At 37.6% G+C, this 208653-nt stretch overlaps 3 protein-coding genes across 7 annotated transcripts; 2 read left to right on the top strand and 1 right to left on the bottom strand.

Moving 5' to 3' along the window:
* The first annotated feature begins 34772 nt into the window (after window positions 1-34772).
* LOC145996896 (serine/threonine-protein phosphatase PGAM5, mitochondrial-like) lies at window positions 34773-50549 on the top strand. The gene is made up of 5 exons (XM_083133456.1): window positions 34773-34794; window positions 36042-36193; window positions 37506-37693; window positions 47582-47709; window positions 49974-50549. Exons 2-5 carry the CDS (start codon window positions 36043-36045, stop codon window positions 50119-50121), a joined length of 615 nt encoding a protein of 204 aa, XP_082989582.1. The 5' UTR covers window positions 34773-34794; window position 36042; the 3' UTR covers window positions 50122-50549.
* Window positions 50550-57251: 6702 nt separating this feature from the next.
* LOC145997205 (KICSTOR subunit 2-like) lies at window positions 57252-152370 on the bottom strand. 5 transcript variants are annotated; one of them, XM_083133954.1, is made up of 11 exons: window positions 152338-152370; window positions 146280-146374; window positions 137617-137760; window positions 127136-127284; window positions 126624-126761; window positions 113943-114081; window positions 102039-102232; window positions 79827-79989; window positions 74656-74754; window positions 69438-69455; window positions 57252-57667 (listed from the first exon to the last, which is right to left on the bottom strand). In XM_083133954.1, exons 2-11 carry the CDS (start codon window positions 146358-146360, stop codon window positions 57497-57499), a joined length of 1296 nt encoding a protein of 431 aa, XP_082990080.1. In that variant the 5' UTR covers window positions 146361-146374; window positions 152338-152370; the 3' UTR covers window positions 57252-57496. The 5 variants fall into 5 exon arrangements, with proteins under 5 accessions (XP_082990080.1, XP_082990081.1, XP_082990079.1 ...); XM_083133955.1 differs by lacking the exon at window positions 152338-152370 and adding an exon at window positions 152000-152057; XM_083133953.1 differs by lacking the exon at window positions 152338-152370 and adding an exon at window positions 151928-152023.
* LOC145997206 (peptide deformylase, mitochondrial-like) lies at window positions 151971-180255 on the top strand. Its single transcript, XM_083133959.1, has 5 exons — window positions 151971-152098; window positions 160696-160942; window positions 167754-167924; window positions 168390-168510; window positions 179698-180255. The coding sequence occupies exons 2-5, from the start codon at window positions 160703-160705 to the stop codon at window positions 179907-179909; spliced, it is 744 nt and encodes a 247-aa protein (XP_082990085.1). The 5' UTR covers window positions 151971-152098; window positions 160696-160702; the 3' UTR covers window positions 179910-180255.
* The last annotated feature ends 28398 nt before the right edge of the window (window positions 180256-208653 follow it).

Raw genomic sequence — 208653 nt, 5'->3', positions numbered from 1 at the left:
CCTTCATGGGTTGTGCAAGAAAAATTAAGTTGTTGGTCATTCATGGTGTCAGGGACTGGGTAATTAAGTGTGTTCCATTAAAGGTCTAAAATGCCAAAACCTCAATTATTAATATTAAATCTTTATTTACAAACAATTAAGATTCTATAAAGCTATGAAATGTATAATAAAATAAATACATGGGTCATAATAAGTAATTTTCCACATAATGAAAATTTCAGTGTTACATGTGCCACCATAAAATAGGAAAAATGAGTGTCTTTTGCGAATAAAATAACTGATGATGCTTTTTAATTTCTTCAGTGCTCTCTTAACGAATGTTACCAATTGATCGCAATGTTAGTCTGAATCATCTTCACTCGGAATTTCCAATAATAACTGTCTTATTCACTCTTCTTCCCTTCTGTCCCTAAGGCAACTTACTATAGAACTATTCAGTTATTGCACAAAGATCACAGTTTAACAGAAATCACAAATTAACAAAACGTACAGCGTTAGTGATGCATGGACTCTCAGATCAGGGCTTTGACGAACATTCCCCTAGTGGCTCAAAGATCTGACTGTCACTGAAAACGTTGTGGGTAAAGGAGGAAGGTCAGAAACTCAGCTAGACAGAGAGAGGGTGTTGACAAAAGAATCATTGGTAAATGGCAACATTAAAACCACATTCCCGGAACTAAAGACTGTGCACGACCTACACAGGGTTAAAGCCCCTATCAAAATCTACTGAGTTAAGATGGAAACTTAAATCAATTTGAAAATTTATGCAACTTTTTTGATGATCCTGTACATAAAGTGTTCGTAAAATTTCAGTCATATTGGCACATGATGTAAGTCAAGAGAGGCAATTGTTAAGGCATAGGATTGTTAATTTTTGTGATTATTCGTAGGTACGTTAATATTCTTAGATATGCTGTTAATATGAAAGACAATTATAAAATTATAAGGTATGTGTACAGGTAGTACAGGGTACTCCATTCATGGTTACTTAAATGTATTTTTTTCAGTAATGGTGCCTTATTCTATAGTAAAATAATTATATTTTTGTACCTCAAGATATCCGTTTGGCGGTTAAGTGGAGAGAGGTAATGCACTCTAATAAGTTCGCGGTTCTTATTTCCATGCAGTTTTTTTTAAGTTGATTTCTCCACCTGTCTGGTGACTTTGTCGCCTACTAGGCAGAAAATTTTAAGCGTTAACTTATTAGAGTATATTTTTGTATTGAGCAAAGTATATTTTATGACTGTTAAGTTCATTGTGCATTTTATGCATATTGTTATGTTCTTTATACTTTTATTATGCTACATTTAGATGTAGGTTAGGGCTGAGCCGATACCATGTTGATATTGCCAATTCCCATCGACACTGATGCTTGAAAATTGTAACAATTAAAAGTTGTTAGAATGTTGATTAATATAAGAAGTATTGCCAAGGTACTGATGGGGGTAACAGCTCCTCTTCTCCTTTGGCATGGATGAAAAAGTCATTGGATGCAATGAAAGATAGTAAAATATAGAAGAGGCCACTAACAAATATCCAATTTTGTCATACTTCTCATTACAAAAGTCACAGGCAATCATTCACTAGAGTGAATGCATTTTGTGGATTTTTTTTATGTATAAAGGTTTATTTTGTTTCCTGATTTTGTATAATAAATTTCTAATGCATTCATCACGAATGATGATGATTCATTATTCATCCAAATGCTTCATTCTTTTATTGTGGAAAAAATGTTTTTTGAAGATGGACCAAATCACACAAATGATGATAAATTTGTACTGGTGTGTGGGGTTGTGGTATCATTGTTACTGTAGCATTTGTGTTTAGACTGTAGATTTCTGTGATAGCATGGCATGGTGGTGATATTTAAATGAAGTAACAATAACTTTTAATCCAGGGTACATTAATTACATGGTTGTTTATTTATCAGTTTTTAAAATAGTTTTATATGGTTGTTATTTCTCTTATCCTGTATATTATGGAATATTTTATATTTTCTAATTTACTCGGTTCTGTGAACTATTTTATTACATGTAGTGTGTTTAGGAATGGCTGTGCTGTCATTTTGTAATTATATGTTTCGAAGTTCAGGTATATACCAGATGTTTATGAGTGCAAATAGTTGAATTTTTGAGATTTTTGATAAAATTGAGCATACTAGCATACTTGGTGCTACTCTTGTCTGCATGTCAGAAGGTAAGAGATAAATGTTGTCACCAGCTGATCTGCAAATAGTGCCTGCCGATGTAGTATACTTTATACATTTTCAAATAATACAAATAGGAATGATTGTTTTTTTTTTTGTAATGGGATTACATCATACCTAGCAATCATTTTTTTTATTTATAGGAAATGTATTGATTTTAATCTGGCAGGATGCTCTCACTCCACTAGGATGTAAGGATACGCGCTGGGTAAAAGGTACTTGTAAGCAAAATTGCTTCCGAAGTCCGAATTTTAATTGTTTTAAAGCATGGATTAATCTAATTTTATTAATTTTGAACATTTGCATTGAATCACACAATTGATAAAAATGGGGGAAAAAATGTTGAAACACATGAGTAAGCAGTGTTTCTACGGCCCTGCGAATGGAACTAACAAACCGCTGCTTCAAGGTAATGATACTCGGAAGGGTTCACTGGAAAGGTACTGAGACACTCATCAGAAGTGATCAAAAAATATATTTCAGAATCAGATGGGTAATTTTTACCCATATGTGCATCCTTACGGGTTAGCTGTGAAGAGGAAGGAAAAATCTTTCTTAAAGCATTTAAATAAATAAAGTATGAAAATAAGAAAATCTGTATCTTAACAACAATTTTGGAGCAGTTGTATTTTCTTCATATGTTGGCAACATTGTTTGCCTTCAAGGTGAAAGAAGCTAACGCATCATCAACAATGACTACTATTCATTTCATTCAGAAAAACAATTCATTAATTGACTGACATCAGTGGTTCTTTTGTGTAGCAATTTTAGCAACAATAACAAAAATGTACACATATCATTCTTAGTTTGTAGTACCACATTGACTGTATTTAGTACACATTATTGTTCTTGTTGGAAAATTAAAATAATATTTTATAGATTTGTGTTACTCTAAATATTTTTGTTGATCAAAGTTGAATGCCATATTAAAGAATTTTTGTTTTGTAATTCTTGTATATTTTAATTTTTGAAATTGAAATAAACTTTTGGAAGACCTTTTATATTGTTTTCTTTTGTGCAGTCACCTTAGCTTCAAATACCATGTCTTGGACAAGATACATAATTAAATAAAAATATTTTAATTTTAATCAAGATACAAGAGCAATATATCCCTTTTGCATTCACTTAGCAATCACCTCTATTGAGCAAAGTAGTCCTTTGTTTTACTTTTCCCCATCTTTAAAACAAAATACATAGGATATTACAATGGTGCATTTTACTCAGTATCAATTCAAATTAAAATATATAAATAACTTACATGAGTGAGTAGGAATGTTTCAGAACGACGTTTCAGAAGTCTGTACTACTTCCTTCATCAGGTAATAAAATAAAAAACTTTAGGTGCCAAGCATGGTATCACGTTGTTAGATCGTAAGTTGAGTATTCAGGTTGAAGATAGAAAAGGTAAAAAACTTACAGTGACAGCATAGAAACTCCGATGGAAGTCTTCGCTGGTTAAAAATTCCCTATGTTAGAAACTAAAACAAATACAAATCGAAGACCTATTACAGTCCCCTATTGACTTCCGTCAGTGTTGGGTAGAACACATGGACTGTGGGCACTCCTATCCTGCGTGGAAGGTGAAATTTCCCCTCCAGCGTTCCCCTCTTACAATTGTATATGTCACCATTCCAAGGTGAACTCCCTCTGTTCTTCGACGGCCTTCACAACCTCGGGAGTGACATGAAAACCCATTTTAGTGTCTGTATTTACCGCTTTATCCCACTTTTTAAGAAAAGCGATCTACCCTTCCTCCAGATTACCATCATCTCTGTTAAGCTTATTCCTTTTTCCTGTGCATATAAATGCTGCTTCATAAATGTTCAAGTTTTAATTTATTCTCCTCTTTCCTAATTACTTCCCTTTTTATAATCCTATGTCCGATCATTATGATATGTTCGGATAGGCCTGTTTTAGGTACCCCTTCCTTAATTATCATGTTCGTCCCATCTAGTGTGCATGTTTCTCCCTGTCTGCCCTACATATTCATTCCCGCATTCACATTTGAACCGGTATACCCCTTTTTGTTCTTCCGGGTTATCCTTGTCCCCCCTTTTTGTACCCGGTAAAATTCTTTTCAATATTTCTTGGGGCTTTCATCCTGCATTTTATGCAGTATTTTCTCACTGTTTTCGCGATCTTTTTGGAAACCCCGTTGTAATAGGGGATTCTGACGAAGTGTCCTTTATTATATTCTTCATTATCATCTTTTTCTTTTTGATTATTATTTTCATTCACAATAATCTTTCTTGCTTTCCTAGCCATCCTATCTAATTCTCGGATATCATATCCATTCTTCTGACCTATCCTTTTAATCCAGGCTGTTTCTCTCTCTTTTTCATTGCTTTTTTTACACATCTTTCGGCTCACCCAATGGGGTGTTCTGATTTTTTGTTGAGGCACAGTTCTCCTGCCAGTGGTTTATGAAAAACACCGGTTGTAAGCCCTTTTTCAGTTTTGGTAATGCTTAAATCCAAAAAATTAATACTCCCGTCCTTTACATTTTCTCTGGTAAAGCTTTCTTTCAGCTTAGACACAGCTTTTGTTGAATTAGGGAAACAGGATGAAAGAATCAGCTTCGAAGGACAACTTCATCGGAATCCCCTATTACATGGGGTTTCCAAAAAGATCGCGAAAACAGTGAGAAAATACGGCATAAAATGCAGGATGAAGGCCCCAAGAAATATTGAAAAGAATTTTACCGGGTACAAAAAGGGGGGACAAGGATAACCCGGAAGAACAAAAAGGGGTATACCGGTTCAAATGTGAATGCGGGAATGAATATGTAGGGCAGACAGGGAGAAACATGCACACTAGATGGGACGAACATGATAATTAAGGAAGGGGTACCTAAAACAGGCCTATCCGAACATATCATAATGATCGGACATAGGATTATAAAAAGGGAAGTAATTAGGAAAGAGGAGAATAAATTAAAACTTGAACATTTATGAAGCAGCATTTATATGCACAGGAAAAAGGAATAAGCTTAACAGAGATGATGGTAATCTGGAGGAAGGGTAGATCGCTTTTCTTAAAAAGTGGGATAAAGCGGTAAATACAGACACTAAAATGGGTTTTCATGTCACTCCCGAGGTTGTGAAGGCCGTCGAAGAACAGAGGGAGTTCACCTTGGAATGGTGACATATACAATTGTAAGAGGGGAACGCTGGAGGGGAAATTTCACCTTCCACGCAGGATAGGAGTGCCCACAGTCCATGTGTTCTACCCAACACTGACGGAAGTCAATAGGGGACTGTAATAGGTCTTCGATTTGTATTTGTTTTAGTTTCTAACATAGGGAATTTTTAACCAGCGAAGACTTCCATCGGAGTTTCTATGCTGTCACCGTAAGTTTTTTTACCTTTTCTATCCTCAACCTGAATCCTCAACTTACGATCTAACAACGTGGTACCATGCTTGGCACCTAAAGTTTTTTTATTTTATTACCTGATGAAGGAAGTAGTACAGACTTCCGAAACGTCATTCTGAAACATTCCTACTCACTCATGTAAGTTATTTATATATTTTTATTTTAATACATAGGATATATGCTTATATTGTACCAACAAGAGAAAAAATAGCAGTACGAGTACTACTCATACAGGGTGTCTCAAAAGCAATGCAAGACTATCTTTTGATCAATTGTAACATGAAAAGTGGGATAGATATTAACACTGAACACGGGAAAGTATTTTGTAGCTCCTCTGTAAAAATGTTTTGTTTTGTCCCTCTGGAATATGAGTGTCTTGAGGGGCATTGGAAGTGGTCCATTGCCCATCCCTTGACCCTCTGTAGAAATCTCTATGGTTCATTTCACCAAACAGCATTGGTTATTATTAGACCTCAGATTTTAGGTTTTTAACCTATTTTTTTTTGCTTTACAGGTATGTAAAAAATAAGTAGTTATGTCAGCGTTTCATTAAAAAATGCAAGAACTGATGAAGTTTTATAGAGTAAAAAACTATTTTGCTTGTTAGAACTTGTTTTAGGTTTATGCACCTAAAACAAGTCTTTTTTAGGTTTTGATATATTTTTATAGGTTTTACAGGATTTTTATGTCACAGAGAGGCATTTGCTTTGTTTGGGCATGAAAAAAATTCAATGACCAATGTGTTTGAAACATACTCTGTGTCGATTTCTCTTCCTCCAAGTCCATGGTGATTTTTCAAAGCTCTAAACAAAGCAAAATATCTGGTGCCACTGTTACCTGTACAATCCAAAGTGGTCTTGCTCACTTTCGCGTCACTTCGGTGCTGTGCGGCATTCACACCTTACAAACTTAACATTTCAGCATTGAAGTTTGCACCACTGACTATGTTTTTGTTGAAAGATTATTTTCAGCATAAAAGATGATCCTCACAGACAAAATTGTGGAGTTTGACTGTGGACAACATGAAAAATGATATAAAATAGGAACAAAGACTTTTTGATTTGCACTCGTACAATAACATTTTATTTATATTATTTAAAAAAATACACTACACACCATTCAAATAGCACACACTGGTACATATTTATTCACTGTACACTGGTGCCACCATTATGGTGTTCATACATGCTTTACATGTCAAGGAATGATTTGATACTCGTCTAATTCATGTAAGAAAATAAGTCTGAGGGTACACTCAAGCCTAAGCCAAGTGTCAGGGGAGTGTTCGAAGGTACTACCCTCCTGCAGCAGCTAGGATGAGTGGGTGTAGAAGGTTAAGGAGCCATACTGAACAATATGCCAAAGCCAAAAGTATCGAACGTGTGTCAAAGGTACCAACCCACTACAGCAGCCAGTATGAGCAGGATAAAGAAAAATATTCCGAGGGTACACTCGAGCTGAATCAAAATTAACGGATTAGTGTCCAAAGGTACCAACCTATGGCAGCGGTCAATATGGGCAGGAAGGATAGCTATCTGTTACTTTAATTTTGGGCTGGAACACTTTTCTTACAGCTGTTTCTTTAGACCTGGACTTCCAGAGATGTTTGCCGGTTCCAGGCCAGCTGAGAACTGAGGCATTAATCGCAAGTGGCCCTGGTGAGAGGTACTTCACAGAACTAGCTTCTGCAGATATGTGTGCATGGGCATGGAATGTGCAACGTGCAATCAAATAGTGCAACTATGCACTTGGCATCATACTATGAACATTAAACTTGCAAGAGACCGGCAAAATACCACAATACAATGATTAAAAATTTATCAACAACAATAAGTCCTGCAGATCTTAAGGGTAATGGCTAGAGGCATGCAAATTTCGTTTTTGACGAAAATACGAAATATGAAATAACATGCTGTAATGTTCATTTTTCATGTTTCTGAAAGGTCCGAGGTGCATTTTTCTACCCTGTTTTGTTAACCGCATGTTTAGAAGTAAAAAAAGAGATTACTTGAAAAGCAAAATTGACGAAATTGAAACAAACAGCAAAAATAAAAATATCAGAGATTTATATAAAGGTGTAAATGAATTTAGAAAGGGGTGGCAACCTAAAGTAAACTTGATAAAAGATAAAGACGGTGATTTTCTAGCTGACCCAAGCGATATTCTAAATAGATGGAAGAACTACTTTAATGACCTTTTAAATGTTCATGTAGGAGATAAATCAGAAGTAAATGAAGTCCACACAGCAGAACCTTTAGTTCCAGAACCTAACTTGACTGAAGTTAAAGATGCTATTAAAAGGCTAAAGAATAACAAAGCACCTGGCATTGATTTAATACCAGCTGAGTTAATTAAATATGGTGGAAATTCATTAATATGTCAAATTCATAAATTAATTTGTTTAATATGGAATAAAGAAGAAATCCCTCAACAGTGGAAAGAATCCATAATTGTTCCTGTGTTTAAAAAAGGTGATAAAATGAACTGCAATAATTACCGTGGAATTTCTCTACTCTCAACAACATACAAAATATTATCTAACATTCTTTTAACAAGACTAACCCCATATGCTAATGAAATTATAGGTGATTATCAATGTGGATTTAAACGTAACAGATCAACTACAGATCAAATTGTTCACATCAGACAGACACTTGAAAAAAGTGGGAATATAATCAAAATGTCCATCAGCTATTCATTGATTTCAAAAAAGCATATGATTCGGTCAAAAGAGATAAACTATATAATATATTAGTAGAGTTTGGAATACCTAAGAAGCTTGTTAGTATGATAAAAATATGCACCAGTGAAACAGAAAGTAAAATTCGTGTAGGTATTAATATGTCTGACAAATTTACAATTCATGATGGGTTAAAACAAGGAGATGCATTATCTCCATTGCTCTTTAATTTTGCCTTAGAATATGCTGTAAGGAAGGTAAAAGAAACTAAAGAAGGACTAAAATTAAATGGTGTGACTCAGTTGTTAGCATATGCAGATGATGTAGACTTACTGGGGTATGATGTGAATACAATTAAGAATAATGCTAAAATATTTTTCAAAACTGCTAAAGAGATAGGTTTGGAAGTTAACAAAGAGAAAACTAAATATATGCTTACAGGCCGAAACCAAGTGTTAGGTAATAATCAAAATCTAATTATTGATAATAACTCGTTTGAACCAGTTTCCAAATTCAAGTACTTAGGAGTAATATTAACAAATGAAAATTATATTAAAGAGGAAATAAAAAGTAGGCTTAATTCAGGAAATGCATCTCGATCGAGATGCTGGGTCAAGGTCGTAGTTTTTACGTTATAACTTTTCTATTTTTGGCTAGAATATCGATTTTATTTTTTTATATTGTTTCTAACACATGTATTTAACAGAAATTGTTTCTTGCATTTTTTTTTGTCTTCATGAAAATGGAGGGGGAAAGGTGGGAAAAGGTACTTCTCTCTTGCGGCTCTTTTCAACGACAAATTTTTGCCGACAAAGGAAGACCGGCTTTGTTGTTCTGTTGTTACATTGGTCATACGGCAATGATGCAAATATTTTTCTGTTTCTTACATGCGAGCGATAATTTCTATGTGCATTTTGAACTTTTCATATCCCTTTTTTTGGGGGGCGGGGGGAGAAACCTCTTTTTTTAAAAAAAAATTCAGGGGATTTCCCCCCTTTCACCCTCCATATGTGTGCCGAATGTGAATAAATTATATATCGTCTGAATCTGTGATTCATTCTGCGTACAACAGTATATCGTTCATATCTCCAGGGCAAATAGTCTCTTAGCTAAAGTTATTTCAAGGTACCGCTGCATTTTGAAGCTTGAATCAGTAGCGTGCCGACAATTCCTTTTGGGGGTATAACTCAAGTTACATTGGTCATATGATAATAATGCAAATATTTTTGTGTTCCTTACATGTTAGCGATCATTTCCATATGCATGTCGACACTGTCATGTACTTTTTGCTTGAAGGGAGGGTGGGGGAACACAATTTTTTCCCCCGAAATTTTGGAATTTTGAGAGTTAGCCCCCTCCCCCTCTCCACATATACGCCGAATTTGCAAAAATTTCATATAGTCTGAATCTCTGGTTCATTCTGCGTACAACGGTATATCACTCATCTCTCTAGGGCAATTAGCTTCCGATCTACACTTATTTAATTGAAACTGCATTTTGCTCAAAATCGGCTCGGTACCCAGAGGCTTACTTGTGAAAAAGGTCTGGGGCGTCAAATGTTAAAGAACAACATAGACTTGTGACAGGGCATTACAGGAGACTGCTATTTATATTAATTCTGTCAGCCATTCTTTGCCTGATGGTCCCTTAACCCTGCATTAGGTACATAATTTTCTGTATCATGGTGTACATGTATCTCCCAAAACTTTATCTTTAAGGTATGAAATACATCGTGAATTATACTGCCCATGCATGCTGAACGTTCTTTCTTCTTAACCCAGCTGCAATTTTCTGCTGCACTTTCTAAATGACGTAATATTATGAAGTTAGCATCAGTCACATGCTTGGGAGACAGTCATCCCCCACCCACCTAAATATGTAACAACTGAAGCAATATCATGTTCACTTTCAGTCATGTGTTCATTTTCATGTAATTTTTGTCACTAACACATATGTATGTGTGCTCCGCTTCCACACTAACTCACTTCCATATAACAGCTGAATCTGCTGTGTGCTCTCTCTTTCTCGGTTTGATATTTTTATTGTTACGTGCGTATTTAGTCCCCAAAGTATGCAGCTGTCATTAACTTTGTAATATCATGTGGCTGAGAAGTGTAACAGAACAACACAGTCTAGCTTAGAATAAAGATAAGGAAAGAACATTCAGCTACACAAAGCATCCATGTGAAGTACAGTTCACAGTGTTGCAATCTTGCAATGTATATCGATTGGGGAAACCTGTACCTCATGTAGCTAACAGGGTTAAATGGTTGGTTCCACACCATAGTCATTATGAAATCCTTGTTTCATAATGTAAAGAGCATACAAAAGCCCCCTCTATGAAACATCACATGAAAATCATTATGGAACATTATTGACACTATAATCGAAGAAATCATTCATTTAGAAAGGATTCCTATTTGTCTCTTGAGTATCAAAAAATGTTTTGAGCAATACAAAATTTACTACAATTCTAACAATGCACACAATATATATCAAAATAATCTATGTAACTGTCAATGTCTATAATGGTGCAAGTTTTTTTTCCTTCCATAGCAAATAATGGTGTGTGGTATAACTCAAGATAAATGTTCTAACATTAACTGTATAGATAATTTCTGCCTTAGGATTTCTATAGTATTCATCACAGTTTAATGCATTATCATCACTATTTCCTAGGATATTAATGATATTGTATAATTGTTGTTATTTGGGGGGGGGTGTAAACATCTAGCTTGCTTGAAATTGCAAAGAAAAGATATGAAACTTGATTTATATAGGTCTACTTATCCAGTTCTGCCTGGGGCCCCTGAATCAGTATCATCACCAGTGGTGGGGGGGGGGCAAAACAGTATATTTCCCTTTGTAGATAAGGTTTAGCATAGTGTGGGTACAAAAGTGGTGAAAAGTGGGGGCAACTGCCCCCCTTCGCCCCCCCTTAATCACCGCCACTGATCATCACCATTGTCTGCTGGTGTGTATTAATAGGGGTGTCCACCCAAATTATTTACTCAAATTATTTTGGTCAGACAAAATTTGTGGAACAATATAATACAGACATATTTAAGCAATATATGTTTACTTTAGGTACTTTAGGCTCACTTTGATGTTTGCTAACATAAAACGTACAAAACTGCTAAGGCTCACTGCCATTGTTAGTGTACTGAACTTTATTCTTCACAGTTTGTCTGCTTGACTAACCTTGTATTAATATGAACAGCAACCCCCCCCCCCAATCCAAACTGATTATAAAGGCATAAGAGGTGATGTTTCATTTCAACCCTATCATCGCGATCACCCACACTAAGGTAGAAAAACTGTACATAATAACCAAAACTAAAAATCAATAACAAGCCAGTGGAATGAAACGATCTCCCCCATTTTTGTGTGAAGATATATAGAATTGGCATGGACGTCCGCAGGATTTTTTCCAGGGAGGGGCAAGGAAGGTATTTTTTTCCAGGGGGGGGCCAACATGGCATATTTTCCCCAATAATAGTGTTCATCCCTCAAAAAACATTGCTTAAATTTGAATTTATCATGTTCATGCAATAATTAACCCACATTATTGTGGCTGAAATTAAATTATATGTGTGAAATATGTAATTTTTGGTTGACTTTCGTTTTCCAGGGGGGGGCCACGGCCCCCCTTGCCCCCCCTTCCGGACGCCCATGAGAATTGGTATAAAATTTTGTCCCCCCCAAAATTTCTCATAATGCAGGTGCATCATGAAACCCCCCTGTGGGCACCCCTGTGTATTAACATTATAATTGTTGCACAAATGCTACCTGCAATCAAGGTGTGTAGTGGGATGCATAAGTATTACCAAGCAAATTGTCCATAACCATGTTTATTGCCTTTGTTTTACATAATGAGGACTTCAAGAATTGAAACAGTGCTTAACAAGCTGCTGACAACCTCTGTACCAGCATACATAAACATCCATTCCTTGAAAAAACATAAGGTGTAAGGTAAAAATTAATGAACAATTTGCCAAACAATACGTGTGCATCCTTCTGTACCAGATTTGATGAATCCGAAGTGTGTATAAGAACATTTCAATGGCAAATATATTCAGTACCGATTAGCCTATTTATGTTATTTCAATTCTTTCAGTCTGGAAAATAATATTACTGGAAGATTCTGTTTTATGTTCTTTGAACTTTTTATGTTTGTTGAGATAGTATAATAAAGTCATCACTTTTTATGCTGCTTAGTCACCTCTTTTGGGGAGATGTCCTGTACCCTATCCCCTGCTAAATTTGTGAATGATTTTGAACAATTCCCTTGCCATGTATGCCAGTTACCTTACATTGAACTAACTTTGGAAGGCTTTAGTTGAATAAAAAAGACACCCATTTTTGGCAAGTTTTTTAGGGCCTCCATCCCATATCTCACAAGAATTCTGGAATACAAAAAGAGTACCCTACAAACCACTGTTGCAAACTTCTCTCTTATGAAGTCATGCAAAGGTAAAGGTAAAGTTCCCATACATAGAACACCATGCCATAAAAGCACATTTTAGTCAGATGTAACCATTTTCCACTTTTGCTTAGCTCCTAAAATCGTAAAATCCTCCAAGCAATTACCAGGAAGTGTACTTCACATGGATTAACCTAATTCATTTCTCCTTATGCTATAGCCAGGCTCCATGGTGGAGTGGTTAGCACAGCACGCTATGATGCCAGTGGTCGTGGGTTCGAATCCTGGCGAGGGAATGAAAGTCTCTTCATCAATTTCATTGTATCATCACTCATCCTCATTTTCGCAATTAGCCATAGGTGCACAAAAGCGAAGCAAATAAATAAATAAATCCTTGTGCTATATCTTATTCTACACCCCCACCCGCTTTCGCCACTTTTCTCTATGCTTATATCATTTTTTAAATTTTTTTACCATTAAGCAAACAGCACATTAAAACTTCACTTATACACTCATTGTTTATGAAGTCATAAATTGTATTTCAACAGATTTCCTACTTGTGAGCATACTATGATCACTGCTATTCCACAGAGCACCAAAATTCCAGGGATAGAATCTGAGGACAGTCAGATTGAAATCGTTTTTAAGGCAGATGAAAAATAACTCATAATGTTCATGCATCTTTAATTGTCTTTTAACTCAACAGAGCATGGATACAAATTTTTGAGGTTTTGAACATTTAACTCCTTCAATGTTCCATTCAGCTTTATTTTAGATGCTCTTTTCCATCAATCTGTTTTGGCAACAGTGTTACAGACCCACCTGTATGAATTACACTTTGTGCAAAATTTAAAATGGCGGCTGTTGTGAAGTTACAGCAGGACTTAATTTGTTGTAGGATTTCTCTGAGATCGAATAACAATACAAAGAAGGTAATTACTGATGTCTAATTAGATTTTGAGTTCTTAATAAATAACCAGAATGATATTTACAAAACGAGCTATAACTTTGCTTGGCACAAGTGGAGCAGTGATGTTTTGGATCAGAACAAATGAAATGAAACAGGTAAATAGGCACACTGGGCACTGGGATAGGTTAGTAAGCTATAATGTGAAATTATTAACAAACAAAATCAATGTATATGAAAGAATCTCTAATGCTCATCTCTAGGAAATGAGATTAATCATTCTTTTATCGTAGTCGTAGTATGATTTAAGAAACTTGGTAGTTCTCTTAGTGCTTTTGAATAATAAAAATGAGAAATGAGTTCCCATAATACACACATTATTTAATTATAATTCTACATTCTTGTAGAATGCTTACCACTGATATTTCTGACCAACCTTGCTGCATGTAAAGCTAACCCAAAACTTTTGTAGCCATGTTTGTATTGGCATATATGTGTTTTACACTGAGGTGAGCATTTGTTGACAGCTGTCTAGGATATGGATTAATTCTGCCAAGCTTAAAACATAAGATGTAATTGTGATATTTGGGTGATAAGCTCTTTTCACATTGGCTGTGTGAAAGGTTTGGATCCAATATGCATAACTCGTCCCTCTCGATTTTCTAGAAAAAAATTCCCCACGTTAAGATTAACTGTTTTAAATATAATATCATTGTTTTGGGAGCATTGAAACATATATTTAAGAAGTTATGGGAGTTAAGAATGTATTCCAAAACAGTACATTTTTTGCATAATTGGATTGTGTAATTCGATTGTATGGCAATTTTCATCACTTGCCACTCAAATTTTAACTCAAATAACTTTCGAATTGCACATGATAAGAAACATCAATTATTTTCTGAGAAGAGACTTAACTGCCTAACCTACTCATTTGCAGCTCTCTCACCAAATATTTTTACAGAGAAAGCCAATCAATTTTAATGGCCTTTAGGTTAGAACCTAACAACAAGCAACAAAAATGTGATTGAAAATATTTTCCACTTCTTTATCTTGATTTATCTTGATCCTATTAAAAATATATATAAGTTTAGGTTTTTCAGGGAGATTTGTGGGTATTAAGTGGTTATTGATACATTTTTGTGTATACAAAGCTAAATTTTTTGTTTGTAAAATACACGTAAATGTGTACTAGTATGAAATGTGTGTATGACAATACTGCTAAACATCTCGATGCTTACCTGAACATTTTTGCAATTTAAATTACTCTGAATAGTTTTAAATGACAAATTGTGTCTGCAATTGTAAGGAATTATATTAGCACTAAGACATTTAGTAATCTTAACACTTGATTTTTACAAGAAATTATGCAACTTATGGATGAAATGTTTCTTTTATATTAACTTTTAAAGAGTTTTAACACTACAGTAGTGTATATGTGATTTTTAAATAAGAAACAAGTGATCAAGTATCTGCTAGGAAAGACACAATTGAAAATTAGGTAACAGTTCGTTATATCGGAGACACATTGAAATCAGATATTTTGTGTTTTGCATGGTTCATACTTACCAATTGTGTATTGCAGAACATAGTTCAAGGTGCCATTATGCTTTTTACACGAAAACAAACACATAGAGAGAGTAGTTTTTGTTATTGCTTTTTTTGCTTCGGTAACACACAATGTGGCACGCAGAGGTTGACTGCCGTTGTAGGTATGCAGTATTTCCAACCATCTTCACCGAAAAATACCTACTATCATGTTCGTCACATGTGCAAATTGTACATTATGCATGGGTAGCTGACAGCACCACGAACCATTCACAGACAGCCCCACAAACCATTTCCGATAAGGTTAGGTTAGATTTGGTTAGGTTAGGCAAGCATAGTTAAAAAGAAGGGGTTGGAAACACTGACAGTGTGTTACGTCATCAAACATATCCAGCTTCCGGTTCACGTAGCAAAAGCAATGGCACTTGTGTGTCGGTGAGATATTTCTCTTGAAAAATACATGCTTTCCCGGTCAAATAGATTCCACGATGAAAGAAAATACCTTGATGAACATTGGAAACCTTAGAGAAACTCATTTCCATAAGTAGTTTCTTCTGTAAAAATGAAGAAATGTGTCTCCGATATAACGAACTGTTACCAAAAATTATTATGCACACAAGTAGCATTTCATAACCTCGCTGTATTACAAACAGAGGTTCAAAGGTGTCACCCTCATAATTTTGGTTTGGCTATTGTTTTTGGTGGCAATTGTACAATTGGTGTATTAGGTGTTGGTGATTGGTGATTCTGAGGGAGGGGGGGACGAAAGCCAGGTAAAATACACCACATATCTGGCAGGTGAGGATGTATCAGGTGCGGAGCGTCCATGTAAGCCGTGTAAGCCAGGCTTACACTTTATTAGTTCTAGTAAAATGTATGTAATTATATGGCAAAATTCGTAAAAACTTCAAAGTTCAACTCGGCTCAATATTAGTCTTCGAGATCCTGTTTGTTAGATTGGAACACTTCAGCACCAGGGGGGCACATGGGAACTCCCGTCTTCTGCTTCCGGAAAGTTGTAAGCCTTCTGAATGTTGCCTTACAAATTTCTGACCGTGTAGGAGCAGTGCCTACGGCCACAGGCTTACCGCAGCATTGCAAACCTCATGTTTAGAAAAAGTGTTGTTCATGGACGTCTGCAGTATTTCTTTCCACCAGGGAGGATTAAGGAAAGTATTTTTTTTTTTGAGGGGTTGGGGTATACTAGGTATATTTCCCTTCTCAAAATATACTAATTCAATTTGAAGTTAACATTTTTCTGCAACGCCGTTACAATAATTAACAATTTGAAGTGACTGAAGTGAAATTGTGTGTGAAAATGGTTGACATTCATTTTTCAGGAAGTGTCTCCTTGCCTTGCCCCTTCTGGACATCCATGGTGTTGTTTAAACTCCGAAATTATGCTGCATACTACTAAATTGTTCTGTGATTTTCATATTATTAATATTAATTTATAACAAAAAAATAAATATAAATTCAAATGGGTTCGACGTTATATGTCAAAAACTTGAGAAAATTCAACCACAACGAAAAGTGGCCCTCTTGTTTTATTTATATCCCCAACTTACAAACGACTTTTTAAACTTGTGCGAGATTTAGCACCATTTTGCTTGGGTTGGCTTCACTGAATACGTGCCAGCGAGAAACAGGTCCTGCAAGAGGAGGGGATCCAGCGTTGTCGGGTATGAATGGTTGACTGCAAAGGAAATTTGAGCCGGTGGTGCTTCAAGGAGGTTTTTTCCAGGAACAGGGAATTCTGAAACAAAAATCTAACAGGAAGGCGAAAAAGGATAAACCTGAAAATGAGCGGGATACGGGAAAACTAGATATACATTGATGTGCTAAATTCTTGTTTCTGTTTTTTGCTTGTAGGAGAGCATAAACATCAGAAATATTGAGATCTCAGTTTTCCGTTTATGTATGAACTCAGCTGGTAATAATTGAGCTAAAAAGTGCAAAAATAAATAAATAAATAAATGTTAATGAAAGCTGAAGATTGAACCAATTTTACAAATCTCATGTCAAATGTGAACCAAATATTATTAATTACATAGTCCGTGATTCAAACACTCTTCGAACAGCATTCGAAAAGCCTGTTTATGATCTTTTAGGTGCTAGATTTGCTTTTACAGTATCCTAAGAAAGCACTTACATGTCCTTTGATAGACATTTCTGGATATGTCCCTACAATTAGTGAGCATTTCTTTTATAATTAATATTGTTTTTGTTTTTTACTAAATATAGGGAATTTTAAGGCAAGAGAGGGAATTTATTTATATCCGAAAGGGATATTCCCCTCACAGTCCGAAAGATCACTGCTTTGAGCAGTGACCAATTTTGGATCTGGTTTCTTTTTGTTTCCCCGTTCTTGTTGTCGAGGTATTGCTTTTGCGAATTCCATTTAATGAAAGCGGACTGTCGGCCCTGTGCTGTTGTGTGATAGTGAAGTGCATTATGGAATATAATTAAACCTTGTTTCCATATTAAAAACACGAAGTTGCTGACCAAGGCAGTTTATTAAGATAAAAACACTTAACAGGTAACGTTTCAACCCTGTATCAGGGTCTTCCTCAGACGAAGAACTAAACTAAAAAAAAAAATATTTTATGATATGATTTTTTAGTTTAGTTCTTCGTCTGAGGAAGACCCTGATACAGGGTTGAAACATTACCTGTTAAGTGTTTTTACCTTAATAAACTGCCTTGGTCAGCAACTTAGTGTTTTTTTTTGCATTATGGAATAAAGTGAGTGTGATTGTGCAGTGGGGTGGAGAACTTGTTGAAGACGCCCTTATCCAGCAAGGATTTTGCTGCCAAGAAGAAACTTGTGGATGTAGGTAGGCCCACCCCTTCCTTCTCTAGCAGGCATAGCAACAGAAATGAAAAATAAAGTGCGCCGATTTTGTGATTCAGGGTACGAAGCTGATACTTGGTTATGCGGTTGTAAAAAGTATTCAGCACTTTTCTGTTTCATTCTGTTTTCGTTTCTTTATTATTATTATTATTATTATTATTATTATTATTATTCATTTTATCTAACTTTGCATATTTTTTATCGTTACGTTACTCATTGTGATAGGAATAAGACTGACTTAATTATCAGTTGAAATGTAGGAGATACACAGCCTAGCAAAGAAAACACCAATCCCAGGGATTTATCCAGAATTTTTAATTTGGTGAAAAATTCCAGGGAAGTGTTCTGAAAAAATGGGGGGTCGATGTGTGTGGATAAATCACTAACCTTGTCAGCCCAAAAATAAGCACAACGGGAAATAACCTTCATCATGATAGGCTTACACTGTTGGAAAGGCCACGCTCCGCCACTGGGATGTATGTGTGGTTGAAGGAGTGGCAGGTGCCTTTCGAGTAGAGAGTAAGGTTGACTGTGGTAGCACAGATATGAAGGGTGGAGGAATGGATGAAAATTGTGCAGGTGTTGCAGCTATGAGCACACAAGAGTGTAGGGTGTTGGTGAGCGTATTTTGGACCAAGATATATCTGAGGTTTAGAGGGTTATGGAAAACAACTCTAGATATATCTGGGAAAACATTCCTAGTGTCAGGGTCACTGTGGAGGAATATTGGTATAGAGAGAGTTGAAGAGGAAAGTGGTAAGGAAAATGTTGGGTGGCAATGGTGGTAAGCCATTGATTATGATTAGGTAATGGTTGGTGTCTTAGAGATAGAAGGACAGTGCTTTTTAGAAGGAGTAATAGATGGGAGTCAACAAATGTTGATACACATTTGGAGATTGAATTTTAACTGGACACCATGAGCCTGCCTGAGTTGTTCAACTTGTGGATCATAGGAAGTAGGTAGAAGAATGTATAAAGTTTGTGTGCAGCACTGGTCAGGAATGAGGGTGGAGTGGGTTAGACCTTGAGATAGACCTCTTTAGAGAACAAAGTCTCTGATCTTGTTGAGATGAGTGGATGATACGTTGGCCATGGTGGATTTGCAGTCGAGATAACTTAACTTTATAATAAGTGTGTTATTAGTAAACATAAGAAGGTTATTGCTGTATCAAATCAAGAAAATAATTTATATAAACTATGTATTGAAACTGGATTACAACAAGCTTCACAAACAGTTCACATGGTGAATAGCGAATGTATACAGGGTGCATGAGTAGAACTGGCATGGAAAATACATAAAGGAAAAACATCTCTAAAAGTTCTAGTTTCAAACATTTATTGAAAATTCCAGAAACAAGAGCAAAGTAATGCTTTTAAATCAAACTTATTCAATGAAGCCACCTTCAGGTTCAGTCACGGCCTCCAGACGACCCTGGAAGCGAGAACAGGTGCATTTTACAACACCAGGAGACGAACCTTGAAATATCAGGCAGATTCTCTTCCTAAGCTCACCTTTATTGTTACAAGCAGTTTTATTAGTGATCCTTTCAACAGCGCCCCACACATAACAGTCAAGAGGATTGCAGTCAGGTGAGTTTGGAGGTCACATGTCAGGGGTAACATGGTCAAAAAAGTTATTCTCGAGCCACTTCTGAGTTTTCCTGGCCATGTGTGCTGGTGCAGAATCTTGTTGGAACAAGTATGGTCTTCCTGCGACAACTTCTTCAATCCAAGGCTTGACTACAATCGCCATAATGTTTTGGTACACATTTTGGTTTACTCTCAGACACCTTAAAAGATGTGTGGTGGCATAATATGCCTGTCAATGCTGATGACACCGAAGACCATGATGTGAACAAGAAACTTTGTTTTCATGACTCTGGGCACTTCTTTGGGACTCACAGTCAACCATCTGTTGTTCTTTCTGTTGTGTGCCTGATCTATACTGTATACCTGACTGTAGTAGGTATACAGTAGTGTATTTACTGAAAAATAAATATGAAGTTGAACAAAAGATATGGAAAATGTTTAATTTGTAACCACAAAATTCCATGAAAGACCCAAGAGGAGGTGAATACGAGGGTCACTATTTATATTTTGAGCCTAACAATGAAAAAACAGGAATTTGGCATTGAAAACTGCTTTATTGTTTTTCGAGGTATTCTCCTTTATGGTCAATACACTTTTGCATTCGCTTGAACCATTTGTCAAGCAGTTTTTCCAATCTTCTTGAGACACCTCCATAATATGGTTTTTGAATGCATCAACGGCATCTTCCACCGACGAAAATCGTTGTCCACGCAATTTATTCTTGACATTCGGGAACAAGAAGAAGTCATTGGGTGCCAAATCAGGACTGTACGGTGGATGACCCATCAATTCGATTTTTTGACTGTTCATAAAGTCGGTTGTTAGACGAGATGTGTGACAGCTGGCATTGTCTTGATGAAGAATGATCCGACGGAGTTTGTTTGTTTTCCGTATTTGACCGAAGACTTCTAGCAAACAAATTGTTGTGTACCATTCAGAGTTGACCGTTCTACGTTCCTTTAAAGGCACAGTTGCCACATGACCAGTTTTCCCGAAAAAACAGGCGACCATTTGTTTCGATGTGCTTCGAGCACGAACAACTTTTGTTGGATTGGGTTCATCTTGAAACACCCATACAGTCGACTGCTGTTTACGTTCCGGCTCATATGCATATATCCATGATTCGTCACCTATTACAATCTTATATACGTCTTTTGAAGCACCACGATTGTATTTATTGAGCATTTGTTTGGACCAATTGACGCGAACGTCTTTTTGAGTTTTTGTCAAATTGTGTGGGATCCAACGAGAACATACCTTTCTCACAGCTAAATGATCATGTAATATTTTATATATGCTGGTGGAACTAATGCCTATGGTTGCCTCAATCTCACAGTATGTCACATGACGATCTTGCAGTATTAGGTTTTGCACAGCATCAATGTTTTCTTGAACAACAACTGATTTTGGACGACCTTCGCGAATCTCGTCGGTGAGGGAATGGCGGCCACGATTAAATTCGTTATACCAGCGTTTCACAGTGGCAAAGGATGGGGCTTCATCGCCAAATGTGGAAGTAAGTTGATCGATGCACTCTTGTCTTGATAATCCACGTCGAAAATCGTAAAAAATCATCGGACGAAAATGTTCACGAGTTAATTCCATTTTATTGTTGTCGCGGAATCTCCAAGGCAACATAAACAACACAAATGAAGCTATTGACAAAACATTTGAAGTACGTTATGGTCAATAATGCCAGACGATTCCGTCCAAACGTCAAATCGCGCCTAACTTCAATCAGTGTTGCCAAGGCTCAAAATATAAATAGTGGCCGTCGTATATGACATCAAAGTTGCATGCATATTTTAAGCAAGAAGGGATTGTACACAAACGACTGTTCCTAATACTTCTTATTATTATTATTTGGTGCTACAACTCTTTATGAGTTTTGACCTGCTTAACAATTTTCTTCCATTTAAGTCTATCCTGGGCATCCTTCTTCCAATTTGAGATCTTCATTATTCTAATATCGTTTCTAACATCATCTTCCCGTCTAACTTTAGGTCTACCTACTGGCCTCTTGACAAATGGTTTCCATTTATATATCTTTTTGACTGTTCTCTCATTAGACAATCGTTCGATATGACCTAACCTACTTAACCTTTGGGCTTTTATGAATAGAATTATATTCTTATGCTTAATCAACTGGTCTAACTCGTCATTTGTTTTTATTCTCCAAGAGCCATCGCTCAATTTGGAGGGGCCAAATATTTTTCTTAATATTCTTCTTTCAAATATAAGTATTTTTTGTAAGCTGTTCCTTTTACACCTCAGCAAAATGATGTGGCTGAAAGGAAGTCATAGCTTAATGCAAATGACCAGACGTATGCTCATTGATGCCAAAATCCATGGGGTGAAGCTGTAAATACTGCTAAACATTTACAAAATAATTTGTTAACTAAATCTGGTGATGGAACTCCATATGAAAAATGGTTTGGTAAATTACCACATGGTCATACGGGACATACAAAAGTGTTCGGAATTATTGCATATACTATGATACCAAAGGAGAAAAGACAAAAGTTGGATGTGAAAGCAAAAAGGAACTTACATTGGTGGGATATGAAGAAAATACAAGTGATTATAGATTGTTAGATATGACTACAAATAGAGTTACCATTAGTCGGGATTGCATATTTATTTAAACTCCAAGCCATAGAACTCCAGTTTCAAAGGATATAAACTTAAGTGAACATGAAAATGAACAGAATACTGAACATGAAGTAAAAAAAAAAAAAATAAAAAAAAATAAACAACGTTAAATTGTATTAAGTTAGTTTACACTACTTACGTGAGTGAGTATGAAGCCTTTTTTTTTGGAACAACGTTTCAGGGTCCAACTGCCCCCTTCATCAGGTTCGTAAATATTTTCCTAAGCACTGTACATAGCGCTGCATCGTAAAGTGTTAAAAGAGGATTAGGTTGAGGATAGGGTTGAAAACACTTAAAACTATCCCTGATACATTCCTAATTAAAAAACTCCTCGTATTAAAACCCCGTGAAGATAGACCACTTATTTCGATTGAAACCACTTAGAAAACAGGAACACATGAAATCGATAAAAACGGCCAGCACTGGTGAACAGCACCAATCTGATATGAGGTGAAAGATGCTTCCCCTCCTATTCAGTCCCACTTTCCCCTCCTTCAGTCCTATTACATCACCATTCTAGGACAAATTCTCGTTCCTCGCTGGCAGCTCGGATGACCTCCGGAGTAACATGAAAGCCAATCTTAGGTTCTGTTTTCATTGCCTTATCCCATTTTTTTTGAAAAGTCTTCTTACCCACCCTTCTTCTAAATTGCCATCATCCCTGTTGAGTTTAGTACTCCTCCTTATGCAAATATTTACAGTTTCATAAACATTTCTACCTAATTTATTTCCCTCTTTCCTGATGACCTCTCTCTTTACGATTTCATGCCCACTTTTAATAATATGTTCTGATAACCCTGTTTTGGGGACTCCCTCTCTGATGTCATCATCATGCTCCCCCATCTCACGTGCATGCTTCTTCCCATCTGTCCGATATACACATTCGATTCTATCCTGTATACACCTTTTTGTCCATCTGGGTTCTCCTGCCCCCTTCCTCCTTTTTTATATTCTGTGAAGTGTTTTTCTATATTTCGGGGGGTCTTCATCCCACATCTAACCCCGTATTCCTTTACAGTCTTTTCTATTTTTTCCGATACCCCTTTATAATATGGAATCCCGACAAAACTAACATTCTCTGTTTCCTTTACCTCTTCCCCTTCTTTCCTTGCTTTCCCATTAATGTAATTGCTATTTTCTCTTTTGATGATCTTCTGCGCTTTCCTGGCTATTCTATTCATTTCTTGGTTTGTGTACCCATTATTCACCCCCACCTCCTTTATCCATTCTACTTCCTCTTCTATTTCTTTCCCTTCATTGCATAATCTTCCAGCCCTAATGAAAAAATTGAGAAAAACATTTGTTTTTATTTTCTTGGGATGTTCTGATTTTTTGTTTATATACAAGTCCCCGGCTAACGGTTTATGGTATATGCCTGTCTTTATTCCTTTATCTGTTTTTGTAATACTAAGATCCAAGAAATTGATCTTACAGTCAACGAGGTTTTCCTTGGTAAATTCAATCCTTTCGTCCTGTTTTCCTAATTCTTCAAAAACAATATCGAGCTCTCTTTTCTTTCCTATTATTAGTACAAGGCGCATCCAGAAAGTAAGTTTCCCTATTTTTTTTTTTTTAAAAAAAAACACAGTTTCAGGAAACCATTTATTGGCAACAGGTACAGCAAAGGTTCAGCTATTTTTCAACATAGGAACCACCAGAATTGAGACACTTGTCGTATCGTGGTATCAACTTTTGGATCCCACTGTCGTAGAACTCTGCCGCCTGTGAATGGAACCAGCGTGTGACAGACGTCTTCAGCTCTTCGTCGTTGCCAAAACGCTCACCGGAGGACAGGAATTTCTTGAGGTGCAAGAAAACGTGAAAATCGCAGGGAGCCAGATCAGGACTGTAAGGTGGATGATCAAACAACTCCCAGCCAAATTCCGTCAAAACAGCTGATGTGCGCCGAGCCGTATGTGGACTAGCATTGTCATGGAGGAGCACAACACCTGCAGTAAGCATGCCACGCCTCTTGTTTTGAATGGCACGTCGCAATTTCCTTAGTGTTTCACAGTAATGGTCAGCGTTCACCGTTTCACCTCTGGGGAGGAAGTCAATGAGCAAAATGCCCTTCCTGTCCCAAAACACGGTGCACATCACTTTCTGTACCGACAGCGTCTGTTTGAATTTCTTCTTGACCGGAGATCCACTATGCCGCCAATTCATTGACTGCTGCTTGGTTTCCGGGGTGAAGTGCGAAATCCACGTCTCATCGCCCGTGACGATCCTGTCGAGGAAATCATCGCCGTCATCATGGTACCCTTGCAGGAATGTCAGTGCTGCTCCTGAACGTTTCATTTTGTGTTCGGGTGTCAGGTTTTTCGGCACACACCTGGCACACAATTTTTTGAACAGCAGGCACTGCGTGACAATCTCATGCAACACGGATCGCGATATCTGTGGAAAAAGGCTACTCAACTCCGTAATCGTGAAGCGACGGTTCTCTACGATGCGCTGCCGCACCAGCTCAACCAGATCATCAGTGATGAGGGACGGACGCCCACTGCGCTCTTCATCATGGACACTTTGACGACCATCCGAAAACTGCCGACACCAGCGACGCATCATCTGCTTACTCATAATGTTCGGCCCATAGACCTCACAGAGCTGACGATGAATGTCAATTGGCGCAATGCTTTGTGCATTCAGGAACTTTATCACCGAACGAACCTCGCATGCGGCGGGAGAAGGAATACGAGCTTCCATTTCGGACCACTGCTGCCTCGCTCGTTACTTTCTGGATGCGCCTTGTATATTGTCGACGTACCTCCCATAAAATTTAATGTTAACCCCTGTTTGCTCCAAAGCAGTCTTTTCTACATAATGCATAAAAATGCTAGCTACAATGCCTGATACCGGATTCCTCATTGCTAACCCTTCTTTCTGTCTATAAATCTTATCGTTGACATAAAAATAATTATGTCCCGTTACAAGGGTGAACCACCTAACATATTCCCAAGCTATTAAAATGTCAACCCCTTTCTCCAATAACCATCTCTGTAGAAAATAGCCTGCTTTTTCTCTGGGTACACTTGGATACAAATTGACCACGTCGAAACTACTATCTTCTTCCTCGATTTCTAACCATTCAATAGATTTTTTAACCTCTTTAGAGTTTTTGACGCTGAACTGAGTGATTTTGTTTATTTTCTTAATCCTTTTTACAAATAATTTGGCTAAGGCATACCCTGGGTATTCATATGTTGGAATTATGGGTCTTAATGGGATACCAGTCTTATGCATCTTAGGTATATCTAAAGCTGTTGGACTGCTACCCTCTTTAATGTCTTTAATAAGACTCTCTTTTTTTTTCCTGCTTCCTAATGTAATGCTAGTTTTGATCCCTTTTCTTACTTCATTCCTAATTTTGTTGATCGGGTTCCTCCTAACTTCCTCATAATCGTTGCTTTTGAAGCTCTCCTCCAATTTACTATGATATTCCTCCCTTCCCAGTATTATAATTTTGTTTTCTTTATCTGATCTGATCAGGTATACCCTTTTCTCCTTTACTCATTTTTTAACCCTACGCAAACTTTCTCTAAGTTTATTGTCCCTTTCCTCATTTTGCGTCATACTTCTATCCTTAGTTCCCAATCCCTTCCCAATTTCTCTTTGCATATGTTGCTCAATTATACTACACATTTTTTGCCTGGGTTCTATTTTGTCATCTTTTTCATCCAATCTCCCAACGATCCTTTCCGCTGCAATGAAAAATTCTTCCCTATCGAAGTTTTCACTCTTTACAGCGAATTTCTGCCCCTTTTTCATAATTTTCATTAGGTCCCTAGGGGGTTTATCAGTTGTTAAGTTCAAAACATTATCCCGATTTTCCCCTTCTTTTCATTATTCCCTCATTCTCCAGTTCTCCTTTTGTTCATTCTTAATTTTGCTAGTTTATTCCTAATTATATTACTATCGTTAACTGTTGCCGTTTCTACGGTTCTGAAATGCCTTTCTTCGGTATGCTTCCATGTTACTCCGTCTAATCAAACCTACAGAGCTGTTTTATCAAAATCTATTTTTGTGATTGCTTCTTATTAGGAGAATGAATATAAAATTATTTTTATTTTATTTTTATTAGAAGATGACAGGTATATAAAATCATGATAATAAAAGGGACATATAAAATTACCTCTGTCTTAGTATTTCAATATAGACCTAACTAAACAACTTTGTGTGTTGCGGGAGGAAGCAACGTGAAGTAGAGGTATTTATTTGTTTAACAGATTACCTTAATCATACCCTGGCCGGAAGCCCGGAGTTGACAACATCAAGCACCTCCACTCCACCCCTTCTACATTCAGTTTCAGTTATAACTTTTTGGCCAAGTTATGGCAGACAGTTAATTATATTTATATATTTTTGCCACATTTCAAGTATCTATTCTTTTCATTATGTTGCCACATTTTGAAAGTAATTTGATGCATCGTCCCTGCGAAGCCAGGAACTGCAGCCCTCAGGCCCATAATCCTGTTCTAATCTTGATCGTATTCTGCACAATTTTGTGCCTCCCATAAAGCCTCCTAAGCCTTTTGGCCGCTTAAGCATACAAGTGGGCATTGTTTCAAAAGCTTTGGAAATTCCTTTCGCTTTCCAATGATAAAGTTAAGGAAGTTGAAAGAAAAGCTTAAATTAATTTCATTCAACTTATTATTTACTCTGACTTTCGTAAACCTATTCACTAAATCAGTGTTTCAGCAAAGGACAACAAAGCTTTTTATTGAATGACAATATGTGAACTTGTCTGTGATATAGATAATATTCACCAGTAAAATATACATGGAGTGAACACCATAATAAACTTATTTATTGAACCATTCGCATTTTCCCAAGTGTATATATTTATTGAATTTGATTGGGTGGGCAATCGGGTGAGCACAGCAATTTTTGGGTGGGCAATTGCCCACCTGTGCCCACCCCTGTCACCGTCCCTGACCAGTAGGAAAAAAGATAATAGGAAGCAAATGTATTTACAAAATAAAAGAAGATTCTGAACGAAAAGTGGCTCAAGTATACTCACAAAAGTTTGGAGATGATTATGTACAGGTATTTGCACCTAGCAAAACAAACAAATCTATCTATGGTTTGAAACCAGCTACTAGATCATGGAACCATGAACTAAATGATACACTTCAGCCAATTGATTTGAAAAGAGGAAATGAAGATCCTTGTTTGTATACAAAATAAATAAATTAAAAAATGGGAAATTGTAGTATATAAGTTTATATTGATGATGGATTGATTGCAAGTGAAAATGAATCTGCAATTGCTGATATTGGGGAAACTTTGTCCCAAAGATTTCAAGTTAAGAATTTAGGGGAACTGAAGAATTATTTGGGATTATAAATTGAAAAGGATGAAGATGGAATATTTCTTATTCACAAGCCAATTACATTGAGAAAATATTAAAAACGTTCAGTTTGGAAGATGCAAGAACACCAACAGTCTCAATGGGCAATGGATATTTGAAAAATTTAAATATATCAGACATACTACCAAATAATGAGAACTATTGCAAAGCATTAGGTGCATTATTATACATTTAAGTGTGAATTCAAGACCAGATATAGCTGCAGTGTATTATTATTGAGTCAAAAGGTTATACAGGACATTCACAAAAGTAGTAGTGATAGTGATTTGCTTTATTTTACTTTGCTTCTTGTGTCATTTTTGGCTAATTTGTGAAGATGGGGATGAGTGATGACATGATGAAATTGATGAATGAACACTAACAAACATCCATGCCCAAGCCGAGATTCAAACCCAGGACCCTGGCATCGTAGCACGATGTGCTAACCACTCGGCCACGGGGGCTGGCGATATTCATAAAAGAATGGTGCAGTTTCAAAAGTTAATAAAAGATACATTTCTGATGAAAAGATTCTCTCGGGCTATCGACCAGGTGAGTTGTGGAAAGGATTCCAAAACTTCTGATGATGACCTTGAAGATAAGAGTGACGTTAGCTCTTGAAAGTTTGGAATCTTTTCCACAACTCACCTGGTCAATAGTCTGGGAGAATCTTTTCATTATTCATCGCCAGGAAAGCTTCAAGACTTACTTCATATATTTCTCATGTTATGTGGGCAAAACATACACCATCAGTGGCAGCAACTCTTCAAATTTCCTATGTGTTAATTACAATCCTTCAATGTATGCACTCTGTGTCACACGATATACATCCACATGGTAATCAAACTCATCCCAGACCTAGTGTAGCATGTCCTGTGGTCCATGCATTATCCAATCACGAAGTTCGTAGATAGACATGGGCAATGGTGATACATAAACGCTTCCTTTAATGACCCCCAAAGAATGAAACCATATGGTGTAAGACCCGGCAAACAGGGTGGCCAAGGGAGAAGGTTGTTGTCTCCATTTGCAACACATCTGATCCAGCGCTGTGGAAGAACACCATTGAGATACACTTGTACGTTCCTATGAAAATGGGAGGAGGGGCTTCGAACAGATGTAATCGTCATAATTGATATTCAGTTGGGGAACCCTGCTTGCTCTAGTCACTGACTTTTGGGAACTTCACTGAAACACATAATGCACTCTTTTCATGTTGTCGTCAGACACAAGAGGCAAGCCAGGACTCTTGCCTTTACAGAAGCATCCAGTTTCCACAAACTGTTGATACAATCTGGTTATGTTATTCTTGTGTGGTGGTGTGTCATTTTTGAACCATGCACTAAACTCATGCTGCAGTGTAATCACAGATTTGGACACCTCAAAACCAGAGGCGTCGCCTGAAGGGGGTTCACAGAGCACACAAACCCCCAACCGAAAATGGAAAATTTTCAATTTGTGATTTTTTCTGAAGAATGAAACACTACATTTCAATATACTTATTTTACAAAGCAGCTATTTTCGTTCATAAAGTCTTCACAATGCTTAAAATTTCCCAATTTCCCCCAACTGTTGACAAGAAAAGCTCACCGGGTTAGGCAGCAAGAGACCAAGGCACCTATGGTGCAGTGAACTCCCTCTGCTGTATTCTTCCCATGTTCTATCTAGCTCGACGGAAGAAGCCGAAAAAAGCAAGGGGGTAAACTGGGAATCAGAGCACGTGCCCTTCCGAAGGAACACTCAACAGATGGCAGCAACTGTTGCGAATGCCGATAGAGGCTGAGGTGTGAGGTATTTTATTTTTCGTTTTGTTTAGCTTCTGTATTGGGGAAAAGTAAGCAGTCGTCAAGATATTATAATGCAAGCACTGTTTGCATGTATTGTTATAGTAATTCCTAAGATCTTCGATGTTTTAGCCTAATAGCCTATCTTTAATTTCCAATACATTTCGCCAAAAATTAAGGGCTCAAACTTCCTCAACAACATTACAAATAGAAGCCTTGCATGGGAAAGGTTTTATGATTTAAAACACTATATCACCAAAATGAGCACTGAACATCGACATTTAAAATTGTTGTTTAATCCTTCAGATAATGTAGACAAATCAAAAAAGATAGAAGACGAAGGTAGTAGAAACTAATATTTATCTTGGCACATATGAAAGCGAGTATGAAGATTGAAAAGAAATAATTGTTATAAACTACTACAGGTAAATTTTAAAACAATAATTTTAAGTTTCGCGAATTACTTGATTGATTGATTTGCTTTATTGTATTTTGCTTTTCATGCCACTTTTGGCTAATTTACGAAGGTGGGGATGAGTGATGATATGATGAAATTGATGAATGGACACTCAGAAACATCCATGCCCAGGCCAGGATAAGAACCTGGGACCCCTGGCATTGTAGCACGATGTGCTAACCAATCTGCCACAAGGCCCGGCTCGTGAATTGCAATTCGCATCATGAAGTTTGAGCATTGTCAGAGACTTACTTATCAAGCTTCTGTGAAATTACAAATGGCCATTGAATTTTTTTAAAAAAAATGAAACATATTCGTCGATATCATGATTAGTGGAAATGCTGGAGGTTAATTCTTAGGAACAGGCAAAATAATTTCCAATGAGGAGAGAAGTAAGGCATTTCAATAATTTGAACGGAAAAAAATGTATTGTTTACCTTAGTAATGTTTCTTTGTTTATGAGGGCATTGATGGGCAAGGAGGGTGGGGGAGGTGTTAAGTGGAAACTATAACAATACACAGTAAATGAAAATTGGCCTGTGTTTTGTAAATGGATTTTCGGTGGGCGTTCTGGCAGACTGGCTAGCACAGTACAAGGTCCCAGGTTCATATTCTTCATAAAACATGAATTATTATAGTTATTCATATTTCTTGCTTTACTTTAGTTTATTATTTTTTCCCTGTACTCTACAATTTATTAACAAAATATATTCTGACTTCACAAGAACAGTTCTGTGCCATTCAAATTGGTATAACTAGATTATATTTATACATTAAAGGAGAAAAGGTTTATTTAAAAAGCAGAGGAATCCTTAAACATTCGCAGAAAAGATGCCTAAGGTTTATTTTATTTATTATATATATAATAACCCATGGCGTGACAACCCTCGAAGGGCCTTGGCCTATCTCCCGACTGTCAGTCTCCCTCCCGTCCCCCTCCCACAGTCCTACCTAGAGGTGTGGAGTTCTTCGACCGGTAATGGGGTGACGTGTGGTCAGCATGTGTTCTTTCTGAATTAGTGGTTGGTGTATCAATGTTTCACATTTGGGAGGTCATGAGTTATAATTTCGTGGCTTGACATTCTGAGGTTATCCGTGGCCTCCTTCAGTCACTCCCGATGGATGGTGGGATGATACATTTGAAGAACGCCACTTACCACTTTCTAGGGCTTTCCTGCAGATTGGGCAAACGATTTACATGATAGAAATCAAATAGCGGTTATATACAGGGTAAGTCATCTTCTGTAAAAACGTCCAGATGAATGACGTTAATCAAATCGATCTGCATAGGTTTTTGTAGCCTTGTTTAAAACTTGGTAAACAGTGATATGTTTTTGCGAGTATTGACACACAATAGTTGATAGTTGTTGGTAGTGTCAACTTGAAAAGTTTCAGCTCTTAATGTTTATTAAATTTGCTTACTATTATTGTCCTCAGGAACTCTAGACAAATACCGAGATAATCTTGTTACTTGGCTAGTGTAGGGCACTCTGAAAACGAAAGTCATAGCTTCGATTCTTGGCTCAAATTTCACCTTTTTGTATGCTCAATTAATCAGTTGTCAACATTTGCCGTTTAATTCTCTGTGATTGTGATCAACAAATTGGTTCTCAATGTGTTTGTATCCCCCCCGGTCTTGGGGGGGGGGGTAAAATTTTCTGTGAATTTAGGCTGGGTGTGAACATGGGGAGTGGGGGTAAAATTTTCTGTGAATTCCGGGTTCGATCCCCAGCCGGTTCAAATCCGGGAACTTTTCTAATGGTTGGAAGCAGTCCCGGTGCCCACCCAGCGTCGAATAACATGGGTAACTGGGGGAAACCCTGGGGGTTAAAGGCGGTCAGGGGCGTGGTGCTGATCGCATCACCCCTACTCACGACCGGATCAAGAAAGTGTGGGGCGTTACCCCCACACCCCCTATATGCCTTCATGGCGTGGTGCTAAGCACAGGGGGACACTTTACCTTTTTACCTTTTTATGAACACGGGGGGGAGGGGGGGTTAAATTTTCTCTGAATTTAGGCTGGGTGTGCAACGATTTATTCCACGCGACGCCACTGCTCAAAACAGAACACACAGAAAGCCTTCTCCTGCTGCGACACCATCTTGGAAACTGGCCCAGCCACCTCACAGTAAGCATGAGAAGCAAACTGCTGGTAGCACATGAGAGACTTGGACAGTTGCCGACACTGACGTTGTATGTTGTACTCGTGTAAGGTGAGTCATATTTTTTTATTAACTTTTGAAACCAGACAATTGTTTTGTGCATGCCCTGTACAACCAACACAGTTAGATTGGACTGAAGTAAACATACAGGGTGGCTCAATAAGTCACTTAACACCCCAGTACAAGGCCACTGCGGCATGGGACGTGAAAATGGCGATGACCAATCGTTATCAGGCCAAGGGGGAACCACATTGACGTCACCCGCATGGTCGGCGCCATCTTGATGTCCGCCATCTTGAATACAACTTCAGAAATTTAAATGGGAAGGGGGTCGTGCGACATATCAAAATGGGCTAGAATTTCACCAGGAAAACAACTGTGACATTTGTTTTCACCTAACTTTAATTGTTGCAGAGTTAACAATACCACAAAGTTATGGCTCAATAAGTCACTTAACACCCCCAGTACAAGGCCACTGAGGCATGGAACGTGAAAATGGCGATGACCAATCGTTGCCTGGCCAAGGGGGAACCACATTGACGTCACCCGCATGGTCGGCAGCCATCTTGATGCCCGCCATCTTGAATTCAACTTCAGAAATTTAAATGGGAAGGTAGTCGTGCGACATATCAAAATATGAGAATAATAATTGGATACGCAGATGCAGATTGGGCAAATGATTTACATGATAGAAAATCAAATAGCAGTTATATACAGGGTAAGTCAAAATGATGGACCCGATTTCAGACATTTATTCTGTGAAATATAATAAACAAATGTTATTGTGAGACATGTGCTAAGAAAGGTAAACTGTCAAAGCTTTTTTCAAACAAATCACAAGTGTTCTATGTGAGCACCTCGCGTAACACAGCACGCATCAAGCCGATAGTCTATCTCCTGCCAAACCTTGTGTAGCATGTTGCGGTCAATATCAGCAATGGCTGCTGTGATGAGGGCACGCAGGTCATCCAATGTTGTTGGAAGTGGTGGTACGTAAACATGATCCTTGACAGAACCCCACATGAAGAAATCACATGGTGTCAAGTCGGGGGAACGAGGTGGTCAATGAAGGAGAGGTCGATCCTCTGGAGATGCACGGCCCATCCAACGTTGTTCCAAAGCCCCATCGAAATGGTCCGAACGCTGCCATGGTAATGCACAGGGACACCATCCAATTGGATTGATTTGATTTGGTGTTTTAAGTGCACTTTATGCACAGTAAGGCTAATTAGGACTGGACCTACAGTTTAAAGTGGGATCCGAACCACTATGTGCCTCAACCAGGTATCGAACCCAGGACCCCTTGATTACAAGGCGATGACGCTACCACTGCACCATCGGGGAGACCCTACCATCCAATTGGAGAATGAAATCTGCACTATCCTCTGCAAGCTGTGGAAGGAGCCATAGTTGCAGCATATCAAGGAAAACAAGTCCTGTCACAGTACGTTCATGGAAGAAAAAGGGGCCCATAAATCTTTTCATAGGAAATAGCACAAAAGGCATTCACTTTGGGAGAATCGCGTTCGTGTTCGTGGGGGTTAACAGTTCCCCAAATCCTTACGTTGTGTTTATTCACTTTCCCTGAAAGGTGAAAAGTTGCTTCATCACTTTAAGTTAACCTCTCAGAGAACCCATCCATTTCCATTAATGCGAAGAAATCAGCACAGAAGGACGCACGCAAAGCATAATCAGTGTCTTTTAAGGCTTGAACTACTTTCAAGTGGTAGGGTTTAATTTGTAAACGTTTCTGCAGAACCTGCCAGACAGTTTTCTGTGGGAGTTGAAGTTCTCTCACTACCCGGTAGGTGGACTTCTGTGGACTCCGCACGAAACATGTGCACACTCGTTCCACTGTCTCTTCCCCAGTCGACAGCCAGTCGATTTTCATTTACAGATGCATTCCGAATCTCTGAAATGTTCATACCACTTATGAATGGCCTTCCCCGTAGGTGGTTCTCTCTGATATTTGGTACGAAAATGCCGTTGCACACTAATCACAGACTTGTTCACATGCTAATCAAGCACACAGAAAGATCTCTCTTCTCCAGTCAACGCCATTTTCCTGCTCGCTGCTGACTCCTAGTGGTAGAAAGTGTAAACACTGCGTGGAAACTAAACTTTGAAAGTTAACCTTTCGAAGCGCATGTCTCACAATAACATATGTTTATTAGATTTCACAGAATAAATTTCTGTAATCAGGTCCATCATTTTGACTTACCCTGTATATTTAAATACAAATGTAGTATAATAAGTTAATCAAGTAAGAAACAAGCATGGGTAAGCTTATCATCTATGCAGAATATATTGCTGTTTTAGAAGCCTGTCAAGAAGCAAAGTGGATTAAACCAATCAATCAAGGAAACGAAAGATAATTATACTGAACAAATTGTAATACAGGAAGACAATCAAAACGGTGTTAAAATGATTGACAGTGAAAGGGTAAACCTGAACAAAGTACATAGATGTAAAATATAATTTTGTTTGGAATTTAGTTCAAAAGAGTGAAATAGCACTTCAGTATTGTCCAATAGATACAATTGCTGATATTTTGACAAAAGCATTATACGATGTAAAAACAAAATAACTTTGTAGATTAATGGGTTTCGAAGTAACTTGAATGTTATGTAAAATTGTATACTTTATTGCATCGTTGAGGAGGTGTGTTGGTATGTAGCAACAATACATAAAGTCAGATTGTCAAGAGGTGAAACACTACATGTATAATGTTTGTTAGTAGTCTGTGAGCAGACAGATTTTTGTATCTATCAATATTCTGTGCATCTCTTATCTTCCTATACAGCATATGCAGGTGATACACATAGTATGTGATCCTTTCCGTTAGTTCTACATATGTGCTGATTAAAGATACATACTTTTTGTTGAAAGCTGGACTTTCATTGCATCATTTATCCAAATTTACTAACATCCCCTTCAACCTATATATCTTGTAAATGCTGGGAAAGATCTTACATATCCTTACACATGCTACCAGAGCCCCAGGACTGAACTTAGCTGCTCACTTACTAATCCCTTATCCATGCCCATCCATTCAATTTCAGCCAATATTCCCACCATCCAGCAAACAGTCAAGCACTAGTCAATGTGTCTGTTTCTTTTTCGTTGCCAATGCTGACTATCGCCCTCCATCATCTGGCTACACTGCAGTACAATGTCATTTTTGTTTCTCCTGTGAACAGGAGGCTGCAAAACATGGAATCTTACATTTTTCGTGAAGTGCTTACTGTTTCCTTCCTTATTTATTTACCCATCTTTGTGGCTTGTTTTCTTTCTATTTTCATCCACACACACACATATACAAGTGTGGATAATTTAATGTATAGCCATATAGTGTTTTCTTTACTATTATTATTTTTATTATTAATGCTATATTTTCCTTCTATTTTCAAGTTAACTTTCTATTAGTACTATTCACGTCTTAGAGATTTTAACTCATTTGTCCTAACACACTGCGACCTTCGTTTTATGACTAACATAAAACATCATTACTTTTATTCAATTATTAGCATGTAAGATCTTACATGTAAACCAAGCTTGTTCCAAGAACACCGGAATAATCTTGGTCCACCATATCCATGAGATGTTAACAAGATCTGACTTTAACACCTCATGCCTCCCTGATGGCACATTGGTAGTGCTGTCACTTTGTAATCAAAAGGTCCTGGGTTTGATACCCAGTGGAGGCACTTTAAACTGTAGGTTCAATTCCGAGTAGCCTTACTGTGCATAAAGTGAACTTAAAACATCAACTCAATCAAACAATTTAATACCTCATACATGTACAATCGAAACCATCAAGAAAGAAGGAGGAAAAGAAAAAAGGGGGAAACAAGATGCCACGAATCAGACATCCCATTTATTATTATTATTATTATTATTAAGGGACCAGGGCATTAAGCACATATTCCTGAATGTATACAGGTGGAGGTTTGGCATCTTCAGGGGTTCGCCCGTTTTTCTCACCTCTTAGGTTTATGCATTCAAATTTCCATAAATGAAAATTAAAGGGTTTCAGTGTTTTACGTTTCTGTTTTACAGCATGGATCAAACAGCACTTGAAAAGGACAGCAAGAAGCAAGATGATGCAGACCAAAAAGCTCCTTCCAGCTTTAGAAATGTAATACTGATCAGGCATGGGCAATATGACATGTCTGGAGTATTAGATGAAGAGCGTGTACTCACTTCATTAGGTGTGTTGCACTCATCTTCTATAGCAGTGTGTTCCTTTTTAGTTTAATGACTGATTGTGCTTTTTTTTAGAAAACTATTATTTCTCCCCTTTTTTTGATAAATACCAGCAAGAAAATCAGGCGAAACCAGGGCTGGCTCATTAGCTTACTTGGTAGAGCTATGCCATTCCAAAGACATGGGCTTGAAGTCCCGGTTGAGCCTGGTTAAATTTCTGAACATTTCAGTAAATAAAGCAATTATTTGAAATAAAATAAAATTGCTACAATTATCAAGTATAATCATTACAAAATACTAAAATTGGTATCACTCATATGCAAGTTATGTGGAAATGATAAAAAGCTAAAACTATACAGAGCAATGATATGTTACAAAGCACCAGAAAAGTATGTGAAACAAAGTAATTGTAAAATAATTTCTTGTTTAACATAATTATACTGGCTGAAGGTATGAAACATGCTAATACATGGGCCAGTCAAAAAGTTAGTTGCACCAACATGAAAGAAATAGCATATGGAATATGGAGGCATGAAAGCACACTACCAAAACTACTTTTCTACATGATCACAAAATCTGTTCAAAAATTTGTCATAGCATGACATGATTTTATCTATACCTTGTTTGAATAATTCACATCCAACTTTCTATAATTATTATTATGTTGCAGTTTTAACTTCATCAGAATGATATCAACATTTCAAAATCACTGACACATCTTTCATCACTGATATCATCGTCTTAACTGCATTCACCATCATTGCTTGCTACAGAGCATGGAATCAATGCATTCAGCATCTTTTCCAGATCACAACTGTCCATTCTGCAAGCAGACTGTGCTACCACTAACCTGAATGCAATCAGTCTCTCTGATTTTCACAGACACAAACAGAACTCCCTGATGGCATAGTGGTTCGAACCCCACTTTAAATTCTAGGGCCAGTCCCGATTAGTCTATCTGTGAACACATGGACTTAAAACAACAAATCAATCACAGATACAAACAACCTACTAAGTCCAGACATGAACAGGCATCAGGCAGAGAACTGTGGTCATCTGTATTCAGACAGAGAGAAGAAGCTACCGAGAAGCTTAGAACCAAATTGTTTCCAAGAAAATAAAATAATTTTAGCCCCTTGTATCTCAGAGATATGGTATGGCCGATGTAGGGTTAATAATTACTTTATATCTATTTGTGAACTATTTACTGAATTTTCCATGCAAAATGCTAAGAATATGGTGTATTGAATTTTAGCATGTGGCATTACATTTAAATGTGTCCACGCATTGATCTTCTTGTGAACCTTTTCTCCACAGGCAAAAGTCAAGCAGACCTAACAGGAAGAAGACTGAAGGCCTTAGGCTTCAACTACACTAGAATCCTATCATCCACCATGACAAGGGCAATGCAAACTACCAAAGAAATTAGTGAGCATTTTCCAAGTGTAGCACAAGAGAAATGTCACTTATTGAGAGAGATTGAGTCTATTGTGCCACCACCAACAGTAAGTAATGGGCTTTATCAAAAATATTCGTAAAGAGGATAAACACAGACGTGTCCCTTACAATAACAATAGTCTATTTTAAGTGCTGAGCACAGCATAAAACCTAATACAACACTAAGCAGTGGCAGCTCATGCTACTTATTGTTATGAGGGCTGCAATCATAAAAAAAACAAAAAAAAACAAGTATTTTTATGTCTTATTTCTCTTGCAGACTTTAAATACTGTACTGAATTATTCATAGTATTTACTTGTACGATTTACCATTCAGAACACCAGATTATATAACTTACTGCCAAAAAACAAATAACTCTTTGAATCGATTCGAAATCAAACTATCTATCACGCACTTACTGACAAGCGAAATGGACACGTTACATGGCCGGCCACTGTTTCTCTCGGTAATCACATGTTTATGCGCGGTGTCGCCATATCATAGTGTGAGAGCTTTTGATTTCTACCGCTTGGCAGCACCACCGTAAATTAGACTGCACATTGGACTGCAGGGAATGCAGTCTGCTTTTTTGCATTGACAAGGGCCTAGCAGGGAGGGAAGTGGAAGCAGTGTTTACGTTAGAGTTAACATGGAGATGTACTGGCAGTCCCTGAGGGGAAAGTTGCTTCATATATCAGTTTGCTGGTTGTTGCGTGCCAAGTGAATTTGAAATCTCCACACAGTGCCACGGGACGCAGCAAGATAGCTTAGGTGAAGTATAAATATTTAATTTTTGCACTAATGGCAACAAAATATAATCTGTTTGGCCCCGCAGTCTTGCAGCCCCCACTTCATCGCCTGCCACTGGTACTAAGTCAAGTAAAAAAGTACAACTTACATGGATAAATTATGTAAGATGTAGAATAATATAGTGAAAGCCACATATTTACATTTCAAGTTATAATTTTCAGCGAGATCTTCTACTATGCCTCTAATAGTAATAATTGATTATTGTAAATTCATCAATGGCCAGATACAGCACCACATTCAATTTCTACAATTAATTCACAATACATCATCTACAATTAATTCACAACACATCATCCTTTAACAGGGTGTCTACCAAAATAACAAATCCAAAATTCTTGACTTTTCATGACATTTGCTTGACCTTTCTTCCCCTTTTTCTTGACCTTTTTTTTCCATTTTTCTTAACATTAATTTAATTGCCCTCTATTTAAGTAGTTGGAAATTAAGAAAATATACGAGGAGCGCTCAAAAAGTAATGCTCCACATTTTTTTCCTTATTACTGGTTCAAGATATCGAAGTGTCCTGTTCCTCAGTCCGACTGTGATGCTTCCTTAGTTTATGTGCAGAGTTTCATGTTCGACCGATTGGCGGTAGCAGTGTAGCGGTGAGTAAAGGTGGCAGGTCTGTGTGACACTTGTTACAAACAGGGATCGGTAATTGAATTCTTGGTGGCCAAGAACGAAAGTGTGGTGAATATTCACAAATGGGTTGTGGGCACACCATTACGAACCAGAGACAAAGAAACAATCAATGGAGTGGGCCACACACAATCACCAAGAAAGAAGAAGTTCAAAACAACAGCCTCTGCCGGTAAAGTGATGATCACAGTGTTCTGGGTCATGTTTGGGGTCGTTCTTGTTGATGTTTTGGCCCAAGGTGAAAGAGTAAATTCTGACAGGTACATCAACATGTTGGAGCAACTGAAGAAACGCTACAGGAGAGTGAGACCAGACAGTAATGTGAAGGATGTGTTGCTTTTGCATGCAAAACCACACACGAGCCTGAAAACCACTGAGGCAAATGCCAGATTGGGGTTCTCTGTACTCCCCATTCTCCTTACAGCCTCGCTCCTTCTGACTTCTATCTCTTTGGGCCAATGAAGGATGCACTGTGAAGTGTGAAATTTGAGGACAATGAGAGTGTGGTTCGTGCTGCGAAAACATGGTTGAAGAAACAGCCCGCAAGCTGGTACAGGGATGGCATACAAGCCCTTGTTCCAAGGTGGTGTAAGGCCATAGCAGTGAAGGGAGATTATGTTGAAAAATAACATGTATAGAGGATACATACAACAATATTCTGTAGCAATATCATTAACGTCAATTAAATTGAGAAAAAAAATGTGGGGCATTACTTTTTGAGTGCTCCTTGTATATTTTTATTTAATGAAAAACTCCTAACTGAAGCTGTACTTTAGCAAGAGATTTAGACTTGCTTTAATTATTAATGAATGTAAAAATTAATGCTTCAGATGTCATCCTGGATGAGGAATGGCCACATTACTTTATTTAATATATTTACAAAACTTCATGCATGCAAGAATGTAATTCTTAAGAAACAAAGTGAACAAATCTTAATCACAACTCAATACAATTTTAGATTTCCAAGTATTAAATTTTATAAAATCCCAGAACAGGTATATAACAATGTAAATTCAAAAAACAGCACAAATTCGAATACAAGCATAATATTTTGATTTCTTGACCTTCATGTTGAATTCTTGATTTTCTTGATATTTTTGACTGGTAGACACCCTGTTTAAATTATCTACAAGAGCATTTTATCAGTTCACCACCACTGTTACTGTTAACTGTAATATGGGAATTGCGTCTAGTGCTATATTTGGGAACCTTTAGGCAATAGCTCTCATGAAATGGTCACTATCAATCAATGATGAGAGCACTTTATTTATTTATTTACTTACTCAGAGTTTCAGATACAGTTTTATTTGGACATTTTACACTGAGACAACATAAAGTAGAAACAAAAAATAACAAAAGATAAAAACAATAACAACATGGGATAGATTTGCATGTTCTTGGTCAGTAATACATAAAAATTACGTTCAGGAAGGAAAATATCTACATTGAGGGGAAGTTTGTTGTAGATTTCTGGCAGCCTGTAAAACAAGGAGCGTTGTATACAGTGCATTTCTAAAGTCCCCGAACTCCAATCTAAGAAAATGATAAACAATTATAAAATCTTCACATTTCAATTATTATAACATGAAAATATTTACATGTGACTACAGTTTTTTCTTACATAAGGATGAACAAAAAAGTTTAACATTTAGAGATGATGTTGAAAATGTTTACCATCAACTTCTAGGCACAAGTTAACATGATGACACATATTGGAGGCCACTTTGTGCAGTGTTGTGACCGGGATGTCGCTCACGGTATGTCCTGGATTGTCCTTGGATTGTTTTTGTACACTATGTTCTTAAGATCCACACAAATGGAACCAGGCCTCATCAGTTTGTTAACCACATTGTTCCGTGTAAATCTATTGACAATAATTTCTGTGTTTCTCAAAATCCAACGGGCATAGCTCTTAAACTACTCACACCTTGTATGCTTGGAACTTCAGACGTTTTGCAGCCCTGTGACAAGATGACAAAGATTTTCCTACCTCTTGTGAAAGCCGCCTCAGGGACTTCCTAGGGGAGTTCTGCAATTTTTCACCAACATCCACAAGAAAGTCTTCTGTGAAAATTGATGTTCGTCCGCTCCTTAGCTTATCTGCAACATTTCCTGTTTCACGAAACCTTTTTATTAAATCATACACTGTTGTTTTTCCAGGTGAAGGAGCATTCGGATATCTCCTATGAAAGATCTCTATACAGCGTTCGTATGATTAAACTTGAAAGTAAGCTTCGAAAACAGCAACCCTCTGCCCCCGTGTAAGATTCATGGTGAACTGAATTTGTGCGCATTTTCAACTGGACATCTGGCTTTCATTCTTGCTGCCTACTGCGCATGCATCATTGTTCATTGTCATCTAGTGTTGATTTGTATGTTCCAACAACACCAACAATCACAAGCAACAGTTTCTAAAAAAAGTTGCATTGTTGCTCGACAATGAATTTTTAAAGTCAGAGTTTGGGGACTTTAGAAATGCACTGTAGAAGGGAAAGCCTAGTGGTCGGGTTGTGGAAGAGTTGCAGGTTGTGTGTTTGCTTTTGGGGTACCCTAAGTGTGAATTCACTGATTAGGAGATCTGTTCTGATTTGGCCATTTATTACCTTGTATAAAAATTTCATGTCAGCTAGATCACGACAAAAGGATGAAGAGTGAATATTCAGAGCACCCATGGTGTCTGATTTAGATACATGTCGGAAATAAGGTATTCTATGGTGAACAATAGCAAGAAAGAAACTGTGAACAGAATCTATTCTGGTAAGATTGGTTTTTGAGGTCATTGCCTAAATTGGAGAGCAGTATTCAAGGATGGGTGAGATGAAAGATTTAAAGAATAAGGCAAGAGATGATGGGTTTTGAACTCCGCTAAATCTGTAGTAAGATTACACTTACTTTATTATTCACAGTATAAAAAGTATAAAAACTTACGTGAGTGAGTATAATAGTTACGGGGTTTAACCCCCCCCCCCTTGAGCTTGTGAAATATTATGAAAAATGCTGTGGAAAAAAATTAAATGGCCAATTTTTCACAGTCAAAGATCTAGGACAATACTATTACTATTACTACTACTACTAATAATAATAATTTGAATTATTATTTCCATGCAGCATGGAGTAAAGCACAGCATTCCAAACACACGCGTCTTTCAGAGTGATGCCTTGAGGTTGGGTTAGGGTAACTATGATTTAAAAGAGAAAAAAGTTGTTTTGTATCTCAGTTGCAACAATGTTCAATACACTGCTGTATGCAGGATTTTTTTTTTCGGGAGGGGCTGGAATAGTAAATGTGGATAGCACATGGCTTTGTTTTGGAGGGCAGGATGCATAATAAAATATTTCGTATTTTTGGAGCTTTTCAGTCTATTAAAATTGTATTCAAAGACAAAAATGGTAATCGGGATTCACTTTAAAAGAGGTTTCGCATTTACACATTTTGATTTTTTAAAGTTCTTAACGGATCTTCATTTGAAAATTCTGATTTTCTCAAAATTTCCATAGGGGCTGGAACACCATCGGCCACCCCTCTACATATGCCAGTGTTCAACGAACATGTATTTTTTTTGTGTGTGAACAATGAGAATTAACTAAATAAAGTTCTTGGTACGTTGTAAGAGGCTAATGTATAGACAAAGGCTACGCAGACAAGAATACAGTCACCAGTCTGCCTTCCCATTGTATTGTTTACCGCAGCACATTTGAATGTCTTTTCTCTTTAAAATGTCTCACCTTGTTGACTACACATTTATTCAAATGACAATAAGCTTAACAATTACAAAATGTTTTGTTGGTAAGAACAGCGAGACAATTCAGATGCGAATTATCAGGGACATTTATGCGGGAAAGAAGCTGGAAAAATTCCGACTAATTCCGGGAATCGAACCTGGATCGCCCACGTGGTTGTCAGACGCTCTACCAATCACACCATCGCAGCTCCTTGGATGAGTTCCATACTTTGATTATTTCAATTTATTTTAATATATTTTCTTGTATTTATGGATCTTCTTCACACTTGAAATATCTCACCTCGTTGACCAGACAATTATTTCGTAACAAAGAAACAAAAAAATGCTCCCAGGATTTGATAAAAATCGAATGACAAGAAAGTAATTTTGTTCTAATGTTTTCATAAATACTATATTTATGTAGATCTCTACTACTTAATAGTAGTAGTAGTAGTGGTATTAGTAGTATTATTAGTATTAATTTAGATAATTAATTAATTATAAGTATTATTAATTAATTATAAGTATTATTAATTAATTGTGATTATTATTATTTAATTAAAGTGTAATAAAACAATGGTAATGTGAATTTGGAAAAGAAAGTTTTAGAAATAACACCCCCCTTGATGAAATCCTGCATACGCTACTGATTATACTCACTCATGTAAGTTTTTAATACTTTTTATACTGTGAATATATTTAGTGAGTAAATGCACAAATTCAGAATGTACATTACTTTATTACTTCTTCTTAAGTGCAGTGTATGTAATTTAAGTCATTCCAACCACCAACCACTCTCATATTTAAATATTACATAACAATTCTGACTTTTCATACACAAATGTCTGATAAATAATTTCTGAATTAATTCTATTTTTCTGCATGGCATTTAGATGTTGAGCTCCATAATTCACTACCATCTTCCAGCAATGCGCCCCAGTCCCGCACTATGGCTGTGTGGTTTAAGGCATCATGCTTTGGGCTCTAGCTACAGAATGCACACAGGTTCGAGTCTCCTGGGAGAAGCGTAACAAATTTTCTCCTGAGATTTCAGCCAGTTTATGGGACCAGTGGCCACCCACCACCGTGAAGAAATTAGGGAGCTATGAATGAGTAGGGTAAATAGGCATAGGAAACCTACAACAACGAATGGGGTCAGTTGTGCTGACCATACATCACTCGGTAACTGGTTCGATGCTCTCCCACCTCACAGGTGGTAGTGAGGCTGGCAGTCGATAGGTGGGCCCTAGCCCTCGTGGGCTACTGTGCCATGGATTTCGAGCAATGGACATACAATTGAGACATAAAAGCATAAATTTTTCAATCTGTCAAAAGAAGATCAATTAAAAACTATGAAACCTAGCAACTTTTTAGCCTTTTTACAAGCTTTTTTAAATGTGCTCATCAAATAATAGTGTTGAATCAATAATTATTACTAGATTCTTACAACTCGAACACAGTAACACCTTTTGAAATTTAACAAAATAATTGAAAACAACACTTTGCATTTATTAAAATTTATTTACATTGCATTGTTTTCACACCATTGTACAATTCTCTGAAGAAAATTTTGTAACTTTAAAACATCTGAGCCATTTTATATAACACTAAAAACTTTTCGATCATTAGCATATAAAAGACAAGGTGAGTCAATGACACTAAGCAGTGCATCAAGTTAACTTTGCAGCACGTCATATGTATCAATCTGTGCAAGAACTGAGATCAGAATCTTACTTGCAAGTTTGCCTCAACTGCCGTGCTGTAAACATTGCAGGCACTGAGAAAATCCACAGTATTGCCAACCACACAACACATCAAAACCTGCACATACATGTCAAACGGAATGTATTTTTGCTTCTTTTTGTCTCCTGAACCATACAATTTTTAAAGTGCTTTCTGCACATAGATTATGTAATAAATGTGTCATTGCTTAATATAAATCACGAAATATTTTCGAAACATGAGGGCATGTGTGTATATTTCGAGCACAGAAAAAAGAAAAACACAAAGGTAAAAGTAAACGACAGGCTCCTCTTGAATTTAATGACAAGTTATTGTTTCTGGCTTAGAAATAAATAAATATGTGAAAAACTTGGTTGCTTCATTCGCAATACATCCGGTACTATAAGACACACACACTTCAAGTTTATATTACCGAAAAAATCTTGTTTGTTATTGGTTGGTTGGTTGAATTGGTGTTTTAAGTCCACTTTATGCACAATAAGGATTATCGGGACTGGACTTACAGTTTAAAGTGGGATTCGAACTACTATGTACCTCGACCGGGTATTGAATCTGGAACATGATTTGTTATTGGTGATATATACAATGGAGTGCATTGTCTGTTACTATTACTTTGTTTGGTTTAAATTTATGAATCACTTCACTAAACCAGGATTCAAATCTCCATCTATCCATTTCTTGGTGATAATCAGCATTCCCTTGCTTTGCATGGAACAGTAAAAATGCATCTTCAACAAAGCCTTCTTTGCTGCCAGTGGGTGAAACAATAAGCCTCCCCCTTTCCCATCAGTTGCTTCAGCCCTGGTGGTGGTTTAGCATGGTGGTATCCTTCCATGCTTCAATCAATACACGCCCTGCGTTGACACACGTCTCATCCAAATTATAAACATGTTTCTTCTCATGGCGATATCTTTTAATACCGTGGAGATTCTTTTGTCATAAAACAACAACCAATCGGTTCCTCCTCCTAAACTCAAACTGCAAATCATTCAACACCTGAGACACAGTTCGTGTGCATATTGATGGCAAATCACCTCATGCCCAGTTTCATTTTGGTCTTGTTGTCGTAAAGAGGAATGTGCATTTAAAACAACACCCCTTCGGATGATAACCAAAATAACACTCCAGCACAACTACTCACTGAACAAGAGACCTCGATTCAGTCATTGTCGCTGCTGTATAGCATGATTAGCAATGAATCACGATAAACATAGGGTTAAAATAGTGGGATGTACAACACTGGTATCACTGATTCCACACGCTCTACAACGTATTCAGTCTTGCTTGAGTTGCTCTTGAGCTTGAGTGTTTCTTCCGCATAATAGACATTCCAGTTGGCGAATCTGCAGATCCAAGTTCGTCTGCACAGATTGCAAATGGTAAAGTCCAAACCTGCTAATGGATGTATCATTTTGTCTGTATATTACAAATTGTATAACTTTTTTCTTGCAAATATTCAGTTGTGTCGGAATAGAACCCTTCTCAGCAGAACTATATTCTGGGTGCACATTTGGATCAATATACGCGAAAACCTGCTGCACACTTGACGCGCAGCTTAGTCATGACTTGATTGGTTTGCTTTATTTTACTTTGCTTTTTGTGCCACTTTTGGCTAATTTGCAAAGATGGGGATGAGTGATGATATGATAAAATTGATGAATGGACCCTCGCAAACATCCATGCCCTTGCTGGGATTCGAACCCAACACTGGTCATGACATTGTTAATAAAAATTGCAAATAATGAAGTCATACGTAACAATTTCCCAATGAAATAAAAGCTTCTTCTGTCATGCTAACATGGCCTTAGATCACTATTTGTTTGATCCGACATATTTTTAAACCTTGCTTTAAGTTTTACCTTGTACATCATAATGGTTCAAAACTTAGTAAATGAAAACTCTTGTTCCACAGTGTCCAGTTCTCATTTTTTTGCACTTTTTCTTTCATTTCCATTTTAACCACTTCTGCAGTAATAAATAAAAATTTAACTTTGCTTTAATTTTTGGGGGATGTTAAGGTTAATCATATGTCATAAATTGAGTCTACTACAGGTTATGAAAGGTGTCTCAGCAGTTCATAACTTTGTATGTATTGTTTGAATATAAATATATACATGAATGGCTTATTGCAGAAAGGGACCTGAGTCACTTTCGCACGATTCTGAGAAAAACAAGAAAAATCGTATAATATTGAGAGTGTAAGAAAGAAATGTGCTGTTGTTGGCTCAAATTTTTAGCATAATGAATAGTTAATTTTGCAACCCTAAATGCGCCCTCCTGCAGTATGCTGCTAGAGACAGAGGAGATGAAAAAGTTGTGACTTGTTTTCAATAGAGCGTAATGACAATGACATACCATGACCAATTATTCTGTAACCAATTCTGAAGGTTGGGCACTTCAATTTACGTTAAAGAATCTAAGAACACTATTGTGATGCCTGTGAGGGCCATTGTTTAAAATACCAAGTGTCATGCTTGTGGCTACTGGTTCCTTTACTTGTTTTGTAAGCTTTGATTGACTGATTCCATTAATTTTACTCTGCTTTTCTGCCATTTTGGCTCATCACGACAATGAGGATGAGTGATATGATGATATTGATGAAGGGACATTCACAAACAATACCCATGTTCAGGTCGTTTTATGTGTATGTTATGTAATACTTTGTCTCCCACTATTGCAACAACTGAAGCACAGCATGTGCAGCACATGAACTGGCTACACCAGAGCTCCTAGTGGCACACAGGGCAACAACAGGAACTGATGCCAGCCCAGCAGTGAAGCAACAAGTTCCCAAGTGAATGGTGGCAGGGGCCACCAAAATCAATATAACATTTATAAGTAAGTCTCACAGATATAATTAGGATTTTTTTTTTTTGGTGTATTTATTTTAAAACTGTGCCTTTCATTCCTCAAACATGAGTAACAATATAGCTGTGGAGAGTTTCTGGAAACTTGCTTGAACACATTATAATAGTTCATTGTGTTGTAAGTAGCAGCAACGAGAGTAATTATACTACTTCTCCCTTTGTATGTGACAACAGGAAGAGGAGAGGAAAAGAGTCGAGGCAGCTTACTTAAAATATATTGGTGAGACAGACGAACAACAGGAAGGAAATAGCTATGAGATTATTGTCTGCCATGGACATGTCATCAGATATTTTATATGCAAGTAAGTGCTTAATTTCATAGCTTGTATTAATGTAAATATGTTTACATCACTACTAATTCAACAAGAACAAACTAATATATAGATTGATTGATTACACCTTACAAATGTTCAATATGTCCTCCCTTGGTGACTTGACAGATGTCAATTCTGCAATCTTGACTGTAGTCCACAGTCTCAGACGATGGCCCCGGCCTACCTGTACGTTTTACGTCTATCGAGTCACCAAGTGAGGATATATCAAACATTTGTAAGGTTGGTTAAAAACTTGGACATTACTCTATTGTTTGATATGCTCTCATTCCTGTGCGTGAGTTGGGGTCTGAGCAACAGACTTCCAAAATCCCGGAGGGAATTATGAAACACACTGTATACTATGACTTCTTGTTGACCATCTTTGGAAATACAATCTCCCTACTCTTGGTGGAACTAATTCACCTCAGCTAACTATGTGAGAGTATTTAAGTATTTAAACTTAGTGGAACGACAGAGATCTAGATTTGATCTCTGGTTGAACCACAATTTTCACGATTGATTGAGTTAGGTTATTTAGAGTTCCTTTTCTGCCATATTTGGGTAATCATGATGATGAGGTTGAGTGATGATAAGATGAAATTGATGAATGGATTCTCGCAAACAACACCCATGCCTAGGCTGGGATTCGAATCTGGGACTCCTAGTACCATAGCAGGTATATTGCAATATGATGTGAAGGCATATGGAGGTAGGATCCTCCCACACATTAACAATATCGGACATTTGTGGGGATGATTTGATCAGCTCCATGCTCAAGCCATTTTTACCTCCCCAGGGTTTCCCCCACATACCCATTTATTAGAGGCAGGGTGAACCTCAGAGCCACTCTGTGCAGGGACGTTACTCGAAAAATTCCCACCACAACTATCCAGGAATTGAACCCAGGTATCCCGTGTGATAGTCAGACACCCTAGCAATGACCACGCAGCTCCAGAAGTCGAAGGTGACTCAAAAACTACATATTGGGTGCACTGTGAACTAGCCTGGTTCGTGCAAATGCACATGGTGAGTGGGAATGAATGAATGATTCAAAGTTTTTGAGTGCATCAACAATGGCCATTTTGCACCCTTCAGTGCATAGCTAAAAATCCTTATCTGTGGGTTAATTGAAGGGGTGTAAAAAGCCTTGAGAAAAGTTATAAGTGCAAGCAAGGATTATCTATTACAGGCTGGGACACTCAGCATATTCTCCATTGACTTGTGCGAACACTTTTCTAAGGCCTTATAAACCACAGACTATTCATACCCAGTACAAGCAGAGCCATCTGGTGGGGGAAGACAACATACTCAAACGGTGAGGAACTATCAATTAATATGCATATCGATGTTTGAGCTCGATACTTGGAAAGTAAAGCGACTTTTTTCATTGAAATGTAATGAATTTAAAAAAGAAATAATTAAAATTGTGGATTCTAGTCTTGGATTGTCCAAAGGAAAATCTAGAAAATATTATAATTTCTTATACATTTACTAAACATATATGATATTGGGTCATTTTCTGGTTTTCGTAAAATTCAAGACAAGAAACAAGATTTTAATTCTTACACTAAAAATCTTACTTGATGGTTCATTATTGTAATTGATTGCAGTTTTTTCTATTATTTACATTGGAGTTTAATGATTGCAATCCACGTGATATGCAATGAGATGAACAATAATAGAACCAAAATATATCCCCCTTTCACTAAAATAACAAACTACCCATAACGCAGCACATTTACCAAAGAAGAAAAATTATATTGTGGAATTACAATGAATTTCATCGTATGCAAACATAGAGGAAGAATTAGCTACATAATGTCAAACTGTAAGAATTTGTAACGTTGACTACATACATTTTTTTATTTGATTTGTCAACGTTGACCTTGCACATTGTCTTCTTACTGGCATTAATTAAAAATCATTTACTATTCCAAAATATTGTAAATATGTCTATGTTTTCCTTTAAAATAATAACTATTCACGTATGCAGCCAATGTTTCTGCTATGGGGAGACAGGCAGTCACCAATGTTTCTGGCCACATCAACTCAAATACTTAATGAAACTCATCTAGCCCCCCTCCCCTTTCCTCACACTCCATATCCCATGATTCAAAGTGACGTGCACAATTTCTAACAAATGTTGTAAGTAATTTATAATAATGAGGAAACTGTGTAGATGCTGATATGATAGGTCACTAGCTAGGGCTTTGTTTGAAAGAAAAATGTTTGACACAAAAATGTTATTCCAGGGCAATGCAATTTCCAGTAGAATTTGGGATAAAATTTTTGATCCATCATGCCAGCATTACGTGGCTGATTCTGCAACCCAATGGGCAAATTACTCTCAGGGCACTGAACGACATTGGCCACATGCCACCAGATATGATCACAAGGTAATGATGTCATTGTGTGAAGTCTTTATATGGTCCAATGTATTTCACAACTACGAACTGGCAGTGTGGAAATCACCGTGGTCTTTACATGTGTGATTCTGTTGTGCATTCAAGAGCTGTGTGTTGAAAGTGACCTGTTATTGCCATGTGTTAAGGAGAACGAATTTAATCATGTTCTATTGCATGCCTGCACTAGTGATTTAGTGATGTCGCACAGCAATCTTGTCATGAAGAGTGGATTATGTCTAATAGAAGTTTGTCACGATTTCATGGCAATATGTTCAGTATCCTCCAACTCTTCTTGAAAAGATTGAAATATGACTTCCGATTTGTGATGTAATTTTGCATAATGCTCTTTGCATATTCTGACTGGATGAAGTAAATACTGTTCACCATGTTACTGAAAATAGAACTTGTTAAATAAAACTTTGGACAGAGTTTGTGCATTGATTTCTTATATAAATACAAACACATGATGAATGAAACACATCTAAAAACATGAACAAGACTTTACACGCAAATGGTTGAGTTCCATATCTTCTTGTCAACACATCGGAACCCTTTCCAGCTCCTTCGGACAAGATTAGAAATTAACCTCTGATTGGTCGAGCATATGCTGGGCTCACTTTAAATTTTAATTAAATGCAATTTTAACAGTATTTAAAATATTGGCCTGGGGTGCTCTCTAGCTGACTTTTAGCATGTCACAAGTGATGTGTTCACATTCTTACGAGATGTTGCGATCGACAGGATGAGAGAGACCAACATTGTGGAAGGAGTGCTGTGAGAGTGAGCTGAGAGCTCACCTGCGACTGATTGTTACATTTTTTAAAAAATTTAGAATTGTGCATTATTTAGTCAATAAGTCTATGCTGTTTCACGTGACTTTTCATACCTACATGTATATGTCGTGTTAATCGAAAATACGAAATGGAACTGCTTCAGATTTCCTCATGGTAGCTTTGAGGAACATGCAATTTTTTCTAGGACTGAACCTAGAAATTTTTCACAGAGGCGCTCGATAAACTGGTGCATATCTGGGAAAAATGTTTCTACATTTGGTAAAAATCAAGTGGAAAAGCAGCAGTGAAAAATGTACCTATCTAGATAGTGGAAGCCAGGCCTGTAGCCAGGAATTCTTAATAGGGGGGGCTAAGTCAATCCTAGAGGGGGCAAATTTTTAATATATTGTGTTGCATTGGCAGATATAGCAGGGTACAGAGGGGGACTTGCCCCCTTCCTCCAAAAGGGATGATATGTTGAAACTCCAACGAACAAAAGAAGTTCAAGCAACCTCAAATAACAATATTTCGATAATGACCTTTCAGATTACCAAAGAATACAAAGAAAAAGTTTAACATAAATTGGCTAATCGGGACTATATCTACTTGACATTTACAGGTCGATAATATTAATAGACGATTAATATGTACCACCAGCTTTGGGCTTCTCTGCAGAACTGATTACGGAAGTCTTTTATAAATTGTGCTTCATAATGTTTCCCTCTAGTTTCCAGTATGCAAGATTTTTACGCACAAAGGAATCTAACGAGAATCCAACACCACCATTGTGTTGTGTTATGCAAGAAAAATCGAATTAATTAAATAATAATGGTTACATATTATCTACACTTTGATGAATTGTGTAAACATTTGTAATACATTTTTTGTAGGCCTACTTGCTAAAACATTAAAACATGGTCCGTTACTCCACCACTGATTCTATTTGCTTCAAATGAAAGACTCTTGCATCACTACAGACAATGATTGCCTACTGGTTACGTTAACCATTTTGTAAAATATTGTGTTGTTGAAATACGAGGGCCACTATTTATATTTTGAGCCTTGGCAACACTGATTGAAGTTAGGTGTGATTTGACGTTTGCACGGAATCGTCTGGCATTATTGACCATAACGTACTTCAAATGTTTTGTCAATAGCTTCATTTGTGTTGTTTATGTTGCCTTGAAGATTGCGCGACAACAATAAAATGGAATTAACTCGTGAACATTTTCGTGCGATGATTTTTTACGATTTTCGATGTGGATTATCAAGACAATAGTGCATCGATCAACTTACTTCCACTCGCTCACCGACAAGATTCGCGAAGGTCGTCCAAAATCAGTTGTTGTTCAAGAAAACATTGATGCTGTGCAAAACCTAATACTGCAAGATCGTCATGTGACATACTGTGAGATTGAGGCAACCATAGGCATTAGTTCCACCAGCATATATAAAATATAACATGATCATTTAGCAGTGAGAAAGGTATGTTCTCGTTGGATCCCACACAATTTGACAAAAACTCAAAAAGACGCTCACGTCAATTGGTGCAAACAAATGCTCAATAAATACAATCGTGGTGCTTCAAAAGACGTATATAAGATTGTAACAGGTGACGAATCGTGGATATATGCATATGAGCCGGAACGTAAACAGCAGTCGACTGTATGGGTGTTTCAAGATGAACCCAATCCAACAAAAGTTGTTCACGCTCGAAGCACATCGAAACAAATAGTCGCTTGTTTTTTCGGGAAAACTGGTCATGTGGCAACTGTGCCTTTAGAGGAATGTAGAACGGTCAACTCTGAATGGTACACAACAATTTGTTTGCCAGAGGTCTTCGGTCAAATACGGAAAACAAACAAATGCCGTCGGATCATTCTTCATCAAGACAATGCCAGCTGTCACACATCTCGTCTAACAACAGACTTTATGAACAGTCAAAAATTCGAATTGATGGGTCATCCGCCATACAGTCCTGATTTGGCACCCAATGACTTCTTCTTGTTCCCGAATTTCAAGAATAAATTGCGTGGACAACGATTTTCGTCGGCGGAAGACGCCGTTGATGCGTTCAAAAAACATATTATGGAGGTGTCTCAAGAAGATTGGAAAAACTGCTTTGACAAATGGTTCGAACGAATGCAAAAGTGTATTGGCCATAAAGGAGAATACTTCGAAAAACAATAAAGCAGTTTTCAATGCCAAATTCCTGTTTTTTCATTGTTAGGCTCAAAATATAAATAGTGACACCCGACAAACAAATAGGAATCCCTTGATTGATCAATGACTTCTTGGATTACAGTTTCATCATTAATATTTCATATCAAGTTTTATAGAGGGTAATGTTGTATCCTCTTTACATTACGAAAAATACCTTCCTTAATGACTATGGTAAGGCCTCCTTCGCATTACCCCATTTCTGTGGCACGAGGTCTCTGGGCTGCTTATCGCCACCATTTTTTGAGCAGAAGCGTACAAACCCCAAATATTAGGTTTTTTTATGCTGATACTGATTTCTGCCAGTCACAGAATGGCTTAAGATATATGAATAAAATTAGGAGAATCCACTCCATAGCAGAAGAGTTGACATAATTATTTGTCAAAAAATTAGGTTATGCCTGAGGTACTTCAACAGACAACGTTTGCTACAGACACAATGTAATATTATAAATATAAGAAAATAAATAGAATATAATTTGAGAGATTTTCAATCGTATTTATTTCACTGAAGCTTTTTTCTACTTGTCACTTTCTTGAACCTATATTCATAGGGTGCTGCCTCATAACACCGATAACTTTCACAGTGAGTACAGGGCATCAAGGCATGCAACTTTTCTCAGTCACTATTTGCTCATCTAGTTCTACTTTCGATGTTGCAAGCAATCGAAATATGGCATCTTCTGTTCATAATGTATGCAATCCCATTGATAGCTTCACAGTTGCAAATTTCATTTATTTTTACTGCCGTTTAAAATTCTGAGAGCAATGTATGTATGGAAACAATATCATGCAAACACTCAGGGTTAAAACGTAACTTTTCCTTTATAAAATGGATATCATAACACACACCTATGTTGCTTATCATATTTGATGCGTTTGCATAGAGAAATGATTCATAAGATTTGAAATTGATATTTATACTCCATAAGATGCTTAGTGTAACCCATATCTAACTACAAATTTTATCACTTTCTAACCGAAATAATAAATGTGAAACACTATTACATTTTCATCGCATTTGATAATAATTTGAGCCAGTAAGCTATCCTACATCTTTCACTAGCCGACCTGCATGGTGGGATGGTTATGTAACACACTACAAAGCCAGGAGTTTGAGGTTCGAGCCTGGGCATGAGTGTTCATTGTGAGCAGAGGCGAAACCACAAATTTTTATCTGGAGAAGAGGGTCAAGTACCAGGACAAATGTGCCAATAATAATAATAGTAATATAGTGGTAGTAGTAGTAATAATAGTAGCATTAAAAGACGTTATTATCATCGTAAATCACCATAGAAGTCAGTGCTAAAGCATTTGTGATTGAACGAATGATTTGAAATATTTTTCCAACACGTTCAATTTCATATTAGCTGATAATCGAAAAGAAGCACACAAAATGTATTTTTGAAAGACAGAATATGCACGACGAACATTATTCTTTTTGTACATATGACACGTAAAACTTTCAAGTACAACATATATTTTACACATATGCAAAATGCAGCAATGTAAAATAAGAAAATACATATGCAACATGTTAACGCTAAATTGTGTACATATTCAAAATTTCTTTAATATATATATATATATTATTTCAATACATTACACATTACATTATCAATTCATTCGCAAATTGTCTCTCAAATGTGCGCACTCCTATTTCTCAAAAGAATTGTTCATGCATTTAAGCAGCAACAATCTGAAGTATATATCCGGCCTTACTTCTCTCTCGGGTAATTTAGAATGCATTGCATATACAGAAAAGAATCAAATTGGGATCGAAGCGAGCAGGAAAATCTTTAGATCCAAATCTTTGCAAACTGAAAACAATATTGATTTAATAGGGTGCAAATAATTTCACGGGGTGTCATGGCATTCTCTTTAACTTTTTTCTTTTTTTGACGCCTGCCCTGGCTCTGTACTTGGACTATAACAATAGCAACTATTGTGTTCACAAGCGAAGCGAGCAAGAAAAGTTTACGAAATGCACTTTTATTTGTATAAAATTTGAAATCGAGGGGCATTTGCCCCTCTGTGCCCCCTCCAAGAGCTCTTAGCTGTCTGGAAGAAAAAGGCAAGAAACACTTGAAAACTAATTCCATCTTGAGTATCCATTTGTCCTGCTATTCTTAGATTCTGCTAGTCATGTATCATTACTTGAATGTTTGCCCCCCTAGATTAGACTTCTGTCCAAAATTGGGGGGAACAATGACCCTGCCCCCCTCTGTGGTTGCAGCACACTGTTTGTAAGTGTCTCTCCATCAATTTCACGTCATCGCTCATTGTTGTGATTAGCTAGATGTGGCAGAAAAGCAACGCCAAGTAACAAACATCAAATATCCACCCCCTCTCTCTATCACATGAATCGCTATTACCAATAGGTAGACTTGGGAAACAAAAAATTATGCAGAACACATGAGGCACCTTTAATACAAGACTACTCAAAATATCACAACTGTTCTAGATACTGAAAATTCCGAAATCATTTCCCTAAGTCTGAATCTGGAAGGGAAGCAACTCCTATTGGACATGTATACAACTACACACTTTGTATATAGTTTCTCACTGAATGCCAACATGTAAGTAAGAATAATTTGTGGCGTGGCTGCTTCAAATGCAGTTCTTTGTAGGACATGAATTTATAGCGATGACATTTGTAGTACAATGTGTTCATTATATCAAAATAATTTTTAGTTTAACTTGTGCTTTCCAAACAAGTTTGCTTGTCCTTTCTTTCCTTACCAGTATGTAGTCATTTGTAGCAATGTTTGATTTGATTGATTTGGTGTTTTAAGTTCACTTTATGCACAGTAAGGCTAATTGGGACTGGACCTACAGTTATTTTTAAAAGTGGGATCTGAACCACTTGTGCCTCCACTGGATATCAAACTCTGGACCCCTTGGTTACAAGGCAACGACACTACCAGTAGCAATGTTTGACTAATTTTTTGTCATACAACTGAAGATTTAATTACAGCATGCTTATTATATGAATCTTTACAGTAGACTTTTTTTTTAATTCAAACTTGGATAATTTAAATTATTCAGTAAATTGAACAGAAGTTTATTCCCCTTAAAATTCCTATTGAAATCAATGTTAAAAATTCATATGTAATTCGAATTTTGGAACCTTTATTTGGATAATTTAAAGGCAGCTATTCTGCGACAACCGTAGGGAACAGAAACCCTACACCTTCTCCTTAATGAAGTGGGATTGCCCACCCCTTTTGTGTTCTTGTCCAATAACCAATGCTTTGTGAAAGTCTTCGTATCTGCCCTCAGTTGAGATTAGTCAGGTTATGTTGTTTGCAATTAAGTGTGATATGTTGAATCTCAAGCAAACAATAGTGATGACTTGTTTCATGAAACAAATGAAACTGAAGATTCTGTTAACCATGTAAAAAAAAAAAGAATCATGAACAGGTAGCTAATGTTGTTACACGTGTATGTCATTTTGTGTGTTATCACAGTGTATTTACATAAATGCTTTTTCCATTTTGTGAGATGAATTGTTTTTCGTTTGCACTATGGGATTATGCACATAATAAAGCAATTTTTATGGTTAAGGTCCACTGCATGTTCATTATATTATTTTACACTGTAGTACAGTAATTTTGTTTCATTGATTTTCTTTAGTAGTGCATGTTCTTGCTAATTGGAATGTTGGACAATTCTAAATTTTTCATGTCCGCTTGATGTACGAATAAAAGAGAGCCCAATGTATAATGGAATAAAAACAATACTTACCAAATACATATTTATTTTTCTAAATTTTAAGTCTAATTTATTTATAAAGAGAAAACCTTGTCTATCTGGCAAGAGAAACTTCAAATTATTTGTGTTACAAAATAGCTTTGTAGTAGGGTTGGGTTGGAACGTAAGTCATGGGAACTATTTTTTTTTTTTCAGTAGAATGCAAGATAAGTAGAGAAATTTGAAAAATACAAATGGAAGAGGACAGCTGCATGGAACTAAAGAATGTACAAACAATGAAGGTCATGGGTACCAAGGTTTGGTAGGAAAGTGCCATTTTTTTGTACTGCCGATGTAGCCTTGTGACTTCGCACATAGAATTATATTTTTTAATGATTTTCTGTCACTTTCTTTGTAGAGAAAAAAAATAGTTGCCATGACTCATGCCCAATCCACGTATGTGTAAATGAGCATGCATTCAGAATTGCATTGAGCACTGTTAGGAGATTGCAAAGTAAAATACACTCTGCATGTTCTCTTAAATTGACTTTGTTGTTTGGAGTGGATACATTTCATAAAATTAAGCAAAACGAGTAAAAAATGCTTACTTTAATTGACCTCTCAATATATACACATTGTAAAGCAGCTTCTTTCATACAATATATACATACAGGACACTAGTAATCACTTTGAGCCTTGTTTAAGATTGGCAAACACTTTGTTACATTTCAGTTGCAGAGTATGCTCAAAAACAAAGTTTGTAATGTAGCTGTCTTTTTCACTCTTTTTGCTATCAAAAATAACAACAAGTGTCATTCGGGGGTCTATTTGAGACATAAAGTAAGAGCACTGGTCCTGAAAAGAAATATAAACTGGTGTTACAACTGAAGATTACGAATTTTCATAAAATATGTTAATATATTTTTAATTTTATAAGCAGAAAATTGTTACCAGAAAAAAAATTGCTCCCAAAGTGTAGATTACACACACAGTGTTGATGAAACGTGAATCTTTGCAGCATGTTTGCTTGGACCACAGGATAGAAAAATGCCATTTTCCGAGGCCTTGAAAAATTGAAACAAGTTGTTGGCTTTGATGTTGACAAATTCATTTCTTAACCAAAGAGCATATTTAATAATGAATGAAGAAGGATTTTTCATACCCTGAGCGGCATATAGCGGGTGGTATCAAGTTTTACAGTATGTATAAATTTTCTTGTGCTTTATAAAAATAGCATTCATTTTGTTTAACCTGGCAGAATGCATGCATACTTTACATAAGCAGGCGGGAGCGGTCAAAATGACCATGCTCGAATATTTAGGTCTATTGGGTTTGTTTCATCATATTTTTTGTTTCCTTGTTTCTTGGACATATTTTTTAATTTTTTAATACAATATATAAAGCTGATATAAGTTCTAAAAAGTTTAATACATTTTTTTAAAAAATATGTTTTCTTCCTTATTTTAGTAAGAATATAATAGGCAAAAGAAACATTATTTTACAAATTTAACATGCAAGTTTGTTTATTTTTCTTCATTTTCATGATTGTAAGAATACAATATAATTATGAAACAAACATAATTTTATGTAAGCTTAATGCAAAAATTTTAGAGAGAACAAAGATACTACAAGGTATTTACAATTGTAGTATGTTTTCTACGTTTACTACTCCAGTTTATTTATTTCACCTCTTTACTTCACGTCCTCCTCTTTACAATAAAGATTTCCATTTGCACATTCCATACATTAAAAAACTGTGTGTTCATGGCAAATGTAGAGGAAAAGTGGATGCATTGTCTTTCTTTTTCTGATTCACATTCTTCATTGTATAAAAGTGTCATCTTTCTCTTTCAAATTGCCTTCCAAGCTCTTTATCATGCTACTCCCCCCATCTTGATGCTTTCAAGAAACCTTTGCATTCAATCCCCTTCTTCCAGGTACATAATAATGTGGGAAAATCCAATAAAGATCTATTATTAGATCTGAAACAAGGTAAAGCGCGAGCGATCAAAAACACCACAGAAAAAATGAACTGTGCTTTTTAAATGGTAGAAGGCCACTTTTAAGATTGTTGACTGGACAGTGTCTCTCCCACATGACCAGCATGGATAAGGTTGGGGGAAGGAGTCAAAACAGCAGGCACGCATAAAAAGGCAAGCAAAGAATGAAATTTGTGATAAAATCACCACCACGCGTGTTCTAACAGGTTAAGAAAAGAATGTATCAACTTAAGGAACTGCTGGTTGCCATAACTGTGTGACTTTAGGAATGCACCCACACTGTATGCTGCATGTCATGTGAAATTTCACTTTAAATTGACCCTAAAAATAACAAATGCAACCTTTCACAACAGAGTGGCAGGTCATGAGTTATATCATGTCTCTGGTGTGAAAGGCCCTTCTTAATAGACACTGTTGGAAGCACCAGAATCTTTCTACATTTCATAGAAGCAATTTTTCAAACTACCCATTTAAATAGTAGATACCTGAGATAGTTAATAGTTAGTAATACATAAAACATGCTTCAATTGTTATGCGCTGTCATGAACATTCAATGACATGATGAAGTAAATGTTAACAATTGAACAATTATAATTAGTTGTAAAAGATTTTAATGGAACATGCATGAAGCAAAAACACTTACAATGTTATGTGAGATTCCATGAATACAACAAAAAACTATATATACACATCTAATACCTTCAAAACAATAAAAACATAAAGTATGTTTAACAAATGCCACACAAACTCAATTCAGCCAAATACTGATATCAGGAATATAGTATGGTTTTATTATTTTGAAGTGTTAGTGCACTAACCTGTAAACAATTAATGAGAATGTTTTTTACTTCATTAGAAAGATACAGAACAAATGGAAATCTCATTAAATGCAAATGTATAATACAGTGAATTTCCAATCTAATATTTCATGATCTAACATTTTCCATATTTAACAGTCTGCCCCATTCATTGTTGATCAGGAACTGTCTCCAAGGAAAAAGAAGTTTCCAGAAGAAGACTGACTGTTTGATTGATTGTTTATTTTACTTCACTTTTCTGTCACTGTTGGCTAATTGTCAAGATGAGGATGAATGACGAAAATGGATGAAGGAAGAATCACAAATCTACAGGGACAACACAACATGAGCCACACAGAGTATTATACTGAATGTGGGTCTAGATGCCAAAGCCTTGCCATCTGCAAAATGCAGTTTAGGGTGTACTATGTGGAAGGGAGGTTGAAAGTCTTTGGAAAGGGTTGACCCTTGCACACCCAGAAGAAAATATTTGGAATTTGTAGATTTTTTATCTGAATGTTTCATTCCCCCCCCCCCATTCTTCCTTGTTCCACCCAACCTTGACCTACAGCAGATATTCTTCCTCCTCACCTCCTAGCCAACCTCCATGGTGGAGTGGTTACAACAACATGATACATGGCAAGAGTTCAGGGTTTGAAATCCAGCCTGGGCATGGGTCTTCCTTGTAAGTGTCCCTTCATCAATTTCATCATATCATCACTCATCCTTATTAACCAAAAGTGACAGAAAAGCAACACTCCATAACAAAAATTCCTATCTCCTACTGTTCGTTGGATTGGAGGAATGTGTATTCCATTCTGCAGATGTCATATTTCAAAGCAAGGTTACATGTGATGCATGAGAGGATAGGCATGCTCCTTCGAGACTATTGTCACTGCAATGTTGTAAGTGGCGAATCCTTAAATACTAGTTAGTCACCAGCCACACAAATGTCAGGGACCTTGATTTTTCGCAAATGCAATAATACCAAAAAAAGTTAATTCTTCAAAAAATGTGCTTATGTATGGGCAGTGACATGTTCTAAGCACATTTTTCATGCATTTGAAATTGTGAAATACAGGAAATTTGCCATAAAATGTGAATTGACATTTTTCACAAATTTCAACACTTTTTTCCTTAAAAAACAAAAAGTACCACGGAAATTTAATATTCCTTGTGTTTTAGGCTTTAAAAAATAAAAAGAACCATATTTACAGGTGTACAATTTTACCCCCCCCCCAAAAAAAATGATGCATTTTATATATGAAATAATTCCGACACCAACAAAGAAGCGGCATTTGTTATGTGAGAAATTTTTTGCACTACCAAGCAAAGTAGGTAGAGATTGAGTGTGCATCTACTGTCACATGGCATCAGCAACATCAGTATTTGTTGCACAAAAAATAACTTCCTCAAAAATCGTTTGCATCCTATAAAACTGCCAAGGGTAGGCACAACTTGAAATACTAGGTAAAAGTGCAATGAAGGTATAATTTTAGGTATGGCTGATAGAAAAGTGTGCTAAAATAAAAACACCGATCTTGGCAAAATAGAACACCAAATAACGAAGGTTGCTACCAATATGAAAACCCTCAAATCAATGTTCCAAGAACTGTTTGTAGCTATATAAACTAGCTTTCAATATCATTGAGTAAAATCAGTTCTCTGATCTACCTTAATGAAAGATACAGAAATGTAGTTTATTACATGTTACCATATTTAATACAGTACAATGTGCAGGAAGCATGTGACTTACGTGGGTATGGAGATCCTGACCAGTCATCAATACAATTTATCCTGCACAGATAAGTAACCCATTACATACCACATAGCTTCCACAAGAATGGCATAAGGGTTTCTCATGGTACATATTGTTGGAAAGAAAACAAAGGATGTTTCTGCCTATATTATAATTCAAGTATGGGGTTAAAAATAAAAATAAAAACAGTTTTCCGGTTTAACATTTGTCTGTCACTGCATGATGTTTATTTTTTTCTTCATGTCCTTCCCTCCACTGTCTTTATCAGATTTCTGACAATTCCAATTCCTGAGAAACCTGCTTGAATTGAGACAGAATAAATGAAAAGTGATCTGCCTTCATTTTTTTCAAGGGAATATTCTTGATGACAGTCACAAAGAAATCAACCAATATCTACGGTACATCCACCAGTCTGCAAGCATGACTCGTTCTAGATGTTTCTTTCTTGTCTCAATATGAACATGTACGGAAGACTGAGACTATTAAGTGTAAAAGAAAATACACATTTATTTAAAGAAACAAAGAAAATCGGGAATCATGTGCAGTTTGCAAGTTAGAGGAACTAAATTGAAGCATCATAACAGCAGAGTACGATGAAAATTCAGAAGCACAAGAACCTGTTGTTTTACTCTTTAGCATTTGTTGGATGAGCCATCATCTCGCAAGAGAAAATATCGTGAATCAATATCTGCGATGTTGCCCAAAGAACCAACATGTACAAGGTGTGACTATTAAAAAACAGGACTGATGGTAGCATTCCTTTACTGACAAACACGTTTGTATTACTTGGTATCACCTTCAATGTACACCCCATTCACTGTCCATACAGTGCTGCATACATGTCTGCCACTGTTTGAAGCAGTGTTGCCAACTCTGCAACTGTCACACTGTTCAGCAAACCTGTCGTTTTCGTCTTTACCACTTCCATGGACTGGAAGTGGGTTCCCTTCAAGGAAGTATTCACTTTTTGGAAAAGAACGAAGTCGCACGAGGCTAAATCTGAGGAGTACGGGAAGATTCAGAAGCACTGGAATGAGCTTATCAGCCAAATACCAATTAACAGTCAGGACATTGTGGACTGGCACATTATCCTGATGCAGCATCCAGATGTTGTTCTTCCAGAGAGCTGCCCATTTCCTTTGCACGCATTCTCATAGTACATGTAATAGTGCTGAGTAACTGAGTGGCCGTGCAGCACACAATCAATCATGACCACACCCTAGAAGTCTAGAAAACAATTAATGTTACAGGTCGACTCATATGTTCGTCCTCTTCCACCTCTTCCTTTCCCTCCTTAAACCTTTTGTGGCATTGAAAGACACATGTAAGTGACATGGCAGATATTCCCGTACACCTCCTGTAGTTATTGAAGAGACACTGTTGTTTATTTCCACCAGAAATTATTCATACGCTGCTCATTCTTTCCATTTGGCATGATTCCGCCACCCTCACCACACAGCACTTAATTCCTACAGAGCACAGAGGCACACTAACGGTTAGAGCGTGATGGCAGTGGATCATCACACTTCACAGTAAAAGCCTTCCACCTCTCCACCCCTACTAACATCACCAGCAGACGGCCAGTCCCGTTATTTAATAGCCACACCTCATACCACAACTTCAGCTGGAAATGTCCCCATTGAATGACGAGACAACATAGTTTAGAATAGAAGCAAATGAGCATCTTTAAACAATTTGCCAGGAATGAGAAAACTACAAATATGCAATTATTGCATAATCATGCACCGAAGCTGTGAAAATTCACTTGCATTTGCAAGGTCGTCTTCGACGAGAGTCCAGGTACTGTAAACAATACATTTTAATCATCAGCAATAGAACATGTCACATTCCTTACTGTGACTAATTGACATTTTCTGGTCAGCTGACCAACACCTTAATGTTTGGTTGATAAAAACAATCACTTGTATCTGAACCTTCTTCTTGTCCACTATCTACTTAACACTTCTTGGATATTTCTTCCTTTCCTTCTTTTGGGATAATGTAACAAGCATTATCTGGGAAAGGGGAGGGGAGTGAAGCTGCCCCAATTTTTAAAAAAGTGAATTTACAACAAAAAAGGATACCTGACAAGGCAAAAGTTACTTTCAAAAAGCAATCTTGTAATTTTTTTTTCAATTAGGGGCCAAATGAATACATATTTGCAATTCTGATACTTCGTAGACACAAGTGTGCATATGCTAACTAGACATGTTCAGTGCCAAAACAGGGGTGACAGTAGCAAGTGTATTTGGGGCAGGAAGAGTGTTCCGTGAATATAATCTATTGTGGAAAGACCAGTGAAGTTTCAAAACGTAACAACAATCACCAGAAAAATATGGCGAAAAATATTTATGAATTAGGGTTCTGAATGATATAAAATATATCAATATCCTATATCAGCAAAAGGAACATGTGTAGAACATTAGTAGATTAGATGGTTTGTAAACTACTAACTTCATTTCAGACTCCTGAGTATTACAATAAACACAAATTTACAAATTAATCAGGATAAATAAATACAGGGTCATCCGTTTGAGATGTCAGAAAAGTAAACCTTTATACACAAGAGGTTAACGTACGTATCCCCGAGCAGCTTGTTGTAATATAAGCACAAAGGATGTAAGTTTCGAATGAGTGGAGGTTTACTGACTTCAGCTGCGTGGCGGCAGTAGCATGCATGTAATACTCGAAAATTTCGCATTCCATACGACGTACTGGGTGTGCTGTTGTGCCGTGATCACCACCTTTGTTACCATGCACATTAGCGCCGCCATGTGGCTGAAGTCTGTAAACCTCCACCATTCGAAACTTACATGCTTTCTGCTTATATTACAACAAGCTGTTCGGAGATACGTAGATTAACCTCTTGTGTATAAAGGTTTACTTTCCTGACATCTCAAACGGATGTCCCGGTACATGTAAACGAATTACTAACTGTATCTGTGAAACTAATTTTTAAAGGTTCTATTAATTTGGGAATTTCTTACTTCCTGATAGACTTCCTTCAGGTTAATGTCATTAGCCCGTGTGCCACTAGGAGCGCTGGTGTAGTCAGTTCATCTGCTATATTTGCTGTGCATGCTGGGTTTCTGGGTGTGCATTTCAGTCAGGCACACATCGCATATGTTAATTGACATAAAAAATCAAGGAGATGCACACAATTATGCACAGCAAACGTAGCAGAAGAACTGACTACACCAGCGCTCCTAGTTGCATACACGGAAACAACAGGAACCAGAAGCCAGCCCAGCAGTGACGCAACAAGTTTCCAAGTGGAGGGTGGAAGGGGCTACCAAAATTAATAGAACCTTTAAAAATAAGTCTCGTGGATAGAGTTAGTAATTTGTTTATGTGTATTTAGTGTCAAATCATGTTTTTTATTTCCAAACATTTAATAATGAGGATAGTATTCACTAATAATATCTACGCATTATAAATATAATGAATTAAGGAAAATGTAGTAAAACATCTGAAAAGAATTTGGCCTACCTTTAAAACTTTACCTCATCAATATCAGAACCAGTTGCGGAGCTGCTGTCACTTTCACTGTCACTGCCATTCAGTGAAATACAGATTGGTTCACACTCTTCTTCCATAAATATGTCCTATACAGGGTAACTTCTTTTCAGTTCTATTACATATTCACAGTATATGTGTCAGTTTTCAGATGATACGCTGCTTATAGCATCTTCTGTCACCTTGAAAACATTTTGTCATATCTATGTCACGTGTGCAATTACATTGTGGATTTATCTCTGATTTCAACAACACCACACATATTCAGTGGCATTTATATTGTAGTGATAACGGGAAGACAGAGTGCTGTAAATCTGTGCTCTTCTAACATTGAATCAAATACACAGGTTTTACTTTAGAAGGATGTAATTTCACAAGTTCCATTACCTCAACTTTTTAGTGAATCAAGTAAATGTGGGAATGTAGCAAGCCAATCTATGATTGTCTTATTTATTGCTGCTTGAATTTTGCATTTTATTAGTCTAAACAGAATACTATGGATTTGATTTTGATTTGATATTTTAAGTCCACTTTATGCACAGTAAGGCTAATCGGGACTGGACCTACAGTTTAAAGTGGGATCCGAACCACTTGTGCCTCCACCGGGTATCGAACCCGGGACCCCTTGATTACAAGGCGAAGACGTTACCACTGCGCCATGGGGAGGCCCTGAGAATACTATGGAGTATTGTATACTACAGAGTGTTTCAAAAGTCGCACGTAACCTAAACTTTGAAAATTTATATCACGAAAACAGTAAGAAATATTTACACCTGGTTTGCTGCATAATAAAGCCTAAACCATTAAGATATTTTTCAATGCTTAGCATTATCAATTTATTCCATACAGAAAATTAAATAAATTAATGACTGGTGGAAGGCAGCATTAAAATTTTTCCAGAAATGCACTTTTCAGTGAGAAAACTATGCAAGAAATTATCGGAGAGCCTTAATTAGACGTCTGATGACTGATGCCATGTCAATCTTTCATTTGTAACCAATAATGATCATGTGAAGCATTTGATGGATTTATGACTGATGATTTTATGGGTTGAGTGAAAAAGTGCCATTTTTGGGACATATCTCCACAGCTGGCAACACTAGCAGGTTGAAATTTTGTCACCAGACGTGCCTAAGTATTGGCCATACATTTACAAGAAAAATCAAAATCATAATTTTGCAGTGAAATTAGACTTTTATGTGTAAATTTCCACGTACCTGGCAACCCTGCTATTCCAACACAGCTGATGGGAGCTTGTTACGAAATGGTAAGGGTGAGTTATAAATGCGGCTTCTACATGTCTATTTTTTTATTATTATTACAATTTGGACATTAAGTGTTCTGATTAAATCACTAAACTAATCAATCATGTAGGCTATCACTGGGTTAATAAAATTACCATTTATTAAATAAAGCCATTACAATATTTTATAAACATTGTAAATTTGCTGAAAACATCTGAGAATTGATCTTCAACAACAAATACCAACTCTTAACAATATGTGGGATCATTTATTGGTGTTTAATATTTTGGATTTTTGTCGTCGGAAAACAGACACAGTCTGAGAACAATAGTAAACGCAATACTCATGTGTCACAGTAAACTATACTCCAAGTTTTTTTATTATTATTATTATTATGGAGTGGTACCTTGTGGATCGCATGACGATTTTCAGCGGCTCATGTTCTGCTGTTTTGGTTGTTAACAAATGGAACCAAGCCTCATCAGTGAAGAAAAAAAACAAATCAAGAATTCTGATGCCATTTTCTTCGATGAGAGATCGACACCACCTGCAGTACTTATCAAGGTTTACGATTCCCCGATGGCGCAGTGGTAGCGTTGTCGCCTTGTAATCAAGGAGTCCCGGGTTCGATACCCAGTGGTGGCACGAGTGGTCCCAATTAGCCTTACTATGCATAATGTGGACTTTAAACACCAAATCAATCAATCAATTATCATGGTTTACGCATATCCCCCACTGCGGTAGGGGTTAAATGCGATGGCGACCACTTCTTGTTTTGTCACATACACTTCAGGTTTCTCGAAATCGACGCACTAGTCGTAAAACAGTTGCTTTGTGACGTACAGCAGAAGCAGGGTATTTTTCTTGAAAAACCTCTTGCACATGAGTGTAAGAATGAGTAGTAAAATATTCTTCAACAATGCGCACAATGCGCTGCTCCAATGAATACGCCATGCTGAATCAACCGAGCACTGTAGCGGCGAAGCGAGAGCGAAGAAAATTCAGGGTAGCCAGGGGCAGCCTAGGATTCTCTCAAGTCAAATTTCAGTACAAAATCATGATTTATGATTTTTCACGTAAATGTATGGCCAATACTTAGGCACGTGTTGCGTGCGTCTGGTGACAAAATTTTAACCTGCTAATGTTGCCAGTTGCGGAGATATGTCCCAAAAATGGCACCTTTTCACTCAACCCATAAAATCACCAATCATAAATTCATCAAATGCTGCACATGATCATGATTGGTTGCAAATGACAGATTGACATGGCGTCAGTAATCAGATGTCTAATTAAGGATCTCCGATATTTCCTTATATAGTTTTCTCACTCAAAAGTGCATTTCTGGAAAAATTTTAACGCTGCCTTCTTCCACAGTTATTAATTTATTTAATTTTCTGTATAGGAGTAAACTTATAATGTCAAGCACTGAAAAATATCTCAAAGGATGAGGCTTTATAATGCAGCAAACCCGGTGTAAATATTTCTTACGGCTTTCGTGATATAAATTTTCAAAGTTTGGGTTGCGCAACTTTTGAAACACACTGTAAAACGACAGCATTTTGTGGCAATTTAGGATGAATTTTCGTTTCCCATTTTCCATGAATATTCGAGTTCATATTACAATGATAATCACGTGCGCTTGTGGTTGCCTTGTATACAAGATTGGTATTAGATATAAATCCCATCAGTATGCCTGCCCATAAAAAAATGACTTTGTGAGAAGTATTTTCTGTTGTCTGTATCATCTAATTGCCAGCATTTACCAAAGGTCAGGTTACAGTCACCCCAAATTTCATTACTGTAGACAAAAAGGCAATTTTTCTTCTTGGAAGTGTTTTATGTTTTTCAGAAATTGGGTAATTTTTAAATATGATATCATCCTGCTCAAGCAAGACTTTTATTTTGGCATTGTTTCCATCTTAATCTGATTTTAAGCAAAATCTTTTTTAAAGTCTTCTTTTTCCAAGTGAAGTTGATTATCTCCTTTACAACTGGCACTAATTTGGTTAACGATGTAACCTTATTTTCAAACATAGAAATCATGCACCGTACACCTAATAATGTCACAGTCAAAGTCATCTATTTCTGTTGCTTTTGGTTTTTTTTTGAGAACTAAATTTGGAAACATCTTTCATTACATGCTTCATGATGAATCCTCTTCATTGAAGGCAATGACAGCCCAGCAATCTGACTTGCTTGTTTTGTAGACTGAGCAACAAGGACCAGAACATCACGGTTTTCTTTTTCTAGATCACAAAAATCAATGATGTTGTGCAGAATCGTCTTTGTTCCATTTCGAAGTGGTTTGTTATGAGTTGTACCAGCCACCACAAACACAACACAGAGAGCGATAATAAACACAACAAGTGACAGCACGCAAGCGAAATATCACAGTGTAAACTGCAAATGCTTCTACCTGCTTCCCCTGTTGCACTTGGAATCATCCTTTCCAGCTAGTCTTGTCTTCCCTGGCTGGACTGTACGTTCATCTAACACCGAATTTGCATAATCATTCACATGTACCTTCTGAAAGTTCATATTTTCCAATTTCTACCAATATCAGTTGGCAACCCTGTCGGAATGCAGGTGTGTCATGTGCAGAAGTCTCCTATGCTTAAACAGCTGCAGGTCTCGCAATCAGCCTGCCACAGAATGTCGACCTGTTCAGACACAAATTGTGGCAGTGGAGGTGCTCATCCGAACTGGTTCCATTCAGGATATGCATCAGGTACTGCGATGATGGTCCAACGACGGTTGCCATCCATTCATGCCACAGCATCACAACATGATACAATGAGCCTGACATCAGAGAGCCAATGGCAGCGTGCAGAAAGTCTCCAGGTCAAACATATTCGCTGGCATCCTGATGCTTCTCAGTGCAGTGGCTGCTGTGTCTCCTGAATCAAACCCACCTGGATGAACGCTTCTACTACAACGATTCATGTCTGAACAGGCGAATATTCTGTGGCAGACTGACTATGAGACTTGCAGCTGCCTAACCATGCGAGACTTCTGCACATGCACACCTGCATTCTGACAGGGTTGCCAACTGATACTTGTAGATACAATATGTGCCACCCTGTAATTAACCTTTCTTGCATCTAGCATTTTTTACTAGTCCCAACAAAACATTAGATTGGAAATTCACTGTATTTAAAGTGTTTGACTGCATTACATAGACTTTAACCACCCCATATTCAGAGATTCTACAATATTCTCTACAAAGTTAGTTGCATAGCCCTTGTCTGAATAACATGGTGTTCTGTGGCAAATGTTAATAATACTGTATCGTGTGCAACTGGAACCTACCTCGTGGGAATCATCGTCCTTGCAAAGGAAAGAAGAAAAAGTTCATTATGGTCCCATTCATGCTTTCACATCGTTATTATCACATTACTCTTCTCCAAATGCAACTACTACCAAGAATAACAAGTATTCACATAAATGCATTCTTCTCTTCAAATCTGAACTGGTTAAAATTTAGGTTTGGTTTGATTTGATTTGAATGAGTTTATTTTACTTTGCGTTTTGTGCCTCTTGGCTAATTTGCGAAGATGGGGATGAGTGATGAAATGATGAAATTGATGAATGGACATTCACAAACAACCAAGCCCGAGTGGGATTCGAACCCGGGACCCTTGGCATCGCAGTGCGATGTGCTAATCACTCGACCACAGGGTCCGGCAAAAATTAGGTTTGGGACTGAGTCCTCATGACTTTTGTCAATGCTCATTGCAATACCTTTTTCTATGACATCTTTATCATTTAGTCAATATATTAATTAAAAGAGAATTATTCAGGTTCAGCACAAAATAGTTATTATTTTATATCAGGTCAGCACAATACTGGATACAAGTTAAGGAAATTTACTTAAGACTGGTACTTTTGTACTGTTAAAATGATTTTAGATTGTTCTTTAAAAAAATCTAGTAACCTTATAATGTAATATTTTCAGCCTTCAGAGCAAACGCTCTAGAATAAATTTTCAAGCTAATTTTTTTTGATATTCTTCTATTACTGGTAATGTTTAATTTTTTTACAAGCAAATTCAGAAAGCAATGCATATAATTGAGAGGTTATATGTAGTCATCCTATTTTATTAACAAAAAACATTTATAAAAAAACAGCAATTTTTTAATAATTTTTCATTACTTATGAAAGTTATGGTTTAAAATACAGAATGATCATAAAAATATATACAATTTTGGTGGATATAAACAAAACTGTACACATGATACCTGTTTTCTAAGTTGTTGTCTATCGATCATACTAATTTCAATCCTCAAAAATCTTCTGATTTATAATTTTCATTTCATAAACATGTTTTAGCATTTGCTTTCGGTACATTTGCAAAGGTCTTGATTGGGGCATGTAAAAATTGGTGTGGGGGGAATATGATTTTTGTGTTATTTTCCTATTTGAAAATATTACATTTTTGTGTGCTGAAGTAATTGTGACAAGCAATTAGGATTCTAAAGCAATGAACACACAGAGACTTCAGAAAAATGCTGAAACGCAAAAACAATGGTTGTTTTCACATAATCTATGTTTGTTTATTAATTTAAACCAGTGCTCAAATTAAGAGGTGGGAGAGGGGAAACAAACGAATTTCAGCTTTATACATTTTTTCATGCAGTTTTACTTATATTTACACCCTGCCCCTGTTCCTCCACCTCAACATGTTTTTCAATTTGAACACTGGTTTAAAGACCCAAAATTAACTAACAATGCACACTATTAAAATAAAAGCAATTAGAAATAACACAACTACCAGTCGTCTCCTTGACTTTTACACAACAGAATAGAAATTAAAGTAATTAGCCTTATCACACTAACTAGCCTTATATTATCATACATACATCATCTCATCAAAAATGTTATGAACTGCTATTTACAACAAATGAATAAGACTTTACCTTTAGAGAATGGCCAGTTTCACTCAACAGCAATTAACACATTATTTCTCCAAAACTAAACATGATATTTCAGTTCTGTCATTATGCATTCATTGGATAATCAAAATGCAATGTAAAGTGAATATTTATTTTTACAAAAGGTATATTTATTTTCTAATTGACACACATTTCAATGCAAGGAAATGTTTTAAAAATTCATGACTATGGGTCTTAGAGTTGAAGTTTTGTTTTATTTTGAATGGAAAGGTTAAGAATTTTCCAGCAAGTAATATGCAGACATTCCAACTTGATACAGCCACAAGAAGAGTAGGAGAATAAAAAAGTAATTTTGTGCCCCACAATAAAGCAAAGTGAATACAAAAATTTCAAAATGTAGCACTGGTATGTAAGAACAATTGCCCTACATGCAGCAAAGTTGAAAATTGTCCAATGAGTTTTCTTAAAAAATAATTAAATGTATTACAAACTAGTAAAAAAAAAAACAACCAGTTTTGTCAACTATTCCTATTCATCAGTAGGCTGCAACAGCCTGTGTAACAGGTAACAAAAGGCAAAAAAAAAAAAAAAAAAAGAAGGGGGGGACGTTGTTTGACAATACATATCTACAATCCAAAAATATTTACCTAGCATAATACTAACCTAAAGTAATTTTCAGTACCTATTCTGCTTTTTTCTTATTGTGTAATAACAATTAAATATTGTTTTGTGATGAACTATTCAATGATTATCAACACAATTTCACACAATTATAAGATCATAACATTACTACATTTTACAATTATTTTATTAATCTGATTTATTGCAGGCTGCCAAAAAGGAATTTCTGTGTAAAATTCATCTCCTTCTTCTAATTGTGTTTCTTTGAAAGGGAATACCAAAATTTTCTTTCTCACAACAGTGTGATTCTTATAATAATAAATAATAATAATAATAAAAAATACAGTGGGAACCTGCATTAATGGTCTTAACATAGTAAGATGTTAATAAATTTTCTATGATTTTACATTTTTCTGTATTTTAAGTTTTTCAGCTTGGTCCCTTGAGAAATGTTAAAATCGAGGTTCCACTATAATAATACGACACTGCCTACAGTAAGTGCATGCTATAAAACTTTCCATTCAGAGAAGTGACCATGTGCACTGAGATGCTGTCTACTGAAGTTCAATCTTACCAATGGAACCAAAAAGAAAATAATATAATGAAGTAAAAAAATGTATATGTATTGCAGATTTTCATGATATGATTGATTTATAGTAACAATAAAAAATAGGTTTAAATATGTGTTGAGAAAAACCTTCAAAATGGCATTTACCCCATTCCATGAGGGAAGATAGGAAAATCTCCATTACAATTGGAAAAAAAAATACAGTGAAACCCCGATTTTACGTTCCCGTATTATACGTCTTCCCGCTAAATATGTTCATCCAGTCAGGCCCCGGGAAAGGGGCTTGTTAAATTATAGGACATTCACCCCGATCTTACGTTTGCTCCAACTTCTGTTTCCCACATTATACGTTTTCTGAGCCCTGATGATGTCTTAAAATTTGACAGAAATCTGTTCTGTTGACCATGTGACCTTGAACCTCCAGATGTTAGACTTTTATGCGAGAGGAGGGAGCGAAGAGGCATTGTTCAGTGGGGCACAACTTGCATTTGTCCCACCTTCCTTGATGGACAGGAAGGAAAAAACGACGACACTTCTTACATTCCCGGTAAAGATATAATGGGCTGTTTCTTCTACCTCAGGATCAGACATCAAGCACACTGTTGCCAAACTGATTCTTGCTAAATGGTGCTATCCTTAGAATTTGGACAAAAACGAAAGTTCTTCTTCCCCTCTCTGAATGGAAAATTAACAACAGGACTCTGATCCCATTCGCTTCTTTGCCGCCACAGATTTACAGAATCCTTCCTAGTTGACGGGAATGAAAAAGAAATTGGCCGAGATCGAAGAATATGGGGGTAAAGACAGCCAGAGCATGGTGCTCATCACGTCATCTCCCACATTTTGCCCAGCACGAGCTCATTAATCTGCCACTGGCGTGTACGATTCAGTCTGTTTCTCTCTCTCTTTTTTTAATGCATATATCTGCGTCAGAAATGTTGCTCGCATGTCAGTAGCATTGATCCCCCCTCTCTTTCTTTCTGCAACTTGACCAGGAATGAGCACACTTCTAATAAGACTTTTGTTCAACAACTGCATTTGCACCGCTGCACCACCTGTTCGCCTTCACTTCTCCTCCCTCCCGCTATCACTGGTCGGAGTGGTGTCTGCATGCAGCGAGCAGCTGGCGCCAGTGTTTTGTCTCGTGGCTCCACAGCAATGACTCATCCATCATAAACGGAAGCAAACTGGCATTGTTTTCAATCTCCACTCAGAAGTTTGTTTTGCTTTTGAAGATTACGAAACATGAGCACAAGACACAAAGCAAGGAGTTAAAAGACAAGCTATTTTTCTTTTTTGTTTTGCCTTCTGATAAACATCTTGAACATACAGAAGAGTGCAGGAAGGAAATGCACACGATGCTAATAATAATAATATACTCAATACTTTTCTTGGGAACCATTCACATACTGAAAATAAATCGCGAAATATTAAATGTGGAGGGCGAGACAAAAAAAAAAACCTTATTTATGAGAAAACTATTGGTGGAACTGCTAAATCCAACAATAAATTGTCCATTAATATGGACGTAAATAACAATCATGCCCAGGGGAGGGTTTGATGGGGGTCATAACCCCTCTTTTGCTGAGTATTTCTAAAAAAACAACAACAACAAAACAAGAATATCAAAGGCAGGAAAAGATGCAAAATAAGGGCTGGCTATTAAAAAAAAGTATAAGTAACCCCCCACCCTTTCGAAAATCCTGGGTGCGTGACTGATAACAAACCCTCTATTGTGACGTCCAAAAATGCGTTAGGTTTGACAAAGCTTGTTTTCAGTTCACTTTATGCTGTTGGGCTGATTGGGACTGGACACATATGCAGCTCAAAGTGGGATCTGAAATATTCTACATGTCTCCAGTGTGAACTGAATCCAGGACACTTTGATTACAGTACATAAAGAGAAAAAGATACTTGACGTCCAACTATAAATGATCACACCCCTCCCCCCCCCACTAATTACCAGTTTACAGAGTAAATGAAGATCTCACACAATCAGAACCTTAAATTGAACCTAATAAGCAGCAGACAGAAGCAGTCACCTACCATCCCTACTCTCGAAAGTGGGCCACGTTAATCCGCCACTGATTTTCACAGCAGGTCTTGCTTTTTTCCTTTAGAAATGCATAACCATACTTTTTTACCGTTGTTAAGTTATTTTTGACACAATATACCCTCTGAAAGTTAATTCTTACTGACACTTGAGTTTCACACCTTCATTATGCTTTCCCACTTTTCCCTGAGAAATGTAAATTTGGGGTTCCACTGTACACATTCATTTAAAATACAATAACATATACCTTCGCTGTTTCTTTACCTCCAATGACATGGAATGTTTTACATTCAGATATAGTAATTGTGGTACTAGTTCATACAGAAGTAGTGTCATTTTTTTATTAATTAAACTACAACACCTTGTGCCTCATAAATATATATTCACACTTACCCGTGGAGTGAAATAGTACACAACTCGATCCATGGCTAATAGTTCCGAAGCCTTCTCAGTCATTATTTTCACCACAGTTGGAAGATAGTTCAGGGGTTTCTGAAAATTATGAATTCATGTCATAAATATACGTCATGCAGGGATGGACCGATACTACAGGGTGAGTCGGAAATATGGCTACATGTTTGAAGTAAATGTAGTGTGTTACTGTACAATGTACTTAGTTCATTCAAATGAAAAGGTCCATTTTATTTTTTCTGAAAAAGCGTTTTATACGAGACAGTAATTTCATGTGTTTTGTATACCCACAGGTATATGTGACATCTTAGTAATGAGGCATCAGCGCATGGGCAAGTGTGTCCAGGTAGAACGTGTCCGTTATCTAATCACCTTCACTTTCTTCCCCCCAGGTGGAATGCTGTGCTGAACAATGGAGCTGCCATTAAGGGACGTGTCCAAGGAAGAACAGCGGGGTGTCATTCGGTTTCTTCATGCCGAAGAAGTACATCCAGCGGACATTCATAGAAGAATGAAAGTTATGTATGAAAAATGTGTATTGGACAAAACAGTGAGAAAATGGTGTAGGCGTTTTCGTGGTGGACGAAACACATTGAAGGACGATGTTCGGCTGGGACAGTTGAAAAATCGCATTCCTGATTGGACAGTGGCTGCTATTGACAACCTTATTCAAGAAGAAAGACGAATATCCCTGGCAGCCATTAGCGAACAAGTGAACGTGTCATTGGGTAGTGTGCATGACATTGTGAGGCACAGACTGGGTTACAGGAAAGTGTGCGCACAATGGGTGCCAAACTGTTTGTCAGAGGAACAAAAAATGTGTAGAATGGGAATGTCATTGGCTCATTCGATGCGATACAGGAATGAAGGTGAGGACTTTATCAGCAAAATCATTGCTGGAGATGAATCCATCTGCCCGTATTACCAGCCAGAATGAAAGAGGGACAGCATGGAATGGAAGAATACAGGATCACCAAAACAAAAGAAAAGCAAGTCACTACCTAAAGTCGGCAAACTTATGATGACAGTATTTTTCGATGACCAAGGGCCACTGCTAGTGGAGTTCCTTCCGGAGGGACACACAATTAACGCAAACACGTACTGTGAAACACTGCATCGTCTACGGACATCAATCAAGAATAAGCTTCAAGGAAAACTCAGCAAAGGCATCATTTTACTCCAGGACAATGCTCGTCCCCATACAGCCAGACAGACACAGGATATGTTGCAATCATTCCATTGGGAAGTGCTAGACCACCCTGCCTACAGTCCTGACTTGAGTCCATGTGATTATCACATTTTTGGACCTATGTAGAAACACCTCAGAGGACGACGCTTTGCCTCGAGTCCTGAGCTGCAGGAAGCTGTCAGGGAATGGTTTCATTCCCAGCACAAGGACTTCTTCTACCAAGGAATTCATAACCTTGTTTCAAAGTGGAACCAGTGTCTTACCTCATACGGTGAATGTGTGTAGCCAACTACTGTAATAAAGTTTCTGCAAGGAAATGGACCTTTTCATTTGAATGCACCTAATAGAATGAAATGGTGGATGGTACATTAAACTTGAAACTTCATTTTTTTTTCATTTCAGATAAGTGTCACATGCCCGAGTTTACATCATTAACCAAGATTCAGCAGCAAGTTACAGTTGCAGCACGAGCACTTCCATACCACGTGAGAGCCGCGTGCACAGCAATGAACTTAAACTAAACAAGCATTTGATGTAAGCAGTCATTTTATCCACTTTCCCACAGTCCAGTCAACGGCAACAATGTTACGTTAAAATCATGTCTCGCCAGTCTCACAGCTCTCGAAAGCTTGGAATCCTTTCTACAACTCAGGTGGTCAATAGCTCCAGAGAATTCTTTATCGAGTAGAAGAAGAAAGTAAAAAAAAATAATGAAATTTTGAATTCGGCTCACCATCACTTACGCAACAGCACAATGTGAGCATTAAACGATATTTGCATGTTACCTAATATGATAATCTAATTGCAAAAATTATGTGATAATATAGATGGATGGACACTCTCAAAGAACATGCATACCCAGGCAGATTGGAATCTGGGATTCTTGGCATCACCGCACGATGTGCTGATGTGCGGCACTGTTGTTGAGAAAATTATGCACTTGTTGATACTTTCAGAGAAAATGTTTTCCAAAATAAAGCAACAAGCTCACAAGCTCAAAAAAAAGAATAAGAGTGCAACTGTACACTTCTTTGTTGACACATGGTCACAAATAGCACTGGTACTCAACCACCCTACCTTCCACCTGCTTCTGTCCTTTAGTTACTTCATTCTCTGTCTTTCTACATCTGATGACTGTGCTTTGATGACTTGTCTATAGTAATGGCAGGTATATGACTCCCTTCCCCCTCTCACCACCTTGCTCTCCCCAACTGCCATTTCATTAGTACTCTTGCGAGAAATGGAAAGATCAACCATTTGTCAGCAAATAGTAGAGGAAAACTAGAAACAGAACTGAACAACAAAAATGAATGACCTGAACATCCGTGAAAAAAATTAAGAGGGACATTCGGAAAGTAACTTCCGTTTAGGTATAAAAGAAACACCAGGACATTTTGAGAGTTTTTATTATATACAACTGAAAGAGACAACTCTAAGCTATTTTTCTACGTAAGCACCACTTCTGTTGAGACACTTACAGTCCCATGCAAATTAATCGGAACACAGCAATTACATCTAAAAATTTACATTTATTGTCTTACAACATAGAATACTTCAACTTTTTCAAACACATTTGTACATATTATCATTTTTCACATAAGGTACAAACAGATAATCATTTCTAATAGTAGTTAATATGTCCTCCTTTTTGTTTTATAACTTCCATTACACATGGAACCAAACACGAACAAGAGACTCAATCACTGCTTACTTTGTGGAAGAGTTCAGTTTTGATATTCGTCGTTTGCAAATAGCTTACAAATTCTTGATTGGATTTAGATCTGGAGAGTTCCCTGGCCACTTTAACACTCTTTATTGTTCTCACTCATAAAATTCTGTACTTTTTTGTCAGTGTGACAAGAAGCCAAATCTTGCTGGAAAATGCAGTCACCATTTGGAAACTTCTCCTGGAGCACTGGAATAATTTTCCTTCTCAGAACATGTATGTATTTGTCAGCATTCATCATACCATCAATTGGCACTAATGATCCTCGTCCTTCATGGGTGAAGAATCCCCAAAACATCTTCTTGTCAGGGTGTTTTATGGTCTGCTGCAGATGTACTGATGTTACAGATTCATTACTCGACCGACGCACGTATTGAACCCTCTGTCCCTGGACCTCAAAATGTGTTTCATCTGAGAACACAACTTTCTTCCTGTCGTCTTCCGTCCAATTTTGATGAGCACGGGCCCATGAGAGATGTTTCTTGCGCATTGCAGCCGAAAGAAATGGTTTTTTCACTGGTTTCCTGGCTTTCCGTCCAGCTCCAAGAAGAAGTCTACGTCGTACATTGGAAACGTCCAAATGCACTCCTTTGTCCCTCAATTCCCGTGTCAATTCCACTGCAGTTAGAGCCGGGTTTTGTTTACTTTTCCTGAGAAGAAATCGGTCATCATATGGTGATGTCTTCTTCTTCTTCCCACATTGCCCCTTTTTATTAGGTGAAATGGAACCAGTTTGTCTGTACTGCTTGATAATTCGATTTAAGGTAGTTACACCAACAGAGAATTTTGCAGCTATCTCCCTTTGTGTCATAGACGTATTTTGTGATAAAGTCACAATCGCAGAATGTTTCCTAGGTGTTGTATCCATTGGCAGAATCTCACTGACACCTCCGCCACAATTAGCCTACTGATTATATGGAACAAAATTCACTTACGAACGCATAGATATGTACACAAACGCAAAGGATCAATGCACGAGATGCCTGACCACGTTAATGCACAGAAAACTCAGGAGATAAAAATAGTCACCGTGTGTACATTGCTGCCACCTACTGGGCAAGTTCTGACAATTCAGACAAAAAAGGAGCTTGTTCCGATTAATTCGCACGGGACTGTATCATATCGGCAAACAAGGTTTACAATACACAGGTCAAAGAAATCTGCTGCCTGTGCATTCAGCCATGCAGTAACACTGTCCTCGAGCTTATTGTTGAAGAGCTGTACCCATAGCCACTTCTTCATTTGTGGAAAGACGTGATAATCGCTAGGGGCCAAATCTGGTATGTAAGGAGGGTGGTCAAACAATTCCCACTGAAAATGTTGGAGAAGGTCCTTGGTTTGAGCAGCAGTATGCGGGTGAGCACGAGAACAATGCCAGAACTTAACATGCCACGTCGCCTGTTTTGAATTGCTTGTCACAATTTCTTCAAGGTTTCACAATACACTTGGGCTTTGATTGTTGTGCCTCGTTCCAGGAACTCCACCAACAGTATCCCTTTTTGGTCCGAAAACACAGTTGCCATGAGTTTTTTTGTGGCTGAATGCATAGGCAGTAGATTTCTTTGACATGGGTATTGTAAACCTCGTTCGTTGATATAAGTGTCTCAACAGAAACAGTGCTTATGTAGAAAAATAGCTTAGAGTTGTCTCTTTCAGTTGTATATAATGAAAACTCTCACAATGTCCTGGTGTTTCTTTTATACCCAAACAGAAGTTACTTTCCGAATGACCCTCGTACAAACAGTATAGATTTTACATAAGAAAGCTGCTCCCCACCCCCCACCACCTTTTCCAAATACAAACAGAATCAAATTACAGTTCACTAATTCTAAGGCCATATTTCAGAGCTCATGTACCAATCAAAACATGTGTCTCTGGACATTATCTCAGTAACAGGATGTTCCAAAAGTCACTTAGTACGAAACAACACTGCTTGGTCCAAAAATGGATCAGCCCTGTGTTATTGAAAATACCATTTTTGGACCAGCTTGGCATTTAAGGGTTAAAGTAAAACTCTGGTAGAATGATATGCTATGGTTCCAATGGGAGATTACACTTGAAATAAATAAATATGTAAATATTTTGAACAACTTTAAATTTCTAGTTACAGTGTTCAAGCAAGAATCAGTAAGAATATCTGAATCAGTATCACTATCAGTTCAAAGTGGAATTGGGTCATGACCCTAATATAAATTGTAACACTAATTATAACTTTGAATTATAGTTTAATGTACTTACAATAGGATATGAAACCACTATAGGGTAACAGTCTAAGTCATGAGGTGATTCTATGGTGTTCTCTGGATGGAAATATCCTGGGCCTTTGTAGTCCTCCAATCCATTTGCATCAAAAACTAGCATAACAGCTGTGGCATCAGCCCTCCTTTGGAATGACTGGATTCTATAACAGCAAAAAGAAAAAAATATCAGAATCTACAAGTGTTTCCATAATTTATAGCTATTGTCGATATTAACTATTTTATACAAACAATGTTAGAGATGGAGCAGATGGCAACAGGTAGTTAGTCGTGTTGAAATCGGCTCCGAATAAAAACACTTTCTGTGCTGGATATTGGATTTGCTGGGCTTTGGTTGCAAAGTTATAAGTGAAGTGAACTTGTACACAACTGTGAGAGCACTGTGTACTCATTCTAAAACAAGTGTTTAAAAAAAAAAGCGGAAGTTTCTGTTCGGGGAGATCCTCGCTGTGCTACTCCTGCCTCAGGCATACCAACTGAAGATGTCACATGCTCCAGCGAAAGAACTCAACAATCGTCTCGAAACTTTTGAGAAAGAAGTGAGAAGTGAACTGTCATCTTTCAAGGATGCACTGGAAAGTGAAATAAGAGGTAACATCGCCAGTGCTCCACCTAACTCTGAAACTATACAGAAGCTGCAAATGGAACTTACTAAGCTGAAGGCCAGAATGGAGGAGAAGTTCAAGCAACAACGGAAAGAGTTCCTCTCCCTGCTGGATAAAATGGAGGCACAAGAAGAGAAGCTAGACGACATGGAACAGTACTCGCGTAGGGAGTGTCTACTTATCCATGGCGTCCAAGAAACAATAAAGGAAAACGTGGAGGAGAAAGTTCTGGATGTGTTAAACAAGACTCTAAAGCTTAACGTGCAAAGCGAGGAAATTGCCTGCTGTCATCAGCTGGAAAAACCAAACTGCTCCGTGGCCGATGCCTTACAAGGAGGAAAACTCTGCATAATTGTAAAACTCTCTCTTGGTCTTCCAAGAGGATGCTAAGGTATATGGGTGCCCCTATTTCATCATGGAGTCCATCATGACCACTCGCCAAGAGATCCTGCGAGTGACTAAGGAGAGATTTGGCCGGCACTCCTGCTACACCGAGGATGGGCGGATCATTGTACACACGGAGAATGGCAGGAAACACACCATCACCCACAGGAGGGAACTGGACCAGCTATTGTCATAGAAATCCCCCCCCCCCCAACAAGAAGTGACCTAATATTTTTTGGTTTGATTTGGTGTTTTAATTCCTCCTTATTCACAGTAAGGCTAATTGGGACTGGACCTACAGTTTAAAGTGGGATTTGAACCACTATGTGCTTCCTCCGGGTATTGAACCCGGGACCCCTTGATTACAAGGCAACGACGCTACCACTGCACCATCGGGGAGGCCCTTGACCCAAGATTAAACACACGAGCACTAAATTCACCCGAACTAAATATATATTTAATCCGTGGCCATATAAGAACACATATATATGTATATTCATATTATATTATATTATTCTTCATTATTATTATTCTCAAAGTAATTTAAATTTGATTTTGAATTACATGAACAAACAGTTTGGTGTATGTTCTGTATACAGACCACCTAATGTTACATACACAAAACTTACATTGCTCGAAGAGTTAATATCTGAAATATATCCACTCGTGGATAATCTCTTTATGCTAGGAGATTTAAACTGTTAAATAGTTACAAAACCAACTCGGATCACAGAAAAAAATAAAACACTACTTGACATAATAGCCATTGACAACATCGAATTACTGCTCAAAACTGACATCACTGTTCCGATTGGGAAATCAGATCACTGCTTTACGTACGCTGATTTCCTGTTACAGAAACCGGCACCTCCCATTAGCTATATATACTGTAGGAACTTTAGTACTTTCAACAAAGACATGTTCGCAAAAGACATAACTGATGTTGATTGGTTGGAGTTACATTCGTTCCATGATGTTAATGATAAAGCAGAGTTTTTAACCTCAAATATACAAAATGTGTTTGACACACATGCACTTCTAAAAATGATAAATCAAAGTAAGAAAAACACACCGTGGAGCACCAGTAATGTCAAATTGCTGATGCGAATCAGAGATAAGAAAGTTTAAACGTTCGAACAATCCAAGCAACTGGCGGCATTATAAAGAACTCCGAAACTTTACCACATCCGTCATAAGGCAAGAAAAGAAAATTTGGTGGAAAAAATTTAAACTGAAAAGATACATGGGATGAGTTGAAACAACTGGGTATTGTTAACAATAAAATGTCTCACAATAATACATCCTCAGTCATTAGTATTAAAGATTTAGTTGCCGTTAATGTTCATTTTGGTAAAATTTGTAACAAATCTGAAATTCCTCTTCCACTCAAAACTCAGCAAATAAAGTATTTCGAAAACAAAACCTGTTCCGCAGGGAAGCAATATTTTAACTTCACTGAAATAATTGAAGAAGATGTATACAAAACTATTTATAGCATACGCTCAAATAGCTCCGGAGCAGATGGTATCAGCACTACAATGCTCAAAATTGCTTTGCCTTATGTATTATCTCTGCTAACGTATGTCATTGATTTCTCTCTTTCCAGTGGTGTCTTTCCTGAAATGTGGAAAGAAGCACAAATTCTACCACTTCAGGAAAAACAGCTACCTCTTACAATGACATTAGGCCTATCAGTCTTTTGCCTGTGCTATCTAAAGTTCTCGAAAAAATAGTGCACTCACAAACGTTGAAATATATTAACACAAATAATTTACTGCCCCACTGCAATCTGGATTCCTTGAGAAACACAGCACAGCCACTGCACTTGTTCAAGTAGCGGATGATATTCTCTATGCCACCGATAAACAGCAAGTCAATATTTTAGTACTTCTGGATCTCAGTAAGGCTTTTGACACTGTGCAACATGATTTATTCTTAGCTAAACTTAAATATTCCAAGTTTTCTGCTTCAACATTAAACTGGTTTCGATCGTATTTGTTTAACAGGCGTCAAAGGGTCATATTGCATAAATCACTTTCTCACGTATCTCAGCCTATAATGCTAAAAGCAGGTGTGCCACAGGGATCGATACTAGGACCCCTCCTGTTTACCCTTTACACTGCAGATTTGCAGCAAGCCAAAAAATTCTTCACTCCACATTTTTACGCAGATGATACCCATTTATACTTTTCAGGTCACCATGCTTCATTGGAAAATAACCTGCAGTCACTGAACTCTGACTTGAACATTGTCAATAACTGGTGTGAATCTAATGGTCTTAAAATCAATTTGGAAAAATCCACTTTCATGATCATTGGATCTAATTATTCAAGGTCGTTAATGAAAAACATTAACATGGATCTCAAAATAAACAATTTGTCTATTGTCAGGAGTAACACTGCCAAAAAATCTTGGTCTGGTCTTTGACGAAACAATGGACTGGTCAGAACATGTTAAGACACAATGTATGAAAGCTTACGGAACACTCAAAAGTCTAAATCGTTTCCGTGACTTCCTCCCTGTTGAATGCAAACTAAGACTCATCCAAGCATTAATATACCCATTCTTTGACTATTGTGATAATGTTTATGGCCCTCAACTCTTGCAAAAGCTCAGTGTAAAAATACAAATGGTGCACATTTTCAGACACATTTTTCAACTAAAAACATCCCATCATATTCTTTCGATTTTAAATAACAATCAGGTTCTTACTATGGCAAACAGAAGGAAAATGCACTATCTCTGTTTCGTCCATGATATATTAGCAGAAGGTAAACTGCAGTATCTGTTCGAAAAAAATGCATTCTCGTAGGGATATCCATGAATATGCTACCCGCAAGCGGAACAATTTCAATTTACCCCATCATTCTACCATGGCCTACAAATCATCTTTCTCCTTTTCGGCCCCCAAAGCATGGAATGCATTGCCTGCAAACATCGCATGCATAAAGAAACCCGTAAATTTCAGAGGTTAAGTAAAAGATATACTGCTAATGGAACAATGCCAGAGTCGCGGCACATATTGAAGGTATTAAGCCACTACATGAAATTGTATTTTTATTATTATGTATTACTTTTGTCTTCTATTATTACTTACTATTTTGTCTTTTGTATTTGAAGTTAATCACTTTGTGCATTCATTTAATTTTGTGTATCTCTTACAAGTATATATGTATTATTTTACTTGTAGCTCACTGCTCCACATGCAGTTTATTATGTATGTAACATTACATTGACAAGGGTTAGGTGTCAGAGCAGCCTATAGGCTCAACGTCACCCACTTAATAAAGAAATTTATTATTATTATTATTAACAACCAATATAGATGTATTGGTAAAATAAGTGATAATATTTTTTTCTGATCTTTCTGATCTGATATTTCTATTAACAGCCTGTAAATTACTCCAAATTTCTGCCAGTTGATTATTATTTTTGTAAACATAAGGTATGATATACAGTCAAATCATGATTTTACATTTTTTAGGAGACCAAGTTGAAAAAAACTTGAAATGCAGGGAAATGTGAGTTTATCTTTGCATTAAGGGGCATCCTAAACTTGAAGAATGTTATGTTCCAGGCTGCATTCCTTGACATATTTTCTGGGTCATGGAAGAGAAAGGAAAGCTTTTTCTCATAATGAATTTGTAAGAAATTACAAATGGTTTGCAGTGTGTACTCATAAGAGAGAGGGTCCCGGGTTCAATACCCAGTGAAGGCACAAGTGGTTCGAATCCCACTTTAAACTGTAGGTCCAGTCCCGATTAGCCTTACTGTGCATAAAGTGGACTTAAAACACCAAATCAATCAATCAATCATATGACAGCATGTGGCGATGAAAAACACAAGTCCACTGGATAAAAAACAAAGTTTACATACACTAACACAAAAGTACAGACAAATTTTCCATTTTAACCACTTCATTCATTTAAAAAAATAACTGCACAATCATCTCCTCCTTTCACCAGCTTTTTTCTTCAGTCCCAATTTCACTTTTGACTCTTCTCTTCATGCCAGGACCAAATTTTGAACGTGTTCCTAATAATTGTTTTCTCTACGAAGAAAAATCGTAGCTTGAACCTGAAACCATGGCACCAGGTAAGTCTGTATCTGCACATGGGCATTCGCTGAATGTCAACAGGGACAATGTTGCCCGGTATGAATTTTTGGTTAAGATGAACAAAGAACTTGAACATCCAGGCACAAGGACATCTTACTTCTGAATATCTCTTTCTCACTGGAAAACAAGAATTTAAATACCTTGAGCTGCACATTCAAATTTCATTTCACTACCCACACTGCAATTGGATGCATCTACTCTCTTGCATTCCCTTAACACGAGCAATCATCCAGAAATCCCTCGGAACAAAGTATCATGGGATGCAGGCAATTTTATTTTAATGTGTGTACATTTTGAGTGATTTCTAGAATTCAATTTAAATTTTCCCTTCCTTGCCACCAAGAAACAGTAATCATAATGCATCACCAGGGAAAGCAAAAACTTCAATGTTTTGACTCATTATACACCAAAGGGGTTTCGTTTCTACACTTGCATTCAAACTTTCCATTCCCAAATAAGCAACACATTCTGGAGAAGCAACATGCATAGCTCATCATACAACTACTGTCCAATAAGATGGGCAATGGGCACGGCCCATTGTTCTCTGTTCACTTATATTGTGAATGAACAATGGGCTATAATTGCACTTGGAGACGTGTGTTGTAACCACCTCTTTCAATTTTCAACCGCTAGCTATCATGTTTTCTTCATTGCTGAATTTTACTTGTAGTAGTTGAGTAATTGATTTGGTTTATTTTACTTTGCATTTCTGCCACTTTTGGCTAATAGCAAAGATGAGGATGAATGATGATATGGCAAAATTGATGGAAGGACACTCACAAAGAACACCCATGCCAAACCAGGATTCGAACATGGGACACTTGTCTTTGAGGCACACTGTGCTACCAGCTCCATTTACTTGTGTCAAATTATGTGGTGCTTTTTCTTACACTCAAGACAATATCATTGACAAATTTTGTATGCACATTGTGGAAATTCCTTACGAGGATTCCACTTCGGATTTTCCAGTTATGATAAGTTGAATCCCAAAAATAAGTTTTTAGGTTAATTTTCAATAATTATTTCTATACTATTTACTGAAAATATTTTTTCCATAACTTCTATTACAATGTATAATTTTAATTTATTTTTTTAAAAAATGTTGCAGAAAAAATCATGAATATGAGATGTATATAAAATGTAACATATCATACATATATCTGTAGAAAGAGGATGTCTAGTAAATTTAAAAAAAAATGCACATAATAACACATGTAGCAAAATTTTTCTATGATTTTCTGGTAGAAAAAAAATGTACAAAAACGTTTCAGGGTGGGGAAAGAAATAGTATTTTTTTAGTAGAAGCACATGGTGCGTTTGACATGTGTAATATATTGCACAGAGAAACTTCGCAAACTGTTTTGACTAATATAGGTCAGTAGTAATTATGAAACATCAGCAATGATATCTGTAGGGATATAAAGTAAGGATATTTGATAAATGGATTTGATGATGTTCTTTTGACCATGTTGCTACTTTAACGCGATGTGCATGTTAGTGAAGCAAGTAAGTGCCGTTATGCCATAAAGCTTGGCCTCATTGAGAAATATGCATAGACATAAGAGGAGGTGCTTAATTACAATTAGTAACATCTTAATTAATTGTACCTATTGATTATTTGTGGCATGTTCTCGTTATGCACATATTCAGAGATAACCTTCATGCAACTTCACGCGTAAATTGAAATTATGTATGCGTAATTTTGGCGATATAATTGACATCATAAATGTGACAGAGCTCTCGTAAATTTTTGTACTAGTCATACCTCTTTCCGTTAGAGTGGCTAACTGTGAAGTTACTTTTTCTGAAACTGCAAATAAGTACGTAAAATGCAATAAATTGTAGAAATGGCGTGGCTTCAAGACCACGTGAAAGTGTTGCATCAATAAATGCCATTGTACCAAAGATATTCATCTTATTGCCCAGGCGGAAACTGTTGTATGTACGTATGCATTTTCAATGATGATGATGGTTTTGATGATAATGAAATGGGTGAAGAGTAAAAAAGGTAAAGTTCTCCCCTGTGCTTAGCACCATGCCATGAAGGCATATAGGGGGTGTGGGGGTAACGCCCCACACTTTCTTGATCCAGTCATGAGTGGGGGTGATGTGATCAGCATCAAGCCCCTGACCGCCTTTACCCCCCAGGGTTTCCCCCAGGTACCCATGTTATTCGACGCTGGGTGGGCGCCACGGTCGCTTCCAACGTTAGAAAAGTTCCCGGATTTGAACCGGCCGGGGATCGAACCCGGGACCTTGAGCATGGTATTCAGACACGTTACCGACTGAGCCACCGCGGGTGAAGAAACAAACGAAAAAAATATCCATGCCTTTCCAGGGATTCGAACCCAGGACCCCTGGCGTCGTAACTCGCTACGCTCACCAATCCCGCACGGAGGTCTGCCATTTCTATTTACAATTTGTAAATGCATCGATTAATCACTAATCACATACATTTCTCAGTGAAAATACAATGCTTACATCAGATATATGGTGATAGTTACCAGGTTTCCATTAATCACCTCAGTTTCAAACTCAACCGAGCAACAACAGGGTAGAGGCAACGCATTTTCGGAACATCTCTGAGTTCTGTCGCTTCGCTAGTCAGCGAGCCTAAAATGGTCTTCTTCCTTCTGACGGCGTAGCAGGTTGCGCAGAACGACATGCTCAGAAATCATTCGTGAAAGTGATACCGAGGTGCGAGGATCTGGTGCTAGACTTGAGCGTGCTGCTGAGTGTATGGAAGTGCGATTTCGTAGTGTGTTCCTCACATAAAATATGCCTCCTGTTCATTCCAAAGTTTATCGTAGAACGCTTAGGGGACAAACGCGTGAAGTTGTGGCAAACGTCTTGCAATTCATGCATTGATTTAATACCAGCTGAGTTAATTAAATATGGTGGAAATTCATTAATTTGTCAAATTCATAAATTAATTTGTTTAATATGGAATAAAGAAGAAATCCCTCAACAGTGGAAAGAATCCATAATTGTTCCTGTGTTTAAAAAAGGTGATAAAATGAACTGCAATAATTACCGTGGAATTTCTCTACTCTCAACAACATATAAAATATTATCTAACATTCTTTTAACAAGACTAACCCCATATGCTAATGAAATTATAGGTGATTATCAATGTGGATTTAAACGCAACAGATCAACTACAGATCAAATTTTTCACATCAGACAGACACTTGAAAAAAGTGGGAATATAATCAAAATGTCCATCAGCTATTCATTGATTTCAAAAAAGCATATGATTCGGTCAAAAGAGATAAATTATATAATATATTAGTAGAGTTTGGAATACCTAAGAAGCTTGTTAGTATGATAAAAATATGCACCAGTGAAACAGAAAGTAAAATTCGTGTGGGTATTAATATGTCTGACAAATTTACAATTCATGATGGGTTAAAACAAGGAGATGCATTATCTCCATTGCTCTTTAATTTTGCCTTAGAATATGCTGTTAGGAAGGTAAACGAAACTAAAGAAGGACTAAAATTAAATGGTGTGACTCAGTTGTTAGCATATGTAGATGATGTAGACTTACTGGGGGATGATGTGAATACAATTAAGAATAATGCTAAAATATTTTTCAAAACTGCTAAAGAGATAGGTTTGGAAGTTAACAAAGAGAAAACTAAATATATGCTTACAGGCCGAAACCAAGTGTTAGGTAATAATCAAAATCTAATTATTGATAACAACTCGTTTGAACCAGTTTCCAAATTCAAATACTTAGGAGTAATATTAACAAATGAAAATTATATTAAAGAGGAAATAAAAAGTAGGCTTAATTCAGGAAATGCATGTTACTTCTCTCTTCATAAACTTTTGTCTTCTCGTTTAATATCTAAGAATCTAAAAGTTAAAATATACAAAACCGTAATTTTGCCTGTAGTATTATATGGGTGTGAAACTTGGTCCCTTACATTGAAAGAGGAACATAAATTGAGAGTATTTGAAAATAGGATCCTTAGGAAAATCTTTGGACCTAAAAGAGATGAGGAGACAGGTGAGTGGAGAAGGTTACATAATTTAGAACTACATAATTTGTATTCATGTCCAGACATTATTAGAATAATTAAATCAAGAAGACTTAGGTGGGCAGGCCATGTGGCACGAATGGGAGAGGAAAGAGGAGTTTTCAGGATTCTTGTTGGGAAACCTGATGGTAAGAGACCAGTAGGAAGGCCAAGACGAAGATGGAGGGACAACGTTGAGATGGACCTAAGGGAAATCGGTAGGGATGGAAAAGAGTATATAGATCTTGCTCAAGATAGGGACAGATGGAAGGCCTGTGTTGCTGCAGCCATGAACCTTCGGGTTTAAGAAGGCTAGAGAGTTAGTTAGTTTTAGTTAGAGGCTGACCAAAATGATTTAAAGTTGCCTCTTAAAAAAGTCATTGACCGTGTTTGTGCTGCGACAGGTGTATCTTTAAGTACGGTAAAATCAATTAAGAAGGAAAGTTCGGCGGTTCGTGCTGGATCATCGTCATCATACAGTACGCCCAGTAGAAATAAAAATCGTCCGCGGCCGTGTACAGATATAGATGATTTTGACATGTGCGTTGTTCGGAGAACAATTAATGAATTTTACACCGTAGACAGGCAAGTCCCAACAGTAAAATCTGTGCTTGCAAAATTAAGGAAAACCATTGGATATAAAGGGCAGGCAACCAGTTTATTGAAGATCTTCAAAAAACTTGGGTTTAGGTGGAAGAAAGTGGAAACTAATAGACGTGTGCTTATTGAGAGGAATGACATTCGGAATGCAAGGATTGCTTATTTACGGGCCATCAGTAGATATCGTCGGGAAGGCCGTCCTATTGTATACACCGATGAAACATACATTCATAGTTCCCACACAACCACTAAAACATGGTGCGACGATAGTCTCGAGGGGCTGAAATCTCCAATATCCAAAGGGCAACGTCTCATTATTGTCCATGCAGGCAGCGACAAGGGGTTCATCCCTAACGCCCTTCTGATATTTAAATCCAATCAGAAAACTGGAGACTACCACTCGGAGATGAATTCCAGCAATTACATGCGGTGGATAAGAGAAATGGTCATTCCAAATTTACCCTCAAATTCCGTCTTCGTAATCGACAACGCATCCTACCACAATATTCAGAAAGAAAGATGCCCTTCGTCTAACACCAAGAAAAAGGAAATGCAAGAGTGGCTATTAAAAAACAATATACCATTTACGGACGATATGTTCAAGCCTGAACTATACAGCCTTATAAAACTGCACAAACCGAAGATGAAATTCTACATTTTAGATGAACTGATGAATGAACATGGCCACACAGTCCTTCGCTTGCCTGCATATCATCCCGATTTAAATGCTATAGAGAAAATTTGGGGCATTTCTAAACAATGGGTTGCAAATCGCAATGTGACTTTCAAATTAAATGATGTGTGGGAACTTTGTAAGGAAGCGTTTTCGGTGATTGGAGAGGAGGAATGGGAGTCATGTTGCAGCAATGTTAGAAAAACTGAGGAACAATACATTCGGACGGAGGGTTTTCTGGAACCAGAAATAGAGCATCTGGCTTTCAGGGTTGGCGACAGTAGCAGCAGTGCGGACGATTCATTGTCGAGTGCAGAAGATTCTTGTTGCGAAATGTCCGATTCAGGTTCTGAACTTGACGGCATAGAAGACCTGGAATAAATCATTGGTTTCTTCATTTGATCGTATTTGCAGTATTTACAACACATAAGGTAAGCTTATTGTATTGTTTTCGCTAGTGAGCTTTTGTTGTTCTACAATTCTGCATTGAGTCATTGTTACCCACTGTTTTTTTGTTCACTTGCAACGCTGCTTGAGAATTGTAAACACGCGCCAACAGTCGCGCGTTGCAACTCCCTCACCAGCTGATTCGGTTTCTGTGCGACTCGCTTTCAACTTGCGCATAAGAACACCTCAGAGATGTTCCGAAAACGCGTTGCCTCTAGCTACGATTTTTTGATTATGAAATTCCCTGACTTTTCCAGGTTTTCCAGACCAGAAATGAAATTTTTCCAGACATATTTGTCGTCATGATTTTTGCTTTTGAACCTCATGTTTTTCAATTAAATATGCAGGCATGTTAATTATTATGAATATGAATATACACAGTTATTAGCTGAAAATTTACCAAGTGATTAATGTAATGCTATTCAATGAAAAAATAAATAACTATTGTATTTCCCTATTTACTACGTCATTACAATTAAGGTGGTGTAAAAAATAAAAAAAAAAATGTGGCATATAGCTATATCAAAGCTTTACAATGTAACTTGTATACAAGCTCAATTATATCAATACAAATGACAAACAACACAAAATTAGGTTATGTACCTTTAGAAAATATGAAATAAGTTTAATGATTATATTTTTTAATTTACTGAAAATAGTACATATTTTGGAAATTCAGAACGTGAATGGGCCGGTGACCAACCATACACCTAAAAGAAATATATATGCAGGCCATACTTTGGAATCAAATATCTCCATTATTTGAGTTTTCCACATGCTGGAACCAATTATATATTGTGGGAAAATATCGAAATCTGTCTACTAAAAGGTAACAGTTCCGAATGTTTTATGTTGGTTTTTTTTTAAAAGTTTCCTAGCAGGAAGACTAATTATCGTAGAATTTTGGCATTCATTGTGACATGAAATTTGAACCTTCCTTAAAATAATGAGCACTATTTGGATTCGAAAAAAGTTATTTTTGTTGAAAAAAACAAGTTCAAAATGACCTTACGCAATCATACACGTTTCCCACGGAAAAGGTATTCTCCGGTTGACAAGCGACAGTAAGTATCGTGGGATTGAATGTAGAAATAAATCGGAACCTTAGTACAGGGTCCTTATTTTAATTGTAAGACAACCAAACCTGACCTTCCTAACCTAACCACAAAAGCGTATTTGACACAATCTTAAGTAATCGCTAAAACTCTGCAGTATGCGTTAACAGACATAAATCAAAATCGAACCATGTAAAAGTTGCATTTGTAAAACAAAAGGAACTTGGGCCCATTTTCACCACTTTTCAGCAAAATTTCATTCTACACGCAAAAAATACGTAAAATTACTATCGGCATCAAACCAACATTCCTAACCTAACAACGATGTGTGACCAGCGTACGTTTAATTCCTCCATTTCGCACCAGTTTTTTAAAAATAAATTCGTTCTACATGCACAAAACACGTGCATATTCGAATAATGATGTCACTGATACTGCATAAAATCACTAATTTATCGGGTGTAACACATCTCTACAACGTAAAAACTATGACAACAAGCAAGTGAACAAGTTGATCAGGTTGCTTCTGAACGGGTCGCAAACGAAGGACTCAAATTCACAGAACGGGTTCATGGGGGGAACGAAGTCCCTTTGTTTTTACTCGGCGTCCGCACCCGTCCAGTGTGACGTCAACCACAGCCAGTTACGTGAAATTCTGCTCTTCAAGCTTTATTGCAGATCCAAAACCAATGAACTGTACGAACACCAACCTGCTCTGCTTCACGTATCAAAAGAGAACGGGTTCCGAACAGGAGTGTTCTTGAAGAAAGAAAATTTCCTCACCACACACAAAGCTAAAGCAACATTTTTCCTTAAGAAATTCTGAGGATGGCTGGTGCGTAGGTTTCGTCTTGAGTAGCTTGTTCTCTAAGGAAAAATCTCACGCCTCTCCAAATTCCGGTCTTGAACAGGTTCAGAAGAACGAGTCGCAAAATGAACGGATCCAAGATCCGAGAGTGAATAAATATAGAATCGAAATGCGAAGGAACCATAATTTTGTACGTAACAGACTAGAAGTTATAATGACGAGAGGAACAAGTTTCTGAACTGAATCTTTTGGGGGGACTGGAATCACAACAACTGAATTCGGAACTGGAAATGAACCGTTCGTTCATTTTGTAACTGGTTCTCCTGCAACTCCAAAATGCTCGTAAATTCCAGAAAATATGCAAAATTCCCTGACTTTTCCCTGACCAACCAAATTCCCTGACTTTTCCCTGTTTTCCAGTCGCGTAGCAACCCTGAACAACTTCCCGTTCCGAAGCACAACTTTCCGAGACAGTCGGCTCCCGCACACGAAGTTTAAAAGATAAGCTGATGAGAAGAGGTCTGGCGGAAGAGCACCTCCCCCACACGAAAGAGTGGAGTCGCCTGGCAGTACGTCACACCTCTTCTGCCAGCGCTCTTCTCGTTGGCTGCCAGCTGTACCTTATCTATCAATTAGTTGGTGGTGGCAGTAGTACAACAGTGCCATATAATAATAGAGTGTTTCTTTTACAGCTTGTTAAGCAAATACATGTTCTTGCGTTTTCAGCCTTTAATTGAGAGTGATGACGAATTTTATAAACATGTATCTGCGTTGTCTGATATCCCAATAAGGGGGTATAGAAGCGAACATTATATCCGGTGTTCATTGCTTCTACCGAAAGATTTTGTACTATACCTTGGTTAAGGAGTTTATACACAGACTTTTGTGTGCATCCAGAAATTAGTACAGTCAACTCTCGATACAACGACCTTTCACAGTTCCCAGGAAAAGGGTCGTTATTTCGAAGGAATCGTTATTGCAATTTGCACCAATATTCAGCTTAAACGAAGCTCAAACGGACACAAAGATGCCTAGGAGAAGGTAACACCATTTATCCTGGTAGTTATACAACCTGTTATGCACATGACAAGTGTTGTGAGAAGGAAAATAGAACATGAAAACGTTTTCACAAAAAAGGATTTAAAATAATGTTACGTACTTTCTTTTAATTGTGCAGTCGTTGCTCTTCCAGGAAATAATTACAATTCTAGTTCATGAGAAACCCATTTGCACTGAGACCCATGGAAAGGAAAACAATCTCTCGCTTATTGCAAGCGAAACTCGAAGAATCTTGACACCAGTCACACTGGCGCCAGCAAAAGTCGGGAGATAAATGGGCAAAATGAATGTTGAATTTTATACGGGTCTACTGGAGCCTTGTCTGTTGCAAAATTAACTGGTAAGATTAGATCTCTCAGGAGAAACAACACAACCTTTCTATATATATATATATAAAAACTGGCTGTAAATTTTCGTTCTGGTTCGGCTGTGTAAAATACATTGTAAGAAAAAAAGACACGTTTTCTTTGCTTCAACCAACTTCATAGTCACCCCCCTCCCCATTCAAGGGAGCAGTCCAAACTCCTTCCTTGACTTGCATTGTAATCCAGCGTGAAAAAGGTAACACGCAACTTGCAATGTTTTCACCCAATCCGTATTCTAGGACACGTCATTAAACAGTGTGGCAGTCGATAATGATTCAGGTTTGAAATTAGATTTCACTTTAAACTCTATATTTAGTCCCGATTAGCCCATCAGCATAAAATTAACTCAAAACAAGCTTTATGAAACCTGCGCATTTTTAGATATCAAAATGGGAGATCGTTATTTACTATCACGTTAACCGACAATTTAATGTTGGATTTAGCAGTATTCTCGATGTCAAACATCCTCTCCTCCAAACGTTGTCCTATTGAATAATGTTTCTTTAAATCGGAATCAGCGTCCATTCCTACATCGAGCACTTTTTTTCTCCCACATGAATGGTTCTGAAGAAAAGCGGCGATTATATTGTGTACATTTCCTTCCAACATGCTCGAGTGTTGAGGAAGTTTATTCTTGTCAGATGCAAAATAAAATTTACAGTTTTGCTTATCAGAAGGCGCAGAATATGAAGTTGTTTTTCTTTCTGGAGATCGAATTTCCTTATCTTCAAACCAAAACAGCTTTGCGAGATTCAAAAGAATGGCTTTTTGCTTCGCGCTGGATGAGTCATTGCTGTTATCGGCAAGGGACAGCTTTCAGATGCTATACAAAACAATGGTGCCAGCTGCAGGGTAAAAACAAGGAGACCAGTTGCAAGTTCGAGCAACAGGTGGTCGAAGAGAAAATCCTCAACATTTTAAGATAACGCAACTGTTGAAGACAGAACTTTTATCAGCAGTGTGAAGAAGAAAGAAATGACCTTTGCTTTACATTTTACTATGCAACAGCATTTACGGGCAATATTTCCTATGCTGTAAATAGCATTAAAAGGAAAAAATAAGACCTGAATTTGGCAATTATCACATTGCCTCTCTGACATTGGCGTGCACACCAGTGGCGGAGAATGAGCTGGGAAGGGGTGGGCGGGCATTTTTTTATTTATTTTTTATTTTTTAAATTATTTTTTTTAAAGGATGTATCCAGAACTGGTTGTCCCATTTTAGACGTCAAAGGAAAGGAAGAGTGGTCCACTTCCACCCTCACCTGAAATCACCTCGTGAAAATCGTGGCTGAAACAATCATCATCGCTGGCCCCCTCCCCCTGCACGTTTGCTGAGAGGAAGAAAGAGAGAAGTCACTCAGCCAACGGAACACTTTTTTGGCAAATATTACGACATTGGCAGAGTTAGGAAAACATATTAAGTGGGACACGGGAGTTATGATGCATGTAAGATCGAAGTAAACTTTTGCGGAAGCTTGGATGACAAATCATTAAGCGGGTTGACAATCTTTAGTTGGCCTATGTGGCTTTAATTATCTCTAACAGTTAAGCTTTTTTATGAAGTGTTAAAGAACGCGTTTTGAATGAAAGTGGTTACTGGAAGTTGTCGGCTACACGGCCAAGAGTAGTTCACTCACGGGGACCTGCTGAAATCTAGGTCAGAGCTGGACAGACAGTCTAGACTTCCAGGCACCACATATCTGTCAAGGTCGATTTAAAATAACATCCAAGCACATTCGATCTTCTCTTCTCACGTACCCAAGAGCAAGCAAAATCAGAATAGCATCTTGGATAGTCGCTGTCGGATGCGGGATAACATTGGCACGTTTGGGGGAGGGGAAGGTAGAGGTCAAGTGCTATTGGATATCACTCAAGCTTGGTGTGGTGGTGTCTATTTTTAGATCAGACTCACTTGCGAGCGGTAGAGCGCTCGTGAAGGGAATGGGTGCGAATAAAACGAGTGCAAGAAACGTATTTTTCGGCCGATTTCCTTCAATTTTCCAACTTTTTTCCAAATTTTTCACGGTTCCGGGAAAATGGTCGTTACTTCGAGAGGGTCGTTATATCCAGGGTCGTAGACAGGGTAGCTACGATTTTTTGATTATGAAATTCCCTGACTTTTCCAGGTTTTCCAGACCAGAAATAATTTTTTTCCAGACATGTTTGTCGTCATGATTTTTGCTTTGAAACCTCATGTTTTTCAATTAAATATGCTGGCACGTTAATTATTATGAATATGAATATACAGTTATTAGCTGAAAATTTACCAAGTGATTAATATAATGCTATTCAATGAAAAAATAACTAACTATTGTACTTCCCCATTTTCACTAAGTTATTACAATTAAGGTGGTGTAAAAAAATCAATAAAAAAATGTGGCATATATCAAAGCTTTACAATGTAACCTGTATACAACCTTAATTAGCCTATATCAATACAAATGAGAAACAACAGAAAATTAGGTCATGTACCTTTAGAAAATATGCAATAAGTTTAATGATTACATTTTTTTAATTTATTGAAAATAGTACATATTACGGAAATTCAGAACTTGAATGGGGCCGGTGACCAACCATACACCTAAAATAACACAGGCCTGCGAAATTGAAGTTGTTGAAAAATACAAGAGACATGTACGCTGAGTTTTATGTTATTGGGTGTGCTGATTTCGAAATGACCTCCATTTTTTTCCATCACGTCAGGATTTTTTGTAAAATCGATATCGATATTTTTGCTAAAATTCTGTGTAAAAAGGAATTTTCGCTAACAATTTTGCATGCACTATCTGGCAAGAGTGGTTTTGATTCATTTAAATCTATGTAAAATCGATGCTTGGTGATGCAAATTGATTTATTAGCAATTGATTTTATTTTGTATAGGTTTAAATGGAAGAAAACCACTGTTGCCAGATCGCACGAGACACCTCTGGTCGAGAGAAGAACACAAAGTTCCCTTGCGTTTACACTTTTAACATCCCATTACGGTGGTTTCTAGAAAAAAAGCACCAACGTATTATGTTCATTTGTGTTTATTAAGGTAACGTACATAAAATAGACGATTGACCACGAGGAGCAATGTATGTGTACATGAACGTTTGACACAAATTGTAAACTGAACAAACGACAAAACCAAACACAAACAAAGTTTATATTTAAGTACGTACCCTTTTGCCTTTGAAACTTTCTTTTTGACGTTCTTCTTTTAGGGCCATCTCAGGCCTCTCTCGTGTTAACATCCAACATTAGTCGGCGAGCATATTCTTGTCCCATTGTCCTTGATATTTGCACTCCATATCTTTAATATCTTGGTGGAACCTTTCACCCTGTTCTTCGCTGACTGCTCCTAAATTTTCAAGGAAATAGTCCACATGTGAGTGAAGGAAATATAGTTTGACACTCATGGAGCAACCCAATGCTTGAAATTTGTCCAGCATATTCATAACAAGTGCTTTATAGTCAGGATCCTTGTAATTCACCAGAAATTTACTGACCACATCTTTGAAGGAAACCCAAGCTTCTTTCTCCGTTGTTGTCATGCTAGTCTCAAAGTCTTTAACCTTCATGAGCTTGCGGATATCTGGACCAACAAAGATTCCCTCTGTCAACTTGGTTGCAGATAAACCTGGAAACTTTTTGCACAGGTATTTGAAACAATCGCCATCTTTTGGAATAGCCTTGACAAATTGCTTCATTACACCTAATTTGATATGCAACGGGGGTAACAATACTTTTTTGGGTCAACTAAGCTGTTCCGAATCACATTCTTGGTGCCTGGTTCAAGATTTTGTCTTTTAGCCCATTCTTTCTTGACCCAATGTTGAGTCTTTGCACGGCTGTCCCACTCACAAATGAAGCATGGGAACTTTGTATATCTGCCTTGTTGACCAAGAAGCATGGAAATAACTTTCAAATCACCGCAAATGGTCCAACCGTGGTCGGCATATTTTATTTTGTTGAGGACGAGAGCCAGGTTTTCATAGCGTTCTTGTAAATGTACCGAGTGTGCAACTGGTACAGATGCATACTGGCTTCCGTGATGAAGAAGAACAGCTTTCAGGCTCCTTGTCGATAAATCTATAAACAGCCTCCATTCATCTTTATCGTAGGTGATATTAATTTTGCTCATCAATCAGGGAACATCAGAACAATAGACCAGGTTCTCCGCTTCCTCAAAGTACTGAACAAAGTACTTTTCTCGATTCCTGTACCAATAAAAAGTGGTTCCTTTGGCCAATAAATGTTTTTCTTTCAATCTGGAGCCCAACAATTCAGCTGCCTCTTTCGAAAGACCCAGATCTCTAATCAGATCATTAAGTTCAACCTGAGAGAAAGGCTGAGGTGAATCGTCTCCAGAGGGCTTATATTCGGTATCGGAGCCTTGACTGTCTGGATGTTCCGAGTCTGAAGACTCTGAAGAGATGACTGGTAATTCAGTTGGAGGCAAAGGCACTAGCACATAAGGTCCATGAGGAACGGGGCATATGGCCGATAGAATGTTCTCATGATAAGAGATTAGCTTGTAATTTTTTCGGTTATACCCACGGACATGGCAGGCACAAAAGTAACAATCATCACAGTGGTTTCTCGGCTCCCTCCATGTCATAGGAATTCCAAAGCGTAAAGCAGTGTTCTTTCCGTTGAGCCATAAGCGTAGATCATTGAGACACTGCACACACACTTTATGAGGAGCCCACGATTTGTCCTGGTCTCAGAGTTTCATGCCAAAATACTCAAGATAAAGTTTTCTTACATAGTTTGTACTGGTCAGGCAGGCATGCTATTCCACGCCGAAACAACATATTTATGGTAAATGTTCATACAAATCCACGTACAATTAAACTTTTCCAGAAAACGTGACGTGATAGACATTTTTCTTTATTTTTTCGAACTCAGCACGACAAAATACATAAAGTTCACTTATCACTTCCCTTGTATTTTTTTCATCGCAGGCCTGTGTAATATATACACGGCCCATACTTTGGAATCAAATATCTCCATTATTTGAGTTTTCCACATGCTGGAACCAATTTTATATTACGGAAAACATCGAAAAATGTATTTTAAAAGGTAACAGTTCCGAATGTTTTATGATTTTTTTTCCAAATTTTCCTAGCAGGAAGACTAATTATCATAGAATTTTGGCAATCATTGCGACACGAAATTTGAACCTTCCTTAAAATAATGAGCACTATTTGGATTCGAAAAAAGTTATTTATGTTGAAAAAAACACTTCAAAATGACCTTACTCAATCATACATGCTTCCCACGGACAAGGTATTCTCCGGTTGACAAGCGACAGTAAGTATCGTAAACTAGTGGGAATGAATGTAGAAATACATCGGAACCTTAGCAGAGTGCTTTCAGGGTCTTTATTTTAATTCTAAGACAACCAAACCTAACATTCTTAACCTAACCACAAAATCTTAAGTAATCGCTAAAACTCTGCAGTATGTGTTAACAGTCATAAATCGAAATCGAACCATGTAAAAGTTGCATTTGTAGCATGATGAAATCGTAATAAAACAAAAGGAACTTGGGCTCATTTTCACCACTTTTCAGCATAATTTCATTCTATACGCGAACAATACGTAAAATTACTATCGGCATGAAACCAACATTCCTAACCTAACAATGATGTGTGACCAGCGTACGTTTAATTCCTCTATTTCGCACCAGTTTTAAAAAATAAATTCGTTCTACATGCACAAAACACGTGCATATTCGAACAATGACGTCACTGATACTGCATAAAATCACTCATTTCTCGGGTGTAACACATCTCTGCAATGTAAAAACTACGACGAGCAAATGAACTAGTTGATCAGGTTGCTTCTGAACGGGTCGCAAACGAAGGACTCAAATTCACAGAATGGGTTCACGGGGGGAACGAAGTAGTGAGCCCCTTTGTTTTTACTCGGCATCCGCACCCGTCCAGTGTGACGTCAACCACAGCCAGTTACATGAAATTCTGCTCTTCAAGCTTTATTGCAGATCCAAAACCAATGAACTGTCCGAACACCAACCTGCTCCGCTTCACATATAAAAAGAGAACTGGTTCCGAATGGGTGTGTTCTTGAAGAAAGAAAATTTCCTCACCACACACAAAGGTAAAGCAACATTTTTTCCGCAAGAAATTCTGAGGATGGCTGGTGCGTAGGTTTCATCTTGAGTAGCTTGTTCTCTAAGGAAAAATCTCAGGGCTCTCCAAATTCCGGTCTTGAACAGGTTCACAAGAATGAGTCGCAAAATGAACGGATCCAAGAACCTAGATCCGAGAGTGAATAAATATAGAATTGAAATGAGGAGAGGAACAAGTTTCTGAACTGAATCTTTTGGGGGGACTGGAATCACAAGAACCGAATTCGGAAGTGGAAATGAACCGTTCGTTCATTTTGTAACTGGTTCTCCTGCAACTCCAAAATGCACGTAAATTCCAGAAAATATGCAAAATTCCCTGACTATTCCCTGACTTTTCCCTGACCAACCAAATTCCCTGACTTTTCCCTGTTTTCCAGGTTTTCCAGTCGCGTAGCAACCCTGGTAGAATCGAGAGTTGACTGTATTGCTCCAGCCACAAACCAAGTATACATTACATATTTCTGAGGCTGAGCCGATATCACTTTGAACCGATACCCATACCAATACTGATACTCTTATCAATCCCCACCAATAATAATACTAATACTTGAAATTTGTAATAATCAAAAGGTGATCAAAATATTGATAAATATTTGTAGGCAAGTATTCCACCCTATTACATGCATCAATCTACCAGAGTTTTGCTTTAAAATAAATTCAAAAATTACATCAGAATATAAAAATACCTGTTAAGTAATCAGAGAATACAATGTTTTCACATAATGTTCGTACAAATTCAATGAAAACCTAGAATTTAGAATAACTTAGAGGATAATTAGATCCGCAAAAGCTTTGCATGACATTTTTGTGGAAAGAAGCAAATGAACAAAATGCAAGAAACGTATCGACCAGTTTCAGTAAATTAAATCCAGCCAATACTTTCCAATATTCTTACATTGACATCTGTATCGGGTCAGCACCAATTATTTCATTATAATTGTGTGGGCTCAAGCTATAAGCTAAGCTTTGCATGATTTTACACAACTTTTCTTCCTTCTTATATGATAAATTAATGAAATAGATCCAAAACAATAATGCAGGAATGTCTGTGTCATATTTGTAGAGCCACATATTTATGATGAATAAAAGATGAAGATTTCAGTACAAAAACTTGGCATATTTCAAGATCAAAAGTGGTATAGAAAATGATGAATAAAAACCTAAATTTGATTTAAAAACTACACTTACTACACAAAATAAACATATTCTTTCTAATAGTACATTTGATTTGATTTGATTTAGTTTATTTTACTTCGCGTTTTGTGCCTCTTGGCTAATTTGCGAAGATGGGGATGAGTGATGAAATGATGAATGGACATTCACAAACAACCAAGCCCGACCGGGATTCGAACCCGGGACCCTTGGCTTCGCAGCGCGATGTGCTAACCACTCGGCCACAGGGTCGGGCTAATAGCACATTTGATGTAGTTATTAGAGTATTAAGGTTATTCCTGAGTAAAGAAGTCTATTTTTGCTTCTCAAATATTCACAGCTAAATTAATCAGTTTTACGTAAATTCTCAATATTTCACATTAACTCACAGGATAATTCAGACTTAGAAAGTGTTGTGCTTAAGAGTTTATGTCACATTTTGCAGCTCATTTCACATTCTCTCGTGACAAAACATGGCAGCAAGATGCACCTCACACCTTTCAAAAACTTGAAAAATTAACACTACATTAACATTTTGCATTCTCACCAAAATCGAAACATGCATGTTTTGTGTTCAAACAAATTATCTGTTCCTTTATTTTTATTATTATTATCTATTTATTATGCAGCCCAACTTCACCTGCATATTGGGATTCCATACACAAGACTTAAACATTCATTCACATATTTCTTCCTTGACTAACATCAGAAATGTTTTAATTCCAAGCATGTACGTATTCTGTTTCCATTTATTGAACTTACCTGTGGTAATAATCAAACGGTTGTTTGCTACATAAGGTTCTCATTTCCTGAGGTGTAGTCTGTTGAGCCAATGTGCTGTAGAAATAGAATGAAAATTTGCAAACCACTGCAGCCTTCAGTTTGAGCAACCACTGGAAGAGAGCTGGGAGCTGATTGGTCTTCAAGAAAGTGGCTCCAAATCCAAGCTTCCAAGACTGAAAAAGATTTCCATCTATTAAAGACAAACGAAGCAAGTGATTACAGAACATATAAGGAAAGAACATTCTCTAGATGAAAGGTGTTTCATACCTTTTAGTATCTTGATATACACAGCGCAGCAATTTGAAATCGAGACTGATTTTTTCTCTCGGTAGGTGGTGCCACTTTGCAAGTGTTTTGTGGTGCGAACAAGTAACGGGTAGCTCACGAACAATCGACGCACAGCTCATTGACCTTGAGGAACATTGTTGCTTGTGGTGTTGCTAAATGTGGGCATGTGTCGTGAAAGTGCGTCGTGATTTCAACATGGAACAAAGAGGAAACATCAAGTTTTGTGTGCTCTTGGGTAAAACTGCTGCGGAAACATTTCACATGTTGCAGCAAGCCTATAGGGCAATTGTTTATCCTGTATGCGTGTATTTGAATGGCTGAGGCCTTTCAGTGAAGGACGGGAGCCAATTGAACACAACGAGTGGTGCAGTAGGGCTATGAGAACACCAAAATTGGTTGAGAAAGTTAGGACAATCAATACTGAAGACTGAAATTTCAGACAGACTGTTACTGCTGCATTTTATCTTGAGGTACTGAAACGTTTGATGCAAGGAAAAAAACATGTGTGAGGCCAGAGTATCGGGATGATGGCAGCTGGCGTCTGTTTCACAACAGTGGACCAAGTCACAAGACTGTGATTGCGAAGAACGTTTTGGCCCTAAATCAACTTTGTGTGTTGTCACACCCTGCCTACTCACTGGATCTGGCTCTGTGTGATTCTTTTTTATTTTCTAAACCAAAATCTGCACTGAAAGGTTCCTACCTTTATGATGTATCAACAATCAAGAAGGCTACGACATGGATTTTAGACAGCGTTACACAAAACAAATTCCAGCAATCCTTCCATGCACTGGTAGGCACTGCGCTATGATGTGTGGATGCAGGAGGGTCCTACTTTGAATGATCAAAGGTAAGTAACTTTCTATGAACACTTGTTTATTTTTTACAGCACCAGTGTCGATTTCAAATTGCCGCACTGTATATACCCTTGCAAACACTTTTTTTTTTCCATTCAACTTGATTGTTTTACCGAAATCCCAAATGATACAGGGCAGGTTTAATACTGTGTTTAAATACCTGCAATTAATTCTAGGTTATTAATCTACGTGGGCTGTAAATTTAGAAGTGGCAACACTGTAAGGAAGAGCAGCATGTCTGTGCTATCACGCATTGAGCATTGTCAGTTGGGGCCCCATGTTGACATGTGGAGTACCAAAAGTGGTCGGTGCAGCTAGTGCTGTTGGGTATGTATGAGGTTGAAATGAACACCATTTTGTGTACTGCCCTAAAACATGTTTACAAAGGTAGAACAGCAATTTTTGATCAAAATCCAGGTGGCCCATGGCAAAAATGCATGAGTATGTCATCAAGACTTGTATGAAGCCTGTAGCAAATGGGTAAGTGCTTTTCTTGAGGAGGTTGGGATGTGTCAGTGAGAACAACCTCAACATGAGGAAAATTGCATCACACTGGGCTCCCCATATTGTCACCATTGTGCAACCATCAGACCACTTTTGGTACCCCACACGTCGACATGGGCCTCAACTGACAATGCTCAATGCCTGATAGCACATACATGGGGTCATAAAATCTCTTCCTTGACAGTGTTGCCACTTTTAAATTACAGCCAACATATTTAGGAGTCTGATCACTACCATCACTGCAATTGGGACTATTTTCTGTGTGAAAGATAATGTAACAGAATATTTAATGAAGTTGTAATATGTATTTTAAGATAATAAATTAAGCAAAGTCTTTCATTAAAGAGACAGTTACAGAAGTAAAGGGCAAAGAAAGTAAAAAAAAATAAAAGATGTTTTGATCACGTAATCATTTACCCTCAGAGTCGAACTTTTGAGGCTTATATTTGAAGGGTGGCACAATCAAAAATTTTTCTGTCCCATAAAAATAGCACCAAGGACAATTTTGCAAACTGTTACATTTGTGAAATCATAAAAATTACTCACTACTTTACTCCTGAGGTTCCAGAAGATTAACGAAGTACCATTAACTTCTAAATTTTAATAAACCTGAAAGGGTAGGTGCTTGCCCCTGCCAAGTTATGGTTAAAGCCACAGCACAGCAATGCAGCATCAAGTAACACACACGTATTTACAGGTGTAAATAAAAAACTGACTTAATAAAACAATGACTTTGATTGATTGATTGAGTTGGTGTTTTAAGTCCACTTCATGAAGAGTAAGGCTAATTGGGATTGGACCTATAGTTTAAAGTGGGATCCAAACCACTGTGTGGCTCCACCGGGTATTGAACCCAGGACCCTTGATTACAAGCTGATGGCGCTACTACTACTCCATAAAACAATGACACATATATATATCACAAAACACACGTTAACTGCCGTGCGGGTCCCATGGGCCCCAACATCAAGATTTCTTATGAGGCCGCATTGGTCCCATGGGACCGACGTAACGTCTAATTCAAACCACTCTGTCGGGCCAACGGTCCTTTGCGCAAGCATATTTCATATTGGAAAGGCCCGGCACGGCGCCCTAGAATCCAACGGCACATGCATTTTTGACAACTTATAAGCAGCAAAGCCATTTTTTTTAATATTTATTATTATTGTTGATATGAAGCATGTATATTCCTTAGAACGGCTTATGGGTAAGTAACCTGATTTCGCTCTTTATTTAAATACAGCATTTTAATATATTTATTTATTTTAAATTGATTTGTGGAATTTGTATGTATAATTAGACAGTGGTATTGGTGTATCAACACTGAGGCTATTTGCACCTATGTAACTCTATGGCGAGGCGTCCCTATAAGAATGGGGACATTATTTGCATTTGTTGCTTTTACGCTATTTTCACCAATTATATGAAATATATGTTGTGACGTTTTTTTCTACGCATTTGTATTTTCGCGTGGAAAAACGTCACAATTTCTCATTTTATTCGTACGCCTTGCGTCTTGTTTGTTTTCCTTGGATTATAATTTATCACGCTAGAGGTCTCCACCGACCCCTCGGCCCGTGCTCGATTCCCGAGCAGAAAGCAATGCCAGTTCCAATCCTGTAATCTTCGCGATAAGAACGACGTGACTTTGGGTCACGAGTGTGGAGAGAATTTTACGTGCGCCGCATGGTTAAGTGTGCAAGTCGCCTCGCTGGCGAGACTTAACCCAATTCTGATTTCTTCCTTTTTCTTGCACGCACCATGAATTAGTTTTCTCTCTCTACGAATATTGCACATTATATCGCGAAGCAGTATTCATTCCTTTCCCTGATTAGTTCTACACGTTACATGGAAGGCTGCGTTTGACGAAAGTACGAAGCTGATCGCTGCCCAGTTTGATTTGGGTGTTTTTCTCCAATAACACGAATCAGTATCCATGTTGGTGATTGAATACGAACCCAGAGATGTTCCTGTGTGTGACGCTAATATCCTGAAAGACGAGACGTGAAGGAAGCCACGACTTGTAGTGTATTACCGTACCTGGTTGTGAGAGATTGCTGTCTGGTACTCTATGCGAAATCTAATGGAGGTATGTACAGTGTTGTTTTCTCCCTCCTTTTGATTGCACAAAAAATGCAAGTTCGCGGACTGTGATGGATTGGAATATGTTTAACTTAACCGAATCAAAAATATAAAGAAAGAGTGTAATACGACTAAATGACAAATCGACGAAAAGACTAGTTGCTTCAAAATCGTTATTGCAGTACTTCGTCTCGCCGGTAGTGTCAAACTACCTTTTGATTGCGCATTAATAGTAACGCGAATGAACTTGAGGCATTTTTGCCAGAATTGCAAGCGTAGACCCTGGCGTACGCGAGCTATTTGCTATTTACAATTGCGATTTCCTAAAAATGTAAAATAACATGCACACGGAGCTGGGCACCAATAAATAAGTAATTACTGGGAGCATCAAATAGTCATAGAAATTATAAGATTGTTTATTGCCAAAAGAAATGGAAATGATACGTGATAAAAGAGGTTAATATATCGATAAATTGTAATGTTCGAAATTTCTTGATATGTTCAGAATTACTAGAAGCATTAAGTAATGAGGTTCAATTGGAACTCGTGCGTGTATTAGCATTCGCTGGAACTTTGTAATTTTTGCGTAAAATGCATGTATATATTACTGCCATGGCTAATGACAAAACAAAGAATGACAGTCAAAATTGTTAATGTTGTAGTTTGAGAGAAATTCTAAAAAAAAAAAAAAAGGATACGTAAACTTAGAATTGTATGCTTTAAAACAATCCTTTATATTGTTGTTATTTGGAGAAGTCAACTGTTTCTTGTTCATGATTGGATATAAATAAAATTGTTATTCAAAAGTATTCTTCGAAGCTTTCGTACAATTCTGTGCCTCACCTTTTGTTCATAAACTTCGAGTCAAGCAAAACGCAGAAAGAACAACTCTATTATTGGTAAAAAGGAAACTAGTGTCGAAACCTATAAAAGGGCGTAGATTCTATACATGTACTTATTTTGTGTTAGTATGATAATTTTTCTGAATTGCAGCAGTGTAATTTTCCACGATATTTTGTGATCATTTTTGTTTGCCTACAATTCCTTTTTTGATTGGTAAATGGGGAACAATTAACTCTTGCGTTCTATTTAAGTTCGCACGATAATAGGCATTGGCTCTCTTTTGAGACTGAGGGGGTAGCCCTAAAGGCTGGCCATAACCTTCAATAATTCGAATTTGTAGCTGTTGGTTGTAGCTTTACTTCAAGCCCGTGCATTAATTTGATCCCGGACCTTTTCACGCTTCCCACGAGATTAATTTATTCTATTTCTTCATGCACACAGCCAGCAGGTTACAATGTTTCATTTAATTTTTTTAACATTTTTGTATTATTTTATATTTTATATAATATGCACCAAATTACGAGATAATCTTTAGCATACATTTTAACTATGTACTCATACAATGGCATATATTTTGGGAACATAGGAAAAAATATAATACAGTTCATACAGTACATAATATTCATATTTTTGTAAACGAAATGAGACACTACTGCATTGCAAATGTTTTCACAAAACTTTTGAAAAGTTTGAAAAGTTTTGAAAAGTTTCAGTCAACACTTGAAAACTGTGATCACGCCACGTGAACTTTTTTGAAGCAAGGAATACACTTACAGTCGCCAGAAAGTATTCGTCTGTATAGAGGAATGGGTTATTGGATGTACAGACTGGCATTAATTTACAATAAAAAAGAACACAAATTACACTCGATTACTTATTCGTTTGCACACAAAAAATATACAAAAGGAAATGTTGTACTTGTCATACAAAGTGAATTACAACAAAAAATACATTAACACGCATCATTCGATGCCAAATAAATATTCGTCTGCAATACATAAAAATAAAAGTGTGTCATCTTTACAAATGGTTAATACTTGGTGGGACCACCTTTGCTTTTAAGGATGGCTTCCATTCTTCGTGGCATTGATCGAACCAAATTACTTGTCGTTTCTTGTCAAATATTACGCCATTCAGTCATTAGAGCTTTCTTCAGATCATTTTTATTAGAAATGTTGTGTTTGCGTATGTTTTCCTCCAGCATATTCCACACATGCTCTATGGGATTAACATCTGGAGACTGTGGGGGTGTTTCCATCCAGTGTGGTGTATTATAGAGTAACCACAACTTGATGTTGTGAGCTGTATGCTTAGGGTCATTATCTTGGGTGAAGATGTATCCATCTGATAGACCCATATCATGCACATTTTTGGGAAGGTGGGATTTCAGGATGTTGATGTATGCTTTATGATCCATGATGCCTTCCACAAAGCACAGATCCCCAACACCACTGGCACTCATGCACCCCCATACAAGTAATGAACCTCCACCATGTTTCACAGTCGGTGTTAGATTCTTCTCAGCCAGTTCTGTGTTGTTCTTCCGCTACACCATGACTCGTCCATCTGACTTGAAAAGATTAAATTTACTCTCATCTGTGAATATGACATTCTTCCAGTAGTCATGTGTGTCATTTTTGTGTGCTTTAGCATAGTCAGTCCTTTTCGTCCTGTTGCATTTGTTGATGTACGGTTTTCTACGGGCAGTTCTTCCCCGATACCCACCTTGGTGGAGAACACTTCTTACTGTTTCTGCTGAGACCGTTTTTCCAGTTTCATTTGCAACCTCAGCAGCCAACTTTGGGGCACTCAATTTTGGATTTTTCGTAACTTTCCGCACTACCACACGTTTTTCTTTCTGTGTTAGCTTTAGAGGTCGGCCATTTCTTGGGGCAGTTTTATATGTTCTTGTGTTGTTAAACCTATACACAATACTTTTAATTGTGGTGATTGGCCTACTGAGTGTTTTGCTTATGTCTGTGAAAGAGTTACCACTACGAAACAAACTCACCACTATACACCTTTCCTCTTTGGTAGTTTTCTTCGATTTGCGCCCCATTTTTCCACACAGGTCCAACCTTGGCCTCCAGCATGCACATTCCCTGTTGCAACAGAAGAAAGCTCGTACTTGCACTACACGAGATTCACCTTGCATCTCAAAAGCAAGTACCTAGGGGACGTGATTTCATGGAACTACAATAGCAGACGAATGCTACATGTAGTTTGCTGCGTAATATGACATGATTTTCGATATTTGTGTTGTGTTCGAACACAGCAGGAAATATCTTTGCTTTTTCTCTTGATTTTCGCAGAACGAATGTGAACGTGTGTCGGTATTACATTTTGCTCATGCTTTTCTTCTTTTGCAAAGTGCTATACATGGTTTGACAGTCTCATTGTGCTCAGACGAATACTTTCCGGAGCCACTGTATGTGGTTTACCTTCACACCCTTCACAAAACATAACAACCTTCTTCACTTTATTCGCTGCTGTTTTTCAGCCTTCTTTTTCAGAGACCAATTTGTTTAGAATACTTCTAACTAAGCAGGTCAAATATAAAGCTCAAAGTAAAGAATGCATTTTCGCGAAATTGATTGTTGCTTTTCAGTCGCCAGTGGAGCACTGAATGGATGTTTTCCTGTTATCGCCGCGTTGGTCCCATGGAACCGACACACTATAATTTCAATTTATCGATATAAAAAAATACCAAATTCGAAATTTGATAACATGAAGTTATTTTACAACAGAAACACTACCCAATGGCATTAACGGCTCTGTCAGTGAATATTGAAAATTTCATCCGGTAGTTAACGTGCTAACGTCTACTCGACTTTACCGCAGGTGTAGTTCTACTTTCAGCTTCACAAGAAAAAGCAGGCAGTGTCAGAAGCAAGCTCACTAGTCTCTACTTCTCTAAGTACGTGGGCAGGAGATTTAATACTGGCAACTATTTATTTACAAATGAAGCAAGAGATGCCTTTGTGAAATGTTTACAGCTCTTCCATGTAGTTGCCAGCATAGTGTGTACAACAATGTGGAAGTCGTAGTATACCTGTAGCAGCATCTGTTCCATTGATGGTTGGAATGGAGAGGTCTATTGCCTCAAGGATCTCTGGAACAATTCGGAAGAAAATACCAGGTGGTTATTTCATCATAGGGATCAAATCAAAGTCACATGGGCTTAAGTCAGGGAAATATGGGGGATGGTAGAGCATCTTCCAGCCCCTTCGAGCTAACAAATCAGCCACAGGTTGTGCTGTAAAATGATGGGAGGATTCAGCAGAAAGTGTCCCCTCTTCTTTTGCAATGCAGATCGCAGGTTATGTTCCAAAAATGAACAATAATACAGTGCAATGATAGTCTGTCCTTGAGGCATGGTATGCATTAAGGTAACGGCATCACAGTCCTACATGAGAATCACCACAACTTTCACATTAGCGGGATCTAACTACACCTTTAGACCGCCACCATTATGATACTCTATTCCTCTTGTAACTACGCATGCACCTAGTGTTGGAAGGAAGAGTCCATTTACTGGGAGGTAGGTTAGGTATCAAAGCAACATGTGGTGTCAGCGAGAAGCAACGGTTCCGTTTCATGGTGTAGAAACAGCAGTGTTGCAACTATTAAATCTCCAACCCATCTAGTTATCTTACCTAAGCACAATATTAAAGCAAACAATGTAAAACTCAAGAGGAAACTAACATTAAGCTTCAAAATGACAACAGATAAAGCTAGGATAATGGAATTCACAAGACTAGGCGGGGAGTATTATATTGAAAACTCCAGTAAAAAGATGACTAAATTGCAGGTGATGAAGTGAAATAAGATATTCAAATCAATATGAATGAAATTTATAAATATTATACAAAGGGAATATCCTGATGTAGGGTAAAACACCTTATGTAACTTGCTAATATTTCAATTGTTAGACTTTGCATGTGAAACAGTGGGCAAATGACTTTATCTCATTACTTTTCATCCAGAAAATATTTCAAGAGTTAGTGAAATATTAAATCTTGAGTATACTTGCAGCACAATAAATTATAAAGCTTCATAATTATAATTTTAAAGTTATATATAGTCTATTATTAGAATCCAGTATCAATTTGACATTATCCACCATCTAGTGCTTTTAACTATACTAATTCAAATCATGTTGAAAGTTATACATTAGGCCCCTTATAGGGGGGCCCAAAATGAAACTGGAGGGGCCATATTAAATTATCCCTATATTCACAGATTCACTTTGAAGATAACAATGTATAATACAAAATTTTTCCTTTAGATGAAAATGTGTGTTTCTAATGTATTTGTGCACGACAAAAACAAATTTGCAATTTGTTTCCATGTATAATATGTCATTTAGCCAAAACCACCAAGTTTGAACATTACATATTGAATGTTATATAATAAACATATGGTGTCCAATAGCTGGGAGAATGTTTCTCCTGTGTTACGAAGAATGAATACTGTAAATTGGTATGACAGGATAAGATGCATGCAACAAGGTTACAGGAAATACTGTTGCTTTCTCTGTGAGTGGGACAGTTGGGAGAGAGTTAATCATTATGTCCGTAAAGTCCTGGCTCCAAGAATATATCACGAGAACCACTTGTGAACCCCCAAAATGTCTTTCTGCTCCCATTACACATCAAGCTTGGCTCGATGAAAATATTCATCAAAGCACTAGACTGAGAAGGGCAAGCTTTCAGGTACCTCAGGAAGAAATTCCCACACTTACGGCCTGGCTGAACCTTTGGCCAATGCCAGAGCAGCCATTTTCGAATTTCCCCCCTCCTTTCAAAAAGCTGCTATGATATCCAAAATCCGGAAAATTACCTATGCTTAGAATTCCTTCTAGGGCATTCACATGAATCTTAATGTGATTTGCTTTTGTTCTTGTCTGGATATTATACATAGTTTAATGAACTTGCCACAAAACTATTGAGAATATCTAGGTAACAGTGAAAACAAAGTACAGGAATACTCAAGTGAATGCTGTAGAAGGAATTCTAAGCATATGTAATTTTTTAGATTTTGGATATCATAGTAGTTTTCCAAAGGAGGGGGGAATTGAAACTAGCTGCCTGGTGTTGGCCAAAGGTCGAGCCAAGCCTTAAGTGAGGCAAAGGTTTAAGGAAGGTGTGTTTATTGGCTCACAAATTAGAGCCGTTCTTCACATTTGATTCTACACTATCTGACTCAGAAAAGGTTGCATGGCAGGCATGCAAGTTGGTGTGTTCTAGTTTCCTGGGCAATGTGAAAGCACACCATTTTGAAGCCATTGTTTGTGACATGGTGCACTGCTTTCATGCCATGGGGTGCCACATGTTCCTCAAATTACACTTTCTGGTCTAACATGCGAGCTTTTTCTGGCAAAAACAGTCAGTGATGAACATGGGGAAAGGTTCCACCAGGACATTGTTGCATTTGAAAAGCACAGTGTACATTGGAATGGCAGTATGCTTGCTGACTATTGTTGGTCTATCATCAAAGAGACTGCTGCAGATATGTACAAGCATAAACACTCTACAACATTGTTTTCGTAGGTATTGTTACAGTGTTACCTTGTTGTACAGTGATTGTAATATGGCTTTCACACATACTTGTAGCAATGCATCAGGTGGCTATCCAATAAACCTGGTACGTGATAGAACCATACAGTGTTCACACCTTTAATTCTGTATCGCTGCTTTAGTGTTACGTTTAGGTTGTTCAACGGCCTAACAGCTTGGCTACGAGAGGAGTGGGAAATAATTAATGCTCCTTAGTCCTTCACCTATTTATTGTACATGGGCCGAACGGGTCAGGGGTGAACACGCCCAAGACACATAATTTCATCTGAAGAACAGATCATGTCTTCACATTTCTTGTGCAGTGATCAGAATAATAAAAGTAACTTTTGCTTCACAATTTTGGTCCAGAATTAATGCAAGTGAAGTTTTATGTCCACTTCATGCTCAGATAGGCCAAACAGAACTGGACAGGACATTATGCAGTAGGATCCAAACCACTATGTGCTTCCCCCTCAATTACAGGGTGACAGTTAAGACCACTCCATGTTTCATTAAGTGGTCTTAAAATACTTGTGCTCACTAGCAAACTCTAGGGTTAAATATACGAAGTAGATATGACATCAGGTTTGATCTGATTGGTGTTGCGCAATACGAGTTCGAGTGTTCAAGAGCGAGCAGGAAGGCTGGGGGACACTCGAGTTCAGGGTAGCATGCCGATCAGATACACTGCACGTACACTGACACCATTCATGTAAAGGTAGAATTCGTTAGATCAAATTTGTAAAACAGTAGAGAGTTAGTCTGTGTATTTAAGTTAACCTATGTGTTTAATGGAACTAGAGAAGGGTTCCAAAGGATTTCTGTTACCATTAGGATATTTTGCAATTTGTTTTCACAAGATGTGTAATAAAAGCCATGTTAATATATCTATTTATCTTTTTTCCTTGAGGCATGCTGGTAGTAATGTTAACATCTTTATTTTGAATGAACATTCTCAGGACACATAGGACTCTCTATGTTACACTCCACATCAACCGCGATTTCCTCCAAGGAATCGAGGGTGGTGATACTGATACCTGGACTCTGCAAACGTGAGAGTTAGGATTTTGCATGCCTTGCAAGATACACAGATTCATGAAATATTTAAATTCAAACCAACACTTTCCAATACCACAACCAATACCTAGTATTGGTATCAGCTAAGTCCTTTAGTTGGAGTGTAAGTACAGCGTGGCACATATTGTATCTACCAACTTCAAGTGACAGTAAGTGCTTATGGTAACTGTATATGGACATTAAATAAAAATATACACATAGGCATTTAATACAGTGTATAATATGGATAAAACATACATCAGTGCACCTTGAAAATAACATCCTCTAAATGTCCTCCTCCAGATTGGATGCACTGTTCGAGGCAATCTGGGAAGACTTTTACCGTGTGGATCTCACCATGTTCTGTGGAATAGCATGTATTTCACGGCGACTGACGGTTCACAACATTATCCATGGCTCTCCACTGTCTTGTCTGTCTCTAGAACAGGTGCACAGCGATATTCATTGTTCCGCCAAAGTGCCCGGTGCCTGTTTGGACGAAGGCTTCCACCACCGTAATCCACATCTGTACCAACGCTCGATGGTATATTAATAGCCAGACTCGCATCTCTCCACGGATGTAGGTATGCAACACACGTGCACGTGCATTCTGGCAGGGTTGCCAACTCACATTGGTAGATACAATATGCACCACCTTGTGTTTCAATAAATGAAAAATAAATAAAATCCAATACCTCTTTGTTTTGCAAAGTTTGTTCCCATGCCGCTATCCTTGTCTGTGCACCTTGGAGAACCATTAAGGATGGTAAAAACCTCCAATACTGCATTTCTATTTGTGCCTTCAGTAGGTGTATCAAAATCTCACACTCCAAACTGAAAAGAAAACAATAAGAATTAAGTGGTTTGTGAATTACAAACATACAAGCAATACCATGAATGCAATTTACAGAATGGTTTACATCTGATGAAGGAATGAAGACCATAATACGACAAAACTTCATGGCACTGTGTCTCACTCTGTTGAATATGACAAAAGAGGTGAAAGAGCAGTTCACTATGCTGTAAGGTAACATTAGATACTGAAAAATAATAGGAGGCATTTTAATCCTGTTTCCTGTTCAGTTCATTTCATTCTTACTGTGTATCATATTGTTGTTTATGTGAGGAAGAAGCTTAAGTGCAACTTAATTTTTCCATTTGCTTTTCTTCAATTACAATCCTGGGATACCCATTAGAGACAACATGGTTTATTATGAGGAAGGTGGCTGTCTAAAAAGATTGTAAATAACATAAGAGTACATGGCAATAATCCATCACCCTTTGACATCTGAAGTTAAGTGATTGTATCTCCATAACATATCTAAAAGAAATATCGATCATAATGAAATGAAAAAAAATAACACTAAGTTTTGTTAAGTATTCAACAAATTCAATATTACAGTGAAGATAAAAACAATATGAAAAATGGAAGAAATAAAAAGCAGGATGAAAGAGAATAATAAATGTCAACTTGTCCGAGCCTAACATCAGATTCAGCATCTTTGGCAACTCACCTGATGAAGACTGAAACAATTGAAGTATTATAAAAAAAAATGCATATGTCCCAGAAAACTGTATCTACCAATTTGGCCAGGAGAAGGGAATTGTAAAACTAAAAATTATCCTTTTTTCTATGGTGGTACTGAAAATCATAATTTTGGAACAGGCTTCTTCATAAATAATAGAATTATCTCTGATTAATGATAGGATATATTATGCAGTTTTAGAGGGTAGGCGGTGTAGAATTATTTTAAGAAACATACATGCACCAACAGAAGATAAAGATGATAACACTAAAGATGTTTGTTATGCACAGTTAAAACAGGTCTTTGATAAATTTTCTCAGTATGATATGAAAATTCTGTTAGGTGACTGTAATGCACAGATTGGTAAGGAAGAGACATTTAAACCCACGATTGGTAAAGAAAGTCTTAATGAATTAAGTAATGATAATGGTATAAGATTAATTACTTTTGCAACCTCAAAGAATTTAATTGTGAAAAGTACCACTTTTAAACATAAACATATCCATCAATATACCTGGTCTTCTCCACATGGTAAAATTCATAATCAAATAGATCATATTCTCATTGATAAGAGAAGGCATACTAGTATAATTGATGTTTGTTTCACACAGAGGTGCTGACTGTGCCAGTGACCATTATTTAGTAATTGCTAAATTATGAGAAAGACTCGCATTGATAAATCATAACCAACAAAATATAAAAGTTATAAAATTTAATACAGGAAAATTTGCTGATGAGAGAATTAAGAAAGATTACCAAATTAAACTGTCAAACAGATTTGATGTTTTGCAGGATTTAAATGATGATGAAAATATAAATGAAACAGAGACGTAAATAAGAATTGGGATCACATACGTAATGCAATAGAATCAGCAGCTAAAGAAAGTATAGGATACCATAAACCAAGAAAAAGTAAGCCATGGTTTGATAACGAATGTCATAATCTAATAGAAATAAGAAATCAGGCTAGACTTAGGTGATTAAATAACTCTGATGATACAAATCTAAGCAATTATAATAGAATAAAGTGAGAAGTTAAGCGCACGTTTTGAAGTAAAAAAATAGATTACTTGAAAAGCAAAATTAATGAAATTGAAACAAACAGCAAAAACAAAAATATCAGAGATTTATATAAAGGTGTAAATGAGTTTAGAAAGGGGTGGCATCCTAAAGTAAACTTGATAAAAGATAAAGACGGTGATTTTTTGGCTGATCCAAGTGATATTTTAAATAGATGGAACAACTACTTTAATGACCTCTTAAATGTTCATGTAGGAGATAAATCAGAAGTAAATGAAGTTCACACAGCAGAACCTTAAGTTCCAGAACCTAACTTGACTGAAGTTAAAGATGCTATTAAAAGGCTAAAGAATAGCAAAGCACCTGGCATTGATTTAATACCCACTGAAACCTTTTGGGTCCCAAGCATCTTGATCGAGATACCCAAATGTAACCCTCGCGGTCCCAAGCATCTCGATCGAGATGCTGTGTCAAGGTCGTAGTTTTTACGTTATAATTTTTCTATTTTTGGCTAGAATTTCAATTTTTTTTTATATATATATATATATATTGTTCCTAACACATGTATTTAACAGAAATGTTTCTTGAACTTTTTTTCTTCATGAAAATGGAGGGGAAAAGGCAGGAAAAGGGACTTCTCTTTTTCGTCTTTTTTCAAGGGAAAATTTTTGCCGACAAAGGAAGACCGGCTTTGTTGTTCTAAAGCAATGCTTTTCACTCCCGCCTGGTAACTGCATTCGAAGGAAGCTTGTTTTTCAGTAGCAGATGTCAAATTGAAAGTTTTCCATGCGGGCGCAAGCAGGGGTTGGGGGTGGGGGGAGGGGGAAGACTGGTTGTTGAATCTGCATTGTGAGAATGGAATTTCGAGGCGCGCTGAAGGAAACTTTTGTTTTTGAGCACAAGTGTTCCACAAGTTTCAACACAGGTTACCCTGCATTGTCTAAAAATAGAATTTCAAGCAGCTGCAAGAGCTCATTTTTCACTGTGTTCTAGCTTTTCGTCCGTGGAAGTTGTGCGTAGGTGTGAGTCGTTTTGTGCATACAGTGGCATACAAGCCTTTCGTTTCAGGGGGACAACTCGCGTTACATTGGTCATATGACAATGAAGCAAATATTTTTCTGTTTCTTACATGCCAGCGATAATTTCTATGTGCATTTTGAACTTGTCAATCCTTTTTTTCGAGGGGCAGGGGGAGAAACCCCATTTTTTTTAAAAACAAAAGTATTTTTCAGGGGATTTCCCCCCATTCCCCCTCCATATGTACGTCGAATGTGCATAAATTATATATCACCTGAGTCTGTGATTCATTCTGCATACAATGGTATATCGTTCATATCTCCAGGTCAAATAGTCTCTGAGCTAGAGTCATTTCAAGGTACTGCTGCATTTTGAAGCTTGAATCAGTGGCGTGCCGACCATTCCTTTTGGGGGTACAACTCAAGTTACATTGGTCATATGATAATAATGCAAATATTTTTGTGTTCCTTGCAGGTGAGCCATCATTTCCATGTGCATGTCGACACTGTCATGTACTTTTTTCTTGGGGGGAGGGTGGGGAGACCCCATTTTTTCCCCGAAATTTTGGAATTTTGAGAGTAGCACCCCCCCCCCCCCCCCGCCACATATACGCCGAATTTGCATAAATTTCATATAGTCTGAATCTCTTGTTCATTCCGCGTACAATGGTATATCACTCATCTCTCTAGGGCAATTAGTCTCCGATCTACACTTATGTGGCCGTACAGGCTAGCTCTTTCCCCCCTGGGCCGCTTGGTTGAAGCCGAACAATAGGCGGTTGGGGACCAAGCCGTCCAGGGTTCGATGCCCGGCAGTACCTGCACGGTGCACATAAACAAATAGAAAATATTATTGAGATTGGGGAAAAGGATGGGATTGCATATGAAATTATAGCAATTTGATTGATGGACTGTGATATGTGAATATGTATTATGTTAAGAATCTCTACATGACATGAGAATTGCAAGTCCACATCTTAATTTCAATTCCGGTCACACTTACACCGATGTCCTGGCGCTGTGTATTGATGTCTCCATTGTCTGTCCTTAGGGAGCCTGGTTGTCCCAACTGTCCATGGTGTCAATCACACTACCCTCCGGTGACGATTCCTACATATATATCAGGCCGCCGAAGCACACGTTACAGTTCACATCTGTCTTCTGTACACTGACCAGTTACATATATAATAGTTTATCTTGTGACGAAAACTATCCCGTTCATCATAAATCAAGGGTTAAATGCTATGCTCTCAGCATTGACGGACACTGGCTTCGACACAGGATGTTCAGTATAACCATTTTTACACGGACTCTCAGCGCAACCTCTCGACAAAGACTTGTTAAGGCAAATCCTCAACACTTCTATCGCAGCTTCTCGACAACAGATCCTCCGGCACAAGTTCTAGACACACACTTGTCACTTGAATTCTCAACACCGACTCCTCACTTGCATTCTCAACACCGACTACCGACTCTTCTGTCTAGCTTATAGACGCACACTGAACCGCCAAAATTCACCGTTGGGTTAGGGTTTTTTGTCCATGTCCACTTTCTATTGGCTGGCGTGGAGGAGGGGGTTGGTTGCAGGGGAGAATGGAAATATTTCACGTTGGGGAGACAAAGGGCTTCTGAGAGAGAAAGCGTAAATATAGCCGTCGCCTTTTGTGGGCAAGGCAAATGACCTTTGCTTGGCTTCTCTGAAACTGACGGGGATTTCGATACGTACTGAATGTTCGATAATAATAATAAATGTAGAAGAAAAAGTATATACATTGATAATAGTGTGCACGTATGGAAATACGGGTACATTATGCCCCTCCCAAGTGCGATACTTGGGACTGAAGAGATCTCAAGTGAAGCACTGACACAAGTAATGATAAACATGTTGCCACCTTGGTCACCTGACTTAAATCCTGAAATGCGTTGCATTAATTAAATGTGTTCCGTAGAACGTGAACAACAACATCATTGCATAATAATAATAATAACATGTGTATCTATGCTTCCATTATACTACTACATGCTAGATCCCATACATAAAATTGAAAATACTGTTAGAGAGTAAATACAAAACTAAATAAACAAGAAAATGACAATTCCCACAAATGAAATAATACTTCACCATTACCACACAAAACTAAGTACAGTGTACATATACATAATTGCCATAGAAATACAGTAGAAATAAAGTAAACCACTAAATTTAAATAAGAATGTTACATAAGAATATTAAATGAAATAGATAAAATACCAAATCCACTAAATAGGTTGACAGATATAAGAGTAAATAATGTTAAACAACATAAAAGTTTACAATGAGAATAACCTTCTTTCTTTATATGCTTCTTTTCGTGTCATGCGATCAGACTTTAGCCTGACTTTTCTTGTTATCCTCCATTTTCGTGGACGTCTGGATAACTTTCTTATCACCTTCGTCATCTGTTCTTCACAGGTCATCGGTATGAAGTTCATTCGTTTCTTGATTGGAGTTCCATAATCCACCTTAATCTCATTAGTGTGACCATTAACTGTGCCTTGTTCTTTACCGACAAGATGTTTATGTTTCAATGACAGTCGATGTGACATTTGTTGCTTATTAGTCGATAAATAGTCACAGCCTCGTACGTGATTCGCGATATCCTCTTCTGTGTATACACGTTTCAAGTTAGCTTTGACAACCCTATTTTCCGCCACATTCGCATTCACACTTCTCAAGTAATTGTGTGCTTTCTCATCATGGCTCACGGTAATTTCATTCATTTCGTCAACTGTGTCGACCAACATGTGACATACGTTGCTGAGTGCATTCACATTCGAAATGAAGGGTACGCTAACGCTTTGGTTCTCGACATTGAGGTGCATTGTTCTTGTGTCAAAATCTAACCTGGCCTTGTAACCAAGCCACGTGTCACACCCTAAAATCAAATCGTGCCGTAATCCTGGTACGACCAGAGCAGGACAACATAGTTTTGCTCCATTTATTTCAAGACTTAATAAAGCTTGTTCTTGAACTTTCACATCTTTTGCGTTCGTCGCTCCTCTCACAACGACGTTGGTTACTCTGAACGAAGGCAAAGAGGGGTCATTTCTTTTCAGCTGGTTGAAAAGATCTGCATTAATTCCCGCACAGGTGGCGCCTGTATCTACGAGACAATGGATGACTTGCTTTCCTACGCATGCTTCGATTTGCGGGAGGTAACGCACCCCTTCATTCTTGAGGGTGGTTCCGTTATCAGTGACGTCAATGGACGCTAGAGACTGGTTTTGAGCGGTCATTTCATTCCTGCACAATCCTGGGGCAGTGTTGACATCAGCTGATCTATCAGCGTTAGAATTAAACTTTGTGCTAGGGAATGAAACATTGAAAGGCTCACATTCGCTTTCCTTGAACGGTACTTTTACCCTAGTCTCTTCATCTGAAGCATTGCTTTGAGAAGGCATCGGCCTCGGGCTATCAGGTCTCCTCTTCACGCCCTCTGAGTTTGCAGTACTAGAAACTGGTTCTTGACTCAAAATCTGCTCTGCCGTATAAATGGGGAATTCACTCGTGGTTCCATGAAAATTCGCAACTTCGCCTGCAGGTCTCTCCCCGTCACCTGAAGGCGTACCTAGTTTAAATCTAGGTGATTGGTATTACGCGGGTTCAAGTCCCGGTCGCTTTCTTGGTCACTGTGCCGCCAATCGGCTCCGTCCCGCTGGCTTCTCTGGAATCTCGGCGGCCGGTTGTTCCAGCGTCCTCGGTTCGAGTCCCGGCGTCGGTCATTCGGTTCTCTCTCCCTGTTAGTATTGCCAGGGCCGTTCAACGCCATTGCATTCTGATGAGCTACATGCTGTCTTCTCTCCTGGGGGTATTCCCTGCGGGGTGCACTCGGCCTGTCGGAACTCACATTTGACAGTTCTTTTAAAATGTTCATTAGTTTGGAAAGCGTGGAGGCGCTATGTGCAATCAGTGTCCTCTGAATTCCTGGATTGAACTGTTTACTAATTGCTTTGATAAGTTCGCTTTCCGACAATGGAGTTCTCAGCGCTCGATTTATTTTCACCTGCCTTGCTGCATGTTCAGCAAACGTCATTCTTGAGGCGTTGTTGAATTTGTTTGTATACAGCGACAATTTCAGAGCAGACATAGTATTATCGTCTCTGTACTCTTCTTCCAGTGCCGCCTTGAAAGTAGAGAGGTCCCGTATGTTATCCGCTCTCATCTCATACGCCTGCTTTGCTCTTCCCGTCAAGGTGTTCCGGGCGACGCAAACTTGCAACACTGGAGGAACGTTGCTGAGCATCAAATAATCTTCCAGTTCTTGGAAATACGTTGAGAGGTTCAGTGGACCTTCGGATCCGTCGAAGTTAGGCTTGAACAGAGCGTGAACCTTCACGGAGTGTGACGTCGCGGCAGCGGCGTCCGGCACGGTGGGTTGGTTAGGCGTCTGATCGAAGAGCGACTGGCTGACGTTCGATTCAATAGACGTTGCGATTCGTTGTTGTTGTTGTCGCTCGCTAATCAAAGGGTGGCGAGTTGATCTCTCGGAACTGCGTGCTTCATGGCAAATGCTATTGCGCAACACATCTGCGTCCTTGCGAACATCTTCAATCGAATCCAGTAGTCCCTTGATCATATCCTGCGTAGCGCTCCGAGTGGAATCCAATTCTGATCTTAATTGCGTCAGGTCTTGCCGATTCGTTGCAATTGAAGCTTCCATCTGTTGTTGGTTTTGGTCACATGCTGATATTTCGACATCGATTCTGTTGAGGTCAGATTGGAATCTCTCAGCAAGTTTGTTGCGATTATCCTCACAAATCTTCTGCATCTCAGCCCTTGCTCGTTCGCCATCTCTCGTCATCGAGTCCCTTAGTTTCTGATTTTCTTCGCTGATGTAGGTGTAAAGGGCACCTATTGATTGCTCATGCATTGATTGGACATTGCTGATTTCTTGGTGGATATGTTCCCGTAGTTCCTGGGCCATCTCTTGTGCCACGGTTCTCATGCTGATCATAATTTGGGTCATCATCTGCTGCATGCTAATCGCTTCTGGATGTTCCGTCGACATGCTGGTCTCGCCACTCTTCTCGACGTCGTTTTCTCCGCCTGCCATTTTTAATTTTGATTGTGAGCGGGTAAGCACCATAAACAATATGCCAAAATGCGCTAAAGTTCAATTCGAGAAAAAATGTTTTCCCTGTTGACAGCTTGTTGCAACTTTCATACTCGCCGATTGTAGCACTTGGACACAATTCGAAAATTGTTGAAGCGAAGCACTCGCGAACATCCCAACGGTACATGCAAGCGACTACTACACAACATGCAAGAAACAAACTAATTCTAAGAAACTACTGATAATGGAAACATACATGCACACAAGCAATTCAAAATATAAATGAGTCGATGTTGCTCTTCAAATGGTGGAAATGATGTCAATGGAAGACAAATATTGATGTAAGTTTGTGCCATGAATTGAAATTAGTTTGAAGTGAAAAAATGTGAAATTCATGAAAAGTGGGTACTTTCGAAGCCAAACTTGGGTTCAAATGCCTTACTGTTGGGCGCCATTTTATGTGGCCGTACAGGCTAGCTCTTTCCCCCCTGGGCCGCTTGGTTGAAGCCGAACAATAGGCGGTTGGGGACCAAGCCGTCCAGGGTTCGATGCCCGGCTGTACCTGCACGGTGCACATAAACAAATAGAAAATATTATTGAGATTGGGGAAAAGGATGGGATTGCATATGAAATTATAGCAATTTGATTGATGGACTGTGATATGTGAATATGTATTATGTTAAGAATCTCTACATGACATGAGAATTGCAAGTCCACACCTTAATTTCAATTCCGGTCACACTTACACCGATGTCCTGGCGCTGTGTATTGATGTCTCCATTGTCTGTCCTTAGGGAGTCTGGTTGTCCCAACTGTCCATGGTGTCAATCACACTGCCCTCCGGTGACGATTCCTACATATATATCAGGCCGTCGAACCACACGTTACAGTTCACATCTGTCTTCTGTACACTGACCAGTTACATATATAATAGTTTATCTTGTGACGAAAACTATCCCGTTCATCGTAAATCAAGGGTTAAATGCTATGCTCTCAGCATTGACGGACACTGGCTTCGACACAGGATGTTCAGTATAACCATTTTTACATGGACTCTCAGCGCAACCTCTCGACAAAGACTTGTTAAGGCAAATCCTCAACACTTCTATCGCAGCTTCTCGACAACAGATCCTCCGGCACAAGTTCTAGACACACACTTGTCACTTGAATTCTCAACACCGACTCCTCACTTGCATTCTCAACACCGACTACCGACTCTTCTGTCTAGCTTATAGACGCACACTGAACCGCCAAAATTCACCGTTGGGTTAGGGTTTTTTGTCCATGTCCACTTTCTATTGGCTGGCGTGGAGGAGGGGGTTGGTTGCAGGGGAGAATGGAAATATTTCACGTTGGGGAGACAAAGGGCTTCTGAGAGAGAAAGCGTAAATATAGCCGTCGCATTTTGTGGGCAAGGCAAATGACCTTTGCTTGGCTTCTCTGAAACTGACGGGGATTTCGATACGTACTGAATGTTCGATAATAATAATAAATGTAGAAGAAAAGGTATATACATTGATAATAGTGTGCACGTATGGAAATACGGGTACACTCATTTAATTGAAACTCTGCATTTTGCTCAAAATCGGCTCGGAACCAAGGGGTTTCATGTGAAAATGGCCTTGGAACTCAAAAGGTTAAATATGGTGGAAATTCGTTAATATGTCAAATCCAAATTAATTTGTTTAATATGGAATAAAGAAGAAATCCCTCAACAGTGGAAAGAATCCATAATTGTTCCTGTGTTTAAAAAAGGTGATAAAATGAACTGCAATAATTACCGTGGAATTTCTCTACTCTCAACAACATATAAAATATTATCTAACATTCTTTTAACAAGACTAACCCCATATGCTAATGAAATTATAGGTGATTATCAATGTGGATTTAAATGTAACAGATCAACTACAGATCAAATTTTTCACATCAGACAGACACTTGAAAAAAGTGGGAATATAATCAAAGTGTCCACCAGATATTCATTGATTTCAAAAAAGCATATGATTCGGTCAAAAGAGATAAATTATATAATATATTAGTAGAGTTTGGATTACCTAAGAAGCTTGTTAGTATGATAAAAGTAAGCACAAGTGGAGCAGAAAGTAAAATTCGTGTGGGTAATAATGTGTCTGACAAATTTACAGTTCATGATGGGTTAAAACAAGGAGATGCATGAAATTGCTCTTTAATTTTGCCTTAGAATATGCTGTTAGGAAGGTAAGAGAAACGAACGAAGGACTTAAATTAAACGGTTAGACTCAGTTGTTAGCATATGCAGATGATGTAGACTTATTAGGGGATGATATAAATACAATTAAGAATAATGCTAAAATATTTTTCAAAGCAGTTAAAGAGATAGGTTTGGAAGTTAGGAAAAAGAAAACTAAATATATGCTTACAGGCCGAAACCAAGTGTTAGATAATAATCAAAATCTAATTATTGATAACAGCTAGTTTGAACCAGTTTCCAAATTCAAGTACTTAGGAATAATACTAACAAATGAAAATGATATTAAAGAGGAAATAAAAGACAGGCTTAATTCAGGAAATGCATGTTACTTTTCTATTCATAAACTTTTGTCTTCTCGTTTAATATCTAAGAAAGTAAGAGTTAAAATATACAAAACAGTAATTTTGCCTGTATTAGTATATGGTATGCAAACTTGGTCCCTTACATTGAAAGAGGAACATAAATTGAGAGTATTTGAAAATAAGATCCTTAGGAAAATATTTGGACCTGAAAGGGATGAGGAGACAGGTGAGTGGAGAAGGTTACATAATCTAGAACTACATAATTTGTATTCATGTCCAGATATTATTAGAATGATTAAATCAAGAAGGCTTAGGTGGGCAGGCCATGTGGCACGAATGGGAGAGGAAAGAGGAGTTTACAGGATTTTTGTTGGGAAACCTGATGGTAAGAGACCTGTAGGAAGGCCAAGATGAAGATGGAGGGATAACGTTGAGATGGACATAAAGGAAATTGGTAGGGATGTAAAAGAGTATATAGATCTTGCTCAGGATAGGGACAGATGGAAGGCCTGTGTTGCTGCAGCCATAAACCTTCAGGTTTAAGAAGGCTAGAGAGTTAGTTATTTAGTTAGTTAGTTCCAGAAAACAAAAACAGTCTAAAAGTAATATTGATTAAGTTGCTTTCTTTTACTTTGCTTCTTGTGCCACTTTTGGCTAATTTGCGAAGATGGGGATGAGTCATGATATGATGAAATTGATGAATGGGCACTCACAAACATCCACGCCCAGGCCAGGATTCGAAGCTGGGAACCCTGGAGTTGTAGCGTAATGAGCTAACCAATCCGCCACGGGGGCCGACAATGTAAAAGTTATACAGTTTGACCTTGATCATACATTTTTCAGAGGGCTGTAACTAAAAAAACTTAAAATGCAAGAAAATGTATGACATGGTAAAATGTATATATATAATTTATTGGGGAAGGGAAAATGTAAAATTCAGGACTGCATAATTGGAGTTCCACTGTATTACTTATTCCTAAACAACAAATCTTCAATTTACAAAAGAGTTAATGATGAACACTGTACATTCATGTCTAGTAGCACCATTGCTGTCATCCTATTGCCCACCCACTTCTGAAGTGTCTAAAACTAACAGTAAACCTGAAGGTTGATTGCAAAAGAAAAAAGGTCATCCACTCTCAATATTATGGCTGCGGTGCCCACCCAATGTTGTATGAAGTGGGTATCTGGAGGAAACTCTGGGGGTTAAAAGCAAGCAGGGGCATAGTGCCAATCACATAACCCCTACATTTGGCTGTGATCAAGAAAGTGTGAGGCCACACCTCCTATATGCCTTCATGGCATGGTGCAAAACACAGGGGAGCACTTTACCTTTTTTTTTTAACAACTCCTCTTGATATTATGTGCATGTTTCTAAGTTAACATGTTAACAGCCACATGAGTTGTATTTAATTCACACTAGTTTTACATCCGGGTCCTAATAAAGCATATTTAACTCACACTCTCTTTATCTTGGGAGACTCTTTGTGCAGAAGCAACTCATGCTACTGTGCTACAACATACTTGTTAAGAGAACAGTGGCCCCGTGGACAAAATTTTGCAGATGGTTTGTGAAAATCTCAGTTAGTGATGCTGGTATTGTTACAATTAATACAAACAGATGTACATTAACTTCTTCAATATTAATTTTTGCCTTTAAATTTCACTTAAATCTGACAAGTATACAAAAAAAAAAAAAAAAAAAATTAACCCCTGAGCCGATTTCAAGCGATTTCGCCACCTGTCTGGCAGTACATGCCTCACGAAGCCACCAGAAGGGTGGCGAAATCGATTGCGAAGAAAATATGCACGGAAAAATGAAAAGTAAGCTTATCAGAGTAAAAAAAGAAAAAGAAGGTAAAGTGTTCCCCTGTGCATAGCACCACGCCATGAAGGCGTATAGGGGGTGTAGGGGTAACGCCCTATCAGAGTAAACTACCTATCTCCATGTAACCGCCAAACAGATATCTTTAGATATAATGCCGTTTTTCAAGTTTTTCTGATTGTGCGTTTGGTTTTGAATTATTGCTGGCAAGCTCCTCGAATTATATTGATACAATAGTATATGGCAGAGTCATGTTACAAATAACATAGGACTTCGAAAAAAACTTTGTAAAAGTTTCGACACCCATCAATCCTTCTTAATTTATGGACACACTTCATTATCACAAGGACTTTACAATTCTTACCTAAAAGCTGCTTTCACTGAAGTCAAGACCATGTGAGGAAAAGAAAGTGCATGTCTGCTGAATATCTCTTCTATTTGATTATATAGCTCCTCATACTTCATTTGTTTCCCTGTACCCATTATTTGCATCTTTTCATAACTGGAGATAGTTAAGGAACAACAACAGAAAGGGTGGCTAATCAAGGACTATTATAGATCTTAAGTGCAATTAATGTTTTCAATGTCAAAATTTCAGTTCATTAAGATGGCCCCAAAATGTTGACAATTTGAACTCGTGTGTTGTTACAAACCTGGCCAAATAGTACAACCTAAGAATTATTATTCACAACATCTCTTTCACACTGTCACCTTTGTCTTGCACATGGGCTTTCAGCAGCCTTGTGTAGATTTCACACCGAAGCGATATGCAACACATGCCACTTGGGAATGAGCCAATCAGTGGTAACCGTAGTGGCTTTCTTTCTTTTTACAACTCTAACAAGCACCATGGCAATCTCTTTGCCAAAAGGATACAAGTCAATCAGCTCCATCCGTGCTCCCAGGTACTGACTCAGTTCTCCTGCCACAGTTGAAACTGTTTTGTCTGAACCAAATAGACGGCTCCCTTCTTCCATGCGGCGGAATTCTGTTCGCAGGGCATCGTATGCAGCCCGAAGAGAATTCTGAAAATATTTCACTTCAATTATGCATATGTTTATGTGTGTTATTGGCTGGGGTTGCAAGCTAATGATCTAAAATTGTCAAAAAAATGCCATAAAAATTGCAATAGTTTGAAAAAAAAATGACCCACTAAATTAACTTAGAAATGGACATTTCCACTCAACTTTTTTTACAGCAATTTAAAAAACTACACCCTGCAAGTTTTCGCATTTCTCTGCATTCAGTTTAAGGCAAAAACAAGACTTCCAAAGTTGTGAGGCTAGCGTTGCTCAAAACACGACCCGCCATGTTAATACGTCATTACTTAGAGCTCGTATGTAGTTTGCTCTTCGACCATTCAGTGTACTGGGGGTAGCCCACGGAGAGCCATCGTGCACAGCAGCTTTAAAAATCTGTACAAATTTAAATAATGGAAGAAGGAGCAATAGTGGAAAGGAATGTTATGCTTTGTAATGATCATTCTGCTATTAAATGTCTCTGCTGCTCACGTGCAAGATAAATAAAAGGGTTCTGCTGCTGCTGTGTGCACAGTACATTTCAATGCTTAGTTTATCTATAAATATTACATGTTAATTGGTTGGTTCACAACCTTACCACTAAGGATCCTAATTTTATGTATAATAATTACAAAATAATGTATTACATTATATCACATACTGAAATGGTACAATTTCTTCAATCTAAAAAAAGGTACGTAGAGTTTTTAAATTTCCTGCAGTAAACGACAGTTTCTCAGTTAATATATATTGCAAATTTATGTATTTTTCTTACTTTTACATCGCTTTTCCATCACTTTGTCTAACCGCATCGATGAGAACAAGAACGCATGGCTAATTTAGTATGTATCTTCTCTAACGTCACATTTCTTGCCACTTTGGCTAATCCCAACAATGAAGATGAATTACTACAAGCAGTATTCAAAGTCGCGGTGCAGGAGAAACCCCCCCCCCCTACCACCACCACCACAACCACCAAGCAACACAGTCTAACACCCAACCTGCCCACGAGATGTGACGAAACTTTGGTCTGTGCCGTCTCAGTTTGAAAACATTCGCTTGTCTCCTTTTATGAGGTGAGACAGAAATGTATCGTCTCGTGAGCAACACTAACGTTAACAATAGAAGTATGATAAAAGTAAGCACAAGTGGAACAGAAAGTAAAATTCGTGTGGGTAATTCAAAAATTCAAGTCTCGAAAAATGTAGAATTAACAACGTATGCAGAAGCTTATCTTACAAACTTCCACAGTGCATAGAGATTATAAAGACAAAAACTTTCTTTAATGATTTTTTCGTTTGTTTGTTTGACTCCTAGTTTCAACGCTACGAGGCCTTGAAAACTGGATATTATTCTGATTATATATGCAAACTAAACTGCCGACTCAGAATTACCACGAATGAACTGGCGTTGTAATTATTATACATAAAATTCATGATTTATCAGAGGAAGTCCCATGTTGCAGGTTTGACTGTGGGCATGACTGTTCCTTTGTGAATGTCCTCTCATTGAAGTGGAAATTGTTACATTGGGGGATGTTTGGTTGAGACTTTGGGAACAGCTAGGGGCATACTTCTATTGTTAACGTTAGTGTTGCTCACGAGACGATACATTTCTGTCTCACCTCATAAAAGGAGACAAGCGAATGTTTTCAAACTGAGACGGCACAGACCAAAGTTTCGTCACGTCTCGTGGGCAGGTTGGGTGTTAGACTGTGTTGCTTGGTGGTTGTGGTGGTGGTGGTAGGGGGGGGGGGGGTTTCCTGCACCGCGACTTTGAATACAGCTTGTAGTAATTCATCTTCATTGTTGGAATTAGCCAAAGTTGCAAGAAATGTGACGTTAGAGAAGATACATACTAAATTAGCCATGCGTTCTTGTTCTCATCGATGCGGTTAGACAAAGTGATGGAAAAGCGATGTAAAAGTAAGAAAAAAAACATAAATTTGCAATATATATTAACTGAGAAACTGTCGTTTACTGCAGGAAATTTAAAAACTCCGCGTACCTTTTTTTAGATTGAAGAAATTGACGTGTAAACCCGAGTGTCCTAAAGGTATTGTTACTTTAAAATTTGCAAAGAAAATATTATGATGGAAATAATTGTAATTCCAGAAAGGGCATTCTTGTGAAAATAATTACTTGCCAGTCCAAACCTATGTATTGGCAATGAACAAGGTTGATTATGTGTTCAGCCATTTACTGTTACTAGTATTACTTTGTCAACATAATGGAAAAACTCTCTACCGATAGGCTGAATTATAACAAATACTGCTATACTGTTTAGTTAGGACATAATTCATCTCCAAGAAATGGAGCACACACTTTTGCACTGAAAGTTACAAGATACTTGTTTTACACAGTAACAAATGACTTTTTGCTGTCGCTTTCATGACCCATACTAAGTTTACGGGATGAGAGAAGCCTTGCCTGCACGCATTTCTACGTCATGACGTCAGGCCAATCCGAGGATATTTTCAAATCAGTGATGTAGCAGGTTAATTTCACAGTGTTTGTAGGCATGTTTCTCGAGTACCAAAACAAATATCGCCAAGATATTTTGCACATCTCATCTTTGTGTCATAATCAGTAACATGAATGAATTTAAAACATTTATCATGCCATGTCCATTGTAAATTAGAAATTGTTAGTACATAAAAATTAAGTTGGAAAATTTCATGAAAGCAAAATGAATCACAGTACTTGTGAAAACATTTGACACATGCAGATGTTTTGTAGTTTAAACTAACCAGGCTAAATACATACATAAAGATACACTATTCACTACTTCATTTTGACTTAAGATTACAAACAGTATACTGCAATGCTTTCTGTAGTAGTTTCTTCTATTTGCCAGGGTTGGCATTTTGCCTGTTTCTTTTTTAAAAAACCAACACGGGTGGGTTTTATTGTGATTTTTTTTCAGGTTATGTTTAAAAATATATATTGTAAAAATGAAATACATTTCCACCCTAGTAGTAATGTATCATAACATTCAATTTCTATTGCATTATATCCTGTCCAAAATATCTGTGGAGCAGGCGAACAAAAACAAGTCTCTGCGCAAGTAGTGATGCGAGATGGCTCTACCAATGAACACGTGAGAGGGAGGGTAAGTAACTGAAGTTACCAGCCTTCACAGCAGCATGTACAGCTTTGCTCTGCCCGCTCAATTTCCTACCCTACTCTGACGATATGCACAGCCTTGCTCCAGAAATATGTGGGACAGGGTATAGTTGATCGAATCAAATGATATTTAACATTTCTGTTAACATATTCTGTTCTAAAATATTTGTCTAACAGCTTGATTCTACTCTTCCTGGAGGGTGTAATAGTTAATGCTGTTGCTTTGTGATCAGTTTTCAGGGTTGCATTTCCTGTGGAGGCACATACTTTGGTGTATCCAACAATCAGACTACCAGAGGGAGGGGTACAAAATATGTTATAACTAGTGATTCTTTTTCTGGCAGTCAACAACGGTACTCCATACTAGCACCTCATTGTTGGTGTGGACTATTAAAATTTATTCTAATAAGAGAAATGCCTACGATGCCAGAGATCCTGAGTTCAAATCCCAGCCTTGGCATGGGTATTCTTTGTATGTCCCTTCATCAATTTCATCATATCATCACTCATTCTAATCTTCGCGATTAGCCAAATGTGGCAGAAAAGAGAAGTAAAATAAACTCAATCAATCAATGAAACAAACAAGAGAAATGCATATTTGTGTGTTTATACAGGAAAACCTCATTAATACGAAGTACCCTTTAATCCGAAGTTCTTCCCATTCCCCAGCCGATAAGATAGTATTTATAATGTATTTCAGTACGGATAAATCGAAATACGGATAATTCTTAATACGAAGTTGTGTGCAAGACCCTTCCGCAAAACTGGTTTCGCTTAATTCGAAGTAGACACCTGCGTAAGTCGACAAGAGAAGATCGAATGTGGAGAGAGCTTGGATGTTATTTTAACTTGACCTTGACATGTTTCCTTGTCCTAAGAGCTGCTGACAACTTGAGGGAAGTAGCCCGAAATGCCCGCTGGACATTGACATTCTTTGTCAATGTGCATGGGAGGTCAAGCTCTTTCCCCGCTGAATGCACCACCTTGGAAATATTCACCAGTGCTAGATGAGAAATGCGAGATAAGATCGCACGAATGTTCCAAAATACAAGACGCGTGGCGCCTGGAAGTCTCACCCATCTGTCTAGCTCTGAGCTCAAGATACAGCAATTTCCCGTGAGCGAGCAACTTTTGACCTGGTAAGCGACAACTTCCGCACTTTCATTAAAAGTGTGTTCTTTGTGCCCTGTAGAACTTCATTAAAAAAAGGGAAACTGTTACAGATAATCAAAGCCGCATAGGCCAACTAAAGATCGTCAACCTGCTTAATGCGTTGTCATCTAGGTTTCCCGCAAAAGTTGACGTCGATCTTACGTATGTTGCAACTCCAGTTTTCCGTTTCATACGTTTCCCAACTGTGCCGGTCATAAAATTTGCCAAAACAGTGTTTTGTTGTCTGCGTGACTTCTCCCTTTTTGCTATCAGCAAACGCGGGGGGAGTCCGTTGCTAATTGTTTCAGCCAAAATTTTCTTGCTCGTGTGCGCACACTGGTTCCTTCCTTTGGCGTTTAAAAAAAAGCAAACAGTTCTGAATACCTTCTTCAAAACGAACAAAAACCGCATGATAAGTAAAAGAAAAGTGACCCCCTTCCTTCTCCTAAAACAGCTCATTATCCGCCACTGGTGTGCATGGTAATGCGATAATTGCAGAATTTAGGTCCCTCTTTCTTGTTTGAATGCAGCTGTCTGGATAGGAAATATTGCCCGTATTATTGTCTGTTGCATGGTAAAAGGTAATACAAGGATCATTATTTTTTTTCACACTGCTGATAAAAGTTCGATCTTGGACAACTGCGTTAACTTTAAAATGTCCATGATTTCCCTTCTGCCACCTGCTGCTCTAACTTCCAGCCGGTCTCATCGTGTTTACGCTGTAGCTGGCGCCAGTGTTTAGTCTAGCGTCTGGAAAGCTCTCACTTGCGGGTAACTGCAATGACTCATCCAGTGCGAAGGAATAAGTGTCATTGTTTTGAATCTCACAAAGCCATATAATCCCCGCTTTTCTTCAGAACCATTAGCGTGCTGCTGTTAAAAAAACAACAAAAAAAAAATGCAATGCTCAATGTAGGAATACGAGAGCAAAAGTTTTCGCGGAGCGAGTTTTTGACCTCCAGAATACCCTTGAAACCTACAATAAATTGTCGATTAATCTGGAAATACGCAAGTTTCGTAAAGCTTGTTTTTAGTTTATTTTATGCTGATGAGCTAAGTGGGATTAAATATACAGTTTAAAGTGGGATCCAAACCAGAGTGATTATCGAGTGCGGCATGTGTCCTAGGATACACATTTCATGCAAACAGATCGCAAGTTGTGTGTTTACTTTTTCAGAGTGGATTACAATGCAAGTTGAGGAAGTTTTTGAACTGATCCCTGCAAAGGGGGAGGGGGGGCGATTATGAAGTTAACTGAAGCAAAGAATACGTGACTTTTTTACGATGTCTTTTTAACAGCCGAACCAGAACGAAATTTACAGCCCCGATTTTTTTGTTTTTTTGCCAGGGAAAGGTTGTGTTCTCTCCCAACAGAATCTTCTCTTACCAGTTAATCCTGTAACGGACAATGTTCTAGTGAACGCACATAAAATCCAATATTCATTCTGTCCGATTATCTCCCGTCTCTTGCTTGCGCCAGTGACTACCGTCAAGATTTTTCCGAGTTTCACTTCTTGCAGTAAACAAGATTGTTTTCCTTTCCGTAGGTCTCCGTGCAAACGGGTTTCTTATGAACTAAAATTGTAAGAATTTCGTGGAAGAGCAACGACTTTGCATAATTAAAAGAAAGTACCGTTTGTTAAAAGACTTTTTGACACAACATGCATCCCGTGCATAACCGGTTGTATAACTAGGCAGGATAAATGGTGTTAACCGTCTCCTTGGAATCTTTGTGTCCGCGTTAAGCTCCGTGTTCTCATTTTGTGTAACATTTTTTACACTTTCTTTAAAAGTTACAATATTATTATATAGTACATATAAAGCTTATTTTCAGAGCTACCACCAAGTATAAAACATCCTTTGTGGGGGGAATTTATACTCTACTTTATTTACACCTGAAAACAGGCACCATCTTGAAAAGTTTGGATAACTCTAAGTCGTTTAATACAAAGTTGACATTTTTTGGTCCCTTGAACTTCGTATTAACGAGGTTTTCCTGTACTTGGATGCATCATCGTTTATGAACCTAACACAATTTTGAGTAGTTGTTATGATGAACACATTAACAAGCAACACAGTAACATTAAATCAACTTGAATAGTGCTGGAACCATTCTTTCCAGAAAAAAACAAAACAGTAACTAACTTTTTTACAGCAAGAGTTTTAATTTTGTCAGTCAGGTTTCTTCCCCTGTAATGATACCCAAATTAAGGATATTAAAGTCTATATTTTTCAAGATGCAGCACATTCTTAGTAAATACTATTAGTGAATATTCCATACTGAACTTCAGTTCAAGAAACAAATTCTTTTGTGAATGCAGTGTTGTGACTATGTTGGAATGAATTATGCTACAGCTACAAACACATTTTTTATCTCATTTATTTCATATGCCATTAGCCAGGGGTTCCTAAACCTTTTCGTTCCATGGTGCCCTTAGTGTTTCAAGATTTTTCCATGGTGCCCAAGTCAGAATGTAGGCCTATCTAACATTTGTAATGCTCAGTTAGTGTGGTCAGGTTGCTTGCCGTAAGTTAAAAAATAAACACATATTTCAAATTCAGAAACATTTTACCTGTAAAAAAAAGTACTAAATAAGCACATATTTGGATCAATCATATTCTAACAATCACAGTCATTTCAGTAAAAATATTGGAACATTTCGCAGCACCCCTGTAAGCCAGCCATGGTGCCCCAGGGTGTCACGGTGCACACTTTGGGAACCACTGTCACAGACTATTAAATAATCCAAAAATACTATGCAACACAATGTATGTTCACAGTTTATCACAGTTGTGCTTTTCCATTATTTATCTGGATGTTTCAAGCATAAACACCTCCTCCGTGTATTAACCATGCCAAATTATAAGTTTACCATATTTAATTGTCTGGCTGATTTCATCCAAGTGGAACACCTTATATATCTTCCAAAACATGTGGCTACTATGAAAATGGCAATTTCCATGGTCAAAACCTTCAATTTGATCCCCAACGCTCCCCAAACATGCACTATATTTCAAACATTTATTGTCAAACCATAGCTTAATTAATGCCCTAAAATTCTTAACAGATTTTCTTTTCTTAATCTCCAAAAATGTGTCATCAGAATTCGGAATCTATCTCAGCATATGAAAACTGACTTTTTTAACTACAATCTTGAAATGCTATGAACAAATACTAATACAAAACAAAATCATTCCCTGGGTTTATCTTATTGTGATAATTTCAGGTAAAAACCTCTCAATTTGCTGTAGTTATCAGCAAATTCATGACTTACCCCCAACACCACCCATCCCTTCCTAAAAAACACGTTGTATTACAGAGATTTCATTAAAAATTTAAAACTCAAGTGATGGCACTCAATGAGTGGATGGGCACATGTTACCCAATAAAAAACCTCTTGGGCTCATAATATGAAAGGACACTCACAAAGAACACCTATGCCCAGGCCAGGAGTCGAACTTGGGGACCCTTGCATTGTAGCAGTGCTATGTGCTAACCACTTCATCACTGAGGTCATCATCGATACTTTCAGAAGCTACCTCTATGAAGATATATGTACACTTGCATAACTAATTATATGAACCAAGAGATTGTGATTGAATCTCTCCACCAGGCTTCATCATCTAAAAACTCTTCTTTCACAATGCTGTATGTACTGTGAGGAACATCATATATGTGTACGTGTGAACAGGACATCCACCAAAAGAACAAATCCAAAATTCTTGACATTTTCATGACTTTCACTTGACCTTTCTTTCCTTTTTCATAAAACTTATCACCCCCTACTTAGGTATAGTTGGAAATTAAGAAAATATATATTTTTATTCAATAAAAAACCTCTACCACAAGGCTGATTAAGATGAAAACTGAAGCTGTACTTTAACAAGAGATTTAGATTTGTTATGCAAGTAAAAATTAATGCTTCAGACTTCATCCTGGATGGGGAATGGTCACAATACTTTATTTAATATTTTTAAACAACTTCACACATACAAGAATGTAATTCTCAAGAAACAAAGAGAAATAATCTTAACTACAACTCTAATACAATTTTAAATTTCCAAATATTCAATTTTATCAAATCCCAGTACAGGTATATAACAATGAAAATTAATTATACTGTAAAAAATAGACACCCCCTATACGCCTTCATGGCGTGGTGCTATGCACAGGGAAACACTTTACTTTTTTTTTTTTGTAAAAAATAGACACCCTGGTGAAGATGTGTATATGAAGGTTTGTGCATCTCACATAAATTTCATGCTTATGCACTGCATGAGCACAATCAATGAAGACTCCTGCATCACTTCTTTCATACTTTCTGTCCCCTTACAATGCTCCAGTACAATTGCTTTCTATTCAGTCTACATGTACGTAGGAGAGTGTATGATCAAGCCTGATATAACTAATCAGCTGGTAATGATATATCAGCATATTGGTCTATAGTTTAAAACTGTCACATATTTAGTGACATTTTAATAATAATAATAATTTTAATAGGTCAGTTTTAGAGGTATGCATATTATGCTTTCGATGGTAATAACACACTACAATGTATATTTTTTCATGTTTTGTAAGGTACATTTTTTAAACATGTTTAGTCATAAAATAATGCAAAATGAACTACAAAATGTGAAATAAATGAAAACACGAAATTTAGAGTTTATTTATTGATGCAACAGTCTCTGAAGTCTGTGGGTTATGCAAACTGCGGAAAATTGATTAACTCTGGCGTAAATTTTTAAGAAGCAAAATTGACTCTTTTGCACAGGAAGAAGCTTAATAGTTTTTCTTGTATCTATGCGTTGCTTGCATTGTAGAATTATTTTCCTGTAGTTTACGGTTATTACAAGCATAAGAAAACAGTTTTTCGTTGTGACGTTTCAGGAGAACACACGCTCCCTTCATCAGACATTTATTTCATTTTGACTAAAGATACAGTTATAACAATGGTTAGCAATTTTTTAAACAAAAAGAATCCGTGATATAATGGATGTTGTCAATGTTACATTGTTGTAATATAGTAACTTAACTGTGAAAAGAAACAGTCTGTTATTTTTATTTCAGATAAAAAAAAATTGATCACATTATTTTTTTATTTAAAATTATGAATCCCAAGTATCATCAGGTAATTCAAAGTCATCATTGTTTTCACAAAGTCTCTTGATGTTTTCTGTTACATTAAATTTTAAAGATGGTGGCTTACTCCATTTGTGAAAAAGAAAATTCCATACTGGATCTATGTTACCATTTTCATTATTTAATTTATTCCAGTGTTCTTCTGCAATGAACAAAGCTTCCCAGACATTCAACTCTATGTTGCCCGTCAATCTTTTTAAAACCCTTCTCTTTTTAATCAAATGCTTCTCTTCGATGATGTGAGCTGACAAACCTGTTCTTGGGTTTAGATTTATAATGTCCAAATCGTGTTCATGCCATCTTATTGCCATTTTCCTTGCTGTTTGTCCTACATAATCCCATGAACATGAACAACTTATATTATATATTCCTGTGGTGTCCACATGTGGTAGAGAGTTTCTCATTTTGAATTCATTAAATGTATATTCTAAACTTGTTGGTGATCTAAAAACAATTTTGAAAGTAAATCTTCTAAAAATTTTGGCAATTTTACGTGAGAATCCCTTGTGGAATGGAATGCACACAAATTTCTTTTCAACAGATTTTTCATCTTTGTCTGTATTTCTTTTTTCCTTTAGTTTTCTTGCGACTTGTTTTTTTGATTTGGTTTATTCTGTTAGTGTGAAAGCCATTTTCTTTTACTATATTAAAAAGCCTTTCTTTTTAATTAATTAAAAAGGCTTTGTGAATTATCAACTGTGCACAATTTACAGGTTATTTAGATACATGTCATGTGGTGTTTTGTGAGATACATGGACTGCAGAAAAGTATCAACTGGTATTGGACAATACCAGTAAATTGGCATTGGTATTAGATAAGACCTTATAAATCTTGCTTTGTGGACAATCTAAAAAGACTTACTTTCAGTACTTTCCCGATAAAACGGACAAAAATTATGCATAATATTTGTTGAATACTTACATCTTTTCTCAGGAATCCTTTATTTTTCGTAGCAAAAAATCCAAGTTCCAAGTATAACCGTTCGGTGGCTGCTACTTGAGGCAAATGCTGTAGGAAGTAGCTCCATGAGGATGACTGACCACGTAATGTTCCCCGTTCTCTTTCCTAGGTTATAAATAATTGTTTTGTTACAAATGAATGAACAATAAAAATTACTTCAACATTGGGTTTGAAATTCTTAGCAATTGTCACTATGTGAACAATGAAACACTGTGAAACTCTGATTTTACATTTTCCTACATTAGTATTCAATTATAATGGTGAACAACAAAATACGAGGGTTATTTCTTAAGTAAGGTCCATTTTGCAATAGAAACGAAGTAAATAAATGTTTTTTTTTTAAAAAAAACATGTATTTTCTGAATTTACATATACCTCTCAATTTTTCTACATAATTTCCTTGCCGGTTTAAACATTTATCGTAATGAACTACGAGTTTTTTGATAACATCCTCATAGAACTCTGCCACCTGCAAGGTCTGGACTGTATGCGGATGATCGAAATCCTCCCAGCCAAGAGAATCAATCAGATCATCATCTGCATACAGTCCAGACCTTGTGCCTAGCACCTACCTCCTCTTCTGCCAGCAGAAGACCTTCCTGGGCGGCAAGCATTTAGACACTGATAAAAAAGTGAAAACGACCGTGAGTAACTGGCTATCTCACAGGCGGCAGAGTTCTATGAGGAGGTTAGCCAAAAACTCGTAGTTCATTACGATAAATGTTTAAACCGACGAGGAAATTATGTAGCACATAGAGAAATTTATGTAAATTCAGAAAATAAATGTTTTTTTGAAAAACATTTACTCACTTCGTCTTTATTGCAAAACGGACCTTACTTAAAAAATAACCCTCGTAAAATGTTATAAATCTCTCGTCTCTCTCTCTCAATTTTCCCAGTTACACATTTTCCTGCATTTTAAGTTTCTTTCAGCTTAGTACCCTGAAAAACATAAAATTGAGGTTCCACGGTGCATGCAACTTAATGTTAATTATGCAGTACAACATTATTTTCTCATTGCTTCTTCTGGGGGGCTCCCTGATAGTGTGACAATTAATATTCCAACCTTGTAAGTAAAAAGTCACAGCTTTGATTCATATTGGGGACATATGTATATGGTTCTGATCCCACTTAAAACTTCAGATCCAGTTGCAATTAATCTCAGTGCATAAGAAGAACTTAAAAAATCTTTATCAAACCTTTCTTATTATTGTTGATTCTTTACATATTGTTTAAGGGAAAGAGTGACTATTATACACCAGCTGTGCATTTATTTCAATATCGACAGAATGTGCACTACTATTAAAATAAACCATGACTATACAAAAGAGTATGAACATCTCTCCATGTTGCATGTGGAAGTAGTTTTTTAAGGTGATTATTAAGCTTGACACGATGTTTGAAAAATATGATCAATAAGTATTTACAGAATCCTATGTATTTCTTACAGGAAATCAACTTCAACTTCAAGTTGCAGCTAATCAAATGGGAGTTTTGACTTTTCCTATGATTAAGATATAGTTCAACGTGTCCATTGTCTGTCCATGTACTATTCTATGTCATTGGATGTTCGATAATTCCAAGAGAAACAATAAAATAATAGTCCCATAAGCATAAGTTGATGCCCACGACCATCCTGGCAGTGTTGCCAAACCTGATGTGCATAAAAGAGCTAAATTTCAACTTAAATAGAGCTAAAGTTGACTTTCAAGGTGCTAGATTAACGAAGGCTGCATATAGTGCCTCCTAGGGTAATTTTTGGATCAGAGGGGTGGGAGCACTACTATTACCTTTAACTTTAAAATGATGACAATTTATTCTTAGTTTTGACCATCTAGGTCTGGCAGTGCCCATCTCAATAATCCTTGGGGCGATGCAGCCAATATAACAATATCACATCACGTGCAAAATATATACTCATGGCAAAAGTTGGTCTTTGTGGGCCGGAGCCAGTGATGGCATCATAGTGGGGCGGGGGCCAAGTACCACAGTTCACAGCTAAACGAGTACACAAAAGAGCCAGATCTGGCTCCAAATAAGTGAAGCTGGCAACAGTGCTCGTCAGCTGCTGCAGAGAGAAGGACCTGGGGGAAATTGTCCCTCTGCCCTTTAAGTGTATTGCATTTGTACTTTGAAAAGATGTCTTTGGCATCTAATTTCGAGAGGACAATTAATTGATGTAAATGTCTCTGACATTTGATTTAGTTTTATCTGTGTTAATAGAAAGAAAATTCTTAAAAATAAACCAAGATTGCTCAGAACATACCATAAAAATTTCCACAATTTAAACTGTTACGTTCTCGTTCGCCTGCTGGATGAGAGAACTCCGAAGCTCCAATCTCTCTCGGGGAAAGTGCCGGTCGTCGGCTCCCCGGTTGCATCAAGCTTGGTACCCAAAAAACTCCCGAGTCTCCGACACTGCGGTATTTCCTTCTCAGGATTGCCAAAGTTAACGAGAAACTCAGCAAAAGAACAATTTGTCCAACGAAATTGTCTTTAAGTACCGGATGTCCTTCTTAGGGCAGAAAGGACACGTCGATCAACGGCAAAAACGGCCCTTTTTAGGACCAAAAAAGCCGAAACTCCAATGTTACTTATGGAAAAAAGAAAATGGGTCCAAGTGCAACCAAGGATAGAGATTTCACTGCCTCCTTCTCAGGAGGGGGCATATCTCGAAAACCGACAGCCGAAAGCTCAACCAGGGGAGAAAGGAGTGCGTGGACCTGGGCAAAGAAGCGGATGCTGAGGAAAGGGCTAGCGGATAGCAAAGGCTGATCAAACTGACATGGTGGTGGCCCTCTAGGTAGCTGCCATCCACCCAAAAAAAGTCTGCCAGGAGGTTGTGACACCCGGTAGCACTCCCAGACTGCTGTGCGCTTTCGGGCATAGGGGACCCATGTCTTGCCGTGTCACCGAACGGGGCCGGTGACACTTGAGGTGGCACCCGGCTATAGCAGTGCACCCACACCAACCCAATGGTGTGGTCAATTCCAATACCTCACAAGGGGACAGAAATTAGATGGCCAACTGGCATGTCACGGATACAGGTTGACGAGAAGCCACCCTCCCTTAAAGCAAGAAAAGCCAATGCTGTCTTAAATCCCACCTTTCACGCAGACGTCTCTGGCAGTTAATTTCCGAAGCGGCTTTTTTTTCGGCCTTACTTCAAAATTAATTTGCGATATTTTTTCAAACAAGGTTGTAAGTCGGAATGTGTAGGTCCAACTAACATACAGACTTGCAGATAGCCTTTGGGCTTTACATACCTGCCCTAAAATTCCCGACTCCATCCTCCCCAGTAAGGATAGGAAACCATAAGGTGTGTTTTTTAGCCCCCTTCAACGTGTTTTTTTTTTTTTTTTTTTTTTCGCACACCAGAATCTAGATGAAGCTTGTATTCCAAGACATCTGAGGTTTTGTCTGCTTGCAGAATTTTTCCTCGGGAGCTTCCCTTCCATTTCTCTTTTTTGTCTCTTGTAGTTTTTTTCTGTCTGTCTAATTTTCGCCGTCTGGTAAAAATCCTCTTTTTATAGGGTTGAAACCAGATTTAGTTAAATATTCGATGTCCCACATAGGTAGAGTTGCATACTAGTGCATGCCTGCATGGAATGGAGGTTTCCCCAAGGGAGAAATCTGGCTTGATTGGATCTATTCTGAGGGGAAGATTGTACCTAGGCAAAAGACCAAACATGGGGCTATAATGTGCTTGGAGAGTGCATTAGTGTCTCAGGCGAGGTCTGCGCCTTCCGGTATGGTTGCCGGTTGACCTAGGTCGGGCACCACTCATCCCCATAAGCTCCTTTGGGGGCATTTTTTTTTTTTTTTTTTAAGAAAATATAAGACACCAATATTCCAAATTAGCAACCAAAATCCACAAGGAAAAGGAAAATCTGAACAAAAACACAGGAGTCAAACTGGACCCAGCCTAGTTAGCATTAGTCTACTGGGAGTGTGGATGTCAGAGAGATGATACCTGATTGGCCCGGCCACCTACACTAGACTCCTCCTCCACTAAATACATAAAAACTTATACTTCTGACACATCTCTGCACTACATCTCTGAAGATGAGAGTGGCGTTAGCTCTTCAAAGCCTATCCAGAAATCCCTGGTTGATACCCTGGGAAAACATCTTCATCAACATTTTTGATTTTCAAATTGATAGATTCAGAACATTTGGCAGATTCAGAACATTGTGGAATCATTACAACCCAGAAGTGTCCATGACTGTACAAGGTGTGTCAGGAAAGTAAAGATACCACGAATATATATCTTAGGGAAAATATGTAGGGCATAACTTCACAACACGGACAGTAATTTTGATCCTTTAATCTTTGCAGCAGCGTTCATTCACAGTGCTGCACTAAGTCTTTTGTGAGTCACACGTGCTGAATATAGCTATGGCGATAAAAAATCAGCCAATTGCAAAGTGCAGGCTGTGATACAGTTTCTCCATGAAAAAGGCAAATGTCCAGCGGACATTCATCAACAAAGACACCACTTGGGTCACATTTTGACGATACATAATGTTCCCATAAATTGTCATAATTTGACGATGAATGTCCGCGTATAACAGCCTGCACTTTGCAATTGGCGCAATTTTTTATTGCTGCAGCTATATCCGACACATGCGACTCACAAAAGACTCAGTGCAGCACTGCAAATGAACACTACTGGAAAGAGCAAGGATCAAGGTTACTAGTAAGTGTTGTCAAGTTATGCCATACATATTTTCCCTAAGATATATATCTGTTGTAAATTTACTTTCCTGACACCCCTCATATGATAAAATGTGTGTAAAATGGCTCAATTATAAGAAGAAGAAAGAAATGAGTTCAGAAATGAAATCCAGAAATCCAGAAAAAATATGTTGTTTGATGAAATCCAGAAAAAAATATATGTTGTTTGATGGTAACACAATATTCTGTTACATCCTTATCATCTGTCATTTTCACAGTGATGACTAGGGAAAGGAACTTTAGGTAATTAAATGTTTTTTCTGCGATAAGATACAGACCCTCATTTTTGCCAAAATTCTGATTATAGCCTTATATGTCAACACAGCAAATTTTATTTTACATAAAAACACATATTTTCCAGTTTTCCGTAAGTAAATACATATTTTGCGAATTTTCATTTTAAATACATAAAATCGCTCATTGACTTCATCCACCTCGAAATCCTCGAAGGAAAAATGTTTATAGGCTACTCTGCACCTCTTTCATATCGAGTGTGCTAGGTTTGTTTTGTCTTTGAACACCCTCGCTGGCAGACTTCTGGCACCTCGCCTACAATCCTATTGGGAGAAAATAGCTGTAAGTAGTAGCTGGGGCTGGCTACACGTCATGATAGCAAGGCTTTTTAATGAAGCAATGCAGCTATTGTGGCCGGAAGGCATAACATTTGACAATGTTCTTCTCCTCGTGACAGATGCTGCAGCTTACATGAAAAAAGCTGCAGTAGGCCTTGCCGTTAGCTACCCCAAAATGGTGCACGTTAAATGTGTGGCCCATGCGTTGCATAGAATATGTGAAAAGATAAGAGCTCTTTATCCCAATGTCGATAAACTGGTTTCAAATGGCAAGAAAGTTTTTATCAAGTTGGCTAGAAGAATAGACAATTTTAAACAAAAATGTCCTGAGGTTCCCCTTCCCCCTACACCTGTAGTTACGCGATGGGGCACTTGGTTGGATGCAGATGTTATGCCCAGAAGTTTGAAAAAATTGTATCTGTTGTAAATGATCTCGACAAAGAAGAATTCTGCAAGAACTGTTGATGGAGCCCTCCGTAAAAGTCGAATTGGCATACATCTCAAAAAACCTGTCCATTCTCTCTAATTCCATATGAAAGCTTGAATCGTCCGCGAACACTTTGGCAGCTTCCATTGTTAAAGTCCGTATAGTAGAATCGAAACTGCAAGAACTCACTGGATCTAAGTGTCTAAATGTACAGAATTTTTTGGGAAAAAACAAGGTTTTCAAACTTCGTGCCAAATTGCATGTGTTTTGGAAAGTGAAGTAGAGGAAGAGGAAGCTTTGGAAAACTTAAGCGTTAGTGACATTTCGTGCTTCAAATATGCAAGAATTGTTTCTTGTGACGTGGAGCGATCTTTCTCACAATATAAGATGCTTTTTAGAGATAATCGTCACAGATTTACAATGGAGAATTTGGAAAAACTATGGTGATCCACTGCAACTCTTCCAAAAAATTGCTCGCTAAGAGGTAATCATTTAGAAACTAATTTCAGGTGTTTAAAATGCATGTTATAGTTTGTTTTTGTTACCAAATGATTTTATTTTTGTCACATATTTTCCTGTTTTTATCACATATTTTCAACATTTATGACACATAAAAAATAAATATTTCTGTGTTTTTTAGCACATAAAGTTCCGTTCCCTAGTGATGACAGATTCTTAAGTGCATATTCTTCATCAATGAATATAGGCACGTGGCCCCTAATTAACCCCTGAGTCTCTCGTCACTCACCAAGTGTATTTTGTATCGGTAAGTTATGAGTTTGCAATAATTTTAAGACAGTTGGCATAACCAAAGCATTGGTGAGTTGCTCCCTATATGGCCCCCAACCACACACTATATTTGAAAGTATTATGACCAAACTGTAACCTATACAATGTTCTAAAATTTACCAAGGGTTTTCTTTCTTAATCTCAATCTCTACATCGTGGTTTAAAAATGGGAGGGAGGGAGGGGGGGAGAGAGGGAGGGGGGAGAGAGAGAGAGAGAGAGAGAGAGAGAGAGAGAGAGAGAGAGAGAGAGAGAGAGAGAGAGAGAGAGAGAGAGAGAGAGAGAGAGAGAGAGAGAGAGAGAGAGAGATATTCCTCACCCTCAGTATGCCTCTCCATTCTCTCTCTTTATATCACTTAATGTTATTTACTTTTAAAGAAGTCAAATATTTATGTGCATGCACAAAATCTATTTATTCTTACCCTGCACAATTTTAAAATACAAAATAATAAATGAAATATCAGTAAAAGATTTATGTACAAGATTAATAAAAATATGGGTAACAGTTCGTTATATCGGAGACATAGACACATTTCTTCATTTTTCCAGAAGAAACTACTTACGGAAATGAGTTTCTCCAAGCTTTCCAACGTTCGTGGAGGTATTTTCTTTCATTGTGGAATCTATTTGACCAGCAAATCATATATTTTTCAAGAGAAATATCCCACTGACGCACAATTGCCATGCTTCCCGTGCCTGAACTGCATGCTCCGCATGTTCGATGATGTAACCCACTGTCAGTGTTTCAAACTCCATTTTTTTTACTATGCTTGCCTAACCCAACCAAACCTGACATTATGGAAATGGTTCGTGGGGATATCCATGAATAGTCCGTGGGGCTATCAGTGAATGGTCCGTGCAGCTACCCGTGAATGGTTCATGGGGTTATCCGTCAGCTACCGTGCATAATGGTTCGTGGAGCTATTTGTGAATGGTTCGTGGGGCTATTTGTGAATGATTTGTGGGGCTATCTGTCAATGTTTCGTGGGGCTATCCATCAGCTACCCGGGCTGGCTATCGTCAGCTACCCGTGCATAATGTATAATTTCCACCGGTGACGAACATGATAGTAGGTATTTTTCAGCGAAGAAGGTTGAAACACTGCATACCCACAACGTGAGTCAAGATATGCCCGCCATATTGTGTGTTCTGGAAGCGAAGAAAGGAATAAAAAAAATCACTCTGTATGTGAAAAATTGGGTTTGTTTTTGTGTAAAAAGCATAATGGCACCTTGAACTATGTTCTGCAATACACAATTGGTAAGTACGAACCATTCGAAACACAAAATATCCGATTTTAATGTGTCTCCGATATAACAAACTGTTACCAAAATATGCTATAAATGTAACTTACTCCCACCAGGTCACAAGTTAGTAACATCATTTGCAGAATGTGCTCAACAAAATGTGCTCTTGAACTGTAACTACATCACAATATTTGCAAGAAGTAATATGTAAAACTGTGCATGCTATAAAATATGTTACGAGAGTTAATGAAATAATATCCAGGACTTCATACTTGAATATATTTTAGTATAAAGGATCAATTAAATAATCTTGATAGAGCATACTGTTTTCTGTTAAAAACCACAGACAGCATAAAAAACATAGTAGAGGAAAACAGGTTAGCACATTCCCCATGTGCATCACTAAGGATGGAATCAGATGAGGAACAAACACTGGCAAGATGGTTTCTTGTCTCTATAATCTAATAATTAAATTATTTGCACAATTGTTATTTTATGTATATTGTATATTACGTCATTCATATTTCTTGTGAACTATCTTTATTATGATCTTGGTAATGTAATGGTGGCATCCAATATTGAACACTGTAATTGGACATGCACCTGTTGTGTTTCAATTAAATAAATAAATAAATAAAACAAATTCATACAATTACTAACATCTGCAAAGCTATGTTTTCTTATTCTTTCCCTGGGATTTTAACAGGTAAAGGATCAAAGGATGCCTTTTACAGTGATCCTTGTGTTTCTAATATGTATTTCCTCATAAAATTAAAATTTTAATGCACATTTAATAAACGTCAAAACAAAGCAACAAATAATTGAACATGGGAAGTATGGAAAAAACTACTTACTACCAATTCCTTAGCTTTGTCGAAGCACAGCTGAGACACTTGCAAAAAGAAGGAGCTCAAAAATTCTTCTTCGTGTTCCATGATCAGCTATTGACCTTTAAAAGTGAGAAAATGTAAATAAAGTTTGGTTTGAGTTAGTGTTTTAAGTCCACTTTATGCACAGTAAGGCTAATCGGGACTGGACCTACAGTTTAAAGTGGGATCCGAACTACTATGTGCCTCCACCTGGGACCCCTTGATTACAAGGCAACAACACTACCACTGTAACATCGGAGAGGCCCAAAATGTAAATAAAAAATGAAGATTTGATGTAATAAAAATATAATATATAATATAAATTTATAAATAGCTTAAAATTTGTGACATGCTCAATTATACATAATAATGGATATGTAAATAATGCTCCCCTGTGCTTTGCCATGAAGGCATATAGGGGGTATGGAGTTAGGGCCCCACACATAAGCAGTTTAAAAATAAACTAAAAAATCATCTAGCCTATAGCAAGGCAGCTAAGCACATAATCACGAGCAACTTTTCTGTTATAAATATATATCCATTGTAATAATTGGCAACTCTGTTCATGCAACTTGTTATAATTATTAGCATTCTAAATTTCATAATTTTCCTTTGTCCTCAATTTATTATTATAATAATAATTATTATTATTGCTATTGCTGTTTCATTTATTGTTCCAGCTGACTTCATACATGTATATGTACTAAATATGAAAGTGACAAACATTAGATCTTTATTATTTCTATTCAATTTGTATTTTTATATTTAGTGTTCATCCAGCTTACATGTAATCAGGGTATGTTCATATATTCCATTTGTACTTTACTTTTACTTTGTAATAATCACCCAGACAAGGGTCTGTTGTAAGAGTGGACATCGAGGCCGAAAGATGCTCCCTCTAATAAAGACAACTTTATTATTATTATTTCTTGATCACAGCCGAAGGTGGGGGAGGGGGGAGCTGTGATCAGAAGCACATCCGTGGCTGCCTTTACCCCGCTCCATAGTTTCCTCCAGGTACCCGCTTTATACAATGCTGTGTGGTTACTGGAGCCCCTTGAACAGGTGGAAAAATTCCCAGTTCTCCCCCACCGGGTATCGAACCCAGATATCTCACATGGTAGTCAGATGCCCTAATGACCTAGCTACTGCGGCATTATTATATATAAATAAATAAATATATTCTCAAATTTTCCTTCAATTCATACATTTAAGTGCTCTCCAAAAGTCCTAGCCTTTATGATTTGATTTTGATTTGAATTTGAAATTGTGGGTGCGTCAGCACTAAGGCTATTTTGCACCCATCACATTATACGGGGTCCAGCCCCTTATCGTTACAAATAACAACTCTTACCTTGCAGAATTAAAATCATAAAATATTAAAATCTTCTGACTTTCGTTAAGAGCTGAGGCTGTAAAGGAGCACTCAGCACACATAAGGACAAAAGAACAGGACAATACAAACAAAATTATACTGGCCATGGGGCTAGTCGCCAGAGCCTCGTTAGTCTTCAGTCCAGGGTGTACTAATGTGGAAGTGAGGTTGAAATTTGGGTGCACTAAGTGGAAGGTCACCCCTTACACCCCTCCTAGCCATTATGGAAAAACAGGAGCAGACAAAATTAAAAATAATCTAGCTGCCATCCCCTTGGAGAAACTAATTAGCACAGTTAAAACTTAACTAAATATTATTTAACAGAGACACTATGATTTGGGAAGTAGCATATACAACCACCTGCATTTTGCAGCTACGTAACAGATTGTCTCAGACATGTTGTTCCGGCAGGTTTTTGTGTGAGACTAAAGGGGATTTCATACTTTAGAAGAGATATTATGTGATCAGGTGTTGGAAGCATTTATAGACATTATTTTAGTTATAAGAACCCTAAACATGACCTGCCTAACCTAACAACAAAATAATTTATGGACATAATAATCCCTTGCACCCCTTTCATGTGTAGATGTCAGCAGCAAAACATATCCAAGATAACAGCAAATGAATGGTTGTTCATAAACAAAGAATCATTAGGAGTATATGGAAGGGAAATATCATTCTAAACAAAATATGCAGTAAATACTCACTAAGTCAATGAAGTATGTGTTAACAGATATAAACAGAAATTGAACCCCGGAAAAAAATTAGTGTATTTCATGTTTAGTTTGGAATTAAGGTAACAGTTTGATATAGGGAAAATGCATTTCTTCAATTTTACAGGAGAAACTACTTACGGAAATGAGTTTATGTGGCATTTTCAAAGTTCGTGGAGGTATTTTCTTTCATCGTTGAATCTATTGGACCAGGAATTCATGTATTTTTGAAGAGAAATATATCTCCGACGCACAATCGCCGTTCTTCCTCTACGTTGACCGGATGTTCTGTACGTTTGATGACGTAACCCCCTGTCAATCTTTCCAACCACACCGTTGTTTTTCAAGAAGTGAAGGTGATTTTTTTTTAAAGCTGTATCACATTGTTTTATGAACGTTAACTATGCTTGCCTAACCTAACCTAACCTTGGTGGAAATGGTTCATGGGGCTATCCGTCAATGGTTTTTGGGGCTATGCGTGAATTGTTTGGTTTTAATTTTAACTATGTTTGCCTAACCTAACTGAACCTAACTAACCTTCCGTGAATGGTTTGTGGGGCATTTTTCAGTTAAGAAGATTGAAAACACTGCATACCCACTGATGATTCACAACGTGCGAAGCTGTGGCCGCCATATTGAGCCTTACGAAAGTAAAAAAAGGAAGAAAAATAAATACTTGTAATGTGAAAAATTGAAATTATTTTCGTGAGAAAAGCAAAATCCCACCTTAAAGAATGGTTGGCAATGCATAATAGGTAAGTACCAATATCAAACAAGACGACATGAACGAGTGAAAGGTGTTTTCCTCATACCAAACTGGTACCAGAATTATTACTGCAGTGGTCATGGGATTACAATAGTGATCCTCTAGTTGTATTTGCATGCTACTTCCGTTTTGCAATGCTGTTGACCTTTGCTTCCAGTGTACCATCCTGGAACAGTCCAGGAACTATGTTCTTACAGCATTTATTTGAAAAAGATGCATTGTTGACTTGTTTGGTTTGAGTTGGTGTTTTAAGTCCACTTTATGCACAGTAAGGCTAATCGGGACTGGACCTACAGTTTAAAGTGGGATCCGAACCACTTGTGCCTCCACCGGGTATCGAACCCGGGACCCCTTGATTACAAGGCAATGACGCTACCACTGCACCATGGGGGAGGCCCTGTTGACTTGTTATAGAGCTCACATTTGAATGGAGCATAATAGTGATCCGTGTGACTATTGACAGGAGCATTTTCGAATATGTAACATATTCATATATATAATATACAAGTACACGTTTCTAAAGATTTGTCACAAATGTATGAAGTTGGTGTGTCCAGACCACTAGAAACCTATTTGTGAATTTTGTGCGGAAAGAGAATAATAGGAACTGGTGCGATTTCGCACAAACACTTTCCACTCGTTTCTTTCATCATTTTTAACATTCGTACTTGCTGATTATGCATTGCGAAAGGTTCTTGAAGGTGAGATTTTGCTGTTGTGAAGAAAATAACTTCAATTTATCACATTAAGAGTAATTATTGTTCTTGCTTTCTTCGCTTGCGTATCACAAGATGACGTCCATATCTTGAGTAGCGTGGTAAATCATCAGTGGGTATGCAGTGTTTCAAACCTTCTTAATCGAAAAATACCTACTTTGGTGTTACTAATTTCGGATTTTTCCTGGGTTCGAACCCCAAAAAATCATTGACGGATAGCCCCAAAAACCATTGATGGATAGCCCCGAAAACCATTGACGGATAGCCCCAAAAAATCATTTACGAATAGCTCCATGAACCATTTCTGGCAAGGTTAGGTTAGGCAAGCATAGTTAAAATTTTGTTGGTAACACAATGCAATACAGCTTTCAAAAAATAAAAAAAAATCTTGCTAAACAACCGCGTGGTTGGAAACACTTCAACGGGATTACGTTATGAAATGTACTCGACATCTGGTTACCGGAGAGCGTCTGAAAGATACTTTTCTTGAAAGATACATGAATTTGCAGTCAAATATATTGCACGATGGAAAAAAAATACATCCACGACCTTTAAACAATCTATAGAAACTCAATTCGGTAAGTAGTTTCTCCTGTAAAAATGAAGAAATTCGTTTGTGCGAGAACGCACCTATACTTAATAATAAAAGTAAGATTCTAAGATACCCTGCATGTATTTTCGTTTGGTTTCATCACATTTAAAGTAATTCACTAGATTTAGTATTGTTTCCATCCTGTCATGTGTTGAGTGAAATAACTTACAATTTTTTGTTAAGCGAAACAGAATAACTTAAAAATGACATTCTAGCTATAAATAAAACCAGATAAATTCTGGCAAATAATAGGTAAAAACGAAATGTTCGATGGATCACAATAGTGATCCGTGCGGTACCATTATAGTATGGGGGAAACACTTATGAATGATATATTTCGGTCTTTTTTACATTGCTAACGTACTATTTTGGAATGCGGAACATTTCCTAAAGTGAAATAATGCATCTCAATGTCTATTTCTTAGATTTACGAGTACTTACTGTTCCTTGTTATTTCGATTCTGTAACACATTATGGCAGGCGATAGCGTACTGGTTCAGGGTACGTGCGAGTGTTTTGTCGATTTATGCAGTGTTGCAACCTCGTTCACCAGAAAATACCTACTTTCGTGACCGGAATTGAAATTACACTAATACGTCGCAAACCATTGACGTTAGCCTCACAAGCCATTGACGTTAGCCCGATAAACCATTGACGTTAGCCCGATAAACCATTGACGTTAGCCCCAAAAACCATTAACGTTAGCCCCAAAAACCATTCACGTTTGCCACAAAAACCATTCACGTTAGCCCCAAAAACCATTTTCTGTAAGGTTAGGTTAGGTTAAGTTAGGTTAGGCAAGCATAGTTAAAAAAAAAATACTCGACACGTCATGTTCCAGTGAAAACACGGTGAGGCTGCAACACTGACTATGGGGTTGCGTCATCTTAACACACGGAACATTGTACTCTCGTACAGAAAGCAAATGGCGGCAGCAGAAATAGCGTGTCGGACAGAGATTTTCGCAGAAAACGACATGTTTTCGCAATAAAATGTATCAAAACTACATTCACGAACTTCCACAACGATACACAAAATGATTTCCGTAAGTACTTTCTCCTGTAAATTTGAAGAAATCCGTTTCCACCATACTATAATGTTACTATCCGCGCGACCACTACAGTGTTAAACAAACCGAACATGGACCCTATTCAGTATTTGCCTACATAGGGTATGTACAGGATTTGATTCAAATACAAAATACAAAACGTGACCCAAAACGTGTGTATTACGATGATATCGGAATTATACAATTGGCACTTGGGCCTATTACTATAAGACAGAATGTAAAGTAAAATAAATACCAAAAATAAAAGAAGAAAAAATTTCGGGGAACTAATGTTTCAACCTTTTGGAACTTGCCGTACATTCCCAGTTTCTTTCGATAATGTATGGCTTAAAGAAACATGGCAACTAATAATATTCTACAAAAAAGAACACTGTGCTGAATAAAAGTGAATCGAGATCTTACGATTGAGTGAACTACTTTTGCATCACAACAGTGTGGCATTCTACAGTACGGACTGGGTGTTCGCTGACGTACTTTGTCTGTGTCCATTCCTTCAGTGAATAACAACAAAATTATAGAATTTGTGCACAAAAATTATGTTATTACTGAAACTATCGCCTCTTTTAAGTAAAAGTAAGTTGTTGTTATCAAAGCTCTTCAGTGAAGAATATTGGTTATTTGCTTTATTATGTAGAGTTAACACGCTCATATTGCATGTTCTCGTAGTAGTAGGATAAACACAAACAGAACTGGTTTCAAAACAAAACTTCAGCTGAAAATGGCATACATGCTTTATTAATCAGTGTATGAAATACTGTAATTATTTTCCAAACAAAACACAATATAAATATATATATATAAAAAAAACTTACTACCGAACGTTGCGCATTTCAGCCATCTTTTTGTTTATTCAGTGTAAGCAGTTCATTTTTTTTATTTACAATATTCTGTTAACAGTGATTTTACCACACAAGAAATTCCAGTTGACTGACTGATATTATGATTAATTAAATTATGATATGGAGACTATTACATATTTCAGATGTGTGGTCGTATGGGCTGGTGGGTTTTATCATAGCCCATTTTGGTCATGCACGCTACTGACAAGAGAGCACAAACGGGGGGGAGAAGGGGCATGGGGACGTTTGATATGAACAACCCAAAGGTAACAACGTCTGTGATTGAAAGGACAGATACGCGCATACACTGAAGATACTAAGCACAGATAAATCGCATTTTTAAAATGCAAAGAAAATATTATAAGAATTACTGAATATGTACACAGTGTCTGAAGTGGAAAATGTTAGATGGGAGGATGTTTGGTCGAGCCTTGGTGTTATCTGGAGGATTGCTCCTATGGTTTGACATGGTGACAATGATACAACAAGGGGGTGGGGTACTTTGTGGAAATTTTGGAAGCTCATCCCCCCCCACATCCCCTCTCACTTCGAGGACTGTGTGTACCTAGTTTTACCCATTATTTGCTGCATTCAAAATGTTAAGTCTTTTACATGTTCCATGGATAAATGATAAATTTAATCCACTTTCAGAATTTCTGAAAAACACCCAGTAAATACAAAGATACCGAACAAGAAATTCCAGTTATTTTTTTTCTCATATCACACAAAACAAACCTCTCAGAAAAAGCATTTATCATAAAGTTCTGGTAATATACAGTAAATTACCTCAACATTACAAATCAGTGAATGCAAAATTTAATGAACACATAAACTCTACAGTGAATCCTGCCCAGTGGCGTAGCGGCAACCCCCGCAATGCAGGGGGCCCTGAGCTGTAGACCCGCCCTATGTTCTCTCTCTGTGCTCCTGAAATTTGATATAATCTGAGAAATTCAACAGATAGTGTAGCTTATTTAAAAAATGGATTTATGAAACAGACATTTGGTTCCCAGTAACTTATATGACGACGTCTGCGATAATAAGCAGTGGCTTATTGTCTCAGCCAGAGGGGCCCGGACAACTGGTATTATGGGTCTCCTCCGAAAGTTACTTGCTGACACAGCAATCGATAGGAAACTTCTCTCATCTCATATAGAGCGACCACAAGGAAAAGAACCTTCGACGAAAACGCTCTGTGCAGCTTTCCCTTCCTCCTTTCAGCTCGGGCCATAAGAAAGCCTGCTCCACTCTGCCCTTCCCCTCCACATGGGAGTATGGTCCACAGGAGTTGCGGATCTGTGCAGGTTTTTGTGCTTGTGGTTCCACTATACCTTTATAGCTACGTAGTTTTGGTAAACGTAGTGTTATGTAGTGTAGTACAGTTGTGAATCCAGTAGAAAGATTCAGTTGCTCAACCAGTCAATGCATTATTGTTACACAATACCTAAACAAACAAACTTGATAATTCATGACCGTTCTTTTTTTTTACCAGTAATATTACGTGATATTTAAAATGTAACTTCCCACCAAATATTTTCAAGGGGCCCCCCAAGCCTCTGTGTGAGATTGAAATAAGATCTGAGATAAATTTCCAACATTGTTCACACCTGATACGTTTTACTTCAAGGGGGCTCAAAAACTGAGACTCTGTCCGAAAGATGCAAAGTACATACTTGAAGTATGGTTTTGACGGAAGTGACGTCACCTAGTACAGTTCGAAAGTGCCAAGAACAGAAGCACGCAAGTATGCAGTTCTCAGCACAGATGCTTGGTGACTAGGTCACATGATATCCACACTCGGTGTTCATTTGTTTTAAATTGCGGAGATAGAAAGCCAACAACACAGGCTAAATATGTGTTATGGGTCAGCAAGTTGTTGGTTAAAGTTCTTCTAATGTGTGCAAATGTATGTGTACGAACATTAGAAAATGCTATGTAATATCTATGGTTATAAACAAATGCGAGGAAAACAACGTGTCCTCTGTTCTAACTACTGATCGTATTTGGCACTGCAGTCGAAGTGCAATTCGAAAGACTTTCACTTCCAGTCCATGACTTGAAGACCGCACTGCACTGCACTTAACCTCCATACTCGGAGGATGCTTGCTTCAAGTACGGTCATACACCTTTTGGACACAGCTTCAGGAGGTATAGCCCAGGGACAATTATCCCTTTATCCTTAGATCCAGTAGCCCCAATTCTGCCACGCAGGGTATATAACGTATACAGTGCTCCAGTCACTTCTTAATTTTCTATCTCAAGACTTGAGTCCGCTACTATTTCTTCGCAGCAGATTGCAATTGACCTTTTGATGTTTGGTCACTATCGACAATCTAAAGGTCAACCTCCATAACTGAAATGATACATTTGCTTGAGTATACAACTTACTATTAGAAGCGTAATGTGAGCAGCTGTTACGTTGAATCTTGACCTGACATAGTCAGAGGACGTTTTTTGGGCTGAAGGTGCATCCTCCTCTAAGTCCAAAAAAGGAGTGTTTGCTATCCTTTAAACAAATTCCCCAAACAATATGTTTTATATATATGTGTATTATATGTAACCCAATTAAAAAAAAATGTGTTTCGAACGAAAAAAAATACAAAGGACCGCGAACAAAATAGTTGGCTGTGTGAAGCTTCCACCCTCCTTTAAAAAATAATCCTGGCTGTGCTACGTCATTGAAGTAGGACAAAATATTTATAATTTCTTCATCATCCAGTTATTTATCTCACTCTGCCATCGATATTTTTTTTTTTTTACTGAGGGGACCCCCAATATTTTACTTGCAGGAGGGTCCCAGAGAACTGCGATACACCACTGATCCTACCTTAAACAGCTTAGAGACTGAAATGTTTTTGTTTAAAAATTTTCCCCTAAGTAAACTTTATGCACAGATAGGCTAAACAGGACTGGGCACACAGTTTAAAGTGGGATCCGAACTTCTGTGCAATGTGCTTCCCTTGGGTATAACCTTGGACCCCTTGAGCACAAAGATGATGATGCCATTTCCACTATGTCATCAGTGAGGGCACCTGCTTAATGCAGGTATAATGTATAAAAATTCAGATGAAATTAAATACATAACATACTCAGTGCAGCACGCAGTTGATCTCTCTTCCTTAGTTCTTGTGTGACCCTTTAGAATATTCTTGTAATAGGACCAAAAACATATGATTCTTCACCCTGGCACAGACATAGTACATTTAATCCTTCATGAGAAAAATTACACCGATTGTTGTACACAGCACCAGAGATGAGGTTCTTAAAATATGTTTAATTAAAGGTCTAAAATGTCAAACCCTTGAGATTCTATGAAACTATGAAATATACATTTTAATTAATAAATTAAATACACAGGGCACAATAAGTGATATTCCACATACTGAAAATTTCAGTGTTACGTTGCGGCCATAAAAGTGGGGAAATGAGTTTTCTGACTTTTTGTTTTTTAAGTCCATTGCATGTACAGGAAACCTAACCAGGACTGGACCTACAGCTTAAAGTGACTAGAACAACCTTTTGATCACAATGTGATGACGTTACCACTGTGACATCGGGGAGGCACTTGGAAAAATGAGTTTCTGGTCATCTGAATCAAACTGTACATTTATTGAGTCACTTTTCCTCAGAACTTCCAGGAATAGCTGTTTTATTCCCTCTTCTTCCCTCATGTCCATCCCATTCAGTTATTGTGCGTCCCCAATGGCACAGTGGTACATAACCTTGTAATCAAGGGGTCCTGGGTTTGGTTCCCAGTGGAGGCACATAGTGGTTCGGATCCCACTGTAGGATCCAGTCCTGATTAGCCTTACTGTGTACAAAGTGGACTTAAAACACCATCTCACTCACTCACTCGCTCACAATTTAGATATTGCACAATTATCACAGTTTAATAAATAGAGATCACGAACACAGAAATAAACAAAAAAGGCACTCTTCGTTAGTCTCGCACAGAATGATGGACCGGATTTTCAGTAAGAACTAAGTTCTCCGATAGTCGTGCACAGTCTCGGAGGCCACGAAGCTTCAACGAACTCCCCCCCCCCTCCTCTCTTAGTGGCTGAGAGATCAGACTAATACTGAAATCAAAATCTTGGTGTAAAAGTGGAAGGTCAGGGTCTCAGCTAGGCAGAGGGAGGGTGTTGACAGAACAATCATTGATAAATTGCGACGTTGAAAAAACACACCTGAAAATAGAGACTGTGCGTGACCAATTCAGGGTTAATGCCCTTGTTTGTGGTTTTCTTAAATTCTCTCTTAATTTTCCATTAGCACAGTTTGTCCCACAGCTTCAAAATTTCCCTTTTCTTCTTTGGAATGTCATACACTTGAGATTTACTGACGTTGAACGTCTTCATGATCTACTTAACACACAATATTTATCTTGTTCACTCACATGAATTAATTTTACTCTCATGTTGAGATACAGCACAACTCTTGTCTTTGTGGGGATGATGACAACTGCCAGGCTAAAGTATACACCAAGGAGCATACCCACTCTTTAGTTTCACTAAATGTCATCTTGAGTGAAATTTCCAAAAGGGGAAAATAATAGAAAATCAACATAGGTGCAGCTGCCTGCTCAATTCATATGCAGCACAATGCGTGAGCCACGTGATCTGAATTCCAAAGGTGAGGAACAGGTCATTAGCATGGGAATTGCGAAAACCAGAGAAAACATTTTCTGCAGAATTAATTCCAGAACATGTGAAATTTCCATATGGAGGCTTATTTTTATTTCTGGTTCCAGTTTAGACATTTTCTGTTCAATCATAGATGTGTGCAGGCCCTCAGATTAGGAGGGGTAAAAGCCTTGGTGAAAGTTCAGTGGGTCATCTGACTGTTTTATTTTATTGATGGGTAGAACACGGGGGGGGGGGGGGGTATATAGTGTCTGGACTAACCGAAAAATCCCATTAGTGTAATTTTAGGCATGTGTGTGTACCAATATATATATATATATATATATATTTTTCGTGAAAATTTGAATTTTTTCAATGTCTGGTGAGTGTTTCCTCTCTCCTCTTTCACTCTTTATTTAGCCCTTGTGACCCTCCTTCCTTTTATCATATATATATATATATATATATATACGTATGTAATATATTTTACGTACACATCTTAGAGAACACTCTTTCACATGAACAACACTTGTCACAGAGAGAACAGAACTTTCCAAAATGTTGTACATGTTGAAGCAGTAACCGAATCACTCAACCATTTAAACCATTTCCTATGAATTGATTTTCACTGCAAAGTTGTTTAGAAGAAATCATGAACCTCAATCTCAAACACCTGAACTGAGCAGAAATAAGCCTGAGATCTTCATTACAACAAAAAATGTTGGACCAATGCCTTTCAGACAGTAAAAGAACCTGGTAGTCACTAAAATAAGTCGACAGTGGAAATCAAATCCGGTACTTATTGGTTACCAGGCAATAACGTTAAATGATGAAAAAGCAAGAGATCAATATTTCCCATCTTTATGGTAGTTTCACTTGAAATTAATTCTCAAATTTATCCCTTTCTGTAATTATTGTTAATACAAGTAACTAAAAGCTGAAAAAATCTACTAATGCTATGATCTTCTAATCAAAGGGTCCTGGGTTCGTTTCTTGGTGGAAGTACAGTTCAAATTCCACTTTGAAGGTCCAGTCCAGATTACTTTCTTCGACTACATATTGGCCTTAAAACAAGCCCTTGTAATTGTCCTAATGTGAATATTACATTATGCTCGCTCATACTTGGGCATACACACACACATGAAGCTGTTTTAACATGGAGAAAAATTTGCACATTATATTTGCAGTACTATCATATGCTCACAGCATAATCTGTGCTGCTCCCAGAAAACAATTCTAGATCCACCTATGATTGTGAGCTGAGTGTTTGTAGTTTAAATTCTTCATCTTTTGATTTGAACTGGACTTCAATTTCCCATGTATCATATAGTTTGTAATAGCTTAAGTAGCTATAGCTTGCTTTCCATGTGCTTTGTAATTAAGGATTCCTGAGTGGAGGCTCATTGCATATTGGTTCAGAAACCATTCAAAACTGTAGGCCCAGTCCCGATTAGCCCATCTGAGTACAAAGTGAACTTAAAGCAAACTTTGACAAAACATCAATTATACTATTTTTGTTTTCCCACCCTGCTGTGAATATAATGGTAAAACATTGTCAGTTTGAAAATTTAAGACATATTTTTACATAAATATGTATTTGTTTTTTAGGTGACATATTTATTTGCTGATGTACGAGATAAATAGGAATTTGGAATTTTATTTTTTTATCCCATATTGCTATTCCAGGGGAAGAGAATGAATAATAACTTGACAAAATAGACATAGGAACAAACATAATGTCAGATATGTACGGACAACATACGCGTAGTTAGTAAAAAGGTGTGTTTTATACAACATATATTGATACACTTGTAAATTTAATCATGGACGTCCGCAGGATTTTTTCCAGGGAGGGGCGAGCAAGGTAATTTTTTCCAGGGGGTGGCAAAGGACACATATTTTCCTCCAAAATAGTGATGCACCCTCAAAAAACACTGTTTCAGTCTGAAATTATCATGTTTCTTCAACGAATTTATAATAATTAACATAAATTACTGTGATTGAAATGAAATTATGTCTGAATTATATAATTTTTAGGTACAGATTCATTTTCCAGGGGGGGCCGTGGCCCCCCCTTGCCCTCCCTTAAGGACGCCCATGGGTTTAATTGTATCTTCTGCAAATATGCTGTATAAAGAAACAAACTGCTGGAGTACTAAGTGAGGTGAGTGTACCATCGAAACATAGTGCACATGGCTTCAGGGACCTGACTGATGACATAGAGATACCACTGTAATGAAGAGGTACTTGATACAATCTCTGGTGATAACACATTGCACAGTGGTTTAGGAAAAAAAAACCTCAAAACTCTAGGTCCTTCCCAGTCCTTACTCTCTGAGCATGAAGTGGACTTAGATGCAAATTTTGACAACCTTTGACCTGGCTGCACTAACCTGACTCACCACAGAGCCTGGTTTATTGATTTTATCTTGGTTAAGAAAATAATTAACAAAATACGTTTCAAAAAACTGGTTTGCAACTATTAGGTACATGCAAAGGTTCTACCTGTTTCTGGTGTGCAGATAGAGGTGCAAACAACACAAACTGTAACTCTCCTAGGACTACACAATCGCCAATCTATGACCTCTTGCCATCTTGCTGGTTGGAGATGAATTCCATGCCAATAAAAGTCCTGAGATTTGGAGTCTAAGAAATGTTGGAAGGCAGTTTTCACAGCCTCCACATCACCAAAGATTTTCCAAGCGAAGGAGTTCTTCAATGCGCGAAAGAGTTGATGGTCAGTAGGGGCCAAGTCAGGAGAATAGGGCAGGTGGGGTGAAACCTCCCAACCAAGTCCATTAATTTTGACATGTCATAACAGCAGCATGTGGCCTGGTATTAACATGGTGGATGATATGCCTTGGTGGTTGATGAGTCATGGCTGCTTCAATCACAGTCTGCTCAATTGTTCACAGTTGAAAGTGGTATTAATGGTTGATTACGTTGCAAGACCTCCCAGTGAATTATTCCTTTGACATCCCACCACACACCCAACAACACCTTCTTGGAATAAAGTTCTGGTTTGGATGGCAGCATTTAAAAAATGCAGCACATAGTCCTACGATGCTTTACATTCTGGTACACATTCCACTTCTCATGGCCCGTGACAATGCCTGGCAGGAATGGGTCATTTTTGTGCCGGGAAATCAAGGGAACACAGGTCGCGATTCGCCCCTCTTGTTGATTTGCATGCAGCTGATGTGGAACCTAATGATTGATCTTTGTGGTGAAACCCAGCACTTTGAGCCATCTTTCGACTGTTGACCTGTGTACCTGTAAGGTGTCCGCTAATTCCACTATGGTTGTTTGCGTTGTTTCTTATTTCTTGGTCCAGATCCTCTTCGGAAAACACTCCTGGACATCCAGACCGTGGTTGATCTTGACAGCTTCTCTCTCCTTCCCTGAATATTCTAATCCAGCGACGACATATGATATCATCAACATCATCTGCCCCACACACTTGCCGAAAGTTGAGTCAGGCTGCGGTGGCAGTACTATCTTTATCAAAAAGTTCCTCCGATTATGTGACAACAGATTTACACACTGACATCACCATTTATGAGGTCAGTACTCTGCTGAAGGGTGACTTGTCAAAAATGGATAAAACTTTTGCACATGCCTAATAGTAAGACATATTTTAAATTATTATGTGTAGTTTCAAGAGGAAAGGAAGTTGTTTGGATTTGTATTTATCAACTTATTTTTGCAGATTCAGCATGAAGTCGAATGTCAGATTGCTCAGCCATCAGATACTGTTTCACTGCAAGTCATCTGTCTTCCATCAACACTGTAGAACTTTAAGCTTTAGAAAACTATCTGCATTATACAGGGAGCTCATATTCCCTTCTGCTCCAACACCACCTTATGAGCACGTGTGTCAACTAGGAGATCCAGTTTTAAGAGCAAAAGCTGAAGATGTGGACCCAAAGGAAATACAGACTGAATTTATTCAACAGGTAAATTTTTTATTTCTCTTCTTCCTCTTGTATCCTGTGCATGTGCATCAACCATGGAAAATCATGGTATATTCTCGATCTTGGCCATTTTTGAGGTGATGTGATCAGCATCATGCCCTGGCCACTGCCCCCAGGTATAGAGCTACCACAAACGAATCAACCTTCAACGAAAAGTCTCAGTACACCTCCCCCTTCTTCCATTTCACTTGGGCCATAAGAATGCATGCTCCACTATGCCCCTCTCCTCCATGTGGGAGTATGGTGCACAGGAGTCGCAGGCCTGCACAGGCTTTTTTCCTTGTGGTTTCCACTGTACCCATTGAATTGAGGCAGGTGAGCCCCAGAGCTGCTTTATGTGGAGACAAGGCCGGAAAAATTCTGACCTTAGATCACCCACCCCAGGAATCGAACCCGTGTCTCCGTCTCCCACGTGACAGCCAGGTGCCCTCCTGACTAGACCACCATGGCTATAATTGATCAAAGGTAAAATGTGTATCATGTCCTTGAAGATTCATCTACAAATGAGATGAAAGAAAGAACATTTGTTTTTAACACTAGAATACTACCCAATTTGATACTATTAATCGTTTGTCCCACAAACACATGGCACAGCTCCACCCAAGACCTGCTTCATGCCATTATAATGGGTGTCTCAACAAGACAACACAATCTGAAATGGAGGTATAGAGAAGAGAATTAATACAGGGTGGCTACTCACCAGGAATTCCTTGAATGCCTGGAATTCTGCGTGAATTTTTCTCCATAGACGTGAAAAATTATTAATCCAAATCCCATTGAATTTATACATATTTATAAATGTTCTAAGGCAGTTTTTCACAGTTTAGCTTTTATTTTTATCGATGAAGGAAAATATAGCTGCGTGAAAAATATAACAGAATTCTCTGAATCCGTTTACTTTGCTAGTGTCCTTTGCAGAACAATATACACTTGTAGAGGTCAGTGAGAAATCCAGGATGTGTACACTTCTGGCCGGCACATTGTACCTCAAGGCCAGTAAGCAGCAGAGGAGTGGGTGAGCCCTTGCGCCCCTTTTTCACAGAACCACCTCTTGTTCCTTCTGCAATGGTTTCAATGCCACACTACACTTTTACTCACGATTCAGACAACGAGAAGTTCCACCTTGCAAAAACTCGACCGATGAAGCTTCCTTCCTCACCCACTCCCTCCTTTCTGCCCCCCCTTTTTAATGCTACAGTGTGACAAATCAAAAGTCATATTGTCCTAGATAGGCATACATTACTGCTATTACATTGTTTTATTAGTGATTGTTAGTTTTTAATTGTACACTAACATTCTCCCACATAATTAAATCTTAAATAAACAAAAAAATTTAATGTTCCTAACATTTTTTAAGATAATAATACAATATGAGTCAGCTTTACTCATGATTAGTAATCATTATGAAAATAATATATGATTAGTTCTTAGGTATATAGAATAAGAGGAATATTTGATTTGTTTTTGTTATTTAGCTTCTCTTTCATGCCACTTTTTGCTAATTGTGGTGATGAGGATGATGCTGAGTAATGATATGATGAAATTGATGAAGGACAGTCACAAAGAACACCCATGCTCACATCAGGATTTGAACCTTGGACCCCTGGCATTGTAGCATGGTGTGCTAACCAATCCCCCATGGAGGCCTACTGAACAGCATTTATTATCATGTCATATATTATAGTGTTTAATAAACATGAGAAACCCACTGCATATGAAATGCAATCTCTAATCCATTTCATGAATATGAGGAACATGAAACCATTGGAAATTTATTGCCAACTTTGTGAAATGTATGAGGATGCCATGACATATTCAATGGTGCAGAGATAGGTAAAACTCGTCAATGAAGGATGCAGAAAAGTGCATGATGATTCTCAGAATGGCTAAATGTTTGTGGTGCCTGAAGATTTGGTGTTAGCAGTTGCAGAGAAGAGTATAGAACAGATGATTCACCATTATGTGAAAGAAGAGCTTTTACCAGAAGGAACAATAGCCTCCCTGATGGCGCAGTGGTAACGTCGTCGCCTTGTAATCAAGGGGTCCTGGGTTTGATACCCAATGGAGGCACAAGTGGTTCAGATCCCACCTTAAACTGTAGGTCCAGTCCCGATTAGCCTTACTGTGCATAAAGTGGACTTAAAACACCAAATCAACCAACCAACCAACCAACCAGAAGGAACAATACTTAACCTCCAGAAAGGAAGGTTGGATGGATGCAAAATATGGACGTGGATGAAGCTGTGGTGTGGTGTTTAAGGATAATGCTGAAGATCACACTGATAGAGTAAGAAACAAATATGTTTTGAGGTGTGCACATAGGAAGAGAAGGCGGTGGAAAAATGATCGGCCAGAGGAGCTGTGGAATGTTAGGTCATATCCCAGGTTCTGAAGACATAAGAAAACTGTAATTGAAGGAAGAATAGAAGGAAAAACCCACATTGGCAGGCTCAGGAAGGAGCATATGAAACAAATCGCTAAAGATATGAATTGTGAAAGCTACAGAGAAATAAAGATTTAGCAGAAGACAGAAAGAAATGAAGAAGTACAACTAAGTATAATAAAGGGTGTTTCATAAAGATGGGACTTTTTGAAAAGGAGATATAGAGAAGAGGAAGATGGTTGCATGAGATTTAATCATGGTAATGAATAGTACAAAGGATGCCATTTATTACATTGCATCCCTCTGGAAAGGTAGGTAGGTGTTTGACTTGAAGATGACATCCAGTGGATGAAGATCATTTCTGTACAAATATTCTTCCAGTCATTGAGAGACATCCTGCATAGTTCGACATAACATGTCCACAGAAAAATTGGTGATTTCCTCGCAGATTGTTTAGACTTACAGGGAAATTTAGGTCCAATTTTAGTTTAAAAAAAAAAAAATGGAGATGTTATGAAAAATATGGAAGCTCCCGGAAAATTTGAAGTCCATTTTTGCTTTACTTGTATGCCTGCATATTTCTATTGCATCTATTTAATGTAAATCGTATCACGTCTGAGTTAGATTAAATGGGGTGTGTAATAAATATAAGGGTTGTCCAAATGAATGTGAGACTCTTGGTTTATTTCTGTAATGATTTATTGGCTGGAATGTCATACAGGAAGTAAAAGTGATCCATGGGTGACATATCACCTTGTCTGTTCAAGCAAGTGTCCCAGCACGTCACAAGGGCATGGATACCCTGAGAAAATAACATCTGTGGTTGACTGTGGAACCAATCTTCAACGGGATCACGGACCTCAGCATCGTTGGCAAACAGGCGACCCTTCAGATGTTTTTTTTTAGTGGCCCGAAAATGTGGTAGTCGCAGGGTGAGAGATTGGGGCTGTAGGGAGGATGGTTGAGGACTTCCCAGCGGAAATGTCGCAGCAGATCACGGCACACCTGTGCAATGCGTTGTGTGTGTTGTCTAACTCTCTGAGCGAACTCAATAGCAAGAAAAACACGCAACGCCATACAGGGAGCCAGTATTTTAGGATATAAATGTCCCATTTTATTTCCATTCCATTATATACTGCATATGCTTTCTTACATAAAACACCACCTACCAGAGCAAACACAAAACTCTGCATAGATAAGCTATGACGCTACGACCAAAGTCTTAGTTTCATTTGGGTAACCCTTATGGGTCATTCCACGTCAAATCATCCAGGCCATGTCACCCACCATCTCCGAGTTTGATGAAATTCAGTATACTTATAGAACTTTTCATGCTGATTACAAAAATGACAACTTTTTTTAGATTGGTCAAGGGGTTCAGAAATTACGCGTTTTTAAAAATCTCTGTGTACGCCACATGCGGCTCCACTTTGAATGACACGCATTAGGTTATAAATTATAGTATCTTCTCTCAGGTTTGCCGCAGAAACTTCATGTTTGATTTCTTTTGCTCAGGATAGTGTAAGCTTTCATTCAAATAAGGTTTCCGATCAGTGTATCAATAATCATGTATTTTATGTATAGTTTCATGTATTATTTTAGAAAAATAAATGACTAACTTCAAGAGCGAATTTCGTGCAATGCCCCCCCTTCAATTTCACCCAAATTTTATATACAGGTAGCTCAGAGTGGGTACTAATGCTTGATGGAAAAATTGGGATGAGCGGCTCAGAGACAGGGTGTTAAAAAAATGATTTGCATTAAAAGTTAATCTTATTAAAAATACTTATGTATTAGCACAAAGTCTGAAGTACAATATGTTTTGAGGTATAATATTCACAATTTCTGTTCACTATGTGAGAAGGTAAGAATAAGCGTAACCTGGTGGGGGCAAAGGGAATCATTTTCCCTATCCAAAATTTATAGATTAATTAAAACCTACAAATAATAATTGCAGTGGAACCCCGATTTCAAGTTCCTCGATTTTACATTTCCCTGCATTTTGCATCCAATATTGGTGGTCCCAACATAGCAAATTTTCCTTGGTTTTACATTTTCTCGCATTCTAAGTTTTTTCAGCTTGGTCCCCTGAACAACGTAAAATCGAAGTTCCACTCTATCTAAGTTAGTTTCAACTGTCTTCAATTCTTTAAAAAAAAAATAATCATAGTCATTAGCATTACCAAGCTTAGCAACTTTTCTTCGAGAACATTCTTCTTTTTGTGCATTTTATCTCAATATGGAATTTTTTTATACTCTTCACGGAGATACGTAATACGAAGTAAGAATTAATAATACACATTTGTGTTGATTGAAGATTTTCCAAATGGAGCTTTTCTTGCCACATAGCAGAGAAAATCTCCTTGTGATGGGGTGGTTGGAACACTTAGAAGACTTGTGTAGACATCAACAGTATCAAGTAACAAGTTCAGCAATGAAGTACCAATTCCATAGAAATAGTATTAGAGGCATAAATTGCTTATTAATCACGTAAGGTGAAATGACAACAACCTCCAGTACAATGTGTCAGCGATTGCAAAGTACTATAGAATAGGACCAGGAAGATTAAGTATGCACTGTTTTGAACTTAAGCTACAGGTTATTTACAGTGTTCGGTAAGTTACTTTTTACAAGTAACCGAGTTTCAGTTACTCATTTAAAAAGTAACTCTGTTACAGTTACTGGTACTTTGAAAGTAACTGAGTTACTTTACAGTTACTGTGAAATAAACTTACAGTTAATGATCATTGATTTGTGTAAAAATTACAAATTGTGTTTCTAGTACGTAATCCGTATGTCTTCATAAACCTACATTACTACTGCAAATAAATGATGAAACACAGAATTAACTTTGCTTGAACGATTTTAATTAAGAAATAATTTGAATGCTGACCACGGTATTTTGAATATGGTGTCATTGATTCCACTTCCACCTATTTCTTTCTCCTCCATTCCAAGTTCAACAAAATCCAAAGACCCACTCCTTCAACGATGACTGTTTCCTAGCTCAACAGTCCACCTGAAACACTGAAGTTTTCACATACAATTAGATATGAATTGAAGTAAAGCGTGGATGAAGTTAGCATGCAACAAAGCATAGCTTCCTTGACAGGCCAGCAATTCCAAGAAAATCCTTTCATGTAGCATCCAGAGAAGGTACAGATATATTTTCTTTTACAGTTGGGAACAGAAAATGTGAATGGCACAATTTATAGTGCATGAAATTTTGGCAATGCATAGAATACAATCGAGTAAGTATTTCTCGGTACTATCTTCATGGGCGTAACTTGCGAACTATATTTGGAAGAGAGAATCAAAGTTTTCAGTGCCATAAAAATAGTGTCAAAGATTATTTGCTAAATACATTTGAAAAATCACAATAATTACTCTTTTTTTGTTTGTTCCTAAAGTGCCAGGAGGTTCACAAAATATATTTAACTTGTAGGTTTTAATTAATCTATAAATTTTAGATAGGGAAAATGATTCCCTTTGCCCCCACCAGGTTATGCCTATGCTTACCTTCACACATAGTGAACAGAAATTGTGAATATTATACCTCAAAACATATTGTACTTCAGACTTTGTGCTAATACATAAGTATTTTTAATAAGATTAACTTTTAATGCAAATGATTTTTTTATCACCCTGTCTCTGAATCGCCCATCCCAATTTTTCCATCAAGCATTAGTACCCACTCTGAGCTACCTGTATATAAAATTTGGGTGAAATTGAAGGGGGGTCATTGCACGAAATTCGCTCTTGAAGTTAGTCATTTATTTTTCTAAAATAATACATGAAACTATATATAAAATACATGATTATTGATACACTGATTGGAAACCTTATTTGAATGAAAGCTTACACTATCCTGAGCAAAAGAAATCAAACATGAAGTTTCTGCGGCAAACCTGAGAGAAGATACTATAATTTATAACCTAATGCGTGTCATTCAAAGTGGAGCCGCATGTGGCGTACACAGAGATTTTTAAAAACGCGTAATTTCTGAACCCCTTGACCAATCTAAACAAGGTTGTCATATTTGTAATCAGCATGAAAAGTTCTATAAGTATACTGAATTTCATCAAAATCTGAGATGGTGGGTGACATTTTCACAAAATTCTGGATGATTTGACATGGAATGACCCTTATATATTCTATAGATAAGAATTGTTTTATTATAGCATGTCAAATTTTCAGAATACCCCACTGATACATCCACTGCTGGCTTATGAAATTGAAAGAGACAGCTGTGTTTAAATAGTAGCCCTAAAATTTAAAATTTACAATTCTACCTCCATGGATTGAATAAAATTATTGTGCTCTTCGTTGTCTTTAAAAGCAAGTACTGATATACCTTATCATTGTAAAGAATATTTTCTTAATTTGCATTTTGTTACTCCATTTCAACAGATAATCCGCAGGATGCAGAAAGTAATGAAAAGCTATGATGCAGTTGGTATTTCTGCACCACAGATTGGAGTTCCATTAAAGATATTTGTCATAGAATTCAATAAATCATCGTTAAAGAGCTTTGACAAGAAAACTGCAGACACATATGAATTAAGTATAATACCACCTAAGGTAAGTTTGTCGTTGAACCAATCAAGTTATTTAACATTCCCCTTGCTTTCAACTTTTTATCAGTGTGAAAGTAGGTTAACAACAACCATAATCAATCCAAATTTAGCATAACTGTGTATATTTCAGTAATTACATACTTTTTTAATAATGTAAATAATGGAAAACAATTATTACATACTTATAACTTAAGAGTAATACATTATTTATTACATTTGAAGTTAGTTAGGTAAAAATATTATCAACCATCTATGTGTTCAGGAAATACATTACAAGTTTGTTGCTATTAAGGTTTTCAGTGTTAACTTCTTTGTTGAATGTTCTTTGGCAGTCTCTTTGTTGAATGTTCTTTGGCAGTCCCATGATATCTCATCTTCACAAACTGTTAAAAGTGTAATGTTGGCAGTGCTCTTTTTCATCTTGATATTACTGTGTTAGTAACCAGAAAAATCATTCTTTATCATGAAGGTTTTCATCAACCCAAAGCTTCAGGTCACTAATTCTGAAAAGCTTAAGTTCCCAGAGCAGTGTGAAAGCATCCGAGGATATTCAGCAGTTGTTCCTCGCTACAGAGAAGTGATTATCAGAGGTAAAGTTGCAAATGTTTAGCCGTTTTCTTCATTCAGCCTTGCTTTCTTATTTCCATATTAATTCTGTATGTATTATTAATGTTATATGTAATGTTATTCCCCTTAATTAAGGTGTTGGGTTGGTTATTTAGCTTTTAGTGTGTAGATGGAATATATCTATATATACACAGGTGGTGGGCAAAAAGAAAATTCGAACACCCTGATACAGCACAAAAATCTTTTATTTGTATGAAGTTGATCCACCATTGGCTGAAATTACAGCATGTAACCAATGTGGGGTGGTTTGGTTTGAGTTGTTGTTGTAAGTCCACTTTATGCACAGTAAGGCTAATCGGGACTGGACCTACAGTTTAAAGTGGGATCGGAACCACTTGTGCCTCCACCCGGTATCGAACCCGGGACCCCTTGATTACAAGGCAATGACGCTACCACTGCACCATAGGGGAGGCCCTCAATGTGGGATGGTCAAATGCATGTCATGCACCATGTTCAAAATAATGCACATGCATTTCTTGTACAAAGCTGTCTAGTTCAGAAAATGTGGCTGGAGGTGGAAACTTAGTGCACCCTTTGGCATCCAAAATACTGCACAAATATTCAATTATGTTAAGATCTGGTGACTGACGAGGCCAGATGAGATGTTCCACTTCATCTTTGTGCTCATTGAACCAGGCTTTGAAGAACCGAGGAGTGTGAATGAGGTGATTGTCATCTTCAAGCAGAGGTTGTTCACTAGGCGACACAGTCTGTATCATAGCATGGAGATGTTTGCCCAGAATGGTGTGATATACCGGGTGAGTTTTTAGCTTGACACAACCTAAATATCTCGAAAAGTACGCATCTGATCAAAAAAAAAGTTCTGAATGAAATTTGTTCGTCACGAAGGGGCTTATCCAATGATGCCAAACTCCACCCCCACCCCACCTCCTGGGGGTGGGGTGAGGGGCAACTGTAAAATCTCAAATGGGAACCCCCATTTTTAATTGCAGATTCGGATTCTCCAGACAAAAATACGTAGGTTTTGTCTGAAACTGTTTTTTGGATTTGTGATAGATGGTGCTGTAATCGCAAAAAGTAAGATTTTGCGCAATTCTCGAGAAATACACTGTCCTCTTCGTCAGGCTTCATGGTAGATTATTCCGATTGTGTCGTGACCAGGAAACAAGGTGTAATGGTTTGTAAGATAAAACATGTAAAACCAGGTGATCCAATTATAAAACTGTAAAACGTTGAAGAAAGGGAATGTAGAGGAAAGATGGGTAAAGATGTTAAAAAAAATGGAAGAAGATAAAAACAAATAGGCTTTAATGTAACGAAAGAAATGACACGAGCATTCATGGTGATAGAGGAGTTCTAAGGTGGAGGGATGACGTAATAATTCAGTAGTAGCGGGGAAAAGGAGGGGCGAGGGAGGAAGCACGTGGGCAGGGCCAGTACCAGCCATTGGCAGCACATCAGCAGCACAACATTAGCTGTGAAGACGACTCACTCGACGATCCATTCCGTGGAAGTGAGATTGTTTATTTTCACATAGTCAAAAGTTTTTACAGTGTTTTGAAATCTTCAACGTTTTACAGTTTTATAAGTGGTTAACAGCCCAACCCTGTGGCCGAGTGGTTAGCACATCGTGCTGCGACGCCAAGGGTCCCGGGTTCGAATCCCGGTCGGGCTTGGTTGTTTATGAATGTCCATTCATCAATTTCATCATTTCATCACTCATCCCCATCTTCGCAAATTAGTCAAGAGGCACAAAACGCGAAGTACAATAAACTAAATCAATCAATCAATCAATCAATCATAAGTGGTTAACAACGTTGTGAACAGATTGCCGAGCATGTTTCAAGACCGCATGTTTTCTCCTAAAGACCATTTGACCTTGTTTCCTAGTCAAAGAGACATGGCATAATCTGCCACGAAGCCTGAAGAAGAGGATGGAAGTAGTGTTTTTCTTCCTTGACTCCATTAGTGGTTATAATGCAGGCTATAACGGTGCAAGAGAAAATTGAAATGGTGTACATTTATGGAGAAAGTGGCAGGAATATCAATGATGCTGTGATTCTTTATGCTCAACGTTTTTCAGACCGGGTGCGATCGCACGCTTCTTTTCGCAGAGTTGTTCAACAGTTCTCCACCGAGGGAACTGTACAACCAAAAAAAGGAATCTCCGAAGAACAATTCCTGGAGAAAATAATGAAATTGCGGTATTAGCTGCAGTGGCTCATAACTCCCACGTTAGTACTCGACAAATAAGTCGTGAATTGGGAATTTCACAGACTACTGCGTGCCAAATACTGAAGCGTAGAAAATATCATCCGTTTCATGATTCGTTGCATCAAGAACTTCATGGTGATAATTTTCAGAACTGAGTGACATTCTGTCAATGGGTGCTTCAGCAAATACAAGGAGACCCCAATTTCTTTACTCGAGTTTTGTTCTCTGTCGAGTCTACTTTTACAAACCATGGTACGATTAATTGACACAACATGCATTATTGGAGTGTCGAAAACCTGCACTGGTTACGCCAAGTTGAACATCAGCGCCCTTGGAATGTAAATGTTTGGTGTGGAATAATTAGGGATAAACTTATTGGTCCATATTTTATCGATGGGAACTTAAATGGTGAGAAATATAGAAATATCTTGCAGAACAAACTTCCAGTATTGCTTGCAGACCTTCCCTTAGACGTGCGACAAACAATGTGGTTTCAACATGAAGGTTGTCCAGCACATTATTCCGTTGCAACATGGGAAGTATTAGATCGCGTGTACAACCATCGATGGATCGGAAGAGGTGGTCCAGTGTCTTGGCCTGCAAGATTGCCAGATCTTACTTTGTGGGGCTATGTGAAGAGTGAAGTTTTGTAATGAACTGCCAACAACGCGTGAGAACATGATTGAGCAAATCACCAATACATGTCGAAAGATTACACCGGGCATGCTTCTCAGTTGTGTCCAATCATTCCAAGTGCGGATAAATCAATGTATCGAAGTAGGTGGTGACATTTTCGAGCACTTATTGTAAAATGATTATTCAAAACAAGCACCCCGATGGGAACAAAATACTGCTACGTCCACGTCATTGTTCCTGGGTTATGCTAAATGCAGTTTCTTATGAAAATGCAACATGCCTCACGTCATTTTGTGATTAAAAGTGCATTTTTTACCATTTCCACAATATTTCATTTTTGCGATTACAGCGCCATTTATCACAAATCCAAAAAAAAGTTTCAGACAAAACCTACATATTTTTGTCTAGAGAATCCGAATCTGCAATAAAAAATGGGGGTTCCCATTTGAGATTTTAAAGTTGCCCCTCAACCCACCCCCAGGAGATGGGGTGGAGGTGGAGTTTGGCATCATTGGATAAGCCCCTTTGTGACGAACACATTTCATTCAGAACTTTTTTCTGATCAGATGCGTACTTTTCCAGATATTTTGTTGTGTCAAGCTAAAAAACTCCCCGTTATACCTCTGCTGTGATCCCCCATGGATGACTACAAGTGCCTCAGTGCCACACCAAGATATCACTTCCCACACCATCACAGAACCTCCTCCATGCTTAACAGTGAACAGGAAAGTCTTCTGCACGCATTCTTCACACACAAACGTGCCTGGTGGTCTACAATAATGTGAATGCAGGCTCATCATACCAGATAATTTGTATCCACTGCTGTTGTTTCCAGCCTCTCTGCATAAATGGTTTTGGAATAGCCACTCTACCATGAATGTTCCCAGTATGTAGTTCCTGTTTGATGTTTTTGGTTGATACAAGGTCCTGAAGATGGATTTCACCTTGAAAGTTATCTGAGTCATCATTGTGTTGTTCCTTTGGTCCTCTATCCACTTCAACACCAGTTGATCTCTGTTGGTGAGCTTCAAATTTCACCTGTTCTGTTTCAAAGATGATGCCTTACCTTCTTTACTGCAGGCTGTCATCACAGTTGATGCTCTGCTCCTTGCAATCCCCACAAGGTTGGCTCTTTTCATCACTGAGGCTCCAGCTAGGTGTACTTCAATAATCATGCTATTTTGAAAGTCTGAGAGGTCAAACATAATGGTGTTTGGTAGGAGAATGTTCATATACAACCCATATGACTGCTGCTGATAAACTGATACTTCCTTCTTCATGGTCACTAGATGGCAGACTTCTGTATCAGGTGGAATGGTTGTACTGCAAAGATGAATTACAACTTGTTTTCATGTGGGTGTTCATGTTAATTTGTCCTCCATCTGTATGTGTATGTATTAGGGATAGTTAGAAAAAAGTTTCCATAGTCTGCCATCTGCAGAGTTTTATTCTGGAGAAAGAAATGGACTACACTATTTTTCCACATAGTCCCAGTGACTTTCAGGCAGTTGTCATACTACTTCACAAGTTTCAATAAACCCTGTTCGTAAAATTGCATGTCCTGTTTACGGATGAAGTTGCATGTGGCAGCTTCAACTTCAGCTGTTGCAGTGAAACGCTTCCCTCCCAGTGCCTTCTTCAGAACAGATCGTCTGATGTTGTCCTCTCTTGTGGCTGTGGATAGCCACCTGGGTCTTGCATCATCCATCATACTTTCTCGGCAATCTCGAAATCGCTGACACCATCACTGCACCATTTGCTTTGACATTACGTGGCTCATACGCATCCGCCAGCCAATTATGAATTTCCGTACCGGAAGTCCCATTCGTGGCAAGCAACAGCTTGCACTTCATCCTTTGTCCATGCCTGCAACACACCTCTGTTCTCCATGCCGTCCAGGCAAATACTTCTCAACTCTTCCTGTCTTCAACACAGCAGTATTCTGGCACCGAATAGGTTGTGTGTCGGACAACAAAAGAAGGATGATGATCATATAACCACAAATTTTTACCAACCAAAAATCTCCACGCTTTCTGGAAACTTTTTTCTGACTACTCTGGTCAGTAAACGCATTGAGGATGTTTGAGTTTGAGTTTTTGTTTTAAGTCCCCTTTATGCGCATATAAGCGAATTGGGACTGGATGTACAGTTTAAAGTGGGATCCGAGTCACTATGTGCCCCCACCAGGTATCGAACATGGAACCCTTGATTACAAAGTGATGAGTGATGATGTTACCACTATGCCATCAAGGAGGTCCAATTGATAATGAATGGAGCAACACATGGCAGCAATTAGCATGACATTTCTTGAAAACAACATGTGATATTTTGGTTCTGTCTGTTTTTGTTCATTAGTTTACGGTGAGTCAATTGTCCCTGATCACCCCGTATAAAATGAAAGGAAGTGTAGATTGCGTAGGGGGAAATTTTTTTGATGCATATCATAACAACGTCCAACATCTTGGCGACTGCCATCTTGGATCCAACTTCATTTCTTTAAGTGGGAAGGGGGCACGTGGAGTATGGTTTTTGGCTAGAATTTCACCAGGAATTCAGTGGTGAAGTCAGATTTATGAAAACTTTAATGACAAGGAAGTTATGGGCATATGAAAGTGACATGTCCTTCCCGGACGTATGAACAGACTGTTGAAGTACACCATCCCGCCTGGTATATATGAATCTTGTTGCTGGAAGTTAATGGAAGTGCATGTGATAATTTTTGTGCAGCTGTTACTGTGACTTTTAGTGCGTTTCGTTATGATGTACAATTTTGTTCTTAATTGCATAATCAAGTAAAAAGTGTCTGAATCTATATGTTAAAACGTAAGTCCTGAGTTTTGTTCTTTTACTGCAAATCTTAATGTTTTCCCGTGCCCTGAGAGGTGTCATTCATATACCAATATTGAGTTTCATGTTGCTCATTCTCAATATGTATTGAGATCAGTATATTCTTATGGCAATTAATATCCTATGATTGAACCTGGCACGACCGTGTAAATAATTTGGCACACAGAACGTGGGGCCACAAATACATTGTGCATTAGCTACGTTAATCTTTGGTAACGTGTTTTAGATTTGCAGTTGACTCATAACTTTTGATGTGCAACAATGGAAAAGAAAATTTTAAGATGTGGAAGCAAAGCTTCATATATTGATGAAAGCACAGTTCATGTGTTTTGCTGTAAAACTACATCAAGGCTTGATGATACGTTTGTTTGCACTGAGTGTCACAATACTTTTCATTTGAATTGTGCAAAGCTAAAGGCACCAATGGAAAGTAATTCTCCTGGTGAATTAACATGTCTCGCCATGTTGTTCCTGTTACTGCTGATTTGCTCGCGTCATTGCAGCAAATGCTGGAGGCAAATTCAAACAACGTGGAAGCTAAAATAGCAGAAAATTTTAGTAACCTAGAACTTAGAATCCAGGAAAGGATTACGGACAATGCTAGTAATCTAGAACTTAGAATCCAGGAAAGGATTACGGAAAATGCTAATAATCTAGAATCTAGAATGAGAACTCAAGCAGGTTAGAGGCTAAACTCCAGGAAAATGTGAATATCTTGGAGCACGGTTTACAACTAAAACTGGAAGAAAGTAGTAGAACTCTTGAGGGATGGAGGAGAAATTGTCCCAGAGTTGTTCACAACTCACTGCGTCCAATTCAGAGAAGGGACGGAAGATCAAACAACTGACTCGGCAAATGTCTGAGGAAATTGAAGGATAGCCTTGAAATTGAGATAGTGAACTTATGTCAAGCATATCAGTCAAATTCTCAGCAACTGGAATCTAAACTTTCTCTAAACTTCCCTCTACAGTTGTTCTGAGTAGACCAAGGAGAACTTCCGAAAGGAAATCACTGAAATGCAGACCAGCTTCAGAGAAGATATGTCCAGAGAGTTGGAGAACCAGGTGACCAGTTTGGCATATCCGCTGAGAGAAAACATGAATTTGCGAGTTTAGAGACAGTGGCGGAAAACCTTAAAGGCACGGAGGGTCATAGAGAAAATGCAGAAGAGTGGAAAAATGGTATGGAATCCAAACAAGGGAAGCTTTCTTTGTGATGAAGTGGCTCAAATTTCAACAACTTAAGTAAGTTACCACTCTCCAGTGAACCAACGTTATCGCGGGTAGGCCAGCTGGGAGCGCCTTTTCGAAGGTTGCTGTCTCCTAGTCGTTCTGAGGTCTCTTCAGGACAACGAAACCGTACACATGTAAAAAAAAGAAAAAAGACACCACAGAGAGATTGTTTCCAGTTCTTCAGGCAGTGAGTCGACTTTCTCGGAAAAGAGAAAAGAAAGAAAATCTCAAACCAATGCTACACATGGTGGGATGACTCCCCGGATGGCTGACCTGAATTCCATGTGGAAATTCGACGGAAATATTATAGCCACTTCGGCTGAGATTTATCTGAAAGAATTAGATACCAACCTTGAGATCCTTCAGATCCCGCATAGATACAGGCTGGAGATTATTCCTCGTTTGCTAACGAGCATGGCTTATCATTGGTTCTACTCTCATAAGAATGATTTCCACACATATTCAGATTTCCGTAGGGCGTTTAAGAGGCGTTTTGCTATTTCAGAGGCAAAAGAAAGGGAGTTGGCATCTGTAAGGGTGAAACGGTACAACATAAACAATAGTTTGGAAGAATATGTTTGGTCTGTATACTCTGCTTACAGAAACCTGAGTAGCCACTACACAGAGATTTCCGTAGGGCGTTTAAGAGGCATTTTGCTTTTTCAGAGGCAAAAGAAAGGGAGTTGGCATCTGTAAGGGTGAAACGGTACAACATAAACAATAGTTTGGAAGAATATGTTTGGTCTGTATACTCTGCTTACAGAAACCTGAGTAGCCACTACACAGAGCAGGAGGTGGTAAACCTCATAATCGGCCAATTGCCTTATAGAGTGAAGCAATTGTGTATGGCCCACACTCCCATAACTGTTGATTTGGTTGAAGATTTTGTTAAGAGGTATGAGCAAGTGGGAGAGCAGGATGCTTGGCGAACTGCGTGGAGGAAGGAGAATCCTACTCACCAGAACAACCGAGATATTCCTAGCAACTCGGTAAACAGAAACCCGAGGGTTCGTATGGTCCAGAGGCAGAAAGTTACTATGGAAATCGATCTTCAGGTTCATATAGAAATGGCAATCGTTATCGTCAACAAACCCAAAATAGGCAGAGACGTGAGTATGCTGCTGCCAGATATGAACCTTGTGAGAGACCATGAACTGAAAACCATTTATCTTCACCGGGGCATAGTGAACATTTGAGGGAGATCGTAGTTCTCGACGATTGCAAGTGGCGAGCAGTGGCCTACAAACCGATGCTGAGATATCGTACCCTAGTAAGGAGCAGCAACAGAGCGTCGAGCTGACCAGAAATTTTTGCTGGGAGAATGGAGCAAATCTCGACCAGATGCCGGATTTTTCCCCACACCTGGCATAGAAACATCCCCTTCTGAAGTCTGGCAGTCTCGGATAGAACTGGGGCCTGCAGAAAACATTTCCCAGTCTGTAAATAATGATCTGAAGCTGGTGTTTGTTATTAATTATAAAAGAGTGAGTTTCTTTACAATTTGTGTCAGGCTAGTCAGTCTAAAACTTTGAAAGAGCGCCTGAGTTCAAGGCACGTGTAGCAAATGTTGATATCACTTGTATAGTGGACACTGCAGCTGAAATATCTGTTCTGAGTCTAGATATTTGGAAGAAGATAAAGCAAAATTTGCCAGGGGCCATGTTACAAGCTACTCCAGAGGTGTGACTTATTGATTTCGCTGGAAAAAGTCGAACTCGAGTTGTGGGAAAGTGCAGAATTGTGCTGGAAATTGCTGAGAGCACCATACCTTTAGAAATTTTTGTTGTGAAGGATTTGCCTTCAGACTTATTATTGGGTTATTCGTTCCTGCAGAAATATGAAGCAGAGATCAATCTCAAGCATAAATAGTTGTATTTAATGGTGGATGGAGAGCCAATTGAGCAAAAGCTAGATGATGATGATTCCGTTGATCAGCAGATGAGCGTCCAGAGGATTGAAGCTAGCTACGATAAATGGGCTACACCACTAGAGGATATAAGAGAGAAGATTGACTCCAGTGAATTATTGACTAAGGAACAAAGAGCCGAATCATTTGAGATAGTTATTGCACATAGTAAGGTGTTTTCAGAGAGGCCTGGCACGGAAAAGGGCTTAGTTTGTGACATTCATCTGTCCAGTGACGTTCCAGTGAGTCAAAGACTTTATCCAATTGATTTGCAGAAATTCTTACGTTTTCTTCATGTGTATTGCCAGTGTGTGTACTTGATATTGTTCAAAATTCTCTTCAACATTGCCTCATTGGTTAATAACTCAGTTTATGAAGTTACAAATTGTTTTTGTACGTGCAGTTCTATCCAAGATTGTACTAAATTTCCAGTCCGAATCTGAAGATGGTGAGAAAGACTGGTAATGTAAGGTTGTACAAGTGCAGTTACGGGAACGATATGCTATGCTGTGCAGAGGCGGAAACTGAAGCAGAAGTGCCATGGTGATCGGGGAGGCCATTCCACTGGCCCACATTGACCAATTCATCGACCAGGGAACTGGAGGTTCAGATACTGATGAACCTGTCACCCATAATGAGGTGGTGCCCCATCCTGTTGAAAATATAAGGGGAACTGACGGTAAAATATGTTCTTGTAACAACTACAAGTAGCCCTCTTTAATTTATCATGAATGAAGAATGGGCCAATAATACGTGTCCCCCAGATCCCTGATCACACCATAATCTTCCCAGCACCAACCATATTGCTCGGATCTCTCCACAATGGGTTCTCGGAGGACCAATACTGTATGCTCTGTTTATTCACTTCCCCATTCACATAATAATTTTCTTCATCAGAATGCAGAATATGCAGTGCAAAGTGTGGGTCCTGGCAAATTTGCTCCACAGCCCATTCACAAACTGCATTCTCCTATCCAGGTCATCTTCAGAAAGATGGTGCTGTAGCTAGCTGCATCTTGTATGGGTGCCAACCCTGCAAATGGAACTCTGGCTGGCACCACATTGCACAGACATTCGACGTGTGCTGCACTGCGGAGACTTGGCAAACAATTCTAGCACTACCGTAGCTGTTCCTTCGTCAGTGGCAGTTCTGGGCCTACCAGATTGTAACCTGTCCTGGACTGTACTGCTCTCTTCGAATGTGGTCAGCAATTGGGACACTGTAATGTGCGACACTGGGTTCCGTTCATTGAAATCATGAGCTACAGAACGGGCACTTCTGCCTCCCCTCCTCCCCAGCTTGATGATCTGGATTTGTTCATCCTTGGTCAATGACATGGTTCAGCATCTGTAAATGATACATAATTATCACTTTCATATGCCCATAACTTCCTTATCATTAAAGTTTTCATAAATCTGACTTCACCACTGAATTCGGGGTGAAATTCTAGCCCAAAACCATACTCCACATGCCCCCTTCCCATTTAAATAATTGAAGTTGGATTCAAGATGGCAATCACCAAAATTGCGGATGTTGTCATGACATGCACCAAGAACTTTCCCCCCTAGACTTAACATATTACTACCATGACCAGTTGCTGCAATATACACTCCCTTCCATTTTATAAGAGGTGGCCGGGAACTTTTGACTCACCCTGTACATACCTTGATTAGAAAGCAATGTATCTATATTTACTATTATTAACAAGCATAGTTTGAAAAAGTCCTTTGTTTCCCTCTGAGTATTTTGGGATAGATCTTATAAAATGAGCTATTAATACCGTTTTTTGCTTGTATACTTAACATGTAATAATGAGAACAAAAAAACTCTGTAACAATGTGCAACAATTAAGAGTCCAGGGTCAAAGGCCCAATTTTCAAAATTTATCTAACTTTACAACTTTCAAAAATGTTGCACGTAAACCACATTACAAAGATGAACATTTTATCACACTTAAATAAACACATATTGAGCAGTTATGCTGTTCACCTAGAATACACCTACAAAATTACTGTTCACTAACTGTAAATTGTGACTTAAAATTCCAGTTGTTTTAACTGTTCCTTGCAATTAATTCCAGTATTAATTTTTATCATAAATATGGAATATTACAGTGTAATTAAAAAAGTTTATCAACCTGTCAGTGTTAGTGACTCACTGCCCCATGCACAAAAGGCTGCTTGTTTTGAGCCTACTTTATTGATTGACATTCTATCAAATCCACACTAGCTGAAGAGCAAGAAATATACTTGTATGAACAAAAGTTAGTCCTAGCTGTTACACTTAATTTCGGGCTGCTTCAGTAGATGGCAGTGCTGTATGTAACACATGCTTTTTTTCTTTTATCTGCAAGGCTTGAATGAACATTCAGAAGAGGTGGAATGGCGTGCAAGTGGTTGGGCAGCAAGAATAGTGCAACATGAGATGGATCACCTTGATGGAAAAGTCTACACAGATGTCATGGACAAAGAAACATTTCATTGTATCTACTGGCATAGAGTTAATTGCAGAAGTGGGAAGTATCGTTTGCCTTTCTCGCCATTCATAAGTCGATTTCTGTGGTAAATAGAGACTTGAAACAATTGTGCATAACAAAGTGCTCCTTAGAGTTTGTTTGTTTTACTAGTGTTTACATGAAATATTAGATATCACTTTGTATCAAAGATTACAAGATTAAGATAATGTACATAGATAATTACTTATGTGAAATTAAGAAATTTCGCACTTCCGCATTGCACAATTTAAATGTTAAATCGAAATTAATAGGATTTAACATTTAAATTGTGCAATGTGGAAGTGCGAAATTTCTTAATTTCACGTAAGTAATTTTAAACCGCGTTTACGGCATCTGTCATGAATACATATATAATGTTCTTGATCTTGTATTTACAAAGTTTGGTCAATATAAATTGTAGCTTGTGTTATACTTTTTCTTTTTAATTACTGAAATCCCATAAAAGCAAAAAATAAACAGATATATCTGAAAAGTGACTTGTTTTCACAACAGCACTTGTAAAGAACAGTGGAACAACATTCTAGATGCACTATATACATGGGCAAATTAAAGAGGGGCTAAAACGTCAATCATACTCCCTCTGCAAGATATATCTAAAACTAATGATCAATTGTCAAGGGACTGCCTACCATTGACATGTAAACAGGTGATAATTGCATTTTGATGTTGAAATAGGTGCTTGACAAATTTACACCCTCACCTTGATGTCTGAAATTCAGCTATCCTAAAATTCAGCTATGTTCCCCACTAAAGCATTGTATGTAAAAGTAACAATAATTCATCCTTCAATATAAGAATGAGTGATGATTGCTGCTTGCCTAACACCTCTAATTAAGTAATCACACCCAACATATCTAAAACTAACTCTAAATTATCGATTCATTAGTTTGTGAATCATTTTAGGTAAACAATACAACTGATAGTGGTAATTGTGGTGTCTACATAATGACAAACACTCCAAGTTTTTTGAACGCACCTCACAAATGCTCTGTGTGTCCACCTTTGCTTATGTGACAGATATCCAATTGATACTGTATTTTGTATCACACACATGGTAGCATATCACAGTCGATCAGTGCCACTGCTGTGGTGATGGGGTTGTGAAGTTCCTGAAGATAGAGGGGTGTGGTAGCACAGAGACAGTGTCCTTCATGACTCCCCAAAGGAAGAATTTATTGACAGGGCAAGGTTCTTGCATACTCCAATACACACCTTCTCACATATACTAAGTGCCATCCATATTTGCTACTACTGCATCCTAGTGGCAAACCATGGTAACTATATGCTCCTGTTGTTTCCTACAAAACTTGTAGAGTTTTTCATTCTACTTGCTTCAGAATTACCACTATTCATTGCATAGCTTATCTATTGTGAGTTTCCAAAATGTTTCACAGGCTTATGAACCACAGTGTAAATATAGATCACCACTTTGGAATCGAAAACTTGCAAGGGACCTATTTGATTTCGAGGTCGCGATTGCCAAATAGTGTTGACAGCGTTTGAAGCCCCATATGACGTGTACTGCAACAGAGGGGACAATGAGAGGTATCCGAACTTCAGCTGGATATGCAGCTACAAGACATAGTTGAATGGCAAATTCAAAAGCATACAACACAACAATGCTACAGTGCTAGTAGTGTTGACATCAAAACAAAGCAATTGTGGTCCTAAACAAAGCAAACAGTGATTTATACCTTCAGCAACAGTTGCCAAAACTGAGTAGTTCACCTTTGATCCTGCTGGTGCAAACATTTGTCGTCACTCTGGCACATCATTTTTCATTCATTGCTTATGGTGATGTAAGTTAAAGGTGTGTTTTGAACATTTTGTGAATGTTGATGGTGTCTATTTTGTGATGTGCACCACACACAGTTCATAGTTGGTTGCTCTCTGCAGCTCCAGCACATTTACTTCCCCCCAGTCTCCTATGCACATGGTGAATCATTATTAGCATCTACAATTTTGCTGTCACCATGTTTTATGCTGACACTTTCAAATGGCCCTACTTACACATTGCACTTGCGACCTCCAAAGCAAATATGTCCCTTGTAAGTGATCACCACAGCATTGCGGATATTAGATACAAACTTTTAAAATACAAGTTGCGGGAATCAACAGTTTTCTAAATGTCGGTCCTATTCTACAGTACGTGCACCATCTTATTGTAAAGCAAATTTCAGAGTATTAGAGGCAATAAACTTCTGTCAGATGTTGCACGAGTTCCTGCAGTATTCAATTGTATATGATACAACAATAAACAAAAATCGAATTTTGTCGAGTTCACCCTTAATATCTGCAACACCTCATATTATGAAATAACACAATTCCCCCAACATTTAAATTAGTAATCTCCCTTGGACACAACTCACAGCGATTCTGGTGTGCATAAACTCAAAGAGGTCATCTAACTTCTAACTCATATAATAGAATGTAATGAATCTAACACTGACTTGACAGGATATAGCAAAGAAAACCATTTAAAATGAACTCTATAATGTAGACAGGGTGACCACAATATCTGGGACCAATGGAAAACACATTTCCTTTATGTAAAACATGCTCCACATGTCCGCTATCATTCTCAGCACATTTCCTCAGACGTTTCAACATGTTTTCTTTAATTCCCTTCAAAATGTGAGAATTCGTTGCAGGGGTTATTTTTTTCCCAGAAATACCAGATCCCAGATTCCTACAACATACTTCTCAGATTTAAAAATTCGTGTTGGATGATCTGAATTTCCTTTCCTCAGGCAGACTTTTAATCTTCTCAACTGTTTGTCATCCCTGTTGGGAGATTATGACCGAGTTTTATCAAATGTTTTTACTTTTCTTGTGAAGAGCTGGATTGTTTCCACTGTCTGTGAGAAAGCTTTTAGTTCATTCTTATTTTTAATGTGCTGTGTTTGTCTTGTGCAGGTCCCTTTACAACCTTGCTCTATTAATTTCCCAAGGGACTTTTTACACCCCTTGTTTTAAATTTTTAAGTAAGAATTTTAGATAAGGGGATATTTCCCCATTTACATTGAAGGCTTCAAAATGGCCAAAAGTGCCAATCCACCCAAAAATTTTAATTCAATCAATCCTCATATGGCCAAGTCCATTGGGTTGTGGTCAGGTGGTCATGGTGTCCATTCCACAGGACCCGCTTTCTAGAAACTCAGTGTCCTGGGAAACATATAATCCAGCCAGTAATGTAGGCTATACATAATGAGGTGATTCCCTGTCTTGCATTTGGGACACCTGCCGATAACATCAAGGTCTGGTAACATGTCATAACCAACATTTTCTCTGCAGGTAGTCGATTCAAGGAAGAATGGACCAACAATGTTCGCATTTCATAAACCACATCACACCATAAATATTGGAGAGCTTTGCATCTTATCAGAGAGCATCGATCTTCCCAAGAATTATTTGAATATGTTGCAGGAACCTTTCCCATATTTGAAACCTACTGTGAAGGTCATCCTCCATTAGATGTTGCAGAATCTGCAACTTACACAGATGTTATTTTTTACTTTTCAAGATCTTTTGTAGCATGCATCAGTGAAGGCCATTTTTGGTACTGATACACCTCATAAACTTGCTTCAATCTCGGCAAGCACTGCAGTTCTGGTCTCTTAACTTATCTGACACAGTGCTGCTGACATTATGGCTTGTTGACGTCTCTGTATATTTCCTAGCAAAATTTGTTCCCACTTCCCTCTGCATCCTTCCCTCTTGTCCAAATAAATGAATTGTCTGAACTCAGTTATGTCACCTGTAAGCAGAAAATAGTGTGGCCATTGATTGCATATTTATTGTCAAACTATATTAGAAGCTGTACAACCGATTAAGATAGTACTGCTTTATAGCTTTTCCTAATTAGAAAATTGTCCCATCCAATGGATAATTTCTCACAATGAAGTTATTTCGTATTACTTATTCTTTGGGCAGTGACTTCATCCATACCTCCTAAGGCCACCCAAATTCCTCTAAACATCCTCGTAAAATACCTCAAGGATAATAAACTCAACTCCATCCTTAGAAACTGTTAGATGAATATCCTTTCTGGCCTTCATGGCGTGGAGTGGTTACCACACTGTGCTACTATGCCAGGTCCCAGGTTTGAATCCTGGCCTGGGCATGGGTGATCTTTGTGAGAGTCCCTTCAGCAATGTCATCATATCGTCATTCATCATCATCCTTGCAATTAGCCAAAGGTGGCAGAATAGCAAAGTAGAATCAAATCAATCGATCAGCTTAATGATATGGATATGTGTCTGATATTATTTCCTAGTGAAATATTTAATTGAAATCTACTTTTGCAAATTTTCTAAATTACGAAAAGGATCTGTCTTAAAATCCACTTTCAGTGTTTACATAAAAAAAACATGGTATTTGCGCAGAGGTGAGATAGTTAAAAAAACTGCCTTTATTTGTGTGTGGGTGTGTGTGTGTGTGGGGGGGGGGGTGTTTGTATAAAATACATAGGGAATGGAAGTTGGAAAAAGGCACCCTTCATAGAAGTTTTTGTTATTGATTACATTACTAGCATCTCGCATAGTCAAATGCTTATTACTCATGCATTTGGTGTGAGAGATCCTGGGTTCAATTACCCAGTGGAAGCCCCAGAATTTTGCCAATGAGGACCTACTTGCAAAGAAGTAGTAGCAGGCTCCAGTCTTGAAAACCAGAAAACAGTGCTGATGGGATTCAATGAAAAACCTTCTGAGGTAGGCCCTGGCTTCTACAGGGCTGCTGTTTTTGCATAGAGCTTACTTTTTTATTATTACAATTAGTTCTACATTCAACTCAAATTTAGAAAAATGTTCTCAACTAATGAGAAAATACTTAATTTGGTTAATTTTGTCAGAAATGTTGGTGCTGTACTCATTACCAGCATGTCATAATACAAAAATTACTTTATACATGTAACATTAAGTGCATCAAAGTAATCAGTGTATATTGTTACGAAACTTACAAAAAGTGACTAACTTCATTTGGCATTGTTGTAGGAAGTAATTGTTTGTGTTACCATGGATGAAAGGGATTATACTTGATCTTTCTATGCTTACACTCCTCACCATTAGACTCAAATTCATGTAAAACAGCTGATAAGTGAACACTAATGACTAGTAATTTCAACACAGTACTGGTGGCGAAAGTTGACTACCATTTTGTTGATAAGGTGAGGGGAAGAAGAAAATTGCTGATGCTCATGTTTTAGACAATGCCTAACCTCTACAGGATTAACATCAAAAGGACAAGGAGGAAAATGTGCAGGTAAGATGATGCAAGTCTTCATTGAATAGGAAATGTCGTTGTTAGCATTAACTTTATTACTATTTTGCATCCATTTTTTGAAAATTAAAAAAAAAATGTTTAGGTTCTAAAGTCATGGTAAAAACTTCAAAAATTATGAGCTGCTTTTTGTGATTTTTCAATAGGATAATTTGTTATGAAAGTGGTTATGGTATACCAAATTCTTCCTGACATTTTACACTGTTTTGACATTCTGATATCTCTGTGCACGTTGAAATGTTTTGTTTTTTTTTGTTTCATTAGCCTCAAATGAATTAGGTACAAATTCATTCTGATTATTAGATGTAGATAATCGAACAATTTTACCAATTGTTGCTGTTTTTTACTAAGATTCATTTTGGCTACAATGAATCAGCGATTCTCAATTTCTTCACTTTCCAGATGCATAATTCTGAATGATTAAGCAACCTTGGAGACTATAATTTTAATTCATGGCATTCTTTTGAATATAATGCATTACATTGTTTGAAATTTTTTTGTAATATTACTTACTATTACTTCTGTACCATGCCACATGGCCATAATTGAACAAAAACACAGATTACTGTATCCAATGTATGCATTCTGAAAGTCACCAAATTTAATGCGTGAAACAAGTTATGGCCATTACCTGTTCCATAAGTTCTAGTGTGAAGGTGATGAAGTTTGTTAAGTGGATTTATATGGCAGTACATGAAGTCAGTTCTCATGCAAAAAAGCGTGGACCAGGAGGCTGGTTTGCTTGGTGAAAATTGTCTGCTGCTTACAAACAATGCATGTGCATAATGGCTTCAAACTGTAGTAGCTCAGAAAATACATTAAAAATTCAACAGAGTAATGTGAAGCAACATGTACAAGATGCCTCAACTGTTTTTTTTTAAAAAAATGTGATGGAAATGGGTAACATTGCCTACAATAGAGTTTATTTATGCAAGAAAGACATGCCTTCCACTGGATGCCATGTGGAAACTTTCTAAAAACTACACACTGCAACTGACGCTTTCACCTAGAGCTTTCCTTAAGTCTGTAAAATAATTGAAGGGCTCGGATGTAAAACATGGTAACTGACATTTTGATCATTTTAGAGTTGCGAAGTAAAATGTGCCATCCTTCAATTTTCGAGTAAAATTGCCATGTTATAAAATTTTCATTGGACTCAATGGAGCCGTCTGAAATTAGTAAACACAACACTAAAACAATTTATGTACAGTATAGCTTCTAATAACCTTTTTTCTTAATTAACTCAGAAATGACCAAAATGTCACTTACCATGTTTTACACACAAACCTTTCAATTGGTTTTACCAGGTTTACAAGCCAAGTTATCTTTATTGAATTCCTTGGTTTCATTAAGACTTAAGGAACACACTCAAAGTACAGACCTTCCGTATTAAAGTGAAATAAAGTTTCTTTGGAATATCAAGAACACAGTCAAATGGCATCTTCCCAGGTTTCACATATTCCCACATTAAAAGTTATTTACTTATTGATCCATGAGAATCATAGAATCAAGATTCAACTGTACTATTCCTATATCATGAAAGGAATATTACATATGAATCTTAAGTTTTCATTTTTTTTAATGTTGATGTTAATATTGAACACTGTTAACTTTTGGAAGGTATGACAGTTGTATTTATGAAGAGGTGATTGACTACATGAAAATAAATTAGTGAAGGCTTATTACTTGAAAAGGTATAAATTCTTGGGTGTTACACCACAAATGAAGAACAATACTCAAGAATGAAAAAGGGAGAAAGGATAACACAGTGCTCATAGACTAGAAGGTTTACATTGAATTAGAGTTAGAGAAGAAGTGAGTCATGGTTTCTGTCTGTAAAACACTTCCAACAATTTTGAAGATGAGTAGTTACATTTCATTTTTTTATTTTATCTTGCTTTCCCCCAGTTTTGTTAACAAGTATAAATAGCAATTAGATGAAATTAATAAAGAGACTACTACAAACAGCACAGAGAATTATATTGCCTGTGCATTCAGGCACCAAAGTCTGGTAGGTCTGCAAAAATGCAGTTTGCTGGGTCTGCAATATGGATGAGAGATTGACACTTGAGTACTTACTGTAAAGGCGGCCCTTAGCACATCAAAGGTTGTATTGAATCATAAATAGGTATATGTGTTTACAAAGTGAGCACAGAAGAACAGTAACAGCTTGAAATTAGAAAGAAACAGAATTGGTTTCCCATGTTCTGTGATGATAATGCTAGTGAAGACGAATGACTTTGATTACAGTTTTCCTTTGCTGAAAATAAATTACAATTAAACTGAAGCTTGAGTGATACTGTACTTATTTCATTTCTGGTAAATGTAAATAATATCAGAATTCACATCCCAAATTTGCAAGATTTTTCACTCCTTAAGCTAATATATTTTGTCCACGATATTATCTATTTGAAGACACTAAGACATAGAGATTGAATGTTTAACTGATGAGTAAATGAGGGAACCTATGCAACTCATTACACTGTGCCTAGCTTCTCACAGTAAAAATTTAACGCTTGCACTGTATATAATCCTCTACGTCTCTTGTTTCCCCTTTAATACCAAAGAAGTGAGACGAGGATTGTCTTATCGGCGCAGTGGATGATCATATATTAGGTACTTAAAGTATACAATTGGAACTTAATATTCGTTAACCCAATATTTATTACAAAACATATTAGTATTTATACTTTCCAAATACAATTAATTCAACAGAAATGTCTATGGATTATCTCCCAGTTAACCTAGTTTAATTTGTCCCATTTGATAGTCAGCAGTCAGTAAGTAAAGGCTACACGAGTCAGAGCAAATCGCAACCCAGCCCAAAACCCCCCACAGCCAACATGACCCGGAGCAATCCACCAAAAAATCTAAACTAAAACAATTTCCTTTTCTTGCACTTTTAAGAACTCAAAATAAATCAATGGACTTTAGGTAAATTACACTCGGCCATGAGGGCCTATAAAGGGCGATAGACTGTAATGCAATATACTCAGCCTGTCCAGCCAGTGTCCAGTACGTCAGAAGTCTCTCGTAGTCGGCAAGGATCTGCCACGCTAAACTTCTCGCTCGACCAGCGCAGAAGCCCAGCCAATGGCAGAACCTTCCAGAGTCACCTGTCTGTTGAGTCTCCATCCGTCATTCATGAGCAATATTACACTATGGGCTTACAAAACAACCTCTCCCCCAAAAATTACAATTTTCTAGCACATAGTGTACTACTTGTTACACATATCTTTTTAGAATTCACATTTCAAACATTCTCTTCATACATAACCAAGATTCAAGCTTTAGAGCGAGGTTTCGTAATAGTTATAGGGGTTTGCGCATGTCATCCCTCCAACTCCATCGCCTGTAAATATTCAAAAAGAAAAAGAAAACAAACTGGTACCAGTACAAGTTTACAAACAAACCATTCATTCATACTATAATACAGGCAACCTACACCAAATCTACAATAATTTACATTTATATAATGGGAGAATCCTTAATTAACATTACATAGTCAGAGATCTTGCCGATCCATGTATAAAATTACCTATTATTGCCTCTCCTGGGCTCCAAATATCTTTTCAATTTATGTACATGTACTTTGGAACATACCTTGTCATCATCAACTTTCTTAACCAGAACTGAATTCTCTGTTAGAAATTTACTTATGAAATATGGACCCTCGTACATATTAGAAAGACTTTTAGTTATCTTGTCCTCTAAGGAAGATTTAATCTGAGTCCTAACCTATACTTTGTCATTGACTTGAAACGTTATGGGAGCATATCGTTTCTTATACAATTGTTTTCTCTTTTCCCATTCCCTTTGCATATTTCTAATAGCGTTTTTCCATTTATCTTGCATAGTACCCTTTGACACATTATAATCCATATCAAATAATTGCCATTGGATTTCCAATGGATCCCACAATTGTCTTCCTAAAAACAATTCCGACGGAGTATACTTCAATGTATGATGGTATGAACAATTTAAACTATACTGTATCCTTTTCAAACCTTCATGCCATTTAGTTTGATCTGCTGAATAATAACATCTCAAGGCAGTTTTCAAAGTACGTATGTATCTTTCACTTAAATTGGCCTGAGGATTGCCAACAGATAATCTAATATGCTGAATTCCATGGTTAAATAAATAACTGGTAAATGCATCTGATACAAAATATGAAGCATTGTCTGATACAATCTCATAACAATAGCCATAAGTCAAAAATATATGATCTAATTTATCAATCAATACCCTTGAACTCAATTTCCTAATAGGCTCAAATATACAAAATTTTGAGGCTCCATCTACCAGAACAAAAATATATTTATAACCATTAGAGACAGGTAATGGTCCACAAATATCTATGTACAACCTTTTCATAGGAATAGTTACAATTTCAGACGTTAATATATTTTCAGGGGTTGTGTTTTTACACTTAGCTCGTTGACATACATCACAAGATTGAACTAAATCCTTAACATCCTGAGACATATGTTCCCAAGTAACGTGTCTCTGTAGACGCTTAAGTGTTTTCAACCAATTACCATGAGATCCTGTTCGCATATTAGTGTGATAATATAATATTAAAGGATGTTTCAAATTATCTGGTACACATATCCTATAAGGAAAATTCTTGGCTTTAGTTCTTTTGTATAAGAAACCTCGATGCAATCTATAATTTGGGAACTTTATACCTTGCTCCATTTGTCTCATAATATTGGCCAATTCCTGATCTTTCAACATTTCTTTCTTCAAGGTATCGGCATGAAATGGGTTTACCAACATGGCCAAATTAACATTACTAACATAATCAGAATCTAATTCTTCCGTTTGATAATCTCTCCAATCATACATACGAGATAATAAATCAGAAGTCACATTTTGCTTAGAGGGTATGTGCACCACTTCAAACTTATAACAAGAGAGTTTCTCCATCCATCTCGCATATTTGGAATATTTCCTAGATTGTTTAACCATATAACTAAGGCTCATATTATCTAATTGAATAATAAAAGGCTGAATTTTCAAACAGTATTCAAAACGTGATATGGCTTGCATTAAACTTATAAGTTCAATCTCATAAATCGTTCGTTTTCTATCAACTTCTTTTAATCTTTTAGAAAAGAACGCCACTGGTCTCAGATTATTATTTTCATCAGCTTGCAAAAGACAAGAGCCGAATCCTCTCAAGGACCCATCACATTGAATAACAAACGGTTTATTTAAGTCAGGCAATTTCAAAATTACATGTTCTCTAAATAGAGTTTTAATTTTTTCTAGTGCCTCTTGTTGCCTAGAACCCCAATGAAATTTTATTTTGGGTGTCCGGATTTCATTTAAGGGAGCTACCACAGTAGAATACTCTGGAATAAATTTAGAATAAAAATTTAAGGTACCTAATAATCTTAATAATCCTTTTAAATTTCTCGGCGAAGGGAGATTTTGAATAGCTTCAATTCTGTCTGGATCCATTTCACAATTTCCTTGCCCCACAATAAATCCCAAGAATTTTATTCTCTTTTTCAAAAAACAACTTTTATTGGGGGAAATAGTTAACCCATATTCTCGTAATCTCTGCAGTACTAAACGTAAATGTTCCAGATGTTCTTTCTCATTAGCACTATGAACAATTATGTCATCACAAAATAAATGTAAAAACCTTCCCTTATAATCATGAAAAACTTGGTTCATAACTCGTGACATGCAACTTGGCCCAATACTAATGCCAAATGGAATGACCTTATATCTATACTGATTATTGGGAGTTACAAAGGCTGTTACATCTCTACTAGATTCATCCAAGTTTACCTGGTTGAACGCTCTTTTCAAATCAATAACAGAAAATACTCTCCCCTGACTCAATTGAGCCATAGTTTCTTCCATATTAGCCACTGGGTGCGCATCATATATTATTTTCTTATTCACTGCAGAATAATCACAAATAAGTCTTTTAGTCCCCCCTGAAGAAGGAATTACAAAGCAAGGTGCTGCGTACGGTGACGAAGATGCTTCAATAATGTTTTGTTCTAATAATTCAGTAATCACTCCATCTAGTTCCTGTTGTTTAGATGGTGGAACAAAATATGGACTCCGATGTACAGGAACATTATCATATAATTTAATTTTATACGAAAAGTTCTTTAAACGTCCTAGCTTAGAAGTAATAACATCAGAAAATTCACTTTTCAACTTACATAACTGTTGTTCAGTATCCTCTAATGCAAACTGTCCAAAAGATGCGCCAGAAACATCAGAAGCTCTGGATTCGAGTCCACGCCTTCTCTCTCGTGGCCTCCACGAAGTCCTGGACTGGCTCCGAAAGGAGTTCTCACCATTGTTTACATTTCTGACGAAGTTTTCCTGGTTCGCACCTGCTGCCTGCTGGAAAGCTACATGTTGACCTTGGTCAGTTCTCGTGCGCTGATAAGACCGAGCTCCGACACCTCGGCCCGTGCTGGCTGAACCCTGGGCAGGAGAACGTACAGGAAATGAAGGACGATCTTGTCTTTGTCTTTGACCTATATTCTGTAAAACACAAAAATTTTTGCATAAGCTTTCAGATGTCCATTTAATAGCGATTTTCTCATCACTTCCGGAAAAACCAACAATTTGTTCTAAATAGTTAATCACCATGTGGCACTGTTTCTGAAATCTCACACCAAGCACTAAGTCTAGAGGCATGTTTTTGCAAACATGAAAAGTTGTGGTCCACGATAAATTTCCAAGACCAACATTTAACATAACTCCTTTATTAATATTCATAAGGTTGTTGTTACCAACTATCACTTGCATATCCAAATCCCATTCTCGAACAGTTCCCCTAGTCTTTATTCGATCTAAGAGACTTTCACTAATTAAGCTATATGTTGACGCAGAATCTAAACAGGCCAATGAATTCAGATTATTGATTTTACAGTCAACAAACACAGCAGTCACTTTAGTTTCACCACCTTGTCTGGGTCCTATGTCACTACGCGATCCTTGCAAAGCAAATTGAGCACCTCGCACCTGCATCGGACACCATCACTCAAAATGATCACTTGCTGAACATTTACGACAATATTTGGGCGTATAGTCTTTGAATGCAGGACCTTTAGCCTTGAATTGTCGTTCGATATTATGCAATCCCCAAAAATCCTTGAACAAATAAGAAAGTTTTTCTAAAACTTTCAACTCGTTCTGCAATTCATTTAAAGTATTAGGTATCCCCTTTAGATACAATTTTTGGGAATACTGAGGTTTAAGTCTATCAACAAGATAACTTACAAAAGTACATTCATCAATGTCATACTGCAAAATCTTAGCAGCTCGCACTCTACTTTCTAAATACTCTAAGGGAGTTTCATTATCTCTTTGATTACCCAGTACATATTTATTACATAAATACTGTCTCCCAATAGAAGTTGCATACTTATTTAAGATCATTTGAAATACATCAATCCAAGGGATATTTTCAATTATACATTTCATCCATAATTTACCCATTTCAGTATTTAATTTTGGTAAAACTGCGAGCATAATCTCGTGAGAAGGAAACATTTTTCTGTCTTTAATACCCTGCAATACATACAGAAATCGATACACGCTTTCAGCATTAATGTCCTTAACTATAGGTACAGTAGCTATTAATTGAGTCAAATTTTCTTTGGCCATTTCCATATTTAACTTTCTCAAATCGGACCTATTATATAATACTCGTTCGTCTTCATCAGACGACGACGAACTTTCCAAAGGCTTACTTGGGCGTTTATTCACCCACTGGGGTTTACAAGGGATTTTTACGTACGTTTCTACATCTTCCCCCTCCCTTTGTCGTCCTTGGGCATTTTCTGGGGTGTGTGGTAAGGGTCCTACAAATTCATTTAACAACTGTGAAGCAGAATGTTCTCTACGAGTTGAAGAAAGTGGGGGAAAAGGCGGACCAAAATTCCTCCCATCCACTGTTCCCGTAATATCTACAGTATAATAATTCCGGGAGGTAGCCATAGTACCGCACCATTTACAGTCTAACCAAACTAGAAATATTGATATATTGATAGCCAAATGTACACAAGTACCAGAGAGAGAACCAGCATGGAACCATGCTCTGCTCTTATAATCCTCTACGTCTCTTGTTTCCCCTTTAATACCAAAGAAGTGAGACGAGGATTGTCTTATCGGCGCAGTGGATGATCATATATTAGGTACTTAAAGTATACAATTGGAACTTAATATTCGTTAACCCAATATTTATTACAAAACATATTAGTATTTATACTTTCCAAATACAATTAATTCAACAGAAATGTCTATGGATTATCTCCCAGTTAACCTAGTTTAATTTGTCCCATTTGATAGTCAGCAGTCAGTAAGTAAAGGCTACACGAGTCAGAGCAAATCGCAACCCAGCCCAAAACCCCCCACAGCCAACATGACCCAGAGCAATCCACCAAAAAATCTAAACTAAAACAATTTCCTTTTCTTGCACTTTTAAGAACTCAAAATAAATCAATGGACTTTAGGTAAATTACACTCGGCCATGAGGGCCTATAAAGGGCGATAGACTGTAATGCAATATACTCAGCCTGTCCAGCCAGTGTCCAGTACGTCAGAAGTCTCTCGTAGTCGGCAAGGATCTGCCACGCTAAACTTCTCGCTCGACCAGCGCAGAAGCCCAGCCAATGGCAGAACCTTCCAGAGTCACCTGTCTGTTGAGTCTCCATCCGTCATTCATGAGCAATATTACACTATGGGCTTACAAAACAACCTCTCCCCCAAAAATTACAATTTTCTAGCACATAGTGTACTACTTGTTACACATATCTTTTTAGAATTCACATTTCAAACATTCTCTTCATACATAACCAAGATTCAAGCTTTAGAGCGAGGTTTCGTAATAGTTATAGGGGTTTGCGCATGTCATCCCTCCAACTCCATCGCCTGTAAATATTCAAAAAGAAAAAGAAAACAAACTGGTACCAGTACAAGTTTACAAACAAACCATTCATTCATACTATAATACAGGCAACCTACACCAAATCTACAATAATTTACATTTATATAATGGGAGAATCCTTAATTAACATTACATAGTCAGAGATCTTGCCGATCCATGTATAAAATTACCTATTATTGCCTCTCCTGGGCTCCAAATATCTTTTCAATTTATGTACATGTACTTTGGAACATACCTTGTCATCATCAACTTTCTTAACCAGAACTGAATTCTCTGTTAGAAATTTACTTATGAAATATGGACCCTCGTACATATTAGAAAGACTTTTAGTTATCTTGTCCTCTAAGGAAGATTTAATCTGAGTCCTAACCTATACTTTGTCATTGACTTGAAACGTTATGGGAGCATATCGTTTCTTATACAATTGTTTTCTCTTTTCCCATTCCCTTTGCATATTTCTAATAGCGTTTTTCCATTTATCTTGCATAGTACCCTTTGACACATTATAATCCATATCAAATAATTGCCATTGGATTTCCAATGGATCCCACAATTGTCTTCCTAAAAACAATTCCGACGGAGTATACTTCAATGTATGATGGTATGAACAATTTAAACTATACTGTATCCTTTTCAAACCTTCATGCCATTTAGTTTGATCTGCTGAATAATAACATCTCAAGGCAGTTTTCAAAGTACGTATGTATCTTTCACTTAAATTGGCCTGAGGATTGCCAACAGATAATCTAATATGCTGAATTCCATGGTTAAATAAATAACTGGTAAATGCATCTGATACAAAATATGAAGCATTGTCTGATACAATCTCATAACAATAGCCATAAGTCAAAAATATATGATCTAATTTATCAATCAATACCCTTGAACTCAATTTCCTAATAGGCTCAAATATACAAAATTTTGAGGCTCCATCTACCAGAACAAAAATATATTTATAACCATTAGAGACAGGTAATGGTCCACAAATATCTATGTACAACCTTTTCATAGGAATAGTTACAATTTCAGACGTTAATATATTTTCAGGGGTTGTGTTTTTACACTTAGCTCGTTGACATACATCACAAGATTGAACTAAATCCTTAACATCCTGAGACATATGTTCCCAAGTAACGTGTCTCTGTAGACGCTTAAGTGTTTTCAACCAATTACCATGAGATCCTGTTCGCATATTAGTGTGATAATATAATATTAAAGGATGTTTCAAATTATCTGGTACACATATCCTATAAGGAAAATTCTTGGCTTTAGTTCTTTTGTATAAGAAACCTCGATGCAATCTATAATTTGGGAACTTTATACCTTGCTCCATTTGTCTCATAATATTGGCCAATTCCTGATCTTTCAACATTTCTTTCTTCAAGGTATCGGCATGAAATGGGTTTACCAACATGGCCAAATTAACATTACTAACATAATCAGAATCTAATTCTTCCGTTTGATAATCTCTCCAATCATACATACGAGATAATAAATCAGAAGTCACATTTTGCTTAGAGGGTATGTGCACCACTTCAAACTTATAACAAGAGAGTTTCTCCATCCATCTCGCATATTTGGAATATTTCCTAGATTGTTTAACCATATAACTAAGGCTCATATTATCTAATTGAATAATAAAAGGCTGAATTTTCAAACAGTATTCAAAACGTGATATGGCTTGCATTAAACTTATAAGTTCAATCTCATAAATCGTTCGTTTTCTATCAACTTCTTTTAATCTTTTAGAAAAGAATGCCACTGGTCTCAGATTATTATTTTCATCAGCTTGCAAAAGACAAGAGCCGAATCCTCTCAAGGACCCATCACATTGAATAACAAACGGTTTATTTAAGTCAGGCAATTTCAAAATTACATGTTCTCTAAATAGAGTTTTAATTTTTTCTAGTGCCTCTTGTTGCCTAGAACCCCAATGAAATTTTATTTTGGGTGTCCGGATTTCATTTAAGGGAGCTACCACAGTAGAATACTCTGGAATAAATTTAGAATAAAAATTTAAGGTACCTAATAATCTTAATAATCCTTTTAAATTTCTCGGCGAAGGGAGATTTTGAATAGCTTCAATTCTGTCTGGATCCATTTCACAATTTCCTTGCCCCACAATAAATCCCAAGAATTTTATTCTCTTTTTCAAAAAACAACTTTTATTGGGGGAAATAGTTAACCCATATTCTCGTAATCTCTGCAGTACTAAACGTAAATGTTCCAGATGTTCTTTCTCATTAGCACTATGAACAATTATGTCATCACAAAATAAATGTAAAAACCTTCCCTTATAATCATGAAAAACTTGGTTCATAACTCGTGACATGCAACTTGGCCCAATACTAATGCCAAATGGAATGACCTTATATCTATACTGATTATTGGGAGTTACAAAGGCTGTTACATCTCTACTAGATTCATCCAAGTTTACCTGGTTGAACGCTCTTTTCAAATCAATAACAGAAAATACTCTCCCCTGACTCAATTGAGCCATAGTTTCTTCCATATTAGCCACTGGGTGCGCATCATATATTATTTTCTTATTCACTGCAGAATAATCACAAATAAGTCTTTTAGTCCCCCCTGAAGAAGGAATTACAAAGCAAGGTGCTGCGTACGGTGACGAAGATGCTTCAATAATGTTTTGTTCTAATAATTCAGTAATCACTCCATCTAGTTCCTGTTGTTTAGATGGTGGAACAAAATATGGACTCCGATGTACAGGAACATTATCATATAATTTAATTTTATACGAAAAGTTCTTTAAATGTCCTAGCTTAGAAGTAATAACATCAGAAAATTCACTTTTCAACTTACATAACTGTTGTTCAGTATCCTCTAATGCAAACTGTCCAAAAGATGCGCCAGAAACATCAGAAGCTCTGGATTCGAGTCCACGCCTTCTCTCTCGTGGCCTCCACGAAGTCCTGGACTGGCTCCGAAAGGAGTTCTCACCATTGTTTACATTTCTGACGAAGTTTTCCTGGTTCGCACCTGCTGCCTGCTGGAAAGCTACATGTTGACCTTGGTCAGTTCTCGTGCGCTGATAAGACCGAGCTCCGACACCTCGGCCCGTGCTGGCTGAACCCTGGGCAGGAGAACGTACAGGAAATGAAGGACGATCTTGTCATTGTCTTTGACCTATATTCTGTAAAACACAAAAATTTTTGCATAAGCTTTCAGATGTCCATTTAATAGCGATTTTCTCATCACTTCCGGAAAAACCAACAATTTGTTCTAAATAGTTAATCACCATGTGGCACTGTTTCTGAAATCTCACACCAAGCACTAAGTCTAGAGGCATGTTTTTGCAAACATGAAAAGTTGTGGTCCACGATAAATTTCCAAGACCAACATTTAACATAACTCCTTTTTTAATATTCATAAGGTTGTTGTTACCAACTATCACTTGCATATCCAAATCCCATTCTCGAACAGTTCCCCTAGTCTTTATTCGATCTAAGAGACTTTCACTAATTAAGCTATATGTTGACGCAGAATCTAAACAGGCCAATGAATTCAGATTATTGATTTTACAGTCAACAAACACAGCAGTCACTTTAGTTTCACCACCTTGTCTGGGTCCTATGTCACTACGCGATCCTTGCAAAGCAAATTGAGCACCTCGCACCTGCATCGGACACCATCGCTCAAAATGATCACTTGCTGAACATTTACGACAATATTTGGGCGTATAGTCTTTGAATGCAGGACCTTTAGCCTTGAATTGTCGTTCGATATTATGCAATCCCCAAAAATCCTTGAACAAATAAGAAAGTTTTTCTAAAACTTTCAACTCGTTCTGCAATTCATTTAAAGTATTAGGTATCCCCTTTAGATACAATTTTTGGGAATACTGAGGTTTAAGTCTATCAACAAGATAACTTACAAAAGTACATTCATCAATGTCATACTGCAAAATCTTAGCAGCTCGCACTCTACTTTCTAAATACTCTAAGGGAGTTTCATTATCTCTTTGATTACCCAGTACATATTTATTACATAAATACTGTCTCCCAATAGAAGTTGCATACTTATTTAAGATCATTTGAAATACATCAATCCAAGGGATATTTTCAATTATACATTTCATCCATAATTTACCCATTTCAGTATTTAATTTTGGTAAAACTGCGAGCATAATCTCGTGAGAAGGAAACATTTTTCTGTCTTTAATACCCTGCAATACATACAGAAATCGATACACGCTTTCAGCATTAATGTCCTTAACTATAGGTACAGTAGCTATTAATTGAGTCAAATTTTCTTTGGCCATTTCCATATTTAACTTTCTCAAATCGGACCTATTATATAATACTCGTTCGTCTTCATCAGACGACGACGAACTTTCCAAAGGCTTACTTGGGCGTTTATTCACCCACCGGGGTTTACAAGGGATTTTTACGTACGTTTCTACATCTTCCCCCTCCCTTTGTCGTCCTTGGGCATTTTCTGGGGTGTGTGGTAAGGGTCCTACAAATTCATTTAACAACTGTGAAGCAGAATGTTCTCTACGAGTTGAAGAAAGTGGGGGAAAAGGCGGACCAAAATTCCTCCCATCCACTGTTCCCGTAATATCTACAGTATAATAATTCCGGGAGGTAGCCATAGTACCGCACCATTTACAGTCTAACCAAACTAGAAATATTGATATATTGATAGCCAAATGTACACAAGTACCAGAGAGAGAACCAGCATGGAACCATGCTCTGCTCTTATAATCCTCTACGTCTCTTGTTTCCCCTTTAATACCAAAGAAGTGAGACGAGGATTGTCTTATCGGCGCAGTGGATGATCATATATTAGGTACTTAAAGTATACAATTGGAACTTAATATTCGTTAACCCAATATTTATTACAAAACATATTAGTATTTATACTTTCCAAATACAATTAATTCAACAGAAATGTCTATGGATTATCTCCCAGTTAACCTAGTTTAATTTGTCCCATTTGATAGTCAGCAGTCAGTAAGTAAAGGCTACACGAGTCAGAGCAAATCGCAACCCAGCCCAAAACCCCCCACAGCCAACATGACCCAGAGCAATCCACCAAAAAATCTAAACTAAAACAATTTCCTTTTCTTGCACTTTTAAGAACTCAAAATAAATCAATGGACTTTAGGTAAATTACACTCGGCCATGAGGGCCTATAAAGGGCGATAGACTGTAATGCAATATACTCAGCCTGTCCAGCCAGTGTCCAGTACGTCAGAAGTCTCTCGTAGTCGGCAAGGATCTGCCACGCTAAACTTCTCGCTCGACCAGCGCAGAAGCCCAGCCAATGGCAGAACCTTCCAGAGTCACCTGTCTGTTGAGTCTCCATCCGTCATTCATGAGCAATATTACACTATGGGCTTACAAAACAACCTCTCCCCCAAAAATTACAATTTTCTAGCACATAGTGTACTACTTGTTACACATATCTTTTTAGAATTCACATTTCAAACATTCTCTTCATACATAACCAAGATTCAAGCTTTAGAGCGAGGTTTCGTAATAGTTATAGGGGTTTGCGCATGTCATCCCTCCAACTCCATCGCCTGTAAATATTCAAAAAGAAAAAGAAAACAAACTGGTACCAGTACAAGTTTACAAACAAACCATTCATTCATACTATAATACAGGCAACCTACACCAAATCTACAATAATTTACATTTATATAATGGGAGAATCCTTAATTAACATTACATAGTCAGAGATCTTGCCGATCCATGTATAAAATTACCTATTATTGCCTCTCCTGGGCTCCAAATATCTTTTCAATTTATGTACATGTACTTTGGAACATACCTTGTCATCATCAACTTTCTTAACCAGAACTGAATTCTCTGTTAGAAATTTACTTATGAAATATGGACCCTCGTACATATTAGAAAGACTTTTAGTTATCTTGTCCTCTAAGGAAGATTTAATCTGAGTCCTAACCTATACTTTGTCATTGACTTGAAACGTTATGGGAGCATATCGTTTCTTATACAATTGTTTTCTCTTTTCCCATTCCCTTTGCATATTTCTAATAGCGTTTTTCCATTTATCTTGCATAGTACCCTTTGACACATTATAATCCATATCAAATAATTGCCATTGGATTTCCAATGGATCCCACAATTGTCTTCCTAAAAACAATTCCGACGGAGTATACTTCAATGTATGATGGTATGAACAATTTAAACTATACTGTATCCTTTTCAAACCTTCATGCCATTTAGTTTGATCTGCTGAATAATAACATCTCAAGGCAGTTTTCAAAGTACGTATGTATCTTTCACTTAAATTGGCCTGAGGATTGCCAACAGATAATCTAATATGCTGAATTCCATGGTTAAATAAATAACTGGTAAATGCATCTGATACAAAATATGAAGCATTGTCTGATACAATCTCATAACAATAGCCATAAGTCAAAAATATATGATCTAATTTATCAATCAATACCCTTGAACTCAATTTCCTAATAGGCTCAAATATACAAAATTTTGAGGCTCCATCTACCAGAACAAAAATATATTTATAACCATTAGAGACAGGTAATGGTCCACAAATATCTATGTACAACCTTTTCATAGGAATAGTTACAATTTCAGACGTTAATATATTTTCAGGGGTTGTGTTTTTACACTTAGCTCGTTGACATACATCACAAGATTGAACTAAATCCTTAACATCCTGAGACATATGTTCCCAAGTAACGTGTCTCTGTAGACGCTTAAGTGTTTTCAACCAATTACCATGAGATCCTGTTCGCATATTAGTGTGATAATATAATATTAAAGGATGTTTCAAATTATCTGGTACACATATCCTATAAGGAAAATTCTTGGCTTTAGTTCTTTTGTATAAGAAACCTCGATGCAATCTATAATTTGGGAACTTTATACCTTGCTCCATTTGTCTCATAATATTGGCCAATTCCTGATCTTTCAACATTTCTTTCTTCAAGGTATCGGCATGAAATGGGTTTACCAACATGGCCAAATTAACATTACTAACATAATCAGAATCTAATTCTTCCGTTTGATAATCTCTCCAATCATACATACGAGATAATAAATCAGAAGTCACATTTTGCTTAGAGGGTATGTGCACCACTTCAAACTTATAACAAGAGAGTTTCTCCATCCATCTCGCATATTTGGAATATTTCCTAGATTGTTTAACCATATAACTAAGGCTCATATTATCTAATTGAATAATAAAAGGCTGAATTTTCAAACAGTATTCAAAACGTGATATGGCTTGCATTAAACTTATAAGTTCAATCTCATAAATCGTTCGTTTTCTATCAACTTCTTTTAATCTTTTAGAAAAGAATGCCACTGGTCTCAGATTATTATTTTCATCAGCTTGCAAAAGACAAGAGCCGAATCCTCTCAAGGACCCATCACATTGAATAACAAACGGTTTATTTAAGTCAGGCAATTTCAAAATTACATGTTCTCTAAATAGAGTTTTAATTTTTTCTAGTGCCTCTTGTTGCCTAGAACCCCAATGAAATTTTATTTTGGGTGTCCGGATTTCATTTAAGGGAGCTACCACAGTAGAATACTCTGGAATAAATTTAGAATAAAAATTTAAGGTACCTAATAATCTTAATAATCCTTTTAAATTTCTCGGCGAAGGGAGATTTTGAATAGCTTCAATTCTGTCTGGATCCATTTCACAATTTCCTTGCCCCACAATAAATCCCAAGAATTTTATTCTCTTTTTCAAAAAACAACTTTTATTGGGGGAAATAGTTAACCCATATTCTCGTAATCTCTGCAGTACTAAACGTAAATGTTCCAGATGTTCTTTCTCATTAGCACTATGAACAATTATGTCATCACAAAATAAATGTAAAAACCTTCCCTTATAATCATGAAAAACTTGGTTCATAACTCGTGACATGCAACTTGGCCCAATACTAATGCCAAATGGAATGACCTTATATCTATACTGATTATTGGGAGTTACAAAGGCTGTTACATCTCTACTAGATTCATCCAAGTTTACCTGGTTGAACGCTCTTTTCAAATCAATAACAGAAAATACTCTCCCCTGACTCAATTGAGCCATAGTTTCTTCCATATTAGCCACTGGGTGCGCATCATATATTATTTTCTTATTCACTGCAGAATAATCACAAATAAGTCTTTTAGTCCCCCCTGAAGAAGGAATTACAAAGCAAGGTGCTGCGTACGGTGACGAAGATGCTTCAATAATGTTTTGTTCTAATAATTCAGTAATCACTCCATCTAGTTCCTGTTGTTTAGATGGTGGAACAAAATATGGACTCCGATGTACAGGAACATTATCATATAATTTAATTTTATACGAAAAGTTCTTTAAATGTCCTAGCTTAGAAGTAATAACATCAGAAAATTCACTTTTCAACTTACATAACTGTTGTTCAGTATCCTCTAATGCAAACTGTCCAAAAGATGCGCCAGAAACATCAGAAGCTCTGGATTCGAGTCCACGCCTTCTCTCTCGTGGCCTCCACGAAGTCCTGGACTGGCTCCGAAAGGAGTTCTCACCATTGTTTACATTTCTGACGAAGTTTTCCTGGTTCGCACCTGCTGCCTGCTGGAAAGCTACATGTTGACCTTGGTCAGTTCTCGTGCGCTGATAAGACCGAGCTCCGACACCTCGGCCCGTGCTGGCTGAACCCTGGGCAGGAGAACGTACAGGAAATGAAGGACGATCTTGTCTTTGTCTTTGACCTATATTCTGTAAAACACAAAAATTTTTGCATAGGCTTTCAGATGTCCATTTAATAGCGATTTTCTCATCACTTCCGGAAAAACCAACAATTTGTTCTAAATAGTTAATCACCATGTGGCACTGTTTCTGAAATCTCACACCAAGCACTAAGTCTAGAGGCATGTTTTTGCAAACATGAAAAGTTGTGGTCCACGATAAATTTCCAAGACCAACATTTAACATAACTCCTTTTTTAATATTCATAAGGTTGTTGTTACCAACTATCACTTGCATATCCAAATCCCATTCTCGAACAGTTCCCCTAGTCTTTATTCGATCTAAGAGACTTTCACTAATTAAGCTATATGTTGACGCAGAATCTAAACAGGCCAATGAATTCAGATTATTGATTTTACAGTCAACAAACACAGCAGTCACTTTAGTTTCACCACCTTGTCTGGGTCCTATGTCACTACGCGATCCTTGCAAAGCAAATTGAGCACCTCGCACCTGCATCGGACACCATCGCTCAAAATGATCACTTGCTGAACATTTACGACAATATTTGGGCGTATAGTCTTTGAATGCAGGACCTTTAGCCTTGAATTGTCGTTCGATATTATGCAATCCCCAAAAATCCTTGAACAAATAAGAAAGTTTTTCTAAAACTTTCAACTCGTTCTGCAATTCATTTAAAGTATTAGGTATCCCCTTTAGATACAATTTTTGGGAATACTGAGGTTTAAGTCTATCAACAAGATAACTTACAAAAGTACATTCATCAATGTCATACTGCAAAATCTTAGCAGCTCGCACTCTACTTTCTAAATACTCTAAGGGAGTTTCATTATCTCTTTGATTACCCAGTACATATTTATTACATAAATACTGTCTCCCAATAGAAGTTGCATACTTATTTAAGATCATTTGAAATACATCAATCCAAGGGATATTTTCAATTATACATTTCATCCATAATTTACCCATTTCAGTATTTAATTTTGGTAAAACTGCGAGCATAATCTCGTGAGAAGGAAACATTTTTCTGTCTTTAATACCCTGCAATACATACAGAAATCGATACACGCTTTCAGCATTAATGTCCTTAACTATAGGTACAGTAGCTATTAATTGAGTCAAATTTTCTTTGGCCATTTCCATATTTAACTTTCTCAAATCGGACCTATTATATAATACTCGTTCGTCTTCATCAGACGACGACGAACTTTCCAAAGGCTTACTTGGGCGTTTATTCACCCACCGGGGTTTACAAGGGATTTTTACGTACGTTTCTACATCTTCCCCCTCCCTTTGTCGTCCTTGGGCATTTTCTGGGGTGTGTGGTAAGGGTCCTACAAATTCATTTAACAACTGTGAAGCAGAATGTTCTCTACGAGTTGAAGAAAGTGGGGGAAAAGGCGGACCAAAATTCCTCCCATCCACTGTTCCCGTAATATCTACAGTATAATAATTCCGGGAGGTAGCCATAGTACCGCACCATTTACAGTCTAACCAAACTAGAAATATTGATATATTGATAGCCAAATGTACACAAGTACCAGAGAGAGAACCAGCATGGAACCATGCTCTGCTCTTATAATCCTCTACGTCTCTTGTTTCCCCTTTAATACCAAAGAAGTGAGACGAGGATTGTCTTATCGGCGCAGTGGATGATCATATATTAGGTACTTAAAGTATACAATTGGAACTTAATATTCGTTAACCCAATATTTATTACAAAACATATTAGTATTTATACTTTCCAAATACAATTAATTCAACAGAAATGTCTATGGATTATCTCCCAGTTAACCTAGTTTAATTTGTCCCATTTGATAGTCAGCAGTCAGTAAGTAAAGGCTACACGAGTCAGAGCAAATCGCAACCCAGCCCAAAACCCCCCACAGCCAACATGACCCAGAGCAATCCACCAAAAAATCTAAACTAAAACAATTTCCTTTTCTTGCACTTTTAAGAACTCAAAATAAATCAATGGACTTTAGGTAAATTACACCCGGCCATGAGGGCCTATAAAGGGCGATAGACTGTAATGCAATATACTCAGCCTGTCCAGCCAGTGTCCAGTACGTCAGAAGTCTCTCGTAGTCGGCAAGGATCTGCCACGCTAAACTTCTCGCTCGACCAGCGCAGAAGCCCAGCCAATGGCAGAACCTTCCAGAGTCACCTGTCTGTTGAGTCTCCATCCGTCATTCATGAGCAATATTACACTATGGGCTTACATGTAGCAATGATCCATTCTTGTAGGAGAGGATCAAGATAAAATCTTGACTGGGTCAAGGTGCATTTTGACACCTCCTCCCAAAACTTTCCACCATTTTCTAATAAAAAAAAACATGTCCTCCTTATTTATTTACAGTGTTAATGATGAAACATAGTAGTCTGATTTTTTAAAATTCCTTTAAGTGTTCATTGTTAGGAAACACATTCAGTGGTGTAGATATGTGTTTACTGAACAAGTACATAATGATATAAAAATAGCAGTAATTTTTCACCTTAAATTGATACATGATTTTGCAAGATTTATCACATTATATGGCAGTAACTTCAAACTGAAAAAGCTGTCTGAAAAAGCTCCAACTCAGTTTTTTTTTAAAAAAATAGTCACACTTACGTCATCAGAAATAAGATTTTGTTATCACTCAAAAGTGCTGTCACAATGTGGTGCTTGCAAGTCTAATGCCCAGGTAGTTGGCCATGTCACCTAGATCCTAACCTACATCTGCATTTTTTATTACCATTTTCATATGATTTTTAAAAGACATTTAAAGTACATGACAAACAAATATATTATGAAGTGTCATCATTCATTAGCTCTCATACTATGCAGAATTTGAAAATATTAATAAAATAGCTGACATAATAATTAGGAATTATTTACTAATGAAAATAATAAAGTGGGTTCATGGACACCATTGTGAAAACTTTCAAATTTTATTCTAATATATACATATATATATACACAGGGTGTCGCAAAACTCTTTCAACAACGCATGGGTGCTGCTAGATATCATAAAACAAGTAACTTTTCCCTATAAAGTTTACCTCAAAAGCCCTTAGTTACTGCACTATAAGTGCTTAAAATCTATCCTGTACGTATGCAACCCAACACAGCAAATGCTTGCTCTGACATAACTACCAGGGGCACGTGGCAGGGTTGCCACTAGCGTTCCTCGTTAAGAGAAAAGACTTGAAAACAACAACTTGAGAGTCTTGCCTGAGCAAAATCCAAAACATTAATGATCCTTGCGATGTTGTAAGAAGCATTGACAGTATTTATAAACTGACCTAGACAAATAATGGACAGACTGAAATTCAATATTACTCATTCTAAAATATCTCCATAATTGATTGATTGATTGATTTCGTTTATTCTAATTCACTTTTCTGCCATCTTTGGCTAATCGTGAAGATGAGGATGATATGATGAAATAACAAATGACGCCAATGTCTAGGCCAGGATTTAAACCCGAGACACCTGGCGCCATAGCAAGCTGTGCTAACCACATCACCACGGAGTGTTTCGTGTGTCATGCAACATCAACAATTGCAAGGGACACATGAGGTAGGGGAAATCCACGAACGAACAAATGTAAACATGATATGTTTGCTGCCTCGTTTCGAACACGCAGACTGTAATGTTATTACAATTTACTTGAAAATTATTCCTATCTGTGCTAGCGTTATTGATAATCATGTTCGTCTCATAATGAAATAATTGCAAGGCTCTTTTAATTTAATGATTGATTGATTGATTGATTTGCTATATTTTACTTCGCTTTTTGTGCCACTTTTGGCTACTTTGTGAAGATGGGGATGAGTGATGATATGATGGAATTGATGAATGGACACTCACAAACAGCCATGCCCAAGCCAGGATTCGAACCCAAGACCCCTGGCATGTTCTAACCACTCCGCCACGGGGGCAGGCTTTTAATTTAATGAAAAGCGTCGTTTAGACATGAATAAATTCACACATTAAAAGTAGTGCTTATTAAAAACCAAAGCCAAGAAATGCATAGTTATATCAAGCGATGAACTGTAAAAGACACCTGTATTGTACTGTAACATTTTCGGAAGGCACCAAAATGTCAACTTTTAGTTCCGGGATAATTCTTGTGAATTTTTATTCTTCTCATTGTACGTCATTTTTCTGCACATTCAGGCAAATAGTAAATAAGAGGACGAAAGATTCACTGACATCTTGATCCAGGTCGGAAGTCGTGTCCAGAACATTCGGTAGAGAGATCATGTGTTGATCACTAAACGTACTCAGTCACCAAAGTGGCTCAAAAATATTCATCTGTCGGAGATTTTTGTTTCTTTTCAGTATAGAGATTTGCCTGCTTTTTATAACGAACAGATTCGCAATAACGGTAGTTCACAACTTTCTAATAAATAAATTGTCACAGTCCTGCATGTTCAAAACGAGGCAGCAAACACATCATGTTTACATTTGTTCCTTCGTGGATTTCCCCTATCTCACGTGTCCCTTGCAATTGTTGATGTTGCATGACACACGAAACACTCTGTGCTGATGTGGTTTTCACAGCTCGCTACGGCGCCAGGTGTCTTGGGTTTAAATCCTGGCCTAGATATTAGTGTCATTTGTTATTTCCACGGTGGTATTTGTAGGGGGGATGTGGGGAATTTCTCCCCCTCTGGGTACTTGTGTCCCCCCTCTGCTTGATAATTTTTATCCATGGGGGAAATGTTATATGGCATAAAGACATTATTTCATGCTGTCCCTAGACAGTCAGTAGAATTTTCTCACCACTGGAAATTTCTTAAATACCATACTGGTTATTTCATCATATCATCCTGATCTTCACGATTAGCCAAAGATGGCAGAAAAGTGAATTAGAATAAACCAAATCAATCAATCAATCAATTATGGAGATATTTTAGAATGAGTCTTTCAGTCTGCCCATTATTTGTCTTGGTCAGTTTATAAATACTGTCAATGTTTCTTACAACATCGCAAGGATCATTAATGTTTTGGATTTTGCTCAGGCAAGACTCCCAAGTTGTTGTTTTCAAGTCGTTTCTCTTAACGAGGAATGCTAGTGGCAACCCTGCCACTCGCCCCTGGTAGTTATGTCAGAGCAAGCGTTTGCTGTGTTGGGTTGCATACGTACAGGATAGATTTTAAGCGCTTATAGCGCAGAAACTAAGTGCTTTCTAGGTAAACTTTATAGGGAAAAGTTACTTGTTTTTATGATATCTACCAGCACCCAAGCGTTGTTGAAAGAGTTTTGCGACACCCTGTATATATATATATACACACACACACACACACACACGTATAACTAACTAACTCTCTAGCCTTCTTAAACCCGAAGGTTCATGGCTGCAGTAACACAGGCCTTCCATTTGTCCCTACCCTGAGCAAAATCTATATACTTTTTTTCCATCCCTACCGATTTCCTTTAGGTCCATCTCAACGTTATCCCTCCATCTTTTTCTTGGCCTTCCTACAGGTCTCTTAACATCAGGTTTCCCAACAAGAATCCTGTAAACTCTTATTTCCTCTTCCATTCATACCACATGGCCTGCCCACGTAAGTCTTCTTGATTTAATCATTCTAATAATATCTGGACATGAATACAAATTATGTAGTTCTAAATTATGTAACCTTCTCCACTCACCTGTCTCCTCATCCCTTTTAGGTCCAAATATTTTCCTAAGCATCTTATTTTGAAATACTTTCAATGTATGTTCTTCTTTCAATGTAAGGGACCAAGTTTCGCATCCATATAATATTACAAGCAAATTACTGTTTTGTATATTTTAATATATATGTGTGTGTGTGTGTGTGTGTGTGTGCGCGTTGGTATACCCGTCATTAGGAGGAACAAGATCAGAAAAATTAC

Source organism: Lepisma saccharinum, chromosome 13 (genome assembly GCF_977018435.1).
Source record: "Lepisma saccharinum chromosome 13, izLepSacc3.1, whole genome shotgun sequence".
Classification (NCBI taxonomy): Eukaryota; Metazoa; Arthropoda; class Insecta; order Zygentoma; family Lepismatidae; genus Lepisma; species Lepisma saccharinum.
The sequence above is the reverse complement of the archived record's forward strand: the minus strand, read 5'-3'. Positions and strand labels throughout refer to the sequence as shown.

Coding starts and splice junctions, on each gene's coding strand:
- LOC145996896 (XM_083133456.1), top strand. CDS start 36,043: ATGGATCAAACAGCACTTGAAAAGGACAGCAAGAAGCAAGATGATGCA. Junction 36,194..37,505: donor GCGTGTACTCACTTCATTAG/GTGTGTTGCACT, acceptor TTTTCTCCACAG/GCAAAAGTCAAGCAGACCTA. Junction 47,710..49,973: donor ATCAGATATTTTATATGCAA/GTAAGTGCTTAA, acceptor ATGTTATTCCAG/GGCAATGCAATTTCCAGTAG.
- LOC145997205 (XM_083133954.1), bottom strand. CDS start 146,360: ATGGAACACGAAGAAGAATTTTTGAGCTCCTTCTTTTTGCAAGTGTCT. Junction 127,285..137,616: donor AAGGATTCCTGAGAAAAGAT/GTAAGTATTCAA, acceptor AAATATTTTCAG/AATTCTCTTCGGGCTGCATA. Junction 74,755..79,826: donor TAGTGGTTTCATATCCTATT/GTAAGTACATTA, acceptor CATAATTTTCAG/AAACCCCTGAACTATCTTCC.
- LOC145997206 (XM_083133959.1), top strand. CDS start 160,703: ATGAAGTCGAATGTCAGATTGCTCAGCCATCAGATACTGTTTCACTGC. Junction 160,943..167,753: donor AGACTGAATTTATTCAACAG/GTAAATTTTTTA, acceptor CCATTTCAACAG/ATAATCCGCAGGATGCAGAA. Junction 167,925..168,389: donor TAAGTATAATACCACCTAAG/GTAAGTTTGTCG, acceptor TTTATCATGAAG/GTTTTCATCAACCCAAAGCT.